A 288358-nucleotide genomic window follows, 5' to 3' on the forward strand; every position below is an offset into this window, starting at 1 on the left:
AGAAATTAAAAAGTGTAGTTAGTTCATCCCAGGAATAGATTTGAAGGTAAGATGATGGGGAAGAAAAAGGAAATAATGAGGGAAGATATGAAAATAAGGGAAGGAGAGTCATGCTAAATTTATTAAAATGGCTCAATTCAATCCAACAAGTGTTTATTGAGTGCAAAGCATTCCCCTGGTCTTTTTAGTAATGCCAAGGTGAGCAAGACAATCTTTGCCATTAAGGAGTTGGGAGTAGGAGGTGAAGTAAGAAGGGCTGCTGCTGCTGCCAAGTCGCTTCAGTCGTGTCCGACTCTGTGCGACCCCATAGACGGCAGCCCACCAGGCTCCCTCGTCCCTGGGCTTCTCCAGGGAAGAACACTGGAGTGGGTTGCCATTTCCTTCTCCAATGCATGCATGCATGCTAAGTCGCTACAGTCGTGTCCGACTCTGTGCGACCCCATAGACGGCAGCCCACCAGGCTCCCTCGTCCCTGGGCTTCTCCAGGGAAGAACACTGGAGTGGGTTGCCATTTCCTTCTCCAATGCATGCATGCATGCTAAGTCGCTACAGTCGTGTCCGACTCTGTGCGACCCCATAGACGGCAGCCCACCAGGCTCCCTCGTCCCTGGGCTTCTCCAGGGAAGAACACTGGAGTGGGTTGCCATTTCCTTCTCCAATGCATGCATGCATGCTAAGTCGCTACAGTCGTGTCCGACTCTTTGCAACCCTGTGGACAGCAGCCCACCAAGCTCCTCTATCCACAGGATTCTCTAGGCAAGAATACTCGTGTGGGCTGCCATTTCCTTCTCCAATTAAGAAGGGCACAAGTTGTTATTAAAACACAGAGTACATAAAGGAAATACAGGGAGAAGAGAACTGACATTAAGGATATTTTGATATGCCAGGGGGAGTCACATACGTTAACTCACATATGTTAACAAGCCTTCCAAAACTTCCAGGTAAGCTAGAGGAGGCTAGGTAACTTGTTCAAGGTCATTTAAGTGAAAAAGTCTATACTGGCTTTGTCCTCAACCCAGGTTGCAAAGCCTAGATCCTTTCAGGGCACCATAGCTAAGGGGAAGCTCGTGGGAGGGGATTAAGTTAAGACAGGAGGAAACAAAGAGATCAGAAAAGCTATTCAGGGCGGCGAGTGAGGTGGGCCTTGAAGATGAACAGGCGATTGGGCAGCCTCATGTGAGGAAAAAGGGAGGCACTTTCGTCTCAGGAAGGAGTGAAGGCTACTGGCCGCCCTGCCAGTCCTCCGGGTTGACCAGTCAATCTAGGCTGAAAAATCGTCATCCAGCGGATCACTTCCCCAACCCAATCCCTTCTTCGCCCCCGTCTTTTCCTTTGGGGCTTTTCAGCGTTCACCAATTTCAGCGTTAGGCACCTGTACTTTCTCCTTTGCTCTGAAACTTGAAAAATCTCAAATGTTCTAAAAACGACCACTGAGTCCCTTGGACGACGGTGGGGGTCCGACCGGCGCCCCTGACACAGCGCCCTCTCTCCCACCTCCTCAGCCAGGCCTCCACCCGCGGAGCGGCATGCGCCCCAGGGAAAGTGTGCTCCCCCGAGAGCCGGGTTTCCGCCAGTGGGCGCCGCGGACGGGAGGCCGGCACGGGGTCGCCGCGGTGGCGGCGGGCGGGGCGGGGCCGCGACGGGCGGGCCGAGGCCGCGGCGGGGCGGGGCGGGGCCTCCGGCGCACCTGCCCGGCGCGGCGGGACTCGCGGCGGCTGCGCAGACGACGTGCTCCCCCCTCCCGCCCCGCCGTGTGTTTACGTGGAGACGAAGATGGCGGCGGTGGTGACGACGCGGCCCGTGCGGCTGAGGACGGTCAGCCAGTGAGCGCGCAGACTGGTCCCGCTCCGGGAGGGGCGAGCGCCCGGCCCGGCCCTGCGCCGCGGAGCTTGCGGTCCCACCCCCGTTGGAACCGACCTTGCCTTCCCGTCCCCGACCCCCCTGCCTGTGTTCCCCCAGCCTTCCCCGCAGAAGCTATGGAGGACGAAGAGAGACAGAAGAAGCTGGAGGCTGGCAAAGCCAAGGTGAGAGAGCCGGAGGCCGCCCGGCCTGCGCTGGGAGGCGGTGGCCGGGGAGGGCTGGGAGGGGTCCTGCGAGGCGGAGGCCTCAGCTTGGCAGCCCCGGCGCGCTGCCTGGGACGGAGGTGCGGCGGCGTCTGCCGTCGCCTTGCCCTCGTCTCCCTTTTCTAGTTGAAAAAGCCTGATGAGACACTACCTAGCGGTTATTTCCGTGATGACTGGGTGGTGTGGCTCCTTTCTCGTGAATGCCCAAATAAAACCTCTCCTTTTTACTGTATAAGCTGATACAGCTTGCTTCTGAATCTCCAACCCTTGACTTGTTTTGAGGGAGTTTTCTGGGTTGTGCAGACATTGTGCTTTTCAGGGTGGGGATTTGGGGCTCTTCTTTATTCGGGTGGGGATTTGTACGCTCATCATCGGCTTGGCTTTCTTAGGTGGCACGCTGGCACTCTTGAGTGTGTGATTGGCCTGTGACAGCTGCCTTAGTCGTGGCTTGAGTGTGCCACAAGTGCCAGCTGTGAACTTCGCTGTAGGGGCGTTTTTAGAAGCATGGCTTTGTATGTTTGTGTTTGGAGGTCTTTGTCACGGCATGCGCCCTGTATTGTGTGGAATGTTACCGCAGTCTGTGAATGGAACTTATGGGGACGAAAGAGTCCATATTCCTAGCATCACCTATAGAATTCTTGCTTTCTTGTCGAGTCCCTATCTTGTATGTGTGTATGAAAAAGACTGTAAAGGAAACAATGGAAAAGGTTTTATTATTCACTGGGTTTCATGAACAATTTGACATAGATGAAATATAAATTAAATAGAAATAGAATATTAATATTAAATATTAATACTATTAAAAGAAGTAGAATTTAAAATTACTTGCTTGAGCATATTTTTTGACTGGCCAAAAGGACTGGCCAAAAGGACCCCTTCCTCCCTATGATGAAATTACAGTTTACTGTATATTGTTTTATTAGAGATGATTGTTCACAGTCATACTTGCATCTCAATTAAATTATAAATAGTTTAACTGTTTCTTTTCCTCTCTGTCTCCTCCCTCCAAATAAGCAAAACGAGACTGGGTCTGATTTCAGTAATCACTGAAGAACCACACTGCAGAGATACAATTGTAGATGCTGAACCTAAGTTTCTTAATTTAATATAAATGTATAAACTATCTCTGTATTATCTAAGGTCAAACCTTAAGTGTTTGTATCAGGTAGATTGTTATTAGGGTCTATACACAGGGAAAGGAAATCAAGGCATCTTTAAGATCTCACGTTGCTTACATTTCTGCAGTCTTGAGGATCTGAGCACAATCTCTGAATCCAAGAAAGTGGAGGAAAAGTGTGCACCTCCTTCCAGAAGCATTGACGTTGTAGTTAGACGTTTTGTTTGTTTGCTTGTTACCTCAGTATTTTTACTATCTGCCTCCTGAAGTATCTCTCCTAAATATATATGAAGCCGTCCAAAAAACATAGTTTACTTTGGACAACACCTCTCATAACAGAGGACTTATTTAAATTGCTTTGGTTTGGCAAAAAAAGAATTCTAGTTTCTTTGTGTGTATGTGTGTGTTTTGTCTTTCAAAATTCTGCCTATGGTATAAAAATCTTATCCTTTTAACATTCACTTTCATTGTGGAAGATTATCTTCTAGAATTGAGCTCAATTTTTCTAGTCAGAAAAGAATTCAAGACATGTAAGGCAATATGTGTTTGCTGGAGCATTGGCACCAAAATATAAAAACACTGGGCAACCTTCAAAGACAATGTTAGGAGAATCACTTTCTAAACTATATTATTTAAGCATGATAGAATATTTTTCAGCCATTAAGGCTACGAAGACTGATAGGAACATGGACAGTAAGAACATGGACATTGAAAATAGTGTATACATTACTTCTTTTGTATAAATGTATGCTTTTATATTAGGACTTAACTTTGGGTTGTGAGTGTAGGGTTGTTACGCAAACCTGTGTCAAACTCCTGTTTTACACCAAGCGCTGTAAATACAGAGATGGTGACTGTGTTTTCTGAAGTGGCTCAAAGTTTAGCAGGACAGAGACTGGGTACTAAGTACAGTGAGGGAGGTGGTATTATAGGATTTGTGGCGAATTGTGTCATTTGTTAAAATGTGTTAAATGTTGCTGCCTCATTTTTAAGACTATTTTACAAAGAAGGTTCTTGATATTGATATTTAATGCAGTCTAGCCTGACACCTATCAAATAGTAAGTATGCAGTAAATATTTGCTTAGTGAATGAATGAGCAGAGTGACTGAGCTGTTAATGTGTGCTGCTTGACTAGCATATTGTAATTTAATAACAGTAATTCAGAATTCTTGTCATTGGAAGTCTCATTGCTGGCATTAGAGATCACTTAAAAGAACCATTTCTAAAACTTTATTCAGATACTTGGTTCTCTAAATGTCTTGTTTGTTCATTGAATTTAAATACTGTATTTGCTAATTTAGTTTTACAGTCCACAACTTGTCAATTTTCTTCTTGGTGTTTGGTAAACTATTCATTGAAAAACTTACTTCCTTTCTGTATCTATAAATGATCATTTTTTAAATGACCTGTTGTGAATTCAGTATAGTATACTTTATAAAATGTGTTATACCAACCAAAATTCACAATGATAGAAGAATAAATTTGGTATGTGTGCTGTGCTTAGTTGCTCAGTCGTGTCCGACTCTTTGCAACCTCACGGACTGTAGCCCACCAGGCTCCTCTGTCCATGGGATTCTCCAGGCAATAATACTGGAGTGGGTTGTCATGCCCTTCTCCAGGTGATCTTCCCAACCCAGGGATCAAACCCAGGTCTCCCACATTGCAGGTGGATTCTTTACCGTTTGAGCCACCAGGGAAGCCCAAATTGCCATATATGTAGCCATCAATATAATTCTGCAGAAACATTCTGATTTGGGAAAATGCCCCCAGATAACACCAGATTGGTAAAAATGTTACCAAAAAAAGTATATGTACAATTTTTATATATGAAGACACCTGAAAAAAAATACACCAAGATATAAATGATGGTTATCTCTGGGTGGTGGGTTATAGGCAGTTTTAATTTCCTTTACACTCCTAGTATTTTCCAGATTCTCTGCAGTATATTTCCTTTATGACCAGTAAAAATGTTTACATGCCATTTTTGAAAACAATAAAAGCTTATCAAATATAGTATGTTGAAGAGAATGTTATATTGTTCGATCATTATACAGAACAGGACGATGAGCCCCAGGGTAACTAGGCTTCCCAAGGGCCCTGGCATCAGTGTAGTTCTGGAACTACAGTTCTTACTCCAGTGCTGTTTCCATTCTGTAGTCGGGATTCTCTATTATTAGACATTTATATATCTCCTTTCTGGTTTTGTAGATCTTACGCGTTTTCTCTATTCTCATTGCCATGAACATGCCTATCTCCATCTCACCTGCCTCCTCCCCTAATTTGCTGTTTTAGATTTCCTGTGAGTAGCTTGAGGGGATGGTTTGTAACAACCAAGCACTGATGGAGCCTTGTGAATGCGCTTTATGACTATTTCGTTCCTCTGCTCCTTGTTGGTTTTTTCATTTGCTGTTGGGTCCTCAATTACTTCCTCAGTACTGAGGTAGTAAGATGCATGACCTGTGGAGACGTGAGACATTACTGCATTAAGTAAATATTTTCAGAACCAGGCTAACCTCGTTGCAAGGAGCTGACAAGGACAGCGCTACACAGGCCGTCCTTGTGTTGATCCAGACTTCTAACTCCACTTGAAGTGACTTCAGTTTTTTCCAAGTAAAATTATCTACAATTTTATGGAAAAAGAAAGTGTTGTAATATTAGCAAACAGAATTAGAGGACAGTTGTATATTTAGTATAAAATTACTTCTGCATATTCACAGAATGTATACTTTTTAACATTCTACTGGCAGAATTCTATAAAACCAAAGTTTTTATTAGCTATTCAGCATTTAATATAATTGGCATTGTTGAATAATTATAAAAATTTTTGCCTGTTGCATTCAGTAAGTAATAATTAGGTTTAATGAGGATTTTCCGTTTGAAAAATAGTGCTAGTTCTATACAAAAAGGACAGTGCTCTCTGCAAGTTTTGTATTAGGTTATTGATAATAGGACTCTTCAATTGTTATTTCCACTCTGATAGACGAAGTTAGTCATGGTGTATAATTGTTCTTTGCATATTTCAGACATTCCCCTCCACCACTAAGAGCGTTGTTCTCCATCCCTGTTTCTTTTATACCTTCTAGTTTTGATTCTTATCTGTGACATAGCTTGCTTAGCTTTCAAAGTAGATACTGCAGTTTGATACCTTCAACATTTACTGTAAGAGTGGTGCATTGTCTGCGATTTAAAAACCAACTCATGACCTTTAGTATTTGTTGGAAGAAAAAAGCAAAACGTGATTTTTAGTTTGTGAGCTTTAACGAAAGAATATGGAGGAAAGAATGAGCAGAACAGGTTTCTCGAAGTGTGTATTGAAGAGAGGTTTTGAAGGCTAATCCAGGGACATGGCAGGAACAGGGATAGAGCAGTGATTGGGTAAAAGAGCCTCAAGATCCGACAAAGAGAGACTCGGAAAGGAGGTCTGTGGTGTCCTGTTAGTGAAACTGAAAGTTGAATAAGCTCATGAAAAAGAGAAAGTGAAAAAGATAGGATCTATCCAGGTGACTGGAATATGACAAGATTACAGGGAAAATTATTTTTAAACAAAACACCTCTTATTTTTATATATTAGAAGTTTGTAGTAAGAATTAAACTATGACTGTGAAGTATTTATCTGTTGTAGGCTGCTGCTTGTTGAACTGTAAGTGAATTTCCTCTAATACAAAAGCTAGAAAAGGTTCTCATGGTAAATTGTTAAACGTTAAATGATGAGGAACGTTTTTTATATCTCGGTTCAGTTCTACTGAAATTGAAATTGGATATCTTATTTCATTTGTTAGCATCACTTTAAAAACTTTAATTTGGAAAGCTTCAGAATGTTTCAAAGTTTAATTATAAGCTTATAAAAGGGCTGTTGTGCATTTGGAGCTTCTGTATTTATATGCTGTTTGTCGTACAAAAAAAGACATTTGCTTATTTGTTCAACCAACATTTTTGAACGCCTACAGCTGCAACTATGGACTTTTACTTGTCAAGCACTTATTTAAATTATGATGAATTCTGTGCCTTATTGTCTGCGGGAAAAATCCTGTCACAGTCCGTGACTCTCAACAGGTGTTTTGAAGAAAAAATGTGTTAATGATTGAAAGCTTTTGAGTTCTTCTGGTGCTAGATATAAGAAGCTATTATTTTTCTTTTTTTTTTTTTAACTTGAGGTGGAAGTCATGTAAAAATTAACCATCTTAAAACACTGCAGAGGCGTTTAGTACATACACAGCATTGTGCAGCTACAACTTACGTCTAGTTCCAACACATTTTTATCGTCCCAGAATAAAGCCCTGTATCCAGTAAGAAGATACCCTTCACTCCCTTCTCCCCCGCCTCCAGCGGCTGCCGGTCTGCTTTCTGTTTCAGCAAGTCTACCTATTCCAGGTGCCTCATGTAGATGTGACCGTACGATTTGACCCCTGGCGCCTTTTGTCACTTGGTGTGATGTTTTCACTGTGCGTCAGTATTTATATGTCAGTTTTTCATTTTCTTTTATGGCGAAATAATATTCTGTTGTAGGTACATACCACACTTTGTTTGTTTATTCATTGATGGGCATTTAAGTTGTTTCTACCTTTTGGCTATTGTGAATAGTGCTCCTGTGAACATTCGTATTTGAGTACCAGTTTTCATTTCCCTTGGGTATATACCTCAGTTCGGTTCAGTCGCTCAGTCGTGTCCGACTCTTTGTGACCCCATGAATCGCAGCACGCCAGGCCTCCCTGTCCATCACCAACTTCTGGAGTTCACCCAAACTCATGTCCATTGAGTCGGTGATGCCATCCAGCCATCTCATCCTCTGTCGTCCACTTCTCCTCCTGCCCCCAATGCCTCCCAGCATCAGGGACTTTTCCAGTGAGTCAGCTCTTCACATGAGGTGGCCAAAGTATTAGAGTTTCAGTTTCAACATCAGTCCTTCCAATGAACACCCAGGACTGATCTCCTTTAGGATGGACTGATTGGATCTCCTTGCAGTCCAAGGGACTCTCAAGAGTCTTCTCCAACACCACAGTTCAAAAGCATTAATTCTTAGGCGTTCAGCTTTCTTCACAGTCCAACTCTCACATCCATACATGACCACTGGAAAAACCATAACCTTGACTAGATGGACCTTGGTTGGCAAAGTAATGTCTCTGCTTTTCAATATACTATCTAGGTTGGTCATAACTTTCCTTCCAAGGAGTAAGCGACTTTTAATTTCGTGGCTGCAGTCACCATCTGCAGTGATTTTGGAGCCCAGAAAAATAAGGTCAGCCACTGTTTCCACTGTTTCCCCATCTATTTCCCATGAAGTGATGGGACCAGATGCCATGATCTTAGTTTTCTAAATGTTGAGCTTTAAGAGTAGAATTTCTGAATCATATGGTAATTCTGTGTTTTTGACAAACCACCCAACTTTTTCCAGAGTGGCTATACCCATTCCCAACAGCAGTGTATGAGAGTTCTGATTTCTCCATATCTTCACCAACACTTATTGTTTTCTAGTTTTTAAAAATTACAGCTGTTCTAGTGGGTGGGAAGCAGTATCTCATTTTGCTTTTGCTTTTTAATTTCCTAGTGACTAAGAATGTTGAACCTCTTTTCATGTGCTTATTGCCCATTTGTCTGTCTTCTTCGAAGTGTCTGTGCATGTCCTTTGCCCATTTTTTAATAGGACTGTTACCAACTTCGTTTGCATAATATTACTGTTACATATATGTTTTTATATACTGAGAGGGCAAAAGAGTGAGAAACATGCGCTCGGGCAGGTGATAGAGACAGAGAGAGATGCACATCTTCAGTAGGATTATCTTCCATCTTTTTTTTTTAGGCCTTCTGCTCTCTGCCAAAGTTTAAACTGGTCCTTCCTTTCAGTTCTTGGTTTGACTAGAGCATGGTGCTCAGGTCTGAGTTCTGTGTGGGCCAGTGAGTCCTCTCGTTCTATGGGCTGCTGTTTAACAAGTGCATGCCGTTGGCCCAGGGGGCACTTGTTGGGTTTTTGGCTTGATCATTACCAATCCTTGTTCACCGTGGGAGAAAATAACCTAATCTTCCTTAGTAGCAAAAGACCCTGCCATTTGCATATGTGACCACAACAGACCAGTACAGGTGTTTCACTAGCGTAAGACATTTCTGTTATCACAGTGACTCCCCTTTTACTTGTAGAGTCTTTGTGGCCGTGGTCACCCAAATATCGCTTAGGGTACTTAAAGCTCATTTAGGTCTGTTGCATGAAGCTGTGGTGGATTTGCCCATGGATTTAGTGCTATTCAAAAACTTAGAATTGTTCCAGAAGTGATTTTGCCTAGGTTGTTTATTTAAATCTATAGATTGTTTTGTACCATGAGAAATTCCTTTGTCCCCTTTGTTCATCAACAGTGTGCTGTTTGTTTTCCATTGCCACCAGGGTTATGATTCTTATTGTGGTTTGCTATTCACTGAGATTCTTATGTGGTATAAAAGTTTCCCTGTGAGTCTAACTTTTTTTTTTTTCCTTTTAAGAAATCATTTCTTAAAGCCCCTGCGGTCAGTTCTTTTCTTTTAAGAGATCATTTATCAAACCCCCAAATTATTTTTTTACTAATAAGAATTATATTGAACTTTAATATTCAAAATCCTTATCTATAAAGATTTAAATTTATAAATTGTGTTAATTGAATTAGGTTCTCCAGTTACAGAGCTTTGAACAACTAACTGGGTATAAGGTCAAGAATCTCTTTCCTTCTTGATATTGAGCACACAGAATTTGTAAACAAAATTCCTTGTTTACTAAGAATCATTCATTGTGGACTCTGATTAGACAGTCGTTATTCCTCAGAGGTCTCACTTTTTCAAGTTGATATTGCCTTACTGTTTCCCCAGGGAAAATAGGGACAGGGACCAATTATAACTAAAAATATCTGCTGGGAATTTATAGGTTTGGGCTGGAAGTTACAGAAACCTTTCAAAGATAACTTAAAACATTGAGTATATTTTAATGTAAAACTATCTATTTTTATCAAACTGATACTTAATTTTTAATTTATATAAATTCCTCTCCTAATGAAAATATTAATAGATGTCTGGGTATTTTTATCCAGTGCACTTCTCTTTAACAAGAGAGCTCTTATTTAATGGAAATAAAAACAAACAGAAATAAATAGGATCTACTTAAACTCAAAAGGTTTTGTACAGTAAAGGAAATAAACAAAAAAAACCCCACAGATTGGGAGAAAATATTTGCAAATGATGTGACTGACAAGGGATTAGTCTCTCGAATTTACAAACAGCTCATGATGCTTGAGTGAGTGAGTGAAAGTCACTCAGTTGTATCTGACTCTTTGCGACCCCATATAGTCCATGGAGTTCTCCAGGCCAGAATAGTTGAGTGGGTAGCCATTCCCTTCTCCAGGGAATCTTCCCAACCCTGGGGTCGAACTCAAGTCTCCCACGTTGCAGGTGAATTCTTTACCAGCTGAGCCACCGTGGAAGCCCTCATGATGCTTAATAGCCCCAAAACAAACAACCCAATCAACAAATGGGTGGAAGACCTAAATAGACTTTTCTCCAAAGAAGACATACAGATGGCCAAGAGATACGTCAAAAGATGTTCAGGGTCACTGATTATCAGAGAAATGTAAATCAAACTACAGTGAGATATCACCTCACACCAGCCAGAATGGTGGTCATAAAAAATCCACAAACAATAAATGTTGGAGAGGGTGTGAAGAGAAAAGGGCCCTCCGGAGACATTACTTTGCCAACAAAGGTCCGTCTAGTCAAGGCTATGGTTTTTCCTGTGGTCATGTATGGATGTGAGAGTTGGACTGTGAAGAAGGCTGAGCGCCGAAGAATTGATGCTTTTGAACTGTGGTGTTGGAGAAGACTCTTGAGAGTCCCTTGGACTGCAAGGAGATCCATCCAGTCCATCCTAAAGGAGATCAGTCCTGGGTGTTCACTGGAAGGACTGATGTTGAAGCTGAAAGTCCACCTGATGTGAAGAGCTGACTTTTGAAAAAACCCTGATGCTGGGAAAGATTGAAGGTGGGAGGAGAAGGGAACGACAGAGGATGAGATGGTTGGATGACATCACCGACTCAATGGACATGAGTTTGAGTACAACTCTGGGAGTTCGTGATGGACAGGGAGGCCTGATGTGCTGCAGTCCATGGGGTTGTGAATAGCTGGACACGAGTGAGCGACTGAACTGAACTGAAGTATCCGCAGAGAACACTGAGATGCAAACTATTTACAAAGCTAGGAGATGGTGATGTCTGTGAAACTAAGGGAAGCGTGTCAATAAGGAGTGGCCGCTTGTAAAAAATGAGAAACCAAGTGTGATGAAGACCTGAAAAGTAACCTTTACCTCTAGCAATAGTTGGTCAGAAAGGGGTATGAGTAATTCAGGTTATTGTGAGATGGGGAATGAACGTGAATCAGGAAACCATGGTGAATGTTACCTACTTTTTCAAAGTTTTTTTTTCTTTTTTTTTTTTTTTGTAAAAAGCATTGTAATACTAGTGGCTATGAGCTTGGACTAGACCAGACAGTCTGGAATCAAATCTTGGCTCTGCAGTTTTTTATCTTAGTGACTGTATGCAAGTTACTTAACCTCTCAGTACTGCTGTTTCCCATCTGGAAAATAAGAGCAGTGATACCATCTGCGTTGGGGTTGTTGTGAGGATTCAGCTTATACATATAAAGCTCTTAGAACATTGTCCAATTATGAGAAGTTTACAGGAAGTATTAGCCATTGTCAATATCATCATTCTCATGCTGGAGCATAGAGGCTTGAACTGTACAGCAGAGAATTAGATGGGAGAAGTAGTCTGGGACCACACAATGAGGCATCATAGAAGTCAGCTGACAGAGTGTGGAGCTTACCCTAAAAGTAGCCAAAAACTGTGAAGGAATGTGTATGTCACATGTTTAAGCTCTGAAGAGGTTATTCATTTCCAGAAAATATTATATGCCGTGTTCAGGTTGGTATGCTGCCACCAGGCGGCAAGTGTCTGTTATTGCTGTACAGGTGAAGCAGTGAAGTGTACACACACAGATGGAGCGGTGAAACCACGCATGCGTGTGTGTGTACAGGTGAAGCAGTGAAGTGTACACACACAGGTGGAGCAGTGAAACCATGCATGCGTGTGTGTGTACAGGTGAAGCAGTGAAGTGTACACACACAGGTGGAGCAGTGAAACCACGCGCGTGTGTGTGTACAGGTGAAGCAGTGAAGTGTACACACACAGATGGAGCAGTGAAACCACGCATGCGTGTGTGTGTACAGGTGAAGCAGTAAACTGTGTATGTTTTAATATGAAATATTAATTGATCCAAATAGCCAAATGTAAGCACCCTAATTCTAGCAGGGCACTTTGTTCCCCAAAACTGATCAGTTATATGAAGAAGAGAAAAAGAGAGTAATTGAAAAGGTAGAAAGATTTCAAAGGAAGCTAACAGAAGTATAGTTGGGCCTCATGTGAAACTGAAAAGCCATTTGGAATCAGTGCATTCTGTCATACCTTATTTCACTCTCATAATATCTGACACCCTTCTCTTTGCAAATCAACTTCCTCTTCTTGTACCTCAGTTTGTACAAGACAAAAAATTACAGGATGAATTCCCAGATCTGTTCTATTCAGTGGAATTGTTTTCCACGATGGACACTTAAAAGAAGAGGAAAAGAAAAATTATTTATATAGTGTAACTAGATCATGGAGCAACAGACTGGTTCCAAATAGGAAAAGGAGTACATCAAGGTTGTATATTGTCACCCTGCTTATTTAACTTATATGCAGAGTACATCATGAGAAACGCTGGGCTGGAGGAAGCACAAGCTGGAATCAAGATTGCCGGGAGAAATATCAGTAACCTCAGATATGCAGATGACACCACCCTTATGGCAGAAAGTGAAGAAGAACTAAAGAGCCTCTTGATGAAAGTGAAAGAGGAGAGTGAAAAAGTTGGCTTAAAGCTCAACATTCAGAAAACGAAGATCATGGCATCCAGTCCCATCACTTCATGGGAAATAGATGGGGAAACAGTGGAAACAGTGTCAGACTTTATTTTTCTGGGCTCTAAAATCACTGCAGATTGTGATTGCAGCCATGAAATCAAAAGATGCTTACTCCTTGGAAGGAAAGTTATGACCAACCTAGACAGCATATTAAAAAGCAGAGACATTACTTTGCCAACAAAAGTCCGTCTAGTCAAGGCTATGGTTTGTCCAGTAGTCGTGTGGATGTGAGAGTTGGACTATAAGGAAAGCTGAACGCCAAAGAATTGATGCTTTTGAACTGTGGTGTTGAAGACTCTTGAGAGTCCCTTGGACTGCAAGGAGATCCAACCAGTCCATCCTAAAAGAGATCAGTCCTGGGCGTTCATTGGAAGGACTGATGCTAAAGCTCAAACTCCACTACTTTGGCCACCTGATGCAAAGAGCTGACTCATTTGAAAAGACCTTGATGCTGGGAAAGATTGAGGGCAGGAGGAGAAGGGGACGACAAAAGATGAGATGGTTGGATGGCATCACCGACTCAATGGACATGGGTTTGGGTGGACTCTGGGAGTTGGTGATGGACAGGGAGGCCTGGCGTGCTGCGATTCATGGGGTCGCAAAGAGTCGGACACGACTGAGCGACTGAACTGAACTGAACCAGATCAGTTCATAGAGTAAGCATCTAGCCTAGTGGTTCCCAGACTTTGCTGTTCTTGCCTGGAGAATCACAGGGACGGAGGAGCCTGGTGGGCTGCCGTCTATGGGGTCACACAGAGTCAGACACGACTGAAGTGACTTAGCAGCAGCAGCAGTAGCAGAAGCATCTGGAAAGCTTAAAACAGTTTCAAAGCCTAAGTCACACTCCATCTCCAAATCAGAAAATCTGGGGTGCGAGCCAGGACTCGCTATTTTATAAAGATCCTCAATATGCGATAAATTTTGGGTCCCACTTGACAAAGCTGCTTTGCGTGATTCTGCAAAACTAAGTTGATTATACATCGTGAACTCTTATATGCCAGCTACTTTACTTGGTGTGCAACTAAAGATGTGTGGATGATTTCATGTCAGAAGGAAAATCTGTCTTTGTTGATAGAGAACAAAAATATTTCAGTCTGCAACATGACTAGTAGGTTGATACATAAATGTACTTTGTGAGTGATTTAGGGATATTTATTTGATTATTGGATCATGCACTGATTGTAAGATCCTTCAGTAAGATTCATCTACTCCCTGTTACTTTCTAGACATCTTTTCTAACTCTTTGTTCTCTAATTCCAAGAGAAAAATCTCATCAACTGCCTCTTTTCTCATCAAATCAAGAGGGGGAGGATCAGCGGGGGTGTCCTGGGCGGTAAGATCTCTGAGCACTGGCCGGTTTCCTCAGCAGGAAATTCTGCATTCCTCAGAAATACTTAAATATGTTTCACCTACAAAAGAATACACAGAAAATATATGGATAGGAAAATGATTTTTTTAAAAACTACCTCTATGCCTATCACCCAGTTTAAGGCATATGCACATTTAAATACTTCTGAAACCTTTCCCATCCTAATCTTACCCCCTCCCCACCTCAGGCAATCACAATTCTGAATTTTCTTTATTAGTGCCTTGTTTTTCTATACTACATATGTTTACTTAAACATTGTATTAGTTTTGCTGTTTTTGAACTTAATTATATTATAAGCAGTCAGAGATTTTCTTTTTGTTCAGTATTGCTCATACTATTCCATTATTAAGAATTTACCTCATTTAGCATTCTCATACTAATGAGCATTTGGGTTGTTTGCAGTTTTTCTCACTGTTACAAACACTGGTGCTGTGTTAACTTGAGCTCGTTTTCTGAGGCATAGTGTGTGCCAGGGGCCTAGAGGTGTGCAGAGATCATAACCCCATGGTCCTTCAGGCCATGGAGAGTAGTGACTGTGTTGTGGAATGAGATGGGAAGAGGAAACAGAACCAACAGCCAGCTGGTGTCTCTGTGTTTATCGTGCACCCAGTTTCATCACGGATGAGCTCTGACGCATCCCCTGCAGCTGCTGCTGTGTACCGGGTACCTCACAAGGTGGGCCATTGAAGTGACCAGCTACGGCAGTTCTTTTATTTTTTTAAGTCGGTGTTTCCTACAAAAACTGTGCATATAAGAGAGATTGATAGTCCATTGTTGTTTTTTAGTCACTGAGTCGTGTCTGACTCTTGGTGACCCCATGGGCGCCAGGACGCCAGCCTCCCCTTCCTTGGTTATCTCCCTGAAAGTGAAAGTTGCTCAGTATCTGACCCCATGAACTATACAACCCATGGAATTCTCCAGGCTAAAATACTGGAGTGAGTAGCCTTTCCCTTCTCCAGGGGATCTTCCCAACCCAGGAATAGAACCCAGGTCTCCTGCGTTGCAGGCAGATTCTTTACCAACTGAGCTATCAGGGAAGCCCCACTTTGCTCAGATTCATGCCCATTTGGTCAGTGACCATCTAACCATCTCATCCTCTGTCTCCTCCTTCTACTTTTGCCCTCAGTCTTTCCCAGCATTCAGATCTTTTCCAGTGAGTCAGCTTTTCGCATCAGGTGGCCAAAGTATTGGAGCTTTGGCTTTAGCAGCAGTCCTTGCAGTGAATATTCAGGACTAATTTCCTTTAAGATTAATTGGTTTGCTCTCCTTGCAGTCCAAGGGACTCTCAAGAGTCTTCTCCAACACCACAGTTCAAAAAGCATCAATTCTTCAGTGTTCAGCCTTCTTTATGGTCCAACTCTCACATCCATACATGACCACTGGAAAAACCATAGCTTTGACTAGACAAACCTCTGTCGGCAGATGTCTCTGCTTTTTAATACTCTGTCTAGGTTTGGCTTAGCTTTTCTTCCAAGGTGCAAGCACCTTTTACTTTGATGGCTGCAGTCACCATCCACAGTGATCTTGGAGCCCAAGAAAATAATACCTGTCATTGCTTCCACTTTTCCCCCAGCTATTTGTCATGAAGTGGCGTGGCCGAGGCCGTTGTCTTAGTTTTTTGAATGTAGAGTTTCAAGCCCTTTTTCACCCTCCTCAAGAGGCTCTTTAGTTCGTCTTTACTTTCTGCCATGAGAGAGGTATTTGCATATGTGAGGTTGGTGATATTTTTCCTGCAACCTTGATTCCAGCTTGTTCTTCATCCATTCTGGCATTTCCCGTGATGTACTCTGCGTAGTTAAATAAGCAGAGTGACAGTACACAGCCTTGACATACTCCTCTCCCAATTTGGAACCAGTCCATTGTTCGTGTCCGGTTCTGACTGTTGCTTCCTGACCCGCATGCAGGTTTCTCAGGAGGCGGGTCAGGTGGTCTGGTACTCTCATATCTTTAGGAATTTCCCACAGTTTGTTGTGATCCACCCAGTCAAAGGCTTTAGTGTAGTCCATGAAGCAGAAGTAGTAATGTGTTTCTGGAGCCTCCTTGCTTTCTCTATGACCCAGCAAATGCTGGCAATTTGATCTCTGGTTCCTCTGCCTCTTCAAAACCCAGCTTGTACATCTGGAAGTTCCTGTTTCGCATACTGCTGAAGCCTAGCTTGAAGGATCGTGAACATAACCATGCTAGCTGTGATCCATGAAGGGGAATAGTCCATTCCTTATGGTTTATAAATGAATAAACCTCAGGTGATAGTCTGGGATGTATTTATGCTGCTGAGCATGATAGCATCCATTACAGATGTATCTTGTCTTAGAGATTCTCCTTTACATGAACTGCTATTCATGTATTTGCTTTTAATGAGATTAAACTTTATACTGTGCAGAGACTAGATAAGGTTGGGGCATAGTGCTGTTCTTCTCACCATTCACTGTTAGCAGTAAATGAGGTGACAGTGAAATGAAACAGAAGTAGGTGGCTCAGGTGGTAAGGAGTCTGCCTGCAGTATAGGAGACCCGGGTTCAATCCCTGGGTCAGGAAGGTCCCCTGGAGGAGGGCATGGCAACCCACTCCGTATTCTTGCCTGGAGAATCCCATGGACAGAGGAGCCTGAAGGGCTACAGTCCCTGGGGTTGCAAGAGTCACAGACACAACTGAGCGACTGAACCTCCACCGCCACCAGGTAGCATCTGAACAGCGATGCTAGGAGCCAGCTTGTGGGATGTGAGGGTGTCTGGAGAGGCTGATGAAAGAGGTCAGGTCCAGGACATTGTAGTTCCTGGGACTTCTGTCTTATTTCTGTCTTTTGGGATGAAATTTTTGGTAGATGTGTAATTGTATTATATCATTTAAAAACAATGATATTAACATATGGGCCCAAAGTTTTAATCATGAATAGTCTTTACAGATCTTTGGGGGAGGGAGGGAGGCAGTGAAAATCTTTAAAAAAGGAAACAATTACCCATACTCTCATTTGTTGCTGTTGCTGTTCAGTTGCTCAGCCATGTCCGACTCTTTGCGACCCCATCCAGCACGCCAGGCTTCCCTGTCCATCACCAGCTCCCAGAGTTTGCTCAAACTCATGTCCATGGAGTCAGTGATGGCATCCAGCCATCTCATCCTCTGTCATCCCCTTCTCCTCCTGCCTTCTATCTTCCCCAGCATCAGGGTCTTTTCCAATGAGTTGGCTGTTGGCATCAGATTGCCAAAGTACTGAAGCTTCAGCTTCAGCATCAGTCCTTCCAATGAATATTCAGGGTTGATTTCCTTTAGGGTTGACTGGTTTGATCTTCTTACAGTCCAAAGGATTCTCAGGAGTCTTATCCAACACCCCAGTTCCAAACCATCAGTTCTTCAGCACTCAGCCTTCTTTATGGTCCAACTCTCACATCCTTACATGGCTACTGGAAAAACCATAGCCTTGACTAGACAGACCTTTGTTGGCAAAGTAATGCCTCTGCTTTTTAATATGCTGCCTAGGTTTGTCATAACTTTTCTTCCAAGGAGCAAACATCTTTTAATTTCATGGCTGCAGTCTCCGTTATGCAGTGATTTTGGAGCCCAAGAAAATAAAGTCTGTCACTGTTTCCCCATACTTTCATGACCTGTAAGTAATTACTGTTGACAGTTTGTTGGTTCTTCGTTTCTGTGTATATTTTTAAACTTGTGTCGTACTCTGTATGTAATTTTGGCTTCTTTTCTCCCCTGACTTTATGTTGAGAGCGTTTTCTCACAGTAAATTTTTGGGAAAACGTTGTCTTTGTCAGCTGCATAATTTTACTTGTATGATTATACAGTAATGTAACCATGGACTTGATATATCAGTTTAGTTTTTTTTTTTTAAGGAATAAACCTAAATTTATTGCTTATTGGTGCCTCTGTTTTGTAAAAAAAAAAAAGAAAAAAATTCTTTTTTTTTTTTTTTGACTCAACAGGTGTTTGTTTATTGAGAACCTGTGTATAAGCACTGTTTGAGACTTAGAGTAGCCTTTGATTTTGATGAAAATTCCTGCCCTCCTGGAGCTATCTTCTGGTTATTTGTTCTGTAGTAATAATTTGACATCGTATACTTCATATGTATGAAGCCTAAACAGTATTTTCATAATTTTATACACTTAGAAGTTTGATCTAAACTCTATAATGTAATCATTCCACTTTTTATTCTCTATCTTTTTTTTTTTTCATTTGGGATCATTTAGTAATAGATATTGTTTATTGAATTGCTTTTTCAAACAATGGTTTAAAATCTTATTATAATGTAGAATTGTAGTTTTTCTCTTGTATAATTAAGTGATAGTACAGGGAATAAGAAGATAAAGAAACAATTGAAAAAGGTTTTTCTAAAATAGGCATTAAAAACTGAAAGAAATTTTATTAATGGACATAGTTGATCTAAAATATTAGTTTCAAGTGTACATCAGAGATTCAGTATTTTTATACTCCACTTAAAGTTATTATAAAATATTGTGTATATGCCTTGTGCTGTGCAACACATCCTTGTCTTACTTACAGTAGTTGTACGTTTTTTTATCCTCTACCCCTGTATCTTGTTCCTCTCCCCTCTGGTAACCACGGATTTGTTCTCTGTATCTGAGTCTGTTCCTGTTTTGTTATATTCATCTGTTTGTTTTATTTTTTAGATTCCACATATAAGTGATAGCCTAGGGTATTCGTCTATTTCCGACTTATTTCAGTAAGCGTAACACCCTCTAGTCCATGCATGTTGTTGCAGATGGCAAAAGTCCATATTTTATGGCTCAGTAATAGTACTGTGTGTGTGTGTGTACACGATTTTCTTTAGCCGTGTGTGTGTGTGCACCATTTTCTTTAGCCGTGTGTGTGTGCACCATTTTCTTTAGCCGTGTGTGTGTGTGCACCATTTTCTTTAGCCGTGTGTGTGTGTGCACCATTTTCTTTAGCCGTGTGTGTGTGTGCACCATTTTCTTTAGCCGTGTGTGTGTGTGCACCATTTTCTTTAGCCGTGTGTGTGCGCACCATTTTCGTTAGCCGTGTGTGTGCGCACCATTTTCTTTAGCCGTGTGTGTGTGCGCACACCATTTTCTTTAGCCGTGTGTGTGCGCACCATTTTCTTTAGCCGTGTGTGTGTGCGCGCACCATTTTCTTTAGCCGTGTGTGTGTGCGTGCGCACCATTTTCTTTAGCCGTGTGTGTGTGTGTGCACCATTTTCTTTAGCCGTGTGTGTGTGTGTGTGCGCACCATTTTCTTTAGCCGTGTGTGTGTGTGTGCACCATTTTCTTTAGCCGTGTGTGTGTGTGCACCATTTTCTTTAGCCCGTCTTCTGTTGGTGGACACATAGGTGGCTTCCATATATTGGCTGTTGTAAATAATGCTGCTGAGAACATTGGGGTGCATGTATGTTTTTGAATTAGTGTTTTTGTTTTGTTCTGATCATATGGTAAAACTGAAAGAAGTCTTAAGAGATCCTTCTGTCCTTCCTCTTCTTTGTAAGTTGAAAAAGCTGAGTTCTTTTGAGGTGAGTGGCTTGTCCAGTGTTGCATAGCTAGCTTCTCAGAGTCTGTATAGACACAACAGTCCAGTACTCTGTTGTATGTAGTCTGTATTCTTCTTGAAACATTACTTGCATTCAAAAAAGTATCTGGCCCTACTATGTGGCAGACGGTGAAATATGGTAAAATGTACAAAGTTAAGATAACTTTTTAGGCTGCAGAATCTTTTTTCTTAGATGCAAAAGTTTTCCAAAACTTTAAGAAAAATTCTGCATTGAATGAGGTTATAGGGTATAAATTAGCCTGTTGGCCCCACAGGTCTTCTTCACATCCGATCTCCTCGGGCCTGTTTGGCACTGTTATTTTCCAGCAGTTTGCATCTTTGTGGTGGTGTTGGAAAATATTCTTCAGCGCGTCTTTAAACCGTTGCCTTTGTCTTCTTTGCTTTCAGTTGCTCCACTTCAGCTCTGCATACGAATTGTCTTTCCATCAACTGTGTTCATCTTCTTTTTGTTTTCATAGTTAAGCCCGTGAAGTCTTGTTGTAATAGCTTGTACAGCATGTTTAGGCAGCATTCATTAAGGAATATCACAAAGATTTAAAGACCATACCAACAAGTACAAATAGTCACCATAATTAGAATTAATGATTTTTTAAATTTTCTACAGTAAAAATATAGAAAATAACTCTACTTACAGCTGTTTTTGAAAACTAGAGAAAGTTGATAGCGTTTTTAAAACACTTTATAATCTTTTGGGGGGGTGTGTGTGTGTGTGTGTGTGTGTGTGTGTGTGTGTGTGTGTGTGTATTTTTCCCCTAGTGTTGTCAAAAAAGTATATGTTGTTTTGTTGATTTCATTTGTTCATGCCTTTAACCTCCTGTTCTAATTTTAATATTACTGTTTTTAATTGTTGCTGTTCAGTTGTCTGACTCTGTGACCCTAGGGACACTAGGCTCCTCTATCCTCCACTTTCTCCTGGAGCTTGCTCACATTTTTGTTGATTGAGTTGGTGATGCTGTCTAACCATGTCATCCTCTGTGTCTTTCCCAGCATCAGGGTCTTTTCCAGTGAGTCAGCTCTTTGTGTCACGTGGCCAAAATATTGGAGCATCAGCTTTAGCATCAGTCTTTCCAGTGAATATTCAGGGTTGATTTCTTTTAGGATGGATTGGTTTGAAATCCTTGCAGTCCAAGGGACTCCCAACTCTTTTCCAGCACCACAAATTCGAAAGCATCAGTTCTTTGATGTTCAGCCTTCTTTAGGGTCCAACTCTCATATCCATATATGACTACTGAAAAAGCCATAGCTTTGATTACATGGACCTTTGTCAGCAAAGTGATGTCTTTGCTTTTTAATATGCTGTGTATGTTTATCAGAGCTTTCTTTCCAAGGAGCAGGCGTCCTAATTTCATGGCTGCAGTCAGGGTCCACAGTGATCTTGGAGCCCAAGAAAAAAAAATCTGTCACTGCTTCCTCTTCCCCCTCCTTTATTTGCCATGAAGTGGTGGGATCAGATGCCAGGATAGTAGAGTTTCAAGCCAGCTGTTTCACCCTCCTCTTTCACTCTCATCAAGAGGCTCTTTAGTTCCTCTTCACTTTCTGTCGTGTGAGTGGTATCACCTGCATGTCTGAGGTTGTTGCTGTTTCTCCTGGCAGTCTTGATTCCATCTTGTGATTCATCCAGCCTGGCATTTTGTGTGATGTGTTCTGCATATAAGTTAAATAAGCAGGGTGACAGTATACAACTTTACATTCATAGAATCATAGAAAAAAACAAGAGAATTCCAGGAAAACATCTACTTCTGCTTCATTGACTACTCTAAAGCATTTGACTGTGTGGATTACAACTGTGGAAAATTCTTAAAGAGTTGGGAATACCAGACCACCTTACCTGTCTCCTGAGAAATCTGTATGCTAGTCAAGAAGCAGTGGTTGTTCATAGAACTAGACATGGAACAACTGACTGGTTCAAAGTTGAGAAGGGAGTGCAAAGCTGTATGTCACCTGCTTATTTTAAGTGTTTTCACATGTAGACCAGTGAAGGAAAAGAGTGAATGCATGTGATGCACATTGGTATAATGGAAAGAATACTGAATTTGGAATCACATGTTTGTGTTCTGTTTTGCTCCTTACTCTTGGAGAAGTAACTCATATTTGTCCTCAAATCTCAGCTTTCAAATTCTCAGTAAGCTATTTCATGACTCCTCCCTGCATTCCCATACAAATGAAGTCTTTTCTGTTTTAGACTTTCTTTGGTACTTAAACTTTTTCTTCTAAACGCTTTCTGTCTCTTGAAGTGATACATTTCTGTATTTGTCTACATTTGCTTATTTGCTCTTGCTCCTTGGGTTACAGTTCAGGGGAGCAGGGCTGGTGTCATCTCATCGCTGCCTCCTCTGCCTTTGGCACAGGGCAGACATGTGGTAGGCAGTCCATAAATATTTTTAAGTAAATGAACTACTCACTACTGTCTGTCACATACCAAGCTGTTTCCTTCACAGCTATAAAACTCTGCAACCTCGCCTCTTACAGAAAGCCTTCTTTGAGAAAATCAGGACAAGAGATGTTCCCATACTGCCTCCTTATAGATCTATAGGACTGCTGAGTGTACAGAACTGTACTCTTAACTCTTCTCTTGTTTCTCACAGCTCTGTGAAATATTAGGCTGCTGCTGCTGCTAAGTTGCTTCAGTCGTGTCCGACTCGGTGCGACCCCACGGACGGCAGCCCACCAGGCCCCTCTGTCCCTGGGATTCTCCAGGCGAGAACACTGGCCTAGACTAAAAGCCCCTACAGTTAGGACTGTGTGTTTTGACTTATATCTGGCTTAGTGCCTCGCACATACATATCTGACAAAGACTCAAAAAATAAAACCAGTTCCAGTTAGTACTTTTTTTGAAGTGACATTTATAGAAACTTGGGGTGTTTTTTTTTTAACAACATTTAAAAATCTCCTTGTTTTATTGAGAATATTCATTTATAAATAAAAATTGAGTTTATGGAATAAACTCTTAGTCATTTTTGTTTAGTCATTTATTCGTGTTCTGGTTAGGGTAAGACATTTGCCTGAGATCCGAATTAGTTTTGAAAGACAAGTGTATATGGACATAATCTCTTTCCAGTAAATCTTGCAGCTATTTCCATGCCTACATATGTTAACATTTTTATATTTGGCTTCCAAATGACAAACACAGATGGCTGTAGTCTGAATTTCCAGCATGTTTTAGAATAAATGTTTTTCCAGTAATATAAAGTGTATCATTTCAGTATCAGATGATTAGCAATTGAATAGAGTTTCTGATTTTTGCTTATCTGCCATTTTTAAGGTTTAAGATAAAAAATAACTTTGATAGCTATTTATGATGTAATCTTGTTTTCTTTCTCACGTTTTTACCAAACAGAAATTTTCCTAAAAGGCTATTATGGGTATTTTTTTTCTGAGAATTCAATTTTGTTGTTTGTTTGGTTTTTCTATTTGTTTTGTTTAGTGGAGTACAGAGATTATTGTGAGAGGGAATATTTTATGTTTTAATTCATTTAATTACCACTTCGAATTCTGAGACCATGGAACTTTTTTAGGTAGTGGAATCTTTTATATCATCTTAGTTTCTGTGGACCAGTGCTTAAAATGATTCCTCAATGTTAACTTTTCTGTAAAAAAAAAAATGCATAATCTTTTTTCCACTCAACCTTTATTTATTGAGTACTGCTCTAGGTTTTGAATATATAGCAGTGAACAAAAGTTCTTACCTTCATGGAGTTTACCTTTTGGTTAATTGTTGTGAAAAAATAATATGACTTCATTTAATCAATAACATAGACCTGAAACAGTGTTTGGTAATTTTTTGTCCTTAGAAGTGATTAGTTCTAAACACAGTAATAAAACTTTTACTTTTTATTCCTTATCTTTTATTAACTTTTTCACTAGAATCATTTAATAATGGATACTGTTGTCTCAGAGGTTTGTTTGGTTTTTAAAAATCTTTTTATAGTACATTATTTTAACAAAAATTTTCTTTTGTTATATATTTGTGTGTATAAACATTAAGTATAAATTTTATATATAACCCTACAGAGATGGAATTTTAAGCAAAATCATCTTTGTCCTGGTATCCTCTGCTGTCTGAATATTTTTTTAAATATCAAGAGTGTCATTATTAACACATTTTTCCTTTTGCATTCTTTCTGAGGGATCCTTTTAAAATGATATGCCTAGACTTCTGATTCTATTTACAGATAATACGTAATAGTGTTTCAGTTGAATTATTTTTAAGAATGAATTTCCTATCCAAAGTAGTTTACATGCATTCCAACAGCTTAATAATGTACAAATAGAGGCAACTAGTCTTGCATCTGTTCCTTAAGCAGATAGCAGAATAACTGAATAGTTGCTCAACAGCTGGGGGAAAATTTTAAATGTGATGTATTTTTATGTTCTTCAAGGTCAGTGATTAGATATTTCTCACTTACTAATTGGACATTTGTTAAGTAAATAGTACTTATCTATTAACTTCTCTTTATCTACAGCAAACAAAAGTATAACATATGCTATATATTATCCTAATAGCTGTCACATAATTTGATAGTTAATGATATCAAGCATTATCAAGATTTCTTTTAATACTTTATATCCTAAGACATTTACTGACCATCTTTGCAATTGTTCTAATTTATGTATTAATATGTTCATCTATTTCCTCTTTTTAAGGCAAAAGGGCTTACACTTGTTCTTATACTTTTCTTTCAGAATGATTGAGTTCAAATGATTGAGTGGTAGTTAATAGTTGCTTTATATAAAATTTAGAAAACTTACTGCAGCTAAAGGGAAATTTCATGTGAGCATAAGGAAAAATAGCTGTAATCTCTAGAGATAGACCAAAGTTGTTATGGTTATATTCTTCCAGTGTTTATTTATTCCTATATATATAATATTATTAAATTTTAAGGTAGATAAAACTGTTGAAGGTGATGAGCCTGAGGCCTCTCTTATCTTTGTTAAAAGAGATGCGCATAATTTTCCTCTTACTACTGCTGTGTCTAAACATTTATTAATAATGATCTACATTAATATTTTAATATTAATAATGATTTACATCAGCCCTGGGATTTCTTTGAAAGGAATGATGCTAAAGCTGAAACTCCAGTACTTTGGCCACATCATGCGAAGAGTTGACTCATTTTAAAAGACTCTGATGCTGGGAGGGATTGGGGGCAGGAGGAGAAGGGGATGACCGAGGATGAGATGGCTGGATGGCATCACTAACTCGATGGACGTGAGTCTGAGTGAACTCCGGGAGTTGGTGATGGACAGGGAGGCCTGGCGTGCTGCGATTCATGAAGTCGCAAAGAGTCGGACACAACTGAGCGACTGAACTGAACTGAACTGAACTGAACATTAGTATTATTTTAATTAATCCAGTATTGGCCAAAGTGTATAATCTATACTTCTGATTTAGATAGTGATGAGATATTTTAGATGATATGTTGTTGATCTAGTATTAAATAAATAACAGTAGATAGTAGTGTTAAAAAAAGGTTAACTACTTTCTAGGTTTCTTTAAATCTATCTGCTTATGACAAGCCAAAAGTCTGTCTGGTACTAATAGATTCTTAGCACCTCACTAACACTTGTCTCTTTCTCTTAGAGAATTTCTCTTCAGCAATGTCTAGCTAAAATTTTAATAATATAGTTTTATTTTTTATTGTATTCACTTTTGTTTCCATTTTTTTAAACTCAAATGACATTGTCTTTTAATTTATGTCAAGGACTCAAAGTCTCCTTTTAAAATAAATCTGAATAAGAAAAATACACTAGTTAAACATATTAAGTCAGTGGTAAGTCTAGGTGACAAGTGGAATATGACAGAAACCCTGAATATGGTATGCAGATGGTTAAGGGCTGGGAGGCACTATTGTTTGATACAGTAGTATTGATAAAAATATTTATAATTTTTCCCACTATAAATAAGACTACATTGATCATTTGTATAGCTAAAGCTTTTTGCATAAAATAATTACATTTACTAGAATATGTAAGTAGAATTTGCAGAAATTCCATAGGGCAAATGCATTTAGATTTCCTGTATTTTCATATAATCTCGTATCCAGAGATTATAGTTTTACTGAACAATGAATGAGGGCACCTGTCTTTTGTTCTTTTTATTCTCCCCAACTCTGGGCTAATTTCTTTCTTTAGACATATTTTCAGTTCTTCGCAATATTTGAATAGCATTCATTCAGAAATACCTGCTTTCTTTGCAATTCAGCAGTCATTTTTATATTAAAGACAGTATCCATTGTCCTTTATTTTATCATCATTTTAGTGATGGGTTGATCCCTTTAAAGAAAATGACTCCAAAGCTACTTTTTTCTTAGTGGTGATAAAGAAAAATTATCTTTGACAACAGTGATTTTTTTTTTTTTTTCTGTAGCTTGCCCAGTTTCGACAAAGGAAAGCTCAGTCTGATGGGCAGAATCCTAAGAAGCAGAAAAAAAAGAGAAAAACTTCAAGCAGTAAACATGACGTGTCAGCATACCATGCTATAAACATTGAGCAAACACAGAGTGATGAGACGTGTGTAAGTAATTCTCAGAGATCAGGAACAGCCGTGCCTCCTGAATCCACAGTAACGAGAACTCTGCACAGTGGAGAAATAGTTAAATGTGACCAGGTCTTCTCTGTTGAAGTAAGTATTCATCTCGATTTTTAAACAGTAGCATTCTAAGTATAAAGTTATTGTAATAACATCACTCATTAGTATCCTGTGTGATTTTTGTGAGCTCGATTCAATACACATTTATTGAGCAACTGTAATACACCAAAGATTGAGCACGAAGGATACAAAGATAAATATGACAGTCTCTGTACTTTAGGAAGGTCAGTCTAGTGGGCAAGGTAGACATAAGACAGGTTAAGTAGTCTGATGAGAGCTGTGCTAACAGCAATGCATATGGTGCCCTAAAGTGCCATGATTTGGGGGAGCCCCAAATTGGTCTTCTGTGTGTTACTTGGGAAAGTTTCCTGGAAGAGATAATAGAACCAAGTCTTGAAGTGTGAGTTAAAATTAGCTAGAGGCAAAGAAGTAGGACAGACAACCTTTGTGCTAAAGAATCAGCATTCTCAAAGACATGAAACAGTGTGATGTGTTTTGGAAGCCTTAAGTAGTTTAGTTTTAAATGGATATCCAAGTGACCCCGTAGGGTGGTGGTGAGGGTGAAGCAGGGAAGATTACACCTGGCCCATGGGAAGTTTTCCTCAATAAATGCTAATTTCCTTCCCCCCATTGATGATGGAATTTCCAAGAATAAGATGAGGGAGAGGTTAAGAGTGGGTTGGGTGGTGGGTGGAATGGTGGTACTCCAACTAAGACCGAGCTTAGAGAACTGTGGGACGCTAAGGAGGAAGAGTGTTGGCCAAGGCATAGGATGATTGTAGGGTGGGTTGTGCGCTGCCGTACTTAGCTGGAGATAGGGTTTAAATGTATAGGCTCAGTCAAGAGTCAGAGATGTCATAGAGATTTGCTGTTCATCATAGACGTGGATCTTACTGAGTTTTTTCTGCTTAGAGTTTTTTGAGCATTTTGGATACGTAGATGAATGTTTTCCATCAGATTTGGGAAGTTTTCAGCCATTATATCTTCAAATACCCTTTCCCATGCTTTCTTCTCCTTCCACATCTCCATTATGCATCTGTTAGTATGTTTGGTATTGTTGCACAGACCTTTGATGATCGTTCTCTTTATTTACTTACTTGGTTGCGTCGGGTCGTGGTTGCATCACGCAGGCTTTCCCCCTGTGGCACGCAGCCTCCCAGTTGCGTTGCACAGACTCCAGGGTGCACGGGCTTGGTTGCCTCGCAGCGTGTGGGATCTCGGTTTCCCTGACCAGGGGCTGAACCCATGTCCCCTCCATTGCAAGGCAGATTCTTAACCGCTGAACCACCAGGGAAGTCCCTGTTCTTTTTTAAAAAAAATTCTTTTTTTTCCCTCAAACTGGGTAATTTCAGTTGAACTTTTTTTGAAATTTACTGATTTTTCTTCCTCCTCAGATCTGCTGTTAAACCCCTGTGGTAAATTTTACATTTCAGTTATTTTACTTTTAACTTCAGAATTTGTTTTTTTATATGTTCTTTTTTTGTTAATATTCCCTATTTAGTGAGGCATTGTTCTTATAATTTTCTTTAGTTTTTTTAGGCATTGTTTCCTCCATTTATGTGACTTAAGAAATATGTAACTTAAAATCTTTGTCTAATAAGTGCAATATCTATGTTTCCTTAGGGACAGTTTCTACTGACTACTGTTTTTCTTGGATATGGGCCAGATTTCCTTTTTCTGGATAATTTTTTTTTGAAGTCGGGATCTTTTATGTAATAAAATATGACAACTGGGGTGCTTGATTTGATTTGAAGAATATTTTCATTTTCTGCTGGACAAATCAATACCTGGGCCCTTCACTGGAATTTTAGCATTTCAAGTACAGAGTGTCTTGTTCACCATTTCATCCTCAGTAGCACAGTGTTTAGTACACAGTATGTGGCTCAGGTGGTAAAGTGTCTGCCTGCAATGCAGGAGACCTGGGTTCAGTCCCTGGGTTAGGGAAATCCCATGGAGAAGGAAATGGCACCCCACTCCAGTACTCTTGCCTGGAAAATCCCATGGTTGGAGGAGCCTGATAGGTAACAGTCCATGGGGTTACAAAGAGTTGGAGACGACTGAGGAACTTTACTTTCATGCATTTAGTCAGTAGTCCATTTAAAAGACTTCAGTGAGTGAACAAACCAAGAGAGCATACATCATGAAAGTATATTAGATTTACAAGAGGGCCACATATGTCAGTTACAGGATTTTAGAATAGGAGTAAGCTTATTATTTCTGTTCCGGGCATCAGTTACTACATCAGTGAGGAGATGGACTTGAAACTTGGTCTTGAGAGCTGAGTAAAATTTCTCTAAGTGTAGGTGAGAAGGGAGACAGTGACACTTTATATTTGGTTGTTTATGGGTTTTGGTTTCTTTGGTTGTTTAGTTGTTGTTTTGTTTTTTGGGTGTCTTTTTTTGTGGGGGTCATTGGACAGGTACTTTGTTATCTTTCCCCATTTTGAAGGAATACTCTTCAGACTTCAGTGTGTATACAGATCATGTGTGCAATCTTTTTAAAATGCAGATTTCTAATTCAGCAAGTCTGGGTGGAACCCATGAGTCAAATTTATTTTAATTGAAGTATAGCTAATTTACAGATGTTGTGTAGTTTCTGGTGTACAGCAAAGTGATTCAGTTATACATATATATACATATATATTTAGGTACACTTTTTCATATTTTTTCCACTTTGGTTTATTACAAGGTATAATATATAGTTCTGTGTGCTACACGGTAGGACCTGTTCTTTATCTATTTTATATGTAGTAGATTGTATCTGCTAATCTCAAACTTCTAATTTCTCTCCTGCCTTCTTTGGTAACCATGTTTGTTTTCTATGTTCTATGAGTTCACTTCTGTTTTGTAAATAAGTTCATTTATGTCGATTTAAAAGTGGTATCGTATGATCTTTGGCTTTCTCTGTTTGACTTACTTCTTTTGGTAAGATAATCTCAAGGCCCATCCATGTTGCTGCACATGGTATTACTTCATTTTTTTATGGTTGAATAATATTCTGTGTTCTGTGTATGTGTGTGTATATCAAATTCTGTATCCATTCTTCTGTTGATGGACACTTAGGTCGTCTCCGTGTCTTGACTGTTGTGAATAGTGCTGCTGGGAACGTTAGGGATGCACGTATCTTTCTGAATTAGAGTTCTCTTCAGATACATGCCCGAGAGTGTGATTGCTGGATCGTATGATTATCATCTTAAGTGTTGTGTTGGCTGTGGGTTTGTCATAGCCCACTTTGATAAGAATTTTTATCACGAATGGATATTGCACAAAAATAAACTCAAAATGGATAAAAGACCCTGAATATTAAACGGGGTACTATAAAACTGAGGAAAATGTAGGCAGAAACTGACATAGATTGTAGTAATCTTTTTTGATCTGTTTCCTAGAGGAATGGAAATAAAAGCAAAAATAAGCAAATGGAACCTAATCAAGCATAGAAACTTTTGAACAGCAAAGGAAACCATAAACACAACAAAAAGACAAAATACAGAATGGGAGAAAATATTTGTAAATAATGTGACCAATAAGGGATTAATATCCAAAATTTATAAACAGCTTTCTGCTCAATATCAAAAAGACAAACCAATGAAACCTAGGCAGAGGACTAAATAGACATTTCTCCAAAGAAGATACACACATGGCTAAGAGACATATGAAAGGATGCTGAGCATCACTAATTATTAGAGGAATGTAAATCAAAACTGTAGTAAGATAGCACCTCATACCAGTCAGAAGATACCAAATTATAATCACTGAGTCTATGAATCTGCTTCTGTTTTGTAAGTAATTCATTTATATCATTATTTTTTAGGTTCTACATAAAAGTGACATCGTATGGTATTTGTCTTTCTCTAACTTCACTTAGTATAATAATCTCCAGGTCCATCAGAGTTGGCATAGAGGGCATTATTTCTTTCTTCTTAGCGATTGAGTAATATTCCATTACATATATGTACTTTATTTTCTTGGTCTCCAAAATCACTGCAGATGGTGACTGCAGCCATGAAATTAAAAGACTCTTACTCCTTGGAAGGAAAGTTATGACCAACCTAGATAGCATATTGAAAAGCAGAGACATTACTTTGCCAACAAAGGTCCGTCTAGTCAAGGCTATGGTTTTTCTGTTGATCATGTATGGATGTGAGAGTTAGGCTGTGAAGAAAGCTGAGCACCAAAGAATTGATGCTTTTGAACTGTGGTGTTGGAGAGGACTCTTGAGAGTCCCTTGGACGGCAAGGAGATCCAACCAGTCCATCCTAAAGGAGATCAGTCCTGCGTGTTCATTGGAAGGACTGATGGTAAAGCTGACACTCCAATACTTTGGCCAGCTAATGGGAAGACCTGACTCATTGGAAAAGAGCCTGATGCTAGGAAAGATTTAAGGCAGGAGGAGAAGGGGACGACAGAGGCTGAGATGGCTGGATGGCATCACCGACTCGATGGACATGGGTTTGGGTGGACTCTGGGAGTTGGTGATGGACAGGGAGGCCTGGCATGCTGTGATTCATGGGGTCGCAGAGTCGGACAAGATTGAGTGACTGAACTGAACTGAACTGAGCGACTGAACTGGCTGCCCAGATCCTCCTTATTCGTTCCTCTGTCAGTGGGCATTTAGGTTGCTTCCATGTCTTGGCTGTTGTCACTGCAGTGAACATTGGAGTGTTTGTATCCTTTGAACCATGGTTTTCTGCAGTTATATGCTCAGAAGTGGTATTACTGGATCTTATGGTAGCTCTGTTTTTAATTTTTCAAGGAGCCTCCATATGGTTCTCCATAGTATCTACCAGTTTACTTTTTCCCATAAACTGTGTAGGAGGGTTCCCATTTCTCCACACACTCTGCTACATTTTCTGTTTGTAGACTTTGTGATGATGGCTATTCTGACTGGTGTGAGGGGAAGGAATAGATAGAGAGTTTGGGATTAACGTGTACACTCTGCTACATTTAAAATAGATAACCAACTAGGAGCTATGGTATAGCACGGGGAACTCTGCTCAATATTCTCTAATAACCTAAATGGGAAAGAACTTGAGAAAGAATGGATACGTCAGTTTATATTAGTATAACTGAATCACTTTGCTGTATATCTGAAGCTAACACAACATTGTTAATCAACTATAATCCAATATAAAATAATCAAAAATTTAAAAAACAGAATGGATGTTGAATTATATCAGATGCTTTTTCTGCATCTGTTGAGATAATCATATGTATTTTGTCTTTTTTCTGTGACGCGGTGTATCACATTAATTGATTTGCGTCTGTTGAACCATCCTTGTGAACCTGGGATGAATCCAAATTAAACATGTTGCATGGTCCTTTTTAATGTGTTAGTGGGTTTGGTTTGCTTGTTTTGTTGAGAATTTTAAAATTTATGTTCGTCAAAGGTCAGTTCAGTTCAGTCTCTAAGTCATGTCCGACTATTTGTGACCCCATGGGCTGAAGCACGCCAGGCCTCCCTGTACGTCACCAACTCCCGGACCCTACCCAAACTCATGTCCATTGAGTCAGTGATGCCATCCAGCCATCTCATCCTCTGCTGTCCCCTTCTCCTGCCTTCAATCTTTCTCAGTGTCAGGGTCTTTTTTCAGTGAGTCAGTTCATTGCATCAGGTGGCCAAAGTAGTGGAGTTTCAGCTTCAGCATCAGTCCTTCCAATGAATATTCAGGACTGATCTCCTTTAGGATGGACTGGTTGAATCTGCTTGCAGTCCAAGGGACTCTCAAGAGTCTTCTCCAACATCACAGTTCAAAAGCATCCATTCTTTGGCACTCAGCTTTCTTTATAGTCCAACTCTCACATCCATTCATGACTACTGGAAAAACCATAGCTTTGACTAGATGGACCTTTGTTGTCAAAGTAATGTCTCTGCTTTTTAATATGGTGTCTAGGTTGCTCAAACTTTTCTTCCAAGGAGCAAGCATCTTTTAATTTCTTGGCTGCGGTCACCGTCTGCAGTGATTTTGGAGCCCCCAGAAGTAAAGTCCGCCACTGTTTCCACTGTTTCCCCATCTATTTGCCTGAAGTGATGGGACCAGATGCCATGATCTTAGTTTTCTGCATGTTGAGCTTTAAGCCAAGTTATTCACTCTCCTCTTTCACTGTCATCAAGAGGCTCTTTAGTTCTTCTTCACTTTCTGCCATCAGGGTGGTGTCATCTGCATATCTGAGGTTATTGATATGTCTCCCAGCAATCTTGATTCCAACTTGTGCTTCACCCAGCCCAGCATTTGTCATGATGTACTTTGCACATAAGTTAAATAAGGAGGGTGACAGTATACAGCCTTGACGTACTCCTTTCCCTATTTGGAACCAGTCTGTTCTTCCATGTCCAGTTCTATCTGTTGTTTCCTGACCTGCATACAGATTTCTCAAGAGACAGGTCAGGTGGTCTGGTATTTCCATCTCTTGAAGAATTTTCCACAGTTTATTGTGATCCACACAATCAAAGGCTTTGGCATAGTCAATGAAGCAGAGATAGATGTTTTCCTGGAACTCTCTTGCTTTTTTGATGATCCAGCGGATGTTGGCAGTTTGATCTCTGTTTCCTCTGCCTTTTCTAAATTCAGCTTGAACATCTGGAAGTTCACGGTTCACGTACTGTTGAAGCCTGGCTTGGAGAATTTTGAGCATTACTTTACTAGTGTGTGAGATGAGTGCAGTTGTGTGGTAGTTTGAGCATTCTTTTGCATTGCCTTTCTTTGGGATTGGAATGAAAAGTGACCTTTTCCAGTCCTGTGGCCACTGCTGAGTTTTCCAGATTTGCTGGCATATTGAGTGCAGCACTTTCACAGCATCATCTTTCAGGATTTGAAACAGGTCAACTGGAATTCCATCACCTCCACTAGCTTTGTTTATTGTGATGCTTCCTAAGGCCCACTTGACTTGACATTCCAGAATGTCTGGCTCTAGGTTGGTGATCACACCATCATGATTGTCTTGGTCATGAAGATCTTTTTTGTACAGTTTTCTGTGTATTCTTGCCACCTCTTCTTAATATCTTCTGCTCCTGTTAGGTCCATACAATTTCTGTCCTTTATTGTGCCCGTCTTTGCATGAAATGTTCTCTTTTTATCCCTTGGGAAGGCAGTTCATCAAAGGTCTTGTCCTGTAATTTTCTTTTTTGTATCTTCCTCTGGTTTTGGTGTAGAGGTAATGGTGGCTTCATACTGTTAGGTAGGTAGAATAGGGAAAAGGAGTCCAAAATGGCGGCGGCTAAAAGACAAGGAAGGTCCGAGGACCAGAGTGAAGACTTCAGGTAGAACAAGCAGCACTCCTGGCTAAGCCCAATTTGCATAGGGCAGGCCCAGGTGGAGGAAAAAACATAAAAGGAGGAGCCACGGCGCTTTCTCCCTCTCTTTCTCTCCCACGTGCAACGTGCTCTCTTCCTCTCTCTCTCTCCCTCATGCGAGCGCTCTCTTTCTCCCCCTCTCTCTTTCTCTCCCGCATGCGAGCGCTCTCTCTCTCTTCCTCTCTCTCTCCTCCTCTCTCTCTCTTTCTCTCCCGCATGCCTGCGCTCTTTCTCTCACTCCTCTGTCTCTCTCCCGCATGCGAGTGCTCTCTCTTCCTCTCCCTCTCTTTCTCTATCTCTCTCCCTCTCTCTCCCTCGCCCACGTGCTCCTCCACTCTCTTCTCTTCCAGTCTTTGGGTTGGCATGCCCTCACGCTTCCAGGATGGATTCTCCTGCTGGCTTCTAAATAAAATAGAGCTGTAACACTGATTTGCCTAGGAGCTATAACACGGTTTGTCCAAGACCCGAGAGCTGTGACGCGCTGAGGGCTTTAACGTCCATTGCTCCAAATCTTTGTTGTGACGAGACAAAGAACCGAGGAACAGACACTCGTGTGACAATACAGTGACTTTGGGAGTGTTCCTTTCCTTTTAATCTTTTGGAAGAGTTTGAGAAGGATTGGTATAAATAGCTTGTTTACCAATTCCCCAGTGAAGCCATCCAGCTTGTTTGCAGGCATGTTGCTTTGTTTTTTTGATTAACAGCTACTGTTTGACTTCTGGAGATAAGTCTGTTCAGATTCTCTCTTTGTCTTGATGCAGTTTTGGTGGGCTGTATGATTCTAGGAACTAGTCTGTTCTAGGTTGTCCAATTTGTTGGCATATAATTGTTGGTAGTGTTCTCTTAAGGTTTTTTGTGTTTCTGTGGTATCAGTTGTTATTTCTCCTCTTTCATTTCTTATTTTATTTGGGTCCTTTCTCTCCTTGCTGATCCCTGCCAGAGGTGTGTCGATTGTGTCCTTTCAAGAAAACGGCTCTTGGTTTTATTATTTCTGTTTTTTAAATTTCTATTTTATTTATTTTATTTCTGATCTTTACTGTTTCCTTCCGTCTGCTGACTTTAGGTTTTGCTTTTCTTATTTTCCTTATTCCTTTAGGTGGCAGGTTGTTTACTTGAGAAATCTCTTGTTTTTTGAGGAAGCTGTGTCACTGTGAACTAGGACTGCTTTTGCTGTATCTTGTGGTTGCGTGGTCGTTGTATTTGTCTCGAGGTATTTTTTTACACCTGATCTTAGCCAAAAGGCCAAGAAGTGATGTCTCAAGTTTTTAATTTCTTCTTTGATTTCATTATTGAGCCATTACTTTTCTTAAAAATTTTAAAATTGATGTTTATTTTTGGCGGCACTGGGTCTTCATTGCAATGCAAGGGCTTTCTCTACTTACAGCAGGTGGGGTCTCCTCCCTGGTTGCAGCATGTGTGCTTCTCACTGTGGTGACACCTCTTGTTCCAGAGCACACAGAGGCTCAGTAGTTGTGGCACACAGGCTTAATTGCCCTGTGGCCTGTGAAATCTTTCCTGGAGCAGGGATCAAACCGGTGTCCCCTGCATTGGCAGGCAGATCCTTAACTACTGGATCACCAGGGAAGCCTGTTGGTTTTTTAGAAGCATTTTATTTTGTCGTTATTGTTCAGTATTAAGTCGTGCCTGACTCTGCAACGCTATGGACTATAGCACGCCAGGCTCCACTGTCCTTCACCATCTCCCCGAATTTACTCAAACTCATATGCACTGCGTTGGTATGCTGTCTAATCATCTCATCCTCTGCCACGCCCTTTTCCTTTTGCCTTCAGTCTTTCCCAGCATCAGGAACTTTTTCAGTGAGTCAGCTCTTCACATCAGGTGGCCAATGTATTGGAGCTTCAGCATCAGTGATATTCAGGGTTGATTTCCTTGTAAGATTGATTGGTTTGATCTCCTTGTAGACCAAGGGACTCTCAAGAGTCTTCTCCAGCACAGCTATTCCAAAGCATCAATTCTTTGTCACTCAGCCTTCATTATGATCCAGCTCCACGTCCTAACATGACTGTGGGAAAAACCACAGCTTTGACTACATGGATCTTTATAAGTGAAATGATGTCTCTGCTTTTTAAGATGCTGTCTAAGTTTGTCACAGCTTTCCTTCCAAGGAGCAAGTGTTTTTTACTTTCATGGCTGCAGTCACCATCCGCAGTGATTTTGGATTCCAAGAAAATAAAATCTGTTACAGCTTCCACTTTTTCTCATTCCATTTACCACAAAGTGATGGGACTGGGTGCCATGATCTTAGTTTTTTGAATGCTGAGTTTCAAGCTAGCCTTTTCACTTTGCTCTTTCACCCTCATTAAGAGGTTCTTTGGGGGCTTCCCTGGTGACTCAGTGGTGATAACCCACCTGCCAATGCAGGAGACACAGGTTCGATCCCTGGGTGGGGAAGATTTCCTGGAGAAGGAATGGCTACCCACCCAGTATTCTTGCCTGGAGGATTGCATGTACAGAGGAGCCTGGCGGGCTACAGTCCATGGGTCCACAAACAGTCCGACTTGACTGAACAGTTTAGCACGCAAGAGGTTCTTTAGTTCCTCTTTGCTGTCTGCCATTAGAGTGGTATCATCTGCACGTCTGAGGTTGCTGATATTTCTCCCAGCAGTCTTGATTTTATGTTGTGATTCATGCAGCTTGGCATTCGCATGATGTCCTCTGAATGTAAGTTACAGAAGCGGGGGGACAATATAGTCTTGACGTGCTCCTTTACTGATTTTGAACCAGTCCATTGTTCCACGTGCAGATCCAGCTGTTGCTTCTGACCTGCATGTGGGTTTCTCAGGAGACAGGTGTTGGGATCTGGTATTCTGATTTTTTGAAGAATTTTCCACCATTTGTTGTGATCCACACAGTCAAATGCTTTAGGGTAGTCAGTGAAGCAGAAATAAATGTTTTTTCTGGAACTCCCTTGCTTTTTCTGTGATCCAGCAAATGTTGGCAGTTTAATCAGTGGCTCCTCTGTCTCTTTGAAACCCAGCTTGCATATATAGAAGTTCTCAGTTCACATACTGCTGAAGGCTAGCTTGAATGATTTTGAGCATCACCTCGCCTAGCATATGAAATGATCACAATGGTATGGAAGTCTGAACATTTTTTGACATTGCCCATCTTTGGGCTTCCCTTGTAGCTTAGTTGGTAAAGAATCTGCCTGTAGTGCAGGAGACCCGGGTTTGATCCCTGGGTTGGGAAGATCCCCTGGAGAAGGAAATGGCAACCCATTCCAGTATCCTTGCCTGGAAAATCTTACGGACAGAGGAGCCTGGTGGACTGCAGTCCCTGGGGTCGCAAAGAATCAGGCACGACTGAGTGACTACCTTCTACCTTCTTTTTCTTCTTTGGGATTGGAATGAAAACTGACCTTTTCCAGTCCTGTGGCAACTGCTGAGTTTTCCAAATTTGCTGGCATATTGAGCACAGCATTTTAACAGCAGCATCTTTTAGGATTTTCAACAGCTCAGTTGGAATTTCATCATCTCCACTAGCTTTGTTTGTAGTGATGCTTTGTAAGATGCATTTGACTTCACACTCCTGGGTGTCTGGCTCTCGGTGCGTGCCCACACCATCATGGCTGTCCGGGTCATTAAGATCTGTTTTGTATAAATCTTCAGTGTATTCTTGCCACCTCTTCTGAATCTCTTCTGCTTTTGTTAGGTCCTTACCATTTCTGTCCTTTATCATGCTCATCCTTGCATGCAGTGTTCTCTTGAGATCTCCAGTTTTCTTGAAGAAATATCTATAGTCTTTCTCATTCAATCATTTTCCTGTGTTTCTTTGCATTATTTACTTAAGAAGGCTTTCTTATCTCTCCTTGCTGTTTTTTGGAACTCTGCATTCAGTTGAGTGTATTTTTCCCTTTCTCCATTGGCTTTCACTTCTCTTCTTTCCTCAGCTACTTGTAAAGCCCTCTCAGACAACCACTTTGCCTTCTTGCATTTCTTTTTTCTTTGGGATGGTTTTGGTCACTGCCTACTGTACAGTGTTAAGAAATTCTGTCCATAGTTCTTCAGGCACTCTGTCTACTAGATCTAATCCCGTGAATCTATTCGTCACCTTCACTGTATAAGGGATTTGATTTAGATCATACCTGAATGGCTTAGTGGTCTTCCCTACTTTATTCAATTTAAGCCTGAATTCTGCAATAAGGAGCTCATGATCTGAGCCACAGTCAGCTCCAGGTCTTTTGCTGACTACATAGAGCTTCTCCACCTTTGGCTGCAACCATGTGGTTTCAGTATTGACCATCTGGTGATGCCATGTGTAGAGTTGTCTCTTGTTTTGTTGGAGGAGAGTGTTTGGTATGACCTATGTGTTCTCTTGACAAAATTCTTAGCCTTTGCCCCATACACCAAGGCCAGACTTGCACATTATTCTGGGTATCTCTTGACTTGTTATTGCATCCCAGTCCCCTGTGATGAAAAGGACATCTTTATTGGTGTTAGTTCTAGAAGGTCTTGTAGGTATTCATAGAACTGTTCAACTTTAGCTTCTTCGGCATCAGAGGTTGTGGCGTGGACTTGGTTTACTGTGATTTTGGTTGGTTTGTCTTGGAAGTGAACCAAGAACATTCTGTCATTTTTGAGGTTGCACTCAAGTACTGCATTTCAGATTCTTTTGTTGACTCTGGGGGTTACTCCATTTCTTCTAAGGGATTCTTGTCCACAGCAGTAGATATAATGGTCATCTGAATTAAATTCACCCATTCCCATCCATATTAGTTCACTGATTCCTAAGATGTAGATATTCAGTCTTAACCATCTCCTGCTTTATGTCAGCATATTATTTAGTCTCCCTATAATTATTTTTCCCCTTTTATCTTTCCGTAATTGATTTTTAGTTTCATGCTGTTGTGATAAAAAAAAGATGGAGTTGATTTCTAATTTCATGCTGTTGTGATTACAAAAGATGCTTAAAATAATTTCTGTCCTCTTAAATATATTTAGGCTTCGGTTCAGTTCCGTTGCTCAGTCTTGTCTGACTCTGTGACCCCATGCATGGGCTGCAGCACGCCAGGCCTTCCTGTCCATCACCAACTCCCGGAGCTTACCTCAGACTCATGTCCACTGAGTCAGTGATGCCATCCAACCATCTCATCCTCTGTCGTGCCCTTCTCCTCCCACCTTCAATCTTCCCCAGCATCAGGGTCTTTACAAATGAGTCGGTTCTTTGCATCAGGTGGCTAGAGTATTGGAGCTTCAGCCTCAGCATCAGTCCTTTCAGTGAATATTTAGGACTGATTTCCTTTAGGATGGACTGGTTGGATCTCCTTGATGTCCGTTGTCCAAGGTTACCATGTGTCTTAGTATGTGGTCTGTCCTAGAGAATGCTTATATGTGCTTAAAAAAGAATGTGTATTTTGGAGATGTAATGTCCAGAAAATATCAATCAAGTCTACTTGTTCTGTTGCGTCATTTATGATCTCTGCTGTGTTTTGATTTTCTGCCTGGAAGACCTGTGCATTGATGTCAGTGGGGCATTAAAGTCTTCTATTATTATATTCCACCAGTTTCTCCCTTTATGTCTGTTTGTATTTGTTCTGTTCATTTCGGTGCTCCTATATTGAGTGCAGGTATGGTTTGTATTTGTTGAATGAAAGAAAGAAATATCTAGGACTCTTTTTTCACTTGTAAAATTAGATTCTTAGACAGTGGAAGCAGTGAAAATTTGGGTTTTCTCCTTGACTCTTCTGAGTACTTCTAAGCTGAGGGAAGCTTGGAAAAGCCACTCACTTCTTACCCAAATACCAGGGATATGAGGATGAGGCAGAAATGTTTAAAAATTTTTTGTAATCTGCAACAGTGTTAATAACAACAGAAGTTGGTCATTTTCTTCAAGTTGTTACTATTTTTGTAGTACCAAGGTTGATGATTCTTTATATTAGGGAAATTGAACGTTTTTGAGTAATTATTTAGGACTATTTTATTTAAAAGAAGTATAGGAATTAGAAGGATGATATCTTATTTGGTCCTCTTTCCTTAGAAGTGATTTGTACTATGTGAAAAACCTGTGTGAAAGTGCATCTTGATACTCTTATACTTAGAAAATTGTCTAGTCATAAATTTTATTTTATTTTATTTTTCTGTTTTTTTTTTTTTAATTTAAAAATCTTTAATTCTTACATGTGTTCCCAAACATGAACCCCCCTCCCACCTCCCTCCCATAACATCTCAGTGGGTCATCCCCATGCACCAGCCCCAAGCATGCTGTATCCTGTGTCAGACATAGACTGGCGATTCATTTCTTACATGATAGTATACATGATAGAATGCCATTCTCCCAAATCATCCCACCCTCTCCCTCTCCCTCTGAGTCCAAAAGTCCGTTATACACAGCTGTGTCTTTTTTCCTGTCTTGCATACAGGGTCGTCATTGCCATCTTTCTAAATTCCATATATATAGTCATAAATTTTAGATGTTATTTCGCCATGCTGCTGCTAAGTCGCTTCAGTCATGTCCGACTCTGTGTGACCCCATAGACCCCATAGAGTTTTAGAAAGACCTTAAATAATCAGTTTTTGCTTTCTTTTTTAGCCGGAAAGTGAAATTTCAACCACAGCAGATGATTATAGTTCAGAGGTAAGAATGGGTAGCATTGTGATTAACATTTTATATTTTTTAAAATTATTGCTGATTATTAGTTTTTTATTACTTACAACTCACATGTTTTTATTATTTTGTAAATATAATAAAATTAGCATAGTATGATGTAAATAACCTGGAGAACTTGAAGTTTATGTTTTCCTGACTTCTTTTTTCAGATTATTAATTAAAGTCTTAAATCTTTGAGTAACGTGGTCCTTAATTAGATGCAGACCTTGTTTTAGTTTCTAGGAAAGTGTTTGAAATTGGGTTTTGTTATAAGGTTATAATTAACACAGTAAACCTTTTATAATATAGGCTATTTTATTTTGTGTAATGTTATTTTACAAATGCTTGAATTCTAGTTAATTATGTAAATCCATTTATGGAAATTAATGTTGCAATAGTGACTTTTAGGTGATAAAGGCTAATGTGGGCATGGGGCACTTTAGGAGATACTTTCCTTATGTGTTAATAAATCTGCTGTTTATCTTTTTCCTTTAGACATGATTGTCATTTATTTTTGGTCCAATATTTGAGGACATGGAAAACTTTCTTACTCTGAATGGTTGAACACCTCATTATATTCTATAAGTTTTCTTTGAATGTATTTATTTGATAATTGCTTTATGGAATTTTGTCATTTTCTGTCAAACCTCGTATAAGTTTTGATTTACTGTAGTTGTCTAACAGAAAAAAAAACTTCATGTTCTTAAATGAACTTAATACTGTTTTGGATTGCTAATGGGAGAAAGAACTGTTAGAGTTCAAAAGTTTAAGGTGATTGAAAGCTGGGAATATACTTATTAGTGATTCTCACCAGGAAAATGATTAACCAATGTTAAATAAATAAATTATTTCCTAATTTAAGCTACATAAAGTTGGCTTTATGGGTAATATCTCAGTTTTAAATTACAGGTTGCAATTCAGAGAATCTGCCCTGTGACTTTAAATATGGATCTTAGATATGAAAACATTGCTTTTCTCCTATAATAACCTACTTCTAGAGCTTCTCAATTGAAAGTTTAAGATGGTTTGATACTTGAACCATTGGAGACTCTGGGGCAGCCTACGATTTCACTAAGTGCATTTTTTTCTTTAGCAGTTCAGTTCAGTCATTCAGTTGTGTCTTTTGTGACCCCGTGGACTGCAGCACGCCAGGCCTCCCTGTCCATCACCAACTCCCGGAGTTTACTCAAACTCATGTCCATAGAGTCGGTGATGCCATCCAACCATCTCATCCTCTGCCGTCCCTTTCTCCTTCTGCCTTCAATCTTTCCCAGCCTCAGGGTCTTTTCAAATGAGACAGCTCTTTGCATCAGATGGCCAAAGTATTGGAGTTTCAGCTTCAACATCAGTCCTTCCAGTGAATATTCAGGACTGATTTCCTTTAGTATGGACTGGTTGAATCTCCTTGCAGTCTAAGGGACTCTCAAGAGTCTTCTCGACACCACAGTTCAAAAGCATCGTTTCTTCAGGACTCAGCTTTCTTTATAGTCCAACTCTCACATCCATACATGACTGCTGGAAAAACCATAGCCTTGACTAGATGGACCTTTGTTGATAAAGTAACGTTTCTGCTTTTGAATATGCTGTCTAGGTTGGTCATAACTTTCCTTCCAAGGAGTAAGCGTCTTTTAATTTCATGGTTGCAATCACCATCTGAAGTGATTTTGGAGCCCCCAGAAATAAAGTCTGCCACTGTTTCCACTTGTTCACCATCTATTTGGGATGAAGTGATGGACCGGATGCTATGATCTTAGTTTTCTGAATGTTGAGCTTTAAGCCAGCTTTTTCACTCTCCTGTTTCACTTTGATCAAGAGGCTCTTTAGTTCTTCTTTCTGCCGTAAGGGTGGTGTCATCTGCATATCTGAGCTTATTGATATTTCTCCCGGCAATCTTAATTCCAGCTTGTGCTTCATCCAGCTTGGCATTTCACATTATGTACTCTGCATATACATTAAATAAGCAAGGTGACAGTATGCAGCCTTAATGTACTCCTTTTCCTATTTGGAACCAGTCTGTTGTTTCATGTCCAGTTCTAACTGTTGCTTTCTGACCTGCATATAGGTTTCTCAAGAGGCAGGTCAGGTAGTCTGGTATTCCCATCTCTTTCAAAATTTTCCACAGTTTATTGTGATCCACACAGTCAACGGCTTTGGCATAGTCAGTAGGACAGAAATAGATGTTTTTGTGGAACTCTCTTTGTTTTTCAATGATCCAGTGGATGTTGGCAATTTGATCTCTGGTTCCTCTGCCTTTTCTAAATCCGGCTTGAACATCTGGAATTTCATGGTTCACATATTGCTGAAGCCTGGCTTGGAGAATTTTGAGCATTACTTTACTAGCATGTGAGATGAGTGCAATTGTGTGGTAGTTTGAGCATTCTTTGGCATTGCCTTTCTTTGGGATTGGAATGAAAACTGACCTCTTCCAGTCCTGTGGCCACTGCTGAGTTTTCCAAATTTTCTGGCATAATGAGTGCAGCACTTTCACAGCATCATCTTTCAGGATTTGAAACAGGTCAACTGGAATTCCATCACCTCCACTAGCTTTGTTTATTGTGATGCTTCCTAAGGCCCAGTTGACTCACATTCCAGGATGTCTGCGTCTAGGTGAGTGATCACACCATCGTGATTATCTGGGTTGTGAAGATCTTTTTTGTACAGTTTTTCTGTGTATTCTTGCCACCTCTTCTTAATATCTTCTGCTTCTGTTAGGTCCATACCATTACTGTCCTTTATTGAGTGCATCTTTGCATGAAATGTTCCCTTGTTATCTCTAATTTTCTTGAAGAGATCTCTAGTCTTTCCCATTCTATGATTTTCCTCTATTTCTTTGCACTGATCATTGAGGAAGGCTTTGTTATTTCTCCTTGCTATCCTTTGGAACTCTGCATTCAAATGGGTATATCTTTCCTTTCACCTCTCTTCTTTTCACAGCTATCTTAAGGCCTCCTCTGACAGCCATTTTGCCTTTTGCATTTCTTTTTCTTGGGGATGGTCTTTATCCCTGTCTCCTGTACAATGTCACAAACCTCCGTCTATAGTTGATCAGACACTGTGTCTATCAGATCTAGTCCCTTAAATCTATTTCTCACTTCCACTGTATAATCATAAGGGATTTGATTTAGGTCATGTAGAATGGTCTAGTAGTTTTCCCTATTTTCTTCAATTTCAGTCTGAATTTGGCAATAAGGAGTTCATGATCGTCAGCTCCCCGTCTTGTTTTTGCTGACTGTGTGGTGCTTCTCCATTTTTGGCTGCAAAGAATATAATTACTCTGATTTCGGTGTTGGCCATCTGGTGATGTCCATGTGTAGAGTCTTCTCTTGTGTTGTTGGAAGATGGTGTTTGATACGACCCATGTGTTCGTGACAAAACTCTATTAGCCTTTGCCTTGCTTCATTCTGTACTCCAAGGCCAAATTTGCTTGTTACTCCAGGTGTTTATTGACTTCCTGCTTTTGCATTCCAGTCCCCTATAATGAAAAGGACATCTTTTTTGGGTGTTAATTCTAAAAGGTCTTGTAGCTCTTCATAGAATCATTCAACTTCAGCTTCTTTGGCATTACTGGTCAGGGCATTGACTTGGATTACCGTGATACTGAATGGTTTGCCCTGGAAACAAATAGAAGTCATTCTGTCGTTTTTGAGATTGCATCGAAGTATTGCATTTTGGACTTTTTTGTTGACTGTGAGGGCCACTCCATTTCTTCTAAGGGATTCTTGCCCACTGTAGTAGATAAAATGGTCATCTGAGTTAAATTCACCCATTCCAGTCCATTTTAGTTCTCTGATTCCTAAAATGTCGATGTTCACTCTTGCCATCTCCTGTTTGACCACTTCCAATTTGCCTTGATTCATGGACCTAACATTCCAGGTTCCTTATGCAATATTGCTCTTTACAGCATCAGACCTTGCTTCTATCACCAGTAACATCCACAACAGGGTGTTGTTTTTTCTTTTTACCAAAGTGAATTTTTTATAATCCAAGTCATGACAGAGCTGACCATCTAATCCATGCCTGTGAAATTTGTTTAAAATTTGTATAGCCATTTCCTCATAGTGGGCTAAGAAAATAAAATGTAACTTTTATTAATATAGATTCAAAACCGAAGACTTAAAAAATGTGATTTTCAGGTTCTTTATGAAAATCTAAGCTAATAATATTGAAAATTCTTATTACTGTGAATTTTTGCCTAAATATTTTACATTTAAAAAATTGGTGGGAATTATGATTAGGTCAAAAATAGTTTATTGAAACTGTATATCTGATACCTAGTAAGTATGATGTGTTTCAAAGTTAGGTAAAAATAATTTTAAATGTAAGTCTTACAGATAAAAGTTAGAATATACTGAGCATGTTTCAATAGTAAGAACTATATTTTACATACATATGTACAAGTTATTTTATATATTTACATATGTGTTCCATAGGGCTTCACTAGTGGCTCAGATGGTAAAGAATCCGCCTATATGCGGGAGACCTGGGTTCAATCCCTGGGTTGTGAAGATCCCCTGGAGGAGGGCATGGCAATCCACTCCAGTATTCTTGCCTGGAGAATCCCCATGAACTGAGGAGCCTGGCGGGCTATAGTCCATGGGGTCTCAAAGAGTTGTACACGACTGAGTGACTTAAGGGCATAGCACATAGATATTACATATATACGTATAGTTATACACATGAATATACCGTTGCACTCATCTCCCATGCTAGTAGGGTCGTACTTAAAATCTTGCATGCTAGGCTTCAGCAGTATGTGAACCAAAGAGCTTCCAGATGGCCAAGCTGGGTTTAGAAAAGGAGAGGAACCAGAGAGCAAGTTGCCAACATTTGCTGAAACATAGAGAAAGCAGGTGAATTTCAGAAAAACATCTACCTCTGTTTCATCAGCTATACTAAAGCCTTTGACTGTGTGGATCATAGTAAACTGTGGAAAGCTCTTAAAGAGATGGGAATACCAGACCATCTTACCTGTCTCTTGAGAAACCTGTGTGCAGGTCAAGAAGCAACAGTTACAACCGTGTATGGAACAACTAATTAAATCAAGCTTGAGAAAGGAATATGACAGTGCTGCCCGCTGTCACCATGTTTGTTTAGCCTATATACTGAGCACATCGTGAGAAATGCCTGGCTGGATGAGTTACAAGTTGGAATCAAGATAGGTGGGAGAAACATCAACAACCTCAGATATGTGGATGATACCACTCTAATGGCAGAATGCAAAGAGGAACTAGAGAGCCTCTTAATGAGGGTGAAGGAAGAGAGTGAAAGAGCCAGCTTAAAACTGAACTGAGAAGCTTCAAATCATCTTCTGATATTCAGGCACTGATGCCATCTTCTTCCCTTGCGTGAGTTGGATTTTGTGATTCACTTTTAACAGATAATACAGCAGAATTTATGAAATCTCATCGGGGAGGCTTTCTACCACAATTTGAATAGAAGTGCTCACAGTAGACATCTATATTCTTTCCCTGATTTCAGAGGGAAAGACTTACCACTAAATATGAGTGAACCTCTCTGAGTGTCCCTCAATGTGGAGAAACTTTTCATCTTTAACCTAGATGTTTTATCATCGGTGCTGTATAGATGGAGAAGTCTAGAGGCTACTGTAAAAACTGAAGACCAGAAGCAGGAGGCTTAAATACAAAACCTGAAAACATTAGAGAACTCTTGAATTCAGGGAACATTAAGCAATAGGAGCTCATCAAATGCCTTCATACTTACACTGAAACCAAGCTCCACCCAAGGGCCAACAAGTTCCAAAACAAGACATATCACTCAAATTCTCCAGCAACACAGGAACACTCCCCTGAGCTTGAATATACAGGCAGCTCAAAATTATTCCAAAACCTTTGATGTCTCATAACCCATCACTGGTCACTCCACTGCACTCCAGAGAGAAGAAACCCAGCTCCACCCACCAGAACTCCAACACAAGCCTCCCTAACCAGGAAACCTTGACAAGCCACTGATAGAACCCCACCCACAGTGAGGAAGCTCCATAATAAAGAGAACTCCACAAATCACCAGAATATAAAAAGACCACCCCAAACGCAGCAATATAACCAAGATGAAGAGACAGAGGAATACTCAGCAGGTAAAGGAACAGGAGAGTTGCCCACCAAACCAAACAAAAGAGGAAGAAGTAGGGAATCTACCTGAGAAGGAATTCTGAATATTGATAGTGAAAATGATCCAAAATCTTGAAATCAAAATGGAATCACAGATAAATAGCCTAGAGACAAGGATTGAGAAGATGCAAGAAAGGTTTAACAAGGACCTAGAAGAAATAAAAAAGAGTCAAAATATAATGAATAATGCAATAAATGAGATCAGAAACACTCTGGAGGCAACAAATAGTAGAATAACGGAGGCAGAAGATAGGATTAGTGAAATAGAAGATAGAATGGTAGAAATAAATGAATCAGAGAGGAAACAAGAAATACGAATTAAAAGAAACGAGGACAATCTCAGAGACCTCCAGGACAATATGAAACGCTCCAACATTCGAATTATAGGAGTCCCAGAAGAAGAAGACAGAAAGAAAGATCATGAGAAAATCCTTGAGGAGATAATAGTTGAAAACTTCCCTAAAATGGGGAAGGAAATAATCACCCAAGTCCAAGAAACACAGAGAGTTCCAAATAGGATAAACCCAAGGCGAAACACCCCAAGACACATATTAATTAAATTAACAAAGGTCAAACACAAAGAACAAATATTAAAAGCAGCAAGGGAAAAACAACAAATAACACACAAGGGGATTCCCATAAGGATAACAGCTGATCTTTCAATAGAAACTCTTCAGGCCAGGAGGGAATGGCAAGACATACTTAAAGTGATGAAAGACAATAACCTACAGCCCAGATTACTGTACCCAGCAAGGATCTCATTCAAATACGAAGGAGAAATCAAAAGCTTTACAGACAAGCAAAAGCTGAGAGAATTCAGCACCACCAAACCAGCTCTCCAACAAATTCTAAAGGATATTCTCTAGACAGGAAACCAAAAAGGGTGTATAAACCCGAACCCAAAACAATAAAGTAAATGGTAACGGGATCATACTTATCAATAATTACCTTAAACGTAAATGGGTTGAACGCCCCAACCAAAAGGCAAAGACTGGCCGAATGGATACAAAAACAAGACCCCTCTATATGCTGCTTACAAGAGACCCACCTCAAAACAAGGGACACATATAGACTGAAAGTGAAGGGCTGGAATAAGATATACCACGCAAATAGAGACCAAAAGAAAGCAGGAGTGGCAATACTCATATCTGATAAAATAGACTTTAAAACAAAGGCTGTGAAAAGAGACAAAGAAGGCCACTACATAATGATCAAAGGATCAATCCAAGAAGAAGATATAACAATTATAAATATATATGCACCCAATATAGAAGCACCGCAATATGTAAGACAAATGCTAACAAGTATGAAAGGGGAAATCAACAATAACACAATAATAGTGGGAGACTTTAATACCCCACTCACACCTATGGACAGATCAACTAAACAGAAAATTAACAAAGAAACACAAACTTTAAATGATACATTAGATCAATTAGACCTAATTGATATCTATAGGACATTTCACCCCAAAACAATGAATTTCACCTTTTTTTCAAGTGCTCATGGAACCTTCTCCAGGATAGATCACATCCTGGGCCATAAATCTAAACTTGATAAATTCAAAAAAATCGAAGTCATTCCAAGCATCTTTTCTGACCATAATGCATTAAGATTAGATCTCAATTACAGGAGAAAAACTACTAAAAATTCCAACATATGGAGGTTGAACAACACACTTCTGAATAACCAACAAATCACAGAAGAAATCAAAAAAGAAATCAAAATATGCATAGAAACTAGTGAAAATGAAAACACAACAACCCAAAACCTGTGGGACACTATAAAAGCAGTGCTAAGAGGAAAGTTCATAGCAATACAGGCATACCTCAAGAAACAAGAAAAAAGTCAAATAAATAACCTAACTCTACAACTAAAGCAACTAGAAAAGGAAGAATTGGAGAACCCCAGAGTTAGTAGAAGGAAAGAAATCTTAAAAATTAGGGCAGAAATAAATGCTAAAGAAACAAAAGAGACCATAGCAAAAATCAACAAGGCCAAAAGCTGGTTCTTTGAAAGGATAAATAAAATTGACAAACCACTAGCCAGACTCATCAAGAAGCAAAGAGAGAAAAATCAAATCAATAAAATTAGAAATGAAAATGGAGAGATCACAACAGACGACACAGAAATACAAAAGATCATAAGAGACTACTATCAGCAGTTGTATGCCAATAAAATGGACAATGTGGAAGAAATGGACAAATTCTTAGAAAAGTACAATTTTCCAAAACTGAACCAGGAAGAAATAGAAAATCTTAACAGACCCATCACCAGCACGGAAATTGAAACTGTAATCAGAAATCTTCCAGCAAACAAAAGCCCAGGTCCAGACGGCTTCACAGCTGAATTCTACCAAAAATTTCGAGAAGAGCTAACACCTATCCTACTCAAACTCTTCCAGAAAATTGCAGAGGAAGGTAAACTTCCAAACTCATTCTATGAGGCCACCATCACCCTAATACCAAAACCTGACAAAGATGTCACAAAAAAAGAAAACTACAGGCCAATATCACTGATGAACATAGATGCAAAAATCCTCAACAAAATTCTAGCAATCAGAATCCAACAACATATTAAAAAGATCATACACCATGACCAAGTGGGCTTTATCCCAGGGATGCAAGGATTCTTCAATATCCGCAAATCAATCAATGTAATTCACCACATTAACAAATTGAAAGATAAAAACCATATGATTATCTCAATAGATGCAGAGAAGGCCTTTGACAAAATTCAACATCCATTTATGATAAAAACTCTCCAGAAAGCAGGAATAGAAGGAACATACCTCAACATAATAAAAGCTATATATGACAAACCCACAGCAAACATTATCCTTAATGGTGAAAAATTGAAAGCATTTCCCCTAAAGTCAGGAACAAGACAAGGGTGTCCACTTTCACCGCTACTATTCAACATAGTTCTGGAAGTTTTGGCCACAGCAATCAGAGCAGAAAAAGAAATAAAAGGAATCCAAATTGGAAAAGAAGAAGTAAAACTCTCACTGTTTGCAGATGACATGATCCTCTACATGGAAAACCCTAAAGACTCCACCAGAAAATTACTAGAGCTCATCAATGAATATAGTAAAGTTGCAGGATATAAAATCAACACACAGAAATCCCTTGCATTCCTATGCACTAATAATGAGAAAGTAGAAAAAGAAATTAAGGAAACAATTCCATTCACCATTGCAACAAAAAGAATAAAATACTTAGGAATATATCTACCCAAAGAAACTAAAGACCTATATATAGAAAACTATAAAACACTGATGAAAGAAATCAAAGAGGACACTAATAGATGGAGAAATATACCATGTTCATGGATTGGAAGAATCAATATAGTGAAAATGAGTATACTACCCAAAGCAATTTACAAATTCAATGCAATCCCTATCAAGCTACCAGCCATATTTTTCACAGAACTAGAACAAATAATTTCAAGATTTGTATGGAAATACAAAAAACCTCGAATAGCCAAAGCAATCTTGAGAAAGAAGAATGGAACTGGAGGAATCAACTTGCCTGACTTCAGGCTCTACTACAAAGCCACAGTCATCAAAACAGTATGGTACTGGCACAAAGACAGACATATAGATCAATGGAACAAAATAGAAAGCCCAGAGATAAATCCACACACATATGGACACCTTATCTTTGACAAAGGAGGCAAGAATATACAATGGAGTAAAGACAATCTCTTTAACAAGTGGTGCTGGGAAAACTGGTCAACCACTTGTAAAAGAATGAAACTAGATCACTTTCTAACACCGCACACAAAAATAAACTCAAAATGGATTAAAGATCTAAATGTAAGACCAGAAACTATAAAACTCCTAGAGGAGAATATAGGCAAAACACTCTCAGACATAAATCACAGCAGGATCCTCTATGATCCACCTCCCAGAATTCTGGAAATAAAAGCAAAAATAAACAAATGGGATCTAATTAAAATTAAAAGCTTCTGCACAACAAAGGAAAATATACGCAAGGTGAAAAGACAGCCTTCTGAATGGGAGAAAATAATAGCAAATGAAGCAACTGACAAACAACTAATCTCAAAAATATACAAGCAACTTATGCAGCTCAATTCCAGAAAAATAAACGACCCAATCAAAAAATGGGCCAAAGAACTAAATAGACATTTCTCCAAAGAAGACATACGGATGGCTAACAAACACATGAAAAGATGCTCAACATCACTCATTATCAGAGAAATGCAAATCAAAACCACAATGAGGTACCACTTCACACCAGTCAGAATGGCTGCGATCCAAAAATCTGCAAGCAATAAATGCTGGAGAGGGTGTGGAGAAAAGGGAACCCTCCTACACTGTTGGTGGGAATGCAAACTAGTACAGCCACTATGGAGAACAGTGTGGAGATTCCTTAAAAAATTGCAAATAGAACTACCTTATGACCCAGCAATCCCACTGCTGGGCATACACACCGAGGAAACCAGAATTGAAAGAGACACATGTACCCCAATGTTCATCGCAGCACTGTTTATAATAGCCAGGACATGGAAACAACCTAGATGTCCATCAGCAGATGAATGGATAAGAAAGCTGTGGTACATGTACACAATGGAGTATTACTCAACCGTTAAAAAGAATTCATTTGAATCAGTTCTGATGAGATGGATGAAACTGGAGCCGATTATACAGAGTGAAGTAAGCCAGAAAGAAAAACACCAATACAGTATACTAACACATATATATGGAATTTAGAAAGATGGCAATGACGACCCTGTATGCAAGACAGGAAAAAAGACACAGCTGTGTATAACGGACTTTTGGACTCAGAGAGAGAGGGAGAGGGTGGGATGATTTGGGAGAATGGCATTCTATCATGTATACTATCATGTAAGAATTGAATCGCCAGTCTATGTCTGACGCAGGATACAGCATGCTTGGGGCTGGTGCATGGGGATCACCCACAGAGATGTTATGGGGAGGGAGGTGGGAGGGGGTTTCATGTTTGGGAACACATGTAAGAATTAAAGATTTTAAAATTTAATTTAAAAAAAAAAAAAACTGAACTGAGATCATGGCGTCCAGCCCCATTGCTGCTGCTGCTGCTGCTGCTGCTGCTGCTAAGTCGCTTCAGTCGTGTCCGACTCTGTGCGACCCCAGAGACAACAGCCCACCAGGCTCCCCAGTCCCTGGGATTCTCCAGGCAAGAACACTAGAGTGGGTTGTCCAGCCCCATTACTTCATGGCAAATAGAAGGGGAAAAGGGGGAAACAGTAACAGATTTCCTCATTTTGGTCTGTAAAATCACAGTGGATGGTGACTGTAGCCATGAAATCAGAAGACTATTGCTTCTTGGCAGGAAAGCTATGACAAACTTAGACAACGTGTTGAAAAGCAGAGACATCACTCTGCTGGCAAATGTCCATATAATCAAGGCTATGATAGTCTTCGCAGTGGTCACATACGGTTTGAGAGCTGGACCGTAAAGAAGGTGGAGTGCCGAAGTATTCATGCCTTTGACTTGTGGTGCTGGAGAAGGCTCTTGAGAGTCCCTTGGACTGCAAGGAGATCAAACCAGTCGATTTTAAGGGAAATCAACTCTGAATATTCATTGGAAGGACTGATGCTGAAGCTCCAGTATTTTGGTCACCTGATGCCAACAGCCAACTCATTGGAAATGTCCCTGATGCTGGGAAAGATTGAGAGCTAAAGGAGAAGAAAGCATCAGAGGATGAGATGGCTGGATGGTGTCACTGATACAGTGATCATGAACTTGGACAAACTTCAGGAGATGGTGAGGGACAGGGAGGCCTGACATGCTGCAGTCCATGGGGTCTCAAAGAGTGGGACACAACCTTGTGACTGAACAAAAGCAATATACATGAATAATTGTGCACATAATATATACCAATTCATACATATATATTTTTTTAAAACCAAATTTTCAGGAAAAGTTACTTTTACTGTGTGACCAGTCCTCTGATACTTTTTCTGATGCTGACCACTAAAGCTCAGTTAGGTGATTTATAGTTTGAAAAAAATTAGTGATTTAGAAGTTCACATTGAAAGATAATTATCAAATAATCTTTGACAGATTTGAATCATAATCCTTTTAATATTACCCATTTGGGGCCTCAATTCATAATGGATTATACTTTGAAAAACTTACATATTTTAATTTGTCTGTAGAATACAGTAGAAAAATTCATAATCTGTGAAACACTTGATGATGTCATATCAAGATGGCTAAAATGGATACTGGCTTCAATCCATGATCCTCTGGACTAGTTTTAGGTCTAGCCAGTTGATTTAATTATATTGGACTGATTTGACCGAGATAGAATTTCAAGGAAGTTCTAATCCATATTCCCTGTGTTTGAAGACAGAAAAATCTTCAGTAGTTCAGTTTTGTAAACTAAGGAATACACAGCATGGTAAATTAAATGCATTTCAATAAAAAATAAACCAAGGAATAAATCTCACATAATACTCTTCATATTAGAACTCTTAGAGATTACTTCTGAATTATACCCCTCAAAAATGAAATTCCTTTCTAAGCAACACATAACTACACATTACAGATTTGCAAAGTTTGATAATCTTGGCTGCTTTGGTTTGCATTTGATTAATTTTAAAATTTCAAAACTGTATAGTTTTTAATCATAAGACACATAATTATGTTGTATTTTGTCTAAATATCACTGTCATTTTTCTGCTGCATAGGGAAATAAGGTAATATAAAAAGGCAGCGGCTGTGGTGCCCAGAAAGTGTGTGTTTAGATTTCTGATCTCTGAGCTGTTTGAAGCTGGATACCTCACTTAAACTCCGAAATACAGCTTCCTTACCTGTAAAATGGTGGAAATAGTATTTATCTCATAGGGTTGTTTTGAGGGTTATTTGGTGATCTTAATATAATATTTGATACATGAAAAACAATCAGCAAACGAAATTTTTTTACAGTGCTTCAATGGAAGTATGCTTTTCTTCATACTAAGTTTGTAAGAAACAAATGAATTTTTTTAAACAAATTATTCTCAGAAGGATTTCAGATTCCAATTATATGTTTAATTAAAAGTAGCTTGGAAATTTTATTTTGGTAGATATGGTATGTGCTTAATGTTCTTGACTTGTATGATTAGTATTCTCCTTGGCTTAAAAAATGGATTCAGGTCTAGAAAGCATTAGTCAGATAATTTATCCTGTGACCTACCTAAGATCTGTTCTGTATTAAAATATATTCAGTTATGTGTACTAGCGAAATCAGACTAAATGGAAAATGCTCATTTTACAAATTAACTCAAATTATACATAATCTTTTCAGTTCTTGGAGAAGGGACATTTCATATCTCAAATATCATATTTACATAAAATATTTTTATTGACAGCCTTTGAGCAGGGTTATTTGGGAAAAGTCAGAAATGCTACAGGCAATACATAGAGATAAAACAAATAAATATGCTTTGCTGTGTGTAGAAAGATGAAATGATAGGAGAGCATACAGTCTCATTATGGATTTCATTATTCAGATTCCATTATTCAGTATTTCTTAACCAAGTCACTTACATGACTCATGACATTTTTGAAATAACTGACTGGGATTAGAGATATAGACTATAGCCAGCCATTGAGTAATGTAAACTTAGCCTTTCAACAGCCTTTCAATTTTGACTTGGATTTCTTTCTTTCTTTTTTTTTAACTTCACCATTTAAAAAATTTTCTCTCTGCCTGCCTCTACTCTATTAAGGTATAATGGACAGTTTAAAACTGTGTTTATTGAAGGTGTACAACGTGGTGCTTGATACTTAACTTTGAATGAATGATCTTAACCTCCTTAGTTTCTTGGCTCTAATCCAAGAGTCAGCTAGGCACACTGAAGTCCTGTAATTTTTATGAACTTTTTGAACTATCAGATTCTATTTTTTATTAAAACATCCATTATTCAAATTTTTGTACACATGTCAGATTAAGTATGAGTAAAGTATTAATCATCAATAAAAGATAAGTTATTCTGTTTTTGAACTGATGTTCCCTGAAAAGTTTTTGTGTGAAGAACATAGTTATAAGAGTGATCTTTCCTCTGAGTTTTTTCTGAATAGCAGTATATTTAGGAAATGGTACCCTATAGAACATTTTAAAATTTAGAATGCATGTTATGTACTTTCCCAAATCTTCACATTGTCTACACAGGTGGAATAACTTGTGAATTCAACAAAACTATATTGGTATAACCTAAAGGTTAAATAATTTTGACAGATGCCACGGTGAAGAAGGACATTAAGAAAAGTTATTATTTTTTAGTTGAAGGGGTCTGTTCGTCTAATCTTCATGTTTCAAGTTATTAATGTACTTTGATATTATGGCTTACAAGGTATTGCTTTAAAAGGCTATTGTAAGAGGATGAGACAAATGCTCTACCCTTTAGGTACAGGGAAGTAATTATCTAGTTTTAAAAACATAATAATTTATTGCTATTAATGATCCTAATATTCTGAGGAATGTTTCTGTTTTAACTTTGAAGTATGGTTTGTTTTAGTTTAGTTCTGGTGTATAATCTTTTATTACCCATTTATATGATACTGAATTTTTAAAAATTATTGGCAGAATTTTTATATTTATTATACTAAGACAACTAAGTTTTGAAAAGTCATGTAGTATTTTATGCATAGAAGCCAATGCATATGAGTAGCTCAAGTATAAAATGTGCTCAACTTACAGAAAATTTAGGCTGAATGTTGGCTATGTAGTATGTTTGTATATACAGTTAAAATAAATAGATAACTAATTTATGTAATAGTGATATCACCACTTAAAGGAATATCCTTTGCTTAGTATGATATTTGAAAATATTCATAAAATCCATTTAATTACTCTGTTACCCTAAAGAAAAAGTTTTAGTAGACATTTATCAAAGTGCTGTGTAACGGGTGGGGAGGAAGGTAGAAGGTAGGTTCAGATTGGGGGAGAGACACGTGTATACCTATGGCCAATTCATGTTGCTGTACGGCAAAAACCATCAGAGTACTGTAAAGCAATTATTCTCCAATTAAAATAAATAAATTTTTAAAAAATCAAAGAAAGCTAGTGGAAATTTAGATGAATTTAATTGAAAGTTATCACAAGTGATTTTATTAATAACCTTAATAGAGTTAGTACTGCTGTGTTTTGATAGTTTTCACAATTGCAATAATGCGTTGCCATAAAGGTGAATTTTTTTAAACTTTGGTTTTGTTTTCTGAAATTATCCTTGGTGAAAAAGCAAAGGAATCAGACTTTATAAAGAACTCTTAATTAGGATCATCCCCCCTTTTATAGTGTTGTGATCCATATAGATCTAATCCTAATTCTAGGATACGCTATGTATTTCAGTATTAAAAGCTTCATAACTTGGATTCTGTTAACATAGAATGTGAAAAATTAAGATGTAAGCAAGAATGAAGTTCAGTTGTTTGCTGTTAGGGGGAAAGTAGGGATTATTGAATAGATTAATTGATTTGAAATTAATCGGCCTCCAGGTCGGCCTCAGAGACCTATTCTGTCAACTTTCTTCCTCCTACCGCAAAATGTCGGTGATAGAGGCATTTGTATTGTGGAGTCTCTGCGTCCGTCAGAGTTGGCAAGGCTCTCATAGTACCCCCAGGCGAAAGTTCTTGGGGGGGTTTTCCTCAGCTCTTCATCTCCTTCTTCCTTCTTCACTTGCTCTCCAGTAGACTTAGACCAGTAAACAGTTTCACTTTTAAATCAATAGGGCTTCATCAAAAACCAATTATTCACATGATTTTAGGTGTTTTGTAGAGGAGGATCTAGGGCAGAAGAGAACTGTGCTCAGCGCTCTAATTCACTTAGATGGAAATGTGTGTAGCGCAGTGTCCTTTTCATTGTGAGCACTCAAATGTATGAGGAGTCAGTGGCATTTGAAACAGGCAAAATTTTTTTAGATGCTTAAATTTAATCACTGTGTTTGTTTTTGCCAGTGTGGCATTTTCCTTAGGCATAAGAAAAGCATAGATACAGTGAGCACAAATCAATTTTTAGCTTTAAATAAAATTCTAAAATCATAATATTTCAGGAAATTGTTTTTGTACAGGTAAATGGTTGCAGTTTTGTGGTGAGAACAGGAAAGCCTACAGAATTATTAAGGGTACAGTATTTAAAACTACTTATGATACTAATGTTTCATTCTATTTAAAGCTGGTTACTAACAAAGCTTTTTCCTGCATGTATTTCTTTCTTTGTGTGATTTCTAAATGCTTTTAATGTATAACAAAACAAAATTATCCACCTTTTGTTGTAAAACTCAGTTGTAACAGAATTTGCAGATATCTTGTTTTTGCTCTTGAGGTATTTATCACATTAACAACAAAGTAGGTTGTCATGTTGGTAAATTCCCAGGTGATGAGTGATGTTTAAAGTGGACTTTGCTGTGGGATTCAGTTTTTTAATCTCTTTTCCCGAGAAAATGTTGCTAGTACTGAATTATTTAAAATCTGGGTTGGCGTAGGAAGAAGAATTTGGTGTTGATGATTCTTATTCTGAACATGGAGCACAGTACAATCAGACCCACCTAGAGATGATGGAAAGCGAATTGGCTGGGAAACAACATGAGATTGAAGAGCTCAACAGAGAACTAGAAGAAATGAGGGCTGCCTATGGGACCGAAGGACTGAAGCAGGTGTGTTTACCTTATGTGGCTTTTGTTTTGTTACTCACAAAACAAAAATAGGAAATTTGAATGGTAGTATAGATACATTCTTTAAAGATGGGATTTTTTAGAGTCGCCTCATGATATTTGTCCTTATATATATCATAAACAGCATTGGTTAAAACTAGTCCATTAATAAGCCTAAATATAGCATAGATATTTTATTAAACTTTATGAGATAGCTAGAATGAAATCACTTCAGTATGGATGGATATTTTTGTAGTCAGCCTGAGAGAAACTTATATTGTAAACCACATCAATACATTATGACTTAGACTCATTAAACCTGTCAGCAGGTCTTTGTAAATAACTTCTTATAGTTAAAATGACATCTGTTAGTTTGTGGCAGTCAGTTATGAAAACAAGGTGAAGTAAGACGTTGATGGGGATGACAGAATATATTTCAGTTTCACCTTCTCTAGAAACAAGTAAGGCTTAAGTGTGGTTATCATGGTAATACCTACAAACATTGGAGCATCCCTAAATATAGACACTTGTCCTTCTAGAAGTAGGTATATGGGTAAGTCAAATCTAATGTATTTTGTTCCCTAGTTCAGATAATCTTTTTAGAGTTGGTTTGGAAGTAAAACTGATTGTAAGATAATAGCTTTCAAATATGGAAAAGATTGCTTACAAATTGTAATAATTCTGCCAATGCATTTTGAATATCTTATTTTTGAAGTTACCTGTGCTAATATGTATTTTTTTGTTAAAAAAATAAGTGTAGCACTTTTAATTTTCACTGATGTTTTTTAGTTGCAAGAATTTGAAGCTGCCATTAAGCAGAGAGATGGCATCATAACCCAGCTCACTGCTAATTTACAACAAGCAAGAAGAGAAAAGGATGAGACAATGAGAGAATTTTTAGAGCTGACAGAGCAGAGTCAAAAATTACAGATTCAATTCCAGCATGTAAGTATTACTAGTAGAAGAAACTTTATTAAATTTTTAATAATGAATTAAAAATTTTTCTCATATTTTCTAGAACAAATATAAATTTGTTTAAAGGTTATGTTTGCTTATTTAATGTATTATGTTGAAAAAACTGGTAAATACTTGTTATATTAACTAGGAATTTAATTCATACTTCTTGAGCGGTTTTATGCTATTAGTTTCTTTATACTTCTTCCTTATCTATATTTTAAAATCTTATAAGTTTGATAAGGTGAATTTTTGCAGAAATTAACCGGTAGTTATATCCTTTGTCTAAAGGATGTCTGAAGTCATACCCTGGTATGACTTTATTTTAGTTAGGTTCTGGAATGTAACTTGATTGAATATATTCCATTTACCTTTAATAAGATTCATAGGAAACTAGTTGTATTAATCAAGGTTTCTGATGATGAGCAACAGAAAATAATTTGAGATAAGGGAGGAATCTGTCAGCTTAGATAATGTACCCATACTTATCTGATCAGCTATGGAAACGTGTTGGCTGGAGTCTCAAACCTCTGAATCCAGCACAGTTCCCAGAGAGCAACTATTAGCCGAGCAACACCCACAAAGGATGTCCATTCCTTGGTGCACTCGTTTAAGAATTTAATATTTTGGGGTTTCTTTATATTTTCAAGTTACAGGCTAGCGAAACTCTGAGAAACAGCACGCATAGTAGCACAGCTGCAGATTTACTACAAGCCAAGCAGCAGATCCTCACTCATCAGCAGCAGCTGGAAGAACAAGACCACCTATTAGAAGATTATCACAGAAAGAAAGAAGACTTCAAAATGCAAATTAGTTTCTTGCAAGAGAAAATTAGAGCATATGAAATGGTATGTTTATACACATACACACACACATATACATACATACATACCTACATGCACACACACATACATATCATATAGATTTGTTTTACCCTTTCCACTGTATTTTATTTTTTAATTTTATTGAAGTATATTTGACTTACAACATTGTGCGTATCATACAGATTGTAATATTAAATCCTAAAAAGATTCTGGTAGATTATAGCCTGTTTAATTTTCAAAAGAGACATGAAAGTCAAAAGTGTTAAGTGACTGGTCTAAAGGTAGCACCCCACCCCCCTCCTCCTAATTGCGATTCAAACCCTATTGGGCTAGCGCAGAGCCAGAAATTTTTACAGTACATTCCACTACTGCCTGCCACCTCCATCCTCATTGTCTCCTTCCTTGTTCTCTCACCTTGCTCATCTTGTTTGACATCATCTTAGCTTGAATCATGCATGTCCAGCAGCTTAAATTTTTTACCACTCTATGCACTTCTACAAATGACTGAGTATTGATTTTGGAGTTATCTATAAATTTAAACAAGTAGGCAGGTTCACACATTTGGAATCCTTGAATAATGAGGACAGACTATACATACAGTACAGTATTTTTTTTTAAGTTTAGGGAGTTCTTCTGCAGGATGTTGAGAAATTAGCACAACAAGACTACTGTTTGGATAACAATAAAAGTATTAGGTATCATTTGGTTTTGTTTACTTGGTATCAGGAAATACTCAATGCATCTTACACATATTATATTATCTCATTGAATCATCACAACAATCTTATGAGGTAAATACTGTTATCACCCCCATTTTTCAGATGAGGAAGTTAAAGCAAAGCAAGATGAAGTAAATTGCCCAGGTATACAGGTAATACATTGGTAGAGCCAGCTTTCAAATCTGTGTAGTCTGATTCCAGAGACTGTTGCTTAGGGAAATTAGAAATGTACAATTTTAAGATACTGAAATTATAAAATGTACATGATTTACAACCAAAGTAATTTAAAAATCATTATGTAGATGTTTGTAGAATACTTGTTTTGCATCAGGCTCTTGCAAGAGATAGTGTTGCTTAAATGTGCTTTTTTCTTCACTAAAACTCATGGTATGCAAGGCACCCCAAGACAAGGCTAAGTATGGGTAAAAAGTATTTTGGAAATTCTGGGCAGGTCTGGCTTCATAAGGGAAGTGATTCAGGGTAGGCTTAGCAGGGAAGTGATATTTGAGGTAAGTCTGTAAATTAGAACAATTCCCTTTCATTGAATTTTGTTTTCTTCATAATTGGTGCAATATATGACACATAGAAGCTCTTCAGTACTTATTTGGTAAATGGTGAATAAATTATGAACCTGAACTGATAAGAGGACATTTTAAACAGGATGGAGTGTGCATAAAGACCCAGGTTGAACCATGTTAAAAATGTTTTATCAGCGTCAAAAAATAGTTTGATTAGAAAACAGTAGTCTTTGAAAATGAGTCTTTCCAGGAGGTAAGAAGAGAAAGGCAGTTTAGGCCTAGTAGACTGCCAGAAGGTAGTCTAGGCCAGAAGGCTCAGTATCAACAATAAGGCATGGTGACATTGACGGGATATGTGACACCAAGCCAAAGCCGATTAGGCTATGATAACCTCATATGTCCATCTGACAGTAGGAATGGCCATGCCTTTGGACTGAAATTCTTACTTCTGTTTACAGCAGCCCCCTACCTTGCTTTCTAGGTTAGGTGTGACTTTCCCAGAGGGATTAGGATTCCCAAAGTCTCCTGGTACCTTGATTCTCTTCCTGAACCATTCTTGCATGGGCACTGCCACTATTCCCCTCTCAGACTTTCTTTTTCCCTAGGCCTTGACATTCATTTTTTTTTTTTTTAAAGGTAAGTTAACACATCCATTTGAGGTGCCTTTAAGTCCTCTTGACCTGGGGCTTTTGTCTTCTGAAGGTGATTTTAATTACTTAAGTATATTCTGATCTGTAAATTTTACTGTTTTTTCTGTCCTTGGGACAGCACCCTAACCACTCAGGCAAGTAAATGACAGAGACAGAACTTTGTCTCCAGGGCTTCTACTTGACTGTCTCATGCTGTGACACTTCTGTGAGTGACTGGGGACATGCCTTGGCATGTGTTTTGGGTTTTGATTCATCTGCAGTTCCAAAATAAAGTCCTAAATCAGAACAGGGGTAAAAAAACATCCATCTTGCTTTCAAATTTCTGTTTACCCCCAAGATGTAGAATCAAATTGATATGCTCTAAATGGCATAATTGTCTTGCGTGTCACTTGCAATTCAGCCACTTAAGCGTGGCATATCCCTGAACTTCTGATTCATCTAGCCTTAGGAGTGAAGTTAAGGCTGACCTTTAGGAGCCTGTTTTTGTTGTTTTACTCTTTTCATAGCACCTGCCCACCAAACCTTCAGGTCACTAAAATACTGTATGGGAAGAACCTTGATTTTTTTTAGGATTATCTCTAGAACTGTAAAGGGTATGTAGTCCTCTTGCAGTTGCAAATACCAAATACTTAGAATGTTGATCAGTTAATAAGAAAGAAGAAAAGATAATGGTTTAGACATATTTTGATCCCACTAAATTTTTTAATTAAAACATTTAATCACAGCAATGCAAGACAAATTTCTTCCCCCCAAGAAGACCAACGTTGCTATGATATTTGCTCATAGGTAGTGTTGGCTACACAAGTCCTGTGTCTCATTGATGTAAGAAAAATGAAGGAGCAGGCTCAGCCGTTAGTTTTTATAGAATAATGTAAAAAGCAATTTTCTATCAGTTTTTTTGGTGATGGGGTTAAGGGGTATAAGTAACCAGAAACTAAAAATGCCATTTTTATGTTTTCATTTTTTCTTTATAAAGGAACAGGCTAAAAAAGTAGAAAATTCAAATAAAGAAATACAGGAAAAGGAAGCAGTCATTGAAGAATTAAATACGAAAATAATAGAAGAAGAAAAAAAAACTATTGACCTAAAGGATAAAGTAACAGCTGCTGATAAATTACTGGAAGAATTACAAGAGCAGGTTGTACAGAAGAACCAAGAGATAAAAAATATGAAATTAGAACTGACTAATTCCAAGCAAAAGGAAAGACAGTGTTCTGAAGAAATAAAACAATTAATGGGGACAGTTGAGGAACTTCAGAAGAAAAATCATAAAGACAGTCAATTTGAAACAGATATCCTACAAAGAATGGAACAAGAAACACAAAGAAAGTTGGAACAACTCTGGGCAGAGCTGGATGAGATGTATGGGCAGCAGATAGTACAGATGAAACAAGAATTAATAAAACAACACATGTCACAGATAGATGAACTTAGGACACGACATAAGGGGGAGCTGGAGAATGCTTTAAGATCACATCCAAGCATTACAGTTAATGAAGATCAAATAAAGTTAATGAATATGGCAATAAATGAACTGAATATAAAATTGCAAGATACTAACTCTCAAAAGGAAAAACTCAAGGAAGAAATAGGAGTGATTTCAGGAGAAAAGTCTGCTCTCCAGAGACAGCTGGAAGACCTTTTTGAAGAACTGAGCTTTTCAAGGGACCAAATTCAAAGGGCTAGACAGACAATAGCTGAGCAAGAAAGTAAACTCAATGAAGCATACAACTCCCTTAGTACAGTGGAAGATTTGAAAGCTGAGATTGTTTCTGCTTCTGAAGCCAGGAAAGAACTAGAATTAAAGCATGAAGCAGAAGTTACAAATTATAAGATAAAGCTTGAAATGTTAGAAAGAGAAAAGAATGCTGTATTGGACAGAATGGCTGAATCACAGGAAGCTGAGCTGGAGAGGCTGAGGACACAGCTCCTGTTTAGTCATGAGGAAGAACTTTCCAAACTGAAGGAAGATTTGGAAATTGAACATCGAATAAATATTGAAAAGCTTAAAGATAACTTAGGCATTCACTATAAACAGCAGATAGATGGCTTACAGAATGAAATGAGTCAAAAGATAGAAACCATGCAATTTGAAAAAGACAATTTGATAACTAAACAGAACCAACTGATTTTGGAAATTTCAAAGCTAAAAGATTTACAGCAGTCCCTCGTGAATACAAAATCAGAAGAAATGACCCTTCAGATCAACGAACTGCAAAAAGAAATAGAAATACTCAGACAAGAAGAAAAGGAAAAGGGTACACTTGAACAGGAAGTTCAAGAATTGCAACTTAAAACTGAATTATTGGAGAAACAAATGAAGGAAAAAGAGGATGACTTTCAAGAAAAATTTGCACAACTTGAAGCAGAGAATAGCATTCTTAAAGATGAAAAGAAGGCCCTTGAAGACGTGTTAAAAATACATACTCCTGTTAACCAAGAAGAAAGGTTAACTTTCATAGACTCCGCTAAGTCCCAATCCAAAGACTGTAGCTGGCAAAAAGAGATAGAAATACTTACAGAGGAAAATGAGGACCTCAAAAAGCAATGTATTCAGCTAACTGAAGAGATTGAAAAGCAAAGGAACACTTTTTCATTTGCTGAAAAAAATTTTGAAGTTAACTATCAGGAATTACAGGAGGATTATGCTTGCCTTCTCAAGGTAAAAAGTGAGTTAGAAGACAGTAAAAATAAGCAAGAAGTGGAGTATAAAAGTATGCTGAAAGCACTTAGTGAAGAGCTCCATCATTTGCAAAGAATAAACCCAAGTATAGTGAAAATGAAAAGTTCAGTCTTTGACGATGACAAGACTTTTACAGCAGAACCATTGGAAATTGGTGAGGTGGTTGAGAAAGACACAACAGAACTTATGGAAAAACTGGAGGTAACCAAGCGAGAAAAGTTAGAGCTGTCAGAGAGACTGTCTGATCTTTCTGAGCAATTAAAACAGAAACGTGATGAGATAAGTTTTCTAATGGAAGAAGTTAAATCTTTAAAGCAAGATAAAGAGCAAGTTCTATTGAGATGTAGAGAGCTAGAAATCATAATTGCCCACAGTAGGACAGAAAATGTAAATGTGCGTGATGTCCATTCAAGCTCTTTGAAAGATGGAGTTTCAACTAGCAGGGATCCTGGAGGGTCAGTTCCTAAAATAAGTAAAGATTTTGGTAAAGAATCAAAAATAACGGAGGTAAATAAAATTTCTTTTGAAAATATGACTCTGGAAAAAGAAAGCAAACAAGAACAGCTTTCGGCTCACTTGCCATCAGTGACAAATGAATCATCACTTGGGACTGCTGATCCAGGTGAAAACCATAAACTTCAGCAGGAGCTCAGCGTACTTAAATCAGAACAGGTATGTTTACTTAACGTGTATACACTAAAGTGTACATTTCATACTTAAACTTTTCATCTTCATACAACGTAAATTAACCTCCTTACAAGAGAATGAAAGTTAACCTTGTGATGTAATTCTCACACCTATCATGTACATTTCTTTTATCTGTTTTTTGTTAAACCATGTTACCTCTCTTTTAGTTAATCTGCTCAGGAAATAGAACACATTTTCTTTGAAAAAGCAAGTTTAAATAACTTTGCTGAGAGTCAGAGCATTAAAATAATTATTTTGTAATATTTCGTTGCAATTCCAAAGATTGGTGTCAGAGTCTCCTTTTGTATTGGTGTTTTCAAGGTTAACTGAAGATTAACTCTTCAAACTTTTTAGTACTTCATGTAGTTGTTCAATAGTTATGAAACTCTATTTCCCTGATAAAAAGATATTGATTTAAATCCTAGTTTTCTCAGAGTCTTATTATACCTAAAGGGGAAAAAAATATTAATTCTAAATACAATTAAAGAATACATATAATGAGTAATACTAGATCATTCCTGACAATTTATATTTGATAGACACTGAAATTAGAAATAGCAGGAAGATCCCACTGGGCACATTGTATAATGGCGTTAACTAGAGCTTTATGTGTGTTTCTTCATTTCTAAACAAGTATTTATAGAGTCTCTTGCCAGGTAGTAATACAGTGGTGAACACGAGTAAGAATTGGTTCTAGTTCTCACAGAGCATATATTTTAGTGAGGGAGGCAGATAGCAAATGAAGAAGTAAGTAGGAGAGTTAAGAAATAGTGATGTTTTATAAAGAAAATAAAAGAGATAATGTGATAGAGAATGGTGGGTAGTCATTAAATAGGGTGGTCAGGAAAGGGGTCTAGGAGGAACTGACATTTGAACTGCCATCTGAATGACAGTGAGGAGTCTACCACAGGGAAATTAGAGCAACTGCGATGGCAGAGATAAGTTTGAGGAACAGAATAAAGACCTGTTTGGTTGAGTTTGAGGGAAAGAGAGGGGAAGAAAAAGAGTTTGAAGAAGGAAAAGACCAGATCTTGGAGAGCCTTACAGACTTTGTAAGAAGCTGAAATTTTATCCTCTATATAGTAGGAAGCCCTTGGAAAGTTTTTTCTTTCTACTTGTTAATAAATGTGCTCATATTTATGATCTTATATCAGATTTTACATTTTAATAACCTAAATAGTTAAGTTCTACTTACATAACTGTTAATGCTTTATTAAATATCTGAAATTGTTTTCAAAACCATAATTAGGTTTAATTTTATCACTCTTAAAAATGTCAAAAGATCATTTAAAAAAAATTTTTTAAGGCATTACTAGGAGAGGACCCAAATTTGAAGTTGTCAAAATGGTCTGATTTTTCTCACTAAAACGATTATTTTTTTCTAACTGAAGACACTTTCAGTGACATTTAGATACCATCTCCTTGATGCTAACTTCTATAAAGTAAACAGAGACAAACGCAAAAGCTGTCCCTGACGTACACATCACTGCCAAGACAAACCCCCTTAGTGATGGGGAGAACAGTGAGGTGTGTGTTTATGGAAGGAAGCTCATGAAGAAACTGAGCAACAGTTTACACAACAGTGACACCAAAGAGCAATCTAAATGTGCTTAGAAATAATACTGTAGCCATAGAAATACTTCTACTAATTGGCTAATAAACATGAAAAGATGCTTTCAACATTATAAATTGATATAACAGTGAAATAGCATTTTATACCTATCAGTTTGTTAAAATAAGGTTCACAATAAGTGTGATGAGGATGTGGGGAGATGAGTATTCACCTACATTATTAAATATATCAGTGTAAAATTGTGTAATTGCATAAAGAATTTTGCTAAAATATAATATTGATGCAATATACATGGTCTACCATGTAGTGTTTACATTTCTACTGGCAGTGCGTGTGGTCCCTAACCAGCATCACTTGAAAACAAGTTAAAATTCAAATTCTAGGGCTCACACCAGGCCTCTTTAGGTAGAAGCTCGGGGGTAGGGGCCCAGAAATCTGTTTTAATAACCACTCCAGGTGATTTTGATTTGGGCTACAGTTTTGAAAATCACTACAATAGAGAAGGGCTTCCAAGGAGGTGCTAGTGGTAAAGAACCCGACTGCCAATGCAGGAGACAAGAGACATGGATTTGAACCCTGGGTCAAGAAGATCCCCTTGAAGAGGACATAGCAACCCACTCCAGTATTCTTGCCTGAAGAATCCAATGGACAGAGGAGCCTGGCAGGCTACAGTCTGTAGGATTGTAAAGAGTCAGATATGACTGATACGACTTAGCACACATGTGCATTAGAGAAACATTATCATATATGTACAAGGGCATATATATAAGAATTTATTGCAGCATTTTTTGAAATATCTAAAATCTGAAATAATCCATTTGATCTCCAAAAAGGAAATGGACAAATTGTAATATTCATATTATTGCACCAAGTTAAAATAAATTTATGTGTATCTACATGGAAAGATCTCAGAAGCATATTGAATGAGAAGAGTAATTTGCAAAATAAATGCCATTTTGCACCATTTATGTAAATTCTTAAAAACGTAAAATATATGCACTGTTTATAGATGGATTGAGAAATGAGAGTGTAAGAAGTGAACTGGATTTGCAGCAAATTTATGATCAAATTTATAATATGGTGGCCTCTGGGGAAGGAAGAATGGGAACATGATAGATTAAATTTTATCTATATTTCATTTCTAAACCAAAATAATAGAGAAATGAATAAAAAAGATAAAATGATTGTATTTATTACTTTGTGATATGTGTACATAAGTGTTTATTTCATTATTATTTGTATTTCTCTATATTTGCTTATTAAAAGTCACTCAGTTGTGTCTGACTCTTTGCGACCCCATGGACTCTCCAGGCCAGAATACTGGAGTGGGTAGCTGTTCCCCTCTCCAGGGGGTTTTCCCTACCCAGGAATTGAACCCAGGTCTCCCACGTTGCAGGTGGATTCTTGACCAGCTGAGCCACCAGGGAAGCCCATATTTGTTTAAAAATGTTATTTTTGAACAAAAATGAAAGATCAGGCCATCCTAACGTTACCAAATGTCAAACTTTACCAGGAGGTGATGAAAATATTGTGTTATTTTCCTTGAAAAAGTTGTTCCTAGGTCAGTGCAACAGATTGAATGAGAAAATAATTTCATGTAAGAAAAGTGACATTAATTTTTTTCTCACTCAATTATAGTTTATAATTTCATGTATCCCCCCCCCATAATGGGTATATGCAAAAATAAGTTAAATTGTTTGATTAGTCATTTTAAATTGTTCTAACCTGCACATTCATTCACTTTAAGAATGATTTAAGGCTCCAGATGGAAGCCCAACGTATATGCCTGTCTCTGGTCTATTCAACTCATGTGGATCAAGTTCGTGAATATATGGAAAATGAAAAACATAAAGCTCTTTGCAGTCTTAAACAGGAGCTTATTTCTGCTCAAGAGGAAAAGATCAAGGAACTTCAGAAAATACACCAGCTAGAGCTACAGAATATAAAAACACAAGAAACAGGTAAATGGTTTCTAAGAAAATTCTAAGCATCACTTAGAGCCCACCACTTCGTGATTCTGTTCTTAACTTAGACCCCATGGAGGAGCATGACTGGGAGTTCCAAGTTCTAGACTCATTTGTTCATGCAGTCACAGACTGTATGTGTAAGTGCTTGAGAAGTTTAAAAATCACTGAATTATTTTCCCCAAGAAATCAACAGTCCTGTGGAAAAGCAATATAAAATAAACTCTTAGAAAACAATAGGAAATTTTCTATAATAGAAGAATAAACAGAAAGAATGGAGGGAGAGAGGAGAAAAGTCTAATACTTCCTGGAAGAGTGAGGCAGTAGGCAGGAGTAGGGAGGTTGGAATTTTAGGAAAGGAGCTTGAGTCTTAAATTTAGAGATGTGAGAGATGACATCCATTTTGGAGAATTGAGAGTTCAAGGTGTGTGCAAAAGTAGTGAGGGACAAAGACTGTCAGAAGCTTGATCAGAAAAGGTTTCATATACCCTGACTGAAACATGTTTACCCTTTATGCTGTTGGTTGTAAGACCTAATGCAGGATTTCAAATAGAGGAACATAGTAAGATTTTTATTTTATTTAAGATGACATCACTGGAGCAAATTAAGGGAGGTGATAAGTGATGTACTCAATGGACATGAGTTTGAGTAAACTCTGGGAGTTGGTGATGGTCAGGGAAGCCTGGTGTGCTGCAGTCCATGGGGTCACAAAGAGTTGGACACGACTGAGCGACTGAACTGAACTGATAAGTGATGGAAAGACCAGTTAAGCAGCTTTGGCAGTTATTCTGTTAACGTTAAGATGTTGAGCTAAAATGTCACTGGAAGAAAAGTTTGAGTTAAAGAGGTGGGTTGTAATCTGCAGTTAGTATTAGCAGTAAGGGGGAGGAATTGAGAATGATCCCTGAGTGTCTAGTTTGAGTAATTGGATTGATGGTGACTCCAGTCATGAGGAGTAGATTTGTGGGAAAAGTAGTGTATTTAGCTTGGAACATTGAGTTAAAAATACTTGATGACTTTGGAAAAGTGATACCTAGTATGCAATGGAAAAAAGGCTGAAACATAAGGGGGAAGTTTAAGTTCAAGATAAAGATTTGTAAGTCAAGAGATCATTTGAGGCCAAGGACAAGAATGAGACTTCTTGGAAGTCTGTAGAGTGAGCAAAAAGACTAAGATGGCACTGTTGTCAGCAACAATATTGAAGGAACCTTAAGTGGAAGACTAGTTGCGGTTAACTTTTATCTTTAATAATTATTCAGTTATTCAATTAATTAGACTTTCTCTGTTCAAGGTATCTTTAGACCTCCATTCTTGACAGATCTACCTTTATGAATGAGATGGTTCATAAGTCTGGAATTCTTCTTTTGAACAGAATTTAAAGCATGGCTTAAGTAAGAATATAATCCTTTTCACTTCAGGAAAAAGGAGTTCTTTGGGTTTGAATTGAATAAGATTTTAAGCATATGTTGTTTGTATTGGTATCCTCTTCAGATAGAGTCTGTAGTTTTTCACCCTACAAGTTAATTAGTGGGTCCATTAATGGGTGATGAAGTTAGTTCAGTGAGTAATGACCAGCTTTTTTTTTTTTTTTTAATAATAGAGTAGAACAGAAAATATTGGAGTGCATAGGATGTAGAAAGACTAAATATTTGTGACATTTTGTTTCAGTTTTATATGGGTGAATATGTGTAGACTAGTTTCCCTGGTGGCTCAGATGGGTTATGCTGTGTGATACAGTTCTTGGATTGGATTGTAGTGCAAAAAAATTGTGCATCACTGCTTTGTACCATTTTGTGGGATATAAATTGAAAATCCTACAAATTATCTTATACAGTTAACACTGAGCAGTACAAAATAACATTGAAAGAAATAAAGAACTTAAAACTAATCTTATTCCCAGGAAGCTTCCAGTTGTTGTAAATTAAATATGAAAATAGTTTCTAAGCATGTAAATTGAACATTTTTAATGCACTACCTATTCTGTTAGGTGAAGTGAAGCCTTTACAAATGCTTATTGGAAAACTTCACAAGGCAGTATCTGAAGAATGTTCTCATTTTACACAGGTAAGACATTAGTTAAAAAGTACTTTTAGACAAGAAATGCTAAATTTTAAGTTACTACTGTTTTGATTTAGCAGAATCATCCAAATTACTTTTGCCTACAATCTTACTGATGTGGAGAGCTGACTCATTTGAAAAGACCCTGATAAAGATTGAAAAGACCCTGATAAAGATTGAGGGCGGGAGGAGAAGGGGATGACAGAGGATGAGATGGTTGGATGACATCACCGAGTCAATGGACATGGGTTTGGGTGGACTCTGAGAGTTGGTGATGGACAGGGAGGCCTGGCATGCTGCGGTTCATGGGGTCGCAAAGAGTCGGACGTGACTGAGCGACTGAACTGAACAGTCTTACTTCAAAACTGTATTTAGAAAATATTCCTGAGTTTTTAAGTTTAAAATAAGTATTTAAATGTTTTCCTGATAGTCAGTTTGAAACAAAAGAAATGTAGGTGAATTATCTCAGTAGTAGATTCTACAGAAGATTTGCCTAATTTTAAAAAGCCGACCAATAGAGCCTTAAGCGGGCCCTGTTTCCCACTCCTGCCCACTTTGGTGGTTGAATGAATTTGATGACTTAGCTGGGGGTCTTGCACATGACTAGTGAGACAGTATTTCACACTGTAGATTGCCAAGTCTAAAGACTAAGTATACCAACTATAATCGTATTTGTGAAGATCAGGTGAAACAGAACTTCTGTACCCCTGGTGGGAGTGTGCCACCTCGAGAAGCAGATTGCCAAGGTATACTGTTGAGTTTATGTACGGCACACAGTCCAACATTTACTTCTCCTTAGGTTCACATGTGTGCATAGCCAGATACGTTTATTGCAAGAGTGTCTTTGTTCCATCAGGAAATCTCAAAAGGAAAAAGTATAAAAACATGCATGTTAGATAATCACCTCTCTGACAGAGAGGTAATGAAATAGATAAGCAGTACTTAATTCAGAAATCTTCAAATCTGTATGTAATATTCAGTATTTTAAAATATGGATATAATATGACAATATTATTAGTATTTATTATAGCTAGGTAATAGATGAACTTTTTCTGCATATTTGAAAAATTTCAAAATTTGACATACACGCCTAGGCTTGTCACAGCTTTCCATCTCAGCCAGCGTATTTATAATTTGAAGGTGTGGGGAGGGTGATATTAGTTGGGAAGGTAGAGCTACCTTACTGGTTCTAATTACCTATGGAATAGTTCAGAAACAGTATTCAAAAATACAAAAGAAAGTCAGGAATATCCACACTAAGGGCCTCCACTCTGCTGACAGGTTCAGGCATTGCCTTTTCATATTCACTGTTGATGGTGTGTAAATATAAAGTGGGCCCACATCATAGTGTGTGTGTGTTAGTCACTCAGTCATGTCCGACTCTTTGTGACCCCATGGACTTTAGCCACCAGGCTCCTCTGTCCATGGAATTCTCCAGGCAAGAGTAATGGAGTGGGCTGCCATTTCCTTCTCCAAAGTCATAATAGTTCATTTATAAGCTGACTTTATATATTTTTTTCTTCTACTGGTGTCTTCACCTGACCCCTAATCTCAAGTTGAAACATAAATCAGCTTGTTGTAATGGAGAGGTCCCTTGCAGTTCATCGTGAATCTAATTTTGTCCCTAATCATTGATGTTACTATGTACTAGTTACTTCATCTTTCTGAGTCTTTTGCTTTATTTGTAAAGTGGCTGATCATTCAGGTTTCTACCAACCTGAGTTAATTTATGATAAAATTCTACCTTAGAAACTATGTTGGAAATTTAATAAAGTCAATTAATAGTATAGTTTCACTTTTAGGCAAATCTCAAGAAATAGCAACAGTAAACAAATTGGTTAGGTCTAGAAGTTGTTGATTGTTATTTCCAATCACGTGAGGTACAAAGGTGAGACTTACTTAGAAACTCCTTTAGGCTTGTCAGATGATTATGTGGTATATGTTGTTTATAAGGAATGATAGACTTGTCCATTGCTCAAGAGAAAAACTAGAATAATATGTCAGATACTTTTTATTTTCTTCTGTGTATAAACCATGAATAGCATTCTCTTGAGTTAAAGTCTGTGAATGTGGTCTCCTGCTTTATATGTTATAATTGCTGTAGAATTTATTCACTGCTTTCTAGTCACCATTTTTGAACTTTTGCCCTCATCTTTTCACCTTTTTTCATGGGTAGTTGACAATACAGAGGGAATATCTGTATAGAATTCATACTAGAAAGTGGTAAAGTACAGGATATATTCATTATTAGGAAGAAATAAAAATATTACCATTTAGACATATATATTTGATATATATATTATAAAAAGGATGTCATATTTTCCTGATGTGAGAAGAATTCATGTCTTGCATGTGGAGAGAGAAAGATTTAGATTTGTTTATTCTTTTGCAGATTGATTTGATACATGGAAGCGTTTTCTTACTAATTTTTCCTGTGACATTTTGACTGTGTTTTGCACATAGGAAATAATGTTTAATAATCTCTAGAGGCAGAAATCAAAACTTTAATTCCATAAAATACCTAATTTTATTGTCGACAGACTTTTTGCAGTGTCCATGGTGAACATTATACTCCTGCCTTAAAATGTGAAGTAAATGGAGAAGAGAAAGAGACTTCCAGTGTCCACACTTCTGAAAATCAAGAACTGGGATTGCAGGATTATAGATGTGAAGTCCAAGGTAATAAAGGCTTTACTGCGTTGTTGAACAGAGTATTTAATTTTCTTAAATGAATTGATAATAAACTATTTCCATTAATTCTTGATTTAATCACTTAGCTGATTTGAGTTTATCTCAGCATATTTTTTCAGGTTCATGAAATCTTACCTTTAATGTACATTTTTAGTTTTACAGTGCAGTAATTATGATAAAAAGAAAACCAAAGCTGTCTACAAATTTTCTTGCGTCTTTATCCTCTGTTCCTCTATTTCCATCTTTTCCTCGCTATAATTCTTAATTTTATACCATAGATCCAAACCTTTAAAAGTCATTGTATTTGTTGAATAAGTTTATGTCAGGGGTTTATTTTTATAAAAAGAATAAGACATTCAGTTATCTTTATTAATAGAAATCCTACATTAGTTCATTTTTACAACTTGCAGTCTCAGTAACTGGTATTGAAACGGTATGGACCTAACAGAAGCAGAAAATATTAAGAAGAGGTGGCAAGAATACGCAGAAGAACTATACAAAAAAGATCTAATGACCCAGATAATCATGATGGTGTGGTCACTCACCTACAGCAGACATCCTGGAATGCCAAGTCAAGTGGGCCTTAGGAAGCATCACTACGAACAAAGCTAGTGGAGCTGATGGAATTTTGGTTGAGCTATTTCAAATCCTAAAAGATGATGCTGTTAAATTGCTACACTCAGTATGTCAGCAAATTTGGAAAACTCAGCATTGCCTACAGGACTGGAAAAGGTCAGTTTTTATTCCAACCCCAAAGAAAGGCAATGCCAAAGAATGTTCAAACTACTGCACAATTGCACTCATCTCATATGCTAGCAAAGTAATGCTCAAAATTCTCCAAGCCAGGCTTCAACACTATGTGAAGTGAGAACTCCAGATGTTCAAGCTGGATTTAGAAAAGGCAGAGGAACCAGAGATCAAATTGCCAACATCCGTTAGATCACAGAAAAAGCAAGAGAGTTCCAGAAAAATTTCTGCTTCATTGACTACACCAAATCCGTTGACTGTGTGGAATACAACAAACTGTAGAAAATTCTGAAAGAGATGGGAATACCAGACCACCTGACCTGCCTCCTGAGAAACCTGTGTGCAGGTAAAGAAGCAGCAGTTAGAACTGGGCATGGAACCACAGACTGCTTCCAAATTGGAAAAGGAGTATGTCAAGGCGGTATATTGTCACCCTGCTAATTTAACTTATATGCAGACACAGTACATCATGAGAAACGCTAGGCTGGATGAAGCACAAGCTGGAATCAAGACTGCCAGGAGAAATATAAGTAACCTCGGATATACAGATGACACCACCCTTATGGCAGGAAACAAAAAGGGTCTAAAGTGCCTCTTGATCAAAGTGAAAGAGGAGAGTGAAAAAGCTGACTTAAAACTCAGCACTCAAAAAACGAAGATCATGGCATCTGGTCCCATCACTTAGTGGCAAATAGATGGGGAAACAATGGAAACGGTGACAGACTTTCTTTTCTTAGGCTCCAGAATCATTGCAGATGGTGATTGCAGCTGTGATATTAAAAGATGCTTGCTCCTTGGAAGAAAAGATATGACCAACCTAGACTGCATAAAGCAGAGATATTACTTTGTTGACAAAGGTCCATCTAATCAGAGTTACAGTTTTTCTAGGAGTCATGTACAGATGTGAGAGTTGAACCATAAAGAAAGCTGAGCACTGAAGAATTGATGCTTTTGAACCTGTGGTGTTGAAGACTCTTGAGAGTCCCTTGGACTGCAAGGAGATCCAACCAATCAATCCTAAAGGAAGTCAGTCCTGAATATTCATTGCTGAAGCTGAAGCTTCAATACTTTGGCCACCTGATGGGAGGAACTGACTTATGGGAAAAGACCCTGATGCTGAGAAAGATTGAAGGCAGGAGGATAATGGGACGACAGAGGATGAGATGGTTGGGTGGCATCACCAACTCAATGGATATGAGTTTGAGCAAGCTCTAGGAGTTGGTGATAGGCAGGGAAGCCTGGTGTGCTGCAGTCCATGGGGTTGCAAAGAGTCAGACATGACTGGGCGACTGAACTGAACTGATCCCTTCACAAATGTTTCCTACCCTTGTTCAAAGGGTATGAATAATGAAAAACAATTGGTATGAATAATGAACCAATGTGTACAAGTTAATGAATGCCAATAGAAGTTACAATATTTTGATATAAAATTGTTAATCTTTGTAGCATGTGTTCCACATTAATGAGATTTTTGTTACTAAATACATGAATTTTACTTCCAGCAGGGAATTTTTTAAAGTTATGAATAGATGAATAATGCTTATTGAAAGAAGCAGACTTTTACTGTAAGTGAATTTATTATAATTTTTTATCATTTAGATTTTCAAGAAAATATGCAAACTCTTCTCAGCAAAGCAGCAGAAGCATACAGCAGACTCGTGGTACTTCAGTCACGATTAAGTAAAGTATGGAAAATGTGTAATAATGTTTGCATTTCTTGTATTACCTGCTATTTTGTGAGTTACTTTATCAACCGAAAATTTCTAAAATGAGTGAACATGAAAAGAAAATTAGGGGAAAGTGACATATGTTTATAGTATCAGTGAGCTGAGGGAGTCTTTACCCCTTTAGGGAGCTTTTAAAATCAAGATAAAGTTAAAATATTTATAAAATGTCAAATTGTAAACTTTGTTAAACAGTTGCATTTAATTTGACATAATAACGTTTTTTAAAGCAGTGAGTCTCTTTTAAACAATAATAATAATTAGCTGTTTAGAACATAGCTAATTAGTTTTACATCATGTTATATATATTTAGAAATGTGTTTATAAAAAAGCTATGTAAGAGTATAGAGGCGTCATATAATTTATTAGCTATTTCAGAAAAATGACATACATTAGCAAAGATTAAGTATTGTAATCCTCATGTTGTATGAAAAAGTACCAGAAAAATCTCTGTTTGCTTATTTGGGTACTTTTTCACATCATTGTGTTAAAATATTTGGGCAGAGTTGAAGGATGTAACTGATTGAAAGTTATATTGCTGATAGTCTGGCTAAAATTCTCTCTGTTTCCTCTTTCTCTTCCCCTCCTCCTTTTCCCCTCTTTCTCCTTTCCCCCCTCTTTCTTCCTCTTTCTGTGCCGTTAAAGCACAACCTTATTCAGTCTTTTATAAAAGATGTAAACCTATTTCAGTATCTTTCAGATAGCTTTGAGGAGGACAGGCAGATAGGCTAAAAGCCCTTCTTTAATTCTACCTTTCTCTACCATTGCTTCCATTCGTAGCTAGAATATTTAGCCCTATTCAGAGTCATCGTACAACTTTCATACCAGTACCCTTTGTAGTGTAGACTTGTTTTTCTGCTGCCCTTATCCTACCTCTCGAGGCCCTTTTTCTCCACTCATGCTTGGGTTTCTGAGGGCTGGTAAAAAATGAGATGGTGATATGGCTCGGTGACGCTGCAGTCATGGTCTCTGACTGTTGCTGACAGTTCTTTTATGTGGTCACTCATTCTCTCATAGTCTCCTCAGTAGATGTTACCTAACTTTACAACTTCCCTAGTTATAAAGTCATTCTTTCCATTTCTGCTCCCCTTTTTTTCCTTCACAGATAGCCTTATTTCCCATTTTTTGGTATTAAACTTAACAATTATAAGCTATCTCACCTTGCTACCTGTGGACCAATATGCATTTCTTTAAACGTGAAAATACCCTAATTTATTTTTCTCTGTCTCAGAAGAAGTTGTCCCTTTTCACAACCAAGGCTAACTTATTTTCTGTGCTTTTGTTAACATCCCCTTCTACCTCCTCTAAGATTGGTAGCCTGTTTCATCTGTCCCTTCTGTATTTATTTTCAGGTGCTTTGTTTGTCTGTTTCTGTCCTTCATTTGCCTTCCATATTGCTCTTGCCTCCACTGTTCAGAACATAACCAATTTTCCCTGAATCCGGTATCTTCTTTGTGATTCTCTTTCCTTCATTGCCATATTATTTGAAGGAAAGAAGAGACTGCAGTTTCCCACCTCTTGCTATCTCTTCTGCCCACCTGTAAACAAGCTCCCAGCTCATGCTTCGCTGAACTTTCTTCAGCAGAAGTTACCAGTGAATTCTTAATCATCAAATGTCCTTTCTGCTTTTTCACCTTCCTTCGTTGTTTTCTTTCTTTCTTTTAAAAATGTGTTGCCTTTCCTGATGACAGTACATAGTGGAAACTATTAAATAGTGTAGGAGGACTTGCAGTAAACAAGTAACTACGTGATGTTTGTCATTTTGCCTCTTTCTTCTGAAGACAGTGAGTGGGAAACGGTTTCCTTTGATGAGTCACAGGTGTCCCTTCCCTGGTGCTGGAGTGTGGGAGCCTGCTCTGGAACAGACACCCACACTCGGCTCCTTAGTTCTCCCCAGACACTTCTTTCAGTTTCTCTTTAGAAAAACTTTTACCTTCCACCAGACGTCTGCCTGGCTGGGTCAGCAGAAAAGGCTGTGCTGTGATTAGTTAAGGGTTGATATTTTTGTTTTCTGATCTCTGCCTGTCATTGATCTCTCTGAGCCTGGGGTCTTTCTCGGGTTTTGCTAGGCAAGTTAACTGTCTCCTATACCTGCGGCTCCCTTCAGGTGTGCTTTAGGCTGCTGTTTCCCCCTTCCTTCTTGCTTAATCGCCGTTCTGCCACCCTTTTCTGTTGGAATCTACTGGTCTCTTTCAGTTTTTGGTTTATTATGGATTTATCTTTTAACAGATTCATTGTCATTTTAATTGAGTCCTGGGGAAAGAGGAGAGGTGTATGTCAGAGATCATAAACGTAAATGCCTACGTGGGCTCAGCTTATAAAATAAATGAAGAAGGCCAAGTGAAAGCTGGGAAAGTGAAACCTGGAGAAAACATACTTCATTTAAAGGGGACAGAGGCTGCTTGGCTTCACATGCTGTCACATGTAGGAATGGGGCCTAGTGTTTATTTTTTCAGTTCATCGATTTTAGGATTGAATCTTATATGAAGTCTTTCTGCCTTTTTAAATATTGGGAAAGATTAAAAATTTAAAAAAAATGTTTTTTTTTCTAATCAGGAAGCAATTAGGGAAAAAAAAAATACAAGAAAAACTGTTTGGTACCCAAAAGAATACTTCTGTAGCCAGGAATGAAAGTCAGATCTCTACGTTACCACCTTAGGTATAAATAAATACTCAGTGTACCTTCAGCTAAGTAAGTAAATAAGTGTTGGTTGCTCAGTCATGCCCCATTCTTTGTGACCCCATGGACAGCAGCCCCTCAGGCCCCTCTTCCCTGGGATTCTCCAGGCAAGAATACTGGAGTGGGTTGCCAGTTCCTTCTCCAGGGGATCTTCCCGACCCAGAGGTCGAACCCAGGTTTCCTGCACTGCAGGCAGATTCTTTACCGACTGAGCTACAAGAGAAGCCCAGTTTCTTAATTCTACTTTTATTTTTTATTTTGTAGTATTAGCTCTTCTCTTAGAATATTTTCTTCCCTTAATTTATGTAACTTTAGTTCTGTGGCTTTTAAAGCCTTCATTGTGGGTTTTGCCCACCCACTTACAGTCACTAAGAATCTCTACTTGATCCACTAATTATGGTGTATGCAGGTGTGACGACATGTGATATGTCCACCAGGCTAAACCCCACTACATCCTTCAAAGTCAGGAAGTCATCTCTTGATTTTCATTTCCTCTTAGCACAGTGCTTTGTGTAGCACATGGTAAAGCTTTACTGCTGAATGAATTGACAGTGTTGAAAGGTAGAGCTGAAGACTGAAGTATTTACCTGATGGGCTTTATTTTCTCTGGAAAGTTGGAGGCAGATTCTTGGTGGAAATGTACATGGGGTTAGGAGTCAGGTAGAGGATTTGAGGAAAGTAGTACCGACTGAAATGGCCTTCTTGCAAGTGCATTTAATCCTGGTGCTCACCTCCGTCTGCAGAATTCTTTGTTCACCCGGTATAGCAGATCCGCACTCTGACCTTGCTTCTAAGGCGCTCTTTTGTCTATGTCTGCCTTCTTCCCCTAGCGTACACAGTGTCCCCTGTCCCTCAGGACCACTGTCTTCACCAATGATAGCAGGCCACCCTTTCATGAATGCGCCTACTCGTCCTTCCTTGGAACCTTTCCTAATCATTGACCAAAATGATGGGGGCCCAAACCAAATTTCACTTCCTCCATCAGACCCCTACCAGTCTCTTGTGTTATCACCCTTTAGTCACATGTTATAGTTTAATGCATTGTTAATTATTTGATTTTACTTCCCCGATTAGTTGATAAATTCTGTGAGGGCAGATGTGCCGTGTATATGTGTGTGCATTTTCCCCACTGATCCTATGTTCTTACTTTCCCTTGTCACGGTGCTTGCCACCTGGTAGACTGAGACTTAAATGGCTGAGGAACGACTTAAGTAATACGCATGCACGTCTGACAGGTTGCTGCCTAGGTTAGTGGTTAAGGGAGGAAGCTGAGGTTTACCTGCTCTTGCTGTTTCCTTCCTTTTGTATAAAGAGTGGCACACATTTGTCAGCTACCTGATTGTATGTAGGTTACATTTGGAGATTAATAGCAGATATGTTATCAAGTATTCATAATATAAAATTTACTCTGTATGAATTGAAATTTCAAAGATTAAGTCATGTTTTAAATATTTTTATGAACGTTGTACCAAAATTCTGTGTGGCTCCTGTTTTTATAGTTAGATCACATTCCTTCTAGATATGAAAGAACATTGTATTTAGTAATATAATTTCAGTCCCTGTGAAGGGAATGTGATGTGAGTCACTGTGTCAGAGTGTGGAATAATGTGGAAGGGAAAATATCTGTATCAGAATGGTACAGTTATGGGTGATTTGGGGAAGAAAAAAATACCTTTTTAAAGATAAAGTTGCTTTGTATAGTTTCCACAATCCTGAGTCATATATCTATGTCACTGTTTTTCTTCTGTTATTTTTCATAGATTAAGAGACAGCAGGCACGTGATATGAAACTTGAATTTGCAGAAGTGAACCTGCCAAAAAAGCAAACAGACTTTTTATCAACTCATCCTCAGATGACCAGTTTGCAAGACATTGGTAAATTTGGATTATATACCGTAATGTGGTTTTTTGTATCAAATGTTCAGTAATTTGACTTCAGTAAAAAGACATAAAATTGGTAGATATAGTGGTATTGCTGCCATGAAGATAGAAAAATGATCTTGATTCACACGATTCATGTTTACTTATCATGTCTATATGAGTTTAAATTGATACCCGAGTTATACTATTAAAAAACATTATCTTTCAAAGAAGAATGAATATTCCCCTACTTCAAAAGAGTGATTTTGGTATTTCATTGAGAAGTCTTTATTGAAATGTGTATTTTCTTCTATTCATGTAACTTAGATGTTAGTCATAAAAGCAAGTTATCTACGCTGCAAGATACTGAAAAAATGAAACAACTTGAAGGACAGGTTCAAGAATTAGAAAGCCGCGTATCCTCTTTGCAGCAGCAGTTGAAAGAAACTGAAGAAAATTATGAGGCAGAGATTCATTCTTTGCAGGAAAGGCTTCAAGCTGTTAATGAGTCCACAGTTCAGCCAAGGTATCCATCAACCTTTAAGTTCATTCAGTAGTATTTGTAGTTTAGTAGCAGTCATAATATGGTTGTTTTAAGAAAAAAATGTAACTTATGCAACTTTGCTTGAAAGAGACAAGCTGTAGCATTGTCAAGAAATACGAACAGGAGGTAATTCTTCATCTCTGAAATGTGTGAAGTAAAGGTGAGTGTAAACAAGATATATTTTATAATAGGAATATTAATTACAGCTTTATTTTATCAAGAGGCTCTTTGTTATGAATATGCTGAGTTACACCAGGCGGTGTGCACATGTTTGTTTTTTATTGTGTGCTTAGTTTTGGCTACTTTGATATGGGCGATACACAAAGGATACAAGGTATGATCACTCCAGTGATAGCTAGACTTTCTCCGCCTGGTCGTCTCATCCTTGGACTCACCACATCCAGAATACCCACTCTGACTCTCCCCTCAAAATCTGTGCCTTCGGCAGCCATCTGACTCCCTCTGTGGTGACTCCCCTTCCAAACCACTCTTCCAGTCTGTCAAGAAACCCTGTCACCTCTATTTCCAAGACAAACCTAAACTGTGCCGCTTCTCACCAGGCCCCTAGTCCCTGCCATCATCTTGTCTCACTTGCATTACTGCCTTTATCCTAACTCTTCCCTAGAGTCTGTTCTCTACAGTTCCAAAGCTTTGCTTTTAAAGTTTAAGACACGTCATGTTACTCCAGTGCTCTCCTGTCCTTACTGTGCCTTACCAGACCCTTACTTACTGGGTCCTGTCTCCGAATCTGTGCCCTGCTGCCTTGCTTGTGCCTTACTACTGTAATGCCACATAGTCTCCTCGAGCTGTCAGGATGCTCCTGCTTGTGAATCTCTCTTCTCATTGCTGTCCCTTCTGCCTGGGTTGATCTTTCTCTAGGTTATTTGCATGCCCAACACACTCAGCTCTTTGAGTGTTTGCTCAGGTGCCATGTTCTCATGGGGCTGTCCTGTTCACCTGATTCAAACTAAAATCACCCCTTAGAACTCTACACATCAGTTTCCTGCTTCGTTTTTCTATACTGCAGCCCACCAGGCTCCCCCATCCCACCATGCTCCTCTGTCCGTGGGATTCTCCAGGCAAGAATACTGGAGTGGGTTGCCATTTCCTTCTCCAATATTAATGTATGTTACATATATTTTGTTGTTGTTCAGTCACTAAGTTGTGTCCAACCCATGGACTGTAGCCTGCCAGGCTCTTCTGTCCGTGGGACTTCCCAGGCAAGAATACTGGAATGGGTTGCCATTTCCTCCTCCAGGGGATCTTACCAACCCAGGGATCAAACGCACATCCCTTGCTTGGCAGGCAGATGCTTTACCACTGAGCCACCTGGGAAGTGTGTTTTATATATATGTAACTATAAAGATAAGTGTATATATATGTATTTTTATGTATATGTGTGTCTATATATAGATAGATAGATAGGAGGGAATGTTTATATATTTGTTTATATTTTCTGTCCCCTGTGTTGGACTTCAGACTTTGTTAAGGGAATTTTTGTCTATGTAATTTCCTGTATCCCAAATCCTATAATAATTCCCTATGAATAGTTGGTGCTCAGTAAATATTTGTTAAAATGATTGAACAACTTACAATTTAGTTGGGAAATGTGTTGTAGTATTTAACTAGCTCTGTAAAGTCCTCGGGCTTCCCTGGTGGCTCAGACGTTAAAGTGTCTGCCCGCAATGCAGGAGACCGGGTTCAATCCCTGGGTCGGAAAGATCCCTTGGAGAAGGAAATGGCAACCCACTTCAGTATTCTTGCCTGGAGAATCCCATGGATAGAGGAGCTTGGTAAGCTACAGTCCACGGGGTCACAAAGAGTTGGACACGACTGAGTGACTTCACTATAAAGTCCTCAGAGTTTTAACCTAACTGACTGGCTCTGCTGCTCTAGCACTTATGTCTCCATAAGTACTTGTTACTGAAACCTGAAGACAGAGTTTTTGTGTTTTGTTGTGTGTGTGTGTTGAAGACAAACCACTGAGTTTCCTCACTTCTTTGGAAGCACTCTGCTTCTGCTGCTTTCATTCAGTGTCTGTATATAGGCTTTGGAATTATTTATCCCACATTGGCACAGCCTTACAAAGCTTCCATTTTATTTGAGGTCATTGGTTCCCAAACTTTATGATGCATCGAAAACATTGGAGGTTTTTGAAATTTAAACTATTTTTTGACTACGTAAAATTGCAGATTACTGGATTTCACATTTGAAGCATGAGTAGATTCAATAGCTTTGACATAGATTCTGGTCATTTGTATTTATAACAAGATAGTTCTGAGGCAGGCAGTCCATAGATTGACATTTGGAAACTGTTACTTTAGATTTTTTGATATGAAAGAGAATAGGTAAATAATAAGAACTCATAACCATTTAACGTATTTCAAGTAGCCTTCCTTTAATTAGTGATGTTTTCTCTGAAGCATGAAGAAAAGGAAGAGTTCTGGAAGAGTAGATCTACTTCGCTGTTCCTACACTTGGGATTTTGCGAGCTTATTGTGCTTTTCAGAGTTTCTGAAATGCACAATCGAAATGTGTTAACAGTACCTTTCAACCAAAACCATTAGTTTTCTCTCAGACCCCACCAGTGACTGCCATATTGACTGCCATTTTCTCTCCTGCAGCGGCTGCTGCTAAGTCGCGTCAGTCATGTCTGACTCTGTGCGACCCCATAGACAGCAGCCCACCTGTCCCTGGGATTCTCCAGGCAAGAACACTGGAGTGGGGTGCCATTTCCTTCTCCAGTGCATGAAAGTGAAAAGTGAAAGTGAAGTCGCTCAGTTGTGTCCGACTCTTAGCGACCCCATGGACTGCAGCCTACCAGGCTCCTCCATCCCTGGGGTTCTCCAGGGAAGAGTACTGGAGTGGGGTGCCATTGCCTTCTCCTATGAACATGTAATTAAAGTTATTTCTTGTGAAATGCCACTACATATTTGGAAACAGCTATAGCACTTTTTGAATAAAGAGTATATTGTTCTTCTAATATAGACTTGAAATAGTTTATGAAAAATAATTGTCATTCATTTAACAAATATTTGGTAATGTTATCCTCGAAGCCTCTTGGGGCAATAGTATGGAGTTGAAATAGCCATGTGCTTTAGAATCAGACAAACCTGTATTTGACTCCCAGTTGGACCCTTGAGCCGCCATTTCATCTTAGGCAGAATACTTAAACAACTCTAAGTAATATGTGCTGTGCTCAGTCGTGTCCAACCTTTTGTGACCCCATGGACTGCAGACCACCAGGCTCTTCTGTCCATGGGATTCTCCAACAAGAATATTGGAATGGTTGCCATTTCCTTCTGCAGGGGATCTTCCCAACTCAAGGATTGAACTCACATCTTCTGCATTGGCAGGTGGATTCTTTACCACTGAGCCACCTCTTTGAAACACATGTCTAAGTAATATTGAGGATAAAAACTACCTTAAGACCATGAGGGTTAAAAGAAACCATGACTGGAAAGTCAGTCAGTTGCTCAGTCGTGTTCGACTCTTTGTGACCCCATGGACTGCAGGACACCAGGCTTCCCTGTCCGTCACAAACTACCAGAGCTTGCTCAAACTCATGTTGGTGATGTCATCCAGTCATCTCATCCTCTGTCATCCCCTTCTCCTCCTGCCTTCAATCTTTCCCAGCATTAGGATCTTTTTCAGGGAGTCAGTTCTTCCCATCAGGTGGCCAAAGTATTGGAGCTTCAGCTTCAGCATCAGTCCTTCCAGTGAATATTCAGGACTGATTTCCTTTAGTCTAACTGGTTTGATCTCCTTGCAGTCCAAAGGACTCTCAAGAGTCTTCTCCAACACCACAATTCAAAAGCATCAATTCTTTGGTGCTCAGCTTTCTTTACAGTCCAGCTCTCACATTCATACATGACTACTGGAAAATCCATAGCTTTGACTAGACGTACCTTTGTTGGCAGAGTAATGTCTCTGCCTTTTAATATGCTGTCTGGGTTGGTCATAGCTTTTCTTCCAAGGAGCAAGTGTCTTTTAATTTCATGACTGCAGTGATTTTGGAGCCCCAAAATGTAAAATCTCTCACTGTTTCCATAGTTTCCCCATTTATTTGCCATGAAGTGATGGGACTGGATGCCGTTATCTTAGTTTTCTGAATGTTGAGTTTTAAGCCAAGTTTTTCACTCTCTTCTTTCATCTTCATCAAGAGGCTCTTTAGTTCCTCTTCACTTTCTGCCATAAGGATGGTGTCATCTGAGGTTATTGATATTTCTCCCGGCAATCTTGATTCCAACTTGTGCTTCATCCAGCCCAGCATTTCTCATGATGTACTCTGCATGTAAGTTAAATAAGCAGAGTGACAATATACAGCCTTGACATACTCCTTTCCCTATTTGGAACCAGTCCGTTGTTCCATGTCCAGTTTTAACTGTTGCTTCTTGACCTGCATGCAGGTTTCTCAGGAGTCAGGTAAGGTGGTCTGGTATTCCCATCTCTTGAAGAATTTTCCACCATTTGTTGTGATCTACAGAGTCAAAGTCTTTGGCATAATCAATAAAGCAGAAGTAGATGTTTTTCTGAAACTCTTGCTTTATCTATGATCCAGTGGATGTTATCAGTTGGATCTGTGGTTCCTCTGCCTTTTCTAAATCCAGCTTGAACATCTGGAAGTTCTCGGTTCACGTACTGTTGAAGCCTGGCTTGGAGAATTTTGAGCATTAACTTTGCTAGCATGTGAGATGAGTGCAATTGTGCAGTAATTTGAGCATTCTTTGGCATTGCCTTTCTTTGGGATTGGAATGAAAGCTTCCTTTTCCAGTCCTGTGACTGGAAAGAGACTTGGCTAAATGTTGTGGAGAAAACTTTAGATGTTTGTAAAGTCACCCTTTACCTCAAGGGGCTTCCTTGGTAGCTCAGATGGTACAGAATCTGCCTGCAGTGCAGAGACTCCAGTTTGACTCCTGGGTCAGGAAGATCTCCTGGAGAGGGATAGGCTGCCCACTCCAGCATTCTTGGGCTTCCCTCATGGCTCAGCTCGTAAAGAATCCGCCTGCAGGGTGGAAGACCTGGGTTCAGTCCCTGGGCTGGGAAGATCCCCTGGAGAAGGGAACGGCTACCCTCTCCAGTATTCTGACCGGGAGAATTCCATGAACGATATAGTTCCTGGGGTCAGAAAGAGTCACACACAACTGAGCAACTGACACCTCACTTCACTTACTTCAAGGGACTTCAGGCCAATCATTGAAATGATATTTATTCGTAGAACAATAATTTCTTAGTGATTAGGGAATATAATGTGATGAGACAGCCAAAGTGCTGGAATACAAAGCCATGAGTGTGTGGCATTTTTCAGTGCCCATCGCTGCACATTTTTGTAATGATGCTTTTTGCAGTGGCTCCAGGGGAAATGGAAATAAAGGGACGACTGTGAGATGTTGGGATGGAAGGAATCTTCGGAGCAAAACAGAGGAAAGACAACCTGTATTGTTTGAGCTAGAGAATATGAAGGCTTAGGATGTGTTAATATGAGTAAAGAAATCATGCAGGTGGAAGGTTAGGAGCTTAATTATAAGATGGAAACAGTGAATTTGATTTTAGCTAGTCTGTTTTTTTGAATTTGGGATAAACATTTTCAAAGGCTATAAAGCTACAGAGTTAAGTCATTGTGAACTCAGCAGCACTTTTTTTTTTTTTTTAGTTTGAGTCTCTAATGCTGGATAAATAAATAATCGGGGATCTTTCATGGGCTGTGAAAATGAGACATGAAGCAAAGGATCAGAACAGTGTTTGCATGAAACTATGAAGATACAGATGAAATGATAAAAAAGATAAACCCGGAAAGGGCAGAGAATAAAGACAAGAAAAATGAGTTTTTAAGATAATTTAACATGAATATAGAAGATGTATAGGGAGTTCACAACAGAAGAAATTTTTATGGCCAGTAGCACAAAGAATGCTACTACTTTGTACATGCCTATTTGAAAGAATGTATAATCTCAAAAATAAAGACATACATCTTCTAAGAAAGTTTTAAGGTCCTTGAGACTCTCTGTTGTTGAAGTTTTGAGAAAATACTTAAATGGTATGATTATGGAATTAATGTAACTTTTTCAAATATGGTGGCATGTTAAAATTTTAAAAATTAAAATTATAAGATTTTATCATGTAGAAACATCTATAGATGTATGCAGAGATACATTTATGAGATCTCTATTGTAGCACTATTTGTAGTAGTGAACATTTGGAAGTGACCCAGTACAATACAGAATAAAGACGTGAATACCAAAAGATACATGAATACATGAAAAACAAAACATTTCAGAAGTAGTTATGAATAAAACTGAGAATGCTTCTCACTGTCACTACGCCCCTATTCCACTGGAGGCAATCACTGTTACTCTTGATATGTATTCTTCCAGACTTTATTCACTCTGCATGTGTGTGTAAAGTTTTAATAAAAATTAGATTTTATAAACTTGCTTCCTTGATAATTGCATAGGTAACTTTTAAAAAATATCTATACTTATAAACAGCTCCATGTCATACATTTGTTGTAGACTTTATAAAATGGCATAAAATTCAGGGATAATCTGTTCAATATTCATGTAATTCTGCTGCTTTAAGTGAAAAAATTAGTGAAAAATAATGAGATATGTTACAATGCCCTGCTGCCCCACCACACATTTTATGCATGCTATAAATTTACTAGCAGTAAAATTCACACACAACACTAATCCTTTCATCCTCTTTTGTTTATATTTAGCTTCTTCATTGATTCAGTGGTAATTACTGAGTCTGATGTACAGAAAGCAACATACCCAGCAAGTTGTCTAGAACAGAACATTGATGGCACTACAGAGGTATTTTTAAACTGTTATGTACACTAGTTGTATTTTTGTTACTGTCATTTTTATGTCTGTGATTTAATAATTATTCAATAAATAGTTGCTGAGAATTAAGTATAGTAAAAATGAGAGTAAAGATCCAGAAGAATATATAAGTGAAGAAATTTGATATACTATAATGGGTTTCCATTGGGTCCTCCAGGGAATCTTCCTAGCCCAGGGATTGAACCCGAGTCTCCTGCATTGGCAGACAGGTTTTTTACCATTAGTGCCACTTTGGAAGCCTGATGTACTTTCATAGCATAGGAAAAACACAAAAAAGTTAAAATTTTAAGAGGTTTTATTTCCCCCTAAATATATTCTAGTTTAAAATTTGTCTTGTTTTATATAACGTGGGCTGTATATAGCGAGTTAATTTCAGTGCCCTGAACTTTACAACAAATTAGTTTCAAAAAAGAGAAACAGCTTTTCTTCCTACCATGAGAAGTTGAACTAGACTATCTCTAGAGTATTCTTTAAAAATTCCCAAAATTCAATATGCTAGGGCTAGGACATTGGATAAGGCTTCTTTCAGCATAGGCCACACAGTATAGAAAAGCCCCTCATCTTTTCCAGAATATCTCATCTAGCCAAACCACCTTTTGCCTCTCCTCAACACTGTATATTCCCATGTGGCCACTTTTCCCAAACATAACTGTAAAACCCTGGGCTTCATTCAGTAAATTTTTAGTTCTTAAGTAGTATCTTTTCTTCCCCCACTCTATAACTGTACATTAGTAATTGTAAGCATGGTTCTCAGTTTGCATTTTAAACTTCACAATAGTAAGTACAATTAATTTACTAGAATTGTTCCCTAGAACTGTTGCTTTTAATTGAGCAGCAATTTATTTACTTACTAAAGCTTTTAAGAAACTTTCTAAAGAATAGAAATCTTTTGAGAAAAGTTTAAAAATAAGTGTTGTATAATTATTATAAATAAAGATGTCATATTTGCTTTTTAATTTAGTATTCTGGTGAATTTGGAGTGAAAAAGGAAACAAATATGGTTAAGTTGCTGGAAAAACAGTACCAAGAACGATTAGAAGAAGAAGTAGCTAAGGTAAGTTAATAGTTTATTTGAAAGATAATATTGTTGTCTTTATTCTTTTTCAGGCTTCAAAAAATATAGATTTTATTGATGATAAAGCACTGGTTTTTGTTGTAAATTTTACACGTAGCTCTTTTAAGTTGTCAGATACTGTAACTATCCACAGTTGACTTAGAGTGGAATGTTCTGTGAATTTTTCTGTGAGAAAAGCATTCTTCTCTTGATGTAGAATAGCAGTTAGAAACTTGTCAGAATTATAAATTACCTTGTGAGTAGCACCATAGGCAGGATTTTGGCCTTCCTTAAAGGTAGAAGGTGTGATAGGAAATGAGAAAGGAAATGCTTGGTCTTTTATATTAAAACGTTAGTTTTGCCTACCTCCTCCCGGAGAAATAGTACGTGTGTGCATGCTCAGTCACTCAGTGGTGTCCGGCTCTTTGCGACCCGTGGACTGTAGCCAGCCAGTCTGCCTGGAATTTTCCAGGCAGGAACACTGAAGTGGGTTGCCATTTCCTCCTCTAGGAGGTCTCCCGACCCAAGGATCAAACTCACATCTCTGTGTCTCCTCTATTACCAGTTGTATTCTTTACCACTGAGCCATCTGGAAAGTCTGTTTCCTGAAACATAGGGATTATTTAGGGATTGATGGAAGCCTGTACCCAACTTCATTCCTTCATCCTTCTCCTGAGGGAAAAAGGCTGCTGTAGTCCATAGGAAAGAGAGCCTTGGTCTTTGTGGGAATTTTGATGGAGGAGAATTTTCACCTGCAGGTAGAATGTATAACTGAAGATAATCACTCTCCTGCTTGCCACAAAGTAATGGATTCTGGAAAAACTTGGCTCAGAAACGCGTCTGGACCCCGGAAGGGAGATCAGATGTGGTCTCCTGTAAGTGTGGGGTTCTTTCTCTGAGAGCCCAAGGGGAACTGAATAGGTAGACTGTGGCTTTCCTGAGCTTGACCTGGGGGATGCATGGAGTCCAGGGGGCCATGAGGCTTCCTCCAGGTGCCTCTTTAGGGGGCTTGCAGCCTGCTTGCTTCTGCACCACTGACCTGCTAAGTCACTTCAGTCGTGTCCGACTCTGTGCGACCCCGTAGACGGCAGCCCACCAGGTTCCCCCATCTCTGGGATTCTCCAGGCAAAAACACTGGAGTGGGTTGCCATTTCCTTCTCCAATGCATGAAAGTGAAAAGTGAAAGTGAAGTCGCTCAGTTGTGCCCGACTCTTAGCGACCCCATCAACTGCAGCCTACCAGGCTCCTCCGTTCATGGGATTTTCCAGGCAAGAATACTGGAGTGGGGTGCCATTGCCTTCTCCGGCACCACTGACCTAGCAGGTAGAAACTGTGTCACCTTTTCCTGCTTAGGGAACCACTGAACTTAGGGTACTGGATCTGAGTCCAAAGTAACCAACAAATGAAAAACAGAAGTGACTGTGATGTTTATGACTATAGATGCTCTTAGCTGCTATGCCCAGAACTATTCTTGTAAACTCCTGAATACCACGTGTACTACCTATTATACCATATGATTCCATTTCTTTGTCTCTGAATTCTCTTTTAAAATGCATATTCCCGTTCGGGTTCTTATTTTGGAATAGTTGGATTCTGAGTTTGTCTTGCTTGTTTTTCATAGTATTTAAACTGTTCTAGTGTAACAGTCCTACTGGAGTATATGCGTTTTGGTGGGGGAGGAGGGATAGAATTTACAGGAAATGCATAAAGAACTAGATTAAACATAAATTAGACGAGGTGGTCAATGCTCAAGGAAATGTGGGCCATAATGTGTGGGCCTACTCACTTCCATATTTGAATTGAATAGTTTTGTTCAAAGTGAACAGTGAGGCACCAGGACGCCTCTGGCAGTCCAGTGGTTAAGTCTTCCAGTGCAGGGGGTTCAGGTTTAGTCCCTGGTCAAGGAGCTTGTATCTCACATGCCTTATAGCCAAAAAAAAAAACAAAAAACCAGAAAACAGAAACAACAGTGTAACAAATTCAATAAAGACTTTTTAAATGGTCAAAAAAAACCTTTAAAAAAAAAAGTGAAGCACCATCACTTTTATGCAGTTCTCACTATCTAGTTCTTTTAGAGAGTTGCAGAGTTTTCTCTTTTACTTACCTCTTCCATAAATTTCTCAAGTGAAATGTCTGTAGCAGGGCATCCTAGTATAGCAGTTAAGAATATGAGGTTTGGGATGGGATTAGATTTTCAGTCTTAGGAAAGTTACTTAACTAGTCAGTCTCAGTTCCCTCTATGTTAAAAGAGGAGAATAATAGAAGTAATAGTAGTTCTTGTGAAGGTTCAGTGAGCTAATACATACAAGGCACCTATTTTGTGTTATATTTTTCTCAGTAGTGCCTGACTCTGCCACCACATGGACTGCAGCACACCAGGCCTCCCTGTCCTTCACCATCTCCTGGAGCTTGCTCAGACTCATGTCCATTGAGTCCGTGATGCCATCCAACCATCTCATCCTTTGATGTCCCCTTTTCCTCCTACCTTCAATCTTTCCCAGCGTCAGAGTCTTTTCCACCGAGTCAGCTCTTTGCATCATGTGGCCAAAGTATTGGAGCTTCAGGCTCAGCATCGGTCCTTCCAATGATTATTTAGGATTGATTTCCTTTAGGGTTGACTGGTTTGATATCCTTGTAGTCCAACAGACTCTGAAGAGTCTTCTCCAAGTCCAACACTTCAAAAACATCAATTCTTTGGTGCTCAGCCTTCTTTATGGTTCAACTTTCACATCCGTACATGACTACTGGAAAAACCATAGCTTCTACTATATGGACCTTTGTCAGGAAGTAATGTCTCTGCTTTTTAATATGCTGTCTTGGTTTGTCATAGTTTTTCTTCCAAGGAGTAAGCGTCTTTTAATTTCATGGCTGCAGTCACCATCTGCAGTGATTTTGGAGCCCAAGAAAATAAAGTTTGTCACTTTGTCCATTTTTTTCTCATCTATTTGCCATGAAGTGATGAGACTGGATGCCACAAGACACCTAGAAGATAATAAAGACTCATAAATGGCATCTTTTAAAGTAGTCTTACTACTGTGATAATGGTGATGACATAAATATGTTTTGTGGAGCATCATTCATCAAGCTTATAGCAGATCACTAGAGCACGGGTCAGTGAAGACCATTCCAGAGGCAGCCAAGGAATTGAATTGGCCACAAAGTTTATTCAGTTTTTCCATAACATCTTACAGAAAAACCCAAATGAACTCTTTGGCCAACCCAATACTGTGATCCAAGAGACAACACATGATGGCCCAGCTTGATCCTAGAATAGTTTATGAAAAATGAAAGTTGCTCAGTGGTGTCCTATACTTGGGACCCAATGAACTGTGGCCTGCCAGGCTCCTCTGTCCGTGGAATTCTCCAGGCAAGAATACCGGAGTGGGTAACCATTCTCTTCTCCAGGGGATCTTCCTGACTCAGGGAGCAAACCCACGCCTTCTGCATTGCAGGCAGATTCTGTACTATGTGAGCCACCAGTGAAGCCCCAGAATAGGACAGATTGTTTATATTAGTCACCAGAATAGATGGGGTTATGCTGACCCTATAAGAAGTTAGAAAAATACTAAGAAACATTCTTTTAAAAACACTGAGTATATAGAAGAAACCAGTAGAGGCGGTGATTGCTGACATAGATAACATTAGATTCAACCTGTGATTTGGGTATGTACTATTGAAAAAATAGATGTTCATTAACATTTCATTTCACTGCCAAGCAGTATTCTGAGTGCAGCATATAGCAGAAGGAAAATAGGTGAAATCATTGCTCCTGTTGACCTTAGATCTGTTGATGCTGTGTAGTCACGAAGTCATGTCCAACTCTTTGGTGTCCCTGTGGACTCTAGCCCGCTAGACTTCTCTGTCCATGGGCTTTCCCAGGTACGAATACTGGAGTGGGTTGCCCTTTCCTTCGCTGGGGGATCTTCCCAGCCCAGGGATTGAACCCACGAGTCCTGTACTGGCAGGTGGATTCTTTACTAATGAGCCACCTGTGAAGCCCTGATCTTTTAATCCAGTTGGTGCAAATAGGCAATGTACAAGAGTAATAGATACTAAGAAGAAAAAAACGAACCAAGGTAATAAGACTAGAAGATTCCGTGGGGAGTGAGGTGCTTTTATTTTATATAGGGTAATCACAGAAGACTTCACTCTTAAACTGTCACGAGGGGAGAGTCCAGATGACAGTGGGAGAGTAATTCGTAAAGATAATAGACTGCGCACCTTTTAAGAAAGTAGGATGCAAAAGAGAAGGTCAGCCATTTTCCAGTGGATGTCTCCAAGAGGTGTCCACGGAGAACTGGCAAGAGTTTGGAAACCATCTACCCAGCTGCCAGCATTGCCAAGTTGGAGGATGGTTTGATTCAGTCCTGCAACCTTTGTACTCATGGGTTCCATTTGGAGAAATATTGTGAAACCCTGGTACAGACTTATTTCCTCAGCAGATGTAACTGGATACAGGACGAGGAAATGCAGGTAAAGAGGGGCAAGGACTTCCCCTTCAAGGGAAGATAGTACTGCAGGTAATTTGATCTAAGCAACTGGAAGAATGGAGTTACTTAGGTGTTAGATGGAGGATCAAAACAAATACAAAGGAGTAGTTTTTGAAGAGGAGTGGGTAACTTAATATTCAAATTTTTATCCATTAAATGAAAAACAGTCATTAACTATGTAAATATAAGGGATGAGAACATGATTGGATGTATAAATCTAGAGTTCAGGAAGTAAGATAAAACTTGACATGGAAATACGGTAGTATCTAGAGTTGTGTTTTTCAAACTGTGATGTTATGACTTCTTAAGGCATGCAATTTAATTTGGTTTGGTACAGGATTTTGATATTAATGGAAACATTCAATTATATAATAACAGACACACAAGAATTTGTGTGTGCTTTGGGTCACAGTATAAAATGTTTTATTTTTATTGTTGTATGTGTATGTTTACCATGGTTTCAGTAACAAATACTGAAAAATATTAAGATAGTGAGTGTAAACGGAGAAGGGGTCTGGAAACTGAGCCCAGAGGAGGCCACAGTTTGAGAGCAGAGAAGTGAGGAGGAACAAAGGAAATGAAGAAGTGGTACATTATGTGTGGGAATGAAGAGATTGTGTCAGAGAAGCCAATGATGAAGGTTTATTGCTGAGAATGTATTAAACTTTGTCAGGTATTTCTGATAAAGTCTTGAAAGGTTGGACCTGCAAATTAACGATTGGATTTTACAGTGTGCAATCATTAGTGACTTTCACAAGAATACATTTGATGGAATAGTAGAGACAAACTGATTTGATTTGAGAGAGAGAGTACATCATGAGAAACGCTGGGTTGGAAGAAACACAAGCTGGAATCAAGATTGGCGGGAGAAATATCAATAACCTCAGATATGCAGATAACACCATCCTTATGGCAGAAAGTGAAGAGGAGCTAAAAAGCCTCTTGATGAAAGTGAAAGAGGACAGTGAAAAAGTTGGCTTAAAGCTCAACATTCAGAAAACGAAGATCATGGCATCTGGTCCCATCACTTCATGGGAAATAGATGGGGAAACAGTGGAAACAGTGTCAGACTTTATTTTTTTGGGCTCTAAGATCACTGCAGATGGTGATTGCAGCCATGAAATTAAAAGACGCTTACTCCTTGGAAGAAAAGTTATGACCAACCTAGATAGTATATTCAAAAGCAGAGACATTACTTTGCCGACTAAGGTCCGTCTAGTCAAGGCTATGATTTTTCCAGTGGTCATGTAGGGATAAGAGAGTTGGACTGTGAAGAAGGCTGAGCACCGAAGAATTGCTGCTTTTGAACTGTGGTGTTGGAGAAGACTCTTGAAAGTCCCTTGGACTGCAAGGAGATCCAGCCAGTCCATTCTGAAGGAGATCAGCCCTGGGATTTCTCTGGAAGGAATGATGCTAAAACTGAAGCTCCAGTACTTTGGCCACCTCATGCGAAGAGTTGACTCATTGGAAAAGGCTCTGATGCTGGGAGGGATTGCGGGCAGGAGGAGAAGGGGACGACAGAGGATGATATGGCTGGATGGCATCACTGGCTCGATGGACATGAGTCTGAGTGAACTCCGGGAGTTGGTGATGGACAGGGAGGCCTGGCGTCCTGCAATTCATGGGGTCGTGAATTGTCAGACACGACTGAGCGACTGAACTGAACTGAACTGAAGGAGAAGAATGAAGAAATGAATGATTCTGAGTTGTTTTTAAAGGGAGAGAAGTACAGTACTGACTAAAGGGTGATGTAGGGAATTGAGTGGTAGATTGTTGTTGCTGTTTTGTTTTTGTTTAAGATGAACGATACCACATTGTGTTTCTGTGCTGATAGAAGCGATTTCGGAGAGAAGGGAAAAAAAAATAGCTGATTTAAAGAGAGAGGGGAATAGTTGCTGGAGCAGTGTCCTTGAGCAGATGAGAAGAGTTGCAGATCCCCTGAAAAGCTGCCGTTAGATCGAAGAATGGTAGTTTAATTCATTGAAACAGGAAGGAAGGTAAGAATAGTTGACTCATGATTCAGGTATGTTTTCAGATGAAGTATTTGGAGACTGTGGAAGTTCTTTTCTGATTACTTCGATTTTTCTCAGTAAAAAGCGAACTCAGCACCTGAGAATGAGAAATGAAGAGATGATGTTGGAGCTTTAAGGAGAAAGCACAGGGCTAAGAGAAGGAGGAAGAAATGGAAAAGACAAGGGAAATTGGGCAGAATCGCCCAGTATTACCAAGGGCTCGTTTCAAGGATAGTGGTCATGATGTTAAAGTAAGACCAGTCAGCTTGTTTTTTCATTTTTCTCTTCAGTTAAGGTCAGCTGCACAGACACAGACTCAGTCCAGTTCAGTTGCTCAGTCGTGTCTGACTCTTTGCGACCCCATGAATCGCAGCACGCCAGGCCTCCCTGTCCATCACCAGCTCCCGGAGTTCACTCAGACTCATGTCCATCGAGTCAGTGATGCCATCCAGCCATCTCATCCTCTGTTGTCCCCTTCTCCTCCTGCCCCCAATCCCTCCCAGCATCAGAGTCTTTTCCAATGAGTCAACTCTTCGCATGAGGTGGCCAAAGTACTGGAATTTCAGCTTCAGCATCATTCCTTCCAAAGAAATCCCAGGGCTGATCTTCAGAATGGACTGGTTGGATCTCCTTGCAGTCCAAGGGACCCTCAAGAGTCTTCTCCAACACCACAGTTCAAACGCATCAATTCTTCGGTGCTCAGCCTTCTTCACAGTCCAACTCTCACATCCTTACATGACCACAGGCAAAACCATAGCCTTGACTAGACGGACCTTAGTCGGCAAAGTAATGTCTCTGCTTTTGAATATACTATCTAGGTTGGTCATAACTTTTCTTCCAAGGAGTAAGCATCTTTTAATTTCATGGCTGGAATCACCATCTGCAGTGATCTTGGAGCCCAAAAAATAAAGTCTGACACTGTTTCCACTGTTTCCCCATCTATTTCCCATGAAGTGATGGGACCGGATGCCATGATCTTCGTTTTCTGAATGTTGAGTTTTAAGCCAACTTTTTCACTCTCCTCTTGCACTTTCATCAAGAGGCTTTTTAGTTCCTCTTCACTTTCTGCCATAAGGGTGGTGTCATCTGCATATCTGAGGTTATTGATATTTCTCCTGGCAATCTTGACTAGGCAGAGTTAATTGTAAACACAGGTGGAATTTGGTTAGATGGTATGGTGGTGAATAGAAAGGAAAGAATTACAAGATAGTTAGTCTAGGCTTGGTTTTTATGTTTGTTTGTTTGGTTGGTTGGTTTTTTAGTTCTAAAACACACGGTTCGTTTAATTATTTGTTACCCATTTATATTCTAAACATATATACAAATGAAAGTGATCTTTATAATGACCAATTTTTTTAAAATTTCATTTGTGACTTAACATCTGGTCAGATTTTTGTTTGAGCACCGAAAAACTGATGCTTTTGAAAACTGGTGTTGGAGGAGACTCTTGAGAGTCCCTTGTACTGCATGGAGATCAAACCAGTCAATCCTAAAGGAATCAGTCCTGAATATTCATTGGAAGGACTGATGCTGAAGCTGAAGCTCCAATACTTTGGCCACCTGATGCAAGGAGCCGACTCATTCTTAAAGACCCTGATGCTGAGAAAGAAAGCAAAAGGAGAAGGGGGTGGCAGAGGATGAGATGGTTAGGTAGCATCACCAACCAGGTGAACATGAATTTAAGCAAATGCCAAGAGATAGTGGAGGACAGAGGAGCCTGGCGTTCTGTAGTCCATGGAGTTGCAAAGAGTCAGACATGACTGTAGTGCCTGAAGAACAATAGTTGGTTCTCAAAGGCTTAGACTTCTCAGAGCCAAGGCTGCTGAACACAATTTCTAGGTACCTATGGTGGGTGGAACTAAAATAAGCAGGAATTAAGGATCATAGTTGAAGTGGAAAGTGAAATAGATTAGATTGAATTGTATCATCATGTTTACCAATGATGCCAAAAGCTCTTCTTCTTTGCATACCAGTAATACATCAAACCTCAGAGACAGGGTTTCAGATAAAAGAGAAAAGGATAGCTTTCTTGCGTTGCCAGGCAATAGGAGACAGAGCAGGCTCCTGCCCTCAAAAGCTGTGTGTCCCAATCTAGGAGGGTTTGATGTGGGGTTTTACAGCAATGGGGCGTCCCGGGTAGCGCAGTGGCAAAGAATCCACCTGCCAGTGCTGCTGCTGCTGCTAAGTCACTTCAGTCGTGTGCGACTCTGTGCGACCCCTTAGACGGCAGCCCACCAGGCTCCCCCGTCCCTGGGATTCTCCAGGCAAGAACACTGGAGTGGGTTGCCATTTCCTTCTCCAGTGCATGAAAGTGAAAAGTGAAAGTGAAGTCGCTCAGTCATGTCCGACTCTTAGCGACCCCATGGACTGCAGCCCACCAGGCTCCTCTGCCTGTGGGATTTTCCAGGCAAGAGTAGTGGAGTGGGTTGCCATTGCCTTCTCCCCCTGCCAGTGCAGAAGATGCTATTTATAGCAGTGGTTTCAGGGATGGCGTTTCTGATAAGATGAGGGTGTGAGCTGGGCTTGCATTCCCTTCATCTCTCCTCAGGTGGTTGGTCTCCTTATCTTGAAGAGCTTCTTTGGTCCCGTTAACCAGCCTGAGCTTGTTTCTTGGCTGCTCCTTCCTTGACTAACAACTGTTCGAATCTGCCCTTTGGAACTCAGGGAAGGTCATGGAGTCTGGAGTTTTGCCTACAGGAAATGGGGACCAAAAAAGGCTTCCATGCCCGGGAACCCCACAGGGTCTCGCTCAGTTTCACTAATCACACAAACCTAGTGCTATGCTTCTGGGAATTTACTGCAAGAAAATTGGAAAGAATATGTGTATGATGTGGTTACAAAGATTTCATCACAGTGCCGTTTAAAATAGCCTTAAGGATGAATTAGTCTGAATGTCCAACATAGATAGTTGATTAAGTACATTTATAGTACATCTGTATAATATGAAACTTTAAACCCATTTAAAATTATATAGAAATGTATTTATTGATTTGAAAAGATATTTACTATAGTTATGAAAACAGGTTATAGTATTAGAATATGACTAAGAAAAATGTTTGTCTATATCTATTTATATCCATATCTAAATGTAAAGAAGAGGAAGATTTGGAAATGTATGTATTAAAGTGTTAATAGTGATTTTTCTTGGAGGAAAGAAATACAAGGGCTTTTATTTCCTTTTTAATTTCTGTGCTAAACATTTACTGCTGTTATAGTAAGAGAATTTTTTTATAATTATTGATTTTAAAAAGGCAGGCAGTAAAACACTTTGATATTAGATTCATTTTAAAACAGAATCTTCTTATCACTTTATGCTAAGATTTCCTTTAGTTTAAAGCACGAGGCCATCTTTTTTACTAATTTATGTAGTTTTTAAGAGGAAACTTGGTTTTGTAATTCCTGCTAGTATTTACAGATCTAATCCTTTATTGAACTGAATCCTTTTTGATTTCCTTATTTCTTCAGGTCATTGTGTCAATGAGTATAGCATTTGCTCAGCAAACTGAACTGTCTAGAATATCTGGGGAAAAAGAAGATACTCCATCATCAGAAGCATCTACTCTCTATCAGCAAGAGCATTACTTAAATGAAATGAAATTATCACAAGGTCAGGCTGGTTTTCAGACGTTTGAGGCAACAGACAGGAAATTTAAAGAAGAATGTAAACCACTTAGTAAGGAGTTAGGAGAAGATGGAAAGGAAGTTCTGTTATCAAGCAAGGATCATCTCAACGATATACTAGAATCAAAGGACTGTGAACTGACTATTTCAGAAGAAATGTCCTCCAAAGATAGAACATTTATGGTCAGAGAATCTGTAAGTACGCTTCCTTGAGTATAAAAATTTATTTAAAAAATTGTGATTTTTCTCACTATAAAAATATTAACAGTAATGTTGCTTAATGGAGAAGATAAGTATTTGATTCAGACTTGACCTGTGACTTTTAAAGTGAGAGTGAAGTTGCTCAGTCGTGTCCGACTCTTTGCGACCCCATGGCCTGTAGCCTACCAGGTTCCACTGTCCATGGGATTTTCCAGGCAAGAGTACTGGAGTGGGTTACCATTTCCTTCTCCAGGAGACCTTCCTGACCCAGGGATTGAACCCAGGTCTCCCGCATTGTAGGCAGACGCTTTACCGTCTGAGCCACCAGGGAAAAGTGACTTTTAAAGTGTATGAATAAATGGCTTAATATTATTATTAGATGAAACTGGTCGGATTCCTAATAATTCTGTTTGTCTTATATACATTGTGCATGGTTAAACCTCACTGTAAGTTGTACTCACGTTAATTTTCGGTCAGTTCAACTTATTATACTATAATTTGGCAATATGTATGATAAAATATTTGCTTAATAGGATAATAGCAGAAGGAAAGAGCTGCCTGGTTAAGATAATTTAAAGCAGTCTCCTATATATATACTAATACCCTTTACTTTTTCATCAATGGAGGATCTGTACCTCAACTGTTTGTGCCTTTAACAGAGCATAGTAAATTCTACTTCTTTTAAAATTATCTTAATTCAGATTTTTTGTTAATATTCATGGCAGGTTATGTCTTTTTAGAGACATAGTCAAATAAAATGTCAACTCTTTTTGAAGTGCAAAATCTCTCTAACTTGCCAGCAACTGTTGAAGGCAGAATGATTTGTTTCAGTGTACCTTTTCAGGACTTGTTGAAATCCAGTAAGGTGTTGACTCCTTACAAGTTTGAGAAAGAGGAATACAAGGCTTTTATTTCCAGATAAACATTACTGAAGATTGTTTCTTATCAAGCAGTTCTCTACAGTACTCTGATGAATGCTGTGTAATATAAAGAGATGACATTTCTCATTTTGTAAATTAAATTTTAAAATAGAAGAATTCCATTTACATTTCCTCATAAAATGTCAAGAGGAATAATAGAGTTATTCATTATGAATAGGAGGAATCTTGAGTTTCTTTCCTTATTCTTCTCCTCCCTTTGATTTAGACTACATCTAAAATAACTGATAGTTATTTTGCTTTTGGAGAACAACATGTATAATAATAATTACCTTCACATTGATTTGAAATTATAAAGACAAATTTTTTTAATTATTTATGTTTTAGTTTAATAATGTGAAGTTTAAAATGACATGCTTTGTGGGGTTAGTATTATAATTATTTTCATATGTATTTTAAAAAATCAATGCTGACAGGTTTCCACAAAATGTTTTACGGTTGAATTTAACTATTACAGCTCCATGATGAGATTTTGGTATCAAGCATGGATGCTTCTAGACAACTGATGTTAAATGAAGAACAGTTGGAAGATATGAGGCAGGAACTTGTACGACAGTACCAGGAACATCAACAGGCGACAGAGCTTCTAAGGCAGGCACACATGCGGCAGATGGAGAGACAGCGAGAAGACCAGGAACAGCTGCAAGAAGAGATTAAGAGGCTGAATAAACAGCTAGCTCAGGTATGGGACCAAGAGTCCCTTCCCTCCCCAACTAAAAAGCAGTGTTCTTTATAGAGCTTTTTTTTTTAAGTCAGAATTATTGCTGAGATCTGAATAAACACGAATATTTAACATCAGGAATAGACTCCACCAGTACAGGAGACTAAGATATTGTTAAGGGTGCCTAACCCAACCTTGCGGAGCACTGTCTCTCTACCATTTGACTTATCTGCCTTTTCAGGCACTGAAAAAGTGGTTCTCAGGTTTTTGTTTTTAGCCATTCCATTGAGTATATACGTGGCAAAAGTACTTTGGCAATTGGGGAAATTCTTTGTGCTGAGGTACAGTTGATACTCAGTTTTCCCATTTTTATTTATAGATTTGTGAGTCTACCAGTTGGCTTCTCCATGGTTTACCTTTATCTATCTTTAATCTGTCTTTTTAATTGTGAATGGAAATCTGAAGTAGTATGTTTCTGGAACTTAATCCACGGAAACATCGCTTCTTGATTTGAGAAATGCAAATTTGCATAATATTCTTAACCACTTTCTTGACTAAATTTACATACTCCTTGGTATTTGGGAACTGAAATCTTACAATTGCTGTATGTAATATACTCACAAAATCATTGTAGAAAAGCAAATATTTGTGTAAAAGTTCCTATAAAAACAAGTTTATTCAATTTATTTTGAAAAGTTAAGCTAAAATAAAAGACAACAGGGAACTCTTGAAATATAGTTTCAGATATAGAATAATAGGAAAATTGGGAGTTGAACATAAGACATTTGGAAAAATTAATTTTGCTTTTCTTCATTGCATTTTGTGACTTGAAACTTCTGAATTTTCAATGCAAAACTAGCATATTAAAATAATATTAATTAACCTGTGAAAATTCATGAATATTTAGGCCTAATTAGCTTTTTTTTTTTTAAGTTTCAAATTTTGCATTGAATTTGATATATGCTTTTAACCCCCTAATCATGGAATATGAATCAGGGTAGAACCAAGGCCTGTTGGTTCTAGCGGGTTAAAAGAAAATCTGCTTAATATTCCTGCCTTTCCCTTCTATCGGAAACAATATTCTCTCATGACCTTTTTTCTTATTTAGAGATCCTCAATAGATAATGAAAACCTGGTTTCAGAGAGAGAGAGGGTGCTTTTAGAGGAGCTGGAAGCACTAAAGCAGCTGTCTCTAGCTGGAAGAGAGAAGCTGTGTTGTGAGCTGCGCAACAGCAGTACGCAAACACAGGTAGTATGGACTTTGGCCCACCTAGGAGCAATGGATCCACAATGCAGTAGGATCTGTGTGTCTTTGTTGTTGGTGTGAAATGTGTGTTTTTTTAGGTCTGAGCTTAACATATTTGTGATTGTTTATATCGAAGGTAGGTGGAGTCAAGATGCCTTATGTTCCATTTAAGGTAATTCAAATCTGACAGATTTAGCAATGACTGTTGTTTCACCAGGGAGCCCAGTAACCAAACAAGCTTTATTGTCATATTATAGCATGCCTTTTTTTGATAATGCTAATCTTCTGATAAAATATAGTTAAATGTTATTTCAGATAGTATCTGTTTTGCATGCAGAGGTTTCTTTTTCACCTTATAACAATATAAGAATGACATGCTGTTTCCAAGATAACAGGTTTTCTGTCTTGTCCTCCCTACCTTTACGCACACTTAGAATGGAAATGAAAACCAAGGAGAAGTTGAAGAACAGACCTTTAAAGAAAAGGTATTGGACAAAAAACCTGAAGAGGTGCCTCCTGAAATTGTGTCCAATGAAAGGTATACAGAATGTGTATTTTTTTCAATGTAAAGTGAATTAAAATAGTTGTTTTGGTGTTACAAACTTCATTGGTCTTTATTGTTATCTTGTACATCTATTTTATTTGTACATTGTGCTCCGTATGTAAAGAATGATCATTTTCCTAACATTAATAGACAAATTTTTTAAACTCTCTTATATATAATTTTATTGGCTATTGACCATGCACTTAACTCAATATATGATAAGGCTGAGGTTATTTGGTTATTGAATCTTTCTTGATTAATTTTATTCTGCTCACATGCCATTTTTTATCCTAAAAAACAAAATTGTACATGTCAGTTTATTCCTTCACTGTTCAGACATGCATCCAGTGTAAGCCACCCCCTGGTTTATGACAAAAAAAATTAAATGATTAAATATGATAGTATACATTTAACTTCTTTGATGCATTTACTGTATAACAGATGAGACTTTTTAATCTATATCCCACCTTTATGGAGAAATAAATTCATAATCCGATGTTAACAAAACTTTCCCTTACTTTGATTTTGTAGAGATTCATGTAAAAATGAGAATAGTTACCCCACATTAATATTAAGGATTTTAGGCACAATATTTTAAAATCTGTTTTGTTCAAATGAAAAGCATTTCTTTAATTTTAAATTAAAGTCAATGCGTGCTAACTTAATGTCCTCCTTTTCCAATTTCTGTTACTGCCAACCCTCCGTGTCCTCCCAACCTGCTTCCTCAGCTTGCATGGAGGAATTTGGCCCCTAAGATTTTGGCTTCCCCATTGGATCATCAGTATGGAACACAGTCAGTATGGAACTCAAACAAGAAAGACAGTGTACGAAAACTAGAGTTACCATGGCAATATAAAATAAACACAATGTTTATTTTATATTATTGATCTCTAATTGGTATATTTTTAAAATTATACAGTGTTTATTTTTTAGGAATCTTCGTAGTGAGTGTTGATAAATGAGTATTCCTATTTATTTCTTTTTACCATCCTTTTATTTTGAATTATTTCTCTTATGTAGGAATATTTTCAGATTATCCTAGTCCTGGGGTGTTTGAGGCTTAAACAAAACCTGATAAAAAGTTAAAGAAATAAACCCTTTACCTACTTCCTACCAACTAAATTATTTAAAGTTTTATTTTTAATATCCTTCCTTATGTAACCAGAGAACTTGATCTCAGTGTAAAAATAGAACTGTCTTTTTCACTTGACAAATGCTGAAGGAAAACTGCTCCATTTATTACCTTGTCTTAAAATAGTCATGTCATGTGCCTGTGAAAACAGATACCCCTTAACCTGTTTGTTGGTGATCTCCCACAGTGAAGCTGAAGAGAAAGTGTCTTCAGTCAAAGGACCTTTTCCCATGAAAGTCTCTTATTATTTTGTCTACATGTGTTAAATATATAGTTTGCCACCATAGTACCTTTGTTGAACTAAACTATTAGCACAAGAGAGTTTAGTTATTCAGAAGATTAATCAAATAACCTTCTGAATCACCATTTATGGCAGTATATTTCTTGATACCTGAAGATGTTTGTGCTAAAGACAAAAGAAAGCTTGTAAAAAACACTTTGTCCAGGATAATCCCATTTTTGTTTTGTGTATATATATTTATGAGAGAGCAAGAGGAGGGAAAATGCCTAGAATGCTTAGGCATTAATATGTTAACCATGATTATCTCTGAGTACTAAGATATTTTGGTGGGTGGGTAGGAGCATTTTCTAATTTTTTAAAATAATAATGTATTGCTTGTTAAAAAAGAGAGAGGGAGCTATTAATTCCATTTGGTTGAAAATAGGTTCCTTCTGCTGACTGAAATGAGTGTGGTATGTGTAACTTGAGAAGTTTCTGTCTCTGGAGCAGATATAATAATCAGCAGCCTGAGGTTTTTAACCCTCTGGTGTTGGCAGATGGTGCGATTGTACTGTAGACCTTTATTAAAAACAGGTCTCTGCCTATTTCTGTAATTTAACCACGTAGATCATCACCATTAAGTTCTAGAAACACAAACATTTTTCCTGGTGGAATTTTTGAATTTATTTTAGAATATGTTGTTCAACATGCAAAAATATATTTTAAAGGTTAAAATATATAAGAATAACCAAGAACAGTATTACCAGCTCAATAACTTGCTTACGATTAGGTGTGCACACTTTCTGAAACTTAACTTTTGCATCTCCCTAAAATTTTCTTCTAATTTAGAAGCTACTAGCTTAAAACTTTAGTTATTTGATTTCTTTCAGGTCAGTAAAATGCTGCACATTTTCAAAAACTAGTTGACTGATGAAAAATTTTCAGAAGAAAACAAATTTTATCATTTAAACACAAAAAGCACTTCATTGCAGGTGCTACTGCATATTATTTTTAACAGGATCGTATGAAGTTTTGCTTTTTAAGTCAGATGTTTTGTAGTGTATTTTTCTTTTGTGACCTAAGTGTTTGCTTTAAAAAGATTAAACATTTTAATGAATGTTTCCTTACCTGTACAGGTATGCACTCCAGAAAGCTAATAACAGACTTTTGAAGATCCTCTTAGAAGTGGTAAAGACAACAGCAGCTGTTGAAGAAACAATTGGTCGCCACGTCCTGGGCATTTTAGATAGATCTAGTAAAGGCCAGGCTTCTGCCAGCCTGATTCGGAGGTCAGAAGCAGAGCCACCAATAAAGTCTTGTGTCCATGAGGAACAGACAGGAGGTGAGTTTTATATGCTGTTGAAACTATCATAATTATTTTCAGTAAATCTTGCTGAGTTCAAGCACATTACTAGTGCTAAAAATATAGAAGAAAGAATATTATTTTCCAATAAAAATCCTTCAAACACAAATATACTAGAGCTAATCTCAAAACACCATTATTGTTTAGCATTTGCAGATGGGTGTCTTAGAGTTGTCATTACACATACTCAGGGTTATTATTGTGCCACATAAATCAAAGGCTGTGTAATTTCACCATCAATAAAAGAAAAATTTCATATCACCACTCAAGACTCTTACCAATATTTACATGGTATAAGCAATGTCCTGAAACCACCCTCTAAAGGGGAAAGTTCTTATCATATGGGGAAAGATAGGGTCCGGTGGACCCTTGGACCAGACGATCAAGGCCTTCCTTCACTGCCATTCCATACCCAAGAACTTTTCCCTAGTTGGAGACCAGTCATCTGAAAATCAAAATGCCAGTTATGCAGTTTTTGAGAACATTCTATTTTAAGTTTAGGGCTTCCCTAGTAGTTCAGAGGTTAAAGCATCTGCCTGCAATGGGGGAGACCTGGGTTCGATCCCTGGATTGGGAAGATCCCCTGGAGAAGGAAATGGCAACCCACTCCAGTATTCTTGCCTGGAGAATCCCATGGATGGAGGAGCCTGGTGGGCTACAGAGTCGGACACGACTGAGCGACTTCAATTCACTGTTTTAAGTTTCATGTGGAAAAATGAGAAGAAATTATCCCACTTAGGGAAACTTTGCTTAATTATAGGTTGGCTACTTAATGTTTCTAAATGCAGAGAAAAGCTTGATTTGGAGTTTTAACTAAAATTGATTTTAAAAACTTAAGTTGAATTCAAAGATAATTTTAAAAACTACTTTTAGTGGAGTCAGAGGTGAAATGATACTGTAACTTTAAATTTTCTTTTCATTTGTTTCAAACTTTGTAGAAATTTTTTTTTTTTCACTGTTGGTTAAGCTTTCGATCAAGGGCTGTTTGTTTTCTGCATATGAATCTTGATGTATAGAGAAGAATTAGGTAAAATTTGTTGATCTCATTGTAAAAGTATTTATCAAATCATGCTTTTTAAAAAACAATCATTTCATAAGCTAGTTTCACCTAACCATCTGGGAAAAGGGCATTTTGCTGTAAGAACTCCACCATATCCAAAAGACACACTGAGGAATGTTCACTACATGACAGGAAGTTTTTTGTGTGTTAGCAGTTCTCCTAGACATTTCTGAAAGTGGTTGCTGAGGTGTTTGGCAAACAACATTTCGTAAAAGATAGCAAACTCATCTCCAGAGCAGTGCTCCCATAGTTCTGAAAAGAAATAGCTTAGTAATTTGACTCATGTGTAGAGGATTGTGTTTCCATTGCTTTTCTGTGAAAAAGCAGCCCTAAAAGGACATCTGACCAGCTGGCCTTCTTTCTTGCATGTATATGAAGTTGCCCAGTCGTGTCCAGCTCTTTGTGACCCCACGTACTAAGCCCACCAGGCTCCTCCATCCGTCCATGGGATTTTCCAGGCAAGAATACTGGAGTGGGTTGCCATTGCTTTCTCCAGGGGGATCTTCCCAACTTAGGGATCGAATCCAGGTCTCCCACATTATAGGCAGATGCTTTTACCGTCTGAGCCACCAGGGAAGTCACTTTCTTGCATAGTCCTCTAAATCTCTAAATATAAATTAAATATATCTAGCTACTATTTTAAGATATCCAATAATAGAGTAGTTTTTCAGTATAAGTAGTTTTATCAGTTCACTTTTACAAACATTTATTGAAAAGTTTTTTGGTTTTTTTTTTGCTCTCTGCTTCACAATTCTCAGTCCAGTGAAGAAGGTACAGAAATTTCTATTCAAGGCAAAATAAAATCATGGTACTTAATGTTTTACTTAATACCATTTTCTACATGTTTGAATCGATTAAGTCTTTTAAAATAAATATTTAAGTAGTTAATTATCAATAGATTTTGAATGAATAGTACTAAGATACAAGAGAAAAAATTAGACCCACTGTTAAGAAATATGGTATAAAGACTGTTAAAGCAGAGATAAGAATTTTACTGGTGTTAGAATGTATAATTTCCATTTAATCAGTTCTTATGTTATTGTGTTGGCAATGATATGGTAGTCTTAGTAACAAAATTAGGAAGATCACTAGTATCATTTTGGGGTACTTAGATTCACTTTACATCTTGAAAGAAATACTCAATTTAAAGAATTTATGATTTAAAACTGAAGAAAGTACAGTCTTTAAAATACTGATACCATGTTCCATATATAAGATTGTTTTCTGGTGTTTCTTTATATGTTTAATGGGAGTATTATTGTAAAAACTAAAATGAACTTCTAAAATAGTTCTTTTGTATCTTATTTAATATAACAAAAAGTTCAGTTTTAATCTGATTATAAGACAACTGGTGGTGGTGGTTTGGTTGCTAAGTCGTGTCTGACTCTTCTGAGTCCATGGACTGTAGCCTACTGGGCTCCTCTGACCGTGGAATTCTCCAGGCAAGAATACTGGAGCGGGTTGCCATTCCTTCTCCATAAAGCAACTCTTGCTCTTCAGTTTTTATATATGACTTTTTGTTGTGGGTAGTAGCACTTGTAATCTCTTTGCAGTTCTCAAGTCTAAACTTGTTTAGATTTTAAGCGTGTGTGGACTTGTTCTCTCTCTAAAAAAAAATAATAATTGACTTGCTAATGTTTGCTTCCTCATAAGAAAGTGAAGGGAAATTTTGAGCCATTGTGGAATTGCTTGAACTTGAGTGAATATTAGACTAGTTCATAAAAATGAGTTTCCTTAGGTATTGAAAGAAAATGTCCTGTAGGCCTACACTGTGATGGTTCAGTGGTAAAATACCTATACCTCCCCCTTAGAAGACCAGGGACTGAATCTTATTTGCTGCAGCTGTTTTTTTTGGAGCAGTGCAATGTTATAGCAGGAATACTGGATTAGTAATGAGAAGGTCCTTCTTCTAGCTCACTGTGGCCCTGGGCAAGCCTCTTACTCTCCTGAGGCTTCTAGTTTAGTCATCTGTCAGGTACAAAAGTCAGACTAGAGCCAGGGGTTTCCAGGTGGAGCCCTAGATATCTTCAGGCCAGGGCAGGGGACTGCTGTATCCTATCACAGGCCCTGCTTAAACTGAGAAGCTGACTGCTATCTCTATAGAATGAACATGGTATAATCCACAGAATGAATGGCTAAAGACTTTTTGGATAACTATCGTCTACCATGTTTCAGATGGAGGTCTGAGTGGTTGGCCAGTCTGAGATCATGATTCTGTTCATCAAATTGGTCATTCTGAGAATTCTACTGGTGTTTAATAAAATCGCCCTGCCAATTTATATCTTTCCTTCCAAAGAATATTTATTATAAATACAAGTTTGATATTGTTCTCATTCTTTTATTTCATTGGAATAAACAAAGTTCTGTATCTTCATTGGAACAGATTGAGATTATCTATGTGTGTTTATATCTTCAAAATGTCATCAGTAAAGTACGTTAAGCTGGTTCACATCTTCATCTTTATTAGGCACTTTAATGGTTTTTTTATTAGCTGTTAAGAAATTAACATTTAGTGGCTTTTTATAAGCCACGTTTTAATATACCCTTTGTATTTTGTTTGAGAGTTGCTCCAGTGTTATATATAGTATCTTCAGGTTTTTCCTTACAGTTGATTCCTTCTTCATACCATAAACCTTGCTGGTTTCTTCATAATATTACAGAGAAAATGATTTTTCTCAACTTTGCCCTCTCCTGAAGATAAAGCGCAACGAACACTATGAGAGATCAAACCAACACTGGCTTCTAACAGTTTGGGTTTCTGTTTGTATAGTATTAAAGCTGCTTTCCCTGTGAACAACAGTGACCTTCCAAGTGACAAATCCAGTAGCATCTCAGTTCTTGTCCTGTTTGACTCTCTAGACAAACAGGATTATTGAAGTCTCTTTTTAAAATGTTGTCTCCTTGTCTTCTGGAATATCTTGCTCCTGTCTTTCTGTGAATTTTTTTTACAGAGATCTTTTGTTGGCTTATTCTATTCAGAGATGCCAACTATCTGTCCTTCTCTCGCTAAATATTGCTCCTAGAGTAAATGTGTCTTCTTCCAAGGTTCACCTCTCACCTTTCTACAGTTGAGTTCAGTGTCTCAGTCGTGTCTGACTCTTTGCGACCCCAAGAACCACAGCACACCAGGCCTCCCTGTCCATCACCAACTCCCGGAGTCCACCCAAACCGATGTCCATCAACTCAGTGATGCTATCCAACCATCTCATCCTCCGTCATCCACTTCTTCCTCCTGCCCTCAATCTTTCCCAGCATCAGGGTCTTTTCAAATGAGTCAAGTCTTCACATCAGGTAGCCAGAGTATTGGCGTTTCAGCTTGAATGTCAGTCCCTCCAGTGAACATCCAGGACTGATCTCCTTTAGGATGGACTGGTTGGATCTCCTTGCAGTCCAAGGGACTCTTAAGAGTTTTCTCCACCAGTTCAAAAGCATCAGTTCTTAAGCGCTCAGCTTTCTTTATAGTCCAACTGTCACATCCATACATGATCACTGGAAAAACCATAGCCTTGACTAGATGGACCTTTGTTGGCAAAGTAATGTCACTGCTTTTTAATATGCTATCTAGATTGGTCATAACTTTCCTTCCAAGGAGCAAGAATCTTTTAATTTCATGGCTGCAATCACCATCTGTGGTGATTTTTGAGCCTAGAAAAATAAAGTTAGCCACTGTGTCCATTGTTTCCCCATCTATTTGCCATGAAGTGGAGGTCAAGAAATACCTGGAGTAACAGACAAATTTGGCCTTGGAGTACAGAATGAAGCAGGGCAAAGGCTATTAGAGTTCTGCCAAGAGAACGCAGTGGTCATAGCAAACACCCTCTTCCAACAACACAAGAGAAGACTCTGCACATGGACATCACCAGATGGTCAACACCGAAATCAGATTGATTATATTCTTTGCAGCCGAGATGGAGAAGCTCTACACAGTCAGCAAAAACAAGACCGGGAGCTGACTGTGGCTCAGATCATGAACTCCTTATTGCCAAATTCAGACTGAAATTGAAGAAAGTGGAGAAAACCACTAGACCATTCGGGTATGACCTAAATCAAATCCCTTATGACTATTCAGTGAGAGGGAGAAATAGATTTAAGTGACTAGATCTTAGATCTCATAGACAGAGTGCCTGATGAACTATGGATGGAGGTTCATGACACTGTACAGGAGACAGGAATCAAGACCATCCCCAAGAAAAAGAAATATAAAAAGGCAAAATGGCCGTCTGAGGAGGCCTTACAAATAGCTGTGAAAAGAAGGGAAGCGAAAAGCAAAGAAGAAAAGGAAAGATATACCCATTTGAATGCAGAGTTCCAAAGAATAGCAAGGAGAGATAAGAAAGACTTTTTCAGCAATCATGCAAAGAAATAGAGGAAAACAACAGAATGGGGAAGACTAGAAATCTCTTCAAGAAAATCAGAGACACCAAGGGAACATTTCATGAAACGATGGGCTCAGTAAAGGACAGAAATGGTATGGACCTAACAGAAGCAGAAGATATTAAGAAGAGTTGGCGAGAATACACAGAAGAACTGTACAAAAAAGATCTTCACGACCCAGATTATCACCATGGTGTGATTACTCACCTAGAGCCAGACGTCCTGGAAAGTGAAGTCAAGTGGGCCTTAGGAAGCATCACTATGAACAAAGCTAGTGGAGGTGATGGAATTCCAGTTGAGCTATTTCAAATCCTGAAAGATGACGTTGTGAAAGTGCTGCAGTCAATATGCCAGCAAATTTGGAAAACTCAGCAGTGACCACAGGACTGGAAAAGGTAGGTTTTCATTCCAAACCCAAAGAAAGGCAATGCCAAAGAATGCTCAAACTACCGCACAATTGCACTCATCTCACACGTTAGTAAAGTAATGCTTAAAATTCTCCAAGCCAGACTTCAGCAATACATGAACCGTGAACTTCCAGATGTTCAAGCTGGTTTTAGAAAAGGCAGAGGAACCAGAGATCATATTGCCAATATCTGCTGGATCATGGAAAAAGCCAGAGAGTTCCAGAAAAACATCTCTTTCTGCTTTATTGACTATGCCAAAGCCTTTGACTGAGTGGATCATAACAAACTGTGGAGAATTCTTCAAGAGATGGGAATACCAGACCACCTGACCTGCCTCTTGAGAAACCGCTATGCAGGTCAGAAAGCAACGGTTAGAACTGGACATGGAACAACAGACTGGTTACAAATAGGAAAAGGAGTATGTCAAGGAGTATTTCAATGAGTATATTGTCACCCTCCTTATTTAACTTATATGCCGAGTTCATCATGAGAAACGCTGGGCTGGATGGAGCACAAGTTGGAATCAAGATTTCTGGGAGAAATATCCATAACCTCAGATATGCAGAGAACACCACCCTTATGGCAGAAAGTGAGGAAGAATTAAAGAGCCTGTTGATGAAAGTGAAAGAGGAGAGTGAAAAAGTTGGCTTAAAGCTCAACATTCAGAAAAATAAGATTATGGCACCTTTCTACAAATGACTCCCAAATTTCCAAAAGTTAACGTCTCTCCTCCATGTAGCCCATTAGCACTTCAGACTAATCCTTTTTCATGCTTACTATACACACTTTCTCCTAGTTTTTTAGTATTTCTCTTAAGACTGTTCTGTCATCTGAGAGTCATCTTAGCTGGAAAAACCCAGTCATCGTTTACTGCTTTCCTTTCTTCCTTGTCTTACACATTCCATTTTTTTTCCAACTTGTAGCCAGCCCTCGCCTATCTTTATTATTTCTCATCTGGAGAATTGAAATAGCTCTCTAACCAGACTCTTCTTTTCTAACCCCTCCTTCTGCATTGATACAGTTTGCTTCCTGATTCATAGAATTGATAGTGAAGTCACTCAGTCGTGTCCAACTCTTAGCGACCCCATGGACTGCAGTCTACCAGGCTCCTCCGTCCATGGGATTTTCCAAGCAAGAGTACTGGACTGGGGTGTCATTTCCTTCTCCAGGGGTTCTTCCCGATCCCAGGATCGAACCCAGATCTCCTGCATTGTAGGCAGACGCTTTACCATCTGAGCCACCAGGGAAGTCAACTATTTACTTCCCCATTATGTATAACAAAGCCCCCAGTTTCTTAAAACTTAAAGCCATTCACAACTTGGATCCACCCTACTTTGAGCTACCTTTTCTCAGTTCTCTGTCCTAACCTCATTCTTGCTTCTCCACATTCTCTGACTCCACAAAGCCTTGACTTATCATCATATCAGACCATCATCTTACCTCAGATTTGTTAAATTCTCTGTATCCATTAAAAGAAAATGTCACTGGAATGCACTTAATTCCTCAGCTAAAGATGTGATATATGTATTTTTAGTTTGAACACCAATTGGAATATTTCATATCATTCATTTTTCAGGCTACATTAATTTTATTTAGTGACTTTGTAATATACATTGTACAATAGCTGAACTCATTTTGAATTCTAAGGTCATTTTGAACTCGAGTACTTATAAACTGTTAGTCCCTATTATCAATACATTCACATTTTATTTGATCACCGCTTCCTTTGCAGTGTCATGAATCTCTATCCATAGTTCTTTAGGCACTCTGTCTATCAGATCTAATCCCTTGAATCTATTTGTCTCTTCCCCTGTATAGTCGTAAGGGATTTGATTTAGATCATACCTGAATGGTCTAGTGGTTTTCCGTACTTTCTTCAATTTAAGTACGAATTTTGCAATATGGAGTTCATGATCTGAGCCGCAGTCAGCTCCCGTTCTAGTTTTTGCTAACTGTGTAGAGCTTCTCCATCTCGGCTGCAAAGAATAAAATCAGTCTGATTTTGGTGTCGACCATCTGATGATGTCCATGTGTAGAGTCTTCTCTTGTGTTGTTGGAAGAGGGTGTTTGCAATGACCAGTGTGTTCTCTTGGGAAATCTCTGTTAGCCTTTGCCCTGCTTCATTTTGCACTGCAAGGCCAAACTTGCCTGTTACTCCAGGTATCTCTTGATTTCCTACTTTAAATGCTGTTGAAGTGTTGCATCAGTTTGCCAGCAAATTTGAAAAACCCACCAGTGGCCACAGGGCTAGAAAAGGTCAGTTTTCACTCCAATCCAAAAGAAAGGCAATGCCAAAGAATGTTCAAACTACCACACCATTGCACTCACCTCACATGCTAGCAGTGTAATGCTCAAAATTCTCCAAGTGAGGCTTCAACAGTAGATGAACCAAGAACTGGTTCAAGCTTGATTTAGAAAAAGCAGAGGAACCAGAGATCCAATTGCCAACATCCGTTGGATCATAGAAAAAGCAAGAGAGTTCCAGAAAAACATCTACTTCTCCTTTATTGACTACACCAAAGCGTTTGACGGTGGATCACAACAAACTGTGGAAAATTCTTCCAAGAGATGGGAATACCAGACCAGCTGACCTGCCTCATGAGAAATCTGTATGCAGGTCAAGAAGCAACAGATAGAACCAGACATAGAACAACGAACTGGTTCCAAATTGAGAAATGAGTTTGTCAAGGCTGTGTATTGTCACCCTGCTTATTTAACTTACGTGCAGAGTACATCATGTAAAATGCTGGGCTGGATGAAGCACAAGCTGGAATCAAGTTTGCTGGGAGAAATACCAGTAACCTCAGATACACAGATGACACCACCCTTATGGCAGAAACGGAAAAGGATCTAAAGAGCCTCTTGATGAAAGTGAAAGAGGAGAGTGAAAAGGCTGGCTTAAAACTCAGCATTCAAGAGATGAAGATCATGGCATCTGGTCCCATCCCTTCATGGGAAATAGATGGGGAAACGGTGACAGTCTTTATTTTCTTGGGCTCCAAAATTACTGCAGATGGTGACTGCAGCCATGAAGTTAGAAATAAACTAACTTCTAACTTGCTAAGTTTTGCCAAGCGACTGAGCACACAGCACCGGTAATGGCAAGAGTCAGACACGACTTGGTGACTACACCACCACCACTACATAACAGCAAACATTTTCAGTCATTTTCTGGGATACAGTTTTGGATTCTTCAGCTAGTGACTTATACAGAGGAGGTGCTTAGAGAATGTTGAATTGTGCCGATTTCAGATCTTGTATCTGAAACTGCATCTGATATTTTTACTGCGTGAGATTGAGAGACTTCCATATGGCACCAGCTACTTTAGCAAAACATTTTAAAGAATAGCTCTTATTCTCCTGGGTGATTGTATCAAACTGAGTATTTACTGCAGGTACCTTGGAAATTAAAATTGCTTCTGCTTTTAATTTGTTGACTTTGCAGTTACTGATAAATACGTGCTACATGTTAATAAAAGAATAGATAGTTCCTCTTCAGGGAATTTCATTGTTGGATTGTAGCAAGCTGCCAGAGATGAGTACAGTATTCCATGGAAGTGATAAATAACCTATGCTTTTATTTCAGTTTAGAGAAAACACTTCCAGAGCTTTATCTCTGCCCATGTAAACTCAGTTTTCTTTATATAAGAAAAAAGACTAGCGTGGAAACACAAGGCCACAGTTTAAATTGGAACTGTGTATTAGTCTAACCTCTTCCTGGTATGCGTGCTGCATGCGCAGTTGCTTCAGTCGTGTCTGAGTCTTTGCACCCCTGTGGACCCATAGCCCTCCAGCTTCCTCTGCCCATGGGATGCTCCAGGCGTGAGTACTGGAGGGGGTTGCCTTGCCCTCCTCCAGGGGGTCTTTCTGAACCCATGTCTCCTGTGTCTCCTGCATTGCAGGCAGATTTTTTACCCACTGAGCCACTTGGGAGTAACCAGTTACAAAAAGGTCTTAGTCCCTTTTACTGTCTAGCCAAGTAGGTGATGCTCCCCAGGATCTTACTCAGAAATCAGAATGTTTTCTCTGTACAGAATCAAGCACTTCGTCTTTCCATATACTTGGATTATCCCATTGCACAGTGTTTTCCTTTTATGTTGTTTAAATATTTGTTTTCTCATTATACTTGTGTGTAATGCCCTTGAGGGTAGGAACCACATCTTGCCGCCTATACATCTGCATTACTTAGTAAACCCTACACGGTGGGCATTTAGTAAATATCTATTGAAAGGTATTTTAAGATTTTTTTATCAAAGGAAAACTACTAACTCTCAAGTATTAATTTATGCAAAGCTCTATTAGTATAACATTATTCTTCCCATTCTTATACCTGGTAGGTTATCAAATAATACTACGTTCTTAATTTGCCTATTTTGTTTTGTTACAGTGTTTTCTTAATAACACTTTCTTTCCAGTGATTTCAAGCTTTAATTTGATTTTATTTTGTAATTTTTGTTTTTTTACTAAAATGATTCCTTGTAATTGATTTATACCTTCAAAATAATTCTGATTACAGATGAATCTATACCCTCTTATTCTGGAAGCGACATACCAAGAAGTGACAGTAGCATGTGGTGCAAAGCAGCTGAGGAGGGGACAGAGCTGTCACAGCGGCTCGTGAGGAGTGGCTTCACTGGGCCCGAGATAGACCCTGAGAATGAAGAACTCATGCTGAATATCAGCTCTCGACTACAAGCAGCAGTTGAAAAACTCCTGGAAGCCATAAGTGAAACCAGTAGTCAGGTAACCTCCTTATATTGCTAGTACACACCGAGTTGGAAGTAGGTTTTCTTTTAAGCTCAGGAACTACGGCTAAATGTTTTCTCTCCTCTGCCTCACAGGAATCTAGTTTGATTCCCCTTTAATAATTTGTAGTTTTTGTGACAGCCACTGTATTTTTACCTTAACTTGCAGTTCCTTCTGTCTATAAAATGTTTACACCCTGTATAAGTGTCTTTTAAGTACTCTATGCAGAATTTTAAAAATTATTTGCTGTTTTAAAATGAAGAAATTTCACTTATTTTTTAAATATTTAATTTACCTGTAGAATCATAGCTGTCTTGTCAATCAGATGAGTGCCTCATTGTCATCAGCTGCAGGGCCAGTATTGTTAACATTTTTTCACTGATATCTTTATTCAGCATGTTCTAAATCCATGTGCATTTCAAACAAAAGGTGAGAAGTTGAAAGGATATGTTTGATCTCTTGTTTCTGCTGATGTCTGGGCTCCATTGATGCCACTTTTTTTCTTCAAGAAATCATTCTGCAGCAACATTGACTGTTAGATGTATCAAGTTTGACAAATATTGTTGTATATATTTTAATGCAAGATTCATTTCTTTTTATGTTAAGTCAGTGATTATACACCATTTTTGAGTCATCTCGTATTTGGTGACCGTTGAAATAATTTGTTAACCACCTACTCTTTGGTTAACATCATTATCAATCCTTTTTTTTTTTTTCCCTTTTGGTAATTTGCTACTGGCATTAAACTAAGAAGGCATTATCAAAGCAATATATATTTCCAGTGAAATATTTAACCTCTTAATAGTTTTCAGCTATTAGAGTTTTCCTCAGATTCATTCTTCTTTGTTGGAATACAGTCTAAATTTTCTTCTGTGACAGAGTATGGGCTCTATCTTTGAGAGCAGAAGAATCCTAACATTGCAGTGAGAATTTACTGATTGGCCAGTGGAATATATCATATATCTACTGTTAAACTTCTGGATGGTACCTTGATTGTCTGAACCAACTAAAGTACTCATGTGCAATTAAATAGGTCTCAGAAATGTTTTCATAGATAAATTCTGAAGATATAAATATAGTATAGAAGAAATTGTTATGTTTGGGTAATTTTTGTTTTTCAGAAGCTTGCTTTACATAAGGACTGAAAAACCTTTATTTCAGTAACTCATAAATTTTCCTGAGCATCCACAAAGAACCAAAAAACATGTGGTATTCCTGAAAACTCAAATCTTTGTATATTTATAATCAGAAAGGATGATGATTTTTTTTAATCTTTATTTTTACTTTATTTTACTTTATAATACTGTATTGGTTTTGCCATACATTGACATGAATCAGCCACGGGTGTACATGAGTTCCCAATCCTGAACCCTCCTCCCACCTCCCATCCCATATCATCTCTCTGGATCATCCCCATGCACCAGCCCCAAGCATCCTGTATCCTGTATCGAACATAGACTTGCGATTCGTTTCTTACATGATAGTAGTATACATGTTTCAGCGCCATTCTCCCAAATCATCCCACCCTCTCCCTCTCCCTCTGAGTCCAAAAGTCCGTTTTATACATCTGTGTCTCTTTTGCTGTCTCGCATACAGGGTTATCATTACCATCTTTCTAAATTCCATATATATGTGTTAGTGTACTGTATTGGTGTTTTTCTTTCTGGCTTACTTCACTCTGTATAATAGGCTCCAGTTTCATCCATCTCATCAGAACTGATTCAAATGTATTCTTTTTAATGGCTGAGTAATACTCCATTGTGTATATGTACCACAGCTTTCTTATCCACTCATCTGCTGATGGACATCTAGGAAATATACAAGCAACTTATGCAGCTCAGTTCCAGAAAAGTAAACGACCCAATCAAAAAATGGGCCAAAGAACTAAATAGACATTTCTCCAAAGAAGACATACGGATGGCTAACAAACCCATGAAAAGATGCTCAACATCACTCATTATCAGAGAAATGCAAATTAAGACCACAATGAGGTACCATTTCACACCAGTTAGAATGGCTGTGATCCAAAAGTCTGCAAGCAATAAATGCTGGAGAGGGTGTGGAGAAAAGAGAACCCTCTTACACTGCTGGTGGGAATGCAAACTAATACAGCTACTATGGAGCACAGTGTGGAGATTCCTTAAAAAATTGCAAATAGAACTGCCATATGACCCAGCAATCCCACTGCTGGGCATACACACTGAGAAAACCAGAATTGAAAGAGACACATGTACCCCAGTGTTCATTACAGCACTATTTATAGCCAGGACAAGGATGATTATTTACACAAAGAATGATAGGGGTCCCATCTTCATGATAATCAAAATGAGTTATTTTTCATTCTTGACATTCTGAGTGCTGTTAAGGAAATGGCATCAATTAAAACCAGCCTCGCTGTGTTATTAACTTGACAAGACATTAAATTATAATTTTGTATCAAAGAATTATGTTTATTGAATTTTTCATCTCCCTCAGGTGTAGCCAACTCAAGATCGAGCATTGAAATTATGAATGCAGCTACAATTTTAAAATACATATTTTCTACTAAGTTTTGATATCTTTTGAAGTCTTTAACAAAATTAATGTAAGTGCTGGATTTGGCTTTCTTTAAGATGCTTATGTGTAAGCCACTTGAACAACACGCTGTTCTACTGAATCAACTGTGCCACTTGGAGCATTTTCAACTGTTGTTTTTCAGTACTTCTAATGCTTGAATGCATATGCATCATAATTATTTATTTATTCTGTGAAAGTTGTGTAGTAGAGATAATTCTGTACTGAATTTCCATGTGATCCTTCTTTTTTGTTTTTTTTAATTATTATTTCAGCCATATTGATATTTAATTTCTGTATTTATCTTTATGCCATGAAAACAGCTGTTAATACTTTTTGTTTTTTGGCCACTATTAAATACTGTGACCTCAGTCTTGAGCTCTGTTAGTACTTTTGCTACTACCTGATACCCATTGTAATTTATAGACAGTCCGCTGCTGCTGCTAAGTCACTTCAGTCATGTCCGACTTTGTGCGACCCCGTAGACGGCAGCCCACCAAGGCTCCGCCGTCCCTGGGATTCTCCAGGCAAGAACACTGAAGTGGGTTGCCATTTCCTTCTCCAATGCATGAAAGTGAAAACTGAAAGTGAAGTCACTGAGTTGTGTCTATAGACAGTCTAGTTAATACAATATATTTGGCATTTGACAAGCTCTATGGGTAAATAAACCAGGGTAAATAAATCAGGAGTGATGAGTGGTTGGACTTGTTCTTTCAGGCTACTGAAGAGAAATGTTCCCATAATCCATTAACACTGGCAGCAGAGATCCACCTGACACTGTTTGCCAGGCTAAGATTACAGCTTATCAAATAAGCTTATGTGACCAGGGTGGGCCCTTTGAGGCGCATAAGGAGCCTGATTATTCTCAATTTGTTAAGTACTAAAGCAGCGATATGTCATGTAGATTTTTTTGTATCTTTTTAGTTACAGTATCACTGAATAGAGCACAGAAATTTTGCCTAGATCAATAAGTGGTTCTCAGTGTGCAGTCTCCAAAGCAGCAACACAAGCATCACTAAAGACTTGTTTGAAGTGTAAATTCTCAGGCCCTGCCCAAGCCTTAGTGAATGACGGAGCCCCCAAAACCCATGTTTTCACAAGTCCCTTAGGTGACACCGATACAGACTAAAGTTTGAGAACCACTGACCTCAGAATTATTATTATCATATCCACATTCTTGCAGAATTCTGAAGTGTTCTACTAACAGCCTGTTATATAAAAAAATTGAAGTAGCTGTTAACATTTGATATAAAAGTCAGGTATTTCTTGGATGAATCACATTTTTAAGGGAGTGGGAATGGAAACTTTGAAAATTTTTCTTTAAATTTAGTTCAGTTACTGCTTTTCCATGAGAGCTGTTTAAAGACATTGACTTCATGGTATTCTCATTAATAACTAAAATTATTTTTAACATGATGAATATTTTTACCAATTATTTTAACTCCAAAATAATGGATAGTTCTCTTTGTGCAATGACTAGTATTCCATTTCCCTTTTAATGAGGCATTATTTGATTCTTCTTCATGATGGAGTATTTCCCTATTATCTTGTTTTGTTGTTGTTGTTTTTTTTTTTAACTTGTCATAAAATCTAAAACAGAGCCGACACTGCTGTGGTGCCTTTTTGCAGTGAAAGAGACTTTCAGGAAAATAGCTCTGCATAGGGTACCCTGAGACTAGAAAAAAGAGAGCAGCATCTGAAAGTTTAGGGTGAGGTGAGAACAAGTAAAGCTTACTGGAGGGCTTGATGCTTTGAGAAGAGTCGCTCACTCATCATTATTGAGTACCTAGTATGTAACAGTTGCTCTTCTGGATACTGGAGGTACAGCATTGAACAAAATGTACACAGTCTCTAGTCTCATAGAGCTAAGGATATCCTGGTGGAGCCTGATGATAAATAAACATTGTATGCCAGATGGTGATACCTGCTGTGAAGAAAACTAAAATAGGGGAGATGGAGTGTGATGGCGGGGAGAACATTTTACATAGGAAAGTTCAGGATGACCTCTCTGGTAATGTGATAGGCAAGCAGAGGCAGCCGGTAGGTAAGTTGGGAAAGCATGTTTCAGGCAAAGGAGTAGTGAGTATAGGCCCTGAAGTGGTCCAGTGCTGGCTCTCTCTATGGTTGGCAGAAGCCCTGCAGCTCAAACAAGAAGAATGGGAAAAGTATGGGAGCCAAGGTCAGAGTGATGCCTGGGGACTGGATCACAGGGATCTTGGAATTTAATTCATAATGAGATGTGGAGTCTTCAGGTACAATTTTTTAACTTGTTATTTTTAAGTAATTTTATTTTTTATAATTTGTAAAAAATTTTTATTCTTGGCTATGCTGGGTCGCTGCAGAGGCTTTTCTCTAGTTGTGGCGAGTAGGAGCTCCTCTTTTTGCTGTGCACAGGCTTCTCACGGTGGTGGTTTCTCTTGTGGACCATGGGCTCTAGGGCGGACGGGCTTCAGTAGTTGCGGCACACGGGCTCAGTACTTGCGATTCCCAGGCTCTAGAGCACAGGCTCAGTGGTTGTGGCTTAGTTGCTCCGTGGTGTGTGAGACCTTCCCTGATTAGGGATTGAACCCGTGTCTCCTGCATTGGCAGGCAGATCCTTTAACCACTGGGCCATCAGGGAAGCCCTTGAAATAATTTTAGACTTACAGAAAAGAAAAGTAGTACCAAGTGTTCCCATGTGCTTTTCGCTCAATTTTCCCTAATGTTAACATCTTGTGTAACCATACTGTAATTATCAAAACTTAGAAATAAAAAGTGGTGCATCACTATACTATAAGCTGTTTGGATTTTACCAGTTTTCCCGCTAGCGTCCTTTTCTGTTCTAGGATCTATTCCAGAATCCCACCGTGCATTTACTCTCGTGTCGTCGTCGTCTTCTCCAGACTGACTGTGCCTGAATCTTGCTTTGCCTTGCATGACCTTGACATTTGAGAACTGGCCAGTTACTTAGTAGAATGTCCCTTGATTTGATTTTGTCTGATATTTCCTCATGATTCTATGAAGCTTATGCATTTAACAAGAACACCACAGGAGGAATGTGCCCTTCTCTGTGTATCAAAGTTAAAGGCATATGTCTTATTACTAGTGGTGTTATTCTCAATTACTTGTGGTATCTACTGGGTTTCTGCATTCTGTTATTACTTTCCCCTTGTAATTAACAGATATTTGGGGGGAGGTACTTTGATACTATGCAGATGTCCTGTTTCTCTTCAAACTTCCACCCGCTAGTCTTAGCACCCACTGGTAGATCTTGCCTGTGCCGTTGTTACTGTGATGTTCTAGTGGTGACATTCTGTCATCAGTCACCGTTCTTCATTTATTGACTGGAATTTTTCTGTAAGAGCTATTTCTTCACTCCCATTTATTTTAACTAACCAGGCCTCGTATGGATTCATAGCTACTAATTTTTTCAGTGGGTTATCTATAATCAAGTACGTAATAGTTGTGTTATAGCTTTGATGTGAAGAAGTCTTTCAGGTTGGCCCTTGGGCACTTCCATGGTGCTTCCTCCTTTGAACATTCGCACTATCACAGTCTCCAGGCCCATCTTGTATTTTCCCTGCCCCAGCCCCTTCTCCAAGGAAGTTTTATTTTATTAGACGTTCCCGTTATTAGAGGATGATACTTTGAAACCAGGACCTGGGTGCTCTATGTGCTTATTGTTAGTAAGGTGTCATGGTCCTCTCAGCAGACAGTTTGAAAAAGAGTTTGCATCTGTTTCTTCTCTGTATCTGTTTGTATGTATAATTAAAGTGTAAGTTCATTCTGATACCTCCAGTTCCCAACTAGTACCACTACTACCACAGCATTCTTTCTAGCCTTTCCCCTTTCCTTTGTAACTTTGCTCTCCAAAGATGAGAGACCAGGCTCTCATGATCTATAGTAGTTTTACTTATTTGTTACCCATATATACCCATAAAGTAATTTCATACCCATATATACCCATAAAGTAATTTTACAGTTGCTAACCTATACCCCTGGGAAACACAGTTTTACTAACTAGAGTACAATATTTATGTATAGCACTTTTTTTGATAAGATGGTTGGATGGCATCACCACCTCGACAGACATGAGTTTGAGCAAGCTCCGGAAGTCAGTGATAGACAGGGAAGCCTGGTGTGCTGCAGTCCATGAGGTCACAGAGTCAGACATGACTGAGTGACTGAACTGAACTGATTGACTTTTTTTGTCTTTAGCCTTACAGTAAAGAAAGTACTGTTTTTCAGAGTATTTTAGATTAATCTTTTCTCCCTACCCCTGAAGTGTAGGTTTGTTATCCATTTTAATACAGTTATGATCATTTGTTACATTTTGTATTCCATTTTGGGTTCCCTGACACTTTAGCTAATTTTTTTTTTAATTTTACATACAGTAAATTTCATTTTGTGTGTAGACAGTTCTTTTGGTTATGACAGATGCATAGAGTTATGTAACTACCACCACAAACATTATGCAAACTAGTTCCATCTCCACAAAGTTCCCTGGCGCTCCTCCATTCTTTTTCAGGCAGCCCCTCCTCCACCTCCTGCTCTTGACAACTGTTAGCTACGTTCTGTCCCTATAACTTTGCCTTTTCCAGAGTGTCATAAATGAAATCACGCATTATGCATTCTTTGGGTCTCCTTTCATTGTCTTAACAAAATGCATGTAGGATGCATCAACGTGTGTTAATAGTTTGTTTCTTTTGAGAGCCAAGGAGTATGAACCACTTTGTTTATCCAGAAGACATACAGATTGTTTCCAGCTTTGAGTCATTAGATGTTTTTTCAGTAACTGATCTAACTTATATTTTTCAAAAGGATCACTTTGACCACCTTGTTAAATAGAGACAGGGGATGGAGGCGTGCAGGGCAGAAGCATAGAAACCAGAGAACTTGCCCAGGCTTATAGGTGAGTATAAGTTAGAAATTGAAGCCAGGCAGACTGAGTTCAGAGACCATGCTCTTGACTGGCACTTTTTCTGACCTTTGAAAATGAAAGGAGTGAATCATTCTGTCAGTTAATGCTGACAGGTCAACTTTCACCCAGAGGAGTGGATTCTAAAATCTAATGCAAGTGGTTGAGGGGAGTGCCTTGCTTACTTGACAAGAGCAATTTTAGTGAAGTCAATCAGTCAATTCAGTTCAGTAGCTCGACTCCTTGCAACCCCATGAACCGCAGCACGCCCTGTCCATCACCAACTCCTGGAGTTTGCCCAAACTCAAGTCCATTGAGTCGGTGATGCCATCCAACCATCTCATCCTCTGTCATCCCCTTCTCCTTCAGCCCTCAATCTTTCCCAACATCAGGGTCTTTTCCAATGAGTCAGCTCTTTGCAACAGGTGGCCAAAGTATCGGAGTTTCAGCTTAAACATCAGTCTTTCCAAAGAACACCCAGGGCTGATCTCCTTTAGAATGGACTGGTTGGATCTCCTTGCAGTCCAAGGGACTCTCAAGAGTCTTCTCCAACACCACAGTTCAAAAGCATCAGTTCTTCAGCGCTCAGCTTTCTTTATAGTCCAACTCTCACATCCATACATGACAACTGGAAAAACCATAGCCTTGACTAGACAGATCTTTGTTGGCAAAGTAATGTCTCTGCTTTTCAATATGCCATCTAGGTTGGTCATAACTTTCCTTCCAAGGAGCAAGCGTCTTTTAATTTCTTGGCTGCAGTCACCATCTACAGTGATTTCTGAGCCCAGAAAAATAAAGTCAGCCACTGTTTCCACTGTTTGCCCATCTATTTCCCATGAAGGGATGGGAACAGATGCCATGATCTTTTTGTGCTGAATGTTGAGCTTTAAGCCAACTTTTTCACTCTCCTCTTTCACTTTCATCAAGAGGCTCTTTAGTTCTTCACATTCTGCCATCGGGGTGGTGTCATCTGCATATCTGAGGTTATTGATACTTCTCCCGGCAATCTTGATTCCAGCTTCTGCTTCATCCAGCCCAGCGTTTCTCATGATGTACTCTGCATAGAAGTTAAATAAGCAGGGTGACAATATACAACCTTGATGTACTTCTTTTCCTATTTGGAACCAGTCTGTTGTTCCATGTCCAGTTCTAACTGTTGCTTCCTGACCTGCATACAGGTTTCTCAAGAGGCAGGTCAGGTGGTCTGGTATTCCCATCTCTTGAAGAATTTTCCATAGTTTGTTGTGATCCACACAGTCAAAGGCTTTGGCATAGTCAACAAAGTAGAAAGAGATGTTTTTCTGGAACGCTCTTGCTTTTTTGATGATCCAGTGGAATTGGCAATTTGATCTCTGGTTCCTCTGCCTTTTCTAAAACCAGCTTGGACATCTGGAATTCACGGTTCACATATTGCTGAAGCCTGGCTTGGAGAATTTTGAGCATTACTTTACTAGCGCGTGCGATGAGTGCAATTGTGCAGTAGTTTGAGCATTCTTTGGCATTGCCTTTCTTTGAGATTGGAATGAAAACTGACCTCTTCCAGTCCTGTGGCCACTGCTGAGTTTGCCAAATTTTCTGGTGTATCGAGTGCAGCACTTTCACAGCATCATCTTTCAAGATTTGAAATAGCTCAACTGGAATTCCATCACCTCCACTAGCTTTGTTCGTAGTGATGCCTTCTAAGGCCCACTTGACTTCACATTCCAGGATGTCTGACTCTAGGTGAGTGATCACACCATGGTGATTGTCTGTGTCGTGAAGATCTCTTTTGTACAGTTATTCTGTGTATTCTTGCCACCTCTTAATATCTTCTGCTTCTGTTAGGTCCATACCATTTCTGTCCTTTATTGAGCCCACTTTTTGCATGAAGTAATGAAGGTGAAATCGTAATTCAAGGGAAAATGAATCTTTTAAGAAAAAGACTTAGTAGTAGAAACTAAGTGGATACGTCAAGAAGAAAATGTGTCAAGGGCATCGCATGTTGGCATAAGCCAACATGTGTTTGAGGATAGTGGGTCATTTTGTGTTAAGAGCACCCAGGATGGAATGTGGGCAGCAGAGGGTCGAAGGCTTGCAGCGGTCCGCACAGCGTCCCTTGAGGGCTGAGTTGAAAAGTTTTAAGTTTATGCTGAAAAGTGTGGTGAAAAACTGAAATATTTTTGGTAGAAAATACTCTGCAATTTGTTTTTTTACAGGGATTTCCTCTGGTAGCAAGGTGGTGGATAGGGCTGAAAAAGAGTGAGGAGAGATGCTGAATGTGCAGAAACAGGAGACTCTTAAAATACTCCAAGTGAAGAGGGTAGAAATCAAGGTAGGGCAAGAGGGAAGTGATTTCAAGACTTGCAGGAAGTTGAGTTTGATAGAAATTGGTGTGACCTTGCATGTGGGGGATAAGGAATGGAAGAGGAAAGAAACCACATGTAGATCTTTGGTCAGCTGTTATTGGTATATTTCATTTACTGAGATGGGTGATACTAAAGAAATGAAGAATGAGTGCAGCTTTAGAGTGCATAGAGGGAAAAGATACTGTCTAGAGTCTAGAGTTTGGGAGACTAGATTAGAAGTTGGCGTCAATTTTAAAGACATTTGAAATTATGGTTTTGAAGAGTGTAGAGAACTAAATGTTTGTGCTGGTAGAGTGCTGAGATTTAAAAGGGAATAAAGGTATATCAGTCTACAAGAGAGATTGAGAGAATGAGCAAGGAAAATCAAGAGAATAATGTCCTTGTTTTGTTTTGTTTTTAGAGAATAGTGTCTTAAAAGCCAGGTGAGGAGTGATTTTCTGTAAATGTCAGATACCATGGAAAGGTAATGAAGGCTGAGAATTTAGTGTCCATTGGATATTTCAATATAGGTGTCATTAGTGACCTTCATGAGAACAGTTTTGTGGAGTTGATAGAGGAGGAATTCACAGTTCAGACAGTTACAGAAATGGAGTGAAGAAATAGAGACAGCAATTTCATAACATCTGGCTGTGAAGAAAACAGAACAGTTGAAAGGGGCAGGATGCTTTTTTTACGGTTCAAATGTTAATACTGAGTAGCCGTGGAAAAGTAGAATGTGCAGGTTGGAGGGGATGGGCCTTGTGAAGCCAGATCCTTGGGCTGGGAGAGGATGGAATCCAGAACACAAGGGGAACATGTGACCTTTGGGTCAGAGGGATTAAACTGCCTTTAGGATGGATAGAGAGATTATTGTCTGGGATTGTGGGCTTTTGTTTGGAGTTGGGGAGGAGTTGCAGTGAAAACGCCTGGTAGTATAAGTAAATATTTTCAAATATTCAAGGTCCATTCGTTCTTTTTTTTTTTTAAACTGGCTTGGTTTTAATAACTTTATTGGAAAATCGTAATTAAGCCTTATACTTAGCTTGAAGTTTGGAGGGTACACTAGGTTTCATGGACTTCCCAGGTGGCTCAGACAGTAAAGAATCGACCTCCAGTGTGGGAGACCTGGGTTCAATCCCCGGGTTGGGAAGATCCCCTGGAGGAGGGCATGGCAACCCACTCCAGTGTCTTGCCTGGAGAATCCCATGGACAGAGGAGGCTGGCAGTCTACAGTTCATGGAGTTGCAAAGAGTTGGATATACCTGAGTAACTAACTTTTTCACTTTCACTTAGGTTCCATAGATGTATCTTGCTTTAATAAAATAATAAATAATCATTTTCCTTATGAAGTATCAGGATATCTACCTTTATAGTCTGATTTCATAGTATCTGTGAGGAACGTTTTACTTTATGTGTTAGATTTCACAAGTGATTTGCCCCATGGTATGTCCAAATCCATATAATAATACATTTTCTGGGATGTATTTCACTTCTCTTTTGCCAAGACAGGCTACTATACATATATTCAGGCTTGTATTCAGCCTATTATAGTTCCTGTTGGTTAGGATAACTTTGTTTTTGCTTTTTAAGCATTTGTGTTAAAGTGTAGTCTTGCTTGGTTTTGGGTTTTGGCCATGCTGTGCAGCATGTGGGATCTTAGTTCCTTGACCAGGATGGAACCAGCGCCCTCTGCTTTGGGAGCATGGAGTCTTAACCAGTGGACCACCAGGGAGGTCCCAGGTTGGGATAGCTTTTGTTGGACTAGGAGTAAAGAGCTGAGAGATTACTCTCAAGCCGGTAGAAAGTTAATCTCTTTAACCTGGTCTTTATTTAGTAGTCTCTTTGTGGTTCTGCAGAAAAGTTATCTGTGAGACTGTGGTTTCAGATTCTTGATTTTTGGGTCAAGTACAAATAGCAATCAGTCTGTTCTGTGGAAATAGTCTTTTAGCAATTAAAGTTTTCTAGAATCCAGAGGTAGTTTAGAGCTGTAGGAGATTATTTACCAAGAGATTCCTTTCAGTGTTAGAAGAAAACAATGAATGAGGGGTTTACTACCAAAGAAAGATTTTTATTATAGGCAACTCTCATGAATTTATAAATAATCATTTTTAGAAGATGGAACTTAAGGTACATGTTTCTATATTTTTCTCCAAAAAGGAGCGTTTTTCTGAGGATGAAACAGTAGTACTGTTAAGATTTTGTTTTGTCATTTTGTTATGTCTTAAACATAAGCTGTACTAAAGTGTTGAAATACATTTGCTGTTAGGTGTTGCTCCTGTTGTGTATTTTATCAGCATCAGTCAGGGCTCTGTCAGGGTATTGTAGCCAGGACTTAGCCTCTCTTAAATAACTTAGAAAAATAAAATAAATACAAAGGAGCGCAACAGAAGTGTTTTACAAGTGGAGGGAAATATTTCTGGGGAAAAAAGTTAAATGGCTTGATGTTGTACAATTAAAGTAAAGCTAAACATAACTCTGTTCCACAAATTAATAGCCTTCAAACCTATATTGCAGATCTTGATTACCTGAAACCAGGGAATAATGAGCTAGTCTAGAAAATTAAAAGGGTGGGCTTTTAAAGATTGAAATCATTTGAACTGTTTTTGATTGCAAAAGGTGTTTTGTACTTTCTAAAATTTCAAGAAAAAGAATATATTATTTGAATTATTCCAATTCAAGTAACCTGTCTGAACATCAATATATGTAATATACCATCCATTAATATGCTGTTTGGGGAAGAGCTGTTTGGCACTCTCTTACAAACATACTGTTATGTGAATTATTTTATTTCAGGGTCACCTTACTGAATATGAATTATGCCATCAGTTAATGTACTCTTGTTGTGAGGGCTGTTTGCCCCATTCTACGTCATCCTAATTTGCTGCTTTTTTGAGGTTTTTTTTCCTAGCTTTTCTCTTTTTTCTTTGTAGTTAGTTCTTGCGTTGACCTAAATATTTCTGTTTATAAAAGGATATGTCTTACTTTCAGGGTTGTTGTTTTGTTTTGTTTTGTTTTGTTTTTTTGCTTCAAATAAGAGAAATTGGGCCAGATTATCAAAGTAAACTGTAATTTGCAGAAAGAGCTGAGAAAGAGTATTTTGAAAGGTGTTTGAAATGCTGAGCAAGGATCCAGCCAGTTCATAAAGCTGAAAATCTAGGATATTGATGATTTTGTAACTGCCGAACCCCAAGAAAATCAGATTTATCTTCACGTTAAGGTGTCTTCTCAAAACTTATTGGAACCCTCATATAAGAAGTCATAATAAATAGGGATTTGTCATTACCTTGTCTGGAATTGGTCAGTTGGGGCATAGACCGACCAGTAACACTGAAGAAGCTGAAGTTGCACAGTTCTAAGAAGACTTACAAGACCTTCTAGAACTAACACCCAAAAAAGATGTCCTTTTCATTATAGGGGACTGGAATGCAAAAGTAGGAAGTCAAGAAACACCTGGAGTAACAGGCAGATTTGGCCATCGAGTACAGAATAAAGCAGGGCAAAGCCTAATAGAGTTCTGCCAAGAGAACAGACTGGTCATAACAAACACCCTCTTCCAACAAGAAAACAGAAGACTCTACACATGGACATCACCAGATGGTCAACACCGAAATCAGATTGATTATACTCTTTGTGGCCGAAGATGGAGAAGCTCTATTCAGTCAGCAAAAACAAGACTGGGAGCTGACTGTGGCTCAGATCATGAACTCCTTATTGCCAAATTCAGACTGAAATTGAAGAAAATGGAGAAAACCACTAGACCATTCAGGTATGATCTATATCAAATCCCTTATGACTGTAAAGTGAAAGTGAGAAATAGATTAAAGGGACTAGATCTGATAGATAGAGTGCCTGATAAACTATGGATGGAGGTTTGTGATATTGTACAGGAGACAGGAATCAAGACCATCCCCAAGGAAAAGAAATGGAAAAAAGCAAAATGGCTGTCTGAGGAGGCCTTACAAATAGCTGTGAAAAGAAGGGAAGCGAAAAGCAAAGGAGAAAAAGAAAGATATACCCATTTGAATGCAGAGTTCCAAAGAATAGCAAGGAGAGATAAGAAAGCCTTCCTCAGTGAGCAATGCAAAGAAATAGAGGAAAACACTAGAATGGAAAAGATGAAAGATCTCTTCAAGAAAATTAGAGATACTAAGGGAACATTTCATGCAAAGATGGCCTCAATAAAGGGCAGAAATGGTATGGACCTAACAGAAGCAGAAGATATTAAGAAAAGGTGGCAAGAATACACAGAAAAACTACAAAAAAGATCCTCACAACCCACATAATCATGATGGTGTGATCACTCACCTAGAGCCAGACATCTTGGAATGTGAAGTCAAGTGAGCCTTAGGAAGCATCACTATGAACAAAGTTAATGGAGGTGATGGAGTTCCAGTTGAGCTATTTCAAATCCTGAAAGATGATACTGCGAAAGTGCTGCACTCAATATGCCAGCAAATCTGGAAAACTCAGCAGTGGCCACAGGACTGGAAAAGGTCAGTTTTCATTCCAATCCCAAAGAAAGGCAATGCCAAAGAATGCTCAAACTACCACACAATTGCACTCATCTCACGCGCTAGTAAAGTAATGCTGAAAATTCTCCAAGCCAGGCTTCAGCAATATGTGAACCGAGAATTCCAGAAGTTCAAGCTGGTTTTAGAAAAGGCAAAAAAAATAGAGATCAAATTGCCAGCATCTGCTGGATCATCAAAAAAGCAAGAGAATTCCAAAAAAACATCTCTTTCTGCTTTGTTGACTATGCCAAAGCCTTTGACTGTGTGGATCACAACAAACTGTGGAAAGTTTTGAAAGAGATGGGAATACCAGACCACCTGACCTGCCTCTTGAGAAACGTGTATGCAGGTCAGGAAGCAAGTTAGAACTGGACATGGAAAAACAGACTGGTTCCAAATAGGAAAAGAAGTACATCAAGGTTGTATATTGTCACCCTGCTTATTTAACTTCTATGCAGAGTACATCATGAGAAACGCTGGGCTGGATGAAGCAGAAGCTGGAATCAAGATTGCCGGGAGAAGTATCAATAACCTCAGATATGCAGATGACACCACCCCGATGGCAGAATGTGAAGAACTAAAGAGCCTCTTGATGAAAGTGAAAGAGGAGAGTGAAAAAGTTGGCTTAAAGCTCAACATTCAGCACAAAAAGATCATGGCATCTGTTCCCATCCCTTCATGGGAAATAGATGGGCAAACAGTGGAAACAGTGGCTGACTTTATTTTCCTGGGCTCAGAAATCACTGCAGATGGTGACTGCAGCCAAGAAATTAAAAGACGCTTGCTCCTTGGAAGGAAAGTTATGACCAACCTAGACAGAATATTAAAAAGCAGAGACATTTCTTTGCCAACAAAGATCTGTCTAGTCAATGCTATGGTTTTTCCAGTGGTCGTGTGGATGTGAGAATTGGCGTATAAAGAAAGCTGAGTGCTGAAGAATTGATGCTTTTGAACTGTGGTGTTGGAGAAGACTCTTGAGAGTCCCTTGGACTGCAAGGAGATCCAACCAGTCCATCCTAAAGGAGATCAGTCCTGGGTGTTCATTGGTAAGACATTGATGTTTAAGCTGAAACTCCAATACTTTGGCCACCTGATGTGAGGAGCTGACTCATTTGAAAGACCCTGATGTTGGGAAAGACTGAGGGCAGGAAGAGAAGGGGATGACAGGGGATGAGATGGTTGGATGACATCACCGACTCAATGGATATGGGTTTGGTGGACTCTGGGAGTTGGTTCGGACAGGGAAGCCTGGCGTGCTGTGGTTCATGGGTCACAAAGAGTGGACAAGACTGAGTGACTGAACTGAACTGTCTGGAATTGTAGACAGCAGTGCTCCTCCCCCATCCCAAACCATATTGCTATAGATTCTGAGCTTTCTGTAAAAAATGTCATTTTCTCCTAATTATTAACTAACTGTGAAGGGTTTGGGTATTGACTCCTCTGAAGATATTTTGTGTAGTCACAGTGGCTATAAAAATGGGTTTTTGTTGGTAGACTTGGTTTAGTGTGGGATTTTCCCATAGCAGATAAGGTTTTGTGAGTTAAGGATATTTAGTTACTGGGGAGAGAGAAGTCACCACAGTGAAAGAGTTTTCATTTATTTAAAACAACTTTCATGTTGTTCAGCTTTTGATGTATGGCAAAACCAATACAATATTGTAAAGTAATTAGCCTCCAATTAAAAGAAATAAATTTAAATTTAAAAAAAAATTCCGAGTAACTGGCTTATTAACTATTGTCGAGGTTTCTGAAGGTACCAAAGGGCCACTATATACAACTTGTGCTGTTAAATCTTAGTCAGAGTTCATAGTGTGGGTTAAGTGGTATAGTTATCAGCTATTGTACATTATACAGTGCAGCTTTTAAAAAGAGGGTTTGTTTTTTTTCCTTAACAACTACTCTGTAAATAATTCAGTGTAGAAATAGGTTATAACCGAACCATCTATATTTAGTTTTAATGACTGCTCAAAAGAATTGGTATTATTTTAAGGAAATATCAAAAGGAAATACTTAGTTTTCCACAAAGAGTTACAGTTATTGGGTATAGTTGAAGAACTGATTGATAATGTGGATTCAGACCTTCTTGAGTTTACATTTTTAAATTAAAACATGTTTTAATGGAATGGAAAAACACTGGCTTATCTTAGAAGTCTTATAAACTTATCTAAATATCCTTTTCAGAGCTCTGACGTGGACCTTGGATCCTGTTAGGCAGGCTTTTTTGTGGGCGTGTTAATTCAGATTCCACCTGTCAGTGTACCTATAGGTACAGACATTAAACCACACCCTGTGTTCTGACCTTTCCTCAGGGGACACTGACTAGAATCCTTTGGCTCAGCATGAGAGGCTATTTGAATAGCTCAGTTCAGAAGAGCATTGAATGAAGCAGCAAGAACAAGGGAAATAATGTTGCAACTACGATTCTTAAGACTGCTGCTATGGAGACTTCAAACTTGACTTTCCCTGCCAGGTTTTACTTGGAAGGCTTTTACTTCCACAGACATATTTGATAGCGAGAGCAGTTTTATTGTTTAGCTAATTAGATATTTATATTTTCATTCTTTCATTCTTCAACATTTTAGTCATTATTCTAATTAAAAACATGTTTACTTGCTTTTAGTTTTGTTTTTTTTTTGTTTTTGTTTTCTTCTGGTTTCTTTGTTTTGTTTTGCTGAAGACTGGTGGGGACCTAATTTTTCTTATTTGTGGGTTTTTTTTCTTTTGTTGTTTAGTTGTATGAATTAATTTTTATGTTTATTTGATAGTGCTAAAGAAAAATTTTCATATTGCTATGGTACATCTTTATAAAGTAAACAGAACTTTTTAGTGTAGTGGAAAACTGGTAAAGCAAATAAGGAAAATTAGCAGCTATAACTTCTAGAATGGATTCGTACAAGACCTATTTGGCAACTGTCAAACTTAGTGACTCGTGGTTGGAGGAACAAGATGAAGACATCTTTGAGGTTGAATCCCGTGTACCATTACCACATCCTTTTCCTCTGTGTGAACATTTGGATGAAAATAACTCAGTAATTATTAATACTTCTATTTTTCATATTATTCATAAAAGAAATGGACACATATTAAAGCTTATTTCTAAAATTTCCCTGCCTACCCCTCCTTATTCAGTAAGTATAAAAATTTGGTTTTTTTATAGTTTTATGCTGTCAGTTTTTTATATATTTAGTGAAAAAAGCTATAATGAGAAATGAACTTTAAATGTCTTTGGTAAGGGTAAATGGAATAGAATCTTGTTTTCCTGTTTGGTTCATTCATCTGTAATGATTAATGTATTGAAGGGCAAAATTTCATCCACAAGCCCCAACTTGGCAGTGTGTTTAATTCCATAAAGCTAAATGAGATAATATTTCAGTTCTGCCACGCCAGACAAGCTATTTAAAAAGATCCTGCTTGTCCTTAAGAATCTGACTTCTCTGTGTTTATGATGCCAGTCTTTAGTAAAAGCAGGCTGGTTGTATTTGAGGGAATAGGCATTCTCACACCTAAAATAGCTAAGTGAATTGTCATTGAGCCAGTCGTTTGGCATATTGGCTCTAGTTCCAGAAACGAAAAAAGAATTCCTGGGTTCTAATTTCAGTTTTTTTGCTAACTGCCCAAGGAACTTATATTTAATATGTCGTCTAATCCTGTGAGAAAATACCTTTTCCTGCTTTTTATGTGAAATGTATATTGTGAACAGTGTTAAGAGTATTTAGCATAGTTAATCTTTCAGGTTCATTTGACTTTTAAATGCTGTGAATGATTTACTCCAAGTTATTCAGCCCTTTTAATGACTTTCATGGCTTTAGTGATGTACTCCCTTATATTTCAGATGCTTTCAGAATAGTTTCATTACCTCCCCTGAAGCGTTTACATGTTAGAGTGACAAAATATTTACTAATTGTTTATAAGTACTTTTAATGTAGTTTTAAAATTGTTTGAAAATACTGAATATGATATCTTTATATATTTCACATTATTAGGTATAGGTATTACATAAATATTAGGAATAAACTGTACCCTACCTAGATAGAAGAGATTTTTTAACATTTAAAATGTTTACATAAATATTTGAAGGAATCTCTTATTCCAGTAAGGTGTTGGTGCTCTCTGCTGTAATAAATGGCATTTGTTTGCTGGATCTACTGTATTTGAATCCCTGCCAACTTTTTTGTTTTGCTTTGTAAAACAAGTTACTGATATTTCTTGTAGGCTTTACAGTAATATTTAAATGTATCTTAATGAAATTTTATACCTTGTCAAGAGATAGAATATAGAAGCAAACTTTAAAATTTTTTCTAAAGAAAGTATTTATTTTGTTGTAAGTGTATTGTATTTGTATAGTAAATTTGAAGAAGGAAAAAGCTCATATCCTAGTTACTTCAAGCTGTGAACTCTTAGAGATTCATATATTTACCAGGCAGCCATTTTATAATGTACAGAAAAAAATTACATGTGGAAGCAGTTGATTTATTTTTAAAATATTGACTCTGACTATAAGTACAGAAGCATGCTGTATATAAATAGTTCATATTTTATGATCACTTTTTAATATTAAAAATTAATATGTACTGGTTATCCACATTAGAGAAAAGTAATCTTTTGCCAGTCAAAAGTAAAAATGTATATATATGAATTTTTATCTTTGTTGAGGTAACAGCATATTACTAGAGATATTTTAGAAAATATTTTGTGATTAAAATGTTTTTAATTTTCAATTATGACTCTTAAATGTATGTTCATATTATTTTCAAGTAATAAGTTATGAATGATATTTAAAACAAGGCTAGTTACATGCTGGTTGGATACTGATTTATCCAAAAACAAAAAGTTACCACCAAAAGCCTTGTTTAGTAACTCTAAAATGTATTTTCTATGGTACATTTTAAAATTCTGTGGTAAATTTTTTTCAATTTAATAATGTTGGTATTAAGTACTAGAAACATTTGAGCTCAGTTTTCCCCCTTATAGTTGTTTCAGTAAAAACAGAGAAAGCAGGTGCTAGCAGTAAGAAGCAATTATTTCTTTTCAGTTAAGTTAGAATACATCTCTTTATACATCTCTTGTGCACAGCTAAAGTATCTACAGAATTGCGCTATCTACTAATATTAGCATGCACTAGAAATATTAAATGACTACAGTTCAACAGTATATCTTTATTTTCATTAAAAAATTTTTTTAAAGCTCTCATGGAGAATGGCACTGATATTCTTAACACTTTGTCTTCCTTCGTGTATGCTTTCCCTCTTTTTTTAGCTGGAACATGCAAAAGTTACACAGACAGAATTGATGCGTGAGTCATTTAGACAGAAACAAGAAGTGACTGAGTCCCTCAAATGCCAAGAAGAGCTGCGAGAGCGCCTTCATGAGGAGTCCAGGGCCAGAGAGCAGCTGGCTGTGGAGCTCAGTAAGGCTGAGGGTGAGTGTCCTGCTGTTGGCTATTGAGGATGGAGAAATTTCAAGTCTAAAAATAGATTTTGGTGCAAGCCAAGTTTGGAAACCAGCAATCTACTTTTAATTTCAAATGACCATTGAAAAATAGTTGTAGCTTGTCTTCAAAATTCCTCTAAGCAGCTTTTAAAACTACATATAGTTTTTAATTATAAAAGTACTTAATAGAATTATATGAAAGTATTTAAAATTTTAGAAAATACAAAAGTGAATGATAGTGAGTTGTTACCATAATCCCTCCGTCCTAAGACAGCTCTTTTCATTTAAAGATGAGGGAACTGGAACAGAGATACTAATAAATTGTTCGAAGTCACCTTTAAATGCTGATTCCAGGATTTAAGCCTCTGAAGCCCCATGCTATTTATATTGTACCATGCTATTGTGGGTGACAGGCTTCTAGAATCACTTAAAGTATCAACTTTCTCTAGTATATTTAAAATGTGATTCAGTTCACAGGCGTTTGGTTTATATTAAGCTTTCCAGGAACCTATCTCTTTAATAAAATATGTTACACCAACATGATGTGATAAATTAGCATAACAAGTAAGAGAAAATTCAGAGAAATTTCATATTTAAACACAATGGCTAATAAGAATACTGTATTGAACATATTATAGTTGCTATTATTATGAGCAGCAAATTGATTTAAGATTTTTAATAGGCTGAAATGATTTAAAATTTACTGACAGTACACCTTTTTTATTTATATAAATATATAAGCAAAATTTGAAATAATAATTGCATTCTTTGTTTATTTTATAGGTGTCATTGATGGCTATGCAGATGAGAAAACACTTTTTGAAAGGCAAATTCAGGAAAAAACTGATATAATAGATCGTCTTGAGCAGGAGTTGTTATGTGCAGGTACTAGATTACAAGAACTAGAAGCAGAGCAACAGCAGATCCAAGAAGAAAGAGAATTACTGTCGAGGCAGAAGGAGGCTATGAAAGCAGAGGCAGGCCCTGCTGAACAGCGTACGTATTTCTCGAGTTTATATTAACTGTTACTTAAAAGTTCAAGATGACTTCTTTTTCCCCTTTCAGTGCCATTATTTATGTTTTCTGTAGGGATTGAAAAATAATAAGAAAGTCTGCCTTACTGGTAATTGTCTTATTAGCCAACCATGTGGAATCAGGTTTGGTTTTTTTTTCCTTTTTCCTTTGGCATATGATAACAGGAAAGATAATTCTTTGTATCTCCTCAACCTCTGCCTAAAGAGAAAGCTGGATATAATGAAGCAGGATTTTTTTTTTAAGTTGTATGAGATTTAGTTCTTTTAATTGCAGAAACGCAGCAAAATGTACGCCTGGATTAACTAAGAGTACTGATCAGGCACTAGTTGTGAGCAGGGTGGGGTGGATTTCAGCCTGCAAGATAATAGATTGAAAAGGCTGTTAGAAGCAGGCTGACATTTAGTTGAATATAAGCAGGAGTTCAAAGAATAAATAAGTTTACAGATAACCTCTAATCTTTTCTTAAATGAGAAATTAGGTAATTAGTGGTTTAAAAAATAGGTGTCAGTCTTTGTAACAATGGAACTTTAAATCCTTTTAGTCATATCCTGTCACCTTTATATTATGGCTTCCCTGGCAGCTCAGTTGGTAAAGAATCTGCTTGCAATGCAGGAGACCCCGGTTCAATTCCTGAATTGGGAGAAGGGACGGCTACCCACTCCAGTATTCTGGCCTGGAGAATTCCATGGACTGTATAGTCCATGGGGTTGCAAAGAGTCAGACACAGCTGAGTGACTTTCACTTTCACCTTTATATTATACATGCAGTTAGAATTATAAATGTGTAGTTTTACTAATTAAATTTTATCAATTTAGAGATACAACATACATTCTTATAATATGGTGAAGCTTTTCTGGTTGCTCAGATTTATTTAATACAGGTTTAGGGTTGGCATCTTTCATGTGCAAAGTATATTTATCATGCATGTGAAATATTCAAGGAATTTGAATACACCTCAAAATGTAACCTGTGACAGTATGTTCAGCTTTTACTCCTAGTTGTTCTGTGTGTGTGTATGTATTACTCTGTTTTAGGAAGTAGCTGACACGTAAATCACCATGTTCTGTTGTGTGTGTGTGTTTTTTCCTAATAGGACTAGTAGATGCTGCAGTCGATGCAGCGCCTGGAGCAGGTGTGTTTACACAGTTGCATGGCCATTGGGTGACCCTTGGATTTTTCAGTCAATTAACATATCTCTAATTTTGCTGCTGTGTTTCATACTTACAAGTTTTTCTAACAACAAAAATACTTTCTTACAATAAAAATTTGGAATTAAAAACTGAGATTCATAGTGACTATCATCATATGATTCCCACAGAGCTTATTAAGACTATTTCAATTTTTTCAAGAAAATGGATTAAATAGTGGTAGGCAATATAATATAAATTAAAAGTTATTTTCTTTGATGAATATATTAAGTTCTCACAACCTATGACTTTTTACAGTACTGTTTTCTAAATCAGTATCTAAGATGATGGTATCAGCAAGATCAGTGAAATTCAGTGAAGAGACTTTCTGGTTAATTACTTTTGTATTAACATCTAAATCAGTGTTGTTTAAAAGGAAAGCTGCTTTCTGTAGATTCCTAATCCTGAGTACAGTGTTGACAGATCAGTTAGTGTAAAGACTCTGGAGTTATATTCATTCCATTTTCTTCATTAGAGAATTGTTTTACTTTGCTGTATAAAATTTATTATTGTATGATTAATAATAATAATAGCTAACACATGTATATGTAGTGCTTACATAGTCTAGGCACTGTTTTTCACACATTGATATATTATTTGACATATTATAAATTAAGTTATTGTGGGGAAATAACTCAGAGGTCAGTACTGTTACTAACTCCCATTTGACATACAAGGAAATTGAAGGACATCATATTAAATGTCAGAAGTGGTGGAGTTAGGACGTTAGCCCACAGTCTCTGCACCTAAGCACCACACTGCCTCTCATACCTGTCAGTTTTCCCTTGATACACACACATGAACATTTAAGACTAACTCGGGAATGTGGGTCAAATAAGGAGTAAGACTAACAGGAAACTCTGATTCTGGTTATGCCTCTTTCTGTAACTCTTACTTACCTTGGTTAAAGATTTACAGTATTTGATTTTCGTTTGTGTTGTATATGCATATAAAAATGACTTTACAGGTTTAGAATGGATTGATTTTCGCCTGAGGTGAGTTATTTTTGTGCTTGAATTTGGTTAGATTTTGCTCGTTTCCTTGTAGTGAAAGTGGACTTTGAGGGGGTCATTTGCTGTGTTCTTTTATTGTTCTTAGTGATAGGACATAATTCTTTTTTAATTCTGTATGATTTTATTGGTACTAGCTTGCTTACTTATATCGGAATATGTTATTCTGATATTTTCAAATAGCATTTTCCTTTTTTACATGTTTTTGAAATGAAACTCAGCCCCTTAAATTCATGAAGTTAAAATCTGAACATAGTTATGGCTGATTGCCCTATCACAACATCATTAATTGTGATTTAATGTAGTATATTTTTGAATTCATGAACAGAATTACTACAGGAGACAGAAAAACTGATGAAGGAAAAACTAGAGGTACAGTGTCAAGCTGAAAAAGTGCGTGATGACCTTCAAAAACAAGTGAAAGCTCTAGAAATAGATGTTGAAGAACAAGTCAGTAGATTTATAGAACTGGAACAGGAAAAAAATGCTGAGCTAATGGATTTAAGACAACAAAACCAAGCACTAGAAAAGCAGTTAGAAAAAATGAGAAAATTTTTAGATGTAAGTATTCTTCAGTTTAATAATTTTTTCATTGGAATGCTACTTGCTACTATTCTATGTTGTGGATTTTAAATTATGAAAAGACTTAAATTCTACTGTTTTTATCTGTGTCATCTAATTAATTCAAAAGTATTATTTCAATTAAAAATTTTTATTACGCAGCTTTCAGAATTAAAAGCAGTACGAACAGATTATGAATAAGCCCTACCAGTTAGCCTTTCCAGATTCATAGTTAAGAAACTTGTCCTAGTCTTTTTCTGAACTGGTAGTCAGAGCAAGTAAGGATCCTAAGAGCCAATTGTCCACCATTTCACCCATAAAACGTAATGTATACACACAAGTAACAGTGTGCCCTGGAAGCAATGAACTACAACTGTTTTCATGCTGTCATTACTGTCTTCCAAAAAAGATGTTAAATCTCTAATTTCATGTGGATTTTCTTCTTTGGAGTTTCATTTAGGTCTTATGTTATCTTCACAGATCAGAGAATCAGATTCTAACACACTTTGTAATTTTAGGTATTTAAAAAAACCTAGATTAAAATGAAAAAAATGTATCTACAACACAGTTTGTTCTACTGTAGCTTAAATACTGGGAGTCCTCCTTTGTTCCAAAAAAAGTAAATTCATTTTAAGGAGACCATTTAAATTTCATTTTGTATTTAATATTACTTGAATTTAAAAAAATGTCGTGCTTCAGATAACATTTAAGTGCTTGCATTTTTGCTGAAGAGCCCTAGGTTATGTATCATACAACAGGAGCCTTACTAGTAGCCGCTATGTACCATGCAACAAGTGTTACCTTTTTAAACCTTTTTGGTTTGGAGCATTTCTGTGAGCATCAGTTGTTCATCTTCAAACAGACAACTCTACCTACAATTAAAGGGAAGTAAGGGAAATAATAACGTCAATAAATATTATTTCTTCAGTTACTATCATTATTACTCTTTAGGAGCAAGCTGTTGATAGAGAACACGAGAGAGATGTATTCCAACAGGAAATACAGAAACTAGAACAACAACTTAAGGTCGTGCCTCGATTCCAGCCTATCAGTGAACACCAAACTAGAGAGGTAATGTTTTTATTGATATTGTCTTCCATGCATTAATTTGTATATTATGTATAAAATAAGATTCATATCTTTAAAAACTTGAATTCTTTCTGTTGTATATCAGTTTTCAAAATCAGAAACTTAAATATTACTTCAATATGAGAAGGTAAAGATACCAAAAAAGTATAAAATACCTATAACTCATTGTCATAAAATGTTATCTACAGTCTTATTTAACAAAAGGTATCTTTAAAACAAAAAGCCAGAAGGAATCTGATGTAGAAAAGCGTTATCTACTGGAGCAGTAGAAAAGTTAGCAATCCCCACTGAGTTTGTAGTCATTCGTTGTGTTCCTGACATATTCTATATTTTGAAAAATAGCTGTGTGTTTGTTGAGCCTCAAAAGAATATTTAAGCTCTAGAACTTAGTCATTTCCTACTATTTGTTTCCTTACATTTGAAAAGGGTGATTTGCCTCATTCATAAAACTTAAGGAAACTAACAAGAAAGTACGTCTTTGATTTTCTTCCAAAACATTGTGATCCATTTGTTTTCTTCTTCTTTAGCCAGATCTGATTCTCCAGCTTCTGATTTTCTCAGGATCAAAAAACCAAAAAAAGAAACATCTAGCTGTTAACAGTACACTGTGCCATTTTGCTATGCCTGCTTTATTGTTTTCTCCTTTAACCTCACTCCAAGTCTTAGCCCACCTTTTATTGTTCAAGCTTCTCCTCAGGCTTTATTACTGTCCTTTCTCAACCTCTAATTGTAGGTAAGCTAGCATTTCTTTTAATGTTTTAAGGAAGAACTACCATTTTTAGATAATTTCCTCTAAGAATCTCACTGAAATAAGGTAGAGTTTCTTTTTTCTTACCATCATATTTCTTTTTTTAAATAAGCTTTCTCTCTTCATTTGAGCAGAACTAATTTCACAAGCTCTCTTATTGATCTTTCCTGTATCCTTCCGTCTGCTTCTTAACTGAATCACTTTTTCGGGGCACATGGATCCCTTGCACTGCCTGGCATCCTGATCCCTCTCCTAGGCTGGTGGAATGTGTGGGCTGAAAAGTTACTTTTTTCCAAGTAACTGTATTGGAAAAGGGTCCCCAGTTCCCTTCTGTCCCTGTGGTATTTTAGAACCACTGTATTATTATATGTGTTGATAAACGGTTGGTGGAAAGAAAAGTATAATCCGTGGAAGTTTTTTTAGGTCACTGTATCTCACATATGAATGTAAGTACTGTGTAAACTTGTTTTCTTTATTAGGTTTTAGTGTGGTTGTGCCATTAGAGCTTACAATTCAACATTATTCAAAAATGCATTTATTTTTTCCTCCTAGCTAGGGAAAACCTTAGTCTTAACAGAGCTCTTAAAAGAATTGGTGAAAGCAATATTATTTCTCTTTAACTAGTGCTGCTTAGATGCATCAACTCAGAAAATGCTGCTATAGTTGGAGGTGATAGTGCCATCCTTATCAAAAAAAAATTAAGCATAGTATCTAAAAAAATTTGAAAGGAGGATAGATTTGTTACTAACATCCTTACATATTTTAACATTACAGTTTTTTATTATTATATTTCCAGGTTGAGCAGTTAACAAATCATCTGAAAGAAAAAACAGACAAGTGCAGTGAGCTTTTGCTGTCTAAAGAGCAGCTTCAGAGGGATATACAGGAGCGGAATGAAGAAATTGAGAAACTGGAATTCAGAGTAAGAGAGCTGGAGCAAGCCTTACTCGTTAGTGCAGACACTTTTCAAAAGGTGTGACATTTTCTTTGGGTTAATTTTATCAGGTGTTTTAGTACAGATTACGCTTAGTTATATGAACATCAGTTTATTTACATAAAAAATTACTAAGGACTCTGTTGATATTATTGCATAATGTATCTGTATGTCTTCATTAACATCATAACCATTTCTGTTTATTCTTTTCTCCAAATATCCCTTGCATACTGAGTCCTGATTAAGAAAGATTAATTAAGCCAGAAGACTTAATTACCCTTTTAAGCATTAATAAGATTCTAAAATAACAGCCAAGTGAAAATCTGTAGGTACCAGTTCAGGCTGATGCCGTGCCCCAGACTAAGAAGCAGTGAGATCTGTTCCTATTATGCTAAAGAAGAGCAGGATAAGGACATTTGGGAGTGGAGGAGATGAGGGGTTAGCTTTCATTTTACCTGAGAAATGAATTTTAAGATTGTCAGGCATTCTTGTTTTAATTTATATAAAGTGCATTCAAGAGTGAATGTTGTAACTTTTGATTGTTCACTAATGTAGACTACTTCTAATTCAAGAAACAGAATTGTTACTTCTCCAATTAAAATGGATAATTAGGATTTAATGTCTGAAATTTTGGGAAAATTTTTATGTATTTAAAGGTAGAGGACCGGAAACACTTTGGAGCTGTAGAAGCTAAAGCAGAATTGTCTCTGGAGATACAATTGCAGGCAGAGCGAGATGCCATAGACAGAAAGGAAAAAGAGGTGAGTTTATTTTTAATGACAAAATGTGGCTTGAATTACTTTAGAAAATTTAATTTGATTAGAATGGAGTTTATGGTGTGAAACCAAAGTATATAGACTGTTTCTTAGCTCATTGCCTAAGTTGCCATTGAAGACAGTAAACATTTGAACGAGTAAACTGGAATGAAGAAGAGGGGCAAGTGGCCTTGACAGAGGAGGGAGTTTTGAGGACAAAAATGTGGCCAGTTTGGTAAGTATGAATTAAATCAAGCTGAGAGGAGAGAGACTATTGTTGGGGCACAAGGAAGTATCTTCCTCCTGGCCTTGCCATAGGCTTTGAATTACTGCTGCTTTCCTGTGGAGTTTGTTTTTTCTGAAGTTATATTTCCCTGGGAGATAGTAGTGCCTTTTTACAGTGTACTAATAAACATGTTCTTAATTCTATAAAGTTCTTTTATGTTTTTCTGCTCCCTCCCTTCCCCCTAGCCCAGGAAAACCAGAAGATGCACTTTTAAAACAGCCATCATTTTCAAGTCCTAATTATTTGAACCTTTGTCTCTCATCAGTTTTTCTCTAGCATATTGTACCTTACTGTCTAGCTATAGCATATCATTTTAAATGTTTCAGAGGTTTCAATTGCATTTTTATCTCTTTCCATATTATTTTCTCAGAACATTTGATGTGTATTTATTGAGTGTAAACAGTTTATAAATGTTAATGAGTACTTTGAAAAAAAGAAGATTGATTTAGATGTCACCTAAAACTATAGCTCAGAGAACTTGTAGTTTAGAGAAGAAAAAAGTCATCTATATAAATAATGGAAATGATTATTTTCGTGAAAATTATTATTTTCTCATTATCCCATAGTACTAACTAATGTTTATCTGAGAGATTCTTATTTATCTTATTTTTTGGCTTTTGTGTCAGTGACTGGGGACACTTTTGTTGACATATAATTAACTTTTGTTGATGTGTGCTTCAAAAAGAATTAACATTTAAAGATTTCTATTACACTAAATAGTCAAATAGATGATCTGCTTTCTAAAAAGATGGGACTCCAAAACTGGTCACAAGGCAGAAATAGTTGATTAAATATAGTAAAATTTTATATTGTCATTTGAATTTTATTTAACACTACTTAACTGCTTAATTTCTTGAAGTAAGGATCCAATAACTGTCTCCTGCTTACTTAGAATTATATTTGTTGGAATTGCAAGAGACCTTAGAGAGCTTGTATCAACTAGCTACCAGTTTTTACAGATGAAACAGAGCCAGACTTGTTGAATGAGTAAAGAATTAAACTGACAGCTAACCTTGGTCTACTCCAGTATCCTTGCCTGGGAAATCCCATGGACAGAGGAGCCTGGCGGGCGATAGTCCATGGGGTCACAAAAGAGTCAGACATAAGTTAGTGACTAAACAACAAACTTGGTCTACTAATTTTGAATAGCAGTGACACGTGTTCTATCAGAACCCAGTCACTCAGTAACTGGAGACTGAAAGATAGGGATGTAAAATTGAAACATATCTTTTAATGAAAATAAGTTCTTAAACATTCTCTCCTGCACTAGACAAATGTTTTCAGATATCTGACGGTATAAACGTAAGATGTCTGTGTGTTGTTATATTTGAGATACTTCCCACTACTCTCATAGCCTAAATTTGTGTACAACTTTTTAAAAAGTTTATTATAATATTTAGAAATCGGAGTGAAAGAAAAGAAAACCTTAAAAGATAAGGGTTTCAGGCTGTATAAGAGAAGAATAATGTGGAGAGAAATAGAAGAATTCAAGAAAAAGATGCTTTCAGTAGTATAGGTTTTAAGTAAAGCGACTTAGCAGCAGCAGCAATGAGATCTAACTTACAAATGACAATAGTAAATAATAATAGTTAACTTTGTTGAGGTCTGTGCTAGAACGTGGTCGGTATTTTAATTAATGCCTTGTGTGCTTAACCTTATGCTCTCCCTGAGGATAGGTTCTTTTGGTGTTTCCACTTTATTCTTGAGTAAACCAGATCTTAATAAAGGTTAAGGAACTTGCTCATGTTCACACAGTAAGTGGCTGAACAAGAATCCTCCTCAATTTTTCTCATTCTGGAGCTTTGTGATGCTTTACTGCCAAAACATCCAGGCACGTTTTGCCTTGCTGATGAGAAATTATCATAGACAGTCATTCAGTATATGTTGTAGAGCACCACTGTCCCATTTTAAAACCAGCACCAGTCTCAAGGAATCTTGTGTCTAATTAGGATATATATATGTATGTATGTGCTGGACTGTGATAAGTTGCTTCAGTCGTGTCCGACTCTTTGTGACCCTGTGGACTGTAGCCCACCAGGCTCCTCTGTCCATAGAATTCTCCATGCAAGAATACTGGAGTGGGTTGCCATGCCCTTCTCCAGGAGATCTTCCAGACCCAGGGGTCTAACCTGTGTCTCACGTCTCCTGCATTGGCAGGAGGGTTCTTTACCACTAGTGCCACCTGGGAAGCGCGCGTGTATGTGTGTGCATGCATGTGTGTGTGTAGCCCGTGTGTGTGTACACATTTGAAAGAAAAAAAATTCTTAAAACACAAATAGGTGCTAATTAATGGAATCCAGACAATCTAGATATCATTTGGTAGCTAAATTAAACAAGGTTAAACCAAAAAGCTGCCATTCTATTTTTAAACCTTAATGATATTTTTCTGGTTCTTGGTTGTCGTAGCCTCAGTAATAAGACAGCCAGGGACCAAAACTGAAGTCTGGCTGAGAAGAGGAAAGAATGCCTCACAGTGTCATTTTGGGAACTGAAGTCTCTATTTTGATGCCTCAAGTTCAGCTGCTCATGATGGGAATGTTGGTGCTTTAGATGAGTACTTCTGGAACTTGAATGCGCTATGAATCCCCTTAGGGATCGTTTTAAAATGAAGACTCTGATTCAGTATGCCCGGGGTGAGGCTTGAGAATCTGTGCTTCAAACATGTTCCCATGTGATGCTAATTCTCCTCCTGGGACTACACTTTGAATATTAAGGCTAAGAATTTAACCGTAAACTATTTTATCAAAAAAGAAAATAAGTATGAGGTGAGACAGGCAAGGGCAGCAATTTTGAGCTTAAATATCTATGTATGGGTTGAAATAATACCTTGTCACCAAAAGTAGTCATAGAAGATAGAAGAAATGTGAATGTCATCTATTAGGTAACTTTGAAGAAGATATAATCATCACAATTTTCAGGAGACTAACCTGATAATTATATGTGTGCAACTAATAACTATATTTCAGGTGTTATTATTCAGTTTAATACCAGTATTAAAGAAAGTTATTTAAATGTAGGTCTTAGACATTAGTTATTAGAAGTAGGATGAATAATAGTTAAGAATGTCAGGTTCCAGAGGTAAACTCCTGAGGTTCAAAAGTGACTTCCACATACTAGCCTTGTGACTGCAGAACAAGGGACTCCTGTCTCAGTGACTCCCTTCCTCATCTCTGAAATGGAGATAATCCTAGTAAAGATGTATAAAGTCATTACAGGGCTTTTAAAAAATAATACATATAAAGCATATCATGCAGTGTCTTAACAGTAAATGGCCTGCAAGCGTTAGTTGCTCAGTCACATCCGACTCGTTGCAACCCCACGGGCTGTAGCCTGCCAGGGTCCTCTGTCCATGGAACTCTCCAGGCAAGAATATGGAGTGGGTTTCCATTCTTTTCTTCAGAGGATCTTCCTGGCCCAGGAATTGAACCTGAAACTCCTGCATTGCAGGCAGATTCTTTACCATCTGAGCCATCAGGGAAGCTATGAATGATGGCTGTTTATCACTAGTATAAATATGATTTCTGTTACAGAAATATTAGCTTAAATGATTTTGAAGGCCTTTGCTTTGCTAGTGCTAAGATATAATTCTGACTGCTTGTACTCGGTCACTCTGTCGTGTCCAGCCCTTTGTTACCGCATGAACTGTAGCCTTACAGGCTCCTCTGGCCATGGAATTCTCCAGGCAGGAATCCTGGAGTGGTTGCCATTTCCTCCTCCATCTGACTACAATGTTGGTGTGTCATCAGAATGTTCCCCCTTTCAAGTTCGAAGGTGATGAATGATTTATAAGTGTTCTCTGGGCCACCTGCCGCTAAATGCTGCCCTTGTATCTTAGGTTGGTCTTAATGCAGCAGTTTTGATCATTAGATAAATAAACATTTGAAAATCCATTCATTAAAAATGTACTAAGAACTTGCAAAGCATTGAGGTAAACAACTCTTCCTGTCCTCAAGCAAGCCCAATTTTTAAAATATAATTAGCTCTTACTATTCACCATTAGTTTCAATCTCTATATAACTATCAAAGAGCAGTTGCTTTACCATTAGTGGTAATCTGCACTCAGAGCTGAATTTCAGTTGTCTTACGCATGGGAACACTCTAGTTTTCTCCTAAAATGATTTTACTAACTTACTCTGTCAGTCTCTGTATGTCAGACCTAAGTATCTCTTGGCCTTAGAGTCTGCCTCTGCTCCCTTCTGCCCAAATAAGGCATGTCGCTGCCAAACCTTAAGTATTAATATGGACTAAATCGAGTTAGTCTCACTTGGTGGCTAAAATAACTGACTTAATTCTATAGCTTTCTTGAGCCTTTTTGATAGCAGTTAATTTAACATAAAATAAGATTTAAGAATGTGGATCCTTTCCCTTCCTCTCATGACTCTTATGCTCTATCAGAAGATAATATTTGGTAGGAAATGGCTCCTTGTAGCCTTCCTCTGAAGGAAGGATAGTTTTAAAGTGTTTAGTTTGAAAATGTCTGGAAACCACGCAGTTATAGCTGGCTTAGAGAAACCCCTTTCCTTTATTTTCATGGCTCACCTGTTCTAAGCATGCATCCTGTAGAGCTTAATCCAGCAGGCTTCATTCTCTCTTGGCAAATAAACATCTATATGAACAGTTGTTTTTCTCTTTCCCTTTGATAATTTTGGTATCAAAGATCACAAACTTAGAAGAGCAGTTAGAACAGTTCAGAGAAGAACTGGAAAATAAGAATGAAGAAGTCCAGCAACTACATATGCAGTTAGAAATACAGAAAAAGGAATCTACTACCCGCCTACAAGAACTTGAACAAGAAAACAAATTATTTAAGGTAATTTTCAAGGAAAAGTTTGCCTCTAAATAATTCATTGGTTTTTTTGTCTTGTATAGTCGTAGTATTAAGCATTTGCTAAATCCAGCTGCTACATAATGCTTAACAGAAGAATAATAGCTGCAAATGGATTTACATAGAGTTTATCTTCAACCCAACATAAACGTTTGAATTCATCAGATACGAAAAATTTTGGAGACCTTTATCAAAACATTTTAAGATTTATTGATTTACAATAATTATATAGTAGCTTTGAATGTTTTGGGTGCTATAGCTTGGCAAGAGTTAATTGACAGAATGGTCTAAAGATCACATGTAATGTCCTATCAACTGGGATGGTTGTCTTTGTTCCTAGGATGAAATGGAGAAACTGGGATTTATCATAAAGGAATCTGATGCTATCTCTAATCCGGATCAACATGTACTATTTGGGAAATTTGCTCAAATAATGCAAGAAAAAGAGGTAGAAATTGACCGATTGAATGAGCAAATTATGAAACTTCAGCATCAACTTAAAATGACAACAGATAACAAGGTACACTAATTAAAAATTACTATATGAAACTATTTAAATGAGAATTTAATTTTTATTGAAGTAGTTGATTTACACTATGGTGTTAATTTCAGGTGTACAGCAAACAGACCTAGTTTTCTCCAGATTATTTTCCATTATAAGTTATTATAAGATACTAAACAGAGTTCCCTGCTTATACAGTGATCCTTTCATGCTTATCTTTTTTATGTATAGTAGTTTGTGTTGCTGTGAACATTAGGGTGTGTGCAACTTTTCAAAGTAGACTTCTTGCCTTTTCTGGATATATGCCCAGTAATAGAATTGTTGGATCATAGAATAGTTCTGTTTTCCTTTTTTTAAGGAACCTCCATACTGTTTTTCATAGTGGTTAAGCTAGAATTTTAAAGGGCAAAATTGTTATTTTTCAGTTTCTCTTTGAATGTAAAAACCAAATAAAACCTAAATCTCTTTCATCCATTAATTTTAATTTATTAAGACATATTAGTTTAACAAGCTATGTGTATTTGTATCCATTCCTAATATTGTCAAACATTTTTGATGTTTCATAGTCTCTGGTAACTCAGATTTCATCATATCATTCTAACCGAAATATTAAAAACTTCAAAATTCTTCTATTATGTTGAGTTTTTAAATAAGATAGTGATATTTAAGCACTATCTGTTATAGACTTTTATTTTAATACTTTCATCCTTTGTATTGATACTATTTTACTTATAGGAAATCAGCTATTAAATGCATAAATTACTCTATATTTAATAATTTTCTGAAAGAAGTTCTAATTAAGGTTATTTTTGGTCTGATGTAAGACTTGTGGTCTATATGAAAATTTAGTATTTCTGAGAAGTATATTATTTTTGTGTATGTGATCAATACTTTAAAATATTGCCTTAGTAAAATAAAATTCCCCAAATATAAATACATAGTTATTACATTTGTTGCTTTTTTGTTAACTGATAGGTTATTGAAGAAAAAAATGAACTTATAAGGGATCTTGAAACCCAGATAGAATGTTTGTTGAGTGATCAAGAACGTGTGAAGAAAAATAGAGAAGAAGAAATCGAGCAGCTGAATGAAGTGATTGAAAAACTTCAACAGGAATTGGCAAACATTGAACAAAAGACATCAGTGGTTGCTAATTCTCTTCCAGAAGAAGCAGATAGTTTAAAACATCAGTTGGATATGGTAACAGCTGAAAAACTGGCTTTGGAACAGCAAGTAGAAAACACTAATGAAGAAATGGCATTGACGAAAAACGCACTTAAAGAAACCAATTTAAAAATGAACCAACTAACAGAAGAATTATACAACTTAAAGAGAGAACGTGAAAATATTGGAAAAATCCATAGCATACCAGAGAAAAGTGCTAACATGGCTATAGATGACCTGAACAAAAACAAACCAGGACTAGAGGTAGTCTTTCCTGAGGATGCTCTTCAGCCCCTAGAAAATCAGACTCACCTCAACTGTTTTGAAGAAAACAGCAAAGTTTCCATAAGCAGCTTGGAAACAAAGGTGCTGCAGCTTGAGAGCACTGTGAGCGCAAAGGACTTAGAACTTACCCAGTGTCATAAGCAGATGAAGGACCTGCAGGAGCAAGGCCAGTCTGAAAAAGAAGTGTTGAAAAAGAAGATTGTAAACCTACAGAATATACTTGAGGAAAAAGTTGCTGCTGCTCTTGTGAGTCAAGTCCAACTTGAAGCAGTTAAAGAATATGCAAAATTCTGGCAAGATAAACAATCAACTTCATCAGAACCTGAAAAAACAAATATACAGAATTTGACTCAACTAACAGAAAATGAAATGGAGTCAAATGTGTCAGCACTGACCTTGAGAATATCAGAATTAGAAAGCCAGGTGGTTGAAATGCAGACTAGTTTGATTTTAGAAAAAGAACAGATAGAAATGGCAGAAAGAAATGCTCTGGAAAAAGAAAAGAAGCTACTAGAACTGCAGAAGCTATTGGAGGACAATGAGAAAAAACAAGGAAGCAAAGAAAGGGAAAGAAGCCCTCCAGGAGATTTTGAAGTTCTCAAGGTTAGTTTGTATTTGATCTTTTTCAGTTAAATACCTTAAGAAACTCTTTTCCCTTTTCTTTAAACTTACTACTAACTTATTACATTCATACAATGTTCTTTATATCTAGCAATTCCATATATAAAGGGTTTTTATAAAAAAAAAATTGCCATTCTGGATGGTCATATTATTATCACTAGGATAATGGATACAGACTGTATTTTGTATAGTTTTAAAATCACAGTGTTTATTTTACTGCCATAGTCATTATGAGCAGTCGTAAGTAGAGCAGTCCCAAGAAACGCAGAAATGTTAAGTGTAGCAAACGTCCTCTGGAACTTGTGCGGATTTCTTCCCTCTTTCTTCTAACATGCATGTTAAGTGTTGCCATTCCTTTTACACAATGAAAAATATCAGAATATATTAGTGTTTTAGTGCATTAATGTATGAGTGATAAATCATTTGCTTTTACAGATTCTATACATACCTCTGTTAGATTTCATCCTTTCTTCTCTGAAAGTCTGTTTATGTAAAGTTCTGAAAGCGTAGGTATTTCTTAGCATAGGACAGATGTGGAAGGACTTTAATTTTCAGATTCTCACTTTATATATTTGCAATTTTGAGTAATGTATAGTCTTATACAGAACACCAGAAATTAACTGATATATTACATTCCTATGAATATTTATTTGTCAAAGAGTAGTAATTCTTTGCATTTGCTAGGCTTTTTCCTTCTAGCTAACTGAAACTATATAAATTACTGTAAATAATATTTAAAATAGTAATGTGACTTTCCATATGATTAAAATATCTTAGTAAGATTTTATTATTTCTTAATATCTAAGAAATGTCTTAGTAAACCACCTCATATCTTTTGAGGAGAGTGATATGAAAATTTTTTGAATAGATAACTGAAACTGTTTCATTAATTATAAAATTTTTTAGGATATATTCAATTGACATGATTTACCTTTCATTGGCAGAAAAATCATTCTTTGTGTGTGTGTGTGTGTGTGTGTGTGTGTGTGTACTGACTCAAGAATATAAAATGATGGTTCTGAAGAGTTTCCCTGTTTGCTGAAAGAAAATAGGTCATTTTAACCCCTTTAATCTGATAGGCAGTTGTTCCTGAAAAAGCTTTATTGAAATATTCAAGTACCTTGAATTTGGCTTTGTTTTTTGAAAATGACGTGTTTGTGTTTTCCACTACCATTCAGACAACTGCTGAGCTGATTCATACCAATGAAGAAAATGGATTTTTGGGTCAGCTTGAGACTGTTAGAGCAGAGTCAGCAGCTACCAAAGAAGAACTTGCCAGTTACAAAGAGAAGGCAGAAAAACTTCAAGAAGAGCTTTTGGTAAAATTAATAACATAGCTTCTATTTCTACCTATTTTATTTCAAAGTGTATATTCTCTCAATATGAAAACAATCCCAGATCTAGAACTTAACAGCTAGGATTTAAAAATCTTTCATAAATTTGATGAAAAGTTATTATAAATTTCATTGCTCTCATCTTTCTTGTTTGGTTTTACTTGGAATCTCTTTTAATCTTTTAGTCTCTTAAAAGGGGGATGCTTTTAATCTTCTAGTCTAGTTAATGAAAAAGGAGAAAGATGGATGTTAACCCCTGAGAACCAAAAATAGAGTCCGATAAAATGATTTCACTTCTGTGTTAATCTGTGACTCTACATATATGCAGATGTGTATGAAAACTCTGTTTCTGAAATGTTTTCCCTGTTATTCTGTGGAAAATGAGCATATTAACATGAATTATACTCTCAACCCTAAATTCTACATGTGATATTTTTACCTGAATGTTCTAAACTGTTGTTTTATGTTTTAGGTAAAAGAAACATATACGGCATTTCTCCAGAAAGATTTAAGCCAAGTTAGGGATCAACTCAAAAAGGCAGAAGCAAAACTAGCCTGCTTCTCAGAAAGAGAAGATAATACTGAGGCACAAGAAGACAGAAAGGTCTGCACATTAGAGCCACTTCCTATGAAAGTGGGTCAGAGCTCCGCATCCCAGACAGATGGGACCCTCAAGGTCAGCAGCAGCAATCAGACTCCACAAGTTCTTGTTAGAAATGCAGGAATCCAGGTTGACTTACAGAGGGAATGTTCATCAGAAGAAGTCACTGAAATAATTAATCAGTTTACTGAAAAGATTGAGCAGATGCAAGAACTACATGCTGCCGAAATCCTGGATATGGAATCCAGACACATTTCAGAAGCTGAAACCTTAAAGAGGGATCACTATGTCGCTATCCAGTTACTGACAGAGGAGTGTAGTACCTTGAAGGCGGTGATCCAGTGTCTGAGGTCTAAAGAGGTATTTGGTCTTCACAGTGTGTTTTTTCAGCATTCTGTGGTTGGTTTTTTTATTTTTCCCCCAAAATGTTATGTTGTTAAGAGACAAATTTGGGGGCAATTTCTTCCTTATAATAAAACTACAATTTAAAATCTTTCTTTTGTGTACAGTCAAATAGTAATGTCCTACAAAGCTCCTATGCAGATTTAAAACCTGATGTTATCATTCCTTAGTTTATTAATATCTCTTATTATGGTAATATCCCTGAAGAAAAAAATTAAAGCCTTACTGTAAACCATGGATAGTTTTATTTATTGTGAAAGGTGTGACATATTTGTTTGTTTGACAGCATTACCGAAAAAGTAAAATGTTCATTGGACCTTTTTTTTTAATAAAGCAATAAGTGTTTTATTTCTTTGTTTTCTCTGATTAGGGCTCCTCAACCCCTGAGTTAACACATGCTGATGCTTACCAAACTAGAGAAATATGTTCCAGTGGTAAGTTATATAAACTTCTGGAATTTTTATAGTACTTACTTAAAAAAGAGTTTGTTTCTCTTTAATAGTCAATGGTTTTCTTTATTTTAGATTCTGGATCAGACTGGGGTCAGGGAATTTATCTTTCACAAAGTCAAGGATTTGACACAGCATCGGAAGGCCAAGGAGAGGAAGGTGAAAGTTCAGGAGATTCATTTCCAAAGAAAATAAAGGTACTAAAAGGCATCCAACTTTGAGTAAAACTTAGTGAGTGTAGTTTCTATGTTGAACATAATAGTTTAATTAGAAGTTAGTACAGAAGATCTTACTATATTAAGATCTCTCTGAAGAGAGAATTTCATAGCTAGAAGGAAACTTGCAGCTCTAGTTTTATTTCTGTATTTTACAGATAATTAGAGTATATTTAATTGTATAAAGATTTTTAAAACTTTCCATTCCTAATATTTTTGATGGCCAAATTATTAAAGCAGTCTCAAAGTCTAGAACCTATCCTCTCCATATTTCTTTTGGTCAAATTAGTGCCTGATATAAATCCAAGAAGAGCACGTTAGATAAATAGAAAGAACCTAGGAGATGAACGCCATGTAAGGGCATAGGCAGTCTTCCAGGATCGGTGTGCCCCTCCGCAGGAAGAAAGCGTTCAGTCATGGCAGGCTGGCACTCCCTTTCTGCAGTGGCCTTCCTAAATCTGTCTAACTGGGATTCCTCTCTTCATGTCTGAAAATGTCTGAATTCTGGCTTTTGTGTTGTGGCTTCTAGGGGCTGCTGAGAGCTGTCCACAATGAAGGCATGCAGGTGCTCTCGCTCACCGAGTCTCCCTGTAGTGACGGAGAAGACCATTCTGCTCAGCAGACGTCAGAGTCGTGGCTGGAAGAGAGAAGAGCTTACCTCAGTACAATCTCATCTCTTAAGGATTTAATCACCAAAATGCAAGTGCAAAGAGAAGCCAAGGTACTCAAAGACTATTGTGCATCTAAGTAGCCTTATATGATTTTTATCAATAATAAGGCACTTTGTTTGCCCAATTAACTGTTGTCTTTTTATGATGTTTTTCACATAAATTTCTATGTATTGTTTAAATGCTCCAAGTTGCACACTTGAAAGTAAACTTGTATCCCCTTAGACTTCCAGTGTTGATTTTGGTTAGCAGACAGATACATTTCTAGAACGGTTCTTAGTGTATCTGAAAACTAACTTTTGGTTTTTGTACTCTGCTAGGTTTCTGATAGTTCTCAACCTCATGAGAGCTCCTCTGACTGGCGAGGTGAACTGCTGCTTGCTCTTCAGCAGGTTTTCTTAAAGGAGCACAGTGTTTTACTAGCCGCATTTCAGACTGAGCTGACAGCTCGAGGTACAGGAGATGCGGTTGAATTATTACACTGTTTGGAGCAGAGAATACAAGAACAGGTATCAAAATGAGACTGTAAGAAGAACTTGAAAACAAAGAGTGCTTTTTAGTAGTAATGAGAAAATGAGTCTTTTATTAGTTATTTATTAGAAATACTTACAGTTGTTTATTAGTTTTAAAGTAAGTCTTAAGGTTCAAATTTTAACAGGAGCCACTAAGAATATTTAGGATGAAAAGTACTACTACAGATATTTTCTCTTATGTTAGAAAATAAGCAGGACTAAAAATTAATGAGTTAATCAGCCAATCTGGGAAGTTAGAAAAAGAGAAACAAAATAAGTCTAAAGAAAACAGAAAGAATAAAATACCATCAGTTCTTTATTTGCACTAGTAAGATTGGTAAAGCTGTTGTAACTATTGAACCATTGCCAGCAGGGGAATGCCTGTGAGTCCCTGGCGGTGACATTTTTGTCAAGCAGTCAATATATAATCTTGTTTTATGTGCATTTCTGTTTAAAGACACCCTATTGATTATGTATTGTTGAATCATTAACATTGAACTCATGGCCAGCTGCAGTGTAACTTAAAACTTTTCTAACACATGCATTTTCTCTGTAACGTATCTTTCAGCCTTGTTGTGCTGGACAATACTTCATGTCTATGCTTGGGAACCGTTTTAAACAGCAAAATCGTCAATAAAAAGCACAAATGTACCCAAAAATACGGCACTAAATGGATGACAGAAAGGACACTTGTTTACAGTATAAGAAATAAAAGATGGCAAAATATCACCTTGCTCGATTTCCACTAGAAACATGTGAATGTGGCAATTTTAATTTCTTGCCGCTCTATGCACATGTTTGAGAATGATTGTTAAGAGCATCACAAGTATTGAATTTAGGGTCACAGATAAATTTTCATGAGTAGACAAATTCTTAAATGTGTGATCCACAAACAATGAGGCTCAACTGTAATAAAGAAAAAAAATAATGAAGTGGATACACTGGTACAGTAGAGAGGAAGAAAAGCTAAAGCTTGACTCTCTGAAAGGTAAATGAGATAGAGGGTTTTCTGGAGACTAAGTTAAAGAAAATGGTAAAACACCCTTTAAATTTTGGCCGCAACATGAGGCTTGTGGACTTTTAGTTCCCCCACCAGGGATCAAAGGGCTTCCCCGGTGCTCAGCAGGTAAAGAATCCTGCAGTACAGGAGACACGGGAGACGCCGGTTTGACCCCTGCATCGGGAAGACACCCCCTGGAGAAGGCAGCCACCACTCACCATTACTAGTCTTGTCTGAAAAATCCCATGGACAGAGGAGCCAGGTGGGCTACAGTCCAGAGGGTTGCAGAGAGTCCGCTGGACACAGCTGAGCAGCTAAGCACACAGGCACACACGGATCGAACCTGCACGTCTGCAGTGGAGTGCAGAATCTTAACCGTGGGCACCAGGAAAACCCCAGATGTAATTTTAGAAATAATTATTTACAGTAGCATCAAATGGACAAATCCCTAAAAGTATAAGTACTACTAAAACTGATGAAAAAGTAGAGAATCTGAGAAGACCTATAACAAAGAGTTAAATTAGTAGTTTTAAAACTTTTCCCAAAATAGGGCTCAGGATTAGATGGCTTCATGAGTGAATTCTCCCAAATGTTGAAAGAAATAATACTAGTTCTTCACAAACTCTGGCAAAATAAAGAAGGATACACTTGCCAGCTCATTCCATGAGGCCAGTAGTGCTCTAACTCTTAAACCAGACAGAAATATCACAAGAAAAGAAATCTACAAACCAAATGTTCAAGCTGGTTTTAGAAAAGGCAGAGGAACCAGAGATCAAATTGCCAACATCCACTGGATCATCGAAAAAGTGAGAGAGTTCCAGAAAAACATCTGTTTCTGCTTTATTGACTATGCCAAAGCCTTTGACTGTGTGGATCACAGTAAACTGTGGAAAATTCTGAGAGAGATGGGAATACCAGACCACCTGATCTGCCTCTTGAGAAATCTGTATACAGGTCAGGAAGCAACAGTTAGAACTGGACATGGAACAACAGACTGGTTCCAAATAGGAAAAGGAGTACGTCAAGGCTGTATATTGTCACCCTGCTTATTTAACTTATATGCAGAGTACATCATGAGAAATGCTGGACTGGAAGAAACACAAGCTGGAATCAAGATTGCCGAGAGAAATATCAATAACCTCAGATATGCAGATGACACCACCCTTATGGCAGAGAGTGAAGAGGAACTAAAAAGCCTCTTGATGAAAGTGAAAGAGGAGAGTGAAAAAGTTGGCTTTAAAGTTCAACATTCAGAAAATGAAGATCATGGCATCTGGTCCCATCACTTCATGGGAAATAGATGAGGAAACAGTGGAAACAGTGTCAGAGTTTATTTTGGGGGGCTCCAAAATCAGTGCAGATGGTGACTGCAGCCATGAAATTAAAAGACGCTTACTCCTTAGAAGGAAAGTTATGACCAACCTATATAGCATATTGAAAAGCAGAGACATTACTTTGCCGACTAAGGTCCGTCTAGTCAAGGCTATGGTTTTTCCATTGGTCATGTATGGATGTAAGAGTTGGACTGTGAAGAAGGCTGAGTGCTGAAGAATTGATGCTTTTGAACTGTGGTGTTGGAGAAGACTCTTGAGAGTCCCTTGGACTGCAAGGAGATCCAACCAGTCCATTCTGAAGGAGATCAGTCCTGGGTGATCTTTGGAAGGAATGATGCTGAAGCTGAAACTCCAGTACTTTGGCCACCTCATGCGAAGAGTTGACTCATTGGAAAAGACCCTGATGCTGGGAGGGATTGGGGGCAGGAGGAGAAGGGGACGACCGAGGATGAGATGGCTGGATGGCATCACTGACTCGATGGACGCGAGTCTGAGTGAACTCCGGGAGATGGTGATGGACAGGGAGGCCTGGCGTGTTGCAATTCATGGGGTCACAAAGAGTCGAACATGACTGAGCGACTGAACTGAACTAAATGAGAATAGAACAGTCAGTGGAAAAATGGACAGGTGTTAAAGTATGTGCTCATGAAAGAAAGAAAAGAGTATCCAATAAATATATGAAAAGATGCTCAAATAAAATGTGCTATATTATTCATACCAGGCAATACTATATGACACTGAAATGAGTGTGAAGTAGAGCTGTGTGTGTCAGCCAGGATGGTTCACCAATGTATCCAGTGAAAAAAGCAAAAATGAATACAGTATGATGCCATTTATATAAAATTTTAAAACATGTAAGACAGAGCTGTATATATTTTAGGGGGTGTGTGTGTATATAATGTATTATACAGAGTGCATGAAAGTAACACCAGACTTAGAACCTAGTTGTTTCTTGAGCAGATAGTGCAGGGGAGGGTGTGTTCACAGACTTGTACCCAAGGGACTTCAGCTGTATAGGGGCTATTTCTTGGGCTAAGTACATGTGCTAAGTAATAAGTATATTATTCATCATATTTTATCGTGTGTTTAAAGATTTTTGAAATAAATGCAAAGACTAATAATCTGAAAAGTAAATCCTAATGATCAGGAAGAGAAAATTAATAACTTCTCCCAAAATTTTAGCATGTCATACTTCTTCAGACTTCCTGGTTTTTAATGTTATTATCTTTACAACCCTCTTGACTTTTTTTTTAAACAGTGTATTGAATATCAAGCAGCTATGGAGTGCCTCCAAAAAGCAGACAGAAGGAGTTTGTTAGCTGAAATTCAAGCACTGCATGCTCAAATGAATATTAAGAAAACGACTCTGAAAAGAGAGCAAGAGATTGATCAGCCAAGCCAAGGTATACTATAGGACAGGCTCATATGGTGACATAAATGGGTGAAAGAAGCTGTTTCATTTGGTTTCCCTTGTTATTATTCAGTTAAAACACATTTCTTCTTAGTCACATTTTTTCCTCATTCTCCTATCAATATGTTAATTTGCATTAATTACTCTAGGGATTAAAGAGGTCTCCAGTTTGTTTTAAGATATATGTATAAAAGATATATAGAACACACATGTATAATACTTAAAATATTTTTTAGAATTGAAATATATTTGTTTACATTAGGGTTTTCTAGCCAGGCAAAAACTCATACTCAGCTCTGGGAATGAGATAAAAAATGCTCAGTTATGCTATGCCATCTAAGCTTATTGCTCCATCTTAAAAAAAAAAAAGCGATAGTTCTTGAAATTGGGAGGAGGTGGTGGTGGTGAATGCTAGTGGTAAAGAACCTGCCTGCCAGTGCAGCAGATTTGAGAGACTCGGGTTCAATCCCTGGGTCGGGAAGGTCCCCTGTAGGAGGGCATGGCCACCCACTCCAGTGTTCTTGCCTGGAGAATCCCCTTGACAGAGGAGCATAGAGGGCTACAGTTCATGAGGTTGCAAAGAGTCAGACATGATTTAAGTGACTTGGCATGTACGGCAGTGGTGGAAGTAAGGGAGTTTATTGCTCAGTCGCAAGAGAAGAAATGCTATGTGCGCCAAACAGGCTGGTAAGGACGTGCTTTAAAATAGCAGAGGACTTTGCTTTTATCTCTTATGGCTGAGTGAAAGTTCCTCAGTTGTATCCAACTCTTTGTACCCCACGGACTGTAGCCCACCAGCCTCCTCTGTCCTTGAGATTCTCCAGGCAAGAATACTGGAGTGGGTAACCGTTCCCTTCTCCAGGGGATCTTCCCAACCCAGGGATCAAACCCAAGTCTTACACATTGCAGGCGGATTCTTTATCGTCTGAGCCAACAGGGAAGCCCTTTATCTTCTACAGAAGTTGAAATTAACTTTAGCTAGCTGTGTATGGCAGTGGCACCCCACTCCAGTACTCTTGCCTGGAAAATCCCACGGGTGGAGGAGCCTGGTAGGCTGCAGTCCATGGGGTCGCAAAGAGTTCGACACGACTGAGCGACTTCACTTTCACTTTTCACTTACATGCATTGGAGAAGGCAGTGGCAACCCACTCCAGTGTTCTTGCCTGGAGAATGCCAGGGTCGGGGGAGCCTGGTGGGCTGCTGTCTATGGGGTCGCACAGAGTCGGACACGACCAAAGCAACTTAGCAGCAGCAGCAGCAACAGCTACGTATGAAGAGAGAATGATGGTAACTCTTACAGAATACTTTAATCCAAGAGACAGAAATTTTCTGACATGTAGACAGATTGTTGTTATTTAGTTGCTGTCCAACTCTTTTGGGACCTCATATACTATAACCCACCAGCCTCCTCTGTCCATGGGATTCTCCAGACAAGAATATTGGGATGGGTTGCCATTTCCTTCTCCAGGGGATTTTCCCTACCCAGGGATCGAACCCACATCTCCTGCACTGGCAGGCAGATTCTTTACTGCTGAATCACCTGAGAAGCCCATATAAACAGATATATTTAATTTTAGTTTAAAATGAGCAGGCATTGCCTTGATCAGGTTGTTTAGTTATTAAGCTCATTATCTTTCTTTGTTTTGAAGCTTTGTGTGAGGATAACCTAAAAGAAAAAGAAATCCTCAATGGAAGTAACCATTTCTTTTTTAATACCTTTTTTGTATGTGCAAACTGTAACATATATATAGAAAAGTACAAAATGAAAAAAATATACAGTATAAACACTCTGAAATGAGTTCCTGTGGAAACCTCACCCATATCAACTGTTCCAGAAGCCTGCTTCTGTTACTCTGTAGTGATAGAGAACACATGTTCCTCTGTGGTACTCTAGAGGTAACCATTATCCTGCCTTTTTAACTGCCTTTTTATACATTCCTAAACCACATAAGTGTACAGTATTTCCTGCTCTTAAACTTTTTATCACTCTGATATATTTTGTGTCTTACCCCTTTCACCTTTCTATAACATTCTTCTGAGTTACCTTTATCTCTAGTTCATTTTTGTTACTATATAGAATGTGTGACTACTTCACAATATATATCAATTTATATATTCATTTTGTGGTTGAACATTGAGGTTATTTCTACTTTCTGGCTATTGAATTCAATACTGTTCAGCACATTGTTATGCTGTGTTTCTGATGCATTCTTGCATGAATCTTCTGGATACGTATATTGCTAGGTCATAGAATGTTTATCTTCAGATTTATTAGATAGTTCCAGACTCTTTACCAACACGGTCATATCAATTTGTGCACTTTCTAGCAGTATAGTTCTAGAAAGTTCTGTTGCTTGACATTTTTGCCAAAAGTTGATGATGTCAGCCCTTAATTGCTTGCCCATCTAGTGAGCATGCAGTGGATTGCTATTATGGTTTTAATTTACATTTCTCTAAATTTGTCATATGATTATTGGTTAGCTGGATTTGTGCTATTGTGATGTGCTTGTTCAGATCTTTTCTTCACTTTTCAAGAGGAGTATCTGTTCATTAGAGCTGATTTCACTCAAAATCATTAGAAATTAAAGTGAAATTTGAATTTTCATCATATGTAGTGAGAGTACATATCTTTGTTTTCATTTTGGTTTAATATAAAGGTAGAAACACCTATACTTTTACCTATTTTGAAATTTATATCAGTCTCACATTTGTCATTGAAAAGCTGAAGAATTTAAATATCTTAAAATATTTTAGATAAAATAGGTGTAATAAGGCCACAAGTTAAATATATTCCTCATGTTTAGACATAGGATTAATTGAAGATTATTTTTAGAGAATTTATTGCTATTACTTCATTTAAATAAATAGAGCCCCGTTGAAAGCTTAGTTACTATCACATATATACATATTTATATATATAAATCCTGAGACTCTACTCCCTAAGAAATAGTTTCAAAAGCTTAAATTAACATGAATAGTCTAAAGTCAGTGTTATTCCTATCTCCTGACACCAGTAATATGACTTCTATTAGGAGCTGCTGAGCTTTGATAAAATTGTTTTAAGTTAAAAATACACTTATGGTAGGGCTTCGCCTGTGGCTCAGTGGTAAGAAATCGGCCTGCCAGTGCAGGGAACACAGGTTTGATCCCTGGTCCAGGAAGGTCCCACATGCCTCAGAGCAGCTAAGCCTGTGTGCTCTGGAACCTGGGAGCACGTTGACTGAAGCCCCCGAGCCTGGAGACCGTGCTCTGCAGCAGGAGAAGCCACGGCAATGAGAAACCTGAGCACCACACCTAGAGAAAAGGGCCGCATAGCAACAGAGACCCAGCACAGCCAAAAATAAATAGAAATACGTTTATGGTAGAGCAGAGAAACAAAAAACAGAGTAAAAATCACCCTGGAATCTCCTAAATCCTGAAATAAATGACTGTTAACACCCAGGAAATATGTCTTCAGACCTTTTCATTGTGCATATGTACATAAGTTTATATCTTTTATAAAGATGGATCCTGATAAATATTTCATTAATAACTTTTTTCCACTTAGAGATTTAAATATTTTACTATGTTTTCTTGCAATACACATGTAGAAAGGATTTGGTCTGTTTTTAAAGACAAAACCAGAATCCAGGTTGGCCTTTGGCCTTCCCTCTTCTGTTACAATGAAGTTCCTAGGGACTGCTGTGGAGGAGGGCTGAGCAAAACCAGCAGGCGTTGCTGATCATTGTGATCGGAGTCACCAGTACTTCGGCTGTCAGAAACTTGGAATGTTTTTGTGTGAGCCATCGAAATTCTGAATGAACAAATACAAGTTCCTATTTATGGTATTAAGTCTTTTTGCTTATTTCAAGTCTTGTATCCAGTAATGAATTCTGTTAAACTTTTATCATCTTTATATGTTCATAGTTCTGAAATCTTGAGGATTTAGCACTATGAGGAAAATCTACATATTCATGTATTTATATAAATTGCTAACTTCACAGGCTGTAATCATTTCATATTTGCTTTGTAGTAATCTCCTAAATAACACATCCGTTATTGTCAACAGAGTATTTGTAAACAAAGTACCAGCTGCTGGATCGTATTCTAAATACTAACATTTTTTCGTGTAGAACTCTTCGACTATAACATGCAGCAGAAGCAGTCTCAGATGCTGGAGATGCAGGTGGAGCTCGGCAGTGTGAAGGACAGAGCGACAGAGCTGCAGGAGCAGCTGAGCTCTGAGAAGATGGTGGTTGCCGAGCTGAAAAGCGAGCTCGCACAGACTAAACTGGAGCTAGAAACAACACTGAAGGCTCAGCACAAGCACCTCAAGGAGTTAGAGGCATTCAGGTGCGCCAGACTTCCTGATGCAAACCTGTATTAGCGAAAAGTGAAGCTGCTCAGTCGTGTCCGACTCTCTGCAACCCCATGGACTGTAGCCTACTAGGCTCCTCTGTCCGTGGGATTTCCCAGGCAAGAGTACCGGGGTGGGTTGCCATTTCCTTCTCCAGGGGATCTTCCCAACCCAGGGATTGAACCCGGGTCTCCTGCACTGCAGGCAGGCACTTTACCGTCTGAGCCACCAGGAAAGCCATTATTAGTGAAGGACTTCATTATTAGTGAAGGACTTGGAATAATTGTGTCACAGACACTGTGCAGATCTTACAAAAATATGACATTATATATTATGTTTAAATACCATGGAGCCGTTATTTTTACAAAAAACTACAGTGGAAAGGAAACACTACAGATTTTTCTAAATGATAAATTGAGGATTAGGTATTGGCATATTCTCTCCATGGCTTCAGTTCTGTTTGAGACTGGTTGTTGTATAAGATGCATCAATTTGATCTTCATTTTACCATCAAGTAATGTGAAATGATATTTATGATCTCAATGGAATTCATGGTCTAGTTAGGTAAAATATGCAAAATTTTAGAAAGATAATGCTTTTAAGAAGGATAAATTTGTTGATGTAAATACTGTGATATTCTGCTTGCCACAGGCACATTATAAGTATAGTCATTATTTTGAACTTTTTCACACACACACAAATGGTTATTATGTTCAGTAAAAGTTAATGGAAATCCTTATTCCATTCCAAACATTAAATTGTTTACAATGGTAAATAATAACTAATAGTTGTATTACTAGAAACAGTTAATTGGAAGTGAACCACAGTGAAAAATCTTGAATCTTGATATGGTATATGTTTTTCTATTAGTTTATAACATGGAGAAGGCAATGGCACCCCACTCCAGTTCCCTTGCCTGGAAAATCCCATGGATGGAGGGCCCTGGCAGGCACATTCCACGGGGCCACACAGAGTCGGACACGACCAAGCGACTTCACTTCACTTACAGTATGCCACCACGTTTCCGTGGATGCTGTTCTCTCTCTCTGAATAGATACTTGGTCAGCGTAGTTTTATGACGGTTCATTTGTCTCTCTCATTTAGGTTGGAAGTTAAAGATAAAACAGATGAAGTTCATTTGCTTAATGACACGTTAGCCAGTGAACAGAAGAAATCCAGAGAGCTCCAGTGGGCTTTGGAGAAAGAGAAAGCCAAGCAGGGACGCAGTGAAGAGCGGGACAAAGAAGAACTTGAGGTACTGTTTTCTGTATCTGTAAATGTCTGTGAAAGAATCCACAGTGATAGAAGAGAGACGTTCCTCTTCCTACAGTGTCTGCCTTACACTCTTTATCAGGTGGAATAAATTGTTTACTATGTGTTGAATATTCTTACGATGTTATCTAAAGTATTACTAGAAATTGTTAATGGTATGATCCTTTTTTTCTTCTTCTACACGCAAGGATGCATAGAGACTCTTCTGCTACAGCATGTGTTTTAGGAATTTGAATTAGCATATATACAATTTGATAAACACGGCAGTCGTATCTTTTTAGCCCAGAAGTGGTTTCAGTTCCTGTTTTCTCCTAGGAAAGGAGAGCAGTGGTACTTTTCTGGGAGCAAGAGCCCTTGCTACTGTATGTTATGAAAACTTGCAGTGAAGCCCTTGATGCTGGGCTCTCTCCCAGAGAGGCACACCCCAGCCTCGCACAGCTGACAGCAGGTCATACTACATGCAGTTCCGTTTTCAGAGTTTCCCTTGAGACCTTCTGTCTGCATAAGGCCAGTATTTGCTAGCTCTGTGCTAAAAAAAACTATGCAGCCAGAATTTCTCTGTGCGCAGTGACTCAGTTGTGTCCAGCTGTTCGCGAGCCCATCCGCAGTAGCCTGCCAGGCTCCTCTGTCCGTGCGATTTCCCTGGGAAGAATACGGGAGTGGGTTGCCATTTCCTACTCCAGGGATCTTCTGACCCAAGATTCAGACCCATGTCTCTTGTGTTTCCTGCATTGCCAGGCGGATCCATACCACTGGCGCCACCTGGAAAGCCTAACCAGAATTTCTGCCCTGCTACATTTGTTTTTTTTTTTTTCCCCCCTAGGGTCCACCATGGTAGCCACCAGGCATTGTGAGCTTTCTGCCTAGCAAGGACTTTTATTTCTTCAGTTATCAATATTTTTATCATCATAGATGTTTATAGCGTTTGAGTAGTTTGTCCCCCGGCCTTCTCCATAAGCCCAATTATTTTTAGTTATGTGGTAATGCATGGGAAAATTCAAGGAGTTTCAGGAACTCCCATCACATTATATGATAAATACTTTTATTTTTAAAGATTATTAATCTGCTGCATATTCCTTAACCAGATATGATTAATGTTGGGAGAGAAAGTGTTATTTAGCTTAACTCTCTTTTGTTGATATTGTTTGATGAACATCAACTGGCTGCCCAAATAATTTTACACTCTAACTACTGAAGATATAAGTTAGCAAAATGGTTGTCAGTTCTTTTACCAAATACTACCAACTTAGTATTAATAAAAGCATAAGGGCACAATTGTATACTTATGAAGTATTTTTACTAATATTAACATGAACAAATTCTCAAATTCACCTTTCTCCTACAAGGATCTGAAGTTTTCACTTGAGGGTCAGAAACAAAGAAATATCCAACTGAGTCAACTTTTGGAACAACAGAGACAACAACTGAATGAATCACAGCAGAAGATAGAATCACAAAGGGTGCTATACGATGCCCAGCTAGCCGAAGAACGAGGCCGCAACTTAGAGCTTCAGGTGCTTCTTGAATCCGAGAAAGTTCGGATTCGGGAAATGAGTAGTACCCTGGATCGGGAGCGGGAATTGCATGCACAGCTGCAGAGCAGCGATGACGGTGGGCAGCCCCGGCCATGCTTACCCTCAGAGGACCTCCTTAAGGAGCTTCAAAAGCAGCTAGAGGAGAAACACAGTCGTATCGTAGAACTGTTAAATGAGACTGAGAAATATAAACTGGATTCTTTGCAAACAAGACAGCAAATGGAAAAGGATAGGCAGGTTCACAGAAAGACGCTGCAGACAGAACAGGAGGCCAACACAGAGGGACAGAAGAAAATGCATGAGCTTCAGTCCAAGGTGGAAGACCTTCAGCGCCAACTGGAAGAGAAAAGGCAGCAAGTTTATAAGCTAGACCTGGAAGGAAAACGACTGCAAGGAATTATGCAGGAATTCCAGAAGCAAGAACGAGAACGAGAAGAAAAACGAGAAAGTAGAAGAATTCTGTATCAGAATCTTAATGAGGTAAATTGACATTTTGTTTTAAAATATCTTTTAGAAGACTATTGTAGTCCTGTGATCATATAATTTTGATACTGGATTAAATGATGTACAATCATTTATAAATCTATAGAGGTCTATTTGGAATATAAACAGTAATTATGTTCCCTTAAGAAAGAATGTGATGTGCTATTTGTGGTACAATTTTCATTTTTCTTTTTCTGTCCAAAATTTCTAGCCAACCACATGGAGTTTAACCAATGATCGAACCAGAAATTGGGTTCTTCAGCAGAAAATGGAAGAGACAAAGGAATCAAGCTATCCTAAAATGATTGAAATGAATGGAGGAGGAACTGGCTATAATCATGAATTGGAAATAATCAGACAAAAACTTCAGTGTGTGGCTTCAAAACTACAGCATCTAGCCCAGAAAGCCTCCAATAGGTTAGAATTTTCTGGCTAGCTTTTGGAAATGGCATTCTTAGGCAAGCTGGGCAGAGTCTGTCCCTCACTAGTAGCTAGTGAAATTTTAAAGTTAATGCATGTTTACATTAGAAGGTGATCTTTAACAGAACTCATATACCTGAAAATAATTCTCATAACACCCTGACTCAGGCAAAGAGAACACTTATGTAAAGGAGAAAAAAGAGGTAAAGTAGTGTTGCCTGACTGGCAATGTTTGTGTTAGGAACACAGCTCCTTGAGTTGATATGTTTTGACTTTTTGCCCTTTTTTTCTTTTTTGAAGACTACAGTTTGAAACAGCAGATGATGATGATTTTGTTTGGGTTCAGGAAAATATTGATAGAATTATTTTACAACTACAAAAATTAACTGACCAGCCAGGAGAAGAGGTAAGACTTTTTAAAAACACTTTTTAAAGTATCGAGAGCAAAGCTATGATGGAAATTACACGGATCGTTTGATACTGACACTGCATTTTTTAAAAGAGTTTTTATCATTTCATTTATTTAAAATATTAGTAACGTTTGCCTTACCCCAGCAGAAGATAGTGAAAGTTTGAGGGGAAGCAGTATTATCATTATTGAGAAATTGTGGTGGCCTCTTACTTACATTCTGAAGTTCCTCGCAGCAGTAGGCTGCCTTTATCTGCAGCGCTCAGTGAGACCATGCTCGGGATGCTGCCAGTGCACTCGGTTAACTCACGCGGTGAATCTGTTCAGTCCCTGTAGTTCTTGGCTTCTTTGTAGCATTTGATACTTTTGACCTCTTCCATTTAAAATATCCTCTTTCCTTACCTTTTGTGTTAATATTCTCTCATTTCTTCCATTTCTTTCGTCATTCACCTTCAAGAGTTCCTCTTCTTCCTATGCTCGTCCATTGTTGTCCTCTTAATGTGAAAGCTCATTCATTCCCAAAGCCTGAATTCTCAGTAGACTTAATTATTGAACAAATACTTACATTGGGCACCTAGTACGTGCCAGGTACTATATTGGGTTCTGAGGCTACGATGAACAAATCTGATAAGGATCTTGCCCTTATGTAGCTTATCTTCTTGTGGACTGTGGTTCTAGTCAAGATCTTTGTCCTGTGTTCCAGGTTTATATTTTCAGTTATTTACGCAACACCTTTCCTTAGGGAAACATACCCCGTGGTGACCTCTTTAGGAACCTCACAGGCACAGACCAGACTGAGCATCGTCTTCCTTTCCTCCTTCCGGTCCTAATCCCGCATTTCTGGTCATGGTATCACTTGGGATAGAGTTAAAAGTCAGCACAGATCACTTTCCTTTGCTCTTACGTGCACACCCAAGCAGTCACTAGGGTCTGTTCCTTCTGGCTCCTAAATGTCTGTCCCTGTGCCTTCAGTCATTGCCTGCATTCAGGCCTTCAGCATTCCTCACCTAGACTATGGGCAATAACTTCCTGATTGTCACAGTTTGGCGACACAGTCTTTCTTTTCTAATATACTTTACTTTGCAGAGTACTGTCGAAGGATTCTTTGTCACACATAAATTTTGTTTATGGCATGTTCCAGCCTTAAGCCTTTCATTACTCCTCACTACCTACATCTAGGTCTGTCATCTGTATAATGAAAGCAGCCTTTACGGTTAGTCTTAATAAGCATGTCTGTAACTCCTTAAAGGTAACACACTCACTCAAGCCTTGTACCTTTACACTTGCTGTTGTATCTACTTAATATGCCCTTCTTTCCTCCCTGGTGAGGTCCTGGTTATTATTAAAGACTCAGCACAAGCCATGGTTTTTCATGAAATCTGTTGTTCTCGGTGAGTTCACATTTTATCTGCATTATTCGTAAACATTTGTGCTTGTATGACCTTATGCTGTTTTGTTTTTTAGCCTACCTTAATGTCCCCAGGTGCTTCTTGTGGCTCATTAACTGAAAGACTACTGAGACAAAACACTGAGCTAACGGGACATATCAGCCACCTGACTGAAGAAAAGAATGATTTAAGAAACATGATCATGAAGCTGGAGGAGCAGATCAGGTGGTATCGACAGGCAGGAGATGGCAGAGATTACGTACGTCTGTTTTTATCATGGCTGCATACTTCGCATCTGATGTGTAGTAGGATCATTAGAAAATTGTATAGGAATCATAGTAGCTGTTTATTGAGTGACTGATTGGGTATCTTTTCTGCCAGATTCTGGGCTGTATATGTTCAGAATGTCTAATCCATACCCAGCCTTGCACATGAGAGAACTGAGGTCAGTAGACAAACCAAGACACATTTATCTTCAAAGCCGGGAAGTTCCTACCCATGGGCCAGTTGCAGACACACGTGAAGAGGTGTTCAAATGTGTGTTCTTCCTGTTCTTGTCGATTATTTATCACTCGTTGTGTTCACAACTCAAGTGAAAATGCTCTTACATTGTGGATTTCAGTCTAATAAACTACTTCGGGAATTTATTTACATTTTTCCCATTTAAGAACTATAAAATACTAACCTGTCAGCTCTGTTAGCATCAGTATGAAGACAGGAAAGACCTGTAAGGCTGGCTTTGTGGTCAGACACACGGTCACACATCCACACAGCTTCTGCAGAGACCCGCTTCCCTGTGTACATGCTGGTCCCTCCCCCACCCCCCCGCCACCTTTTCCAGTGTACTGCTTTTGGAACAGGCTTGGCATTTGGACCCAGATGGTCCATTTTGAAGGTCTACCCCCAAAAACCAACAGAAAGAATTCTGTGGCAGTCTAGTGGTTAGGCCTCAGTGCTTTCAGTGCCATGCCCAGGTTCAGTCCCTGGTCAGGAAACTTAAGATCTCTCAAGCCCTATGGTGCAGCCAAAAAGAAAAGACTGTGGACTTTTTTAGTTGAGTACTCTACTAATCTAAACATCTCTGGGTCCAGGCTTTCATAGGGACTTTTAGTTGTAAAGTTAATCTCCTCAGCAAGGCCATAAACTTAAGAGTTAATGTTATTCTATTAGTCAGTCTGTCGAGTTCACATCTTTGCAACCCCATGGACTGTAGCCCTCCAAGCTCCTCTGTCCATGGGATTCTTCAGGCAAGAATACTGCAGTTGCCATTCCTGTCTCAGGGGATCTTCCTGACTCAGGGACTGAACCCAGATCTCTAGCAGTGCAGGCATATTCTTTACCATCCGAGCCTCCTGATGTCAGTTGAGATTGGCTTTGAACTTCTCCATCTGAAGTTGGAAAGCTGAATACTACTCTGTATCTCCCATAGGGATACCTTTAATAAGTTAAATTCAGATTTTTCCTCAGAGACTTGTTCTTTAAAACCACATAAGTAGGCTCTGGCCTCTGCAGTCTTCCAGGTTTTCACTCAGTGGTGGCCCCAACATTGAAGCCATCATCACCTCAGAAAAAGAAGTCTGGAACAGAGAAAAACTGGCTCTCCAGAAATCCTTGAAGAGGGCAGAAGCTGAAGTGTACAAACTAAAAGCTGAGCTGAGGAATGAAGCTTTACTTCAGAATCTGAGCCCTGATTCCGAGCATGCCACTATAAAGGTAGGGGACATCCTCCAGCTAAGCATACCCTGACGTCGGTCCTCTGCTTTTGCCTAACTTCGTCTCTCACTAACCCTAATGGTCAGGCTAAAGAATTTTAGGCCACACTGAGGTGGTTTCTCCGGGTGTCTCAGTCTGCCCTGAATGAGGTCTCTAGCTAGTCACAAAAAACCTGTGGTAAAGCATGCCCAGGATTGGGACCAGATTAAGCTCACAGAGGTCACAGAAGCAGCACCCTGAGCTCATGGTCCCCATTCCCACAGTCTCATCCCTAGTAGACCAACAGGAAGTTAGCTTTTCAGTTCCATATAGGAGCTCTACTACTGTCAATATTAGAGGATCATGCTCGGTAATGGTAAGCCCTCTAAATAGCATCTCTTATGACTCATAATGAATACTGTATTAATAATCCAACTACCTTAATCAGTTAACTTAAAATCAGAAAAAAGAAAATGTTTGTAATATTTATTCCAACTATGGTGTGAATGTAAGTTTATGACTTTTAAAGAGATAGAAAATATTAACATTGAAAAAGTTAAATGTGGTAATAATAAAAGTAGCTCTGTATTATTATACTCTGTACTCTAAAAGCTTTAGACTGTTTTTGGCTGAGACAAAAATATTTACATTAAATACGACTAATAGGAGCTAAAATTCATGGACTAAATGGAAGTGGAAGGATCAAGGTCTAGCTTTACTTTTCACTTTGCTGGTAAAATAGAAAACAGTGATGGGGTACCAGCCGTTCTACTCCTGCTACTTTTTAAAAATAAAGTCTAGGTTATCCTCCCCTGCAGAACGGTTTGAATAATGTCCTTCTGTTTTTCTTCCCTTTAAACACAGAGGATTTATGGCAAATACCTAAGGGCAGAAAGCTTTCGGAAAGCTCTCATTTATCAGAAGAAATACCTGCTTCTGTTACTGGGTGGGTTCCAGGAGTGTGAGGAGGCCACCCTGGCCCTCCTGGCCCGCATGGGGGGACAGCCGGCCTTCACAGACCTGGAGGTGATCACCAACCGACCAAAGGGCTTCACCAGGTTTCGGTCAGCCGTCAGAGTGTCCATGGCGATTTCCAGGTGAGGTAGTCGAGAGAAAAGACATTGAGTAGAGAATGCATTTTCGCATTCTGAGAAACTTGGTTATTTTTCGACCTCTCTCTCTGCTCTGCCTCCTGCGCCCTGTCGTCATCCAGTAGGAGTCACTTGCCGTCACTGGAACGTGCCTCCCTCTGTGCAGGTTTTCATCCTCTAGTAAGGGAGGGGAACTTCACCTCATATCAGACAGACCCTACAGAAAGGGCCCTCCCAGAGGCAGCCAGCCAGTGACTCAGCTGGAATATCTGGTCTGGGTGGTCCCTCTCTCTCTTTTTCTTTAATCTAAATAAGCCCATGAACTAGTTCAGACGTATAAAGGAAAGAGATCATAAGGGAGGAAACTGTTTTTTGAAAAGTTACCTCGGCTGACATAGCTTCATTTTCTTCGCTACCACCACAGCCCCTCCAGCAGCCCAACTGTAGAAATCCCTGGCCTGAGTCTGTGTTGGGCTCTGCTGGGGCATTTGCTGCTCCTTTTCTGGCCCTTCCAAGCTAGGCACTCCCGTGCTCACTCTGTATGTGGCTGAAGTGGAGCCAAGACTCTGACTCCCCTGACGACCCAGTCTCCCGCCGCCCTCTCACCTGGCTGGATGCACCCAGACACCTCATGCTTTGTCCTTGCTGCCCCTCCCTTTACTTCTGTAGGAGGCAGACAGTCTCAAAGGACATTTTTTTTAAGTACTATCCAATCCCATTGTATTCAGGTTACTCAAAAGTACCTCAGAAGGCCACAGAGGCAGAATAAGAGGTGGTATTAGTGTTTTTGTGTCCTGGGGACCATGTGCTATCTCTCAGCTCCTCACGGCCCTTCTCAGCTGGCCTCCACACTGCCAGGACCTTACAGCCTGCAGACCGTGTCTCCCAGATGGCTTCCTGTCTGGTTCTGACATTTCTCAGCACTGGTACAAGAATTAGAGGGTTGGAGAAAGCAAAGAGCTTTCTTCCTTCCTTTCATTCCCTTCATTACCTGGTACAGCCTATACAGGGTTAAGTGCTGGGAGGTGCGTTGACAAAGAAAAGAGACTTAATCCTTGAAGGCCAAAGGCCGCTCACTGTCTCCTGGGCAGACAATATGCACGGACCTCCAGGCAGTAAGTGAGAGGTCACAAGAGTTAGCTGTTCATCTCCGTTTCAAGGACTTGGGAAGGCTCCTTGAGAGCCAGTTACCGTTGAAGGACTTCACACTGTCACTGTCTCTTCTTCTTCTCTCGTATGTTTGTTGTATTTTGACTGTCCTAAAAACGGAGCCTTGAAACTAGTTGGAATAAGAAATCAAAACTGGTGCTCCATGAGCTCTTGGGGACAGAATGGGGCAGGCAGCAACTTGCTACAGCTGAGTTGTGACATAGCAACCCCTGTTCCTTTTGAAGCCAGCACTGGATTTCATCCCTGACTGCGTGGCCTCACTCCTCTCCCTGCTTCCCCACTCGCTCTCACTGCCAGCTTAAGGATCTTCCTGCTGTCCTTCCATCTCCTCTGCCCTTGGGCTCCATGCTTTCCTCCTCTTTTCATTTTTCCTCACCCTTTGTTTGCCCGTCCAGCTTCCCTTTTCTGTTACGTTTGCTCTTCCTCTCTTTGTGTCCCGTGTTCCTCTAAAGCCAGAACGTGGTCCTGGCAGCAGAAGCCCTCTGTGTCTCACGGGAAAAGCCCTGCTCTGTTTCAGTTAGTTTCATCACAAACCAGGGGACATTTACAAAATACTAACCATGTGATTATATTGAAATTTGATCTGCATTAATATTTAAATGTATGACTTGAATTCTGTAGAAAGTGTGTGTCTATACTCTTTACGCTATAGATGTTCTGTGAAATTTTCCATTGGAATCTTTTTTAGAATGAAATTTTTGGTTCGACGGTGGCATCGAGTCACAAGTTCTGGTTCCATCAATATTAACAGGGATGGCTTTGGATTGAATCCAGGTGAAGTCAAAATAGAATTTTTTCTTATGTTGGTGATTTCTCTAAAATTACTGCATACCTTCCAAGTAATGTGTTCTGGGACCTGTGTTGTCCAAAGGCAGAGCCCTTATAACTAACAAAGCTGAGGACCTTGCTGTTCTGAAGAATAGTAAAAGAGCTGATTTTTATGGCACACTTAGTTCACACTAGGCCCCACTCTTTTCCATGTATTCTCACAGTTCTGTGACGTAAGCGAAATTATGGATGAAAAACTGAAGCACAGAAAGCTTTTGTCATTTGCAACAAATTAACCGGTAGGAAATGGTGGCCCTAGCAGTCGGCTCCAGAGCCCACTCTTTGTTCAGCTGCATTTTAGGTTCTGGTTTGAGATAGGATTGCTCTTACTCTATTATGTGGAAGTTTCAATTTGAAGTTTTCACAATTTAGCAATATTAAACAGGTTTCTGGGTTTACCAATAGGTGATATAAAAGTTAAAATTCCTTCTCTCTATACTCAAACACTAGGGCTTCAGCATTTCAGGCAAAAGGAGGAGATCAGAAGCTGGGGAGCACACAGAGCTATAGACACACAGCATAGCTGACATGCACTGGTAGTGAACCACCTTTTCATCTTCTGTGCAGAGGCAGAAGAAATAGGTTTGGTATTATTCTAAATGAAGTGTTTTTGAAACATGCATCCCGGTGGCTCAGTGGTAAAGAAGCTCCCTACTAATGCAGGAGATGCGAGTTCAATCCCTGGGTCAGGAAGATCCCCTGGGAAAGGGAATGGCAACCCCCTCCAGTATTCTTGCCTGGAGAATTCCATGGACAGAGCAGCCTGGAGGGCTACAGTCCATAGGGTCACAAAGAGTCAGACATGACTGAGCACACACACACACATCCTTATACTGAAGCAGCTGAAATTTAAACTGTAATGAATTCTGTGTTGTAAGTTAGTATGTCTTGGTTCCAGTTTTTTCCAATGAAAGTCAGTAGAATAGAGTGATGAAAGGACTTAATAACACTAACAGTCTAATATTGTTCATCCACATTGCCTTTTCTCATAACACACACACTTAGACACTCCTCACTCAGAGTAAGAAAGTAAAATTTTTTCTTAGAGGTATAGTTCCAGATTATCAGAAATCCTAATGTTCAAAGGTAAAAAAAATTAGCTATACTATTGTTTCTCTAGCAATTTATCTTGCTATTTCTTCTGTAGCAAGAATAATTGAAAATGATTATAAATAGGAGATAGTGTAGTATAGTGCAATCTTTTGAACCTTATCTGTTTTGTAGAAATTTTTCAAGGGCTTGGTATTTTTCTTTTCTTTACAAGGTACATTTTGGATTACTTTAGGTGCAGAAAAGACTGACACATTTTATCATTCTTCTGGCGGGCTGGAGCTCTATGGAGAACCGAGACATACTGCGTACCGCTCAAGATCAGATCTGGACTATCCAAGGTCTCCTTTGCCGTTTCAGAATAGGTAAGAGTTTGATAAAATCTATACCAGTGTTGTAACTGTTCAGTCACTAAGTCATGTCCAACTCTTTGTGACTTCATAGACTGTAGCACACTAGGCTTCCCTGTCCTCCACTATCTCCTGGAGTTTGCTCAAACTCATGTCCATTGAGTTGGTGATGCCATCCAACCACCTCATCCTCTGTCACCCCATTATCCTCCTGCCCGCCCCCCCCCGCAGTCTTTCCCAGCATCAGGGTCTTTTCCAGTGAGTCAGCTCTTTGCATCAGGTGGCCAAAGTATTGGTGCTTCAGCTTCAGCATCAGTCCTAATAACAGAGAATGAAGAACACTGTTGGGTCTTTGACTTCTTTGCAATGAAATAGCTAAACATGTCGTTAGTTATATATTGTTTACATAAGCTAATGCCCAGAACCAAAAATAGTTTTTGAATTTGTAATTGGTTTCCAGGGGTAAAGGAAACAGAGCTGATCAAGCATTATTCAGTATATGTGCTGTGGCTAGACATTAAGAAAGGCATTAACTAAAATTGAGTCTTTGGAATTATGAAAAAAAATCTCTGAAGTTTGCAGGACAAGATGCATTTATACGTATGCAGCCTTCATTGATGTTCTCTGCAGTAGCAGTTGTGTTGGACATTCTTTTGATGACTTAGTGACTGCTTTGAATTTATTGACAAGTTTTTTCCTTAACACATGGCAGACTCAGAGGTGAGGGGATACATATAGATTGGGGAGTATACATGTAGTCTGCCTTTTGAGGGCAGGGTGGAGGTAGGTTGGTAAGTTACTTGCATTGTTTCTGGATAATCTGGATTCATCTTCATATTTTTAATCTCATAGGTACCCAGGCCTTCCAGCTGATTTAAACCCTGGTTCCTTAGCATGTTCTCAGCTTCAGAATTATGATCCCGACAGAGCCCTGACAGATTATATCACTCGGCTAGAGGCACTGCAAAGACGACTTGGAACTGTACAGTCAGGTACCCTCAGCTTAACCAAGTATTGGCAGCACCACAGTGCTAGATAGACCTGGAACTCTTTCTCTTTTTGAAATTCTTTTGACTTTCCTCATTATTAATCAAATTTTCTAGTTCAGTGCATGAGTTATCAGGCTACACTTTAGGAATTTAAGACAAAACAGGATTTATCACCCTGGATCCCACTCTTCCCCCAAAAAATCCCTGCTCGTCTCACTGAGAAGATTAGGTGAGATGCACGATGAGCACCGATGTGCAGATACTCTGAAGCTTCCAGAGACTGCTGGAGGGCTTGTTCCAAAGCAGTCATTTCTGAGCATGCAGATAAGGCATAGGGAGGCGAGAGGAAGACACGGGTTCTTTAATCACTTAGTGCAGCTGTAATCTTTGTTCTGACCTTGTCTGCTCTTATGTATGATGCAAGGAACCCATCCCAGTCCAAAGACTGTAAGGATGACCTTTTATTTGTTCTCCTCAAAAACACACAAAAAATTTCATTCTTAGAAGTGGATTGTGAGAAAAACCTCTTTCCCTCTCTTCAGTTCACTCCTGATTCAAAGGTTTTCAATCATTTCAATTTAATGACCTTTAGGTCAACTTTCATACACACAGACACACATATATTTTATATATATATATATATATATATATATATAACTATTATTAGAGACCCTTTTTTCTGCTATTCCTACAAAATAGATAGGACTCATCACTGGTTATTTTTAATAGTTTATCTCTTCATACAAGAAATTGTCCAACTCAAACAACTTGTTGCTATAGGAAACTTATTATCATAGCTGGACTTCGTTGGTCTGAGCATCTAAATTTCACAGGATTTTGAAGAGCAAAATGTTGTATAGAACATTCAGCCCACAGGGCACTTTACAGAAAATCTTAATGTTAATCTCACTTAGCATGCTATGGAGACAGCCACAGATGCTTTTGAATATATATATTCAAAATCTCTTTTTAAAAAAATCAAATTTGAATAAAACTTCTTTAAGAGCAAACAAAGCATTTTTTTTTAATGATAGGGAATAATCTTCTACCCATCATGAACTAGTTAGTCTAAGTCACAGTCTGATCTGAAATCATTGGACTATCCTGTTCCTGTCTTATAGGTTCAACTCAGTTTCATGCTGGCATGAGAAGATAATCCTTTGAAACATCATGAATTGATTTTAAACAGATTTCCTTTTGTAAATCAATGGTTCTTTTGTGCTTTTGTATTGTGGATATTCAATGGGACCAATGCGAACACAGCTTATGATTGTATACAAAGCCCTTGCCAGCACATGAAAACAAACTGGAATTTGTACATATAAGCACTGTGTATGTATTCATGCACAATAATCATTCAATTACATGTATATTTGTGGAATGCTAATTTAAATGATTAAATTATAAACATTGTGTTATTTATCTAATGGGTGAAAAGATTAAACTTTTGGCATTATGATACAGTTGAATGTGTAGCTTGAGGTGTCCTGCACTTTTCTTATAAGGCTACTGAAGTTACATGTTTCTGCCTAATATATTTGCTACTGGTGATGAAGACAGATAATATCACTTGTAGAGACCTATTTTTGTATAATGGTAGAAGTTTTGAATTTTATGGGGTATTTTGTCAAGTACTGAAATAAAAATGACTTCACCGTTTTAACTACACTGTATTTGAACCTTCTTCATTTTTTTTATAATTTAACATTTTATTACATTTTTATTAAAATTATATTTACAGCACATGCTCACTTCTACAAATTATAATGTTCACAAGAGCTTAGGATGCAAAGCTAATGTTGCCCCATCCTTCCTGCTCCAACCTTAGACTCAAGGATAGTTTTGATATTTTTAATTCTTTTGATAGACAACAATTACAGTTGCAGTATGTGCTAATACCTTTAGTTCCAGACATATCAACTCTCGATATATTTTACTCACTATGGTCTGTTGACTTTCCAATAAGACAGTTAACCTTTAAGTTTCTAACATTGGACTTCCTTTCCTTTCAATATCAATACTATAGCTAATTTTTGTCTGCTCTGATTTTTTTTATAACTTGAGAGACTATCTTAAACCTTTCCGTTTCTTTTCTTCATCAAGTTTTCATAGTAACTTTTGGTTTTCCAGTTCAAAAGATGAAGATATTAAGGTTCCCCCTCCCCCTCCCCTAAAATCTCCTGAAGCCAAACTTTCCTATCATAGTGTCAAAGGTGTTAATATCTCCATGTATCTTACAATCAGCACCATATCTGCTATGTTTTTGTCCATAGCTTGACTTTAAAAGTTGAAAATCAATAAAGCATCTAGCCTCAAAGCTATTTTCCCATAAATACTAGGATCTCACTTCTTTTTTTAAAGCCCATTTTTATGTTATTTTATTTTTTCTCTATGCTTTCACTGTCCAGGGTCTAGGATCAATTCCTGGTCAGAGAACTAAGACCCTGCAAGCTCCAAGGTGCAGCCAAAAAGAACCTTCTTCATTTTTAACGAGCCTTAGTTTTCAGCGCATGTCTTAGTCTCTCCAGGCTGCTGTAACAAAATACCATAGCCTGGGTGGTTTATTCAACAATAGAAATTTATCTCTCACAGTTCTGAAGGCTAGAAAGTCCAAGATCAAAGCACCAGCAGATTTGAGCAGATTTGCTATCTGGTGAGAGTCTGTTTTCCTAGTTTCGTAGACTGTTAATTTTCTGTGTCCTCACATGGCAGAGGGGCAAGGGTAATCTCTAAAGTCTCTCTTATGAGGGCACTAATCCCACTCATGAGAGCTCCACCCCGTTGACCTCATCACCTCCCCCATTTACAAACACCAACAAATTGGGGGTTCACTTTACCATACAAACCTGGAGAGACACAAGCATTCAGCCTATGGAAGTACATATCACCTTATTATTTATCTCAAATATGTAGTATTTAGAGATTCAGAAAGTTGTCCTAATTTTAGAATTAAATATTACCGGGATTTTTCTTTCTCCACATCGAGGAAGAGTTTTCCTCTGTGCCTTTGTATCAACTTTAAGTCTACATACAGTGTCATTTAGAAGCCAAATGGGTATTTTGGTGATTAATCCATATTTACCTAATATATAAATTTAGGGTTATTTGTATCCGAAGGTGTTTCCTCAAAGCCATGCCCAGAGATGATGCAAAATCTTAAATTTTATTAACCATAGTTCAGCACTTAAGCAGCATTCCTGCTATCCAATTCAAAGATGCTCTCATAGAGGTACTCTTGCTTATAACATTAGGCCTCCACAGTCAGACTTGTTAATGCTTCTTAATAATTAGCCTGTAGTTGAAAACTAATTTTTGTTAAATCTTATAACTATTCACTAAACATGAACCAGCCTTACCACAGAGTTTTAACTTTTCTGTGCCATGAACGTGTCTAGCAATCTCGTTAAACTATGGATCCCTTCTCAAAATAATGCTTTTTGGATGTGGACCATTTTTAAAATCTTTGTGAATTTATTACAATATTGCTTCTGGTTTATGTTTTGGTCTTTTGGCCCCGAGGCATGTGGGAACTTCGCTCCTGACCAGGGGACCAGCCTGCACCCCCTGCACTGGAAGGTGAGGTCTTAACCACTGGACCGCCAGGGAAGTCCCCAGAAGAATGTTTTTAAAAACATACAGTATATAGGATTGCAAGGGAACCAGTTATATAAACATACTGTAAAGAATTTTTGTGGTGAGTAAAGAAATAAGATCTAACAGATCTGACAGACTTATAATACCATAATTTTAGCGATAAAGTTACAAGACATCTATAATGTGATATGAAAAGTATCTGATTTCTGTTTGCAGAATCATGGATACTGCAGATACTAATGTGGTTACCTAAATTCATGAATAAAGAAAATATTATGGTTTGAAATTAGTACAAATAAAAATGGCACTATTTTTTCCCATCCCAGTTCCTAGATTCCTGAATTTTTCTCATTGAACCACACACTTCACAATTTATGAATACAGACTATACTCTCAAAGATAGTTTAATGTGAAAAACTCAACACAGATTTTGCCTTCACAAATAGCTTAACATGAGACCTCTAACCTTTTAAACAGAGCTGTAATACACAGTCGCATCTCCAGTTATAATTTGAGTTGATTCTTGAACACAGGCTTCACAGAATTTGACCAGTGAAATACACGCCCAAGAAACCCTGCACTGTATTATCCTTGTCTTAAAGCCACAGTTCCTGATCTCAGGTTTTTTATTTAACAAAGAAAAAACAAAGCTTGTTAACCTAAATGAACAGAACTAATCACAAAAACCCCTGATTAGATTCTAGAGAGGAAATGGAAATCACCTTGGGCCAAAGAGAACAAAACTTATCCTTCAAGTACTTTATTTTGGACTTCCACACAGATGGAACTGTGTGGACCCAGATACAAATTTATCAGGCAGATAAATATGTGATATTCGGTAATTAGGTCAAGTCACACGAGCAGTCTTTTGTACTAATTATTTTTTAGGAAATATAATTAGTCATTGTCAGAAATCTGTTTCCTACAGACAGTGCTTCCAGCTATTTCAAAGGCTATATTTTCCTACAATATAGCTCCATCATTGCTAAATATTATCATACCAAAACAATAGGATTCTCTTTTATCCAAGGCTTTAAATGTGTTTATTCCCTCCCTACCCATCCTTACATATACATACACTGCCCAATAAATGAATGAAAAACCTAAGGCTTCCAGATATTTCACTGGGCTTTTATATTTTATACTTGGAGATCTAGTACAAGATCTGAATACTCTGAACTTTCTTGCCAAGAGCTATGTATGCTCTTAACACCTGGAAATTGTGTCATTTAGAATCTGCCAGTTACCAAAGATCCTCACCCCAAACTAATGAGCTTGATTTCCTTAAAGAGAGCATATGAAGTATCCATCATAAAACTATTAGGAAATTTCTGAAATGCCATTGGATTTGATGGCGCTGTTCAGTTAATACATAAAAACCGTAAGCTTAAATAAACTTATTTAAAATTACAAACCAAAAAAAAAGCATACTGGGAGTTGTATCAAACTTCATTCTCTTCAGTGCTTTCGCAGTTTACAGATGTTCAGATTTTAGTTCCCTGCTGCCTTTTTCATTTTGATCTTCGTTTGTATCGGATAACTGGGTTTTCAGGGGTGTGAATCATAGTTGTATAATTCACAGTGGGAAAATACCCATCAATGAGATCAAATTCATATAAACGAAGCATAGTGGACCAAATTGTCTTGATTTGAACATAGGCAAAATTCTCCCCAATGCAACGATGACGCCCTAGAAAAGAAAAAAAAAGTTTCCATAACAATTGGTTGGAATTCTTTCTCATCTCTGAGTCTGGAGTGATAAAATTTGCTTATCTACAGTTAATTAAAGGTGGAAAGCAGATATACAGATACTATAGTAAAGAGACATTCTTTTCATAACAGTGTTAAGTAACCATAAAAATCCCAAGAGGTTTTTAATGTCTGTTAGGGGAAGCAGCACAGGGGTATTATACAATGATTTTTCCAATTGTTTTTTTCCTGAAACCCAGCATCTATCTAGGTTGAATATATGTAACATTTGAAACACACAGTGGTAATCAAGTTTGGAGATAAACTAGAATATTCTGAACATCTCTTCCAAGAGACCCATAGTTAAAAGTTAATAATATGAACCTTCCGATCAAAACTTTAAACGCCATTTCAAATGATTATGGAAAAGGAATTTAATACACTGAAAATAGCAACACATCAAGATGTAAGGGGTCATATACGTATAAAGACTGGCAAGCTGACTCCAGAATGCAGAGAGAAACGCAAGGGACTAGATCTCCAACCTTGAAAGAGAAGAACCATGTTACAGGACTTAAGGCTTCAAATCTGCCTTCATTACTAAAGGTATCACAACCTCTGATAATGTGATTTGTAATAAATATGTATTTAGTCGACCATTCTTGGCACAGAGTTCCTCAAACCACTGGAATTTCTTAAGAGAGCAATAAAGGTCAAAGAAAAGAGCCTTTTGTTATCCATAACAAGCCCCTCTGAACCACAACCTGAATTTGCAACATGAGGTGACTTTTGGGGGTGGGGGTCGCACACCCAGAGAGGGCATGCAGCTGTGTACCCCTTCCTTCTGCTTTGCTCTGTGCTCTTCAGTCAGGCTATTCCTGAGTTGTATACTTCTGCAGTAAACCAGCAGTCCACCTGACCTGCCTCTTGAGAAATCTGTATGCAGGTCAAGAAACAACAGCTAGAATTGGACATGGAACAACGGACTGGTTCCAAATAGGAAAAGGCTATATATTGTTATCAAGGCTATATATTGTTATCATGCTTATTTAACTTATATGCAGCATACATCATGAGAAATGCTGGACTGGAAGAAGCACAAGCTGGAATCAAGATTGCTGGGAGAAATATCAATAACCTCAGATATGCAGATGAAGAGGAGCTAAAAAGCCTCTTGATGAAAGTGATAGAGGCGAGTGAAAAAGTTGGCTTAAAGCTCAACATTCAGAAAACTAAGATCAGGGGATCTGGTCCCGGACTTCATGGCAAACAGATGGGGAAACAATGGAAACAGTGACAGACTTTGTTTTCTTGGGCTCCAAAATCACTGCAGATGGCGACTGCAGCCATGAAATTAAAAGACGCTCCTTGGAAGAAAAGTTATGACCAACCTAGGCAGCATATTAAAAAACAGAGACATTACTTTGCCAACAAAGTTCCATCTAGTCAAACCTATGGTTTTTCCAGGAGTCATGTATGGATGTGAGAGTTGGACCATAAAGAAAGCTGAGCACCGAAGACTTGATGCTTTTGAACTGTGTTGGATAAGACTCTTGAGAGTCCATTGGACTGCAAGGAGATCCAACCAGTCCATCCTAAAGGAGATCAGTCCTGAAATAGTCATTGGAAGGACTAATGCTGAAGCTGAAACTCCAATACTTTGGCCACCTGATGCAAAAAGACCCTGATGCTGGGAAATATTGAAGGCGGGGAGGGAAGGGGACGACAGAGGATGAGATGGTTGGATGGCATCACTGACTTGATGGACGTGAGTTTGAGTAAACTCCAGGAGTTGGTGATGGAGAAGCCTTGCGTGCTGCAGTCCATGGGGTCGCGAAGAGTCAGACACGACTGAGCGACTGAACTGAACTAAAACCATCAGTCAGTAAGCAAATTTTTTGGAGTTCTGTGAGCCATTCTAACAAATTATGGAAGCTCAAAGAGGGGGTCTTAATAGTTATTAAGATCTAAAGTTCCCAAAGGACTTTATACTTTGATTTACGTGAGGAAAAGGTGTGACCAATGATAAACAAGTCATGTCACTTAAACAGTCTTTTTGGAGAAATCAAATGTCGTAGAATACAGTTTATCTGTACAAAGTACCAATGACTAGAGAAATTACTGGAGGAAAAGCAGTCGGCCTGCATTATTTTAGGATCTTATTCGAAATGCATAGGTTTGCACAGTTAGGCACTACCTGTCCAAATTTCAGTTCAGTTCAGTCACTGTCATGTCTGACTCTTTGCGACCCCATGGACTGCAGCACGTCAGGCTTCCCTGTCCATTACCAACTTCCAGAGCTTACTCAAACTCATGTCCATGGAGTTGGTGATGTGATCCAACCATCTCATCCTCTGTCATCCCCTTCTCCTCCTGCCCTCAATCTTTCCCAGCATCAGGGTCTTTTCAAATGAGTCGGTTCTTCGCATCAGGTAGCCAAAGGATTGGAGTTTCAGCTTCAGCATCAGTCCTTCCAATGAATATTCAAGACTGATTTCCTTTAGGAGGGACTGGTTGGATCTCCTTACTGTCCAAGGGACTCTCAAGAGTCTTCTCCAACACCACAGTTCAAAAGCATCTATTCTTTGGCGCTCAGCTTTCTTTATAGTCCAACTCTCACATCCATACATGACTACTGTCCAAATTTAAAGAACATTATAAGAATACATAGACAAAGAACCAAAAGCTCACTAACAATCCAGAAAAGCTTCCGTGCCGTTACTCTTTTCTGAAATGCTGATTACCTCAGCATATTTAGCTTGAAATGCCCAAATGGTGTGCTAACTTCAACGGTTCTTTAAAACAGAATTCACAAAGAGCTTTAAATAGCATGATAAGGGAAAACAGGGTAGACTCCAAAAATGAGAACTATAAAACCAGATGGGTTACAAAAGGCATGTAAGGATTCACAGAACTGTCTCCTTTAGTAGCAATGAAACATTTCTTCCAACCTGCAGAGATTATACTCCTACAAATGTCTGCAAGCATGGACCCATAAGAAAAGGGGAAGATATTTGTAAATAAAATTCACACGGATTATTTAACAAATATGTTACCAGAAGTAACTATTCAAATATGAAGCGTAATCATCTTACCAGCTCCAAATGGCACATAAGCAAACTTCTCTCCTGACGCTAGACTATCCTCTAAGTAGCGATCAGGATTAAAGTCCAGACGCTCTACCCATGAGTCTTTAAGTCTCTGATTGACAGTAGGAGAAACACACACCTGATGTCCTGGAGGAATGGTATACCCTGCCACAGTCTACAGATGAAAGCAATACATTTCATTAGATAACTTTAAAATAGTCTACCAAATAATCAGATCATTGTATAATAAAGCACTAATATACATGAAATATACATATATTTTAAAACTGGATAGTAGGCCAATTAAAAATTATTTTAACTCAAGATGATTTCCATATTACACAACATTGGGCTGGAAGGATATACACAAATTTAAAAAAATAATGCCTTGGGGCTGGGGATGGGATTTCAAGAAGCCTTTCACAATCCAATTTATACAGTTCCACAGTTAAACAATTACTTATAACTACATATATGTTATTTTTAAAAAACCAAGGAAAAAATACACTTCCATTGTAAAAGCCCTAATTGTTAAAATGTAGGGAGATCGGATGAGCCTGTATACTGTCTGCAGTTACGTAAAAATATTTATATCTAGAATATGTAAAATTGAAAATTATGTACAAGTGATTATTCTACATCTTTAAAAAGTTCTCTTTGATATTACACTATTTCTTTTTGATAAATAAAACTTGGGGCCACAGAGGAAAACCTCTAGCCAGGAGACTCACCTGAGGAGTTTTGGCCAGTCTCATCATGGTCATTATAGGAGGTCGAAGTCTTAATGTTTCTTTTATACAGCGATCAAGTAAATTGAGATCCTTGAGCTAAAAAGAGAAACATTTTCCAGGTTTTACAAACATTTAACATACTGCAGCAGGATACAAACAAGTTCAGAGTGGCTGAATAAAAACAGTTTTATTACTGTCCATGGTCAGCCAAGATAACAGATCACTCTGACGAATGGCAGGGAAGGGCCTGCAAAAAGCTACCCATCTAAAGCATGAGAACATTAGCAAAAATCATTAGTTTCAGCTCTTTCAAAACCTGTGCACAAATGTTCATAGCATCCAAATGTCAATCAACTGATGAAGAGGTTAATGAAAGTGGTATAACCGCACAATGGAATGTTACTTCACAATAAAGAAGACTAAAGTACTGATACATGCTACAACATGGATTAATCTTAAAAACATGCTGAGTGAAAGAAGCTAGTCACCAGAGACTACATACTGTAGGATCCCATTCATATGAAATGTCCAAATAGGCATATGCAAAAAGACAAAATATACATTAGCAGTTGCCAGGGGCAGGGGAAATGGACTGCTCGTGGCCCTCTTTTGGAAGTGGTGTAAACATTTTCAAATGAAACTCTGATGATGGTTTCACAATTCTGAAAATATTTTTAAAAACCAGTGGGTTATATACTTTAATAGGTGGATTTTATAGTATATAATTATCACTGTAAAAATTACTAAAATTAGGAATTAAAAGGAGACATCACTATTGACCTAATAGAAAAGAATGATAAGAGAATACTTTAACAACTGTTTGCCAACAAGTTAGATAACCTAGATGAAACAAATTCCTAGAAAGACACAAACTGCCAAAAACTAACTCAAAAACAAATTGAATAGATTTGTAAAAAAGGGAAGACAAAAGTCCTCAACAAAATACCAGCAAACAGATCCAGGAATAGGACATTTCAGGGGAGGCTATGATGAATTTTCTAAAAATAATCAATTTATTCTATAGTATATAGAAGATCCCAAATTGTCCCCTTTAAAAATCAGCCACACACACTCAGTATCATAAGCAGCAATGAAGCTGAAAATCTCACAAACCTGGTCATACGTCAGAGGAGGCAGATTCTCGCCACAGACTGTCTTCTGTTCTGAAAAACATTTTTCTTGAAGTGTTTTGTCCCTGGCCAAAAAGAAGCCCATCCAGGCACTAGTGGTTGAAGAAGTATGCTGCCCTGCCAAGAGCAGTCCAATAAGCATGCCTGCTATTTCATCATCCGTCAGAGGACGCCCATCCCTACAGAATGGACCACACACACAAATGTAACATTTGCAGACGCACTTCATGCCCCAACCTTTACACAAAAACTAGTTCATTTTTCCTCTTGCATTTGCCCATCAAAAGTCCAATTTTTTTTTCCCCCTTTAGAGAAGAGAGGCCAATAAAAACTATGACATTGATTACAAAGACTTCATTGCAGTTTACTAGCAAACTTTTCACATGCACGGTACTAAATTCCAATAAGGCACAGGATCCCAGTAATTTATGTCTCATCCATTTATGAAGTTCAAAGGTCATATCTACTAATTTTTGCCAGTATTATTACTTTTTAAATGTACATATTATTTAACTATGTTTTTTATGTAGAATTTCCTGCTTCAGTTTAATATGTGATCTGAAGAGCTCTTACTTGTAAGTAGACTCTAGTAAAGTTTGGAGAATGTCATCAATTTTTTCTCCTGACTCTCTGCGTTTCTGGATTGCCTTGTAGAAAATATTCTTGATCTCCCGATGAGCTCTGTCCCTGCGTCTATAATTCAAACATGAAGATGACTTTAAAAAATTAAGCAATACTTTCAGGTATCAATTGACAAAACTCAGAACCAAGAGAAAAAAAAAGAATCCATGAAAATCTTATATTGTTAGGAATTTCTAAGGTCCTTAAGGACAGGAAATGTGTTATAACATACATATCCCTGATTCTGAACACACTACCTATGTTGTAACTGAAGACTCAAATGATTACTCCTTTACAACCATTTTCCATTTTAAAAGAAAGCAGAAATACACCTTTATGTTAACAGGAAATTCCAATTCTAAGCAAATTAATTCTTGAAGTGGACAGACTCACTCTGGTTCTTCTACAGGATTTAAAATTTGAATAACTCCCATTCCTCGAACAGAAATGAATCAATAAAGGCTACTAATAGGCAAAACACTAAGCTACATGTCAAGTCCTGTGAGCAGTGTTTCTCTGTATCACAGATGATCCTTGCTCTTAAGGAGATCACAACAGAGCTGACAAGGAGACAAAGAAAGGTATGGATACTTCAAAACACAGAAACTTCACAATAAACTACAAATTTGTCAAATACTTTCAGGTGCTTAGAAAGCTGCATCACTTCTAGGTAGAGTTCAGGAACATTCCTGAGTACAAGGAATATGTGGGACAAGCGGGTTTTAAACTATCAGGACAGTCAAATTAACCTTTCTAAAACTGAAACTTAATGTTAAATGAGCTCACTATGTAAAAAAATGCTGAATTCTTACAGAAGAAGGGAGGCTAATAATCTCCCCCAATTTGTTTGTTTTTATATTTAATTTTTATTTTTTTTAATGCAAAGCAAACCAATAGTACACTAATTATACACAAAGTGAAATGACCAAGCATCATCTCTTTATCCATACCTGAAACTAGGCAGAGGGAGCCAGCCTGGCAAAAGCCAGGCTGCATGGCTAAAACCTCCATCCAAATCCGCATACAGTTGTGCCACCTTCTCGTTGAGTTGACCTCTGATTTCCTTCCCATGTAAACAATGGCTGGCTGTTAAAATTATGAGCTCAGAAAGAGCTTCAAACAAATCTAGAGGGAAAAACATCATTCCCATTACTATTGCCCGAAATTCTTTTGAAATGTTTTCTTAGAGATGCAGAAGTACTGTGAAGGAAATGAGAATAAAAATTTAACTCATTAACCAACAAGATCCTTTTCACACCATCGAAAAAAGCCTGCAGACAGGCTACAATAAAGAGAAACCAAAGGCAGCCCACCTCTTTGGAGAGCCAAGATAGATGCCACAGAGGTAACTAAAAGCTCACTCAGACTCATGAGCCCTTCATCTCAAAAAGATAAAAAGATGGAAATGAATGTGGTTATCTGGTCACAGTATAATAAAGGCAATAAAAAGGTTATTTAGAACATAAGGGGATAAAAAGGTGCTTTCTAAGAAAGAGCAGTCCAAAGACTGAAGAATGGATTATTCCCCAGATCAAAAGTGGGAAATTCATAAGTGGGAAAAAAAAACCTAAGTCTTGAAAAAGTCTTAAAAGAAAACTAACTAATTACCATCTTGTATATGCAAACATTTGAGACAGATGCATCAGGTAAGCACACCTGGAGGACACTTTAAAAGTCACAACAATTACCCAGTCGACATCCTGTTCTTTGATTCCATGTTCACCAAACGAACTTCTAGTTGTCATTTGGCTTTCCAATTAGATTGCCAATAAAGAGAAGTGCAGCAAATATTATGCTGTTCTTCGTCCCATAATTGCATCTCATTTGTACTTATTCAGTTAGCATTCTCATTTATACATCAGCTTCTCATAGAATAGCAAGTATGTCACATAAAATTTAAGTCTATTAAATAAAACCAGGTTCCTGGACCTTTTATAGAAGCTGAAGACTAGATCCAGAATGTGATGACCTACACAGTAGTCTCACTGCCCTGTAGATAGATGTTGCCTCCTGCTAGGGCTATGGCAATGGTTCCGATGGCAACACTTAATTGCAGTCCAGTATAAAAACTAGATTCACAGAGTCCAAAGAATGTTACGTTACGTTCAATATATTCCCTACATAATGCGAGAAAGCACATAATAACGTTTTTTAAAAATTTCTATTGGGAACAGCTAAAATCGCTCTTTTGGTAGTACAGCAAGCTTATGTATTTAATCTTACATTTTTGTTGAAATAACTCATTACCATACAACATTAGAAAAAATGTATTACATATATAATTCAATCTTTTAGACTTCAACTTGCTGATATGGAAGGCAAATTTTTTTATTTTATATATTATCTTAAAATGACCTTGAATGTAAGTTTTACATTTGGTTTCTTTCAAAATTCAATCATGAATCATTTTTATGTAATTGAGCTAAATAAACAATATGCAAATTAATTAAAATATTTTAAGATTTTGCTAAGTAAGCAACAATAATTACTTCCTCTCAAGTCTTTTAACTCCATAACATGTTCATTTCATTAAACATATGGTGGTTTTGCTTACCAGGTAGCATGAGTGGTAAAGAGCCCGCCTGCCAATGCAGGAGGCGTAATAGACGTGGATTCGATCCCTGGGTCGGGAAGACCCCCTGGAGGAGGGCACGGCAACCCACCCCAGTATCCTTGCCTGGAGAATCACTTGGACAGAGGAGCCTGGTGGGCTGCAGTCCATGGGGCGGCAAAGAGTCAGACACGACCGAAGCGATTTGGCATGCAGGCATGCAAGGTGGTTTTACACGTGTTGTAGTTTGCTCTTTACACACACACACACACACACACACACACACACACACACACACACACACTCTTAACATTTCTAGTCACAGAAAAGCAGACATATTCGGACAAACGAGAAACCAAAATATCGCGCTTACTCTTTTCTCCACTTTCTCCCCAACTTTTAAAGTAGTCTTTTGTTTCTTTTTCAATTATAGAAACATGCTGTCTAAAGTGGGCTATGTTAAGACCACTTTTCAACATTTTCTTCTGCTCCAAGAAAACCTTCAAAATATTAAGGGTACACAAGTATTAAAACACAGTTCTGTTTTATCATGAGACTCATTTGGGTTATTATAACTCTTTAATACTCAAAGAAAGCAATCTTCTAAAAAATTGAAAATAAAGATAAAATTATTTTCTTCACCACACCAGATAAAACTTCATGCTTCTATCTGAAATAACATGTAGTAGACACATGCTATGCAGGTCCAATTCAAATGATAAATTAGGAACCTCACTTCTGGCCTTCCCTCCTATGCACACCCGCTTTCCCCACTTTTGACTCCAAGGCTGCCTCCTCCTATTCCATTATATTCTAGTCTTCCAACCCAACCCAGATGCCAACACAGTCTCCCAAAGGTCCATTATGCTTTGGTAATATTTTTATCCTCTTACATATTCTACCATTTATTCCCAAACAAATATCATTCCTCACTCACATTATCTTCCAAAAGTTTAATTAGAATATTATACAGTGGGAATAAATTCACACTGAGATAATAAACCCTTTGGGGACGTTCTTAAAATAGATCTTCCCCAAAGGGTTTATGTTAGATATATCCAACCAGAGGGATTAACCTAGGCTTTCACTTTTGGTCTTAAGGAGAGCTGTTCATTCCTCCATACCTCCTCAATCCCCAGAAGCAACACTTAATGTCAATTCTCAGCTGCTATACTAGAGGACTGGGTAATGCATGGTACATGGCTAGCCAGAGGCTGCACCAAGTGATTAAGCTAATTATCGGATCTGCATTTCATACCAAGTTGCAGCACTTAAATATTTGCCTTCTGGGGAGCAAAGAAATCACACAAACTTCAAAAACCAACAACATCTAGCTCAGAAGAGCTCTCACCCTAGAATTTCAGGTAGGAGGTAGGAAAGTATTAATAGGAGGCCTTTCTGATGAAATAAGTTTTTCCTTCTTACTACTTCAAATCAAATGTTAACACGCTAAGTTCTCATTGATTCTATGAATATTGCTTTGCGTAGGAAGCCCTTTAAAATTGTTTAGTCCACACCAGCAGCTATAAAGCAAAATACCCATTCTCTGTCAGCTACCCTTGGTTTTCCTTCTTATAAATGCCTCCTGATTCTTCAGAGTTTTGAGGCAAGGAATAATCTCTTCTACACTTCAGCAATACAGCTTACACTACTAGCTATAAATTGTATACTGTAGGTTTGTCTTTCTTCAAGCTAACAGTGTCACCTACTGTATTAGGCACATCATAGGCGACTCCCTTCCCAAACACAGGTGTTGTCAGACGACTGTAGACATCCTCGGCATTCAAGTCTTCATTTTTACTATTAAAAAGCAGTGCAGCAGCCTCACTCCCCAGCAGGTAAGTAAACGTCTTGCCCACCATGGTAAAACTAAATACAGGTCCATACTGAAGAGAGAAAAATACCCACAGTGATGTTACCAAAAAATCTGTAAGCACTAAGACACTCATCTTAAACAATAAAATAATACACTGTTGAAGATTGAAACATTCACAAACCTTAATGCAATTCTTCCCCTGTCTTTGTCCAAATGTATAATTATGTTCATCCAGTTCCAAATAAAATATAAATAAAACTTTCTATTCTGCCTTCTTCACTCCTTATATTGAAAATATTTTCTATCTTTCACAGACATATCAACTGTTCTTTCTATGGTTGATGTGTCCATTTTTTATTTATTATAGAGAATTATGTAATGAATATCTCTGAGAATATAGATATTTTTTCCCTTTGATTAAAAGTAAGTTTACAGGAGTAGCCAAAGAATACAAACTTTCCTAAAGTCCTTGCTATGTGAAGATACCAAAATTTTATTTAGTTATGAGTCTTACCACTATCTCACCAATACTGAATGATCTCATTTTTAATTTTTTTGTTAATCTGGTTAGGTGCTAAATGCTTTGCTTTGCAGTTTTCTGATTACTATTAAAGATTTCAGTTATTGGGGATACAATCATGAAGAAAAATACTGTCTCTGACTCAAGAAACTCCAGGCTATTTAAAAAGATACAACTCAATTGAATAAGTACATTAACAAATGTAAAATTACAAATGTGACAAGTACTACACAAAGGAAAGCAACTCTTTGATGAGAGAACCGATAAAAACGACTAAAAAGAAAGACACCAGAGCTGAGAGCTAAAGCATGGGGAGGGGTAGTAGTTAGCCTGATGGCAGAGCATGCACAGAATTCTAAAGGTAAAAGAGAAGGTAAGGATGTGATGAGTCTACCTAGTAGGGCCATACAGAGCCTTACAAGCCACATTCAGGGAGTTGTATCCTTGCAAGCAACAGAATGAGATAGAAGGTCTTAAACTGCATGGGAAAGATACTAATCTGTGCATATTTTAAAAGAAAGATCCCTCTGGCTCCTGGATGGAGAGGAGGGAGGGATAGGAGCTGAAGGAGAGCCAGATGACCAGCAAGCCTGTTACGGGAGCCTGATGATGAGCACTCGGGACAATGTAATGGAGAGGCAGTGGAAACAGAAGCAGAAGGATGTGGAATTATTCTGAAGAGAATATCTGCAGGCTTGGCAATGAATTGATGGATGGAGCAGGAAGTATCAAGAGTGAATCCTAGGCTCCTGGTACACTGCAAAACTGGTAGAACAATGATGAGGAAGGTGAACAGGAAGGACCATCAGGATTAGAGAGAAAAATCAAAGGGTCAGATTTTTTTAATGTTTGATTTCAGGTGACTTTGGACAACTAAGAAGAAATCATGTGGGAGGTGGATATCCAGGTCTGAAGACCAAAGAAGAGACCTGAACCGGAGACTTTAATTTGGGTGTCATTTACATCTGGCTGGGCTCTCCAGGTGGCGTAGAGATAAAGAATCCGCCTGTCAGTGCAGGAGATGCAGCTCAGTCCCTGGGTTGGGAAGATCCCCTGGAGAAGGGAGTGGCGACCCACTCCAGTGTTCTTGCCTGGGTAATTCCATGGACAGAGGAAGCCGGTGGGTTTCAGTCCACGGGGTCACAAAGAGTCAGACACAACTGAGGGACTAACACTTTCACACTTTCACTTCATGTGGCTAAAAACTGAAGCTGCAGGTAGAGACAAGATCAGCTAGGAAAGAATAAAGGCCAAGGACTGAACCTCAGTGAATCTCAACAGTTAATAGCCAAGCGTGAGTTACGAAAGCAGCATTCACAGAAGCAGAAGAAAAAGTGAGAGAAGCCACAGCTAAGGTGAGAGTGGTCATCATTGACAAATACAGCTGAGTTCACTATATTAGGACATGGTACTCATTTAGTGAAGGGGTTGAAAGACAGACTCGAGTGGACTAAAGCGTAAGTAAAGAGGAGGTGTGGAAACAGAGACTAAGTACAGAAACTTGCTGAAGGGGGAGGGACAAGAGAGGGGGTTAGAAAATTCCACAGATGCATGGTTTAAAAAAAAGGGTCAATTATTAATAGTATCCATGTTAACTGTGATCAGTGAATACAAAATTGAGGCCAGTGGTTTTGCCAGAACTAAATTTCCTCAGAGATAATCCCAGAACAAAGGAGAACATAAGAGGGTCTCTAAGACCTCTCGAGTTCTTAATCCAGAGCAGCTCCAATTTCATCTGTTACCTGTACTAGGGATAAGCATAAGATTACATTTTTTTTTAATATTCCACCATTTAAAAGAAAATTGGAAAAGCACTAATTTCTTTTCCTTTAATGATTTGTAACACTTACCTTCTCATATGCATCTTCTAGGAATTCAATTGGACTTTTCCCAAATGCTATAGCATGTCCAAGGAATGGAATTGGAGAGACAATGTATGGTGGACTTCTCTGCAAAAGAAAACAAACAAAAAAACTTCGAGTTTACATTTCCTATTATAAGACATTCAGTTTAGTTTCACAATTCAAAAAGAAAGAAACAAAGAAAGAAACTTGTCCTTAATATTAAGGAGTTACCAAAAGATGAAGCACCAAAAGTAACTTCACGACAAGCAAATCGCAAATACCTTAGAGAGAGAGCAGCTTTGGGAAAAAGAAGAGAAACTCAAAACCTGGTATAAGATGAATGACCAGACAAACATCACAGTACTGCAATTATAAATGCTGAACACTTTCTAGAATATGCCCAGTATTATCAGTGGCTCTAGGCAACTTTCCTAACCATAAGTAAAAAAAAACACTAAACTCAAACTATGGTTTCTTGAGCACTTATTTCTACTACCACTCACAATTTTAGTCCCCAAATCTTGCCTAAATCTTTACTCCCACAATGGGAAAAAAACAGAGTAACTTGAGGGAAAGAAGGGAAATGTTTAAGATGCTACATTCCTCATTACGGTCAACAGAACACATTATCATGCCTCTCTCAAGGAATGATCTAGATCCATTGATTTTAAAGAGAGAAAATCAGTTCTAGAAGGAACATTTTAGCACTCACTATAAAAGGTATTTCTGGGCTTCCCAGATGGCTCAGTGGTAAAGAATCAACCTGCCAAAGCAGGAGACATAGGTTCTGGCCGGGAAGATCACCTGGAGGAAATGACAACCCACTCCAGTATTCTTGCCTGGAGAATCCCATGGACAGAGGAGCCAGGCAGGCTATAGTCCATGGGGTTGCAGAGTCCAACACGACTGAACCACTGAGCACGCTGGCTTAAAGTGTACTTCAGATGCCTCGAAATGAGACTCACAGATTACAGCATCAAGTCTCCTGAAATCAAACGTGCAGTTATGAAAAAGGACAATAGTCCTCATATCTTTCGTACTCTCAAAGAGAAAGGAGCTCTACAAACTCACTCTTTGGACAATAGTAGCAACAATCTTAAAATACTACAGTTGTCTTTCCAAAGATAATACTTCCTCAAAAATACCACACATAGGAGGAGAAAAAAAAAAAAAAAACTTCCTCATGTCTGTTAGAGGTCAAACAAAACTCATTTCAAAAACTACTTGGTCAATAGTTTGTGATTTCCACTGTCAGTAAAAAATGGATTCTATTGTCAGCGCTACTTGGTTTGGCTAAAAAAGCATTCATCACATATATTCGGGAAATAGAAGCCAGTGGTCAGTAAAGGCTCCAAGTTAGAGAATCTGATCTTTTATTAGCATCATAGGAAGGTTCCTGCAACACTCATGACGCTCACTCTACCAAACTGAACACATTCCTCTCCAAACTGATGTAAAATAGGCCCCTGAACCACTCAAGGGTAGCCACCCAGGATGACGACCACCAGGGCCGAAGCTGCCCCAAACACCACCAACAGGGCCCCCACCAGGGCTGAAACACCCCTTACGGCGGCCAGTACCGTTATCCGGACGCTCAGGGCCACAGCCGCCACCCCGACCCTGGCCATTAGGGCTACCGGCAGTGCCTCGGTCAACAGAGCCATCTCTAAGACCACAGTCGCGGCAAACACGACCCCAGCGAGGACGAGGCACGCGACCGACATCAGGGCACCCAGCACCAAGCTCAGTAAGGTCAGGGCTGTCGCGACCGCCCGCGCCACCAGAATCGGGGCTGCTGCCTCTCGACCCCCTCCCAATGCCAGCCTCCAGCGTGCCCGCCGCCACTTTTCGGCACCACCGCGGTGCCAGCCCCTCGCTAGCTCTTCGGTCGCCCTGGTCGCAGCGTCCCCCCCACCAGAACCCCCAGGGGTGCACGTACCGCCCCAGCCGGCAGTGGTGGGGCCAGGTGGCCAACCGCGAGGCGGAGCAGGTACACCAGACTGAGCGTGAAGGCGCAGGCGATGAGCAGCATGGATGGGAGGTTGCCGCCCGTTACCTGCTCCATCGCCTGCTCCAGCACTGACCCGCCCGCCTGCAGTAAGTCCAACATCACCATCCCGGCCGCCACCCCCGCGTCAGTTTGCCAGAGACGCTGGAGGCCGAGGTTGCCGCGGCTCCTCCGAATCCACCGAGGAAGAGAAGCTGGCAGATGGGCGTTAGGAGGCGGCCCCGGCCAGCAGGTCTCCTACTAAGCCCAGCCCCACCCCCTATAACTACCGGCTCGTTCCCACACCACCCTGTACGTCACAGAATGGGGCGGGGCCTGCCTCTAGCCACGCCCCTTAAATGGAAACCCTCATGCCGAAGTCTCCTTGCGCCGAGACAGAGAGGCCCTGAAGAAGCAGGCTGCACCTGTGGCACGGGGAGTGCAGAGACAGAAGAGAAACACAGGCTTAAGAGGAGGTCACCCCTAAGAATCGCGGGCCACCCGAGCCTGTGTGTCCTTGGTGCGGGGCGCCAGCACACGACACCGCAATGGGGCGGGCGGAAGGATTTCAGGGAGGGTTGCGGCGTGGCGGCGGCGGCGGCGCGCGTTCGGTGATTGCACCGCGCGCGGCTGAGGTGATCTCGGCTTATGTGGCGTCAGCGGGGCGGGTGGCCGGAGCGCCGCCCCCTGCCTGGGCGCTGAAAGGCGCCACACCTGAACCCGTTGGAGGGCCGCGTCCTGGGCAGTCGGAGACTTCCAAGTATCCGCGGTAAAGGGAGATTGTGAAAGACGCCTTCTACACCCTGAAGGTTGGGACGCTGAGGTCATTCCCATCTCACCTCGAATAAAACCAGACAGGTATTCATATGCAGTGATAGAGGTAACATCTCGTGGTTATTGGGGGTTCTGCGTCTGACAGAAGCAAATTTTGCAAGCTAGGTATCTGTGTTACAGGCCGTCGTGACCTGTTTGAGGCAATATTTCCCAAGAACGCCACTTATTCTAGCTGTTTAGGACCAGACAGATTTTGAAACGGAATTTCGGTCCTCCTGTTACACGCAATCTGAGCTCATCCACGATTGTGGTTTCAAAAACATGCATGTAAAATGACCGCCCAGTGGAACCCTCCTGTTAGGTAACTGTCACCAGCCCCTGCCCAGACTCATTGCTTTATACAGTCAACGTTAAGAGCTGGCTGCTGTGCTTGGCACTGGGAAAACAGCAGTGAATGAGAAACTGCGAGGCCCAGTGGAAGGAGCAGTAAACAACCAGTTGCCTGTTCTGACTCCTCTGTCTGGAGATCGTATCAGTAACGCCAAGTAAACTCATAAATCTTCACTCACCTGGCGGCCAACCCGCTCCTCCCATACTGCGTCTGTAGGAGGGGCACCAGTGGCCACCAAACTGCCCTCCTGCGCTGCGCATCACATCTCATCGGTCACCAAGTCCTGTAATTCCACCGCCTTAAAAGTTGCTCCATTCTTGCCACTGCCTTGAGTCCGGCCCTGGTCATTGCTTGTCTACATTACTGCAGTCATAGACTAACTGGACCCTAGTCCTTGTCTTTTAATCTGCCCTCCACAAAGGCTACCATTTCTCCTGTCACTAAAGTTGTGTTGCAGTTGACTTCATCAGTTTCCTCTGTTACCAGATGAAATTAAGAATAGGGACTGTGTCTCAACTGTTTTTATATTCTGCATTTATTCGGATTCATAGCTGTTCACAAATTGTGGTTCATGGCCTTCTGGGTATATTCAGGACCCGAGGGGTGTCTACAAAGTCAAAGCTCTTTATAATAATACGTGATTTACTTTTTTTACTGCTGGAATTTGTAGTGATGGTGTCAGTTCAGTTCAGTCGTTCAGTCATGTCCAACTCTTTTCGACTCCATGAATTGCAGCACACCAGGCCTCCCTGTCCATCACCAACTCCCGGAGTCTACCCAAACCCATGTCTGTTGAATCAGTGACGCCATCCAGCCATCTCATCCTCTGCCGTCCCCTTCTCCTCCTGCCCCCAATCCTTCCCAGCATTAGGGTCTTTTCCAATGAGTCAGCTCTTTGCATCAGGTGGCAAAGTATTGGAGTTTCAGCCTCAGCATCAGTCCTTCCAATGAACACCCAGGACTGATCTCCTTTAGGATGGACTGGTTGGATCTCCTTGCAGTCCAAGGGACTCTCAAGAGTCTTCTCCAACAACACAGTTCAAAAGCATCAATTCAACGCTTAGCTTTCTTCACAGTCCAACTCTCACATCCATACATGACTACTGGAAAAACCATAGCCTTGACTAGACAGACCTTTGTTGGCAAAGTAATGTCTCTCCTTTGGAATATGCTATCTAGGTTGGTCATAACTTTCCTTCCAAGGAGTAAGCATCTTTTAATTTCATGGCTGCAGTCACCATCTGCAGGGATTTTGGAGTCCCAAAAAATAAAGTCTGACACTGTTTGCACTGTTTCCCCATCTATTTCCCATGGGACCAGATGCCATGATCTTCGTTTTCTGAATGTTGAGCTTTAAGTCAACTTTTTCACTCTCCTCTTTCACTTTCATTAAGAGGCTTTTTAGTTCCTCTTCACTTTCTGCCATAAGGGTGCTGTTATCTGCATATCTGAGGTTATTGATATTTCTCCCGGCAATCTTGATTCCAGCTTGTGCTTCTTCCAGCCCAATGTTTCTCATGATGTACCCTGCATACAAGTTAAATAAGCAGGGTGACAATATACAGCCTTGATGTACTCCTTTTCCTATTTGGAACCAGCCTGCTGTTCCATGTATGGTGTCAAATCAGTAGTAAATAGAACTTCTGGGGCCTTAGCACAAACTGATGATAAGTGGCACCAAACTCTGCTGCTGCTGCTAAGTCGCTTCAGTCGTGTCCTACTCTGTGAGACCCCATAGATGGTAGCCCACCAGGCTCCCCCGTCTCTGGGATTCTCCAGGCAAGAACACTGGAGTGGGTTGCCATTTCCTCCTCCAATGCATGAAAGTGAAAAGTGAAAGTGAAGTCGCTCAGTCGTGTCTGACTCTTCGAGGCCCCATGGACTGCAGCCTACTGGGCTCCTCCGTCCATGGGATTTTCCAGGCAAGAGTGCTGGAGTGGGGTGCCACTGCCTTCTCCGTGGGCACTAAACTCTAGTAATCATTATTCTTCACTGCCATGCACTTGCAGTAGAAAAACATTTCTTTCTTCACTTAAGAATGTTGATGAAATTATAAGTATTCCTTTTTTTTTTTTTGAAGAATAAACCGTCAATTTTATTTGGCTCAGACTAGGAATCCGTGAGTCTTGAGGACCTCTGTGAATTTGCCAATTTTCTTCTCGATGTTCTTTTCGGCCTGCTTCCGTAGCCTCATGAGCTGCTTCTTTTTCCGGTAGTGGATCTTGGCTTTCTCCTTTCTCTTCTCCTCCAGGGTGGCTGTTACTGCCTGGTACTTCCAGCCAACCTCATGAGCCAGGCGCCCTAGGTAGACAAACTTGCGAGTAGGCTTCAGACGCACAACCTTGAGGGCAGCAGGAACCACCATTCGCTTTTTCTTGTTATAGGGTGGTGGGATCCCATCAAACACCTTGAGGCGCTCCAGAGCAGCCTGGCCCCGCTTGGTCTTGTGGGGCAGCATGCCTCGCACTGTCCGCCAGAAGATGCGGCTGGGGGCTCGGAAGTGGTAGGGGCCACGGGAGGGGTTGGTGTTCATCCGCTTGCGGAGAAAGGCCAGGTATTTCAATTTATTTCTGTAGAAATTGCCAGAAATGTTGATGCCCTCACAGTGCACGACCACAACCTTCTGGCCCAGAAGCACCTGCTTGGCCACAATGGCCACCAGGCGGCCCAGGAGATGGCCTCGGCCATCGAGCACCAGGACCTGCCCCTCCGCCATCTTCGGCAGCCGCCTGGGAAAGCAAGTATTCCTTTTTTAAAAGGTATTTTAACTAGCTGCTTTCTTTGTGCCTGCATGCATGTTGAGACACTCTAAGGCACATCTGGCTCTTTGCACCTGCATGGACTGTGGCCTGCCAGGCTCCTCTCTATCCATGGAATTCTCCAGGCAAGAATCCTGAAGTGTGTTGCCATTTCTTCCTCCAGGGGATCTTCCTGACCCAGGGATTGAACCTGTGTCTGGTATCTCCTGTATTAGCAGGCACATTCTTTCTCCACTGAGCCACCTGGGAAGCCCCAGCTCCTTTTTCTGTGGAATGGCATTTGTGCTTGAAAGAACAAGTGACAGACTTTGGTCATTCAGGGTTGGGTATTTGACAGATGTTTTCTTGAAAATGAAGTCAGCCTCTCCTTTCAAGGAAAACCACTGTATTTGTTGTCAATGATAAAATTAAAGTGTTCAAATAAAAATTAAGAATTTTAGAAAACTTATATCTACCTATAGGAACTTTACAACTTACCAATTCTTGAGACTTCTCTATTGAGGAAATTTAGTAACAAGTGCTGTTTGTGTAATAAAATGTGTCTACATATTGAATCTTTGTATAGTTAAAAGAGCCCATATTTTCAAATGTCCAGTACGTAATGTTGCAAGATCATGCATGAGTGAAACAACCTTTCAAAGTACAAGGGAAGGCCCTCTCTTCAATGACCTAGCACTGTGCCCAGAAGTGCCCTCATTCTTGTCATGCCCCAGCAAATGCACAGGAGTGTAAGAGATGCATGAAGGAGTGTCTCCCAGCAATGCCTGCCCTTCTTTATATAGCTCTTTGTTATGGACTGAATGTTTGCATGCCCCCAGAATTCTTATGTTGAAGCCCCAACCCCGATGCGACTGATTTTGGAGTTAAGACCTGTGAGGCAGAGATAATGGTTAAATTAGATTACAAGGTTGGGACCCTACTCTGATAGGGCTGATGTTCTTATAAGATGAGGAGATGTCATCTGCGCGCTGTCTCCATTATGCGAGGACACGCCTGCAAGCCAGGAAGAGAGTTTCGTCAGGAACCAGATCACTCTGTGTCTTGATCCTGAACTTCCTGGCCTCCAGAACTGTGAGAAATAAATTTCTATTGTTACACCCAATCTGTGGTATTTTGTTATGGCAGCCCATGCTGACTAATATACTTATTAGGACAATTCTCACCTACCCTGTTCTGGAATTTTGATTTATGTATTCCTGCTCTGTGTTCTCATAGTACTTTCTTTTTATCTCTATTATGACTCACGTCACACTCTTAAGTATTCAAACGTTCATGTGAATATTAAAAAAAAAAATTATTGAGCTCTTACCATAGACCAAAGCACTCACCTTAGTACTGGGTACAGAGTTCTGAATAAAAAGTCTTTCTTCTCATGGGGCTAATAAAGACATAAGTTTAAGATAAGCAGGGAAATTTGATTGAGAAAGACTTGGGGGAAAGGAGCTACTTGTAGTTTGGGGATCAGGGAAGACTTCGTTAAGGAGATAACACTTGAGCTGAGACCTGGATAGTGACAAGGGTAAGTTCATGAGAGAATCAAAAGGAAGAGTATTCTAGGCAGAAGGAAAAGCAAGTGCAAAGACCATGGGTTAGGAATGTGCAAACTGGCTGTTCAAGAAATAGAATAGGTATGTGACTGGGAATGGTGGGTGAAGGGCAGAAAGATAAGCACCATAACCAGAGAACCAGATATAGAGCTTTCAACTATGGTGTGTGAGATTTAATTTAAATTTTAAATATTTCAACATAGCAATGTGTTAATTATATGGTATTATGTGTTAATGTATGTGCAGGCAATTGCAACAATATGGAATTTAATTCTCAGGATGGTCAGCTAGAGTTTGAATAAGAAAGGCCATATCAGAGACAGCCAATAAAAGCTAGATACCAGAGGCTTTCCTAATTTTCCTAATTTTCAGAGTGAAAGTTAGAAATGTGTTTTCATTGATAAAATTATATATAGTATATAAATATAGAATAAAATACTATATGGGTTTTTAACTGTAAAAAATAGTGACATTTTATATGTATATATTGCATTGGCTAAAATATTTAAGACACCCCTGAATAGGTGTCTATACAAATTCTCTCCAAAAAGCCCAACTTTAAAAACAGGCAAAGAACTTGAATAGATATTTCTTCAAAGAAGATTTACAAATAGCCAATAAACATATGAAAAAATGTTCACCATTACTAATCATTCAGTTCAGTTCAGTTCAGTTCAGTTGCTCAGTCGTGTCTGACTCTTTGCGACCCCTTGAATCGCAGCACGCCAGGCCTCCTTGTCCATCACCAGCTCCCGGAGTTCACCCAGACTCGCGTCCATCGAGTCAGTGATGCCATCCAGCCATCTCATCCTCTGTCGTCCCCTTCTCCTGCCCCCAATCCCTCCCAGCATCAAAGTCTTTTCCAGTGAGTCAACTCTTCACATGAGGTGGCCAAAGTACTGGAGTTTCAGCTTTAGCATCATTCCTTCCAAAGAAATCTCAGGGTTGATCTCCTTCAGAATGGACTGGTTGGATCTCCTTGCAGTCCAAGGGACTCTCAAGAGTCTTCTCCAACACCACAGTTCAAAAGCATCAATTAGGTAAATGCAAATCAAGACCACAATGAAATACCACTTTATATCCATTAGAATGGCTGTTATACAGAAAATAACAAGTCTTACTAAGATAAGTGCACTCTTGTGCACTTCTGGTGAGGATATAAAATTGTGCAGTCATTTTGGAAAACAGCATGGTGATTCCTCAGAAAATTAATCATAGAATTACCATATGATCCAGCAGTTTCTCCATGGTGATGCTAGTGCAGAAGGCGCAAGAGATGCAGGTTCAATCCTGGTTTGGGAAGATCCCCTGGAGTAGGAAATGGCAACCTGCTCCAGTACTCTTAGCTGGAACACCCCATGGACAGAAGAGCCTGGCAGGCTACTGTCCATGGGGCTGCAAAGAGTTGGACAACTCTTTGGCTGCAAAGAGTTGGCTGAGTACTCACACCATCAGCCAGCAATTTTACTTCTGGATATATATCCAAAAGAACTGAAAGTTGGGACTTGAACAAAAGTTTGTACACCCATGTTTATAGCAGTATTATTCACAAAAACCAAAGAGTGGAAGTAACTCAAGTGTCTATCAATAGATGAATAAACAAAACGTGGCATAAATGCACAGTGGAATATTGTTCAAGCTTAAAAGTGAATGAAATTCTGATATATGCTACAACATAGATGAACCCAGAAGACATTATGCTAAGTGAAATAAGCCTGACATAAAAAGACAAATATTATATGATTCCATTTCTATGAAATACCTGGAGACAGAAAGTAGAATGGTGTTTACAAGGCTGAGGAGAAGGGCAAAGGGTTAATGGGTTTGAAGTTTCAGTATGGGAAGATGAAAAAGTTCTGGAGGTGAATGGCAACAATTGTTGCATAACAGTGTCAATGTTCTTAATCCCACTTAAAAATGATCAAGATGATAAATTTTATGTGTGCTTTACCACCGTTGAAAAAATTCCATCCAGCCCGGTAGTCTCTTCTGTTAAGGATGACTCTCCAGCTCAATCCCACAACTGTTGTTTGTCTAGGTTGAGATTTGGAAGATTCTGGTTGCTAAAATAGACTATCAGATTAGTCGAATCTTATCTCTAGTATGTTGTCACATTTGCACCCAGTGTATATTTCCTGAAAGGTGTGGTTAGCATATTAAGAAATGACAGAGCTGGGATGTCATTGCACTTACAGATTACATAACTCTATGTCTGTGTGTGTGTGTGTGTGTGTGTGTGTGAGAGAGAGAGAGAGAGAGAGAATTGTCTTAAGACTTGCTTCATTGATACAGTAAGGTTCTAGGGGGACGTAACTAACCCTCACTCACCTGAAACTGTTGTTGGCTACCATCGTCTACCAGAATCAAAACAAAAAATATAGTATTTCTGACAGTATTGGTGCACTGAGCAAGATTATGTTCAGATAAATTTCAAAAGAAGTGGAAACTCTAATTTCTGTAAGAAGCCAGACTTTGAAATTGGGAAAATAATATATGCATGCTATCCAATATGCTTTTGGGTATTTGTTCTATAAAGAATAGGGGATAATTAGAAATAAACCCATGTACCTTACTGTCAAAATGCTGGAGTAACATAGTGAAAGTGTTAGGACCAAATTGAAGCCAGGACAGGCTCTAAGGGGCAGGCTAGGCCTGAGGTTTAGTCTCTAGGAAAGCTGAGGCACCGGGAACTCCCGCAGGCAGTGTAGCTCGACCAATCAGAAAAAATCCCCGTAGCCCCCCTGCCCGCACCAGACCTGAGCCAATCCGGATAGGGATGCGAGGTTAAAAGTCCCGCTCGTGCGAACGGTTTAACCAAACAGCTATGCTGTTACAGGAACAAAGAACCGTCTGTATAAAAGTAGATGTGATTCAGAGCTTGGGGCTCTCGTCAAGACTCCACTGCCCTGGATGAGACTTGAGCCCTAGCTCGAGCTAGCAATAAACCCCTTTATGCTTTTGCATTGCTGTGGATGTCTTATTCTCTCAGTTTTGGGGACTCGGACACTGGGCATAACAGAAAGCACTGTGCCAGCCTGACTCTGAGGAGGTTTTATCACCTCTTCTGCATTTAGGTTGAGGTTAAAGATTTAATGAAGGAAGAAAGAACATTGCCATAGTTGAGGCTAGAAGGCAAAACATAAGTGCAAAAAGAATAATGTAGAGAAGTGATAGTAGCAACATTCATCCTCCAGCAGAGCCATGCCTAGGGGTGAGTTCCTAGACAGAAGCACAAACATGCAAAATGAGGACATTAAAGTTTATGCAAGGCTCCAGTTACAAACTATAAACAAATAATTTGCTCAAGGGAAGGAAAAGTAAGATGGAGGTTAGTTACCCCGAAGGAGGAGACATTTTCTGTTAATAGGGTGTTTTTGGACCTTAGGCCAATCACCACCATATAGGAGACTGGGAAGAAACTTAAACTAAGGAACTCAAAATGAAGGAAGAAAACTTCAGTAAACTCATCCCGCTTTTTGATTCATGCAGGAAGCACTGGTCCAAAACCAATATTATAATTTTTTAAGCAAAGAGATGGAAAAGCATTCCGGGAATAATATACAAAGAAACTAGGATTTCTGTTTCTATTTATGATGAGGAAAACCACGTGAGGGCCTTGCCCCCATCTTAAATCCAAATTCCTGGAGAAAAAAATTTATAAAATCATAGCTTTATTTGAAACCGTTAGAGAGCTGCAATCATAAGACAACCAAGCAGACTGAATTTAAGTATAGACAAACTCCTCTGAGGAGAAATGGGACTCTTGAATCATTTCAGTTTGGGGAGAGCCAAAATAATTGGGAGTTTTTCTTTGAGAGTTTCAAGAAAAACTAAGAGGCCACTATAGAAGCATGTAAGAAGTAATGTACTAACATTGTTAAAATGAATTTCTGAAGGCCAAACTATTTTTGGTCAAATATAACAGAAAATTCATCATGAGAAAATTTGAATTAAATTAAATATTAAAGGGAATTCTTTAGGCAGGAGGAAAATGATCTAGACAGAAGGATAGAAATGCAAGAAGGAATGAAGAACCCTGGGAGAAATAATTTATATATATATGTGTATATATATGCATACATATTAACTTTAAAAGCAATGATTATAAAGTTAGCCAATTTAGAATGAAAAATGCAACCCAACAAATGAAGAGAGGAGAACATGCATTAGGAAGTTTTAGATCTTGTGTATTTTACTATGTGAATGTTGTGATTTCTAATGTAATCTCTAAAATAATAGCAATAAAATCAGTAGAAAAATAATAAAATGATTGGTCAAATTAAGACAGATAATGAGAATAAGCACAAGAAGGTGAGACAAATGGAAAACATGTAATAAGATGGTTGATATAAAACTAAACATATAGAGTGATGTCAGTGAAAATGGCAATCAAAAATTCCTAGCATTCTCCCCTCTAAAATAACAAGAAAATAGACCTAAAATGTGTCAGAATCAATTTTTTGAGAACTCTGAAAATTAGTCAAAACCTGTCAGCAATCCATGGATCACTTATTAAAGAAAAGCAGCTGTATCTTGATAAGAACAGCAAGCTTCAAGTATTTTTAACTTACTCTACTCCCATCCTTCTCCTGCAGTAGCTTTGAAAACTAACCACATGCATTTGTGAAGATCCCCTATCTGAACAGCCACTGGTGGAAACAAAAGGATTTACACTGGTATAAGCCCTATTAATATAGACTTAGGTGTAAATCTTCATGATCTTGGATTAGAAAATGGTTCCTTGTACAGTATGTATAAAGGATTGTGCTGCTTCAGAGGACTCTTGAGAGTCCCTTGAACTGCAAGGAGATCAAACCAATCAATCCTGAAGGAAATCAACCCTGAGTATTCATTGGAAGAATGAATGATGCTAAAACTCTTCAGAGCCCACTTCTCTCTTATGGAAGTCTCTCCAAGGAACCTTCTCGACCCTTCCTCAGTCAGAGTCATTCCCTGCTCCTGAGGTGGCGCCAAAGGACCAAGGAGTTGGGGGAGTTCAGCTGCCCCACAAACTCAGGAAGACCTGAACCTCTCTCTCCGCCAGACTGGCTGCCCTTGATCTCCACTATAAAAGGGATAATTTGAAATTTTGATCAGGAGGTTGATATGCTTAGATCTGTGTTTTTAAAACATAAATCTGGCAGCAAAATAGAGTGAGCTCTGGGTGAGTCTATGGGTGGGACAGGAAGCCCTGATGGGTGAGAGGTCAAGAATCTGCCTGCCAGTGCAGGAGACGCAGGTCAATAACTGGGTTGGGAAGATCCCCACTGGAGAAGGGAATGGCTACCCTCTCCCCTGGGCAGAGGAGCCTGGAAGGCTCCATGGGGTCTCATTGGGGGGTCCATGGGGTTGCAAAATAGTTGGACATAACTGAGCAACTAAACAACAACAAATATGATAAAAGATCCGTTTGAAAGGCTGTTGTAGCAGTCTGGCAAAAGATAAGAACTGGGCACAGTGAAAGTTGTGATGTTGTTCTGATGTTATCCAGTTTTCTTCTCTCTCTCTCTTTCAGACTAAAGTTTTCCCAAGAAAATTTTCTGGTCTTTGTCTCTTTGAAGGAAGGATAGAGAATCTGTCTATGTCACTTAATTATTCTAGGTCTTACTTTTCTTATCTATAAAATAATAGTTTTCCGAGATCCTTCCTATTTTAATATTCTATGGAAATACTTTGCTGCCAGTTGAGAATGTTAACTATCGACACCAACCACGGGTGAAACAAATACTTCTGGATTCCTCATTTTTCACTGACTTAAGCTCGTGGGGGACTACCTGAGTGACTTGGTGGTAGAGAATCCTCCTGCAATGCAGGAGATGTGGGTTTGATCCCAGGGTTAGGAAGATCCCCTGGAGAAGGAAATGGCAACCCACTCCAATATTCCTACCTGGGAAGTCCCTTGGACAGAGGAGCCTGGCAGGCAAAAGAGTCGGACACAACTTAGGGACTGAACGGCAACAACAAGCTAGTGTGACCTGAGTCTCCAAGTGCTTGGGAATATTCTAGACAGTGTACAGTTTTTATTCACTTTATAAAATAACTTTCTATTTAAAAGATAAAGACACTTTGTGCTGTGAGACCAAATTAAACACAGTACTTAAACACAGTACATGGATTTAAACACCGTGTATTTTATTGTCTTTGTTGTTGTTTTGGAAGTGCAACATGAAATACTGGTTCCCAACTACAGCACCTGTCTCCAGTCCTTCTCTATTTTTAAACTTTTCCTATAGTAACAAGAGTGCCTAAGGATTTATATTTGCTAAAAAAGCTGAGCGTTGAAGATTGATGCTTTTGAACTATAGTGTTGGAGAAGACTCTTGAGAGTCCCTTGGACTGCAAGGAGATCCAACCAGTCAATCCTAAAGGAAATCAGTCCTGAATATTCATTGAAAGGACTGATGCTGAAGTTGAAACTCCAATATTTTGTCCACCTGATGCGAAGAACTGACTCATTTGAAAAGACTCTGATACTGGGAAAGACTGAAGGTGGGAGGAGAAGGAGACGAAAGAGGATAAGATGGTTGGATGGCATCACCAACTCAATGGACATGAGTTTGAGCAAGCTCCGGGAGTTGGTAATGGACAGGGAAGCCCAGCGTGCTGCAGTCCATGGGGTCGCAAAGAGTCGGACCTGACTGAGCAACTGAACTTAACTGAACTAAAGAATAGCTGTCTTTATATCTGTATCTCTGAAGAGAGGGTAGAGAGACAACAGAACTAATACACAAAATAGTGTCCCTAATATTTTATTATGATGACACTAGTGGAAGCCAAAATTTATCATCTCTTAGGAATTCATAAAAAGAGACATGACGTGCATTTCTCTTCTATCCAGTTTCAGTTATCTAAGCGCATCCTAAGTTCTCAGTTCTTATTCCAGATACACTGTTCAGAATTTAATTGCACATGAAACAAGTTTTAAAGCTGTTATTTTGTCCATAATCTCATATGCTCCTATCATAGTTAGCGCCCGAGTTAGTTGATCTCTTAAGGCAGCAGTGGTTATTGACAAGTTGTTCTTTTCCATTTTCCATTTATCAAGTACTCGGTGGACTCTCTCACTTAGTGAAACAGTGCTGAAAAAATTTTAAATAATAATTATTTTAATTATCAGTTAGGAACATTGTTTTAAACTGTATCAATATTGTATATCTAGGTTTTCAACCTAGTTTACCAGAGTGACTAAATTAACTGGTGAAGACAGTCTATATAAAAATTTAGCATAGAGTTTGACACATACATAGTAAGTGAATGTCCGTCCTATGCCAGCCCTTGTTGCCTGTACAACATTGACAATTCAATTAACATTTGATTCTAAGAGAGATTTACTCAAGACCTCAATATAATCGTGGCCTGTTTACTGTAGACAGTGCATTACTGCTTTTGCACTACATGCTTTATAATTTGATTTCATGACAACTCTCTCAGGTAAATCTGTTTATTTTACTAGTGGAAAATTGAGGCATACAAAAGTTAGAGGACTTATCCAGGGTCACAAAACTAGTTGGGATTTAGAGCCAAGCAGTCTATCCTCAGAGTACTTGCTCTTAAACTACTGTAACCATATGGATCTCAAACATATGGTAAACTAAAATCAGTCTTTTATAACAAATTAGAGTTCATGTTAATATGAATGTTTCAGAAGCATGTAATATCAATATGATATAAACCAGAACATGAGAATAGGCTTATACTACATGTTGTCATTTATACATACCTCAATGCAGACTTATCACTTTCTGAGATTGTCAGGTTTAATTTTTGACACAAAAATTGAAAATTTGTTTCAGTAATATTCTTGGCAATTATCTTGAAGATTTTCGCTAAGATTTTCTCTACAGTGGAACATAAAAGAAAATTTAGGCCATCTGTTTTGAAAAATGTACTCTATTTTGAGTTAATATTATAGCTAGGTTTTTTACTTCTGTGCTCTTATACAATGTATATATCAAACAAAATTGAAAAATAAGTACAGATATACTAACTGAAATTTGAGAAGATAACAAAATAGAAATTTGAACCACTTAGTCCATTTCTTCTAAATTCTGAATAACCCTAAACATAAATAACATAAATGTCAATTTCACATAAAATGTCTATTTAGAAGAATATCATAAGCAACTTCAAAGGGATCATTAAACCCTTTAATTCTTTCAGGATTTGAAACAAATTTAACTCCTTCCTTCAGTTCTGGCTTTTTAATATGCTTCTTTGGGTATTATCCTGAGAAACCAAGTTTAAAACTACAATAAATATGGTATACACACATACATATGCTTGTTTTATATTCACATCATGTATTATGAGTGTTAGTTTTAAAAAAGCTATTAGCTAATATGAACCAGATCCATCTTTCTGTTAACCAAGGTAATTTGAGAATTTTCAAAAACTAGAGATCTGCCACCCCTCTATAGTCATCTCAAATATGTTCAGTGCTTCCTGTTTTAAAATATGTATCCATACCATTAATCACTCAGGCTAGATTGCATGTTAATGATATAATTGAAAAGTCTCCTAAGTGAAATTTTAAGGAAGAGACCCTATGTTCCTTGTTAATTGCAGAATAAATATGTCTCCCATGATGACTTCCTCGTCATTCTCTGTGGCGCCAAGCCTGCAGTACGAGGGCCCCATGGGAATAAAGAAGGGAGATAAATGACTTGAATTCTCTTGTTTTTGCTGACTTTGATTTACTGTCATTGCCCGTTGAACTTTCCCTTCCATTGGCTGGAACCACATGAACCTTCTATCCTCGGGAATTTGAGTAACAGAATGTTAACAAGGAAGTTCAGTCATGTAACTTTACAGCCCTTCTCTAAAGTACTGTAACCTAGCAATAACACAGATCTTTAGAAAGGCTTTTTAGAAAAGCTTTGTTTTACAAAAGTAAAGTGAAGTCGCTCAGTCGTGTCCGACTCTTTGCGACCCGTGGACTGTAGCCCACCAAGCTCCTCCGTCCATGGGATTCTCCAGGCAAGAATACTGGAATGGGTTGCCATTTCCTTCTCCAGGGGATCTTCCTGACCCAGGGATAGAACCCAGGTCTCCCACATTGCAGGCAGACGCTTTAACCTGTGCACCACCAGGGAAGTAAACTTACTATTAAATATCCCCTTTTATGATAGCAAAACCAACTTGTATAGGAAGTTAGAGAAAAGAACTGTGACTTTATTGTTTAGGCTCCTTCCATCAATGAGGCCTTCTTCTTGCATAATCTTCAGAAAGGTAACCATACATATTGTGGCTTACAGAGGACTGTGCAGTCTTAGTGACCATCTCAACAGATTAAAGGATTATGATGGTATAAACCTCTTGATTACACAGACAGGGTACATAATATAATGATTTGGGGGGATAGTTGTATATATTCTCTTTCCCCAGTTCTGGATCATTAAATTGATTTAATACTTAAAAACTCCATTAAATTGGAGGACAAAAATCTGGATCTATTCTGAGGATTGTCAGTGAGTGGCAAACTCAGAGTCCCAGGAAAAAGCTTAGATGTTGGGAACCCAAACCCAGGGAAAGAATGAGACAGTGAAACTTCCATCCAAAGACTTGGAGAAACCAGTCTCTATCTGGTGAAAGGGCATTTAAAGAAAAGGGACCCACCCTCTGAAGTAATCAGAGGAGTACTTAAGAACAGCAGGAATGAAGATTGCCTAAGGATTGCAGACAAGTAATTGTAATGGGCCAAGAACTGACTGGCATCAGTGTAAACCTGATCTGTGAACTTCCTTCAAGGCCAAACACGACTTTTGGAACAACTGTATATGGTGATATAGTCCAGAACCGATAAAAAATTCAATATGTAGATTCTCTGAGTCTGGCCATGATCATGATGGCCACAACCTCTTGAAGTGCATCAAGGCTAATAGATGGGGAGCAACTCATCTGTGACTTAAATTTACCTTTTTTTTAATGGTTCAAAATGTAAAGACCTAGATTAAATAAACTCCCAGCCTTCAGAAAAGGGAAGATGATAAATACTTTAATGTCTCTGCCAGACTGAAAACCTCTGATTAAAGCAAATTATTTGTTAATATACACATACCAGAAAATGACTTGTAAGCTAGCTAGTCACTCGCTCATTACCTACCATCTCTTTCATCTGCCCTCTGTAGATAGCGTGCAATAGTATACAACTGTTTTTCTTTACAGATTTCCATTGGTGGTCTCAGCAAAGGGTTATCATCAAAATTTATCTCCTTCAGTGAAAAAAGGTTGTAGATACCACTAGGCAGAACTGAAAGATTATTTCCTACCAGAAAAAAAAATAATTGAATTACATCCTTTTGTAAAGGAAAACTATGGAGACAAATAACAACCATGTAAAGGACAGGGAGGTCTGGCATGCTGCAGTCCATGGGGTCACGAAGAGTCGGACACAACACGGCAACTGAACAGCAACAACAAAAGGGTGTCTGTGGTGTCTCACTGACGCAATGCCGGAGGAGCCTCACAGTGCTGGCAAACCTCAAGTTTTTACTGTTGTCCACTTGCTAGGAGTGAAAAGGAGGACGTATAGAAACAGGACAAGGATTCTTTTTTCTCATCGAGAATGACAAAATAAGATAGGAGGCTTTCCTCTTGCAACACCAGAATGGACTTTACAGAGTAAGTGTGATGGTACTTTTTTTCAGTAATTTTTAAAAATAAACTTCTTGTTTCCAGGAATTTCAGATTTACAGAAAAGTTGCAAAAATTATATGGAGGTCTTGAATACTTTTCATCTAGTCTTAGTTTTCCCTGATGTTATCATCTCACATTATTATGTTACTTTTTTTTTTTGGCACATCATGCAGTGTGCAGGATCTTCAACCAGGAATTGACCCTGTGCCCTCTACAGTAGAAGCACAGAGTATTAACCACTGGACTATCAGGGAAGTCCCCTATGTCACATTTTTAAATCCAAGAAGCGAACGTTGACACAGTACTATTAAATAAGCTTTGGATGCTTTTGAATTTCATTATATTTCCATCAATGTCCTTTTTCTGTTCTAGTTATCTATTCCAGGATAGCACACTGCATACAGGTATGTCTTCCAGTCGGTGAGAATTCCTCAGCCTGTCCTTGTTTCTCAAGATCTTAATGGTTTTGTATAGAACTGGTTAGGATTTTGAAGAATATTTCTTAATATGAGTTTATCTGATATATTTTTTCATAAATAGACTGGGGTTATGGGTTTTTGGAAAGAACACCACAGAGACTGAGTGCTCTCTTCACCTCAGGGATACCTGACATCCACAAGACATCACTGGCATGTTAACCTTGACCCCTTGGCTAAAATCGTGTTTGCCAGGTTTCTGCAAGGTAATGTTTTGATTTTCTCCTTTCCTTACTTTGTTCTTTAGAACAGGATTATAAAGTCTAGTCCGTCCTCAAAGAGTGGAGAGTAAGCTCCACTTCCTTAAATGTAATTTTTTCAAAACCATCTTAATCTATCGATAATATAAACGACATAAAAAGTAAAACTGTGATTACTGACAGAGAATTTGTAATCATTTCAAGAGGAACTGGCCTAAAGTTTGCCTTCGTGTTATTTGTATATTTTATGGTTATGTTATTTTAGCCAAGAATAAAGGAACCTGGTTCCTTTTAGTGAAGAAAGGTTTTAGAAACCAAGATCTGGGTACTAGGTTGCTCATTGTTTTTTGGAGTATGTGCTGCTTCTGACTTATGTATATTCTCTCTCCCTGATACTACTAGCTCTGGGGAAAACTAGTTACCATGTCTTAAAGGGGCTGACATGGCAGGGAACTCAATTCTGCTGCCAGTAGCCACATAAATAAGTTTTGAAGCAAATCTGCTAGCCTTAATCAAGCCTGTCTGTAGTACCAACCAAGAGGTTGGCTGCCGTTTCATACAAGATTCTGAGACACAGCAAGTCAGCTAAACACATTCTGGGTTCCTGACCCTCAGAAACTGTGTGAAATAAATATTTTATTAATTTGAGAAGCTAAATTTTGTGGAAATTTGTCACACAGCAAAAGATACCGATATAACAGCTACCAGCTGAAAGTACTGAACTGAGATCTAAGGAGCTGCCAACTGCAGGGAAGGAGTTTGCATTTTTAGTCCAGCAACTTAAGTGCCTGATGAAGCAACAATAGCTACCAGAACAAATATCAACTTTCTTTGGACAGAGAGAGAATTGATGATAGACTTCAGGATTCAAACAGAGAAACAAGAAAGTGTGGCTCACTCCCAAGAGAAAAAAACTGACTCAATTGTTGTAGTTAACAATAAAAGAATTTTAAAGCAGCTAACACAATGAAGTTTAAGAATATAAAGAAAGTCTCAAATGATTGAAAAAAGGGAAATCTTGGAGGAGAAATATAAACTATGAAAAGAAAAATGGCAGTTCTAGAACTGAAAAATTTAGTATCTGAAATTAAAAATTAATTCGACAGATGTAACAGGATAGAGATCATAGACAAGTCAGTAAACTTAAAGGCAGATCAATATGAGATGCTTAAAAGCTGTGTGTGTACACACACACACACACACACAGTTTTAAGGATTTGTAAGACAATATGTAAAGGTAATTGGAATCTTACAAAGAGAAGAGAGAAAATGAAGCAGAAAAAATTTTTGAAGAAATAGGTTAAAAATCCCCAATTTAGTAAAATATTCAGACCAGAAACAGCAAAATCCAAGCAGTATAAATAAACATGAAAACCACACCTTGAATGAATGTCACAGAAAGTTCAGAATAATCCTCTTAAAAAATCAAGTCCTACACTGAATCAATCCAAAGTTGGAAAGCAATGACAGAATCAGCTTTTTCCTACTTCTGGCATTTACTCCAGGATCTTACAGTTAGTAGGACCCTGCTCGACGAAGAAAACGGCAGAAGAGTTTTGGTAAGAGAGCACTGTGACTTTTTCACTCATCTCCTTGCCACTCTCCACTTCCCAGGCGGCAGCAGTCAGAGCAGGCTGGGGCAGCCTGCATTCCTGGTACAGCGTGCTGGTATCAGAAATCCAACATAGACTTTGTTCTTTGAATACTGTGCTTTTGCATTTTGACCTGTCTGCTGATTTCCTGACGGACTGGCACAGAGAATGACCTTTGTTTTGCTCCCCCGGCCTAGACTGGAGCAGCCTCCCTGGTGGCAGTTGTTGTCCCGTATAAAGACATACACTGTCTGCCTCCCCCTCCCCCACAAGGGAGGGGAGCAAAGAACAGCAGACAAAGAAAGCAATAGACAAATTCAAAAGCCCAGGAAGGAGAAGGCTGAGGAGGAAGTTTCTTGGGGGAATTAGGGCTCAGAAGGGCCACAGTATATTCTGGGGAAAATGGAATGCAATAAGCATATTCAGAACTGGACACATGCTCAGAAGAAGACTGAGAGAATCCTAGGCTTGCATCTGAGGTGGATTTCTGGGCTTCACACAATCAGGAAAAGACTAAGACAGAGTCATAGGTGGCCTGGCTTAGTGTTAAAGTGCCCTAGCTTAGAGCTAAACTGCAAAGACTGGGAAAGTAGTATTTTCTTTTATGGCTCTGGGTATTGAAGGACAGAAGAAAATATCCATACAAATACTAACCAAAGAGCTGGGGTGGTTTTAGTAATATCAGATAACAAAGACTTTAAGTCAATAACTGTTATAGAAGACAAAGGACAGAATATATTGATAAGAGGATCATTACATCAAGAAGATACAACAATTAAAAGCATGTACAAACCAAACAACAGAGCCCCAAAACATATTGGGCAAATACTGATAGGATTGAAGGGAAAATCTGGTGGTTTTACAATAATAAATGGAAGCTTTAATGCCTCACTTTCAGTAATGGATAGAACATTTAGACAAAAAGTCATTTAGGGGACTTGAACAGCACTATAAAGCAATTAAACCCAATAGATATACATATAACATTCCAACAGCAGAATACATGTTTTTCTCAAGTACGCATAGAACATTCTCCATGATAGACTATACATTAAGGCACAAGACAAGTCTCATTAAGATTGATTCAAAAAAAGCCAAATAGTATATCTTTTTCTGACCACAGTGGAATGGTACTACCAAAAATAATGGAAGGAAAACTGGAAAATTTACTAATTTAAGCAGCATGCCAAATTTAAGCTACCACTGTGTCAAAGGCAGAATCAAAAAAGAAATTATAAAATGCAAAGATAAAATGAAAACACAATAACCAAAAATTATAGATGCAGCAGAAACAGTGCTGAAGATGAAATCTATAGCTGAAAATACTAACACTAAAAAAGAATATCAATGTAATTACTTTATATATAAATTAACTAGAAAAATATAAGTAAATTAACCCAAAACTATCAGGAGGAGGAGGAAATAAAGATTGCAAGCATGTTCAGTCAATCAGTTGTGTCCAACTCTTTGCAACCCCATGGACTGTAGCCCCCCAGGCTCCTCTGTCCATGGAATTTTCCAGGCAAGTATACTAAAGTGGGTTACTATTTGCTACTCCATGGGATCTTCCTGACCCAGAGATTAAACCCACATCTCCTGCATCTCCTGTATTGGCAAGCGGATCCTTTACCACTGAGCCACTGGGAATTTTTAGAGCAGATATAAATGAAATAGAGAATCAACAAAACCAAAAGCTGGTTCTTTGAAAACATCAACAAAATTGATAAATTTAGTTCAATGGACTAAGGAAAAAGAAAGATTCAAATTACTAAAATCAGAAATGAAAGTAGAAACATTACTACTGATTCTACAGAAGTAAAAGTTTATAGAGTACTATGACCATTATTATACCAGCAAACTGGATAATCTAGAGGAAATGGACAAATACCTAGAAACACAAAACCTGCCAAGGCTAAATCATGGAGAAAGATGGAAAATCTGAATAGATCTATGGCTAGAAAGAAGACAGAAGCAGTAATCAAATATCCTCCAACAAAGAAGAACCCTACACCTTGTGGCTTCACTGGTGAATTCTAACAAATATTTAAAGAACATCTAATGCCAATCCTCAAACTCTTCCAAAAAATTGAAGAGGACAGAACACTTCATAACTCATTTCATGAAGCTACCATCACCCTGATACCAAAGCCAGAAAAAGACACTTCAGGAATGAAAACTACAGATCAATATCCTTTTTGCACAAATTCTCAGCAAAATAAGAGCAAATGAAATCTAACAAAATATTAAAAGGATTATACACTATTGTGAGGTGGGATTTATCTTGAAATGCAAGGATGGTACGATATAAGAAAATCAATCAGTGTAACCTGATATTAAGAGAAAAAAGAAAAAAAACTCACGATTCTCTCAATGATACAGAAAAGTCATTTGACAAAATTCAATACCATTTTGTTATTAAAAACAATCATATTTGCATGTTTTTCTAATACTAGTCCTTCAAAATACATGAATAAAATTGATAATTAAAGCAAAAATCATACAAATTCCACAGTCCTACTTGTAGATTTTAATGCCTCTCCAAAGCAACTAATACAAGACAGTATACCAATAAAGACAGAATATTCCAACAAGATTATCAACCAGTACTTATATGATATTTATAAAAGACTGTACCTAACACTTGCAGAATATGCTTTTTTAAAGTATGTGGTATGATTATCAAGGATGGAAAAAATGGGTAGAAAAAAGATATACACCAGTTTCAGTACAGTGGTTACTTCTAGTTTGGTTGTTGTTGTTTAGTTGCTAAGTCATGTCTGACTCTGCAGCCGCATGGACGTTAGCCTGCCAGCCTCCTCTGTCCATGGGATTTCTCAAGCAAGAATACTGGAGTGGGTTGCCATTTCTTTCTCCAGGGGATCTTTCCTACCCGAGATTGAACCTGCGTCTCCTGCATTGGCAGTGGATTTTTACTAGTGACCCACCTGGCCCTACTTCTAGTCTGGGGAGAACTACAAAAGAAGTTTCGATTCTGTTTTATTTCTTAACAGTCAAAAATATCTCAAGTGTACATGTATCCCCTCTTATGGCTGATTCATGTTGAGGTTTGACAGAAAACAACACAGTTCTGTAAAGCAATTATCCTTCAATAAATAATTAATTTTAAAAAAAGAAGGAAAAAAAATCTCAAGTGAATGATTCCTTATAGCTGAGAGTAAGCATATAGGTGTTTTTTTCTGTAAGCTTGAAATACTTTATAATAAAAATTAAGAAAAATACTAGCCTAGCTTTGAGAATTCTTATATTTTTAGAATGACTTACTTTTGTTGTTGTAATTGAAGTGATTTACTTTGTAAAAGACTGTAAGATATTAGATTACTATAGGGTGTAGGAGTGGGCTCAGGGTAGCCAGCAGGAAAGGAAAATAGAGAAAATGCTGACCTACGGTTGTGTGTGGCGAGGGAAAGTGGGGTCAGGTTCACAAAGGGAAGAAATACTCAATAATTAGGATAGGCAGAGAAGACAGAAAAGAAATGAAAATATGTTCAGGTTCCCCAGCTAGATCATAACCTCTTCCAGGGAAGGAACTGGACATTAGGCTTTGCTCTCATTTTCTGTATGTGCAGTAGCCACTTCCTTCCGATGGGCACTTAATACATGGGGTTGATTGGTTGCCATTCTGTCTTGTCAGCAAAATTTGCAACCTAGAAACTAAAACTCAACTTATTGATAATGCTTATTGATTATACTTGACACTCACCACTCAGGTTTAGCTGCTGGAGAGCATTTAAACATAGAAAAGATGGTGGCAGAGATCTTATTTGATTGTTGTCTGCATTTAGACTAACCAGACTTCTCAGTTCTCCTATATTTGTTGGCATTTCTCTGATTGCATTATTTGAGATATCAAGTCCTTTAAGTTTAGCCATATTAGACAGCTCTTCTGGAAGTCTTGTTAGCTGTAACAAAGGTTAAACAGTTATATTTTTAATAAATATTTCTATGATGAAAACTTTTTCTGAAATAAAAGGGAAGGAGAGATTTTTTGTTTGTTTCAAAAAAGGAGATATTTTCACTATGTCACAAAGTCTTTGTGATTCCCTTCCTTAATAAAACCCACAACAAATTGTGTAACATCCAAATATCTCCCCCATCTGACCAACGCTGCCTATTCAACCCTGTGGCTTACTAACTACTTTTTTCACTCTCCCAACACTTGATGTTCAGTGCCACCTTATCCCTTCTGTCCCTAAAGCTTACCCTCCTTTGATTTCTTCTTCCTGAAGTCTTTCTAAACTATTCTCTTCCGTATTTGATCTCTTTCCTCCTACTCTCATCAACAGAGCTTTTTATTAATCCCTTGTGTATGTATTCTCCTTGGATTTTTAAATGACATAATATATGTTTTATAGTTTTTAAAAAAGAGTAGAGTGAAAAAGTTGGCTTAAAGCTCAACATTCAGGAAACAAAGATCATGGCATCCGGTCCCATCACTTCATGGGAAATAGATGGGGGAAACAATGGAAACAGTGTCAGACTTTATTTTGGGGGGCTCCAAAATCACTGCAGATGGTGACAGCAGCCATGAAATTAGAAGACGCTTACTCCTTGGAAGGAAAGTTATGACCAACCTAGATAGCATATTCCAAAGCAGAGACATTACTTTGCCAACAAAGGTCCATCTAGTCAAGGCTATGGTTTTTCCAGTGGTCATGTATGGATGTGAGAGTTGGACTGTGAAGAAAGCTGAGAGCTGAAGAATTAATGCTTTCGAACTGTGGTGTTGGAGAAGACTCTTGAGAGTCCCTTGGACTGCAAGGAGATCCAACCAGTCCATTCTAAAGGAGATCAGTCCTGGGTGTTCTTTGGAAAGACTGATGCTAAAGCTGAAACTCCAGTACTTTGGCCACCTCATGAGAAGAGTTGACTCATTTGAAAAGACTGTGATGCTGGGAGGGATTGGGGGCAGGAGGAAAAGGAGACGACCGAGGATGAGATGGCTGGATGGCATTACCGACTCAATGGATGTGAGTTTGAGTGAACTCCAGGAGTTGGTGATGGACAGGGAGGCCTGGTGTGCTGGAATTCATGGGGTCACAAAGAGTCGGACACGACTGAGCGACTGAACTGACTGACTGACTGAATACATCCCAATCATGATACATTTCGAGTCAGTGCTCAGTAAATTCCTTGTAATAGACACACACAGTTTGGCAATGTAGCTTCAAATGAAAATTCCTAGTACAAAAAGTATTGCAAAGTAACAGGAATTAAGATACTCTGCTAAGGCAAAGAAGAAATACGCATCTTCAGAAAAAATAAAGTCATCAAAAGTGGCTTCTGAAATAGAGGAAGTCCTGTGAGTGAAAAAAAGTGTTTTGAATATGTGGGTCCCTCAAAAAAAATCAGACAAGGTACATACTACATATGGAGCTCAGTGTTCTTCTATGTATAAAAGAAGCATAATAGATGATCCTAACTTCAGGGAGATTAAAATTCAGTTTGGGAACAAAATGTATGTGTGTGCATGCTCAGTCACTTCAGTTGTGTCCGACTCTTTGTAGTCCTGTGGACCCTTTGCAACCCTGTAGCCTGATATTCGTCTCCTCTCTCCATGGGATTCTCCAGGCAAGAATACTGGAGTGGGTTGCTGTGCCCTCCTCCAGAGGATCTTCCTGACCCAGGAACCAAACCTGCATCTCTTCTCCTGCATTGGCAGGTGGGTTCTTTACTACTAGTGCCACCTGGGAAGCCCAAAATATCCACATATGAAACAAACAGAAATCAGCACTAATCAATAAGTAATTCAGTGCCAAAATAATGTTTACGATAATATATAGAGAGAATTTAGGGAATGTATATCAGCATAAATCAGAGAACAAAAAAGAAGCTTCATGTAGCAGGTGGGACTCAAATGGCCTTTTGAGAATGAACAGGATTGAATAGAAGTTACAGGACACTTGCGGTGCTTCCCTGGTGGCTCAGACGGTACAGCATCTGCCTACAATGTGGGAGACCCGGGTTCGATCCACTCCAGCACTCTTGCCTGGAAAATCCCATGGATGGAGCCTGGTAGGCTACAGTCCATGGGGTCGAAAAGAGTCGGACACGACTGAGCTTCACTTCACTTCTTCACTTCAGACAAGACAACTATCATGCATAAAAGTGGCCAAGTAAAGAGGTGATAGGAAGCAGGAGATATATTTAGAGAAGGAATATGGAATGAGCCTCTGGCAAGACTTGAAATCTGGTCCTATCGGGAGGAATCTGATCAACACAAATAGCTAGGTCTACAATTTCACATTCCTTCAAACAAATCTTGAACAACTTGCTCAGCATTTCTTAGAGGAAGTGCCTCAGAACTGTGTGATGAGAGAGCTACTCTGAAAGGAAAATTCCTGTTGAGCATCCTTCACTCAGCGAAATAAAAGCCCTGTAATTAAACTGATTCCTGTTCTTCAGATGACTGTTCAGTGAATATATGCTGTTCTATAGATTAATCTTTTGAGTATATTACCTTCACCCAAAAAGGGTTATCAAAGTGATCTTTCCAATGATAGAGGATATTCCTTTTGAGAGGAGTTTTGATATATCATTTTTCTCATTTGGTGATCTTCAAATTGATGTTTTGATGACGCGGAAAGGTGTCTTTGGCAACCATCCACCCATCCAAGGAATCTAGATTCCCAAGAATGGCCCTGTGAAATGAAGGCTGATAGTTTTGATGAGTCCTGAGAAAAGGAAGGAGACAGAATCAAAGAGAATAGCAGAAGTTTCCCAGAGTAGTCTAGGCATGAACTGAGCAATGAGCACAGACCGGGATGGAGCCAGTGACACTGGAAAATCAGAGAGAGGATCCAAGAGCTTTTTCAGAAGAAAAATGAAATTGCTTTGGTGTAAGATTCAGTATGACTGGTGATGTTTCCATGATTTCTAGATTGGCAGGTCAGAAGAAAGTGGCATCACAAAGAGAAATGGGGAAATTTTGAAGGGATTTGCATTAGAAAGGAAGGTGAGCTTGATTTTGAAGTTATATTGAGTTTGAGACAATAGAAGAATAGGAGAACAGAGAATATCCAGGGAATCTGTGATACTAGTGCACTGGTGAAAGATTAGCTCCAGATATGTGGATCTGAGAGTTATGTGCATGCTGAGGTCTAGGAAGCAGTTAATAAAAAAGAGAAAATTAAAGACACAACCTTGTAGATTTCCATAGTAAGGTATAGGAAGAGAAAGACAGGATTATAAATCAGCCAAGGAATTAGTTGATGATTGTGGTACAGAACTAAATACGTGTCTTTTAGTATAAGAGAAACTTTTAAAACATAACATGTATTATTATTCATTCCATCTCAGTTCAGTTCAGTTCAGTCACTCAGTCGTGCCCGACTCTCTGCAACCCCATGAATCGCAGCACGCCAGGCCTCCCTGTCCATCACCATCTCCCGGAGTTCACTCAGACTCAGGTCCATCGAGTCAGTGATGCCATCCAGCCATCTCATCCTCGGTCGTCCCCTTCTCCTCCTGCTCCCAATCCCTCCCAGCATCAGAGTCTTTTCCAGTGAGTCAACTCTTCGCATGAGGTGGCCAAAGTACTGGAGTTTCAGCTTTAGCATCATTCCTTCCAAAGAAATCCCAGGGCTGATCTCCTTCAGAATGGATTGGATGGATCTCCTTGCAGTCCAAGGGACTCTCAAGAGTCTTCTCCAACACCACAGTTCAAAAGCATCAGTTCTTCAGCGCTCAGCTTTTTTCACAGTCCAACTCTCACATCCATACATGACCACTGGAAAAACCATAGCCTTGACTAGATGGACTTTTGTTGGCAAAGTAACGTCTCTGCTTTGGAATATGCTATCTAGGTTGGTCATAACTTTCCTTCCAAGGAGTAAGCATTGTTTAATTTCATGGCTGAAGTCACCATCTGCAGTGGTTTTGGAGCCCCCCAAAATAAAGTCTGACACTGTTTCCATTGTTTCCCCATCTATTTCCCATGAAGTGATGGGACCAGATGCCATGATCTTCGTTTTCTGAATGTTGAGCTTTAAGCCAACTTTTTCACTCTCTACTTTCACTTTCATGAAGAGGCTTTTTAGTTCCTCTTCACTTTTGCCATAATCAAATCCCTTATGATTAGACAGTGGAAGTGAGAGATAGATTTAAGGGACTAGATCTGATAGATAGAGTGCCTGATGAACTATGGACTGAGGTTCATGACATTGTACAGGAGACAGGGATCAAGATCATCCCCATGGAAAAGAAATGCAAAACAGCAAAATGGCTGTCTGGGGAGGCCTTACAAATAGCTGTGAAAAGAAGAGAGGTGAAAAGTAAAGGAGGAAAGGAAGGATATAAGCATCTGAACGCAGAGTTCCAAAGAATAGCAAGAAGAGATAAGAAAGCCTTCCTCAGCGATCAATGCAAAGAAATAGAGGAAAACAACAGAATGGGAAAGACTAGAGATCTCTTCAAGAAAATTAGAGATACCAAGGGAACATTTCATGCAAAGATGGGCTCGATAAAGGACAGAAATGGTATGGACCTAACAAAAGTAGAAGATATTAAGAAGAGGTGGCAAGAATACACAGAAGAACTGTACAAACTTAAGCAAGTATTTTCTGGAGTAGTCTTTCTGGAAATTGTATATATAGCTGCTGCTGCTGCTGCTAAGTTGCTTCAGTCATGTCTGACTCTTTGCGACCCCACAGACGGCAGCACACCAGGCTCCCCCGTCCCTGGGGTTCTCCAGGCAAGAACACTGGAGTGGGTTGCCATTTCCTTCTCCATTATATATAGCAGATAGGTTTAAAAAGTCAAATAACTTTGGGAAATGTAGGTTAAATAGAGATAAACCAATCTCTTTGTGCAGGACACTTGAGAGCTTTTAATATGCTGAATGCATTGTGATTCTCTAAGAGCCCAGTGCTTCTCAAAGCTCATGGGCCTAGTATTTTTCAGTAACAGACTCTGGAAAATCTTGGGCTTCACTTGTGGCTCAGACGGTAAAGAATTTGCCTGGAATCTTCTGGGAGACCCGGGTTTGAGGCCTGGGTCAGAAAGATCCCCTGGAGGAGGAGCTGGCAACCCACTCCAGTATTCTTGCCTGAACAGAGGAGCAAGAATTCCGTGGACGGAGGAGCCTGGTGGGCTCTAGTCCATGAGGTTGCAAAGAGTTGGACACGTGACACATACTAGGAAATCTTGCTGTCCATAAGAGTCCCTTGTGACCTGTGTGACTTGTGAAAGTCGCTCAGTTGTGTCTGACTCTTTGTGACCTCATGGACTATCCAGTCCATGGAGTTCTCCAGGCCAGAATACTGGAATGGGTAGCCTTTACCTTCTCCAGGGGATCTTCCCAACCCAGGGATCAAACCCAGGTCTCCCGCATTGCAGGCGAATTCTTTACCAGCTGAGCCACCAGGGAAGCCCAAGAATACTGGAGTGGGTGGCCTGTCCCCTCTCCAGATAATAGTCCCAGCCTCTGTCAAATTAATTTGACTGTGGCAGTCAAAGATAGCTAGGTAATAGCTGTGTCCTTTTCACTTGTTTACTGAGATCTTAATATATAAATCAGATCTTAATATATAAATCAAATTCTTTGATTTTTAAAAAATATTTCCATAAAATTCAGTCAGTGTTGAGTAAACTGAAATGCTGTGAGAACATTTATACCCATGGATCTAGCAGTTCTTTAGGGGAAATTCCATAGGGAAATAGTAAAATATGAAAAGGCTACATTTATGAAGAAGTTCATCATAGCATTATTTATGATGATGAAAAATTAAAACATCACAGAATGCTTAACAACGGAGGATTATTTACACATATCATGCATTGGTTATAATAATTATTGGGAAGATTATGTTCTGGGTAAATTCTTATATGTTAAGTGAAAATAGAAGACTTTAAAATTGAGTATACAGTGTTTCCACAATTGCTTATAAAATCATATAAATAAGGAAAAGCAAAAGTAAGTTGTATCAATATATGTCCAGTAGTTATATTGTGATGGTATGCTTCTGGAATTTATTTTTACTTTTTTGTCAATTTTCCAAATTTTCAATAATGTGTTTATGTTACATCTGTAAGTTAAGTGAAAATAAATCTATAAATTTGTCACCTTTAATTACTTGGTATTTCATTTTAACGAAATGTTTTCCTGTTAAACTCTTGTGTTGAAAAGTTTATTTGTAAGCCATGTTTGAGGTTAAAAAATAAAATATTCCAGCTAAATTAAACACACACACACTGCAGCTTAGATTCTGATCCCCTCAGCCCTCCCTTCCCCACAAAGCCCAAGCTATCTGTCTCTTACCTTTTTCCCATTTATCTGGCTTATATTCAATTCTTCCAGTGACTGAAGGTGGCAAAGTTCAACAGGAAAATATATAAATTGATTGTTTGAGATGTTTAATTTCTGGATTCCTTTTAAGTTACAGATCTCTGAAGGTATAGTCTGTATTTGGTTTTCGGAAAGATCAAGTACTCGCAAATTGTCTAAAGCACACACTTCTGTGGGGAAATTTTCCAACTTATTATAGCATAAAATAAGAACATGGAGTGATACCATGTTGGAAATAGAAGGAGGAATTTTCCTTATTTTGTTTTTACCAAGATCCAGGTATTCAAGATTAATAAGAGAACATAAGTGCTCAGAAAATATAAGGAGTTTGTTTTCATTCAATTCTAAATGAAGCAGTTGTTTATTGAAAGATATGTCTACAGGTATTTCTGAAATATAATTTCCAGTGAAACTCAAATAATAAAGAGAATCTAAAGCACACAAACCTAGTGGAAAATACATTATTTTATTATAACTCAATTCAACTTTAGCTATGTTTTTGCAGTTTTTTATTTCAATGGGAAAATCTGTGATAAAATTTCCTGAAAATTCTAGGCTGAACATATTATTAAGATGTGAAATATATTCAGGTATTTTCACTAGATAATTTCTGTTTATATGGAGTTTTCTTAAATTTTTAAGCTTATGGATGTTCTTAGGAAGTTCTGTTAATTTATTATCACTAAGACTAAGGCATTCCAACACTGCACAGTGGGAAATGTTCTCTGGCATGTCTTTCAATAAATTTTTATCAAGCATTAGAATCCTAAGTTCCTTAAAATTCTCAATTTTGTTTGAAATAACTTCCAATTTATTGTCTGTCAGTTGGAGTTCTTTCATTTTGAGCAATAAAAAAATTTCCACAGCCAAAAAAGTAAGTTTATTGTGATCCAGTAAAAGTTTTTCTAAATTTTTAAGCTCCTTAATTTCTTTTGGCAAACTGTTTATCAGGTTTCCAGTAAGATTTAGTGAAATTAACTTGGGAAGGAAGCACAAAGCTTTAGGAAATATTGTTAACTGATTATATTCCAGATTAAGAGCCCTCAAGTTTTTCAAACTAGACAGAGCATCTGGTATATGTCTTAACTTATTTTTAGCCAAATTTAAAATTTCCAAGTTTTTAAGACTTTCCAAGCCAGAAGGAAAATCCTCAATGCAATTGTTATTTAAAAATAGTTCCCTGATATTCCCAAGCTGTGATATTTCTTTAGGTATATGTGATATTTGATTGTAACTGACATTTAATAGTTTTAAATTATGAAGTAACTGAATTTCAGATGGAAGTGTTGATAGCCCATTTTTTTGTATGGATAGAATTTCAAGTCCTAGCATATCCCTTGAGTCTGCCCCTTTAAAACTTTTGATTTCATTCTCATCTAAATACAGATATTTTACATACTGGACTTTTAAAATGTCCTTAGGGAATTCTTGTAAACCCCTGGCTTTGAGGTTAATTGTAAAGTTATCTGATGGGAAGCCAGATCCTTCCTGATTTTCTTCAGAGAGTTGTGGACTAATTTTTCCTAATGTTTCATGAGAGAGGGAGTCAACAAAAGCCTGATATTCAGCCCTCATCTCGGTTTCTGATAATGATGAACTTTGTGAAATTCCAGTTTTTGACTGCAGGCTGTCATATGTAGCAATTGTTTCAGAAAACTGGAGAGTTTTCCTTTGTTCTTCATTTTTCTTAGACTTACTTCCAGAGGAGGATGTTGATGTATCATCATGTAAAGCAAATGTGTTCTTTCTAGGATGCTTTTCATAAATTTGGTTGGAAGATGTCTCATCAAAATCTTCCTTTAACAAGTTTGATGTTTCTTTAGTAAGTCCAGATTCCTCCACTGACCGTGATCTAGATTCTTTTCTAAATCGACTAATGATATCCTCTAGCTCTTCTGAAGTACGCTTCTTTTCAGACATCTTATTTGTGGGTATATTTTATACCAATATAAGATTGTAACTCAGTTTTAATTTTCATGTTTAATTTTTCCCTTTGAACCTACAAAACAAACGTTGATTTAAGAGATATAATAAAGATGTTAAAGTTACAAAAGAATTTTAATACAATAATTTTTATTCTGTAATGAATAATTTCATAATCATTAACAGACATTTATAATTAAAATATAATTACTGGCTAAAGACAGTTTATTGATTGGATGCATTTATCACATGAAACTCTTAAAATCACATTAAGATTATAGAAAGGAATAAAAATATCAAAGAAAATGAGAAAGGACGCATAAGGGAATGAAAGAACTCAAGTTTTTGGAAGACAGGGTGTAGCCAGAGACTCCCTCATGCCACATGTAGAGACTATCACTCTCATTGTGGGTTTGTTTACATATGGTAGGTTTACATCTGGTATTGAAGTATCTTGTCCCAACAAATTCTTGCGTATGACAGTTCTCCAATAGGTGACAATAAAATGTCTTAAGGAAGGGGGGATGCTTTCAATGCAAGTAAACTAGAGGTAAAACCACCTTTTCAAGGATTAATGCCTGACTTTAAGTCTTTTGTGTAACTCTTAAGGAACCTCCACAGCTAGGGACCAACCTCCTCAAGAGGTTTGAATTTGATCTCTGTAGGTCCCTCTGTCAAGTTTATGGGTTTTAACAACCCAATCTGCATCCCCAGGGGTGGTAGCTACTTCTTATATTTATTGTCTCTGTTGCTACCATCTCACCTTTACCTTTTCAGTACTCCAATACTTGTCTACACAACTCCCTATATTAACAAATTATTATTATTAATTGAAATATGGTTGATTTATAGTATTGTGTTAGTTTCAGGTGTACAGCAAAGTGATTCAGTAATATTTTTGCAGATTATTTTCCACTATAGGTTATTACAAGATATTGAATATAGTTCCCTGTGTGATGCAGTAAATCCATGTTGCTTATCTATTTTATGTATAGTACTTTGTATCTGTTAGTCCCATCCTCCTCTAATTTATCTCCCTCTGCCACCTTTCCCCTTTGGTAACCATAAGTTTGTTTTTTGATGCCTGTGAGTCTATTTCTGTTTTGTATATATATTTGTTTGTATTTTTTTTTAGATTCCTCATGTAAGTGATACCATATAATACTTGTCTTTATCTGACTTGCTTCTCTAAGAATAATATTCTCTTGGTCCATCATGTTTCGGCAACTGGTGATATTTCATTCTTTTTTGTGGCTAAGTATTATTCCATCACCCACACACACACCGCATCTTAAGGGAGTCATCTGTTGATGAGTTCCATGTCTTGGCTATTGTAAGTAGTGCTTCCGTGAACACTGGAGTGTGTGTATCTTTTTAATTAGAGTTTTCATCTTTTCCAGATATATACCCAAGAATGGAATTGCTGGATTATGTGGTAGCTATCTTTTAAGACACCTCCCTACTGTTTTCCGTAGCGGCTGCACCAATTAACCTTCCCACCAACCATGTATAGGGTTTCCTTTCTCCACATCTCCTCCAGCATTTATTATTCGTAGACGATGGCCATTTTGACTAATGTGAAGTGCTACCTCATTGTGGTTTTGACTTGCATTTCTCTAATAGTTAGAGATGTTGAGCATTTTTTATGCATCTGTATGTCTTCTCTGAATAAATGTCTATTTAGGCTTTCTGGTTGTTTGTTTTTTTTGGTTTGGTTGTTTTCTTCAATGTTGAGTTATATGAGCTGTTTGTATATTTTGGATATTAATCTTTTGTTGCATTATTCAAAAATATTTTCTCCCATTCTGTATGTTGCCTTTTCATTTTGTTGGTGGTTTCTTAAATGCTTTGCAAAAGCTCTGAGTTTGATTAGGTCCTGTTTGTTTATTTTTGCTTTTATTTCTTTTGCCTTGGGAGACTGATCTAAAAAAATCTTACTATGATTTATGACAGGATGTCTTGTCCATATTTTGTTCATCATGTCTTATATTTAGTTCCTTAAACCACTGTGAGTTTATTTTTGTATGTGGTGTGAGACAGTGTCCTAATTTCATTGATTTACTTGTAGTTGTCCAGTTTTCCCAACACCACTTGTTAAAAGAGTCTTTTATCCCTTGTATATTCTTATCTCCTCTGTAGTAGATTAATGGACTATAGGTGTATGAGTTTGTTCCTGGGCTCTTTATTCTGTTCCATGGATCCATATGTCTGTTTCTGTGTCAGGACTCCGCTGTTTTGATTACTGTATATTTGTAGTATAGTCTGAAGTCTTGAAGGGTTATGCCTCCAACTTTGTTCTTTTTCCTCAGGATTGCTTTGGCAATTCTAGGTCTTCTGTGGCTCCATATAAAATTTAGGATTATTTATTATAGTTTGTGGGAAATGTCATGCATATATTGATAGGGATTTCGTTAAATCTGTAGATTGCATTGTAGGGCCATTTTAACAGTATTAATTCTTCCAGTCCAAGAGCAGACGGTATCTCTTGATTTCTTTGACTCACCTTCAATTTCCTTGTCAATGATTTGTAGTTTTCATTGTATAAATCTTTTCCATTCTTGGTTAAGTTTATTCTTAGGTATTTCTTAAGTGACTTCTAAAGAGGATTTTTAAAAAACTTTCTCTTTCTGGCATTTCCTTGTTAGTGTAAAGAAATGCAACAGATTCATATATATTAATCTTATATTCTGCTACCTTGCTGAATTCACGAATTAGCTCTAATAATTTTCGTGTGGATATTTTAGGGTTCTGTACATAGATTATCATGACACCTGGAAATCGTGGCAATTTTACCTCTTCATTTACAATTTGTATGCCTTTTATTTCTTTTTCATGCCTGATTGCTGTGGCTGGGACTGCTAATACTATAATGAACAGAAGTGGTGAGAGTGGGTATCCTGTCTAGTCTCTGAATTTAGTAGAAAGGCTTTCAGCTTTTCACCATTGAATATTATGTAGACTGTGGGTTTTTTCACAAATGGCTTTTATTATTTTGAGATGTGTTCCTCTCTACCCACTTTGGTAAGCATTTTTATCATGAATGGATACTGAATTTTGTCAAATGCTTTTTCTGCCTCTGTTGAGATGATCATGTGGTTTTTGTCTTTTCTTCTGTTGATGGTGGTGTATCAACTGATTGATTTACATATGTTGAGCTATCCTTGTGACCCTGGAATAAATCTAACTTGATCATGGTGTATGATCCTTTTTAATGTAGTGTTGGATTCAGTTTCCTAATATTTGTTGCTACTTTTTGCATCTATAGTCATCAAATATATGGACCGGTAATTTTCTTTTTTGTTGTGTCTTTGTCTGGTTTTGACATAAGGGTAATAGTGACTTAATGGAGTGAATTTCCCTCCTTTTCAGTTTTTTGGAATAATTTGTGAAGGATCAGTGTAAGATCTTTGTATGTTTGGTAGAATTCCTAAGTGAAGCTGTTCAGTCCTGACTTTTGTTTGCACAGAATTTTATTATAGATTATGTTTTACTTCTAGTGATTGGTCTGTTCAAATTATCCGTTTCTTTTTGACCCAGTTTTGGCAAGCTATGTGTTTCTAGAAATGGGTCTGTTTCGTCTAGGTTTCCTAGCATATAACTATTCTTAGTATTATTATTATTTTTGTATTTCTGTGGTATCAGTTGTTATTTCTCCTAATTTCTTATTTTGTTGAATTTGGGTTCCCTCTCTTTTCATTTTGGTAAACCATTCAGTATCGCAGTAATCCAAGTCTATACCCTGACCAGTAAAACTCTGTGCTGAAGAAGCTGAGGTTGAATGGTTCTATGAAGACCTACAAAACCTTTTAGAACTAACACCCAAAAAAGATGTGCTTTTCTTTATAGGGGATTGGAATGCAAAAGTAGGAAGTCAAGAAACAACTGGAGTAACAGGCAACTTTGGCCTTGGAGTATGGAATGAAGCAGGGCAAAGGCTAATAGAGTTCTGCCAAGAGAATGCTCTGGTCATAGCAAACACCCTCTTCCAACAACACAAGACTGTACACATGGACATCACCAGATGGCCAACACTGAAATCAGATTGATTATATTCTTTGCAGCCAAAGATGGAGAAGCTCTATACAGTCAGCAAAAACAAGACCAGAGGTTGACTGCAGCTCAGATCATGAACTCCTTGTTGTCAAATTCAGACTTAATTTGAAGAAAGTAGGGGAAACTGCTAGACCATTCAGATATGACCTAAATCAAATCCCTTACATTTATAGAGTGGAAGTGAGAAATAGATTTAAGGGAATAGATCTGATAGAAAGAGTGCCTGATGAACTATGGATGGAGGTTTGTGACATTATACCAAAGACAGGGATCAAGACCATCCCCAAGAAAAAGAAATGCAAACAAGCAAAATGGCTCTCTGAGGAAGCCTTACAAATAGCTGAGAAAAAAAGAGAAGCAAAAAACAAAGGAGAAAACAAAACATATACCCATTTGAATGTAGAGTTCCAAAGAATAGCAAGGAGAGATAAGAAATCCTTCCTCAATGATCAGTGCAAACTAATAGAGGAAAACAATAGAATGAGAAAGACTAGAGATCTCTTCCAGAAAATTAGAGATACCAAGGGAACATTTTATGCAAAGATGGGCAAATAAAGGACAGAAATGGTCTTGACCTAACAGAAGCAGAAGATATTAAGAAGAGGTGGCAAGAATACACCGAAAGTGAAAGTGAAAGTGAAAGTGAAGTCCTGTCCGACTCTTTGTGCCCCCATGGACTGTAGCCCACCATGCTCCTCCATCCATGGGATTTTCCAGGCAAGAGTACTGAAGTGGGTTGCCATTTCCTTCTCCAAGAATACACCGAAGAGCTATACCAAAAAGATCTTCACGACCCAGATAATCACCATGGTGTGATCACTCATACTCACCTAAAGCCAGACATCCTGGAATGTGAAGTCAAGTGGGCCTTAGAAAGCATCACTATGAGCAAAGCTAGTGGACATGATGGAATTCCATTGTGCTATTTCAAATCCTGGAAGATGATGCTGTGAAAGTGCTGCACTTAATATGCCAGCAAATTTGGAAAACTCAGCAGTGGACACAGGACTGGAAAAGGTCAATTTTCATGCCAATACCAAAGAAAGGCAATGCCAAAGAATGCTCAAACTACTGCACAATTGCACTCATCTTACATGCTAGTAAAGTAATGCGCAAAATTCTCCAGGCCAGGCTTCAGCAATACGTGAACCGTGAACTTCCAGATGTTCAAGCTGGTTTTAGAAAAGGCAGAGGACCAGAGATCAAATTGCCCACATCTGCTGGATCATCAAAGAAGCAAGAGAGTTCCAGAAAAACATCTATTTCTGCTTTCTTGACTATGCCAAAGCCTTTGACTGTGTGGATCACAATAAACTGTGGAAAATTCTGAAAGGGATGGGAATACCAGACCACCTGACCCGCCTCTTGAGAAACCTGTATGCAGGTCAGGAAGCCACAGTTAGAACTGGACATGGAATAACAGACTGGTTCCAAATAGGAAAAGATGTACATCAAGGCTGTATATTGTCACACTGCTTATTTAACTTATATGCAGAGTACATCGTAAGAAACGCTGGGCTGGAAGAAGCACAAGCTAATGTCAATAACCTCAGATTTGTAGATGCCACCACCCTTATGGCAGAAAGTGAAGAAGAACTAAAGAGCCTCTTGATGAAATTGAAAGAGGAAAGTGAAAAAGTTGCTTAAAGCTCAACATTCAGAAAACTAAGATCATGGCATCCGGTCCCATCACTTCATGGCAAATAAATGGGGAAACAGTGGAAACAGTGTCAAGAGTTCATTTTTCTGGGCTCTAAAATCACTGCAGATGGCGAGTGCAGCCATGAAATTAAAAGACGCTTACTCCTTGGAAGGAAAGTTATGACCAACCTAGACAGCATATTAAAAAGCAGAGACATTACTTTGCCAACAAAGGTCCGTCTAGTCAAGGCTATGGTTTTTCCAGTGGTTATGTATGGATGTGAGAGTTGGACTATAAAGAAAGCTGAGTGCAGAAGAATGGGTGCTTTTGAACTGTGGTGTTGGAGAAGACTCTTGAGAGTCCCTTGGATTGCAAGGAGATTCACCCAGTCCATCCTAGAGGAGATCAGTCTTGGGTGTTCACTGGAAGGACTGATGCTGAAGCTGAAACTCCAATACTTTGTCCACTTCATGTGAAGAGCTGACATTTGAAAAGACCCTGATGCTGGGAAAGATTGAGGGCAGGAGGAGAAGGGGACGACAGAGGACGAGATGGTTGGATGACATCATCAACTCGATGGACATGGGTTTGAGTAGACTCCGGGAGTTGGTGATGGACAGTGAGGCCTGGTGTGCTGCGGTTCATGGGGTCACAAAGAGTCGGACATGACTGAGTGAATGAAATGAACTGAACTGAACTGAAGCCTGACTAGAGGTTTGTATATTTTTTTATTTTTAAACACACACAGACACACACAGACTCATACACAGCTCTTGGTATTATTGATTTTCTCTAGTGTTTTTTCAATCTCTATTTTCATTATTTCACCTGTGATCTTTATTATTTCCTTCCTCCTTCTGCATTTGGGTTTTGTTTGTTCTTCTTTGTATAATTCTTTTAGGTGATTGGTGTAATGGTTTACTTGAGATTTTTCTTATTTCTTGAGGTAGACTTGTATCACTATGAACTCCCCTCTTAGAACTGCTTTTGTTAGGTTGTAGTTTCTTTTTTTTTTGTCTCAAGGTATTTTCTGATTTCTTCTTTAATTTCATTGTTGACCCATTGGTTTTTTGGTAAAATGTTGTTTAGTTTGCATGCATTCATTCTTTTCCCATTTTTCTTTCTGTAGTTGATTTCTAGTATTATACCATTGTAGTCAGAGAAGATGCTTGAAATAATTTCTATCCTCTTTAATGTGTTGAGACTTGTTTTGTGACCTAGTATGTGGTCCATTCTAGAGAATGTTTCATGTGCATTTGAAAAGAATGTGTATTCCACTTTTCTTTGTATATAGTGTCCTATAGCTATTAATTAAGTCCACCTGGTCTGGTGTATCCTGTAGGACCGCTGTTGCCTTCTTGACATTTTTGTCCAGATGATCTGTCCATTAATGTTGGTGGAGTGCTACTGTTTTCTCCCTTTATGTCTGTTAGCATTTGTTTTATATATTTATGTGCTCCTATATTGATTGCATATATGTCAATGAGTATCATATCCTCTTGTTGTATTGATCCATTTATCATTATCTAATACCCTTACTTATCTTTCTTTATGACTTTTGTTTTAAACTCTATTTTGTTTGATTTGAGTATTGCTACCTCTGCTTTCTTATAATTTCCATTTGCTTTGCATGAAATATATTTTCCCATTCCCTCACTTTTATGCTGTGTGTCTTTCACCCTGAAGTGAGAGTCTTGTCGGTGGCATATTGTAGATTCTTATTTCTTTAATCCAGTCTGCTACTGTATGTCATTTGATTGGAGCACTTATTCCATTGTGACTTAAAGTAACTCTTGGTAGGTATGTACTTATTGCCATTTTAAACTTTGTTTATGTAGTTTACTCATTTCTTCTTCTGTTTGTTTTTATTTTTGTGGTTTGATGATTTTCTTTTGTAGTATGCTTAAGTTCCTTCTCTTTTGGTTTTTGTGAATCTGTTGTATGTGTTTGATTTGTGGTTAACCTAGTTTTCAAGTATGTTACCCATGATTATACCCACTTGCTTTAAACTGACAGTTATACAAGTTCAAACACATTCTAAAAATCTAATTTTTATACTTCTCTCCCCACACTCTGCAGTTTTGATGTCTTGCTTCATATCTTCATGCTTATCCTTTTGCTGTTTATTGTAATAGTTATAATCACTTTTACAAAAATTTTTTGTTTGTTTTTTAAACTATGTACTGGTTTATTTAAATATCCTCAAATCTTTTATTCATTTGCCTTTCTTATCATGATTTTCCACTTCCTATAGATTCTTGCTTCTTTTCTATTTTGAGAAGACCTTTCAGTATTTCTTTTAGGGTAGGTTTAGTATTACTGACTTCTTTAAGTTTTAGCTTACCTGTGAAATTTTTTTTATTTCACCTTCTATTTTAAATGATAATCTTGCTGGACAGAATAGTGTAGTTTACAGTATTTCCCTCTCATGACTTTGAATATATCAAGCCACCTCCTTCTGGCCTGCAAAGTTTCTGCAGAGAAATCAGTTGATAGCCTTATGAGAGTTCCCTTATAACTTAATCTTTATTTTTCTCTTGCTGTCTTCAGAATCCTCTCTTTAACTTTTGCATTTTAATTATGATGTGTCTTGCTACAGATCTGTTTGGGTTCATATCATTTTGGATTCTCTGTATTTCCTGTTCTCAAATATCTATTTCCTTCTTTACATTTGGAAAGTTTTCAGCCATAATTTCTCCCAATACCTTTTTGATCCCCACTTTTTTGTCTCTTTTTCTTCGGGAAGTCCTATTAAGTGTAAGTTAGCACACTTTATATTATCACATAGACCCCATATATTGCTATCCACAGCACGATTTCCATTATTCTATTTTGCAGATCACTTATTTGTTCTTCTTTGTCATATAGTGCTATTCATTGCTTCTAGATTGGTTTTTATTTCAGCAATTGAATTGTTTGATTGACTCATCTTTATAGTTTTTAGTTCATTGTTACAGTGAGCTACATTTTTATCAATAAACTTTCTTAATTTCTTTAGCATTTTTATTGCTTGCTTTTTGAACCCAGGGTCTGGTAGACTATTGAGGTCTGTTTCATTATTTTTTTCAGGGGATTTCTCTTGTTCTTTTGATTAAAAGTAGTTTCTCTGCTTTTTCATTTTACTTAACTCTAAGTCTCTCAGAATTTAGGAGAAATAGTTATCTACTGTGGTCTTAAAGGAGTGTTTTTATGTAAGATCATCCCTGTGAATACTATGTGTTTTCAGTATTTTGGGTGTAAAGGTTGGTTTTGGTATAGATAACAACCATGTCTTTCTTCAGAGTGTGCTGACTGTTATCCCTTGCTAGGGAGTGTGATTGATGTTGTGTTTAGAGATTGTGCTGGATGTGAAGTGGGGCTTCCTCTGTGGCTGTCATTGCCCTATTAGGGATGGGATCTGCTCCCCAGCTGTTGGAGGAGAAGCTCTGCAGGCCCAGTTTGATCAGACTCCATTGCCCTTGTTTGTGTGCCTTGCTCTAAAGGAGATGATTGCTAAAGCAAGGGAGGCACATGTGGTCACAGCAAACCTATGTGCTGCCTATGTAGGCATCTGCAGTTCCACACAGAAGAAACCCAAGGTTGCATCCCTTCCGCTCTTGTGTTTGTCCCAAATCTAGTGCAAGGCTATGGTGTGTAGTAGCCTAGTGCTGGGGTCAGGGTATTAGAGCTGCAAGAACTGAGGTGGCTCTGCAGCTGCCTGGGCTCTGGACTGCCTCTGTGGCAGTCTTCTCCCAGGATCTGTCTGCCCCAGATGTATACATTCAGTAAAATTGTTATCAAAACCCTAACCTTATTTTTGTGGAACTTGACAAGCTGATTTTTCAAACTGCTTGGACAAACAAAAGGCCAAGAACAGTTATGACACTCTTGAAGGAGGAAAATCAAGTGGGAGGACTTGCTTGTTTGATATTAAGACTCATTATGAAGCCACAGCAATTAAGGGGATATGGAATTGGTACAAGAGTATACAAATGGATCAGTAGAAAATATACAAGTCCCAGAAACAGACATTTGATTATGACATACAGATACTTGATTTATGAAAAAGATGGGACTTTGTAGTTTTGGGGAAAAACTGGTCTTTTCAATAATGATGCTAGAACAACTGGACAACTATTTAACTAGAAAATATGAAAGATATATCCAGAATGTAGTAAGGAGAGATAAGGAGATGGAAATTATAAGTCAGCACATGGAAAATTTAATGGGCTAACATATATCTAATTAGAGGTTCAAAAGGAAAAAGTGAAGACAATGAGGCAAAAGCAATATTTTAAAAATAATGAGGGCTTCCCTGGTAGCTCAGTGGTAAAGCATTCACCTGCCAATGCAGGTTCGATCCTTGGTCTGGGAAAATCCCACATGCTGCAGAGCAGCTAAGCCCGTGCACCACAACTACTAGGCCTGTGCTCTGGAGCTTGGGGGCCACAACTGTGGAGCCATGTGCCACAAGTACCGAAGCCCTTGCACCCAGAGCTCATGCTCTGCAACACAGAAGCCACGGCAATGAGAAGCCCCCGCACCACAACTGGAGAGGAGCCCCCATGCGCAGCAACTAGAGGAAAAGCCTGTGCAGCAACAAAGACCCAGCACAGCCAAAAATAAATACATAAAATTATGAAAAAAATTAAAAATAATGGCTAAGAATGTTCCAGAACTGATGAAAAAGATGAATCCACAGATCCATGATGTACAACAATACCCAAAACAGAATAAATAGAAAGCTTCATCCTAAAATTATAGAGCATTATAAGCAATGAAAATATCATGAGAGCAACCAGATGGGAGGGCACACTGAACAAAAAGGAATACCAAAATGAGAAAAGAATTCCTAGCAACTTTGGTGAACGTCACCATCAATGTAGAATTGAATATCCAGTCTAAATATATTGATAATCAAATAGATGAATGGAAAAAGGAACCAATTTGTTAAAAAAAAAAAAGAAACAAAACTTACTTGTTCTTTATGTAAGATGATTCTAAAGTATAAGATCACAGAAAGGCTGACATTAAGAGGGTGAGATCCATGCATATATGGGCCTTCATCTATGACAAAGATGGCAGTAAGAATAACGGGGAAAGAATGGCTTTTGATTCTGGGTCAACTGGGAATCCATACAGAAAAGGAAAGATTTTTGACCCCCTACCTTGCCATCCTCAAAAGTCAGTCTTAGGTGGACTACGGATTTAAATGTGAAAAGTAAAACAGTAAGACTTTTAAGTACATGATATTAAGAGGATGTCTCCATGACATGAGGACAGAGAGTGAATTCTTTTTACTATTACTTTTTATATTGAAGTATAGTTGATTTACACTATCATTTCAGTTTTAAAAAGTCTACAACAAAGTGATCTGGTTATATATATATGTATATATTCTTTTAAAAAATTATTTTCCATTATAATTTATCACAAGATATTGAATATAGTTCCCTGTGCTATGCAGTGAATCCTTACTGTTTATCATAATGTATTATTTTGATTAAAGGAGAATGAATTCTTAAGTAGACAGAAAAAGCATTGTTTGTGATAGTAATAGATTGGCAATAACATAGAGGTCCATAATAGGATACATATTAAATTATATTATTTCCATGCATAGATCTAACTTCAATAGAACCATAACCACACCAGACTGGACTGGGGTTTAATCAGTACACTTTTGGCTTTTGCTTGAACTGAGTATTAGTGAAGTGAGTGAGTCACTCAGTCGTGTCCAGCTGTTTGCAACCCCATGGACTATATAGCCTGCCAGGCTCTTCTGTTCATGGAATTCTCCAGGCAAGAATACTGGAGTGGGTAGTCGTTCCCTTCTCCAGGGTATCTTCTCGACACAGGAATCAAACTGGGGTCTCCTGCATTGCAGGCAAATTCTTTACCGTCTTTGCTACCAGCGAAGCCCAAATATAATCGACTCTTTGCTGCCCCGTGGACCATAACCCACCAGGCTCCTCTGTCCATGGGATTCTCCAGGCAAGAATACTGGAGTGGGTAACCGTTCCCTTCTCCAGGGGATCTTCCCAACCCAGGGATCAAACCCAGGTCTCCTGCATTGCAGGCATATTCTTTACCATCTGAGTCACCTATCTGCTCACTGAACTTTAACAAAACACCTGAGTATTAAAGATTATTAAAATAGTCCTTGTCCAGATGATTTCTACTCAAAGTTTCTCAAAATGTATGGCTTAAGGCTTTAATTATAATTGCAATTATGGCTGAGCCCAAGTAATTGGGTCTATAATTTTATATTTCTACAAGGTGTTTTGTCACATTGTAGGAGAAAAACCACCTGATTGGAGCTGGGCCTTTGGCTGGAGGAACCAGTCAGTCTGCAGCAAGAGAACCAAGGGAATAAATCCTCAATCTCACTCTCCACTTATTTTGTGCTGCTGTTCCTGTTGGCTGAGCCCAGGGGAAGCCAAAGAGCATGAGAAACACTTGACGATGTCCATATAGTTCAGCCCCCAGGGCAGAAAGCAGAATCAGAAATTTCAAAAGGGTCATAAATGTTTCCTGACTCTGTATGTCCACCAAGTAGTAGAATCCGTTTCCCCACCTCTTGAGTCTCAGGTTGGCCATGTGACTTATTTTTGGATAATGGAGTATTAGCAAACATGACGCAAGCAGAGTTTTGACAGATACTGGAACTTACGAACTGGCTTCTCAACACTGGGCTCGCCTATTGGATGATGAGAGACATTTGACTTGTCGCTCCAGCTTTTAACCAGCCAACACTCCAAAGCAGAGTGACCCACCTGACCACAAATTCGTGGGGGAACCTTGCCAGGGCTATCAGAGGAACTGTTCAGCTGACCCAACCCTGAATGACTAACCCAGAATTGTGAGTAAACTGCAAGGAATTCCTTGGCAGTCCAATGGTTAGGACCTTACTCTCACTGCTGAAGGCCTGGGTTCAATCCCTGGTTGGGGAACTAAGATCCCACAAGCTGTTTACATTGCCAGATCAATTTCAAGATAAGTATATCAAGTTCCCTAAAATCTCTTGCTTATACTTCAATAAGTATTGAATTAAATTTATAAATTAATTTGGGAAAAAATGATGTATTTATGTCATTACGTCTCCCTAGTTAATAATGTTATATAGCTCTATTTCTACTGGGAATGATATGTTTCCTATGTTTCTTCTTTCAGTTTTTAAAATATTGGTATATAGGAACACTACTAATCTTTGTATGTTGATTTTGTATCCAGCAATTTGATTGGGCTCTCTTATTAGTTCTAATAACTTTACACATCCTCCTGGATATTCTATAGGGACAGTATAATAAATATTGGCAATTTTTGTTTCTTCTTTTCCACTTTTCTGACTTTTGCTTATTCTTATGGTCTTAATACATTTGTTAAGCCCTTCAGCACCATGTGGAGAAATGACAGCTGCTATCTATCTTATTACTTTGATCTGCTAATGTGGTATATTAATAGATTTTCTTTATTGAACATGTGGCATTTCTTGGATAAATCAGACTTGGTCATGATAGATTACTTTTTCTGAATTAAATATAACATTTACTCAGAATTTTTATGCTTTTAAGAGTAATTTTGCTAACAGTTTCCCTTTTTTGTACTGTTCTTGTTCAATTTTACTGTCAAGGTTATACCATGCTCGTAAAACAAACTGGGTAGCATACGAATTATCTGCTTCTTAAAGCATTTTGAATATTATAGGAATAATCTATTTCCTGAAGGTTCTGTAAAATTTGCTTCATCATTGCTCATGCATTTGATTTAATGGTTATTGGTTTGTCCAAATTTTTTTTTCTTCTTGAGACATGTGGGGGAGTAACTGCTTTCTCTTGACCTCAGGTTTCCATGTGGAAGAAACTACTCATGCAATGCCCTTGGCCTTGAGTCTCCTCCGCTATACCTCCTCTATAGACAAGACAAGAGTTGGATGACAGATGAGCTCAGCTCCTTTTGGGAGCTGGGTGAGCCATAGACCATATGGTCACAAAGAGTCATACACGACTGAAGCAACTTAGCATGCATGCTCGCGGTTGTCTTCCATAGAATAGAGTGCTGCATAACTGCTGGGGGAGCCGAGGTTGTCCATCTGTGTGATGACAAAGTAATTATGTCGAATTCATTGGTGAGTTATTACTAGTTCACTTAGCTGCACACCAAAACCACTATCTCTAAACTGCTTTACCAGTAACAGTTGTGTCACTTTGACTCTTTTCTACTTGGTTATAGTTAATGATAAAGAACTTGGGAGGGAGAAAAAAGGTGTCATTCTTTGCCACAATTTGCAACATCTGGTGCACTGGCTGAACATTTTGAAAAATAAATGCAACTAGAGAAATTGAGACTATGGGGTGGTGAGGGTTCATGTTTTATAGCTTTAGAGTTTTGACCTTGGTATTTTATAGCAGCCCAGATTGTGCAGTTGGCTTTTGTGGGGATAGCTTCCTCAAGTGGCTTTAGCTTTTGTGCTTTAGTAAGCACGGCAGACCTGGGGTTGTGATATTGATGGGTCATCATGGTTTATGGTAGTTGTATCCTCAGGTTTCTGGCTGTTTTTCTGAAAAAGGGTTGGTTTTTGTTTTCATTGTGGTAAAATATACATAAAATTTATCAGCTTAATCATTTTAAAGTGTACAGTTAGTAGCATTATGTACATTTACATTGCTGTGTGTAACAAAAGGGTTGTTTTTAAAAGATACAGAATTGGACAGGGTTGCTGGCTCTGGTCTCCACGTGAAGGCACCTACAGATTGACCATGAATACTGCCCCCAGTGTGGACTGGCATTGGAGGAGAAACTGACTCAGAAGTGAGATGTGTGTGTGTGTGTGTGTGTGTGAATATATTCACACACACACACACACACACACATATATACACATATCAGGGAGTTAGAGCAACCCAAAGGAAGATTAGAAGCTGGAGAAGCAACTATGATGTCCCTTTCTTAGAGATAACAATGATGAATATCATACATTTTTGAAAAAACAAAATGAGACCCTGCATCATCATCTAGTGTGGTGGCTAGTAACCACATGTGGCTATTTCAGTTTCGGTTTAATTAAATTAGCATTTCACTCTTCAGTATAGTGGCCACATTTCAAGTGCTGAGAAGCCACTGACTGGCTGACTACCCTTAAGGGCTGACTCGCTTACTGAACAGTACGGATATGAAACATTTACATTATCACAGAATATAAATCATAGTTAACATACCATGATTTGCCATCAAATATTTGAAAGTTTATCTTTCATGCCTGAAAAATATCCCACTGAATGATATGCCATCAATTATTTGACCATTCCTACGTGAATATTTTTAAGACGGACACACACAACTAAATAGCACTCTAAAAAGCTATAGGATATAGTCTCCCCTCATTATCACAAGCACTGAAAGTTTCATCTTAAATATTGCCAATTTGATAGGCAAAAATAGATCCCAACTTCTGTTATCCTAAATATTAATTAGCTGAACAGTGACCCAATGTAATTTGTTACAGAGCTGAAAGACACAGTGCAGCTTGGACAAATTACTTCCTAGACTGTGAAAAAAGCGACGTGCGACAGGATGCACACGTGCTCCAGGTGGGTATCCCAGAAACATGGAACAAAGGGAGGACACGCAGAGCTGCAGGTGTTGGGAAACGGAGAGGGAGATAACCTGGATTTGGCTTAGAGGGTCGCTGATGTGAAGTCAGAGAGCTTCGCGTCACCTGGAGTTTCCCCTGGCGAGTGGTGAGAGGGGTCGCATGCCAAGAGTCCCCGCGGCGGATGCGCCTGCTGTTCGGCTCGGACGCAAGCCTGGCCCGCGGCGACAGCGGCCCGGCGCCTGGGCTCCGCCGCGCCCGCGCGTTTGTGAGCTGGCCCCGGGTCACACGAGAGCCCCCGGAGGGGCCGAGCGCGCGCGTCTGGGCCCTCGGCATGAGCACTGGCCTTTCCCAGGGAGACGGGTTCTGATTGAGCGGGTCGGCGGCGGCCCTGGCTTCCGGTTCTAAGGAGCAGCGGGAGTGGAAAGTCACTGGGTAGGGCTTGGCCCTCAGAGGTTACCGCACGCTAAGCCACCCTGGTGCACCCTGGCGGACTCGTGCTCTGAGGTGCTGCTCCCCAGCCTGGTTTCGTGCCTGCGCGGTAAACGGCAGGTGATACGTGGGAGCGGCGGGGGTGGGGACAATGGCGTTTAGTAACACGGAGGACGCAGCTTGTCACCAGACCATCTCATTTGATTTGACCAAACGGCATCGTGGAGTCCACTCTGTTTTGTTTCGGTTACTTCCAGGCCATTCTTCAGGCCGGACGGGGCTCCCAGACCATGAACCACGCTGAAGGTGAGCGACTGGAGCTCTGGATAAAGGAGTATGCTCAACTCCGGGGGGTGGCGACTGCACCAGTGTTTAAAGGGGTTCCCTAGACCCAGAGGAATTGATTTGAAGGCGGGCCTGCCTTTGAAGTTTCCAAGAAGCCTACTGGGGAATGAATATGGGCAGGAGAGGTGGCTGAGCTTTGAGAAAGGTCCTGAGGTGAGTGTGACCTCCTTTCAAACCTCATCATCTAGACAACAAGACAAGGAAGAGTTATATGACTAATTTAGTCCTAGCCTGATATAACCAATATAACAGTATTATCAGAAAACCGGAAACATTTGTAGAATATGAGGATGTAATTGAAGAACCAGATCAAAGAGCTTTTAGAAAAGGAAGGAAAATAAAAAAATGTTAAAAGGGTCGTCCTTGGACTTCCCTGGTGGCCCAGTGGTTAAGAACCTGCCTGCCAGTGCAGGGGACATGGGTTTGATCCCTGCTCCGGGAAGATCCCGTGTGCCACAGAGCAGCTAAGCCTCTAGGCGAAAACTACTGAAGCCACATCTGGAGCCCATGCTCCCCAGAGAGAAGCTAGCTCACTGAGAAGCCGGCGTACCACATGGAAGGCCCAGCATAGCAACCCCCCCAAGATGAATGTAAGAAAAAAAGAATTCCCTGAAAATTATTTTAATTCTTAATTTTTGCCTATATGAAATTTATGGGCAGGATGGTGCCAAGATGTTTCTTTTCCATACTGATAACCATGTACCTAACAAGATGCTTTGTGGGTTGCTCTCCTTTGCCCATTTCTCAAATGGCATTCTTTGGCTTGATTCTCATTCTACTCTTCCTGGGTGGCTTTAAATCTGTTCCTGTAGTTTCAATTGCCACTCCTGCTTCAGGCCAGGGGCATCTCCACCTATGTGTCCCTTAGGCACCAGGATTTTCAGCATTTCTTCAAACCCTCCTCCTCCCTTCCCTGTCTTAAGCATTGTCTTTGAGTGACCCATGGAACCCAAGGATCAGACCCAGGTCTCCCATATTGCAGGCAGATTCCTGGGTCAGGAAGATCTTCTGGAGAAGGGAACGGCTACCCACTCCAGTATTCTGGCCTGGAGAACTCCATGGACTGTATAGTCCATGGGGTTGCAAAGAGCCAGACATGACTGAGCGACTTTCACTTTGAAATGAAATATGAAACCACATAACCTCTAAATATGTGGTTGTACTCAGGTTACACAGTATAAGAAAATGAAAACATTTACATTACTGTTAGGAAATTTGACTCAGGCTTTTTAAAAGAAAACAAATACTGTTTTTATTATAATCATGTATGTTTCTAATTCATTTGTATTTGGAACCAGACTGCCTTGATATGAATCTCAGCTCCACGGCTAGATATGTTCTTTCACAAGCTATTTAACTGTTTTTCCATCTTTTAGATGGGAGTAATAGTAACTGCTTCAGTGATTGTTATCAAGATTAAATGAATTAATACATCTAAAAGTGCTCTGAATAATGCTGGGCCTATAGTAAACACCATTTTAAAGTATTAGCTATTTGTATTATTTAACTAATGGGGAAGTAATTTTCTGCCTAATTTTCTGCTTATCTTTGGTGCCCTTCCAATGGATTCTGAACCACCAGTACTTCCTCCTGTCATAGAAATTGTCCGAATGTATTGAAATTGCTTTTCTCACCTATACCCTAACATGTCCAAAATACATTTCTTTGTGTCAAGCACTCTTATTTCTAAGAACTTCCAGGGCTTATCCCTCTTTTGCTTTAGGTCCTTTCCAGTCTGCTTATCCCTGCCTCTTCAAATATCAAGTATGGTCATAGAGGCATTCTGGCTTTATGAATACATTAAAGAGGAATCATACCATCACAGATGAATTTTTGTTGAGGTACTATTTTTTGCATGTACTCACACCAACTTAATGTTTCAGTTTCTATACACACAGTACAGCAAAAACAATTTAAATTCTTCTCATTTTCATCTTACTGAAATAATTTCACTGGAAGTGTTTTTTTCTGTTATAAAGTAAGAAACTGATTAATAAGTCAGTTTTTTTTTTTCCATATAGCAAATTCTTCTGATTAGTTTTTGCTATTGAGTTCCTCAGGATCAAATTAAAATCTAAATTTTATTTATGTAATCCTTTATTAAATTTGGTCAAGCACTATGGGTAGTTTTACTTTGTTAAATATTTCCATCAAGTCTTTCTAGAGTCCATTTTGGCAATTTTTAATCTTATAAGATGTGGTTCTTCAGTACATTTTCTTCTTTTTAATGCAGTCATCATACACAGTGTTACCTATTCTGGTTTTATTTCTATAATGGAAATTCATTTGCTGCGATTTGGATAAACAACAGTTTGAATTCACTTCTTAGCTAAAAATGAGAAAATTGTAATTCCTCTCGTCAATTCTCCAAGACCATCCTTGAGGTCAAAACATCTTACCTCATCTCCTCTCCCCTCAGCTGTCTTCACACCATTCACTCCTGCTTATCCCTTGGACACCAGCTCAAGCAGCGCTGGCTCGAGGAATCCTCTTCTGAGCTATTATCAAGTTTCCTTCATTTTGCTTAATTAGTAATTTTAACTTTTATATTATAGTTTATATGAGTACTTTGCCTCTCTCATTAAACTTCAATCCCTGAAGGCAGAGACTTTTCCTTACCACTGGCTCCCTGGCACATAAGAGGTAATCAAATTTCTTGAAAGAATGATGAAAAGGAAAATAGTATCTTTCACCCTCAGTGCTCACATACTCCTAGGCACTCATTAAAAGCTGTCTGCATTTCCCCTTTATTGTTTATTTCTGGTTTGTTATGGTCTGACAGTAATGCATTTTATCCCTACTAATTTTGAAATTGACTTAATGCTGTGTATTTTTAAGCTTTTAATAGCCATGCTACTCTAATAATTTCCTCTTCCCTTTTCCCAGAGCTGCCATACTGTACAACTCCAGGAGGGTACGTGAGATTAAGTAGAGGAGGGAGTTATTTGAGGTAGCAGAAATGTATCCTCACCTCCCTCTATGAAAGAAAAAGCATTTGGCTATCTCCTAGAGTGAGTTAGAACAGCAATTCTAAACCCTAAGCTGTATATAAAAATCACCTGGGATACTTTAATACAGAAATGCTTGGGCCCTACCTCAAATTATTGAGTCATAAAGTAGTAAAACTCCCCATACAACATTACTGCAGAGCCAGGGCTGGGAAACACTGTGCTGGAAGCACAGAATGAGTGTCGGAGAAATGGACAGATATTAATCTGGATAGGCAGGTTAGCATATTCAGTACGAAGGAACTGAAATTTAACTTTACGTGCAGTGAGGAGGGTTTTCAGACGGTAATGAAATAACTGACCTATGAGAGAGCTGTGGAGAAACAGGTGGGCAGAATGTAGACTCTGGGTAGGGAAGCCAGGGGAAGACGCTACAGTGAGCCCAGGAACAGACGGCAAGGACTTGAACTATGGTGGTTGCAGTGCAAACACAGACAGGGAACAGGAAAGGACTCACAGGACATTTGACAGAACTTGGTAAGAGGAATGTATAGGATGAGTAAAGGCAGAAAAGCTATAGAACACTCCCAAATTTCCAGGCTAAGCAGCCACATGCAGTTTGATGCCATTAACCAGACAATAACAAGCATACGGAGAGAATGGGGCAGGAGACGGAACAAACTGCTTCCAGCTACAATGAAATAGATGTTCCTTGTCCAAACCACTGACGGGGAGCTGGAATAGCAAGAAATTAAGATCAAGAACTCAGAAGAAAGGTTGAGGCTAGAGTTTTAGGTCTGGGGGTCAACAGAGTATTTGGTAATAACGGAGGCCACTGACAGAGAAGGCAGTGGCACCCCACTCCAGTACTCTTGCCTGGAAAATCCCATGGGCCGAGGAGCCTGGTAGGCTGCAGTCCGTGGGGTCGCTTGGAGTTGGACATAACTGAGAGACTTCACTTTCACTTTTCACTTTCATGCACTGGAGAAGGAAATGGCAACCCACTCCAGTGTTCTTGCCTGGAGAATCCCAGGGTCGGGGGAGCCTGGTGGGCTGCAGTCCCCGGGGTCGCACAGAGTCAGACACGACTGAAGCGACTTAGCAGCAGCAGCAGCAGCAGCAGCAGCAGCAGCAGCAGAGGCCACTGAAATGGATGAAACTGAACAGTGTGCTGTCTATGTAGTCAAAAATGCTCAGCATCGACTTAAAGGTAAATCAGGGTTTCTCATTTAATTTACTGAACCACATAATCTTAATAAAGCTCAGCAGACCACCATTAAACATATGCAGAAGTCAATCTGAAGAGTAGATGATAATATGAAAAAATTATCTGCAATGTGTGGGCTAATTTTAAATATGACTGTTCAATCTCTGAACTGTCTCTGAATTGAATACAACAATTCTTGGAATTGGAAAGCCTAATTTCAGTATTAAACAGCAGATTAATCAAGTTAGTTACTCATATGACATCAGTGCTCCCCTAAAGAAAACCACCAGCTATTTGGTGATCTACTTCCTACAATGTAAAGGCAATATTACACCATTGTGCCAACTCATAAAATGCAGCATGTTCTCAATAAATGAAACAACTGATACCAGAGACTGTCCCTTAGTCTGTGTGTCCATGTGTGTATGTGTTTGTGTGCCAGGAAGTCTGTATAATTTACTTAACTTCAATAATACAAATTCATTTCTGGGTCTGGAATCGCATCAACAGAAAACAAACTAAAACTTAAGAAAAAATTCACAGGCCCTGCTATTTTGAAGACAGTGAATGAACTTGTCTAGAGTGAGTCCCTGAAATCCTTGTTTTTAAAAGGTACTCAGATAATTATGACACAGGTGTTTTAATAACTATAATACTTTGAGATATACTAGCTTATTTTAACTAAGTATCTTAAAAACATGTTGAAAAATGTTCAAAGATTACAAAAACACATTTTAAGTAATAGTGTTATATATGCTTTAAGTAGAAAACACATTTTCTTTATTCAAATTATGTTGACTTTCTGTATATTTTGAAATGACACACACAAAGATATAGCAAAACTGTATTTTTAATTTCATCATATTCCCCTCTAAATTCTTTATCATTTACCAAAAATAACTTTTTTAAAGCTTACTGTTTTGTCTAATGTTATACAGACTATCAATCTACACATTTTTGTGTTTCTCTTAAAAATTAACTTATAAGGATATTATATAAAACTAACTGGTATATCACACACCAAACATGAGTACAGATTCTGTACAATGTAACAGTATACATATATATTACAAGAGACTAAATGCCTTGTTAAAAGTAAGTTTAAGAAATCTTTCATGGAAAAAATCTACATCACAAAATGTGGTGGCTTGAGTATCAGCTGGTTTCCTCTCATGAATTTCTTTCCATGGGCATTAACTGTCCATTTAGCTTCATTAGTAGTTTTACCACAAGGCCAGCCTACAAAGTAAAATATACGTCAACAATAAATTTGAAACATGTAAAAATGTGTAAATGACATACATGGCAGTAGACAGAGTGTTCTCGATCTGAAAAGGAATTTTTCATTGTTATAAGAGTACGATAAATTATTCAGCTAAGTTTCTTGCTTTGTTTAGGAAAGACCTGCCTTTTTACCTTGGTCTTAAATAACATTAATTTCACGTAAGAGGTTTTACTTGAAGTAAAAAGGACTGTCATTTTTAAAGAAAGAAATAATTTTACTAATACAGTAGAGTTTATTACTATCATATAAATCAAGAACTGATTAGGTACTTACCTGTTTTGTATGTACTATAAAGCTCATTTTATTTTCCATACTATGGATCTGAAAACATGAATCAGCATCTCCCAATTGCCACATAAAGCAACCATACTTAAGACTAATGAGTAAAGCCTGCAACATAATTGGAAATCATTAATATTGAAATATTTATTAAAAACAACACCTATCTTCTCTTACTATCTACACTTCTCTAGCCAGGTCTAAACAGAATGGTTCTAAAAGTTAGAATAAAACTTGTTCAAAGCGCACTTGGTAACTTGACATAGCCTGCAGCACAGAGTCACAGCAGACTTCTTGAGCAATGATACTCTTTTTATCAGACTGACAGAGTTTTTTGAAGATGCCCATTCTGTGCTATGTATGTTTATTTATGCACACACACACACACATTCAGCCATGAGAAATAAGGATATCCTATCTTTTGCAACAACATGGATGGAACTTGAGGGCCTTAAGCTAAAGAAAGACAAATACCATAGGATGATACCACTTAATATGTGCAATCTGAAAAAGCCAAACTCATTGAAACAGAGAGTAGGATGGTGGTTATATCAGGCACTAGCGGGTGGGGGGAACTGAGATGTTGGTCAAAGTAGTACAAACTTTCAGTTACAAGATGAATTAAGTTCTGGGAATCTAATGTGGGGCATGGTGCTTATAGTTAGCAATACTGTACTATATGTTTGAAAGTTGCTAAGGGAGTAGATCTTAAATGTTTTCACCAGAAAACATAAATTATAATTATGTGGTGTGACAGAGGTGTGGCTGGTAACCATTTTGAAATAGGTTAAGTATAACAAATCAACACACTGTATGTACAGTTTAAACTTACCCAATGATGGGAAAACAAAGATGCCCGTTCTATCAGTGGTTTTCAAGAAAATTAAGTATACTATAAGTTTTTACTTTCTGCAGGTTAAAAACAATTTGTTTTATATATTCAGTACCTTTTGAATATTCATACAGTACTTTCAAATCTGAAATTTATTTAATGTGGTAAAATTGGTGACTTAGGCAATTTCATATCACTGAAAATAAGTACATTGCTATATTTATAGTAAGTGAAAGAAAGTGGAAGTCACCGCTGTGCCTGACTCTTGAGACCCCATGGACTATACAGTCCATGGAATTCTCCAGGCCAAAATACTGGAGTGGGTAGCCTTTCCCTTTTCCAGGGGATCTTCCCAACCCAGAGATCAAACCCAGGTCTCCTACATTGTAGGCAGCTTCTTTACCACCTGAGTCAAGGGAGAAGCCCATATATATAGTAAATATAAACATTATTTTAAAAATTAATAATATATCCTTCATATATTCAACAGAACTATTTAAAAAACAATTATAGTACCTTGTATCTACATGTTCTAAATAATGATATATTTAAATAGGAATCCAATCTTTTGATTATTTAAAGAATAATTATCTCCTAATAATAACTTACATTTTCTTACCTAAAAATAAATATATTCTTTGCATACATATATACACAGAAAATGTTCATGCCATCCTTTAAAATAAATATATTTAGAAACATTACCTCTCTAGGACTAGCAGTTCTTAACATAATGATGGTAAAAAATAAACAAACGATATGCCAGAAAGATTATGATTTAGGGCATTTTGAAAGTGAGGTTCTGTAAGTGAAATATAATGTAATTAATTTAACATGTGTATACCATGTCTAATGGGAAAATAATAACATTTTGCTTACAAATAGCTACACTTATAAAATATAACATATGGGTAGGATCTGCTAAGATAGCTATTTACACAAAGTACACACGGAAACAGAGTTTTAAATGCAGATGAAGATATTTTTTCAGATGAAGGGGTTTACTCTATTTAAGCAAGCCTGTCATATTGACCATATAGACACCTTAGGTCTTGGTCAATCTAAGACAACTGACGACAAGCTGACTATTCTCATCTTTGATGATTTGAAAATATTAGAGCTTTTATAGTGCCATAAATTTACCTGTAGCTTACGGAGCACAGAGGTAATGATTATGTGGCAAGAAAACACTATTTCCCTTGGTTTCAATCACCTCTGTGTATAGCCAATGACAGCATTTCTATTTCCAGAAAAAGCAGATTCTTAATAATACTGTTATCATCCTCTGCCTGTTACTGCTATCTCACTCAAGTCCTGGAACAGAATATTATTCATAGGATGAAATGTTATCAGATATTACTGAACCATCATTTGAATACTATATAAAGCTTTTTACTGTTGCCTAAATTTGGAATGCTACCAAAAGACAAACGTAATACACAGTTTAGAGAAAAGGCTCAGTGTTACGCCCATGGCATCACCACCAGTTCAAAGCAGAAGAATTTGCAGATATTGATATAAAATGCTCTAAAATGGGAGAGGAAGAATTTCTTGAAATGACAAGGGGAATTTCTCTTTCATTTCCTTTAACAAACAGTGCAATAGGGAATAAAAAAGTAGTTATAAGATAAGAAACAGTTTATTTTGCATGAATAAAATAGTTTAAATAGAAAATGATAAGCAAATGACTCAAAAACAAGCCAATATCAAAGACTTCAAAAAGTCAAGTTCCAAGTGAATTACTGAAGCCAGTCCCCCTTCTGCATATGTCCCTGCATAGTCCTTATCTCCAATCACAAGCATATCTAATAGTATGGGAAAATAACTGCTATAACAATGATTCTAAGTTATCATGAAATAACTACCATTGAGATATTTTCAGAAGTTATGTGATTACATAAATAAGACTTAAATGATGAAAATAAATATTAGATTTACAGTGAAATTTCCTAATCTAAAATGCCTTTTTACATAAGCTTCGCTTCAGTTCAGTTCAGTTTCGCTCAGTCATGTCTGACTCGTTGCAACCCCATGAATCGCAGCATGCCAGGCCTCCCTGTCCATCACCAACTCCCAGAGTGCATGCAAACCCATGTCCATAGAGTCGGTGATGCCATCCAACCATCTCATCCTCCGTCGTCCCCTTCTCCTCCTGCCCTCAATCTTTCCCAGCATCAGGGTCTTTTCCAAGAGTCAGCTCTTCGCATCAGGTGACCAAACTACTGCAGTTTCAGCTTCAGCATCAGTCCTTCCAATGAACACCCAAGACTGATCTCCTTTAGGATGGACTGGTTGGATCTCCTTGCAGTCCAAGGGACTCGCAAGAGTCTTCTCCAACACCACAGTTCAAAAGCATCAATTCTTCAGCGCTCAGCCTTCTTCACAGTCCAACTCTCACATCCATACATGACCACTGGAAAAGCCACAGCCTTGACTAGACGGACCTTTGTTAGCAAAGTAATATCTCTGCTTTTGAATATGCTATCTAGGTTGGTCATAACTTTCCTTCCAAGGAGTAAGCATCTTTTAATTTCATGGCTACAGTCACCATCTGCAGTGATTTTGGAGCCTAAAAAAATAAAGTCTGACATTGTTTCCACTGTTTCCCCATCTATTTGCCATGAAGTGATGAGACCGGATACTATGATTTTAGTTTTCTGAATGTTGAGCTTTACGCCAACTTTTTCACTCTCCTCTTTCACTTTCATCAAGAGGCTCTTTAGTTGTTCTTCACTTTCTGCCATCAGGATGGTGTCATCTGCATATCTGAGGTTATTAACATTTCTCCTGGCAATCTTGATTCCAGCTTGTGCTTCATCCAGCCCAGCATTTCTCATGATGCACTCTGCATATAAGTTAAATAAGCAGGGTGACAATATACAGCCTTGATGTACTCCTTTTCCTATTTGGAACCAGTCTGTTGTTCCATATCCAGTTCTAATTGTGGCTTTGTGACCTGCATACAGATTTCTCAGAAGGTAGGTCAGATGGTCTGGTATTCCCATCACTTGAAGAATTTTCCAGTTTATTGTGATCCACACAGTCAAAGGCTTTGGCATAGTCAAGAAAGCAGAAATAGATGTTTTTCTGGAACTCTCTTGCTTTTTCCATGATCCAGTGGATGTTGGCAATTTGATCTCTGGTTCCTCTGCCTTTTCTAAAACCAGCTTGAGCATCTGGAAGTTCACGGTTCAAGTATTTCTGAAGCCTGGCTTGGAGAATTTTGAGCATTACTTTACTAGCGTGTGAGATGAGTGCAGTTGTGTGGTAGTTTGAGCATTCTTTGGCATTGCCATTCTTTGGCATTGCCTTTCTTTGGGATTGGAATGAAAATGGACCTTTTCCAGTCCTGTGGCCACTGCTGAGTTTTCCAAATTTGCTGGCATATTGAGTGCAGCACTTTCACGGCATCATCTTTCAGGATCTGAAACAGCTCAACTGGAATTCCATCACCTCCACCAGACCAAGATGGTGGAATAGAAAAGTTCTGAAGTGTTCTAACAGGTATTCACAGTCCAATCCACACTTCATCCTGGCCCCAAAAATGTTCTTGTAACTAATTCAAATTTTCAAAATGAACCACTTGTTTCAGGTATTTTACTTCCTTTTAAAATCTGTATCTTTTTCATTTATATGTAATTAATTTTTAAATAGATAAAACAATCACAGTTACATATTTTTTTAAGTTGCAAAATGCCATATAGTGAAATGTCTCTGTTCTACTCCTATGCCCAGTTACATAGTTTCCCTTTTCCAAAGGCTTTAAGAAACTTTTTATGCATACAAAAGCACCACAACACATATTTATGTAAATCTAGTTTTCACCTGCCCACATTTTTTTGAGGTATAACGGACATATGACATTATATTAGTTTTAGGTATACCTCATGATTCAGTATTTGTATATACTGCAAGTATTGTTAACATTCATCACCATACACAGTTAACACATTTTTTTTTTGTTGTGATGAGGAATTTTAAGATTCATCTCTCAGGAACTTTCAAATATGTAATACAGCATTATTAACTATGCTCTATCCTACATCCCATGACTTATTTTACAGTTCAAAGTTTCTATCTTTTGACCCCCTTTACCCATTTTGCCCATCTCCCAACTCCCTGCCTTTGGCAACCATCAGTCTGTTCTTATTTCTATGAGCTTGTTTGCTTTTTCAAGATTCCACCATACACAAATGAGATCATATGGCCTTTATCTTTGTCTGACTTACTTCACTTAGCATAATGCCCTCAAGGTCCATCCATATTGTTGCAAATGGCAAGACTTCATTCTTTCTAATGGCCAAGTAATAATACTGTGTATGTGTGTATAACCTTTATATTCATGCCTACATACACAGGGATGACTCTCTGAGTACTGTGGCTTGCCTTTGTAAATATCTATCCTGTGCAAAAAGCTGCTCCATACATAGGAATTCCCCAACAATTCTGAACATAACACACACACATATACACACACACACACACAAACTGTTTCTCTAGCCACCTGTCCACTGATGACACTTAAGTTGTTTATCTTGGCCACTGTAGGTAATGTTTCAATGAAAAGGGATGTGTGTGTATCTTTCTGTGTTAGTGTTTTTGTTTTCTTCCGTTAACTACCTGTTTCTACCCATTTTTACATGAATGATAGCATATTACGTATGGTTCAGCACCAAATATATCTTAGAGATCATTCTACACAAAAATATTCTTCATTCTTTTGTATGGCTGCAAGGTATTTAAATGTAAAAATGTACTACAATTAATATTAACTCCCTATTGGTAGTCATTTTGTTTTCAACCCCCATCCTCTGCTATTATAAATGAAATTGTTCATGTAGCCTAGTACTGTTATTTTAGATATTATATATATAGTGTGACTGGTCAAAAACAGCTGAAAAGATAAAAATCTACCTTAGTTTCCATGTTGAGGAGATGAAGTCCTTTTATATTCACACCTACATACACAGGGATGACTTTATGATTACTGGGGCTTGCCTTTGTAAATATCTGTCCTGTGAAAAAAGCCGCTCCATATGTAGGAATTTCCCAACAATTCTGTAAGAACATGCGCTGTAGGTGATGCATTTCTTTACTGACACCTTCACTTGTACTAAGATTCTAAAAACAAAGTAAAATAAGGAGATGTGAAAGGAGAATGTACCTGTAACAATCCAAACAGGTCAACTAAACAGTCTCTAAAATCAAGGCTAACCCAAAGAATAACATGTGTGACGTTATCCCAAGGGTACTTTTTCTTCTGAGATCTTCTGTTTAAAAAGAAAAATCAAGGTCAAAAAATAACGCTTATTTATTACATTTTAAGTGCATAGATAAAGATAGTGTATTATTTCATATTTTTAAAAAATCTCTAGCACTTACCACAGTACCAGCATACAGATGGTCATCAGTAAAAAATTCTATATTGTTAAAAATAAAGTATCTTGCTACTTTTTCTTTCAGATATGTGAACTATAACTTTTTAATTTCAGGAATATAAATTTAATGTACCTATGTTTAATACATTAATAATACTAACAAAATTTCCACTAGGCTATCTCTTTTTATTTCTATTTTACAGCTTACCTTGTATTCATGAAGTATTCGGTTTGTCCAGTGAGGTGCCTTACTTTTCAATTTGGTAATAGGTACAATAGATTTGAGATTTTCTTCACTGTAAGCAAATATGCCAACATTTTAAAAATAAATTATCTTTAGTAGTTAAACTAATATAATCATTTAGATATAAATGGTTTTAAATGATTTTTGACCTGAAAAATACTATCCTTAAAATATCAGAAAACTCAACATTTTAAGCAAGAAGTCATGACCCCAGCATTGCTCAGTCTAGAGAAATGTCTCTTCTGTCAGTAAGCACAAAATATTTTTGAATACTGAAAACTACAATAAACAAACTTTAGATGTGCTAAAACTTCAGTGTTTTCTCACAACATGAAACATGAACTAGTTTTTGGGTGGGATTCTGAAATACGTCTGCCTTATAACTTTTTTTTTTTTTTAACTACGTTATCTAAGTAAGGTTTTAGTGAACTTATTTAAATATACAGTAAAAAAAGACAAGTATAAGGCATATCACACTATATTCAAATATAAGAAAAATAACCCTGGAGAGAATATAACTTAAAAGAATGCATTACTATAGGTTTTCTTCTCATTCCATGCCTTATATTATTTAATTCCAAACCACTGTCTAAATAGTTCTTAATAACAAATTTCTAAACTTCCTTGGTAAGCTGAATCTTGGGCATAGCACAAGACCATGAATTATATTAAATACTTACTTTAGGAAACCTTGCTTGTGTTTCTTACTCTCATAATTTCCATAAACTATCTGCAACAGTAGACTTGCCAACGTTATCAGTTTAGCATCAGGAGCTGTATAAAAGCCCTTCAGTAAATTATATCTGGCTTCATCAAAGAGAATAAGAATAGCTAGTGGGTCTTCAATCTTAAAGGAGAAAATATAGTATGGTTATTAGGCCACAATTTCCTGTTATAAATGTACAACTTGTCACTAACATGAAAAAGCAAAAGCTATGTAACTGCATATAAATAAGCTGTTTTTGCTTTAGAGCAGAGGTTGACAAGTCTTTTCTATTAAAGACCAGACAGTATTATTTTAAGCTTTGTGAGTCATAAAGTCTCTAATAGGGTGACTCAACTCTTCTAGTTTAGCACAAAAGCAGCTGTAGACAATACATCTACAAATGTCAGAGTTCTACTAAAACTTTTTATACTGATTCTGAAATTTGAGTTTCATGAAATGTTCACATATGAAATATTAATTCTTCTGAATGTTTCAACCATTAATAGCTTACAGGATATACAAAAATAGGCAACAGTTCAGATATAGTAATAGGCCAGTTTGCTAACCTCTGATTCAAGTCCGGTGAAATTATCATCAGTTTATGGATATGAGTGTGAGTAATTTCTAGTACAATTTTACCTAAATTCTTTATATTCCTCAAACATCCTTCTATATTTTATGCTTCACACAACATAGTAGTGAATCACAAAGAAGATGAAAGGAAGTATTGTCAATTCCCAGAAGGATACATGAAGTTTGAAAAGAACTTAACAGTTTTTATTTGATAAATAACATGAAAGGAGAGCATACTTTTTTTAAATTTTAAAAACTAAAGTTTCCCTTTATCTGATAAGATTAAAAAAGACTGAAAAATGCTACCCTACAGAATACATTTATACCTGGAATATGATCACCAATTACAGAGATTCTAAATAAATACTTGAGTATTTCCATATATGATTTACAATGACCCAAATTCCTTACAGTAAAAAGTTTTGTTGTCTTGCTAACTAAAATAGCACTCCACACAATATTTAAAAAATCGAAACAGAATTTCATGGAGGAAAAAAGATAAGGGGATTGCTCTTGATTAAAAGAAGCAAAGAGGTAACAAATACAAAGCATGAAGGTTGACTAGCTTCTTCAGTTGAGCGTTTTAAGAGACTGAGAAACTGGGGGGGAAATCTGAATATGGGTCTGATATTAGATATTATTGTGGAAATATTATTATTATTAGGTTGATAGTGGTACTGTAGTATGTATAGTACATCCTTGTTCTTAGAATATGATGTTACAATATTTAAGGATGAAGTGCCATGATGCCGGCAACTCAATTTTAAATGGTCTACAAAGAAAAGAGAGGAAAGGTGAAGCAAATATAGTAAAATGTTAACAATTAGTGAATTTAATGAATGGTATATGGTATAGATTTTATTACTTTTTCAACTTTTCTATGGGTTTTTAATTTCTGAAGCTAAATGTTGGGAAAAAGTGAAAGAAAACATTTTTCTAGTAAAAACCGACTTAGTGAATTTGAAGAATTTGAGTAGAGAATAGTTATAATTCCTAATAGTGTATTCAGGGAGTATTAGTCAACAACTGTTCTTTTTAAATGAAAGTAGGCTCTTCTTATCCTAAAAGAATAATCCTAACCAAAAAAAATGCAATTCTTCTATCTTTCAGATGGTAAAAACAGGCATTTCTCAATTACACAAGGAGTGAAAGAACGTAACCACTTTACCAGATAATGATATTCTGATTCACTGTAAGTACTCTTTAAACCTTACTTCTTTTTCACTTGACCCTACTTTACCTAAGTTGTAGTATAAAATGCAATTAATCTAATGTCCAAGTACTATCATTATTATGACTCTTTCTCTACCAGCCAACTGTGAAAATATTATTTAAGTGGAGAAGGAAGACAGGCTGAGTATACTTAGATCACTTGCAGATTTTATAGCTCTATCACATTTTGCTTAACAAAAGTTGCCACTTTACCTATGTTTTAAGTGTAGAAGTTAGTGGCATTCATTTCATTGATAATGCTGTGAACCATCACCACTGTTTTCACATTTCAACATCCAAACAGAAATTCTGTAACCAGTAAGTCCTCATTCTCTTTGCATCACACCTGTGGTAATCTCTAACATACTTTCTCTTTATGAATTTGCCTGTTCTAGATACTTATTTAAGGTAAGTAAAATCAAACAGTTTCCCCTTTTGTGTCTGGCTTATTTCACCTAACATATTTTCAAGGTCCATCCATGTTATGACATGTTTCAGCACTTCATTCCTTTTTATGGATGAATAAGAATCCATTGTATGTATAGACTGCAGTTTTCTTTATCCATTGATCTGTTGATGAACACAGCTCCTGTCCACCTTTTTGGTTATTATGAATATTGCTGATAAGGATGCTGGAATGCAAATATTTGAGCTCTTGTTTTCTTTAGATATACACCTAGGAGTGGAATTGCTGGATCAAATAGTAATTCTATGTTTACTGTTTTTAAGAACTATTCAACTATTTTCCACAGAGGCCACATCATTCTATATTACTATCTACAGCATACAAAGGTTCTATTTTCTCTACTTCCTCAACCATCAATATCTTCCTTTATAAATTATTATTATTACAACCATCCTAGTAGGTGTGGATTCTTAGAGTGTGGTTTTTTTTTTCTTATTGTGTTTTGATTTGCATTTCCTTAATGCCTAATGATCTTGAATAACATCTCATGTGCTTGTTAGCCACTTGTGTATCTTTACTGGAGAAATGTTAAGTCCTTTACCCAATTTAATTGAGTTGTTTTTTTGTTGCTGAGTTGTAGGAGTTCGTTTTATATTCTGAGTAGTAAACATTCAACATTCAGAAAACTAAGATCATGGCATCCAGTCCCATCACTTCATGGCAAGTAGATGGGGAAACAATGGAAACAGTGAGAGGCTTTATTTTGGGGGGCTACAAAATCAATGCAGTTGGTGACTGCAGCCATGAAATTAAGACACTTGTTCCTTGGAAGACAAGTTATGACCAACCTAGACAGCATATTAAAAAGCAGAGATATTACTTTACCAACAAAGGTCCATCTAGCCAAAGCTATGGTTTTTCCAGTAGTCATGTATGGATGTGAGAGTTGGACTATACAGCAAGCTGAGCACCAAGAATTGATGCTTTTGAACTGTGGTATTGGAGAAGACTCTTGAGAGTCCCTTGGACTGCAAGGAGATCCAACCAGTCCATCCTAAAGGATATCAGTCCTGAGTATTCATTGGAAAGACTGATGTTGAAGCTGAAACTCCAATACTTTGGCTACCTGATGTGAAGAGCTGACTCATTGGAAAAGACCCTGATTTTGGGAAAGATTGAAGGTGGGAGGAGAAGGGAATGACAGAGGATGAGATGGTTGGATGGCATAACCGACACTATGGACATGAATTTGAGTAAACTCCAGGAGCTGGTGATGGACAGGGAGGCCTGGAGTGCTGCAGTCCATGGGGTTGCAGAGTTGGATATGAATGAGCGACTGAACTGAACTAAACTGAAACACTTATCATATATATGATTTGCAAGGGTCTTCTTCTATTATCTAGCTTATCTTTTCTCTTTAATGATAATGTCCTTTGATTTACAAATGATTTTAATTTTGATGAAGTCCAATGTATCTATTTTTTCTTTTGTTACTCATACTTTTGGTGTGATCATATTTTTGGTGTCATATCTAAAGCTCCATGGCCAAATCTAAGGTCATAAAGGTTACACATATATTTTGTCCTAAGAATTTTATGGTTTTGGCTTTTTTATTTAGGTTATTGAGACACTGAGTTAATTTTTGATGCGGTGTGAGATCAGAATCCAATTTGTACTTTTACATGTGAATTTCCAGTTGCCCTAGCATCATCTGTTGAAGAAACTACTCTTTCTTCATTGAATTCACTTGGCATCCTTGTCAAAAATTAGTTGTAATGGTATATGGAGTTATTTGAGGACTCTCAACTCTATTCCATTCCCAATTCTATCCTCATACCAGTACCAAATTGTTTGGATTACTATAGCTTTGTACTAAGAAACTGGGAAATGTGAATCCCTTCACTTTATTCTTGTAGTTTTCAATGTATATAAGTCTTGCATCTCTTTTATTAAATTTATTCCTAGGTATTTTATCCTTATAGAAGTTATTCCAAAGGATTTCTTAATTTCCTTTTTTGAGTGTCTGTGGCTGGTTATAGAAACAACTGATTTTCACGTGTTGAGCATGTACCCTACAGCTCTGCTGAATCCATTTATTTTTTTATTTTTTATTTTTTTAAATCCATTTATTAGTTCTACCAGCTTTTGTGTAGATTCTTTGGAATTCCCTACATATAGGATCATTTCATTTTTTATCAACAGAGACAGTTTAACTTCTGCCTTTTCGATTTGGATGTCCCTTTTTTTTTCTTTCTTTACTTTTTGGTGCTGCTGGGGAGAGTGTGACCAACTACTTTCATTAGAACTTCTTGTTCTGTGTTAAACAGCAGTGGTGAAAGCAGGCATCCTTGTCTTGTTCCTGATCTTAGGAGGAAAAGTTTTCAGTCTTCTACCATCGAGTATGTTAACTATGGGTTTTTTATAAATGCCATTTATAGGATTGAGGAAGCTCCCCTCCTAGTTTTCTGAGAGTCCTATCAAGAAAAGCTATTGGATTTTGTCAAATGTCTTTTTTACCTTAAGTTGGATAATATAAGATAGACAATATGAATAGTCAGACATAAAATATTTACCAAGTTTGGACAAGGTCACTGAAATTTTCACATGTTGAAATGTGCTTAACCTTATGTATTTAGTATTTCCTTGAATAAAAGAATGAAGAAATGCATTGTATATTTTCTTCACCAAATTTATGAGATCTCAGAACTTTTCTTTTCCCCAATTTTCAAAGCTACCGCTGCATTTAGACTATCACTTAGTTTAACTTGTAATATATCCCTTAGGTTTTTCCCTTGTTTGATCATCCTTCAGATGGCATTATTTCACTTCTAACATTTATAGTAATTCAAATCCAGACATACTTATTTAGGACAGACTTTTTTTTTAATCATGTAAATTCCATTCTCATTTTTTATAGTTCTCTGTTGAATCTAAAAGAATAGCTACACACTGACTACTTTTTAATGTCCCCTTTGTAAATATAATCTTCTGTATCTAAAATTTTTTTTTTTTAGTTCTCTCTATTCTCTTTAGGGTGGAATCTTGATTTCTTTTGTATTTTAAGACAATGGAGGTGGAAATGGAAAAACCAACCAGGGGGCTTTGTAAGTTGACTGACTCAAACTCTACCACTTACAATAGGGATGTGAGGATTGAACAGAAAAACAGAAATGAACCCTCCTGTAAAGGAAGAGCACAATGTTTGCCTCTGGTGTGTAAAATAGGAACTCAGCAGATTCTGAACATAAATGACTATAAAAAAGATTTCTGAGCAAACCTTTTTCTCAACTTCCAAAGGAAGTCTCACATCTCTTCTTAGGAAAAGCTGTGGTGTTTCCCTTTGGGGATCCAAATTAGTCAATTCAGCAAGTATTTCTGGCCAGTCACGAACATGTTGCAATGGTTTATGATAAGGCTTGAGTTGAAGGCCTGAAAAACATCTTTCCCTTAATAAATGATAATGTAGAATGAACTAATTACATCAACACAGAGAAACTTTTCATTAAATTCTGTACCTAAGTATTGAACACACACAAATTAAAGGTCTAAATTTAAATCAATATTGATTTTAATCAATATTATGCCCAATTTGAGGTTGACTTTTTTAAGAATATAAGAATTATGAGAATAATTCTGGAAGTGGATTAAAATTTATCAAATGAATTTAAGATCTTTAATTCCATGATAGCCTATTTAATTATGATAAAATCAGTAAAAATTTAGTGTTTAAAAATATACAGTTAAATCACTAGAAAACAAATCACAACCACCTCGATGAAATCCCTTATGTATTTGCAATTCTTTGAGAGACCAAATCTGTAGTGACATTAGGCTGAGTTTAAATAAAAAGAGTTGAACATGACTGAGAGACTGAACTGAACTGCAATAAAAAGATCAGATAGAAAACCAATATAAAGAAAAAGAATATCTGTATTATTCTGAGAGGAGGTGAGCACTGAAAATAAAGGCAAGTTGGATGCATTTAAACGGCATTCAAATGAAATTTAAACTGCATTTAAACAGCATTCAGATCAAATTTCATGGCCAAAGAAAAAATGTTTTGGCTTTTACCACTTCAAACATCGTATGGCGCTTCCCTGGTGACTCAGCAGTAAAGGATCCACTTGCCAATGCAGGAGACATGATTTTACGGCCGATCCGGGATCATCCCGGATGCTGGGGAGAAGCTAGGCCCCTGCGCCACAACCCCGAGCCTTTGCTCCGGAGCCCACAGGGCGCCACTACTGAGCCCACACGCCCTAGGGCCTGTGCTCCCGGACAACAGATGCCACTGTTCTTCTGCTGCACTGCAATCAGAAGCCCTCACGCCACAGCTAGAGAGTAGGCCCCACTTGTCACAACTAGAAAAACGTCCACGCAGCAGTGAAGAACAGCACAGCCAAAAATAAATCAATACAATTAGTAAAAAACACCCCAACATTGTATGAATAAAGAGGGGCCAGGAGCAAGCAGAGGCTTATCTGTTTCAGCAGTTTGAATATAATTTATGTAAAAGAGATTATATCATTTGAAAATTTAAAAGTCAACAATAATTGATGCTATACTTGCAGTTTACCAACTCACTCTCAGAAAGGAATAATGAGGTTTATACATCAGAATAACAAGTTTCTTACTGAGGTTTTCTGAACAGATCCAAATAGTGAAATATTGCTGTGTTTCTTGAGAGAGACGCATTCCTTCCATTATCTGCTGCACTGTGGTATTATTTCCATGCTTCAGTTCAACAGAGCGGTATGATCCATCCATTCTGTATATACGAACTTTTTCATACTAGGACAAAGAATGATAATAAATTATGCAACCTGGGTAGAAATTATACATCCCAACCCCCCAAAATGCTTTAATTTTAACTTTATCTGCTTTATTATAGATTTCTAATATGGAAAGTATCAGAAAAACTACTTTAAGTGAGAATCTTCTGGCAATATTTTATTTTTTCTATTTTTGCCTTGCTGCACAGCTTGCAATCTTTGTGGCCCAATAAGGGATTAAACCTGTGTCCCCTGCACTGGAAGCTTAGAATCCTAACCACTTCTGGCAAATTTTTTAAAAATTTACTTCCATTATTTATATTTTTAAACATGAAATTTCTTCTGAATATTCCATGGTCAAATAAGTTTGAGAAATGAAGGCAAATGGTTTTTAAAAAAATATTCCACTTCAAAATCTTCTGAGAGGATACTTTAAAGCTATTAATGTACAATGTAAATACAATGGGGGATATACACTCGGTTAACTAAATCTGGTGCTAGTTAACTACCTCATGAGTTTAGTGGGCCACAAATTACAATGTAGAAATGTGTACCAGCAATAATTTATCCCAAGAGGAATCTGTGATAAAGGACTTTGCAGATAAAAGTTATGAACAATAGACCTTGAGCCAGTTTCTTTCTTCCAGTTTGGAAAATCACAGAGAGAAATCATATTATCAATTCATTTTTATTGTTACAGGAAATAACTGATGCCTCTAAACAACTTCCGGGACAGTTCATTTTAGGGAAAAGTACCTTAATTCCTTTTATTGTATACATCCAGATTTAAAGATTATATGAGAAATAAAAATGTGTTTTTAACTATACAATTAGAAAGTAAATTGCAATGAAGTTAATACAAGGGTACCTGTACTGCTTATCTATTTCCTTGCTTTTGTCCTGTACTCAGGGAATAATGTTTTGACAAAATGTGTATGAATGTGTGAAATTTCCCTTTAAGACAGAGATCATGTATTTATTATTTCTCACATCACTTTCAGCATTTCATGGTGGTAAATTTACAGAAATACTCAACAAGTACATATTATCTAGTTAATGGAAATGTCTGGAAAGGGTCAGACATATCGGTTATATCCTGTTGGTATAAAACTTTTATCCTTTATTAGTTGGTATAAATTTTTTTATCCGGTTTGCAAGTTTTCAAACAATTTTTACATTGAAAACAGTATACTGTCACTATAACTTTGAGGCATAACAAAGTTTTTTCTAATTGTTAATTCTTCTCTATTTTAATGCCACGGCTAATTATTTTGTACATAAGTAGATGGAAAGGCCAAGCTGAATAGGCAAAATAAAAGACTAGTATCTCTTTTATTTTAACCCATTCACTAATCTTAAGGAGGAAAATGAATCTGAACTAGCTAAGTAATTAAATTACTGAACAATGTATAATATGATTATTTACAAATATAACATATTGCTTAGAAGGCCTAGGGGCTTCCCTGGTGGCTCAGACAGTAAAGACAGCAGCGCAGGAGAACTGGGTTCAGTCACTGGGTTGGGAAGATGCCCTGGAGAAGGGAGTGGCTACATGCTCCAGTATTCTTGTCTGGAGAATTCCATGGACAGAGGAGAGCCTGACAGGCTACAGTCCATGGGGTTGCAAAGAGTTGGACATGACTAAATGATGAACACTTTCACTTCACTTAGAAGGCCTAAGTAGAGAGAGATGCTTCAATGAACTGGTGACAATTTGTAATCAGCATATAAAGTATAGAGATTACATTGGGAATTAAGTTAATTTTAAATGACTAAAAGATTTACTTATGCAAACTTATTTTGATATGCAAGAATAAATGCCCAAATGTTAGAGATGATAGCAAATTTAATATCTATGATATCTAAACATGAGGTTTTATAAAAGTAGTAAAGAAGCCATCGATACATTCATCCTTCCATTCTTACCACAGATCCGTAAAATTACTTATCAACTTAAATACGATGCTTGGCTCTAACTAATATCTATGAAGTTAATTCTTACTGGTTTGTTAATGGCTTCCTTCAATAATTTTGCAGCTTCTTCCCAATTATTTTGTTTGTTTTCTTCACAAATATTTAAAGGAGATCTTCCCTGTTGGTCTGTTATGTGCTAAGAATGTGAGAGAAGAATCAGAGGTTAAAGAAAAAAGGCATTACAAATATACAAGCAAGGGAAAATATCAGTCAATCAAAATTTCATTAAAAAGACTACTGGCAAGTGCTAAGCAGGTATTAGGCATACTTACTGTATGCTATACTTTAAGTGAACATGAACAGCCAAAGATGGGAGATGCAAAGCACTAATCACTGTGGCTGCTGTTTTTCAAAAATTCTGTTTATAGCAACAACAAAGGTCTTGTTAGAGCTATTATTTTTCCCTTACAAATCTGGTAGTACAAATTCCAAAATATCTTTTTCCTTCTTTAAGATATTTTTTAGAAAACACTTTATATAAGGGCTTCCCTGATAGCTCAGTTGGTAAAGAATCTCCCTGCAATACAGGAGACACTTTGTATAAAATGAAAAGGAAGCTAAATTTTATGTACATTTGGGCGATACATGGTGGTGATGGTTGTAAAACAATGTAAATGTACTTAATGCCACTGATCTGTGCATCTAAAAATGGCAAAAATGGTATATTTTATGTGAGGTGTATTCTATTATAATTTAGATGCAACATGTATACATATTATTTATTCTATATAGCAAGTTAAATTTGTTTTCATTTCTCAGCTGACCTCTCAAGTGTACAACTAAACATTTTAAGTGTCATTACTAGTTATTTACTGTTTGGATGTTAAAAAAAAAAAAGCCTGGAAAATAACTTACTCTGTCAATTTCTGGATGGTTTAGGAGGATCTGTACTATTTCAGCATGTCCTCCTCCAGCAGCAAAATGAAGAGGAGAACTAAGTTGTCCATTTAAAAGGTTTGGATTGCACTTTCCTTTCTCTAACAATATGCGAGTGGCTTCAACTTTTCCATACCTACAAAAAAATAAAACACCTACAAAAGTCATATGAAGTGTTTGAAAAATCCAAATTTCAGACATCTCAAAGAAATCTAAGATTTTTCTATGGCAGAGAACAAGGAATGAAGACATTTATGTAAATATTTTTAGTGTTTATGGATTTCTTATGAAGTACTCTGATTTAATTTAAATGTTTCTATTTCTGATCAACTGGGAGAAAATATAATCTCAAATACAAGATAGAGCAGACGATACAGAATCACAATCATACAAAATATACAAAAATTATGAATTAGAGAGATAAAATTTTTAGTCAAAAATATTTTCAGGAGCAGAAAGTAACTCATAAATTTAATAATGATTTTTAAAAATTTACAATAGGCCTAAGACCTAATTTACATGTAAATGTTGAAATGAGGCAATGTGAAAGATACAAAGATATGTTAAGATAAACGGTTTCTGCTTTGGCAAAGGCTTCTAATGTAATCAGAGGAAAACAAACATGTGAGATAAGTTACATCATGCTGTAAAATTTAAGTAACAGTTGAGGGTAGCCATCAAAATATATATATTTGTCAAATCATATAATGATGCTTTAGAAAATGTTGGAAAAGGAAGATAAGATTTCAGTCTAAGAGAGTCATGAAAAGTATTCTGATAAAAGAACAATTTGAAAGCTGAAGAGAAGATGCTGAAGAGAAGTAAAATATTCTAGGTAGTGGGGAAAAAAAGTAAGCAAAGAGTACAAAGAATGTGCCAGACATAGTGAATTTACCATCTAGTTACAAATTTACCATCTAGTTACAAAGACTTATATAATATAAGGCTTCAATCTAACGCAATGGTGGAAAGGCAATTCATTTTTTCGGAAATAAATGGGTAAAAAGGGGAAGGAAATTTGCTCTCAGATATCGTGCATTTGAGGGGCAAACAGCACATCTTTAGAACTAAACCAATTTACTGTCAACTTTCTTCCCTTTCACACATGCTCTGGCTTTTCTCTGCCCTGAACCTGCCACTTGTATCCTACCCGTTTCATTCACGTGACTGTTTGCTTACGTTCTTAGCTATTCTTGGGATGTCTTTTTTCCTCCTCCTGATTTTATTTCAGTTAAGTTCTGTTATTTCTCTGAAACAGTTTACCAACTACCTCCTATATATTCCCACTATAATTTACCATTTTACTTTTACTTTTTTAATCTCATTAGCTATTTTCATCCTTGTATATATACATTTCTGTCAGCCTGGATGTTCCTTGAAAGTTATATCTTTGCATTCTCCATTCTGCCTCATGCATTAAGAAAATGGGTGATTAAACTGTTCAGCTGGCAACTGAAACACAGACTTGATACTCAAGAGGAAGGCAAAGGCTTAAGGTACCAGATATACAAATTCATCCAACTGAGCCTGTTAAAGCTGGGAGAATGGATGAAACCTTTCTAAGAGAGAAAGATGAACATCTCAGAACAATGAAATGTGTCTTGAAAAACATACTTTCAGGATAGGAAAATATACTGAGGGGGACAATTCAAGAAGTAATAACAAAAATAATTAAAATAAAAAAACACTGTATGATTAAAAAGTTTTCAAGGTACTTCTTTATATAATTACTTAATATAATCTTCACAACAACTTATGAGGCAGGCAGAGATATTTCTCATGCACAGATGAAAAAAATGAAGCTTGTACCAGTTAAGTAATTTGCCCAAGGTTTCATGGTTAACCAGTTAAAATCCAATTTTCTGACTCTTAGTGTAACAGTTTCCATACTATTAATATAAAACATGCTTGGGTCACAGGATGAAGACCAGTATTTTAATAATAATAATGATAACAATTATTATCTTGCATTTGTATTGACCTTCTTTATACCTCTATTACAGCTGCCCTTTCAACTGCCATTTGTTCTGCAAACAAAGGGGTGGTCAGCAGCATTAAATGCAGCAGAGCAGTGAAAGAGATTAAAAACTCAGAAAGGTTAAGAAGGTTCATGAAGACCGAAAAAGAGAAAGCAGTGAGTATGGTCCCGTTATCACTGAAGTCTGGCTGTGAAAGGAAGGAAAGAAACAGCACAGTGGCCAGAAGGGCCAGTAGGTTCAAATTAAGGTTCTTTTTCGAGTAGGGAGAGGATTCATGTATGTTTGAAGACAAAAGAAAAAAAAAGTACAGAAAAGCAGAAAGTGCAGAGAAGTGTCTGACTCTTTGCGACCCCATGGACTGTAGTGCACCAGACTCATCTGTCCATGGGTATTCTCCAGGCAAGAATACTGGAGTGGGTTGCCATTCCCTTCTCCAGATCTTCCCAGCCCAGGGACTGAACCAGGTGTCCCAAAATGCAGGCAGATTCTTTACCTGTCTGAGCCACCTAGGGAAGTTCCTAGGTTTAGAATAGAGGACCGAAAGGTTGACAGGATGAATGAGATAAAGACAATCACAGCTCGCTGCAGTGAAGGCCCAAATGAAATCAGACGGAATAATTTGTAGGGAGCCAAATCATCAGAGTTCTGAAACACTCTCTAGCAATGATGTGAAGCCTGGAAGTACTATCAGAGAGAGAAGACACTGATTTGAGAGAGGTGAGAAAATATACGAGATGTCAGTGAGACATTTACTGAGTGGCTGAGAGGTTACCCATATGGGGAGAAAGCCAAATTAAATAGTTTTGGAAATGGTGATTCTGGTAAAGAGAAATTTTTAGGCACCTGTCATCAATATGGTAATTTTTAAAGCTTGGAGTAATCCTAGGGGTGATTTCACAAAGTGATCCTCAAAGACTGATCCCGGAAACCAGGAAGATTGCTGAAAGCTTTTCAGCATGTCCTCTAGGTAAAACATATTTCATAGTAATACTGAGATGTTATTCGCCCTTTTCACTATGATTTTCTCTTAAGTGTACCGCGGAGTTTTCTAGAAGCTCCCTGACATGCAAATTGCAACAAATTAAAGGCAAGATCAGATGTGAGAATCCAACTATTTTCTATAAGGTTGGACAGTAAAATGATGCAAGAATGTAAAACAATGCTACTTCTCTTATTAACATTTTTTATTTTGGAAAATAAGATATATTTGGAAAACTCTGCTATTTATATTAATATGCTATTTTAAAATAATTAAATTCTTAAGACATTTTTCAGTTTTACTTCACATAAAGCTCTTTGGGATCTTGTAATTTTGAAGAATAAAAGGAGTTTTAACACAAAAGTTTGAGAACCACTGATCTAATAAAATCCCTCAGTTTATAGATGCTGCTGCTGCTGCTAAGTCACATCAGTCGTGTCCGACTCTGTGCGACCCCACAGACGGCAGCCCACCAGGCTCCCCCGTCCCTGGGATTCTCCAGGCAAGAACACTGGAGTGGGTTGCAATTTCCTTCTCCAGTTTAAAGGTGAGAAGACAGAATAAGAGGGATAAAACAGCTTTTGTAAGCTTATAAAGACAGACCCCATCCCAGTCTCTTGATGAGATAGCCCAGTATTCCCCTTCTAATCCTAATATTAATTACTAAATAAGAGTACATTTCCAAGATAAAGTAATTTATGTTTTTTACTAAATAGTTTAATCAGTCTTCATTCAAGTTCACACCAATCAAATTAAAAGTACAGCAAGGTGACCTATATTACTACTACTACTGGTGTATTAAACTTGGTTATTATTTCCAGCAAAATTTGATTTTATTGATGGATAAAACTCTTCCTCAGTGTACTGGAGTAATATCCAAATAAAAATAAAACAGATGAATGAATTTTAGATACAGACATCGAAATCTTTAAATTTTTATAATACTTTAATAACAGCTGTTTTTTTGAGTGCTTATTACTGCCAGGTACCCTTCCAAGTATTTATTCACATTTTTTCCTCTAATCTTAAAAAAAGCACTAAAATTAAGCTCATCTTTTAGATAAAGAAATAGATCCTTAGAGACATTAACTAATTTGCTAAAGGCCATACTTTTAGGAACTAAAATATTCAGTAGGGACTGAAATGTAGGTACATTCCAAAGCACATTAAATACGATACCATACTTCTGTTTTTATGTAATACGTAGTTGAAAATATTACCACTCTCTTAATAGAGAAGGAAATGGGCCCTGCCACAGAAAGGGCAATAATACAGGCAAATGTAATTTTGGGATTCCTAAGCTAAAATTCACTGGCTCTGTCTTTCTCAATCTGTGATGTCTGAACTATATTCTCTACTTCTTTTTGTTTAGCTCAAGGAAAAGCAAGTGATTTCTTCTGGTACTGTTGCTGCTACCAGTATTTACCAGTAATCTGAAAAAACAATTATAAGTTCAGTGAAAGAAGATTTAGGGTAACTCTTTTCAAATCTGAGCATAAAAATTTCCTATAATGGGAAAACAATTAAGGTTACATTTATAGAATAAAATAATGTATTTTTAAGGAAGCAGAAAAAAATTGAGCATATTTAGTAAAGGATATTTTTAAGGAAATAGAATATTGTCATTAGAGAAAAGATATATATTAAAAGCAACTATATTTAGCTGCTGCTGCTGCTGCTGCGTCGCTTCAGTCATGTCCGACTCTGTGCGACCCCAGAGATGGCAGCCTACCAGGCTCTTCTGTCCCTGGGATTCTCCAGGCAAGAATACCGGAGTGGGTTGCCATTTCCTTCTCCAATGCATGAGAGTGAAAAGTAAAAGTGAATTGCTCAGTCGTGTCCGACTTCGTGATCCCATGGACTGCAGCCCACCAGGCTCCTCCATCCATGGGATTTTCCAAGCAAGAATACTCACAAATATTGAAATCAGAGAAATCAAAAGACTTTCAGTTGGACATGATCTAATTATTGTATTTTACATATAGATAAATAAACTAAGGTGCAGAGAGGTGAAGTAAAGTAACTTGCTCAATGCCACGCAGCTGAAAAGCTGTGGACTTTAACAGGCAGTAAACAATGTAGGCACTTCTCAAATTAGCCAGAGAAGCTCATTTTAAACAGTAAGTCAAAAGCAACTTTCCCATAAAATATAAGGTAAAACTAGAGGAAAACATAGGCAGAACACTCTTTGACATAAATCACAGCAAGATCCTCTATGACCCACCTCCCAGAGTAAGGGAAATAAAAGCAAAAATTAACAAATGGGACCTAATTAAACTTAAAAGCTTTGGTACAACGAAGGAAACTATAAGCAAGGTGAAAAGACAGCCTTCAGAATGCGAGAAAATAATAGCAAATGAAACAAGTGACAAATAATTAATCTCAAAATATACAAGTAGCTCATGCAACTCAACACCAGAAAAATAAACAACCCAATCAAAAAATGGGCCAAAGAACTAAACAGACATTTCTCCAAAGAAAACATACAAATGGCTAACAAACATATGAAAAGATGCTCAACATCACTCATTATCAGAGAAATGCAAATCAAAACCACAATGAGGTACCATCTCACACTGGTCAGAATGGGTGCTAGCAAAAAGTCTACAAACAAATGCTGCAGAGGCTGTGGAGGAAAGGGAACCCTCTTACACTGTTGGTGGGAATGCAAACTAGTACAGCCACTATGGAGAACAGTGTGGAGATTCCTTAAAAAACTGGCACTGTTTATAATAGCCAGGACATGGAAGCAACCTAGATGTCCACTGGCAGATGAATGGGTAAGAAAGCTGTGGTTCATATACACAATGGAGTATTACTCAGCCATTAAAAAGAATACATTTGAGTCAGTTCTAATGAGATGGATGAAACTGGAGCCTATTATACAGTGAAGTAAGTCAGAAAGAAAAACATCAATACAGTGGTGTATTAATGCACATATGGAATTTAGAAAGATGATAATGACAACTCTACATGCAAGACAGCAAAAGAGACACAGATATAAAGAACAGAGTTTTGGACTCTGTGGGAGAAGGCGAGGGTGGGATGATCTGAGAGAATAGTACTGAAACATGTATATTACCATGTGTGAAACAGATGACCAGTCCAAGTTCAATGCATGAAGCAGGGCACTCAAAGCCGGTGCACTGGGGCAACCCAGAGGATGGGGTGGGGAGGGAGGCGGGAGGGGGGTTTGGGAGGCGGGAGGGGGGTTTGGGAGGGAGGACACATGTGCACCCATGGCTGATTCATATCGATGTATGGCAAGAACCACCACAACACTGTAAAGTAATTAGCCTCCAATTAAGATAAATAAATTAAAGAATATATAAGGGTAAATAACTTCATTACATCCTTTCTAGAGGACAGGCTATAGCAAATGGCTAACTACTGCTATGAACATAAATTTAAGAACTCAGTCCAGGCTGAGGGGAAGAGTTATGATTATGTGAGAAGAGTGCAAGAGCAAGAACTCCATAGGCAACTGGTGCAGAGAGCTAACCTCACTCCTGAGAGCTAATCCTTCTCGTCGGAAAAAAAAAAAAAGGCTTTAATTCTAATGAAAACTTTTGGATCTTTCCAGATACCACAGCTTTCCAAAGAACTAAAAGAATACTTTTCTAACACGATGCAGGTCAAGTCATATGTAGCTAACACACGTAAATTTTATAATAAGGATGAGCAAACACAATACAACGCCAGTACAAAACAATAGACATTGCAAGGGTGAATAAGGGACCAACTGCTATGCAGGGGCACTTGTTTGTCATTAGCTATCCTACTTCATGTGGGGAAGGCAATGGCACCCCACTCCAGTACTCTTGCCTGGAAAATCCCATGGGCGGAGGAGCCTGGTGGGCTGCAGTCCATGGGGTTGCACAGAGTTAGACAACACTGAGCAACTTCATTTTCACTTTTCACTTTCATGCATTGGAGAAGGAAATGGCAACCCACTCCAGTGTTCTTGCCTGGAGAATCCCAGGGACGGGGGAGCCTGGTGGGCTGCCGTCTGTGGGGTTGCACAGAGTCGGACATGACTGAAGCGACTTAGCAGTAGCATCCTACTTCATGACCTAAGAAATGCCTGAGAACGTTAATGATACTTTTCAAATGGGGCAGATGCTGTGGCACACGCATAGTAATCAAAGATTCCTACAGAGAAAGCTCAGAAGGCAGACAAACATGGTGGAGGAAAAAGTAGCTGGAATGAGAACAGCTTTGAAAAGAAATACTAACATTAATAACTAAAGATTCATTCTTTCTATAAAGAAAAGAATGAGTAATCTATTTACCAGCATGCATAATGAATGGGTGCCCAGTGGTCACTATCTAATTGGTTGACTGAAAATCTTTCATTGAGAAGTCGGTTTAATAATTCGGAATCTCCTTCACAGGCACTTCGATGGAGAGGAAAATCGTCTACCCACTGTCGTTCCCTAATCATGAAAAACAAACAAAAACAACACTGTTGAAATTCAAATTGTTCTGAAACAAATATGACACATCTATGAAAGCTACACATCACTGTAAACTGAATCATTTACGCAGTGATTACATTGCATACTATTTGCATATATCATTTAAACCAATTGTTTAACATTAGCATATAGGCTATTAAAGGCAAAGTGAAGTGAAACCGGAGTCATACTTGTCTTCAGTGACACTGCTCCTGCTCCTCTGCCATTGCTCCTGTTTGGGGATTTGGATTTTTGAGTAGTCCGGAGCTCCCAGACCAAAGTATGGATTTATTACCACTTTATCTACCTAGAAAGGGAAAACATAACAAAAGCTGTTTAAGAGCTTTATGACCTTAAGTATAAAAGCAGAGCTAAGTGAGGATGTCATCTCAGTGTTTACAATTACTAATATATGCATTTGTCTCAGGAAAAATAAATTATATTTTGAAATGAAATATCTTTTGAAATAAAAGCCAAAATTCTTACCCGGTTTGTATACTGAAGATCTGATCCAAACAAAGGGTTGTAAATGCAGGTATCTGCTTTCTCTAGGGCTAACATTTTACTCTTTATTTCTAGTGCACTGTAGCCCATATGTAGTGAGTTTTCTGCCTGACCTGATTCAGTAGCATATGCAGGGTTTATAACATTAGTTTTTATCCGCTCAAGAGGAGAAGGTCGGAATAAGGCTGGAATAAAGTGAGACTGTGTGTGACGTTCATCTAGCCACCTGGCAAAATAGAAAGAAGAGGCAGTAGAAGTATTTGTTCTAAAGTAAAGATGAAAAAAGTAAACTACTGTCTAACTCTTTCTAATACTACATTCAGATTTTTATCATTTTAATTAGTGTTAAGTATTTAACTTACTGTAAATAAAAGTTTTATTACTGGATACAGCAAACTATTTTTTTTTAATACATATAACAAAAAAATGTATGTAACACTAAATAATTAAAACCATTTCAAAAACATGAAGCACTTTAAAATTTAAACCACTGAGATGTAGGTGACATTAGACCTACTGTTACAGGACAAAGGCACGACAGGTTAAATGACTTGTTCACTAATAAGGGTAAATCAATAATAAATCTTGTTTTATAACTAAGGAATCTTAATTCTTAAGCCAGGGCAATCTTTGTCACTTTCGAAGAATAAAACTAACATGCTGCAAACAAATCAGGACAATCTTATCTTTGGGGTTTAAAATTTTTATATTATACTTCAAAAACTTACCATTTCATAATATATATATATTATAAATATTATAATTTTCATCCATAAAGTATTTCTATCTCACAAAGCTAATTTCTATTATGAATATGTATTTGATTTATTAAAAAATATTTTTAATGGCAGTTCTTACTTATCCAAGGCTATTAACATTCTTGCTGTAAGTGTAGCAAAGTGAGTGCTGGATTCACTACAGACTCGCATAATATCTTGTAAGCAGTAAAAAATTGGGCATCCTGGAGTATAAGTATATTTAGTATTATCTGAAAAAGAAAAATGAAGATTTATGCCATCATATAAAAGGCTTACAACTGCGTGTTTTTTATTTAAACGTATACAGTATGTTTAAAAAATTGGTAAGTATAAGTTTTTCTAGACTTGTAATTAGAAGACTTGGATTCAAGGGCTGCCCAGCTCTGTGACCTTGTCCAACCGAGTGAATGCAGGATTTAGAATCTTGTAGGACTACAGAAATTGCTTCCCCTTTCTCTTGCTCAACAATGTTGTAAAATTCTGATTAATAAGATTTCCAATATCATGTAAAATGCTGAACTATTTAACCTAAGTATGGCTGGGAAAAAGAAATCTGGAATGGCAGAGCTGGCTAATAAAACATATGTTAAGTACTGTGTAGCAGCAGTCTGATGAGATGCCCACATTGGGCCATTAATGTATCGTCAGTATGATTACTACCTTACATGAGGCCAGTACTCTACAGATTCCAAAGTGATTTTTACATCTAATACCTCATTGGATTCTTCCAGCACAATGAATCAAGCAGGAGCAGATACCTATCTTATAGATAAAGAGGTGAGGCTTAAAGAAGTGGTTTGCCCATAACAAAAAATTAGTAGACTGCAGGTGTGACTGAAGCTGATTATTTTTTCTATTTTTCCAGGATAATAGGATGAATTCCTTGTCAAAGCTCAAATTAAATTTTCACATTAGATCTAAGTTCTTTAAATATTACCATTATTATTGGGTGGAGTATTTTAAAACTATTACTGACACTTTCTTATCCCAAACACAAGATAGGTTCTGATGATAATCTGTTACTTTTCCAAAATACATACATTTTTATTTCTATTCTATTTATATAGCACAGTCTGAAAAACCCCTCATTATAACCTGAAAACTTTTTGTTTTTATTATAGCTTCCTTCCTCACTTCTTTATTCTACTTTTAAAAACAGAAACAAAAACTTTATGATTAGTCCAGAAGCCTGAATATTACTTGGGAATCAAAATGTCATTAAGTAACAAATTTCTCCATCTTCCATTATATTAGAAATATGATTTTTACAACAGTATTGCAATAGTAACTATGACTCCAAATTCCTAAGTTCCTCCATAGACTTTAGCTTAGTACCTAAGGTACACGAAGATTCACAAGACGAAACTCAAGGCTTTACCTTTAACAACTGATGGAACAATAAATAATGCCGCTTCTCTGCCCACCTTCTCCCCATCCAGAGGAAATGTCTTCATCAGGACCACTCGTTTTCCTAGTCATTTTAAGTCAGTAAAGATAAAAATAATGGGCTTTTTAAAATCTTATAAATTACCTTCAGAGTTAAAAAAAATATCTTAAAGGCAGTATTAAGAGGAACTGAAATATAAAAAGTCAATTTTATTATATGCACTAATAAAAACTGGTAATTCTGATAATAACATACATCATTCTGTAGGCAATTAACAACAAATCCCTGGTTCTGACTCATTAGGAGAGAAGCTCCCCATACAGAGCAAGGAGACCCGTCCCACTAAGGGCTGACAGAGCAGCTGAGCCGCAGAGTATCCTCCAAGGTGAAGAAACATGTATGTCTTCATTCTGCTGGGACGTAGATGGTGAGAAGTTCACTAAAGTCTCAGCTGGCCAAGAAGGGTAGTATATATAAATTACAGAGTTTTAAAGTTTAGTAGCCCTTCATTTAATATTCAACCTCCATCCTCAATTTCAGGCTTTATTAACATCTGATTGGGCTATAAATTATTGTTCTGAATTTTAACCATCATTCTTAGTCTGTTGTTCCTGATTTGCAGCAAGGGGGCAATAAATAATAACCAAAAGTTTTTCACTCTGAAACCTTTCATTTTCTGGCTATCTTTGTCATGTTTTTTATCAACCCTTCCAACCTCCCCACCCCCAGAAACAGAACCTTGTTCTCCACCCAGGTAGGAATGCCTGGCTGGATGCCATCTGTGGACAAGTAGATACTACAAGTGTTCAAACAGCTTCATTCATTCACAAAATGCTAGCGTGAATATTTGTAATTACTATGGCCCATTATTATTATAGCCGCCAATCAATTTTCTACAAAATTGACACTTATACAATGTAAGTGTTAAATAAAGAAAAACATTCTAATAAATTTCAGAAGTAATATTACTTTTGTCTGGTTTGAGGTCTTGTTCCACTTAATCTTTCCTGCCTTGTAGCTTCCCTAAACCTAGTTCTGATCCAAACTGACTACTTTGCCAATTTCATATGCAACTATGAGATCTATTTCAGGTGAGGGGGTGTGGTGGGGGGGGTCGGGGGAGGAAAAAAGCACTGACTACAAGTTTGGAAATTGTTCTAGTCCTAAGTCCTCCACAAATGGGAATATGATTTTTCTAGGTGCCTATGTCTGCATTTCCATTTTACAGATGTGAAAATGACCGTATACCAGCTCACAGGATCAATTTAAGAATTTCATGGATAAGTAATTGTAGCAGTGCTTTGTAAACTACGTATAGCATTGCACAAAAAGACCAAACTACTGCAGTTATAAAGTCGTTTGTAATTTTTATGTGATGCTTATGTAAGAAATCATATTCTCTATAAAAATATTTCACACTTTTAGAAAAACTCAATTGAATAGGATAGTCAGGTATGGTATGGTTCATTATTTTAACTGTTTAGTTAAAAACTTCTTTATTTTCATTTCTCTTATTAAAAGCTGCCTGAAAATTTATTAGCACATTCTACCGTCTAAGTATACAAGACATAATTGTGCTAGACATATTTCAGGGTGCCTATCCACTCGTAACTTCTAAGAAAAACTACCCAGTTCTCCATCCCAGGGGACATTTTTGTTCACACTGATATCACATATATCCCCTTTTTTGGTGAATGAACCAAGTGTTAGAGTTTCGCTAATTGACAGCAAAGTATGACTTTTCTATCTCAGCTCAAATACGTGATTTGGGCTCAGACTGTCTCAGTAACTTGATCTCAGAATAGATTCTGATAACTAAAACAATTTGGTAATAGTAATACAAATTACTAAGAGAAGTCTGAGACAGGTAGAAAAAGCTGACAAATTTGTGGCATCCAAAGGAGCCTTTCGATCACCCACAGGGATAGTCCCCTTTTTCAGCTAAGATCAACTTCTAGATCACTTTATTTAAAAAGTCAATCTGATAATCAGGGAAAGGGGATTCTCTTTGTGGGACTCAGAATGTGTTTCAAAGACCTGTAAGTTTATGCAGGAACTTCTTATAATCTCCAGTTACAATGGTCGGAGCTGCAAAAACTCTTGAGGCCCTACTGAGGAGGTTACCTGTGGGGGAGGTAAAATATGGTAAATGGTACCTTCAGAAGTTATGAAACAGGCTTAGTTCAGCTTATCTCTAGGGAACAAGTATCCCAAATAACCAACAAATCAAATGACATGACTCAGCCTTACCTTTACAACAAAAATAGTCTCTTTACTGAAAAGAGATGGATTATATAACTATCCTCTATAAAGATGAACAAACAGAAAAATAAAAACTGAATAAGCTGTAAAAAAAACAAAAATTTAGGCACAGAGAGGTACGTTTTACTTCACTACCAACAACTGCTTTCAACAGCTGTCTGACTGAAATTAGCTTTACCTTTTTAATTATGATGCCTGAATTCTGGACAGAGATATATAATTTCTAGAACTTCTAACTGCTATCTGCTTCTTGTGAGGCACAGGCTGATAAAATTGATCATTGATATTTAATCAGTTTCATAAGCTATAGATTATCTTATATTGTAAATGGGGCCTGAACTTCTCAGAGTGAATATTTCTACAGTTCAATTGGCTCTTTGAAAATGATTTTCTTGTGACCAAATGGGAAGAAAACCTCTGCTACCTGGTAATTTCTATGACTTGCTCTAATACACAGAATCTTAACTGCTACTTAGTTATGGAGAGAGGTTTATAGTTTTCTGTGTCCTGGAGTAGAGAAATAAAAATAGTAGTTCAAAGATTCTTATCTAGGGAAATATACTTCTAACAAAAATAACTTGTGTTTTCTTCTTAGTTTTCAAGCCACTTTGGCTTCCTCTCTTTCTTGAACAAAATCATTAACACAATTGAAATATTTTTCTAGAACTGCCATATGATCCAGCAATCCCACTCCTGGGCATGTATCTGGAGAAAGCCATAATTCAAAAAGATATATGCTTCCTAATGTTCAATGCAGCACCATTTACAATAGCCAAGACATGGAAGCAACCTAAAAATCCATCAGCAGAGGAATGAGCAAAGACGTGGTACGTACATACAATGGAATATTACTCAGCCATAAAAAGCAACAAAACTGTGCCATATGCAGAGATATGGATGGACCTAGAGACAGTCACACAGAGTGAAGTAAGTCAGAGAGAGAAAAATATTATATATTAAGGTGTATATATAAAATCTAGAAAAATGTCATAGATGAACTTCTTCGCAAAGCAGAAATAGAGACACAGAGATAGAGAACAAACGTATGGATATAAAGGGAAGAAGGGGAGGGTGGGATGGATTCAGACACTGGGACTGACGTATATATACCCTACTATGTATAAAACAGGCAACTAATGAGAACCAATCGCATAGCACAGGGAACTCTACTCAGTGCTCTGAAGCAACCAAAATGGGAAGGAAATCAAACAAAGAGGGGGTTTATGTGTATACATAACTAATTTACTTTGCTGTACAGCAGAAACTAACACAACATTGTAAAGCAACTATACTCCAATTAAAAAAAAAGAAACTGCAAAAATATTTTTCAATTTTTTTTTTTACTTAAAACTATTCAAATATTTAAAAAATATTTTTAAACTTAAAAAGCATTATAGTCAAGTAACTTCTTGAAGGGAGTTTGGTTCCACCTTTAAAAAAAACCCAGAAATTTTGAGTCTTTTCCAAAAGTTTTTCAATGAAAAGGAACATAAAAAGAAACTGACTTTAATATATTTCTTAAAATGTCTTCGTTCACAAGCATTTCAAACCAATTGTGTTAAAGAGAAAAATTTCTTACCTCTGATACCCTGGTTTGCAGGAGAAATTGGTTTGGTGGTTTCTACTACATAATCCAATATGCCTTGTGTTATTTCACTGTTACCTTGCAGTTTAGTTTCCAACAAAACCTTCTTTCTCTTTTTTTTCTGTCCTTCAATGGGAACTTCATGCAACAAAATCTTGGATGAGAAAAACAACATTAAGAGAATGTTTAAAATAAAATTTACTTGCCCTAAAATATAGCCAGCCATCTTTCTTAACCTTTCTTTCAGCCTAGCTGCATATTAGAATAACATGAACCCTTTCAGAACAGTATCAACGTGCAGCTTCATCTCAGACCTAGTAAATCGGAATGTCAGAGGAGTGAGGTCGCGGTACTGGAAGTTTTAAACTTCCCCAGGTGATTTAAAGTGTAGCCAGGACTGAGAACCAGTAAGCCACAGCACTGCTGAATGGCAGCCTCCTCAGAATCCTTGCAATATCCTTTAATAGGTTTCAGATAACTGACCTTAAAAAGGCAATTAAAGCAGAACACCCAGAGATGCAGGTTCAGTCTCTGGGTCGGGAAGATCCCCTGGAGAAGAGAATGGCAAACCCATCCAGTATTCTTTCCTGGGATATCCCATGGACAGAGAAGCCTGGTGGTCTACAGCCCATGGGGTCACCAGCCCATGGGGTCACAAAGAGTTGGACAGGACTGAGCAGCTATGCACGTGTGCAGAGAAGTTAGTTGAAATTAGATTAGACTAGAAGTATTTTATGATGCTGGAATCTGCTGCATAGTAAAGACAGAAATCTGCTTTGGGCTTTTCTTGAGTCTCAGTCATGTTCATTAATACTAATAATGTACTCAAGACTTCAGAGAAGTAACTTAATTGCCTAAAACAATTAAAGGTAAAGATATTTTTAAATGAACTGTTAAAAACAGAGTTTTGAAAAATAACCATGAATAAAATTTAGACTGGAATTTTGCAATTTTTTTTGCAAGCCATTCCAGAAACTCTAGCAAAAACCAAACTCTCATAAATTATATATGCAAAACTCAAATAAGTAACTTTTACTATCTAAGAATTTATCCATATCAATGAATAGAAAAAATTGTCGAAATACATGCAGCAGAAAAAAAAGACATGGTGATGGGAAGAGCTCTACAATCATAAATTCTAGCTTGTCAATATCTAGGTTATCAATAAGAATTTACAGGCTATGGTAAGGCTTTAACTGTGAATGAAAATTAGAATGGAGAATGACATTCACTGGTAGAAAATCAAATGTTAGTCAGCTGTGCTCACTTCATATGACTTAGCTCTGTATTCCCGAGAATTGAGACTGGCAGCATTCTTCGGCCGAATAACAGCAACATACGCATCCTCTATGTTTTCTGGATTTCCCATTGCTTTATAAAAACAAAGAAATCCCTTGAAAGATTAAAGGAGACATAATCATGATGAGAACAATTAACAAAATGTTGGTTTTTCTGTCTTAGAAATACGTACTATATAAAAAGCAACTCAGAGGTGATTGATCACATCTCACCACTAGTAAACCTCTACGCATAATTTAAGATACCTTGTAGTCTTTGTTTCCTTTCCTATTAAAGGTAGACACTTTTTTTTTAATAGGGATATATACTTTCATAGGTCTTAACAGATTCTTAATTAAGAATCTGCCTTTGGACCTGTAAAAAAGGTGATACAATTATAAAATGTCTTATAAACACTAAGTAAAATGCCTTGAAATAGTGATTCAGAATAGTATCCATAAATTCCAAAAGTGAATGTCATATTGTTAAGTTTGGAAGCTAGAAATAGGTAGCTGCCATTGACATTCTTTCTAGAATATTTATAAAGAATTTTGATAAACTAAAAGATAGTTTATGACCAACCTAGATAGCATATTGAAAAGCAGAGACATTACTTTGCCAACAAAGGTCCGTCTAGTCAAGGCTATGGTTGTTCCAGTGGTCATGTATGGATGTCAGAGTTGGACTGTGAAGAAAGCTGAGCACCGAAGAATTGATGCTTTTGAACTGTGGTGTTGGAGAGTCCCTTGGACTGCAAGGAGATCCAACCAGTCCATTGGAAGGAGTGATGCTGAAGCTGAAACTCCAATACTTGGGCCACCTCATGCGAAGAGTTTACTCACTGGAAAAGACCCTGATGCTGGGAGGGATTGGGAGCAGGAGGAGAAGGGGACGACAGAGGATGAGATGGCTAGATGGCATCACCGACTCGGACATGGGTTTGGGTGGACTCTGGGAGTTGGAGATGGACAGGGAGGCCTAGTGTGCTGCGATTCATGGGGTCTCAAAAGAGTCAGACACGACTGAATTGAACTGAAAGGATAGTTTATAATTTTCTTTGGAGATGCCTATCACAGACACAAAAACATTAAATCAGTTGATAAAAGCTTTTTGATATCGACTTACAAATGTTCTTCACTTCCATTATCAATTCTGTAGATAATTTAAAAATTTGCTTCCAAACATATATATGTATATATATGTATGTATATATATGCTTGGAAGCAAATATATATATACACACACACACACACACACACACACACACACACACATACATATACATACGCACACTTTTCCCCCAGACTAATTTTAAGTCTCCACTGGGCAATTTCCAACAAGTAATTAAAACTCAAGCACTTTCTTGGCTGTTCAATAGTCCCATCTCCTCATTAAGTGCTCTTATAAAGTTTTCTTTTCATGGGTGGACTAATTTTTCTTTTTCGTGGGTTTCCCCAGTGGCTCAGATGGTAAAGAATCCACTTCCGATGCGGGAAACCTGGGTTCGATCCCCGAGTTGGGAAGATCCCATGGAGGAGGGCATGGCAATCCACTCCAGTATTCTTGCCTGGAGAATACCCATGGTGAGCGACAGTTCATGGGGATGCAAAAAGTCAGACACGGCTGAGCGACTGAACACACAGACTAAAATACATCTCTTTGCACTGAATATATTTTATTAAAAATTTCCCTCTCATTTATATGCCAGTAAATTTTGAGAAGAACATCAAGCAAGGAGTTGCTTTCCTGGCCATGGTAAGATGAACCTTCTTCAGTTTTTTAAAAAGTCCATTAGGCATTAAAATGATCTGTTTATATTTAATAATTTCCTTATTTGCTCCAACTCTCAGAAAAAAAGAGCTCATTTTCAAGAAAGGTTTCGAATGTCATCTGAGAGGAGATAGAGGACTTTATTGTTTTCTCAACTGCAAAATAAAGTCATTTTAAAATCTTTAATTCACTTCTTTACATAACAAAAAATCTTTAATTTACTCCTTTCCATTGCCTTAAAACTAGAAAATTTCCCTAAAAAGAATGCTTTTAAAATTCAGTAACTTTTGACATTTTAAGTAAACACTAGCTACAATTTTTTAAAAGTGAAAATTATTGTACAAAAATTTTAAATTATTTTAACCTATAAATTATTTAATAAAACTTTAAATTATAAGATTTATAAATTATAAAAATTTTTAGGTTATAAAAATTTTCACTAATTTAGATCCAGACAAACTATAGATAACAGAGAAATTACAATAAAACATTAGGTTTGAGACATTTCATTTTGTGAAAAGTTTTGAAGACATGCATGCTCACTCTATACCTTGTGGGATTTTTTTCAGTTCAGTTTTTTCATAAGACCATCTTAAAACCCACCTCATGCAACAGAACTTCCTATTAGTGAAAAAGATGAGACCTTTTTCTTCTCAGAATTTCAATTTAGCACTTAGTTTCACCTCAGATTAACAATGACTTCAAGATATAAAACCTAGTAAGTTTTGAAATGTATGCCTGCCTCTTTGAATACTGACAGTCCCCAAAAGAAAGACACTGTATAACATATATGGCACAATTACAGAAACCCTTTTTCTATTAAGCATCTAAAATGAGAAATCAAGTAATTCTCAGTTTTCTAAACACGCTTTAAAGCTAATTAATTAAACTGTTGGTCACTTCATGTTAAAAAAAAAATCTATTGGCAAAGTGCTTTATTTCCTAATACTTATTACTTATCGAGAATATTTAGTATTGCACAGTACACTGAATTTTTAAAAGATAAACAAATGTGATACAATTAAAAACGTGAATATTTGAAATATACATACTTCCAATGACATGAAAGAAGAAAACAAAGGCTTAAGTTAGGAAAAGAACAAAGGCTACTAGTACATGAAGACAAAAATGCTAAGGCAGAATCACAGGCAAAAGGATTCAAAGAAAGTAATTTGAGCTAAAAATAACAGAAAAAAGGTATAACTAGTTTGTAATGTGTTTAGACTGAATTTTAGATAAGCCTTCAAGTGACTAAGAATAGGAAGAATGAGGCATTTTGTTCACAAATCATTCTATTTTGGGAAATGCTTAGGTATAAGTGATACTGTGTTGCCTGACTAATGATGACTTACAAATAAGTGAAGAGGTTCTCATTTGGCCGTGACACCTACCAGGCATCATTTGAAAACATATGCGCATTTCTTGTCACTATGACTGTGAAAAATGGGGTAAACAGATGCCATGTAGTCCTCATGGGGCAGGTCCTGTTGAACAAACTGCCAATAATGTTGTTAATAAGAAACGTTTACTATATAGAGTACAGATGGCCAAATTTAATGAAATAAATTTATTTATTTAGGCCATGCCACAAGACGTGCAGTATGTTAGTTCCCTGACTAGGGATTGAAACTGGGACCTAGGCAATGAATGCACAATCTGAATTAACCACTGGACTGCCACGGAATCCCCTGATGGACAAACTTTCAAAGTATTTTTGCAGTGCAGAAAAAGAGAAGATTCAGTACATGAATATAGGTATTGTAAATTTAGTTACCAGAAGTCAAAACTGACAAGATGACTTGTGTGTGCAGCTGCTCAGTCCTGTCGGACTCTGAGACCCCATTGATTGTAGCCCGCCAGGCTCCTCTGTCCATGGGCTTCTCCAGGTAAGAATACTGGAGTGGGTTGCCATTTCCTCCTCCAGACAAGATGATTTACCAGTTTGCAAAGTACATGCTAACATAAATTAGCAACAATGATCAGAAAGTGTACTTTATGAATTAAAAACAAAAAATGGAACATTATCTTAGGGCTCTGTAGGATGTTCCTGATTCCCTCTCCTCCATCCTTAAGCAGTTTCTCAACTTTTTAAAACAATATGAATAATTACCACCACTTACAATGATGCATCCTAGATACTGTGCTAAGGGCTTTACATGCATTAACTCATTTTATTCTTCCCCAAACCTGATGACGTAGGTATTATTATTGTTATCTCCATTTTACAGAAGAAAAAACCGAGGCAGAGTAGCTAAGTTACCAGTCACTCCTCTACTCTCATTAAACGATTTATATTTTAAAGCATTATAGCATTAGAGACGAGAGATGACAACTAAATATCAGTAAGAATTTCCCTCCAAGGATAGGCTGACCAAAAAATTTCATCCTTTTGCCACTCAAATTGGCTTACAGTAATAAAAAGAGAGGAAATAATAATAAAGCAGAATAGAAAACAGTCATTGGTGCTATTTCTAGTTTGCTCTGTTCCTGTCCTTTCAACCAGTTCTACCAAACATTCAGTTCAGTTCAGTTCAGTCGCTCAGTCGTGTCCGGTTCTCTGCGACCCCATGAATCATAGCAACCAGGCCTCCCTGTCCATCACCAACTCCCGGAGTTCACTCAGACTCATGTCCATCGAGTCGGTGGTGCCATCCAGCCATCTCCTCCCCTGTCGTCCCCTTCTCCTCCTGCCCCCAATCCCTCCCAGCATCAGAGTCTTTTTCAGAGTTTCAGCTTTAGCATCATTCCTTCCAAAGAACACCCAGGACTGATCTCCTTTAGAATGGACTGGTTGGATCTCCTTGCAGTCCAACGGACTCTCAAGAGTCTTCTCCAACACCACAGTTCAAAAGCATCAATTCTTCGGTGCTCAGCTTTCTTCACAGTCCAACTCTCACATCCATACATGACTACTGGAAAAATCAGAGCCTTGACTAGACGGACCTTTGTTGGCAAAGTAATGTCTCTGCTTTCGAATATGCTATCTAGGTTGGTCATAACTTTCCTTCCAAGGAGTAAGTGTCTTTTAATTTCATGGCTGCAGTCACCATCTGCAGTGATTTTGGAGCCCCTCAAAATAAAGTCTGACACTGTTTCCACTGCTTCCCCATCTATTTCCCATGAAGTGATGGGACCAGATGCCATGATTTCGTTTTCTGAATGTTGAGCTTTAAGCCAACTTTTTAGGTAATATCAAAAAGCATACTGGTAAGTACTTTCTTTCTGTTAAGTCACATTCTACTCTATTCTATTCTAATAATCTTCAAATAACTTTTGAAGGCAATTATACTAAATCTGACTAACAGAGAAGGAACTAATGAATTCCTACAGTGAACATCAGGTGTATTTAAGGAGGTAATTTGGGGGAGCATGATTTCATCCGTAGTACATCCAAATATACTTTTTGTATCAAGGGCTACTGTGGTTCCACAACCCAGTTCGAAGGGAAAAATAACCAATACACTAACATGGGATTAAGTCGAAAAGACCATAAAATATTTGATTTTCTGTTGTTATGAAAACATTTTCGAGCTTTTGACATTTTCTCCCAAATAAATAAGGACATCAAAACAGTTAAGACATGATGCTGAAAGAAGCACTGGCAAGGAAACTGAACTTTAAAAACCTCTCCATGAGTAAGATACTTTAAAAACCTCTCCATGAGTGAGATGGGAATGGAGGTGAAATCCGGATTCAGGTCAGCTAGATGAAAATTTTCTGGTGAAGCTAAAAACATCACGGAGAAACAGGCAAAGACAGCAAAAGCCTTAAAAGATGCAGAGAAGGACAGAGAGGAGGGACGAGCTGCTGTCAATCGCTTTTCCTGAAGTGACAAAAGTAAACACTTCCTAGGAGGTTTTTCCTCAGCCACCACCACCCATCAGCGCCCATTACCAGAAGAGGGCGGGCACGCCTCTTGGCACAGAGATGCCACCCAAAAAGTGTCTTTGGCTTCTCTGTAACTACTTATAAGAAATGAAGTCCTTGCCTGGATGGAGACAGTTCGGCCTCCCACCTCTCCGTCTCTCTCGTTGGAGTCTGGATCGTCCTCCTCCTCGTCTCACTCGTGCTGGGGGCCGAGTGCCTCCCGGGCCGCTACATTCAACTCAGTGGGTGGGACAGTCACCTGGGGGCGGGGGCGGGGGCCCTTCACAGCTTTCTCATTCCGCCTTCCCTTCGCTTTCCCAGCGGCCAGGCCCAACTTCCTGTGACAGGAAAACACTCGGTCGCCAGCTGAAGCCGCCCGGCGAGTACGGCCGCGAGCCACTCCGGCAACTCGAGAGATCCGGTCTCTGGGATTGGAGAGCCTCTTGTCCACCAGCTCTTTACTGGCCTCTGCTCGCCTCTGAGCTCTGCGCCATACACACTTCACGTGCTCTCTAAATTAGGGGATTCCAGGTCTTCAAAGGCCTTAGCTTTCCATCCCGCAGCTACCGGGGCGACGAAATCGCTTCCGGGTTCACACCCCTTGAAGCCTCGCGGTTGGCGGGGAAGAGCTTCCGGGGCGGCGGCTGAGGTGCTGCCGTTCCTGCCGCTTCTCGCTGGGGCTGCCGGCTGTCTGGGGCTGGTGGCGAGCGGCTCGGGGACGGGTTGGTGGCGGCTGCGGGTGCGCCAGCAGCTGAGCCGGAGGCGGGGGAGGGGAGGAGGACGGCCCGTGCTGCGCGCGCGCGCGCTCCAGGCTGGAGCTTGAGCCGGACTTGACCGCGAGGCGGAGGCGAGAGCCACCGCCCCCTCTTCCCCTCCCCCGAGTAAGGCGGCGCGGCGGCCAGAGAGGGATGGGGGGCGCCCGCCCAGTCTGAGCCTCGCCGCAGGCGCCTCCAGCTCCCGCTGCGTCCCCGCGGCCCTCCAGTGCGCACTCGCGGCCCCAGCAGTCTCTGCCAGGCGGGCGCGTCCGAGCCGGCGAGGAGGGGGCGCACTCGGAGAAGGGGCGTCCCCCCGGGTGGGTGGGGCGCAGAGAGTACCTGAGGTCACCGGCTCGGCGGGAGAGACAGGGGCGCCACGGCGGTGGCAGAACTGCAGAGCTGCAGGGTCCACCCGACCCCTACCCTCAGCCCGGGAAGGAACCGTAAGTCTCATCCTCGCCGTGCGGGTCTTTTTGAGGCGGTTTCTACCCATTCTGAGCTCCGAGTTCAGCGCTACCTAGTTCACGCCCTCCCGGGACTCTTACAGATGCCATCTCCCTTCTCTTCTGGAGGATTGTCTGTTCCCGTCTCTGAACAGGCAACATCCTCTGTCTGCCTCATATGAGCTTTTCTGTCAGCGAATTTGCAAGTCTCGGTGTCTCTGTGGCGCGTCCCAGCCTCATCTGGATGCATCTCCTTGTCCCTCCGTTCTCAAAGGATCTGTGCCCTCCCTCTTTTTCTGTGTGTATCCCGGACCTCACAGCCTCCCCCGCCCATCCTCTGAGACGTGGAAAGCCACGGGTTCGTCCGTTCTGGAGAGCTCGAGAGTCTGGAGCGGGTGGATGGATGAAAGCGTTCTGGAGGGCTATGACGGGTGGGGATAATAGCTCCAGTGAACCTTTATTTTTGCAGCTTCTGCCACCACACAAAAACGGGCCGCTCCCCTGGACCTCCATTCCTCTCCTCTCCTGTATATATAAGCTGTTTTCTGTATGTGACTGTTTGAGTCGCAGGAAATTGGAATTAGAGCTGTAATTAAGCATCTCCGGAGGAGGTTTGGAGAATTAGTCTCACAAGCTGTATTCACACGAAGTGGCATATTGAACAATCTTGTATTGAAATGAAGACCTGTTCCAGGGGAGATTTACTAATAGCTCTGAGAAATCAGTATGAAAAACGGAAGTCTCATATTTTCAAATGTGTTTTGGTTAGCTTTTGATAATTTTAGTGTTTTGGATTTACATTTAATTCTTAAAGTGTGTGTGATGTGAAAACCTTTGTACTGGAAGGTTTTGTTTTCTTAGTAAAGGAAAAAAGTAGCTAAAGTGATTTTTGATCACGTCATATTATATTTGTCAAGATGTTATTTGAAATCCTTAATTCCACAGAGATCTTTTTGAATTTGGTTTGGCTCAACCACCTACGGATGTTACACACCATTGTGCCTGTCACCTTCCTGTTTCTTAAAGAAAAAAAAGAATTAACCGTAAATACCGTCAATGTGTATTTACAGATTTTGAACTAAGCATTTTTTTCCTCGTTAAAATTTGGTTTGCTTTTTTAAAATTGCCACTGCAGAACTTTCCAGAAATTAGCCTTAAGAATAACTGTAACGCTGTCAGTGTCTGGACAATAGTTATTGGACGACTTCATGTAGTTTATACTTTTCAAGGCATTGTAGAAAGCAAAAGATAATTTAAGAATGATTTTCCTCTGTGTATTGCAGGCTCTCTGTTACTATTCTTTAAATTAATGCTCTAATGTAGACTGGTAGCTTTGGTGTGTGGTTTTTTTAAATTTTTTTTTCCTGAAAACATTGTCATTTTGTTCAGAAAGGTAAATGTATTTAACAGTGATTTTTTTGTTTGTTTGTTCTCAGAACCTCCCAGCAGTTGATTTGAGGGTATTACTTGATTTGTAACTGCACACTGTTCACAGATTTTAGTTTGAAGTAGGCTTAAGAGATGTAGCTCCAGCTGTCTCTCTGGAAATGTACTTTCCTGGCATGTTTCAGAAGCCAAGCACCGCACAGAGTCAAATGTATTATTAAGGATGTGGTTTTTACTTTAGTAAAATGGGAAATAACTTAAAATCTTTTTTTAAAAAGTCTATTGACCTCTATTACCTCTGGACTTAGAGTGGAGAAGATAGGGCTGTATTTCCACATTATGCTTTTTCCCTTGTCCATTGCTCTGGAAATTTTGAGTTTTCAATCTGAAAGTGTTCCCGAACCATGCTGCCTGTGCCATAAGTGTGGGCTGTAACAGGTGGCTGCTGAGACATGGGAGAGAAATTTTGTTTGCTACTCTTTTATACTCCTATAGGAGCACTACCTACTTTTGAGAGAGTTGGGTTTTTTTTTGTTTCCTTCTCTTGGGTGTGCATTTGAACTTGTGAAAGTGAAATATGTGTATTTACAACTGACTTGTAGGTAAAAGCTTAAACTAATTTTCATATATAAATAGATGGAAAAACCATGATTTAAGTTTATCTGATTCTCCTTCAATGGAAGTTAGGAAAGATTCCTCAGTGTTTTGGGTACTTTCCCCCATTTGGGGATGCATAGTTAATTAGATGAAATTTAAAAATATTTATAATATTGAACTTTATGTATGACACATTTGCCAAAACATATTTGAGAGTGACTCCATCATTGTTAAAAAGACCAGTCTGAGAGGAGTTTCTGTGCATGGTCTTAAAATGCTTAGGTATTTTGTTTTCTTTCTCAAAGTGTGATTTACTCAGACAATAGTATTGGTAATTTGGGGATTCTTTATTTTTCAGACAACCTCAGATTACCTCTTGTTTTTTTTTTTTTTTTCAGATAACTGACTTTCATATTCATTTCATTTCAGTAACCTTTATTAAATGCTTACTCTGTGTACCAGGCTCTGTGTTAGATTCTGGGACTCCAAGGATAAGTAAATTAAGATTCCTTTCCTTACTGAATTTGCCATTCTGTATATTTAACTCTGACTTTATCCATATGCCTTTACAGACATCTCTAATACTTTTTTAAGTCACTTGATCATATTTCAGGATTGTTTGACTTCCTTTCTATGAGAGTTAACACAGTGAAGGCCATTTATTGAGTGTTTAATTCACACTGACCACCATGTATTTAGT

The 288358-nt window shown here is 38.2% G+C and overlaps 4 protein-coding genes, 1 long non-coding RNA gene and 1 pseudogene across 7 annotated transcripts; 2 read left to right on the forward strand and 4 right to left on the reverse strand.

Annotated features, from left to right (window-relative positions):
* Window positions 1-1976: 1976 nt before the first annotated feature.
* AKAP9 (A-kinase anchoring protein 9) lies at window positions 1977-176345 on the forward strand. Of its 2 annotated transcripts, XM_068972558.1 has the most exons (50): window positions 1977-2024; window positions 26405-26659; window positions 40466-40510; window positions 56717-56770; window positions 57131-57301; window positions 58088-58243; window positions 58903-59100; window positions 61940-64318; window positions 67654-67867; window positions 69858-69934; window positions 72469-72607; window positions 74966-75062; window positions 79539-79645; window positions 79958-80156; window positions 86893-86989; window positions 87981-88073; window positions 98041-98391; window positions 99793-100017; window positions 101105-101245; window positions 101677-101780; window positions 104275-104480; window positions 114853-115085; window positions 134630-134792; window positions 135587-135799; window positions 138364-138596; window positions 139548-139667; window positions 141230-141406; window positions 142024-142128; window positions 147066-147218; window positions 147574-147753; window positions 148711-149787; window positions 150984-151124; window positions 151612-152100; window positions 152513-152576; window positions 152667-152788; window positions 153336-153527; window positions 153795-153983; window positions 157579-157723; window positions 161844-162063; window positions 163172-163322; window positions 164686-165354; window positions 165569-165774; window positions 166078-166183; window positions 167651-167833; window positions 169087-169287; window positions 170131-170363; window positions 172216-172301; window positions 173641-173770; window positions 174608-174747; window positions 175866-176345. In XM_068972558.1, the coding sequence occupies exons 1-50, from the start codon at window positions 1977-1979 to the stop codon at window positions 175898-175900; spliced, it is 11712 nt and encodes a 3903-aa protein (XP_068828659.1). In that variant the 3' UTR covers window positions 175901-176345. The 2 variants fall into 2 exon arrangements, with proteins under 2 accessions (XP_068828659.1, XP_068828660.1); XM_068972559.1 differs by lacking the exons at window positions 1977-2024; window positions 26405-26659; window positions 40466-40510; ... (17 more) ...; window positions 104275-104480; window positions 114853-115085 and adding an exon at window positions 132256-132501.
* A 600-nt stretch (window positions 176346-176945) lies between these two features.
* CYP51A1 (cytochrome P450 family 51 subfamily A member 1) lies at window positions 176946-194543 on the reverse strand. Of its 2 annotated transcripts, none has more exons than XM_068972358.1 (10): window positions 194269-194543; window positions 192336-192434; window positions 189859-190035; window positions 188523-188649; window positions 186549-186723; window positions 185551-185670; window positions 184961-185156; window positions 183848-183943; window positions 183123-183291; window positions 176946-180028 (listed from the first exon to the last, which is right to left on the reverse strand). In XM_068972358.1, exons 1-10 carry the CDS (start codon window positions 194443-194445, stop codon window positions 179850-179852), a joined length of 1515 nt encoding a protein of 504 aa, XP_068828459.1. In that variant the 5' UTR covers window positions 194446-194543; the 3' UTR covers window positions 176946-179849. The 2 variants fall into 2 exon arrangements, with proteins under 2 accessions (XP_068828459.1, XP_068828460.1); XM_068972359.1 differs by lacking the exon at window positions 194269-194543 and adding an exon at window positions 193042-193145.
* A 3019-nt stretch (window positions 194544-197562) lies between these two features.
* On the reverse strand, window positions 197563-198198 carry LOC138080072 (large ribosomal subunit protein uL13 pseudogene; annotated as a pseudogene).
* Window positions 198199-206679: 8481 nt separating this feature from the next.
* On the reverse strand, window positions 206680-224913 carry LRRD1 (leucine rich repeats and death domain containing 1). Its single transcript, XM_068973459.1, has 5 exons — window positions 222967-224913; window positions 216412-216610; window positions 209890-210051; window positions 207508-207625; window positions 206680-206866 (listed from the first exon to the last, which is right to left on the reverse strand). Exons 1-5 carry the CDS (start codon window positions 224911-224913, stop codon window positions 206680-206682), a joined length of 2613 nt encoding a protein of 870 aa, XP_068829560.1.
* Window positions 224914-245019: 20106 nt separating this feature from the next.
* Window positions 245020-265775, forward strand: LOC138079895 (uncharacterized). The gene is made up of 4 exons (XR_011144940.1): window positions 245020-245117; window positions 255522-255603; window positions 263655-263729; window positions 265655-265775. It is a non-coding gene; the product is annotated as an uncharacterized lncRNA (long non-coding RNA).
* Window positions 245998-278931, reverse strand: KRIT1 (KRIT1 ankyrin repeat containing). The gene is made up of 16 exons (XM_068972657.1): window positions 278830-278931; window positions 277557-277716; window positions 273707-273799; window positions 272429-272558; window positions 271553-271796; window positions 271258-271373; window positions 270902-271045; window positions 263631-263787; window positions 262804-262911; window positions 260664-260820; window positions 259307-259458; window positions 253813-253979; window positions 253097-253184; window positions 252425-252631; window positions 246673-246789; window positions 245998-246353 (listed from the first exon to the last, which is right to left on the reverse strand). Exons 1-16 carry the CDS (start codon window positions 278929-278931, stop codon window positions 246285-246287), a joined length of 2211 nt encoding a protein of 736 aa, XP_068828758.1. The 3' UTR covers window positions 245998-246284.
* Window positions 278932-288358: the final 9427 nt, after the last annotated feature.

The sequence above is a fragment of the Capricornis sumatraensis genome, chromosome 5 (assembly GCF_032405125.1).
Source record: "Capricornis sumatraensis isolate serow.1 chromosome 5, serow.2, whole genome shotgun sequence".
In the NCBI taxonomy this organism is placed as follows: Eukaryota; Metazoa; Chordata; class Mammalia; order Artiodactyla; family Bovidae; genus Capricornis; species Capricornis sumatraensis.

Excerpts from the sequence above, each read along its gene's own strand:
- AKAP9 (XM_068972558.1), top strand. The coding sequence starts at position 1,977 with ATGGAGGACGAAGAGAGACAGAAGAAGCTGGAGGCTGGCAAAGCCAAG. Across the intron at positions 26,660-40,465 it reads ACCAGGTCTTCTCTGTTGAA|CCGGAAAGTGAAATTTCAAC; the intron begins GTAAGTATTCAT and ends TTTCTTTTTTAG. Across the intron at positions 163,323-164,685 it reads GGGACAAAGAAGAACTTGAG|GATCTGAAGTTTTCACTTGA; the intron begins GTACTGTTTTCT and ends TTCTCCTACAAG.
- CYP51A1 (XM_068972358.1), bottom strand. The coding sequence starts at position 194,445 with ATGGTGATGTTGGACTTACTGCAGGCGGGCGGGTCAGTGCTGGAGCAG. Across the intron at positions 185,671-186,548 it reads CTCCCTCTGCCTAGTTTCAG|ACGCAGGGACAGAGCTCATC; the intron begins GTATGGATAAAG and ends TTTGAATTATAG. Across the intron at positions 180,029-183,122 it reads TTATGTGCCATTTGGAGCTG|GGCGTCATCGTTGCATTGGG; the intron begins GTAAGATGATTA and ends TTTCTTTTCTAG.
- LRRD1 (XM_068973459.1), bottom strand. The coding sequence starts at position 224,913 with ATGTCTGAAAAGAAGCGTACTTCAGAAGAGCTAGAGGATATCATTAGT. Across the intron at positions 210,052-216,411 it reads CCAGCAGCTAAACCTGAGTG|GAAATAATCTTTCAGTTCTG; the intron begins GTGAGTGTCAAG and ends TTTTTCTGGTAG. Across the intron at positions 206,867-207,507 it reads AGTGATAAGTCTGCATTGAG|CACTGTTTCACTAAGTGAGA; the intron begins GTATGTATAAAT and ends AAATTTTTTCAG.
- KRIT1 (XM_068972657.1), bottom strand. The coding sequence starts at position 278,931 with ATGGGAAATCCAGAAAACATAGAGGATGCGTATGTTGCTGTTATTCGG. Across the intron at positions 273,800-277,556 it reads TGCAAACCAGGGTATCAGAG|GAAAACGAGTGGTCCTGATG; the intron begins GTAAGAAATTTT and ends TAAAATGACTAG. Across the intron at positions 259,459-260,663 it reads GATCTGTTCAGAAAACCTCA|GCCTTCAACTCAAGCCTTAT; the intron begins GTAAGAAACTTG and ends GATGTTTTTCAG.